Source organism: Phyllobates terribilis, unplaced genomic scaffold, assembly GCF_046119375.1.
Source record: "Phyllobates terribilis strain yellow unplaced genomic scaffold, ASM4611937v1 Scaffold_13__5_contigs__length_258822181, whole genome shotgun sequence".
Classification (NCBI taxonomy): Eukaryota; Metazoa; Chordata; class Amphibia; order Anura; family Dendrobatidae; genus Phyllobates; species Phyllobates terribilis.
Window position 1 is genome coordinate 161,207,185 of NW_027362773.1, and position 274,242 is coordinate 161,481,426.

General features: G+C 48.3%; 2 protein-coding genes across 4 annotated transcripts in view; both read right to left on the reverse strand.

Moving 5' to 3' along the window:
- Positions 1-33,328, reverse strand: part of MYBPC3 (myosin binding protein C3) — a 164,693-nt gene extending 131,365 nt beyond the window's left edge. Inside the window, exons 1-6 of the mRNA XM_073658952.1 lie at positions 33,117-33,328; positions 23,310-23,405; positions 20,707-20,790; positions 20,474-20,622; positions 12,138-12,255; positions 11,537-11,585 (exon numbers count right to left, since the gene is read on the reverse strand). Of these exons, the coding sequence (XP_073515053.1) occupies positions 11,537-11,585; positions 12,138-12,255; positions 20,474-20,622; positions 20,707-20,790; positions 23,310-23,405; positions 33,117-33,141 (521 nt within the window). The 5' untranslated portion in view covers positions 33,142-33,328. The remainder of the gene's footprint in view (positions 1-11,536; positions 11,586-12,137; positions 12,256-20,473; positions 20,623-20,706; positions 20,791-23,309; positions 23,406-33,116) is intronic.
- A 62,022-nt stretch (positions 33,329-95,350) lies between these two features.
- Positions 95,351-216,231, reverse strand: SPI1 (Spi-1 proto-oncogene). 3 transcript variants are annotated; one of them, XM_073658954.1, is made up of 5 exons: positions 216,024-216,231; positions 105,122-105,212; positions 97,406-97,596; positions 97,058-97,214; positions 95,351-95,977 (listed from the first exon to the last, which is right to left on the reverse strand). In XM_073658954.1, the coding sequence occupies exons 1-5, from the start codon at positions 216,090-216,092 to the stop codon at positions 95,661-95,663; spliced, it is 825 nt and encodes a 274-aa protein (XP_073515055.1). In that variant the 5' UTR covers positions 216,093-216,231; the 3' UTR covers positions 95,351-95,660. The 3 variants fall into 3 exon arrangements, with proteins under 3 accessions (XP_073515055.1, XP_073515054.1, XP_073515056.1); XM_073658953.1 differs by having other exon boundaries at positions 97,406-97,608; positions 216,024-216,227; XM_073658955.1 differs by lacking the exon at positions 216,024-216,231 and adding an exon at positions 134,597-134,798.
- Positions 216,232-274,242: the final 58,011 nt, after the last annotated feature.

A 274,242-nucleotide genomic window follows, 5' to 3' on the forward strand; every position in this document is an offset into this window, starting at 1 on the left:
GGACTATGTGGGTGGGGCCATTATTCTGTATGGAGGACTATGTGGGGTCATTATACTGTATGGAGGACTATGTGGGGCCATTATACTGTATGGAGGACTATGTGGGGCCATTATACTGTATGGAGGACTATGTGGGGCCATTATTCTGTATGGAGGACTATGTGGGTGGGGCCATTATTCTGTATGGAGGACTATGTGGGGCCCATTATTCTGTATGGAGGACTATGTGGGTGGGGCCATTATACTGTATGGAGGACTATGTGGGGCCCATTATTCTGTACGGAGGACTATGTGGGGCCCATTATTCTGTATGGAGGACTATGTGGGGCCATTATACTGTATGGAGGACTATGTGGAGCCCATTATACTGTATGGAGGACTATGTGGAGCCCATTATACTGTATGGAGGACTATGTGGGGCCCATTATTCTGTATGGAGGACTATGTGGGGCCATTATACTGTATGGAGGACTATGTGGGGCCCATTATACTGTATGGAGGACTATGTGGGGCCATTATACTGTATGGAGGACTATGTGGGCCCATTATTCTGTATGGAGGACTATGTGGGCCCATTATACTGTATGGAGGACTATGTGGAGCCCATTATACTGTATGGAGGACTATGTGGAGCCCATTATACTGTATGAAGGACTATGTGGGGCCCATTATTCTGTATGGAGGACTATGTGGGGCCATTATACTGTATGGAGGACTATGTGGGGCCCATTATACTGTATGGAGGACTATGTGGGGCCATTATACTGTATGGAGGACTATGTGGGGCCATTATTCTGTATGGAGGACTATGTGGGTAGGGCCATTATACTGTATGGAGGACTATGTGGGGCCATTATACTGTATGGAGGACTATGTGGGGCCATTATTCTGTATGGAGGACTATGTGGGTGGGGCCATTATTCTGTATGGAGGACTATGTGGGGCCCATTATTCTGTATGGAGGACTATGCGGGGCCATTATTCTGTATGGAGGACTATGTGGGGTCATTATACTGTATGGAGGACTATGTGGGGTCCATTATTCTGTATGGAGGACGATGTGGGGTCATTATACTGTATGGAGGACTATGTGGGTGGGGCCATTATTCTGTATGGAGGACTATGTGGGGCCATTATACTGTATGGAGGACTATGCGGGGCCATTATACTGTATGGAGGACTATGTGGGGCCATTATACTGTATGGAGGACTATGCGGGGCCATTATACTGTATGGAGGACTATGCGGGGCCATTATTCTGTATGGAGGACTATGTGGGGTCATTATACTGTGTGGAGGACTATGTGGGGTCATTATTCTGTATGGAGGACTATGTGGGGTCATTATACTGTATGGAGGACTATGTGGGTGGGGCCATTATACTGTATGGAGGACTATGTGGGGTCCATTATTCTGCATGGAGGACTATGTGGGTGGGGCCATTATTCTGTATGGAGGACTATGTGGGGCCATTATACTGTATGGAGGACTATGTGGGGCCATTATTCTGTATGGAGGACTATGTGGGGCCCATTATTCTGTATGGAGGACTATGTGGGTGGGGCCATTATACTGTATGGAGGACTATGCGGGGCCATTATTCTGTATGGAGGACTATGTGGGGTCATTATACTGTATGGAGGACTATGTGGGGTCCATTATTCTTTATGGAGGACGATGTGGGGTCATTATACTGTATAGAGGACTATGTGGGGCCCATTATTCTGTATGGAGGACTATGTGGGGTCCATTATTCTGTATGGAGGACTATGTGGGGCCATTATACTGTATGGAGGGCTATGTGGGGCCCATTATTCTGTATGGAGGACTATGTGGGGCCATTATACTGTATGGAAGATTATGTGGGGCCATTATACTGTATGGAGGACTATGTGGGGCCCATTATTCTGTATGGAGGACTATGTGGGGCCCATTATTCTGTATGGAGGACTATGTGGGGCCATTATTCTGTATGGAGGACTATGTGGGGCCCATTATACTGTATGGAGGACTATGTGGGGCCATTATACTGTATGGAGGACTATGTGGGGGCATTATTCTGTATGGAGGACTATGTGGGGTCCATTATTCTGTATGGAGGACTATGTGGGGCCCATTATTCTGTATGGAGGACTATGTGGGGTCATTATACTGTGTGGAGAACTATGTGGGGCCATTATACTGTATGGAGGACTATGTGGGGCCCATTATTCTGTATGGAGGACTATGTGGGGCCCATTATTCTGTATGGAGGACTATGTGGGGTCCATTATACTGTATGGAGGGCTATGTGGGGCCATTATTCTGTATGGAGGACTATGTGGGGCCCATTATTCTGTATGGAGGACTATGTGGGGTCATTATACTGTATGGAGGACTATGTGGGGCCATTATTCTGTATGGAGGACTATGTGGGGACCATTATATTGTATGGAGGACTATGTGGGGCCCATTATTCTGCATGGAGGACTATGTGGGGCCCATTATTCTGTATGGAGGACTATGTGGGGCCCATTATTCTGTATGGAGGACTATGTGGGGCCCATTATTCTGCATGGAGGACTATGTGGGGCCCATTATTCTGTATGGAGGACTATGTGGGGCCCATTATTCTGTATGGAGGACTATGTGGGGCCCATTATTCTGTATGGAGGACTATGTGGGGTCATTATACTGTATGGACGACTATGTGGGGCCCATTATTCTGTATGGAGGACTATGAGGTCCCATTATTCTGTATGGAGGACTATGTTGGGCCCATTATACTGTATGCAGGACTATATGGGGCCAGCTATTCTGTATGGAGGACAATATGCGGCTCATTATTCTGTATGAAAAGCATTGTGGGGCCCATTATATTGTATGGAGGACTATATGGGGCGCATATATTTTAATAAATATCAAGGTTGGCCCGCAACTTTGTCCAAGTTTTTAATTTTGGCCCTCTGTGTATTTGAGTTTGACGTCCCTGGCTTAGAGGGTCACACAGGGCAGATACACTGCAGATTTTCCTTCACAAAGTGGTGTACAGAGAATTTGCTGATTATTACAGTAACCAGCAATGTGGATGAGATTTAAAGAAATCTCATGGATAGACTGCGTAAAAAAAAAATCTGCACTGGAAATTGACCTATGGTCCGATCTGAAACCAGGGAGAAAAAAGGTGAAAGCTGCAGAAAAATCTACATCAAAACCCGCACAAATCTGTGGGATTCTGGCGGTCGGGCCCCCAGCAATTAATAAATTATCTCCTATCTGATGGCTAAGAGATTAAATTGTGAGAATAACCCTTTAAAGTAAGAGCAGATGACATAAGAGCTAGCAACTGTCCTATTAGGAAGACGGTCATTGGGATGTAAATTGCTGGAGCAAAGCTTTAGCTACCTGGCTATGGATATCCTCCGGCTTCCTGGTCCTACTATGCTCCTGGGAGTTTAGATAAAGTTTAGTTAATCTATTCACTAATTTAACACTTCAACCCAAATCAGATCGAACAATGTTACAAGACAATTATCTTTTCATTAATAATTACGCAATCAACTTTTCCTACTTTGAGAAACTTTCTGCTTGACCTAAACATTAAAATATTCATGATTTATAATTCATTACCAATTAACTAATTCATTTTTTTTTAAAATATCCTTAAAGGGTAACAGTTCATTTAATTGTTGTTACATTAATCAATAATACACAAGATCTTTTAGAAAATTTCTTATTTTCTTATCAGAGAAATCTGCTGCTTTTTACCCTGGGACTGATCATTCTTATTTCATGGGTAAAATCTGATATAAATGAAGAGAGATTTTCCCATTACTGAGATGACAGTTGGTGCTTCTAAAATTCTATGAAGGAGGGAGGAGCTAGAGAGAGGAGAGAGGACAGACAGAAGAGGGAGGAGCTAGAGACAGCGGAGGGAGGAGCTAGAGTCAGACACAGACAGAGGAGGGAGGAGCTAGAGTCAGACCCAGACAGAGGAGGGAGGAGCTAGAGTCAGACACAGACAGAGGAGGGAGGAGCTAAAGACAGCGGAGGGAGGAGCTAGAGACAGACAGACAGAGGAGGGAGGAGCTAGAAACAGAAACTGGCAGAGGAGGGAGGAGCTAGAGGCAGACATAGACTGAGGAGGGAGGAGCTAGAGACAGTGGAGAGAGGAGCTAGAGACAGACAGACAGAGGAGGGAGGAGCTAGAAACAGAAACAGGCAGAGGAGGGAGGAGCTAGAGGCAGACATAGACTGAGGAGGGAGGAGCTAGAGACAGACACAGACAAAGGAGGGAGGAGCTAGAGTCAGACACAGACAGAGGAGGGAGGAGCTAGAGTCAGACACAGACAGAGGAGGGAGGAGCTAGAGTCAGACACAGAAAGGAGAGAGGAGCTAGAGTCAGACACAGACAGAGGAGGGAGGAGCTAGAGTCAGACACAGACAGAGGAGGGAGGAGCTAGAGTCAGACACAGACAGAGGGAGGAGCTAGAGTCAGACACAGACAGAGGAGGGAGGAGCTAGAGTCAGACACAGAGAGAGGAGGGAGGAGCTAGAGTCAGACACAGACAGAGGGAGGAGCTAGAGTCAGACACAGACAGAGGAGGGAGGAGCTAGAGTCAGACACAGACAGAGGAGGGAGGAGCTAGAGTCAGACACAGACAGAGGGAGGAGCTAGAGTCAGACACAGACAGAGGGAGGAGCTAGAGTCAGACACAGACAGAGGGAGGAGCTAGAGTCAGACACAGACAGAGGGAGGAGCTAGAGTCAGACACAGACAGAGGGAGGAGCTAGAGTCAGACACAGAGAGAGGAGGGAGGAGCTAGAGTCAGACACAGAGAGAGGAGGGAGGAGCTAGAGTCAGACACAGACAGAGGAGGGAGGAGCTAGAGTCAGACACAGACAGAGGAGGGAGGAGCTAGAGTCAGACACAGACAGAGGAGGGAGGAGCTAGAGTCAGACACAGACAGAGGAGGGAGGAGCTAGAGTCAGACACAGACAGAGGAGGGAGGAGCTAGAGTCAGACACAGACAGAGGAGGGAGGAGCTAGAGTCAGACACAGACAGAGGAGGGAGGAGCTAGAGTCAGACACAGACAGAGGAGGGAGGAGCTAGAGACAGACACAGACAGAGGAGGGAGGAGCTAGAGACAGACACAGACAGAGGAGGGAGGATCTAGAGTCAGACACAGACAGAGGAGGGAGGATCTAGAGTCAGACACAGACAGAGGAGGGAGGAGCTAGAGTCAGACACAGACAGAGGAGGGAGGAGCTAGAGTCAGACACAGACAGAGGAGGGAGGAGCTAGAGTCAGACACAGACAGGAGGGAGGAGCTAGAGTCAGACACAGACAGAGGAGGGAGGAGCTAGAGACTGCAAAGGGAGGAGCTAGAGTCAGACACAGAGAAAGGAGAGAGGAGCTAGAGTCAGACACAGACAGAGGAGGGAGGAGCTAGAGTCAGACACAGACAGAGGAGGGAGGAGCTAGAGACTGCAGAGGGAGGAGCTAGAGTCAGACACAGAGAAAGGAGAGAGGAGCTAGAGTCAGACACAGACAGAGGAGGGAGGAGCTAGAGTCAGACACAGACAGAGGAGGGAGGAGCTAGAGTCAGACACAGACAGAGGAGGGAGGAGCTAGAGTCAGACACAGACAGAGGAGGGAGAAGCTAGAGTCAGACACAGACAGAGGAGGGAGGAGCTAGAGACTGCAGAGGGAGGAGCTAGAGTCAGACACAGAGAGAGGAGGGAGGAGCTAGAGTCAGACACAGACAGAGGAGGGAGAAGCTAGAGTCAGACACAGACAGAGGAGGGAGGAGCTAGAGACTGCAGAGGGAGGAGCTAGAGTCAGACACAGAGAGAGGAGGGAGGAGCTAGAGTCAGACACAGACAGAGGAGGGAGGAGCTAGAGTCAGACACAGACAGAGGAGGGAGGAGCTAAAGTCAGATGTAGCACCCTGAGGATTCGGCTGCTACAGGAGTATTGCACCTCAACCCAGAGGTGTGATATTCCACTCCCGGGTAAGGATGGAGTGTGGAACTGAGCTCAGATAGACTGCATGCACTACATACATCCCATTCCAGAGGAGCAGGCCGACGGCACTCCCACTTAGAAATGTGCAGGTGCGACCGAGCCTGTTCCTGGCTGGAGTGGGAGGGGGGAGGAACATCCCATGTAGTGTAGGGGCAGATAGGGGGAGCAGTCTGGGTAGTGGTAGGAGCTCATTGGGTGCTGGTCACCTGAGCTCACACATAGAGGGATATATAAGGAGGGCACCAACTTAGAATCAGGGTCAGTCAGCTGCAGAGGACAAGTCAGATGCAGAGAGCAGGAAACAGCAGCCCTGGAGAGAGAGAGAGTGGAGTGAAGAAAGACCCAGAGGGGGACAAAGAAGGGACCCAAGAACCCAAATAAGAACACCGGGTGAGGAGTCAGCAAGAGGGTACCGGAACCCAAGCTGGTGGGGGCAAAGACATTCCCCAGCCAGAGACCGGAGACCGTGGGCAGTGTCTGTCACGGTCACCCACTACATTCACCCTGAAGGCACACCACAGGAAGGGTCAGGGAACCTAAGGCCAAAGGTTGCCCAACAGAAGGCCCGAGGGAGCTGGACTTAGGTGAATCACTGGTGGGGACGGCTGAAGTAAGGACAGAGGGAGAGCTCAGGGCCACGCTCCGGACTTGTTTGGGGGTTGGCCGGATCCAGGACCTGGTGGACGCAGCACGGCTCGGGAGGTCACTTGGAGCCAGAGTGACCAGGAACATCTGCAGTAAGTAAAGACCCTTAACTGCACTACCCGAGTCTGTCATCATTACCGGCTGCACCGCACCACCACAACCCCCATCCTCTGCGCCTGTCCCCTCTGAGGCTATACCCCTCCCGTTGGGGGTTATCCCACCAAGCTGCGCATCCACCATCAGCCTCAGCGGACCCTGCTGCAGCGGCGGCCACAGTGACCGCATCACAACGGGTGGCGTAGTCGACACAACGAACTTTAATAACATCAGTAAAGACTGCCACATAACCCTGAGCTTGACGCCCTGGGCACGGGACCGGGTCACAGCCGCTCGGAGACTACAACCCCCCATCTGATCCAGTGCCGGGTATTCCCCTCAAAAAGGAATATGTCCCAGGGGGCGCGTCACAGACACAGACAGAGGAGGGAGGATCTAGAGTCAGACACAGAGAGAGGAGGGAGGAGCTAGAGTCAGACACAGACAGAGAAGGGAGGAGCTAGAGTCAGACACAGACAGAGGAGGGAGGAGCTAGAGACAGACACAGACAGAGGAGGGAGGAGCTAGAGACAGCAGAGGGAGGAGCTAGACACAGACATAGACAGAGGAGGGAGGAGCTAGAGTCAGACACAGACAGAGGAGGGAGGAGCTAGAGTCAGACACAGACAGAGGAGAGAGGAGCTAGAGTCAGACACAGACAGAGGAGGGAGGAGCTAGAGACAGACACAGACAGAGAAGGGAGGAGCTAGAGACAGACACAGACAGAGGAGGGAGGAGCTAGAGACAGACACAGACAGAGGAGGGAGGAGCTAGAGACCGACAGACAGAGGAGGGAGGAGCTAGAGTCAGACACAGACAGAGAAGGGAGGAGCTAGAGACAGACACAGACAGAGGAGGGAGGAGCTAGAGTCAGACACAGACAGAGGAGGAAGGAGCTAGAGTCAGACACAGAGAGGAGGGAGGAGCTAGAGTCAGACACAGACAGAGGAGGGAGGAGCTAGAGTCAGACACAGAGAGAGGAGGGAGGAGCTAGAGTCAGACACAGACAGAGGAGGGAGGAGCTAGAGTCAGACACAGACAGAGGAGGAAGGAGCTAGAGTCAGACACAGAGAGAGGAGGGAGGAGCTAGAGTCAGACACAGACAGAGGAGGGAGGAGCTAGAGTCAGACACAGAGAGAGGAGGGAGGAGCTAGAGTCAGACACAGATAGAGGAGGGAGGAGCTAGAGTCAGACACAGACAGAGGAGGGAGGAGCTAGAGTCAGACACAGACAGAGGAGGGAGAAGCTAGAGTCAGACACAGAGAGAGGAGGGAGGAGCTAGAGTCAGACACAGACAGAGAAGGGAGGAGCTAGAGTCAGACACAGACAGAGGAGGGAGGAGCTAGAGACAGACACAGACAGAGGAGGGAGGAGCTAGAGACAGCAGAGGGAGGAGCTAGACACAGACATAGACAGAGGAGGGAGGAGCTAGAGTCAGACACAGACAGAGGAGGGAGGAGCTAGAGTCAGACACAGACAGAGGAGGGAGGAGCTAGAGTCAGACACAGACAGAGGAGAGAGGAGCTAGAGTCAGACACAGACAGAGGAGGGAGGAGCTAGAGACAGACACAGACAGAGGAGGGAGGAGCTAGAGACAGACACAGACAGAGGAGGGAGGAGCTAGAGACCGACAGACAGAGGAGGGAGGAGCTAGAGTCAGACACAGACAGAGGAGGGAGGAGCTAGAGTCAGACACAGACAGAGGAGGGAGGAGCTAGAGACAGACACAGACAGAGGAGGGAGGAGCTAGAGACAGCAGAGGGAGGAGCTAGACACAGACATAGACAGAGGAGGGAGGAGCTAGAGTCAGACACAGACAGAGGAGGGAGGAGCTAGAGTCAGACACAGACAGAGGAGGGAGGAGCTAGAGTCAGACACAGACAGAGGAGAGAGGAGCTAGAGTCAGACACAGACAGAGGAGAGAGGAGCTAGAGTCAGACACAGACAGAGGAGGGAGGAGCTAGAGACAGACACAGACAGAGGAGGGAGGAGCTAGAGACAGAGGAGGGAGGAGCTAGAGACCGACAGACAGAGGAGGGAGGAGCTAGAGTCAGACACAGTCAGAGGAGGGAGGAGCTAGAGTCAGACACAGACAGAGGAGGGAGGAGCTAGAGTCAGACAGTGGAGGGAGGAGCTAGAAACAGAAACAGGCAGAGGAGGAAGGAGCTAGAGGCAGACATAGACTGAGGAGGGAGGAGCTAGAGACAGACACAGACAGAGGAGGGAGGAGCTAGTGTCAGACACAGAGGAGGGAGGAGCTAGAGTCAGACACAGGCAGAGGAGGGAGGAGCTGGAGTCAGACACAGACAGAGGAGGGAGGAGCTAGAGTCAGACACAGACAGAGGAGGGAGGAGCTAGAGTCAGACACAGACAGAGGAGGGAGGAGCTAGAGTCAGACACAGACAGAGGAGGGAGGAGCTAGAGTCAGACACAGACAGAGGAGGGAGGAGCTAGAGTCAGACACAGAGAGGAGGGAGGAGCTAGAGTCAGACACAGAGAGGAGGGAGGAGCTAGAGTCAGACACAGAGAGAGGAGGGAGGAGCTAGAGTCAGACACAGACAGAGGAGGGAGGAGCTAGAGTCAGACACAGACAGAGGAGGGAGGAGCTAGAGTCAGACAGAGAGAGGAGGGAGGAGCTAGAGTCAGACACAGACAGAGGAGGAAGGAGCTAGAGTCAGACACAGAGAGAGGAGGGAGGAGCTAGAGACAGACACAGACAGAGGAGGGAGGAGCTAGAGTCAGACACAGACAGAGGAGGGAGGAGCTAGAGTCAGACACAGACAGAGGAGGGAGGAGCTAGAGTCAGACACAGACAGAGGAGGGAGGAGCTAGAGTCAGACACAGACAGAGGAGGGAGGAGCTAGTGTCAGACACAGACAGAGGAGGGAGGAGCTAGAGTCAGACACAGACAGAGGAGGGAGGAGCTAGAGTCAGACACAGACAGAGGAGGGAGGAGCTAGAGTCAGACAGAGAGAGGAGGGAGGAGCTAGAGTCAGACACAGACAGAGGAGGGAGGAGCTAGAGACAGACACAGACAGAGGACGGAGGAGCTAGAGTCAGACACAGACAGAGGAGGGAGGAGCTAGAGACAGCAGAGGGAGGAGCTAGACACAGACACAGACAGAGGAGGGAGGAGCTAGAGTCAGACACAGACAGAGGACGGAGGAGCTACAGTCAGACACAGACAGAGGAGGGAGGAGCTAGAGTCAGACACAGACAGAGGAGGGAGGAGCTAGAGTCAGACACAGACAGAGGAGGGAGGAGCTAGAGTCAGACACAGACAGAGGAGGGAGGATCTAGAGTCAGACACAGACAGAGGAGGAAGGAGCTAGAGTCAGACACAGGCAGAGGAGGGAGGAGCTAGTGTCAGACACAGACAGAGGAGGGAGGAGCTAGAGTCAGACACAGACAGAGGTGGGAGGAGCTAGAGTCAGACACAGACAGGAGGGAGGAGCTAGAGTCAGACACAGACAGAGGAGGGAGGAGCTAGAGTCAGACACAGACAGAGGAGGGAGGAGATAGAATCAGACACAGGCAGAGGAGGGAGGATCTAGAGTTAGACCCAGACAGAGGAGGGAGGAGCTAGAGTCAGATGTAGACAGAGGAGGGAGGAGCTAGAGTCAGACACAGACAGAGGAGGGAGGAGCTAGAATCAGACACAGGCAGAGGAGGGAGGAGCTAGAGTTAGACATAGACAGAGGAGGGAGGAGCTAGAGTTAGACACAGACAGAGGAGGGAGGAGCTAGTCAGACACAGGCAGAGGAGGGAGGAGCTGGAATCAGACAAAAGGAGAGAGGAGCTTCTGTCAGACAGAGGAAGGAGGAGCTAGATGTGACACAGACAGAGGAGGGAGGAGCTAGGGACAGACACAAGCAGAGGAGGAAGGAGCTAGAGTAAGACACAGGAGGGAGGAGCTAGAGGTGACACAGACAGAGGAGGGAGGAGCTAGAGGTGACACAGACAGAGAAGGGAGGAGCTAGAGGTGACACAGACAGAGAAGGGAGGAGCTAGAGGTGACAGACAGAGAAGGGAGGAGCTAGAGGTGACAGATAGAGGGAGGAGCTAGAGGTGACAGACAGAGAAGGGAGGAGCTAGAGGTGACAGACTTTCTCCTGCATGTTCTCCTGAAACTACAGTTACAGATCTCTATAGAACTTTATAAACACCAACTGTCATCTATCGCAGTAATGTGAAAAGTCTGTATTCACTGAAGACACAATTAATTTACAGTTGAACTGAGAGTGAAAGCTCAGTCCTGGAGGAGAACGAAGCAGATTTCTCTGATATATTATGTTTCTTATTTTCACATGTACTATTGATTTATGTAAAAAAAAATTAAAATGATGGTCACTCTTTAAGATAGGCTAATAATTTATGCTCGGTGGAGGTTTAACCATCAGGAATGAAGGTGTCTGCAGTAACTGAAGCAAAACCACCCATACACAGAGCTAACGTGACGTCTGGTACTGCGGCTCATCTCCACGGGCGTGAATGACATGAGCTGCAACAACAGACAAGAGTTTGTGTAATTCAGCCGTAGCCAATCAAGCTGGAAGTGCACTGGGGGCGTTACATTCCACGTAGAAGACTTCTCCCGAGTGCATTGACACGCCCCCAGTGCACTTACAGCCTAATTTGCATATAATTTCTACTATATAGCACTCCTGTATGACACATCAGATCTCTCCAAAACGATAGGGCAAGTAACCTACCACTACCAACACATGTAATCATGTCCTGACAGGTTCCCTTTAATGAATGTTACTTGATATACCGTAGATACTTACGTGCGTTTGAATGCAGAGCGAATATCAATGTCTCCGGCATTGCTGACCTCTGGATGGAAAAAACACAGAAAATAAAATCTCAATGAATGTGAAAAGCTCCCGAGCAGTAGGGAAATATTTTCAGTTTCCGGTGGCGTCCCTCCGGATAACATGGTACGATTAAAATATATCATACCCACATTACTGATCCCACTGCTCATCTTAGGCTCCTGTGATATCTGTGCTTCCTCTTCCAGATAGAGGGGCATGTGACCACTGCAGTCAGTGACTGGCTGCAGTGGTCGCATGTCCATGCAGCCAAAACAGTATATACAGAGTTGTTGCAGTCATATATCTATGTGACTGTTGCAGCCACTCATGGGTCACAACAGTGACATGTTGGTCACCACTGCGGCTAGTGATTAGCTGCAGTGGTTACATGCCAGTCCTGCCAGAAGAGGAAGCACAGAGACTTTTTAGGACCTGGGCACTGCTGGAAGACAAGTGGCGTGGGATCAGTAAGTTGTTGCTTTGAGGTTTCCTCTGCAGCTGCACAGAACTCATGGAGGGGAGACAGAATAATAAAATACCAGAAAACTGACTTCAATTGAAAACCATTTACCGATCACATTTAGGTTAAAGTTGCAGCTGTCAAACTTGTCTTTGCTGGAGACCTCGCAGCGGTATCCTCCGGCGTACGTGGTCTTGGCCTTGATGATTTGGATCTCAAAAGTGTAAATCTGAAAGCAAATGGAGCAGAGAGACGCGGTGACGGGAGATCTGTCTACAATTATGTCTGCGGCGCTCGCCATGAAGGGTGAAGAGATTTCTTTAAAGGGGTTGTCCTGAAGTAGAAAACATGGCTGCTGTTGTCCAAAAAAAAAAAAAACAGCGCCTCCCCTGCCCATGGGTTGTGTCTGGTATTGCATCTCAACTCTGCAAATGTGAATACGGCCTATATCAACTGTGGACAGGTAATGTGCGATTTTTGGAGAAAAGAAGCCATGTTTTTCCACTGCAAAGTCTCTCATTTCCCTGCAGCGCCACCATAGGGTAAATTGAAGCATTACATGTTTCCCATTGATACCGATGTACCAGCATCCCACCCGCCTGTGTCCTGTTCCTCTGCTGCCAGTCACATGACCGGAGAATGTCACCTGACCTGAGAATGTCACCTGGCCTGAGAATGTCACCTGGCCTGAGAATGTCACCTGACCTGAGAATGTCACCTGACCTGAGAATGTCACCTGACCTGAAGCTCCTTCTGTCTCAACCCAGACACTGGCATCAGACAGCTTATTACTGGAGCGGGAAGGAGCGGCCATTGCCCCGCAGAGCCGTCGTGTCTGTGACTGACCCCATGTGTACGTCGCCTGCACTATCACAAGCCGCCATGTTGTGCTCACACATCACTGCCGTCCTCCGCGGAGAAACAACGACCGACCGCAGGAAGGAAATGGTGGCCGCAGGCATCCCTCACACTGCTGAGGTAAAGTGACAGCTGAGCTCTGATTGGTTGCTTTGCATAAGAGAGTTCTGACTCCCAGGGAGCGGGGTCTGGCTGTCGGGGCCCGGCCTGTGTGGTGTTAGTGGGAGCCGTGTGATAGAGGCTTCAGGAAAGTGTTAGCTCCCTGCATTGTGTCTCCTGTGTGGGAACAACAAGCCTGACTCCTATAGCAGCCATTATAAAAGAGGCTTCTGCACCGGAAAACTGGCTGCATGTCTGACAAAAACTGCAGAAGCACACACAAAGCTGAGCAGTCCGTCTCCTCGCCATCGGTATCGCCACCTCTCCGTCTCCTCGCGTTCAGTACGGCCACCTCTCCGTCTCCTCGCGTTCAGTACGGCGGCCTCTCCATCTCCTCGCGTTCAGTACGGCGGCCTCTCCATCTCCTCGCGTTCAGTACGGTGGCCTCTCCATCTCCTCGCGTTCAGTACGGCGGCCTCTCCATCTCCTCGCGTTCAGTACGGTGGCCTCTCCATCTCCTCGCGTTCAGTACGGCGGCCTCTCCATCTCCTCGCGTTCAGTACGGTGGCCTCTCCGTCTCCTCGCGTTCAGTACGGCGGCCTCTCCATCTCCTCGCGTTCAGTACGGTGGCCTCTCCGTCTCCTCGCGTTCAGTACGGCGGCCTCTTCGTCTCCTCGCGTTCAGTACGGTGGCCTCTCCGTCTCCTCGCGTTCAGTACGGCGGCCTCTCCATCTCCTCGCATTCAGTACGGCGGCCTCTCCGTCTCCTCGCGTTCAGTACGGCGGCCTCTCCATCTCCTCGCGTTCAGTACGGCGGCCTCTCCATCTCCTCGCGTTCAGTACGGTGGCCTCTCCGTCTCCTCGCGTTCAGTACGGTGGCCTCTCTGTCTCCTCGCGTTCAGTACGGTGGCCTCTCTGTCTCCTTGCATTCGGTAAGGCGGCCTCTCCGTCTCCTCGCGTTCAGTACGGCGGCCTCTCTGTCTCCTCGCTTTCAGTGCGGCGGCCTCTCCGTCTCCTCGCTTTCAGTACGGCGGCCTCTCCGTCTCCTCGCGTTCAGTACGGTGGCCTCTCCGTCTCCTCGCGTTCAGTACGGCGGCCTCTTCGTCTCCTCGCGTTCAGTACGGTGGCCTCTCCGTCTCCTCGCGTTCAGTACGGCGGCCTCTCTGTCTCCTCGCTTTCAGTGCGGCGGCCTCTCCGTCTCCTCGCTTTCAGTACGGCGGCCTCTCCGTCTCCTCGCGTTCAGTACGGCGGCCTCTCCGTCTCCTCGCGTTCAGTACGGCGGCCTCTTCGTCTCCTCGCGTTCAGTACGGTGGCCTCTCCGTCTCCTCGCGTTCAGTACGGCGGCCTCTCCATCTCCTCGCGTTCAGTACGGCGGCCTCTCCATCTCCTCGCGTTCAGTACGGCGGCCTCTCCATCTCCTTGCGTTCAGTACGGCGGCTTCTCCATCTCCTCGCGTTCAGTACGGTGGCCTCTCCATCTCCTCGCGTTCAGTACGGCGGCCTCTCCATCTCCTCGCGTTCAGTACGGCGGCCTCTCCATCTCCTCGCGTTCAGTACGGCGGCCTCTCCATCTCCTCGCGTTCAGTACGGTGGCCTCTCCGTCTCCTCGCGTTCAGTACGGCGGCCTCTTCGTCTCCTCGCGTTCAGTACGGTGGCCTCTCCGTCTCCTCGCGTTCAGTACGGCGGCCTCTCCGTCTCCTCGCGTTCAGTACGGCGGCCTCTCCATCTCCTCGCGTTCAGTACGGCGGCCTCTCCGTCTCCTCGCGTTCAGTACGGCGGCCTCTTCGTCTCCTCGCGTTCAGTACGGCGGCCTCTCCGTCTCCTCGCGTTCAGTACGGCGGCCTCTCCGTCTCCTCGCGTTCAGTACGGCGGCCTCTCCGTCTCCTCGCGTTCAGTACGGTGGCCTCTCCGTCTCCTCGCGTTCAGTACGGCGGCCTCTTCGTCTCCTCGCGTTCAGTACGGCGGCCTCTCCGTCTCCTCGCGTTCAGTACGGCGGCCTCTCCATCTCCTCGCATTCAGTACGGTGGCCTCTCCGTCTCCTCGCGTTCAGTACGGCGGCCTCTCCATCTCCTCGCGTTCAGTACTGCGCCCTCTCCGTCTCCTCGCGTTCAGTACGGCGGCCTCTCCATCTCCTCGCGTTCAGTACTGCGCCCTCTCCGTCTCCTCGCGTTCAGTACGGCGGCCTCTCCGTCTCCTCGCGTTCAGTACGGCGGCCTCTCCGTCTCCTCGCGTTCAGTACGGTGGCCTCTCCGTCTCCTCGCGTTCAGTACGGCGGCCTCTCCGTCTCCTCGCGTTCAGTACGGCGGCCTCTCCGTCTCCTCACGTTCAGTACGGCGGCCTCTTCGTCTCCTCGCGTTCAGTACGGCGGCCTCTCCGTCTCCTCGCGTTCAGTACGGCGGCCTCTCCATCTCCTCGCATTCAGTACGGTGGCCTCTCCGTCTCCTCGCGTTCAGTACGGCGGCCTCTCCATCTCCTCGCGTTCAGTACTGCGCCCTCTCCGTCTCCTCGCGTTCAGTACGGCGGCCTCTCCGTCTCCTCGCGTTCAGTACTGCGCCCTCTCCGTCTCCTCGCGTTCAGTACGGCGGCCTCTCCATCTCCTCGCGTTCAGTACTGCACCCTCTCCGTCTCCTCGCGTTCAGTACTGCGCCCTCTCCGTCTCCTCGCGTTCAGTACGGTGGCCTCTCTGTCTCCTTGCATTCGGTAAGGCGGCCTCTCCGTCTCCTCGCGTTCAGTACGGTGGCCTCTCCGTCTCCTCGCGTTCAGTACGGCGGCCTCTCCATCTCCTCGCGTTCAGTACTGTGCCCTCTCCGTCTCCTCGCGTTCAGTACGGTGGCCTCTCTGTCTCCTTGCATTCGGTAAGGCGGCCTCTCCGTCTCCTCGCGTTCAGTACGGCGGCCTCTCTGTCTCCTCGCTTTCAGTACGGCGGCCTCTCCATCTCCTCGCGTTCAGTACGGTGGCCTCTCCGTCTCCTCGCGTTCAGTACGGCGGCCTCTTCATCTCCTCGCGTTCAGTACGGCGGCCTCTCCATCTCCTCGCGTTCAGTACGGTGGCCTCTCCGTCTCCTCGCGTTCAGTACGGCGGCCTCTTCGTCTCCTCGCGTTCAGTACGGTGGCCTCTCCGTCTCCTCGCGTTCAGTACGGCGGCCTCTCCATCTCCTCGCATTCAGTACGGCGGCCTCTCCGTCTCCTCGCGTTCAGTACGGCGGCCTCTCCATCTCCTCGCGTTCAGTACGGCGGCCTCTCCATCTCCTCGCGTTCAGTACGGTGGCCTCTCCGTCTCCTCGCGTTCAGTACGGTGGCCTCTCTGTCTCCTCGCGTTCAGTACGGTGGCCTCTCTGTCTCCTTGCATTCGGTAAGGCGGCCTCTCCGTCTCCTCGCGTTCAGTACGGCGGCCTCTCTGTCTCCTCGCTTTCAGTGCGGCGGCCTCTCCGTCTCCTCGCTTTCAGTACGGCGGCCTCTCCGTCTCCTCGCGTTCAGTACGGTGGCCTCTCCGTCTCCTCGCGTTCAGTACGGCGGCCTCTTCGTCTCCTCGCGTTCAGTACGGTGGCCTCTCCGTCTCCTCGCGTTCAGTACGGCGGCCTCTCTGTCTCCTCGCTTTCAGTGCGGCGGCCTCTCCGTCTCCTCGCTTTCAGTACGGCGGCCTCTCCGTCTCCTCGCGTTCAGTACGGCGGCCTCTCCGTCTCCTCGCGTTCAGTACGGCGGCCTCTTCGTCTCCTCGCGTTCAGTACGGTGGCCTCTCCGTCTCCTCGCGTTCAGTACGGCGGCCTCTCCATCTCCTCGCGTTCAGTACGGCGGCCTCTCCATCTCCTCGCGTTCAGTACGGCGGCCTCTCCATCTCCTTGCGTTCAGTACGGCGGCTTCTCCATCTCCTCGCGTTCAGTACGGTGGCCTCTCCATCTCCTCGCGTTCAGTACGGCGGCCTCTCCATCTCCTCGCGTTCAGTACGGCGGCCTCTCCATCTCCTCGCGTTCAGTACGGCGGCCTCTCCATCTCCTCGCGTTCAGTACGGTGGCCTCTCCGTCTCCTCGCGTTCAGTACGGCGGCCTCTTCGTCTCCTCGCGTTCAGTACGGTGGCCTCTCCGTCTCCTCGCGTTCAGTACGGCGGCCTCTCCGTCTCCTCGCGTTCAGTACGGCGGCCTCTCCATCTCCTCGCGTTCAGTACGGCGGCCTCTCCGTCTCCTCGCGTTCAGTACGGCGGCCTCTTCGTCTCCTCGCGTTCAGTACGGCGGCCTCTCCGTCTCCTCGCGTTCAGTACGGCGGCCTCTCCGTCTCCTCGCGTTCAGTACGGCGGCCTCTCCGTCTCCTCGCGTTCAGTACGGTGGCCTCTCCGTCTCCTCGCGTTCAGTACGGCGGCCTCTTCGTCTCCTCGCGTTCAGTACGGCGGCCTCTCCGTCTCCTCGCGTTCAGTACGGCGGCCTCTCCATCTCCTCGCATTCAGTACGGTGGCCTCTCCGTCTCCTCGCGTTCAGTACGGCGGCCTCTCCATCTCCTCGCGTTCAGTACTGCGCCCTCTCCGTCTCCTCGCGTTCAGTACGGCGGCCTCTCCATCTCCTCGCGTTCAGTACTGCGCCCTCTCCGTCTCCTCGCGTTCAGTACGGCGGCCTCTCCGTCTCCTCGCGTTCAGTACGGCGGCCTCTCCGTCTCCTCGCGTTCAGTACGGTGGCCTCTCCGTCTCCTCGCGTTCAGTACGGCGGCCTCTCCGTCTCCTCGCGTTCAGTACGGCGGCCTCTCCGTCTCCTCACGTTCAGTACGGCGGCCTCTTCGTCTCCTCGCGTTCAGTACGGCGGCCTCTCCGTCTCCTCGCGTTCAGTACGGCGGCCTCTCCATCTCCTCGCATTCAGTACGGTGGCCTCTCCGTCTCCTCGCGTTCAGTACGGCGGCCTCTCCATCTCCTCGCGTTCAGTACTGCGCCCTCTCCGTCTCCTCGCGTTCAGTACGGCGGCCTCTCCGTCTCCTCGCGTTCAGTACTGCGCCCTCTCCGTCTCCTCGCGTTCAGTACGGCGGCCTCTCCATCTCCTCGCGTTCAGTACTGCACCCTCTCCGTCTCCTCGCGTTCAGTACTGCGCCCTCTCCGTCTCCTCGCGTTCAGTACGGTGGCCTCTCTGTCTCCTTGCATTCGGTAAGGCGGCCTCTCCGTCTCCTCGCGTTCAGTACGGTGGCCTCTCCGTCTCCTCGCGTTCAGTACGGCGGCCTCTCCATCTCCTCGCGTTCAGTACTGTGCCCTCTCCGTCTCCTCGCGTTCAGTACGGTGGCCTCTCTGTCTCCTTGCATTCGGTAAGGCGGCCTCTCCGTCTCCTCGCGTTCAGTACGGCGGCCTCTCTGTCTCCTCGCTTTCAGTACGGCGGCCTCTCCATCTCCTCGCGTTCAGTACGGTGGCCTCTCCGTCTCCTCGCGTTCAGTACGGCGGCCTCTTCATCTCCTCGCGTTCAGTACGGCAGCCTCTCCGTCTCCTCGCATTCAGTACGGTGGCCTCTCCGTCTCCTCGCGTTCAGTACGGCGGCCTCTCCATCTCCTCGCATTCAGTACGGTGGCCTCTCCGTCTCCTCGCGTTCAGTACGGCGGCCTCTCCATCTCGCGTTCAGTACTGCGCCCTCTCCGTCTCCTCGCGTTCAGTACGGTGGCCTCTCTGTCTCCTTGCATTCGGTAAGGCGGCCTCTCTGTCTCCTTGCGTTCATTACGGCAGCCTCTCCGTCTCCTCGCGTTCGTTACGGCAGCCTCTCCGTCTCCTCGCGTTCGGTCCGGCAGCCTCTCCGTCTCCTCGCGTTCGGTCCGGCGGCCTCTCCGTCTCCTCGCGTTCGGTCCGGTGGCCTCTCCGTCTCCTCACATTCAGTACCGGGTCCTCTCCATCTCTTAGTATTTGGTACAGTAGCCTTTCCCTTATCCTGCATGGAGTCCTGACCACGAGCCCCGGAGCTGGGTGGCTGCGCCCCATCACCATTTCTGGGGGGTTTGCTTGGTTCACTCTTATGGTTTGGTTCCCGGAATATATAACCAAAATAGTGAAGTGAATGAGCCGACTGCAGCCTAATGGCCGGCTATAAATAAGACCGGCGAGTGCCAGTCAGAAAATGCAAAACTGGTTATTAGTCCGGCTCTCAGCTTCTATTTCCAGCCACAATCAGTTCGAGTTGTCACAGAAGATCCTAAATCATGTCCTGTGCCTGTAACCGAGGCCCCGAACCTGAGCCGGGGCCAAACTGTAATACACGTGATGGTGCGAGCGTGTCCGGGTGATAAGTAACCCCAATCACTGGAGAACCCCTGTGACACTATCAGGACCCGTTTTTTTTTTAACTTTTGTGCCTTTATTTCTTCCTCACAGAGCAATAACTTTTTTACTTTTGAGGGCTTGTTTTTTGCAGGACAAGTTGTAGTGTTGATGACACCATTCATTTAACCATACAATGAACTGGGAGACGAGAAAAAAATAGGGTAAAATGGTGAAAAAAATAAAGTTTTTACATAGATTTTTGGGGTTTGACTCTTTACATCAGTGCGATCACGGCGATCCAAAACTTTTTTTTTTATTATTATTAAGGTGTGGAAAAAAAAAATTCTAATTTTTTTCTGTGCCATTTTGGGCCCATATTAAGAGAGCACTGAATATATTTGTTTGTTTTTTTATTTTATTTTCTCTTTTCTTGAATTGGGATAAAGGGGGATTTTTGAAACATTTACATATTTTTTTATAAACATTTTTGAATTCTTACTTTATTTTTACCTTCCCCATATGAGACATGAACCTCCGATCATTTGATTGCTTGCTATACAGTAGTGGGTAGTGAAGTTGATGATCTTTTATGAAGCTCAGCCCATGGAGGACCAATGTGGGGGGCCAGCGACTTGGGGCCTTTAGTTGGCTCCTGGCTGCCATTGCAACCAATCGGCACCCAGCAGTTGCCTTTTGGGTGACCTGATGGGTCGGTCCAGTTAAAGCAGGCACTTGCAGATGAAACCACTTAAATGCCAATGTCACAGGTTAACACCAGCATCTAAATGGTTAAACAGCAGTGATCAGAGGCTGTACAGAGCGGACTCAGCTCCTGGGCCTGCTCCACATTCGTGCACCCCGATGAGGACATACATGTATTTTGGGGTTCAAAAATAAGTTAAGATAGACCTTCCCGCTCTCCTGACCTGTCATTAAAATGCAATTTGTCTTAGGACTCTAAATTGTGCCGTTTCTCTGTTATTCCTCATTAACATTTAGGAATAAACACATAATTGGGTGTTACCATTGCTTAGTCCATAGGTCGTGTCCCTTCACTCTCAGCACTGATTCAACAGCGTCAGATGGTACAGGGACACGTCCCATAAAAATGGGGAATGGTAACACCCAGTTGTCAATTTATTCAGACATTCCCAGGAAGAGCAGTAGAGGAATGGCACAAAGCAGTGTTCTAAAAAAAGAAGGTCCATTTTATGAGGGATACAGAATGAGAACCCCTTTATTTTGGACTGTCCCTGGTCTATAAGCCCGTAGCCCCCTTTACCTTAGTGTTGCGGTCGTATGTCTCAGTGATCTGCAGGTGTTTGCCCACTTTGCTGGACAGATCCATCCATTTGCCCTTGAACCATTTGGCTACTGGTTTCTTCATCAGGTTAGCACCATTAACCCTTGCTGTGAATTTGAGGTTAGCACCTGAAATGGGAAATAAAAATAATATGAAAATCCATTTCTTCTATATAAATATAACATAATAGTCGGCGATAATAGGACACTGACCCACAGCGACCTCTCCGTCCACCGGTCTCTCCAGGAACAGCCCGATCTCATCCTTGGGAGCCTCTGGTGCTGGCGGAGCCGGAGCTACGACATTGCAAAAGAACATGAACATGGTGCATAGAAAAGGTCCTAAAGCAAAAGGCGGACCATGGATCTGTGGCTGGAAAAGACACCTACATTTATTGCTGGCAGGACCAACGTCCACACGCGGCAAACCTGGGCAGATGTCAGGGAACCGTGGTGACTTAGTAATCATGCTTCTCAAGCTGATGGTTTAGATATGGGGCCCACTGAGACTATGAGACCTGGGGGCCCACATCCACCTAAACTCAGACATGTTTGGTGAAGAACTTTATCTTATAGAGTCATGTGAAAGTTGATCTAGGTTTGATTTGGCATTGATTTAAGACAGGTAACCGCATTGTTTGCTTCCTTCCGACAGATTATCCTGGTTCCCTATCTTCCCCTTGAAAATGACGCACAAGTGATTACTCAGGTCTCCTTCTTCCACTGCTCCACGGTCTATTTCTGATGATCATGTACCACTGTAGGTGCTTCCAGCAGTGGCATGGCTCAACCTTGGCACACAGCACCATACACAGCTATCTGCGATGCTCTGCATGGTCTGACAACTTTCTACTATAGCCAGAAGTTTGGGATACAGTTCCAAAACACCCCACAAGGCCTTCCAGTATACCACGAACACCCCACAAGGCCTTTCGTATACCGCGAACACCCCACAAGGCCTTCCGTATACCACGTACACCCCACAAGGCCTTCCGTATACCGCGAAAACCCCACAAGGCCTTCCGTATACTGCGAACACTCCACAAGGCCTTCCGTAGACCGGGAACACCCCACAAGGTCTTCCAGTATACCGGGAACACCCCACAAGGCTTTCCGCATACTGGGAACACCCCACAAGACCTGCCGCATACCGGGAACACCCCACAAGAATTGCCATATACCGGGAACACCGCACAAGGCCTGCCGCATACCGGGAACACCGCACAAGGCCTGCCATATACCGGGAACACCGCACAAGGCCTACCGCATACTGGGAACACCCCACAAGACCTGCCATATACTGGGAACACCGCACAAGGCCTGCCGCATACCGGGAACACCGCACAAGGCCTGCCGCATATCGGGAACACCCCACAAGGCCTGCCGCATACCGGGAACACCCCACGAGACCTAACATATACTGGGAGGGAGCAACCAACAAGTCCCACCTCATACCGGGAACACCCCACAAGGCCGCAGTATACCAAGAAGACCCCACAAGGCCTGACATATAGCAGTTACCTCCAGAAAGCCTTGCTGTATACCAGAAACATCCCCCCAAAAGACCCGGCGTATATTAAGAACACCTTACAAGACTCGCCATATAATAGGAACACCCACACAAAATCCATTGTACACCGAGAGCACCCTACAAAACCTGCCGTATGCAGTAAGGGAACATCCAACAAGACCTACATTATACCAGGAACTTCCCCCCTCAAGACTTGCCGTAGACCAGTAACACCCACCAAGACCCGGCATATAGCAGGGACACCCTAGGAGATCTGCCATATGCTGCACTGCCATCCCAGGATTAGTGGGGTCCCATCAGTTGGACCCCAGCAATTAGCATATACCACGTACACCCCACAAGGCCTTCCGTATACCGCGAAAACCCCACAAGGCCTTCCGTATACTGCGAACACTCCACAAGGCCTTCCGTAGACCGGGAACACCCCACAAGGTCTTCCAGTATACCGGGAACACCCCACAAGGCTTTCCGCATACTGGGAACACCCCACAAGACCTGCCGCATACCGGGAACACCCCACAAGACCTGCCATATACCGGGAACACCGCACAAGGCCTGCCGCATACCGGGAACACCGCACAAGGCCTGCCATATACCGGGAACACCGCACAAGGCCTACCGCATACTGGGAACACCCCACAAGACCTGCCATATACTGGGAACACCGCACAAGGCCTGCCGCATACCGGGAACACCGCACAAGGCCTGCCGCATATCGGGAACACCCCACAAGGCCTGCCGCATACCGGGAACACCCCACGAGACCTAACATATACTGGGAGGGAGCAACCAACAAGTCCCACCTCATACCGGGAACACCCCACAAGGCCGCAGTATACCAAGAAGACCCCACAAGGCCTGACATATAGCAGTTACCTCCAGAAAGCCTTGCTGTATACCAGAAACATCCCCCCAAAAGACCCGGCGTATATTAAGAAAAACTTACAAGACTCGTCATATAATAGGAACACCCACACAAAATCCATTGTACACCGAGAGCACCCTACAAAACCTGCCGTATGCAGTAAGGGAACATCCAACAAGACCTACATTATACCAGGAACTTCCCCCCTCAAGACTTGCCGTAGACCAGTAACACCCACCAAGACCCGGCATATAGCAGGGACACCCTAGGAGATCTGCCATATGCTGCACTGCCATCCCAGGATTAGTGGGGTCCCATCAGTTGGACCCCAGCAATTAGCATGTTAGCCCCTATCCTTTGGATTACTTACAGCATCAGGACGATTCGTTTATTGTTATGACTGATCGGTGGGATATTTACCATCTGCAGGGGGCTCCTCTTTCTTTTCTTCTACGGCAGGGGCAGGGGCTGGGGCTTCTGGAGCGGGGGCCGGAGCCGGAGCTTCTTTGGCTTTTTCTACAGGTTTTTATAGAAATTTCAGTTAGTTTATTCTTCTATAAAATATAACATTTTGGCGCCTCTTACAGTGATGCCTAAACTTAATAAATCGGCATGCCATAGAACGTAATGCATCGCTAATAAATAGTATAAATCACCACTGAAATGCATAGTAAATGAAAGGTTACACTCACTCTGTTAGTGCGGACACGTTGCTTAGCGGTCAGTCATGGACATGCTGTTAGGTTTCGAAGAGGCTACAAGCAACAGGCGGGTCATCAATGACTTGGTGCTTATATGGCTCCAGTAGGTTGCCTCATTATGAGAGGTGAATATGGAGGAGTTGGAATCTCATATCACCCAATCGGTAAAGACTAAGACTCCAAGCTTCGTGCCTCTATCCACAAGACTCAGATCCATCATGATGGACAAAAACAGCACCTGACGGACCACCTTCAAGTTTCCGTCATGCCTCCAACACCGATGTGAACAGAGGTTTATCCTGAAGGTCCTGGTCTCCAATGCAAAATCTGTCTCAGCGGCCCAAGCCTACTATATTCCATTTATTATACCAGTGACATATGTGGCCGAGGCCCCTTCCGGCACCAGGACCCGAGTGTGTCACCATGTTTCTCAAAAGTTCAGTTCTTTTAAAGCTGGACCAATAGCAAAGGGGATCAACTAAGGTGATTTTTGACAATTTTTTGTTGTTGGAAGGGTCACCTAAAAATTGGCTGATCCCATGGTGTCTCAGAACTCCCTGAGATCGGCTGATTTAATGCCCAAATGAGGTTCTCTCTCCTCTCTTTACTCGCAATGCCCTTTGGTATTTGGAAATTGGCTTTCTATGCTAGACAATCCCTTTATGGTCAATTTGGTCATATATAGGGTTCCAAATTTAATCAAATTTAATAGAATATGGTCCATTTGGATCGAACTGGATACAAATCTTCCAGTTTGGAGATGCCAAAAACTAAATTGAGTCCACTATTAATTCACTATAGATAAGACCTGCATGGGAAGTTTCAGACACAACTGGAATTGCTCTTGAAGGCCAAAATTAGATCTTTTCGGAAAAATGAACATTTCCTCTAGTGAGTAAGCATGAATTGTGGAAATACCACGTAACTTAGTTCTCCCTAAGTTATAATTAGCAGGATGGTTTTCTTAACTCTTCCCACCTCTTGTACCATTTGTCTTAGTAGTAAAAGTTGCCATACACGTTACCCTGGATGAAGACATATGAGTTAAGTCATCCTATGCCTCCTTGACAGCTGCACAGGAGCTAAAGATGGGTTAGGGTCATAAAAACGCACTGAAATGTCAATTTTCTTACGATCTCTCTCAGGATAGGATTGCAGTTAAAAAAGGAAAACCGGGGATGTATATCCCCCGTAAGTCATGACTTGCAGGTTTAGAGTTCACGGACTGGGCTGTAGAAGATGCAGCTAGACACGCTCGATTTCTCGGTTATACCTCAATGTGAGATGCCATGTGAAATAAAGAAGAGGAAGTTGGAGCAGAGGAATGGTCTGCAGGTTTCTGGAAGGGTTTCTTAGCTTGTAAATGTATTAATAGCACAGAAAGTAAAAGGAATATTGTTCAAAAGAGGAACTTCAAGATTCTGATGGAGCAAGCAACTTGATATGTTCAATTCCTGTCGAAAAAAAAAAAAAATATTGACCTCTTCTTTTTTTTCCCGTTTGTCATCCCCTTTACTGAATCCATCTTTTCTAACACTTCAAAAGAACTTTTTTTCTTTAGCTTTTTTTTTTCACCTTTAAAGGAGTTGTTTATATTGCTTTCTTTTTTTTATCTAATATATTTATGCAAAGTTTTTACAAGAAATTTGCCCAGCAGAGGTTTCAACTTGATGACACAGTAGGTACTTGCGACACACGAAGATGGACAATATCTGCAAGTATCTTGAGATTTTTGGTCATTTCGAAATACAAAATCCTGATGAATTATTAAACTCTTAGTCAAATTGCGGTGCTTTGTAGTCGCATAGATACACTGGCGGACACAGACAGAAAAGGGCCCCTGTGCAATAACAATATATGGGCCCTCTGCAGCCCAAGAGCTCCTAAAATGCAAAACTGCACCTGCTTTGTAGGTATAAATGGGCCCCTTACCTCTTGGGCCCCTGTGCATTGGTTGCACCAATGATATATCCGCCCCTGCATAGATACTCCTAAATGTGGGCAGAAGATGGATGCGCACACAATCAAATAGTTATCACTGGGCTTCTTCAAATGGCATATCCACATGATATGCCTTAAGTGTCTGACAAATGTGGGTTTGATATCTGGGACCTTCTTCTGTCTCATGAATAGGGTCATTTGGGGATGAAGAGCAAACATTTGTGTCTCTCTTTATTCATTTTTATGGGTATTTCAAAAATTGCAAGAAAGCAACCTGTGGATCTGCCATAAACGTACAAGATAGGAGGACCTCTTGAAAGTGTTAGACGGAGGCATAAGTCAAAGCTCCTGGGCCCCAATTTACAATATGTAGCCGAGCACACAACTACTGTAGGATCTGTAATGTACAATCCTGGCCTCCGCCCATTAGACAGATTGATGTTTTGGGCCATCATAGGTTTCACAGCTCTGGTACAAGGACCATCGCATTCATATTCCTGGTACGGATGCACACTATAGCAAGACTGGAAGCTGTCGAAAGTAAGGAATTTGAATGGTGGGATTTCCACTAATACTAAGAAGAGAGGTCCCATCTTCCCAGTACTTTAGTGAATGTGTGGCGCCCCTGAGGGTTCAGTCGCCACAGAGGTACTGCACCTCACCCAAAGGTGTGGTGTCTCCCTTCTCTCAGGTAAGATGGGAGTGCTGCCTGGAACCCCAAACACCTGCATCCAACACTACACCGCTCCAGACCAGCTGGAGGGGCAAGATGCAATTTATGTTTCTGCTGAGCCCTAACCCTGGCTGGAGTGGGGGGGAACCCAAAGGTAGGGGGAACCAGTAGTGGTTGTGGGTGGAGGAAGTAGTTAGAGGGAACACGTTAGTACGAGTATAAATAGGGAAGCCGTCTTAGGGTGGCAGTTCAGATCTGTAGTAGTGTGAGTTCTAGGGAGCTGTTCAGAAGAACAGCTAGGGACTGTTCGGAGGAACGGTTTGGGAGCAGAGTCTCATTAGGAGATCTGCTCCACAGTTAGGGCCTGGTCTGGAGGCCCCGGAGGGGAGCAGGGAGTAGGCTCCGTTCTACAGAAAGGATCCCAGGGGGAACGGCGTATGCAGGATGGCACCCGTACTCCCCTCATCTGTCAGAAGACGGGGGATTGCTGCGGCATTCTAATCCCCCAGGAGGGTCAAGTAGGTCCTGGATCCGACGTACTGGAAGGACTTCAGAGTACCCGAGCGAGATTGAGAGTGGGCAGCGCAGAGCAGGAGGGAGAAGGACCAGAGTAAAGACTGTCAAAATAGGAACACGAGAAATTGGGGTTCTGCCAGGTATTCCCAAGCTGTCTGAGGAAGGACTGAACCCCTGCCTGGTGAACGCAGCGCGATGAGGGAGGCCTTTACCTGTAAACTGCACCAGTGAAGTGTCTAAAGAACTGTGAGTAAAATCTTGGATGACTGCACTGCACTGCCTCCGTCCATTCTTCATCGGCACTATCGTTCCCCCTGCACTACAACGCCCAGTGCGACCCACTCTCTACAACAACACTGCCCTGAGGCCTGCTCCACCTGTGGGGAGCCGTCCCATCTCAAGCTGCCCAAACATCGGCCTCAGAGGACTGTAGCAGCGCTGGTAATCATCACCAGGTACCACAGGTGGCGTCACGAATTTTCCCAAATCCCCATATATATAATATCCCCCTTTTTGAGTGACCGCCCTGGGCCATGGGCCGGGCCAGCCACCGTGATATCCCCCGGCTATCAGAGGCCCGGCTGCCGAGTACCCCACAGCCCTGGGGGCGCGTCAAATGCAAGATATACAATTTGTGGTTTCTTCTATCATCACTGGGTTACATCAGTGTGAGATGTCTAATGTATTCACAACCTAGGGAAAGTTAAGGTTCATCAAGTGAAAGTCAGGTTCTAGAACTACAGAAGATGCATCTATTGGAAAGCCACCATATGGTTTATCACAAGAGTGCTGACATTATTAAGAAAATCTGAAGACCCCGAGGACAAGCTGAAATGAGAGGATAGGACAACTGCTTCTGTCCTGATCATGAAGTGCCATAATATCACACGTCTTAATTGGGTCAGGTTCCTGGAATTCTCAGCTATCAGCTTACTTTCTTGACTTTTGGTCCAGAAGTTATGTCAGGATCATTAATAAAATAATATTACTAATGCCTCAATTAAGAGGTTGTATACTGATGGGCAAAAAAAGAAGCCAGGAGGAACTTGTTATTTTAGGTCCCTCTGACTGTATAATACTATGGGTACACTATATAAAATGCTCCTCATCAATACTGTTCCCAGCAGTTCCCAGAGAGCCAACCTCAAAGTAACTCTGAAAAAACAACAACCACCTTCTAGTCCCCATAGTGCCATCATTTGGAATCAGAATACATGTTTCCATCAATTCCACTCTTCTGCATTGACCTCCTCCACCATAGTTAGTAGATAAGATGGTACATGTGTGTAGGGTGACGCTTCCTCTTGCTATATTGGAGGCGATTGGTGAAGACGATACCTTTACAATAGTGCGTGAGTCTTGAATGAATTCCAAATTAGCAATTGTGCCCCCAAAGTGACCCTATTCTGCAGTTCATAAGGTGAAAAACTCTGTGATTAGAAGAAAAATTTGTAACATCAAACTTTAAGAATTAAAAAACAAGGAAGATAAAAAAAAATCAAACTAATCCTAAGTTGCCTACATGGTAGATCTCGCTCTGCTTATTACATAACATTCTAATATATCGAAATCGTGTACAATGAGAACCATCGGAATGGAAGAGGATTGTGTCGTTCCTACCTGGTTCCTTGACTTTGAGTTCGAACTTCACCTTCGAAGTCCCGGCGATAATGGCGTAGACGACTTCATCCTCAGCACTAGCACTGCAGATGGTCAGTGAGTGACTTTTGCCATCGGCCTTGATGATGTACTTGTCACTAGCGGCGATGTCTACATTATTTTTCTGCCACCTCACCTTAAGACCAGCTTTCTCTATCTCGGCATCAAAGGTAATGGAATCTCCTACCACAACCTCTGAAGATTTTGGCTTCTTGGTAAAAGCTGTGCAACAAAATTGAGCAAAAAGTAGTACAGTAATACTCTGGAAGCATACAATAATCTATCGTTGAGAGAAAGACCTCGGGAACCCTTTGGAAGTATCATGAATGTGCTTATCTTCATCTTGTCATACAAGATGGCCATCAAACATTAGGAAAACTGAGATCTCCAAGTATGGTGTGGGCCCACCCGTATATTACAATAAAGAATCACAAGAATTTTTCTCCGTGTCCTATACACAAGGTTATACATATTTTAGAGGCAAACCATGTGGCTTCATTAGGGTCTTCGGAAAAAGGGAGCTCGGCCATTATTGTATCCCATTCCTATTGATTGGTTAGAACTTGTGCAGAACCCTCCTCTGTACCAACATGTACCAGCCTCAATCAACTCTCTATCAAGGAGATGTATTTGGAATTGGTTCAACGGTCAAAAAACACCCAACGCAACGTTATAACGGGTGACCTATTTGATCTTTATTATGGGGTCTCCTCTCTCCTATGAACACCCCTGCTCATACACAGAGCAGAATGGCAGCTAAATGTACCCTTTAGACATGTGGACCACCAGTCCATTCCTCCGTTCTTTTGATTGGTGAGACCCCCAGCAGTCTGTTGTCAGTTGATAAGTGTCGATTATGCTTAGGCCCCTTTTACACCCAACCAATAGGTAGTCAAATAAAGTTTGGGGATGTTTGTAAGGGAAAAAAAACCTCACAGATCCACAAAGCAAAAAGGAGAAATGCAAAAAGGCCTAAGAGTAGATGCACAATTTTTAAGGATTGAAATGGTTACGAAAATGGCATAGAAGCTGATGGGAACTGACTTGAAATAATAGTAATTTCCCACTTTGCCAATCCTTAGGAAATACATTATGTAAAATAAAAGAGCAGACATTGTGGCGCTGCCATTGTTGGACCCTATGGAATGAGAGTAATTGATACCAGAAGTGATTCCTATATCAAATATTAAATCTGGTTATTATAATAGCTTTATTATGTTGTGTGAATGTAACGCGTTTCGGAGCTTTAGATTACGTTCATTTGATCGTAGAATAAAACTACCTGTAAAACCTGGGTGTTTTGGGATATCTAAGTATGTACTGATATCCACAGTACAGGTACGGAGACTGAAGAAAAATACTGGGCCAGCCCAAAATGCGTTGCTTTCACATCTCATAGTCAAATTTAACAACTGGAACTTATATTTCAATATGATCTGGATACACATTGCAGGATATGTGTCATTCATGGAGATTAGATCATAAACCGACCCTGTACGTTCTCCTGCGTGGCGGAGGGTGAAGTCGTGTGGGTATCCTATGTCATCTCATGGCCTCACCAGAGGCTGGATAGTGTAAAAATTGCAAAAATCAAGTCCTGACCTCTGACCCGTAGACATTCACCGGCATGACCCTAGGAAAGATTGTCGAAAATGATCCTAGTATTAACTCAAGAGGTCCCTGCTGGTTTCTGCTACCTTTCAGCAGTGAACATCAGTCCAATGACCACTGCAGCCAATCACTGGTCTTAGCAGGGATGCTTGCACGTACGGCATTTGACCTCCGAGGCCAATGATTGGCTGCAGCAGTCCCATGAAGATGTTTGGCACCTAATTGTTTTGAGCAGAGACTTGAGAGGTGTCCACTGGAGTGGTGTTTTTTTTTTTAATCGAAGGTATTCCCTTGAATTTTTCTAAATCCTGGAAACACCCTTTAAGATGGTATTAATAAGTCACCCTTTCCCCCCATTGATCAGTTTGCAGTATTATCTATCTCTGACATTTTTTTTTTTTACAGATTTTAATAACAGAAAGATTTTAGCTTCGGTCTTGGCCAAAAAGGAGATTTCTAATTTTCTAAAGGTAAAGGTTCACAAACTTTTTTTTTAACCAATGACCTTGATAATTTGAGCCAACACGAGTTTGTTACAGTATATAATGGTCATTTTGTTGACTTCGATGAAGATGAGATCACTTAGAATGATCCAGATCTTTCCGCAGGGTTCACATACTTTCTGTTCCCAGCTGTATGTGTCTGTATGTAAAACACTTGTTCAGAAGAAACTTTGATTTTTTTTTCTGCATTGTGACTACTGTAAATGTCAGGAAAAAAGAAAGAAAGAAATGTTTTATCCAAAATACTTAGTTCTGCTTTTAGTTTGAGGTTGCAACTGTTAACTTTTCATGAGACTTTTATTATACGATCCAACGACATTGCATGACAACCTCTCTTAATTGGAGAAAACTAAAAGGTTGTCACAATCCCACCCCATCATTGAACTGCAATATGATCTGGTCTACTGGCCTGCCTTCCAATTATAGGTCCATGCATACGGCACTGCCACATGTGAAAACCCAGCAGGGCTACACATGGGATCTGTATGGGGTCTGTATTAATCACCTGTCGACACTTCATCTGCCTTCATATGATGCCTCGGACCATATACTCCCCTAAAGTCATCTGAAGTTACCTTATGTGCAAAGCTGAATGCTAAAGAGACATTATCAATTCCAAAAATTAGAAATAAAAATTATCATTTCTTGGCGTTTATGAGCCAAGTCAAGGGTGGACTGACCATTCATGCACTAAAGAAGTGACCGAGGAGCCATGGCCAAAATAGATCCATAGACTGTCAGTCAAATGTGATGTTCAATAAAGTTTAAAATTGACCCAAAAATTCCCATAAGTTTAATTAAATAATTATGCCAAAGGATAGGGTATAACTTGTTGATCACTGGGGGTCTGAGCTCTGGAACCACAGCAATCCCTAGATAGGGGATCTGGAACCCTGAGAATGGGGCTTTTCTGCCCTATCTTGAATGGAGCAGAGGTGCGCATGCTTGAGCTCCGATCCATTCATTGTATGCGGACATTGCTGAGCCCCATAGACAATGGCCAAGCATACACACCTCCGCGCCATTCAGAATGCGGCCGCAGAGCTCTGTTCTCAGGATTCCAGAGCCGCTACCTCCAGATGGTCCATGCAGTTAGACACCAGCAATCAGCAAATTATCCTCTAACATATGGATAAGGGATAATTTGATTTTTGGGGGGACTTACCCCTTAATGCTCATATCATAAATGACATTCATTGATTGTTACATCTATAGTATAAATCTGACCTCTAATGCTCAGGAGCCCAGATTCATGTTTGCCCCTTGGCTGAATACTGGGGGTAAACCTTGAAATGACGTCTCGGTGCATATGGTCGTATTACAGCTCTGTGCGTGAGCTGTACATTTAGTGACAAGGACAAAATCAGATCCCCGTCCTGGAACATCATGAAAGCTTTTCCCAAGGACTGATTGTATTCCAACCTGTCCTAAATGTTATGCTCCGGCATCGAGCTGTAATAAAAGCCCAATATACACACCTATCAAGTCTATTTAGATCATATTTTTCATATTTGGTTCCTGCTTCTAAAACCAAAATCAACTAAAAATAATCCATATTTGACTGACAAATAATTAAAATGCAACCTGTCCCATAACCAATACGACCTGAACCAATTACACATGAAGAATACAACATATTACCAGCACACAAAAAAATAGTTCTCTAGTTGACAATTAAATAATTTCATGGTTGACAGGGACTAGAGAAATACATTTCCAATCTTAATGGGTTAAATTAGAAGCCAAATTATAACTACCTAAAAACAGTATAAAAAATGCCCCCCAAAATTGGTTAACAAGCCATTTACACCAGTCTCATGGCTTCTGTTCATACCTGGGACTGCTGTGATGATCAGTAATATATCTAATGAATTATGATGGGAACTGTCAACTATGGGGTCTATTAGGTGCCCATTGGGGTACCACTATTCTTGTCATCAAATATAGAACACCTGATAAAAATTGAAAAGCGCTAATTTTATCAGAGCCAAAGTCATTACAAAAGTCAACCAGAAGAAAGTTACCACTGACAAATATCAATATAAATTCATGTTGAATCCTACGTGGGTCTGTTAAAGAAGCATGAATGGTTGTAAATGTGCCATACTAACCACCAAGTTTTAGAACATAAAGGCTCTGATCCATGTTTTCAGTAGTGCCACCTCTTTGTTTCAAGTTTTATGTGTCTATAGTAACCACATTTTTACAACTCTGATAATTCTATTTCTTGGACAACGGTAAAAATTTCTACAAAAAATTGTGCTCAAATCTTATTTTCTTTCAACGGTCCTCATAGCATTCCAAATCTTAGCATTCAACTTAAAGTTTAGTGATGACTGACTGCTCAGAATAACATGCTAATTACAATCTAGTCGGTCCGTATATATGTTTTATTTATACGTGAGAGATAAATGAGAGGAGCCCAAGCCCTGGCATTCCTGTTAACCTAGAAAGTCATATCAAGGTCACTCATCCCACCACAGTCCGGACTCCAATGTCCAATTCAATCTGCATCCTCAAAAGCCAAGATGCGTTGACTTCCCGTGCATTATATCCCATGCATTGCATCTACATGCGCTCCCCCCCATTGCCGCATGGTCGCCCCACCACGAGTCCCATGTACCTGTTTTCTTAACAGGCTCAGGCATCCCGACTCAACCTGGGAAAAAAAACTAAAGTCCCACAAGAAGTTTGCAAGCTGCAGCAGAACTTATCCAGTTTGCGGTCACGACTGGTATGAAGCTGCTGGATTTTACAGACCCCCTTAAAAAAGTAAGATAAGGAGAAAGCGTCTCCACCCCCCGACACTCGGTCCTGTTGTCACACAGTGCTGTCACCTTCCAGGCAGCAGACCTCACTTGACAGGACATATCAGCTGGGATATATATAGATGAGCTGCCAGTGCCTTGTTGTTTGCCCAATGATCCTGGGGTTTTCATACAGTTTTGAAGTCTATGCCAGACGAGCCTCTTGCCAGGCTGGGCAGGTAGCACATATCTTGCCCATGGCACTACGAGCTCTATCGCTGCCCTCTATGAGCAGTATCACCAGTGGACTCGCTGAAAGCTCCTGTCGTTTGCAGGTGACCTTGTATACATACACGGCCTATAGAGACATTTCAACATCGGCTGCGCCAGAGACAGAAATAGTAAAAGTCCCAAGTGCTGCCATATTCTCTTCTAGTTATACATGTTTAATGTAATGCGAACAACCAAAGAGTTAAATGAGTTGTCCAGGACCTTTTTCAATTGCTCCAAAGTATTTAGCATGTGCTCATAAGTGTTTTTGTAATTACCTTTGGTAGTCTTTTTTTGCCTGCGAGCGGCGCTATCGCTGGCCGCTCACAGGCATCACGTGACCCCCGGCGGCAGCCCGCTTTTTCTTCCACTGAGGTCACGTCAAGTGAGGCGTGACATCAGTGGCGCGGTCCCCGCATTGGATGCCGGGCTGTGGGCGGGGGAATGAGGAGAGGGAGAGCGTGCGGTGGATGCTGGGTGTGATGCGCGGTGTAAACCACCCACAGTCCATCACTCACCGTGGACCGCAGCACTGAGTCACGCCAGGCTGCAGCCCGGAACTTGCCGTGACATCAGCGGATGTCAGAGCCAGCTGCAGCCGGGGGTCATGTGATGCCTGTGAGCGACCAGCGATTCCGTCGATTTTGTCGTGACGCCACCTGTGGTGTCTGGTGAGGATCACTAGCGCTGCGACAGTCCTCTGAGGCAGGTGTTAGGGCAGCTTGAGATGGAACGGCTCCCCACAGGTGGAGCAGGCCTCAGGGCAGTGTAGATGAATGGAGGTGCGCTGGGCGTTGTAGTGCAGGGAGGGAAATGGCACCGGCGAAAGAAAGGAGCGGAGGCAGCTCAGTGCAGTCATCCAAGATTTACTCACAGTTCTTAGACAGTCCACAGGTGCACTGTACTGGTGCAAGCCTCCTGCGTCGCACTGCGTTCACCGGGCAGGGGTTCAGTCCTTCCTCAGGGAGCTCAGGTGTACCTGGCAGAGCCCCACTTTCTTATGTACCTCTCTAGACCAACTTCACGCTGGGTCTTACTCCCTCCTGCCCTGCGCTTCCCACTGTGAATCCTGTTCGGGTGCTGCGAGGTCCCCCCTGTCCGTCAGAGTTGCACAGACCTGCTTGACCTTACTTGGATTGGAGCAGGGGTTTGGCTTCTGGCTATAGAAGTCAGAAGCCTCCGGTTTTTCCAGCCAAGGCTTGAAGCTGCACGGTCCCCTTCTTGCGGCCTAGATCCTCCTGACACTTGGCAGGTTCGGGGTGTACGGGTGCCGCCTGCACTCACCGTACTCCCCTAGGATCCCTTCTGCAGAACAGAGCTTACTCCCTGCTCCCCTCCTGGGCCTCACTCCTGGGCCCTTGTAATGGAGCAGTGCTCCTACAGAGACTCTGCTCCCAGACTGTTCCTCCGAACCACACTCTCACTACTCCTGCTGTTAAGATGTCTACCTTTTATATCTACTGTATGAGTGCTCCCATAAACTACTTCCTCCACCCACACCCACTACTGGTTCCCTCTACCTTTGGGTTCCCCCCACCCCAGCCAGGGTCAGAGCTCAGCAGAAAACTACATTGCGTCTTGCCCCTCCTGCTGGCCTGGAGCAGTGTAGTGTTGGATGTAGGTGTTGGGGTTCCGTGCAGCACTCCCTCCTTACCTGAGAGAAGGGAGACACCACACCTCTGGGTGAGGTGCAGTACCTCTGTGGCGACTGAACCCTCAGGGGCACCACATTCCACCCCGGTAAAACACAGCACGTCCGCGGGCTGGAACAAAGCAAAACATGGCATAAATGACATGCAAATTTTTAAGATGCATCCGCATATAAGATTATAAACACAACATTTCTTCCCTTTTTGGGAGGCACATCATTTTAAACGTTACATTATAAAATACTCTTTGTATAAAACATTTTTCAAGAAAGTTCCTGCACCAGGGTGCAACAGCAGCAGAATGAGGGACCGGTCCGCAAACCCTCAACGTAGGCCTTGGGCATGGCTGCAGGGCATAGATGATCCAATCCTGGACCTCGTCTTCCGCCACGCCAAACGGGTTTTTGTTCTGAGGTAATGGTCGTTACTTATAAAACCAATAGGGTGCACTTTAAGAAGTGCTAAACTATTTATAATGGAAAGTTTTTTAGGGAGATCACTGTCCTCTTCCCTACTGTCTCTATACCCTTACGGGTATCTAAGAAAACACACTATAAGAACAACATGTTCAATACTGCAATACTGCACCTGGACGGGTGACTATATACATTTATGTTTAGTCCCAATACTACGCCTAGTACTGGGGACCCCTCCTGGGGTATTCCTCATTTTTCCTTGACCCGGCCGGGTCACGAGAGACTTCCTGCAGCGGTGCGTCCTTGTTGGCATGGTACACATGCAGGGCATACCAGCCACGTTCACCATGGTGCCGGGTGAACGTAACATGGTCTCCCGGATACAGGTTCCGGTCGGGATGGCCTTCTTCCAACTCGGGCTCCACATCCCGCCGGTTAACGAATATGTCCCTGTTAAATTCGGGACTGCGGATGAAGCCCCACCCAGCCTTTAAATTAAATTTAACAATGAGGCCTTCCTCTCGGGAGCTGGGGTGGGCTGTCTCCGCCTGGCGTACTTGCACCTTGGCGGCCTTGTCACGGGCCTCCAGGCATTCACTGCGCGCTTCCCGCACGCGTCGCTCCCTTTCCAATTGCCGGAGCTCCCGCCTGCAGAACTCTTTCCTCTGCTGGGCGGCGGCCTCGGTTTCTTGGGAGAACCCCATCAGGTCCCCCTCCCCGGTTGTCCCAGCATAACTCTTCTCCGCCGGGGCTGGCAACCGGGGGCGCTGGTATTGGAAGGAGCGGGCACGGCTGCTGGTCCTCAAAGCGGGCGGACCAGTCAAAGACCGGGGCGCCGTAGAGCCACTCTAGTGCCGGAGGTGGAGGTGGCTTGAGCGCTCCCAGCAGTAGGCCCGCAGCTTCAGCGCCCGGGATCTGAGGTTCCGGAAGGACACTGTATAAGCGTTCCTCCGGTGCTGCGCTCGGAGGTGGTGGTTCCGGGAAGGCTCTAGGTGGGAGGTTCTGTGGTTCCGCGCCCGGGGGTGGAGGTTACGGGCTGCACAACGGTTTTGGCCAGGGCGTGACAGCATACGGCAAGGGCTGGGGGAAGAGGCCCAGGAGCAGGTCGGCGCTGGCAGCGCCCGGGGCTGGGGATTCTCTCCTACCTGCTCCTGTACTCCATACGGCCTCCTGGTTCTTCACGAGCTCCATCGGGGCTGGTGGGCGGCTGCTGGCATCCGGTTTCACTTTCCGTCGTGCCGCTAACTTTTCCAGCAGCTCGCTTTTCCATCGGGCAACCGCTGCCTGCTGGGCTCGCTCCACCTGCTGGCCCAGCTCGAGGACCTCGCTCTCGAGGAACTCCACGTCCTTCGGGGACAACTTCTCTATATCTCCCTCCATAGTGAGGGGGGTGACTTGGTGCTGCGGCAGGCCAGAGGCGGAGGCTGGACTCTTGCTTCCTTCCATCCTGGCTGCCGGGTGCGGACTGGCTAGACGGGTTGAGACCACACCCTGTCTCCATTCTTTTTCTCCTCCTCCTCTTTTGGGGGCGGTGCCATGGCAATTTGCTGTCGGTCACTCCCCGTGACGGCCTTCCTGCCTTGACGGACAAATCTATGCGGACAGTCACTGTTGCAAGGGGCAGGGTACACTTTTGGCGCCATTCTGGGACCCGGCCCACGATGGGAGGTTCCATGTTGTTGTCTTTGATCACGCACATAATGGCGCCCGTTCTTCTGGGGCGGGCGCCACATTCAATGTAGTAAAACAGTCCTTAGGCACACAATACCCGCTGATAACGAGCTGATCATGAATCCTGTTTGTGACGCCAGAAGATGACGCGCCCCAGGGCCGTGGGGTACTCGGCAGCCGGGCCTCCGGTCGCCAGGGGATATCACGGTGGCTGGCTCGGTCCGTGGCCCAGGGCAGTCACCCAAAAAGTGGAGAATATCTATAGGGGATTTGTCGTGACGCCACCTGTGGTGTCTGGTGAGGATCACTAGCGCTGCGACAGTCCTCTGAGGCAGGTGTTAGGGCAGCTTGAGATGGAACGGCTCCCCACAGGTGGAGCAGGCCTCAGGGCAGTGTAGATGAATGGAGGTGCGCTGGGCGTTGTAGTGCAGGGAGGGAAATGGCACCGGCGAAAGAAAGGAGCGGAGGCAACTCAGTGCAGTCATCCAAGATTTACTCACAATTCTTAGACAGTCCACAGGTGCACTGTACTGGTGCAAGCCTCCCGCGTCGCACTGCGTTTACCGGGCAGGGGTTCAGTCCTTCCTCAGGCAGCTCGGGTGTACCTGGCAGAACCCCACTTTCTTATGTACCTCTCTAGACCGACTTCACGCTGGGTCTTACTCCCTCCTGCCCTGCGCTTCCCACTGTGAATCCTGTTCGGGTGCTGCGAGGTCCCCCCTGTCCGTCGGAGTTGCACAGACCTGCTTGACCTTACTTGGATTGGAGCGGGGGTTTGGCTTCTGGCTATAGAAGTCAGAAGCCTCCGGTTTTTCCAGCCTCGGCTTGAAGCTGCACGACTGGACCAGGGGCCGGTCCCCTTCTTGCGGCCTAGATCCTCCTGACACTTGGCAGGTTCGGGGTGTACGGGTGCCGCCTGCACTCGCCGTACTCCCGTAGGATCCCTTCTACTGAACAGAGCTTACTCCCTGCTCCCCTCCTGGGCCTCAGTCCTGGGCCCTTGTAGTGGAGCAGAGCTCCTACAGAGACTCTGCTCCCAGACTGTTCCTCTGAACCACACTCTCACTACTCCTGCTGTTAAGATGTCTACCTTTTATATCTACTGTATGAGTGCTCCCATAAACTACTTCCTCCACCCACACCCACTACTGGTTCCCCATACCTTTGGGTTCCCCCTACCCCAGCCAGGGTCAGAGCTCAGCAGAAAACTACATTGCGTCTTGCCCCTCCTGCTGGCCTGGGGTAGTGTAATGTTGGATGTAGGTGTTGGGGTTCCATGCAGCACTCCCTCCTTACCTGAGAGAAGGGAGACACCACACCTCTGGGTGAGGAGCAGTACCTCTGTGGCGACCGAACCCTCAGGGGCGCCACATATACACATATATAGACACACTATGCCCCTCAGTATATACATATATATAGACACACTATGCCCCTCAGTATATACGTGTCCACACTCTGCACCTCAGTATATACACATATATAGACACACTATGCCCCTCAGTATATACATATGTGGCACCCCTGAGGGTTCAGTCGCCACAGAGGTACTGCACCTCACCCAGAGGTGTGGTGTCTCCCTTCTCTCAGGTAAGGAGGGAGTGCTGCACGGAACCCCAACACCTGCATCCAACACTACACTACCCCAGGCCACGAACTTTCTAAAAATAACCTCTTTTTGCACAGACCGCCCTGGATCACGGACCGGGCCAGCCACTGTGATATTCCCCGCCAACCGGCAGCCGGGCCTCTGAGTACCCCACGGCCCTGGGGGCGCGTCACATATATATAGCCACACTATGCCCCTCAGTATATACACATATATAGACACACTATGCCCCTCAGTATATACATATATATAGACACACTATGTCCCTCAGTATATACATATACACTGTGTTGCAAATTATTATGGAAAAAGTGTTTAGGAGTGATAAGGGAAGAATTTGTTTGTTTGTCAGTTAAACTCATTGATGGTGATGTGTGTCAGGGCTCTTTATATCACTGTAAGCAATTGCAGACACCTGTGCTAATTAGTTTGGTAGGTGTGTCCAATGAAAGGCAAGACTGCTTAAGAAGGCTGTCCCACATTATTAAGCAGCCTACATTTTCTGCCAAAATGGGAAAGAAAAAGGATGTGTCGGCTGCTGAGAAGCAACAAATTTTGGAGTGTTTAGGTCAAGGCATGACTACAATCAACATTGCCAAGACACTTCATCCTGATCATCGCACAATCAAGAAGTATGTAGCTGATTCACAGTACACACGTGTGCGTGCTGATAAGGGAAAATTGAAGACTCTTTCCTACAGGCAATTACGTCAGGTTATAAGAGCAGCGGCAAAAAAGCCTTGTCATAGCAGCAGACAAGTTTTTGAAGCTGCTGGTGCCTCCAACGTCCCCCGAACAACAAGATGCAGGGTCCTTCAGAGGTTTGCAGCTGTGCGTAAGCCATCCTGTCGACCTCCTCTATCCACTGCACACAAGCAGAAACGGCTCCAGTGGGCCAAACAATACATGAAGACTGACTTCAAAACTGTTTTGTTCACCGATGAGTGCCGTGCAACGCTCGATGGTCCAGATGGATGGAGTGGAGGATGGCTGGTTGATGGACACCTCATGCAAACACGGCTACGGCGCCAACAAGGAGGAGGTGGAGTAATGTTTAGGGCTGGAATCATGGGGACAGAGATTGTCGGCCCCTTGTAGGATCCCTGAAGGGGTAAAGATGAACTCCATAATGTATGTGGAGTTTCTCAAACAGCACTTCCTGCCATGGTTCAAGAAGAAGAACCGTGCATTCCGCAGCAAGATCATTTTCATGCATGATAATGCACCGTCTCATGCTGCACATAACACATCTGCATCTCTGGCTGCTATGGGCATAAAAGGGGACAAACTTATGGTGTGGCCCCCATGCTCCCCTGACCTCAACCCCATTGAGAACCTCTGGAGCATCATCAAAAGGAGTGTCTATGATGGCGGGAGGCAGTTCACATCTAAGCAACAGCTCTGGGAGGGTATTCTGTCCTCATGCAAAACAATTAAAGCAGAAACCATCCAAAACCTGACAAATTCAATGGACGAGAGAGTTCAGAAGCTCCTTTCCAACAAGCGGTCCTATGTGCAAATGTAACATCACCTAGAATAAAGTTTTGAGTTGATTTCAGTGTGTAATAACCTGCTAATGCTTATAATTTCAAAAATGACCATTTTTTTGTTCTTTATTAAAATGAAAAGGTTGAAAACTCTGCTGTGCATAATAATTTGGAACATGCATTTTGAGTGCAGTTTGAGTTTTTTATTTTTTAAAAAATATACTGTTATCATAGGCAGTTTGTACAAAAACCTTTCAATTGTACTCTAATAGTTATTTGACTGGAAAATTACAATGACTGCAATTCATATAGGTAATTTGGGAAAATCTGAGAAAATATTATTTGCATAATAATTTGGAGCACAGTGTAGAAACAAGTCACCAATTCTGCATTTATCACCCACTCCTGTTTTTGGCTCCCACTCCTGAGAAAAAATACTGACCGAATACTGACCAAATACTGATAGTGGGGCCGTGGCCTATGTAGGAGAATCTAAACTAGACATAGGGATACAGCAGTGTCCTGTGTAGATTTTCCTTCTCTGGTGAAGAAACAGTGCACAGGACAATTAATGTACAGCAGAGATCAGGACTGGGCACTCCAGTGGGTCCCGATCTTGCTGGGTGGTGATGCTGGGCCTACCACCCTTTATTCTCCCTTAGATTAGTTTGCTTGTCTAGTGGTGAATGTGTAGGGACAAAAATTGATTTGGAATAGGTCTCTCGTTCAACGGGCACCATAGCTATCCCATGGTGGCCTCTGTGATGCACCTACCTGGGCAAGCCACCACATTTTCTGCCCTACAGTTCTTGGGAGAAAGTTATGTGACATGCAGAAGTAGTGCTGTTGCTTTAAAAGCATTCAGCAACTATTAGAAGTAACACAAGCACAGGAGACAGGAAGTGTTTTGCTCCAGAAGCATCCAGCAACTAGAGGGGTTAACACAGTCACAGAAGAAGGGGAGTATTTTAGCAGAGTCCCAGGGGAATGGTGGGGAAGTTGTTTACTGTCTGTCTGGAGCCGAAGAGAAAGATGGTGTGTGTATGATCTGTATCTCACAGAAGGCAAGGGAACAGAATTCAGGTCAGGAGGGAAGCTAATCAAAGGTCAGCTAGACTCCCTGAGCCAACAGTGTGGAGTATTATTGGCCAGGAAGATAAGGACTGGAAGAAAGCCTGTCATAGAGATCATCCCCCTCTTCACACCCTTCCTCCCCCTCCATCTCCATGCATGATAAAGAATACTGTGTACAATTGAGAAAAAGCCTGTGGTTGTGTATGCATTAAAACTGTTTTGTACTGTGCTACCAGATAATAGACTGTGTACTGCTGTGCTGCAAAGGAGACTGTGCTGTTATTACTGGAGCCTGTTGCTCAAAGAGACATTTGCATTGCACTGGCCGTGCCTCATTAAATGTTACTGTTCTACCGTTTATGAAGACTCTTGTCAGATGTGTCTGGTCAGCAACTGAATCTATCGTGTGCCTGAGAGAAGCTGCAGCCTATGGTCGCCCTGAGTAACGGTTCCCCCAGAATTCTAACGAATTCATGTAACCGGTCTCGCCCCTATCTGAACTTAGGCGGCATGCGTGTAACAATTACGAGTAGGGAGTTGCACTGAACTGAATGCTCCTTTCCAAGTTATAAAAGTTATAATGAAGGAGTTTCAGTTCAGCAACGTGAGGCTCACCTATACGTACCAACTCTTCAGGAACATACAGGAGAATCCTGGAAAAAGGGGAAACCTCCTGGACCAGTTGGCACCGCCAACGCCTTCTGAAAACTTCAGGAATCCATTGCTTCCGTCAGGTATTTGTGTGTGATGCAGGGATGCTCTATAAGAAGACGGAGCCCTGACGTGAAACTGCAAAATTGAAGTGGTTGGAAGTGAGACATGGAAGGGTCATGGTTATGGGTAAACATTTTCAATGGTGCACACCGCACTTCGCGGACAGCAGTTGGGAATTTTAAATTTAACCCTTCGCCCCAGTACTTCCTGGGCCCCATACCAATGAGCTCAATTACTTGTTCATGTAGAATCCCTTTAACTTTAACAGTCCAATCAGAAGTACAACTACCCAGAACTCTTGAAGCTTATCTCCGCTCACATTCTCTCCATGTCCTTCGTGACCTTTTCGTAACTTTGAGATCTGAGACTGAACTGATCCCAAATAGAACGATGAAGCGGGAGTGACTGTCAGTGACGGATTAAAGCTCCGCTCGCCTCATATTTTACGGCTTTGTTTTTCGGATTTTCCTTACGAATAATATGAAGCCAGCCTGGTGCTTATACACGACAGCCGATAACTGTAAATGACGACCGTTAGGTGACTGTGGATTGAGAGGGCTGTCACAGGATCACCCAGATTACACAGTGTGATTAGTGATCATGCCAGCCTAGATTTCTAAATGTTCTGGTACTTAGGCGGATTAGGCAGTTTACGCCGGTGGCATGTTACATTGAGCTGCCAGGCACATTGCGACGCTCAGAAGCATTGCAAGCTCGGGAGATTATAGAATTTGCCATTGATCCTTTGCTTTGATCTGTAAATTAATAAAAGATTTGCAAGAAAGAGAATTACTATGTCAAGGAATGGCTGATGTTAGGACAGAGGCATCCAGAGACCAATTACATGTTCGCCTGTGTACACCGTCATTGTATAGGAACATGATATAAGTATGCGGTACTCGCAGAGAAGCTACTCGTTATTTATGTAGTGGTAGAAGTTTATCAGAAGCTATCCGTGACATGCGGCCATCCAAATCTATGACATCCGTAGCATGTAGTTTAATTATAGAGCATCCCACAACAGGATCTGTGCCCTTACCGTACTTGTGACCATTCAACTCTTCTCAGTTTTTCTCTTCGTAGAGCAGCTGTTTGTACTTCAGAGCCGTTGCTCTGTAATTTCGAGCACATACCAATACGAAGAGAATCCTGTCATCTCTTTCTAACACAGTCATCCTGCTTTATCTCTGTTTTTTTTCTCCAGTTTAGTGTATCTTATTCCATGAGGACTTGTATACAAGTTTCTGTTGATGGGACAATGTTGGAAACAAAGCAGGGTGAAACGCGCGTCATGGTGCAGAAACGCACAGCCGTCCAGCCTTTATAATGGGAGTATATGCTAGTTTGGTACTTGATGGTTGTACTTTTTTTTTTTTACAGGATTATTCCCAATATCATTATGTGGTCTCAGTTTTCTGTACATACAGAATTAATCAGGTGTGCTCATATTTAAATCTGCACTAGTTTTAAGTTATTGCCTCCTCCCTAATGATGACCCTCTAAAGCTCTCTTTGCCCCCCATTGCCACTGAATCCATCCTCCAATAATTCTAATGCTGTCGGTCAAGCATGCTCAGATGCACCTAATGACCCTGTCTAATAAAACATCGGACATTAGGGTTATAAGCGCAACTCAGATATGGGATCCCACTGGTTCCAGCTGCATTTGCATCTAATGATCCTGTCTAATTAATATGAGACAGATGAACTTAATATCCTTTGTAATAAAACATCTGATAGCTAAGTTGTAAGTTCAGCTATGCTACACTGAAGATCCCATTAATACCAACTGCAGATGCATCTAATGACCCTTTCTAATTCATGAAAAACAGATGCACCTAATGACCCTGTCTAATAAAACATCGGACAGCAGGGTTGTAAGCACAACTCAACTATGAGATCCCACTGATACCAGCTGCATTTTCATCTAATGACCCTGTCTAATTCATATGAGACAGATGCACCTAATGTCCTTTGTAATAAAACATCTGATAGCTAGGTTGTAAGCACAGCTCAGTTATGCTATGCTGAAGATCCTATTGGTACCAAGTCCAGATACATCTAATGACCTTGTCTAATTCATGAACAACAGATGCCCCTATGATCTAGTCTAATAGAAGATGCCCCAGATCGTCTAATGGCGTCCTCATTGCCCTGATAGCCGTGTTTTAAAACAGCTCAGCTATTCTATGCTCAGCTTTACTATGTATGAAGGGGGGAAGCATGATCATGCTTTGAAGATCCCCATATTAGTCAAATAGTAGATCACAGTCACCACATTCACAATTATCAATGGTCACGTTATCCATATCAATAAAAATTGCCCATTTGGGATCTATCTCTATTAAGAAGCACATGAGAGCAGGGGCAGGAGGATGCAGGACTGAGGAGAAGCAGGGTGCTGCCGACAAAAAGAATAATCCATTTAGTTCTGTGTTGCTGGCTCCTCAGAGGGGTAGAAGGAGAACAATGAGATGTAGGCTGACATCCGCTGTGTTCCCTTTTATTCAGTATGTGACTTACAAAATGTTTGATAAAAATCTTTCAAATAAAGATATTTTTTTAGAAGGATTATCTTGCACGTATGTGATTCCCTCTTTGGGCAGTGTATTATGTCTAAAATATTGATGTGCAATGCCTGTTACTATTTTTTTAAGACGTTCGCTTTGGAATACATTTGACATGGGTTTTTAGTAATTTTATGAGAAAAAAAAAAAATCTTTGGTTTTGACTTTTCATCTTTATTCTTTTTAACCACAATGTATAGTAATAAAGAGATGTACTGCTATATATGGCAATGCATAACACTGCAATGTATGTTTCTGCCTTTCATGCTACAAGCCCTGAGTTTGTATCCTGGGTAATACCGGCTTAAAGGAAAAAGCAAATCAATAATTAAATACATAGTGGCATCTACTGAGCACAGTCAGATGACAAGAGGAGCAGCCCCCAATGTCCTGAGCCATCAGAGAAGACATAGCCGAGAGGACGGTGAACTCTGATTACTTTGGGATAATGTATAGTTGAAATATCAGCTGAGTCCCCCTCCCCCATGTGTCCTGTTCAGCTGCACATATAGTACACTATGTCTGCCCCTGTTCAGGAGGAATAATAGAAGAATGGTGCAAGGTAGAAATCTTCTAGAATTGTTTAGTATTTAATAAAACAGACAAACCACGAGAACTAAACAGTTTTTTTTCTTAAATAATATATTTGTAAATTGTAAAAATAGAAGTTCACAAAGTTCCTTTATCAAGTCCACAAACTAAAGTGCTTTAAAAGAGTTTTCTGCATTGGACAATCCGATCTTGTTAGATGGATCTGTTAACAGTAATCAAAGGTTTTCCTCTTCTTGATATCCTCAGCGATCACTATGTCCATTCCTATCAATGGGTTATCTGTGTAGTTGAGCACAGGATGGGTCCTCCAGAACTAGAAATACTCTATGTACACTCTAGCCAAGAGATGAGGATCCTAAACAGAGGACATCTCCATTACAGGGGTTGTCCACTACTTGGACAACCCCTTCCCAATTGTTATATTTCGCCGTATAAAATGAAAACAGCCTGCACTCACCTCTGATGCCATTCCTGCAATGTCAGAGCTGGGTCTCCCGGGGCTCGCATAACTTTATGCCATGTGAGCCCTGCAGCCAATCAGCGGCCGCTTTACTCTCGGTTCCTTGGGATGTAGCTGACTTCTGGAGTCAGAGAGCAGCAGCAATTCTTGTTTCTTCCGGGTGTCAGTTTTTGCCGAAGGACATGACAGTGAAGCCACCGCTAATTGGGGGCAGGGCTCAAGTGGCATAATAAAGTAACGCGAGACCTGGTGGACCATGTGACGACGTGCCAGGAATGGCAATGGCTCCGGAGGTGAGTATAGACTATTCTTATTTTATACTATAGAATATAGCAATTGAGAAGGAGTTGTCTTGTCAGACGAGTGGACAACCCCTTTAACTTACAGTGCCCCAATAGGATGAATAAAAATGTTTTTTTTTTTCGAAGCTGGAGACCCCTTTACAGGATGCATATACAGAGGCGCTACCATAATGTTGCGTTTTTGAGGCGGTATAATACTGCTGCTGTCAATCAGACACATGTTGGATTCCTTCTTGTGCTCCTTGGCTTCATTAATCATCCAGTGTGTGTCACTAATCCCCTCTCTTTGTAAGTAGATACTTTGCTAATGTCAAAAGACAAACAGAAAGGTTAATGAAGCCCGACCAGTGGGAAACAGTAATGTTCTGTGCTGACCCAGAGGAAGCCAAAGGGAAAGCGGGACCAGCTACCGGGGACACAAAACGTGTATATGGCGGTTATACGTGTTCTGGGCACTTTTTACAACAACCTCAAGTGCCAATAAAAAGGGATACATTTATTAATAATGTGCACAGTTAATGCATGATATTCATGGGGCAGATAAATGTCTAACCTGGATATACTGTATAAATAGCATTGACAGGGACACATTGCGCCCATAGCACATCAACACCATTCTTCACTATTACTACCGGACATTGTAAAGTTCATTGATCTGGGATTTATAAATGGTGGAATTGTAAGGCCATGTTCACATAATTTGTATTTGGCTCAGATTTCAAGGTTGGTTCCATATCTCATGCACGTGAACGGGGTTTTCATGACTCTGTTCACATCCATCAGAAAACTTCTGCACTAACTTTTGCCGCTGCCTGGAACTAATGCACTGCAGCGGAAACTGAAATCTACGGCAGAAATAGGAGGAAAATATCAGCAAATTGCCCCAATCGGTAGCTATCTACCTCCGTTAAAGCTAAACTGTTTGCTCACTTAAGAGTATTGAAACCATCAAGCTCAATGCCTCCTTGGAGGAAAGTTCTTAAAATGCCTACTGTGCACTTCTGTGTCCTAATATATGTACAGGGGTAAATCATTCTAGATCTCTTTTACGAACTCCTATTTATCAAGATTTGTAGCACAATAGCGCGGTAGCTTGGAAGTATACACCCATCCCCTCGTATTGGTCATCTTGTTGATATAGGTAAGTATATGGGTATAAATTTGGGCCAGTGTTTGCAGTATTTGCCCTACAATCAATTTACCCTATAATGATTAACCATCAAGCTCATCAAGAGAATGCCAAGAGTGTGCAAAGCAGCCATCAAAGCAAAAGGGGGCTACTGTGAAGAACCTAGAATATAAGACATATTTTCAGTTGTTTCACACTTTTTTGTTAAGTATATAATTCCACATGTACTGTATATACAAATTATACTCTTTAACTTATTGCTCTTACTATGTATGTTCTTCACTGCTGCGCCTCCTTATCCATAGCCATTTGCACTGTGTTCTTCTTACTTCCATGCCCTGTGATTGATTATTGTTACTAATAAAGATTATTGTAGTTTTACAAAACGACCTTTGATCGTCTTTCTTAGTTTTTGTTTTTTTTTGTTAAAGATGTATAACAACAGCTGATACATTTCGGGCGTCTTATTAATCATTTCTGGTGTTGATGTGTTTATGTGCCCAATGTGTTCTTACCAATGCTATTTATACTCGGGTCCTATGATTTCTAGCTCATGGGTAATTTTCACTTTTGACAAACAAAATCTCATAAAAGCCACATAATACGACCATGTCAAAATTTTAGTTAAAAGTATGCATCTGAGACTTTGCTCACAGGGTCAATAAATTATAGTAAGACCTGACTCCATCGCAGTCTGCAGGCATGATGGTCATTATAGTATTACAGGAGGCACCAGGCATGATGCTTATAATTGTATTACAAGAGGCACCATGCATGATGGTTACAATGATATTACAAGAGGCACCAGGCATGATGGTTACAATGGTATTACAAGAGGCACCAGGCATGATGCTTATAATGGTATTACAAGAGGCACCATGCATGATGGTTACAATGATATTACAAGAGGCACCAGGCATGATGGTTACAATGGTATTACAAGAGGCACCAGGCATGATGGTTACAATGATATTACAAGAGGCACCAGGCATGATGGTTACAATGGTATTACAAGAGGCACCAGGCATGATGGTTACAATGGTATTACAAGAGGCACCAGGCATGATGGTTACAATGATATTACAAGAGGCACCAGGCATGATGGTTACAATGATAATACAAGAGGCACCAGGTATGATGGTTACAATGGTATTACAAGAGGCACCAGGCATGATGGTTACAATGTTATTACAAGAGGCACCAGGCATGATGGTTACAATGGTCTTACAAGAGGCACCAGGCATGATGGTTACAATGATATTACAAGAGGCACCAGGCATGATGGTTACAATGGTCTTACAAGAGGCACCAGGCATGATGGTTACAATGATATTACAAGAGGCACCAGGCATGATGGTTACAATGATATTACAAGAGGCACCAGGTATGATGGTTACAATGGTATTACAAGAGGCACCAGGCATGATGGTTACAATGTTATTACAAGAGGCACCAGGCATGATGGTTACAATGTTATTACAAGAGGCACCAGGCATGATGGTTACAGTGGTATTACAAGAGGCACCAGGCATGATGGTTACAGTGGTGTTACAAGAGGCACCAGGTATGATGGTTACAGTGGTGTTACAAAAGGCACCAGGCATGATGGTTCCAATGGTCTTACAAGAGGCACCAGGCATGATGGTTCCAATGGTCTTACAAGAGGCACCAGGCATGATGGTTACAATGATATTACAAGAGGCACTAGGCATGATGGTTACAATGTTATTACAAGAGGCACCAGGCATGATGGTTACAATGTTATTACAAGAGGCACCAGGCATGATGGTTACAGTGGCATTACAAGAGGCACCAGGCATGATGGTTACAGTGGTATTACAAGAGACACCAGGTATGATGGTTACAGTGGTGTTACAAAAGGCACCAGGCATGATGGTTCCAGTGGTCTTACAAGAGGCACCAGGCATGATGGTTCCAATGGTCTTACAAGAAGCACCAGGCATGATGGTTACAATGATATTACAAGAGGCACCAGGCATGATGGTTACAATGGTCTTACAAGAGGCACCAGGCATGATGGTTGCAATGGTATTACAAGAGGCACCAGGCATGATGGTTGCAATGGTCTCACAAGAGGCACCAGGCATGATGGTTACTATGGTATTACAAGAAGCACCAGGCATGATGGTTACAATGATATTACAAGAGGCACCAGGCATGATGGTTACAATGGTCTTACAAGAGGCACCAGGCATGATGGTTGCAATGGTATTACAAGAAGCACTAGGCATGATGGTTACAATGATATTACAAGAGGCACCAGGCATGATGGTTACAATGGTATTACAAGAGGCACCAGGCATGATGGTTACAATGGTATTACAAGAGGCACCAGGCATGATGGTTACAATGGTATTACAAGAGGCACCAGGCATGATGGTTACAATGGTATTACAAGAGGCACCAGGCATGATGGTTACAATGGTATTACAAGAGGCACCAGGCATGATGGTTACAATGGTCTCACAAGAGGCACCAGGCATGATGGTTACTATGGTATTACAAGAAGCACCAGGCATGATGGTTACAATGATATTACAAGAGGCACCAGGCATGATGGTTACAATGGTCTTACAAGAGGCACCAGGCATGATGGTTGCAATGGTATTACAAGAAGCACCAGGCATGATGGTTACAATGGTATTACAAGAGGCACCAGGCATGATGGTTGCAATGATATTACAAGAGGCACCAGGCATGATGGTTACAATGATATTACAAGAGGCACCAGGCATGATGGTTACAATGGTATTACAAGAGGCACCAGGCATGATGGTTACAATGGTATTACAAGAGGCACCAGGCATGATGGTTACAATGGTATTACAAGAGGCACCAGGCATGATGGTACAATGGTATTACAAGAGGCACCAGGCATGATGGTTACAATGGTATTACGAGAGGCACCAGGCATGATGGTTACAATGATATTACAAGAGGCACCAGGCATGATGGTTACAGTGATATTACTAGAGACACCAGGCATGATGGTTACAATGTTATTACAAGAGGCACCAGGCATGATGGTTACAATGGTAGTACAAGAGGCACCAGGCATGATGGTTACAATGATATTACTAGAGGCACCAGGTATGATGGTTACAATGGTATTACAAGAGGCACCAGGCATGATGGTTACAATGATATTACAAGAGGCACCAGGTATGATGGTTACAATGATATTACAAGAGGCACCAGGTATGATGGTTACAATGATATTACAAGAGGCACCAGGCATGATGGTTACAATGATATTACAAGAGGCACCAGGCATGATGGTTACAATGTTATTACAATAGGCACCAGGCATGATGGTTACAATGGTAGTACAAGAGGCACCAGTCATGATGGTACAATGGTATTACAAGAAGCACCAGGCATGATGGGTACAATGGTATTACAAGAGGCACCAGGCATGATGGTTACAGTGGTGTTACAAGAGGCACCAGGTATGATGGTTACAGTGGTGTTACAAAAGGCACCAGGCATGATGGTTCCAATGGTCTTACAAGAGGCACCAGGCATGATGGTTCCAATGGTCTTACAAGAGGCACCAGGCATGATGGTTACAATGATATTACAAGAGGCACCAGGCATGATGGTTACAATGTTATTACAAGAGGCACCAGGCATGATGGTTACAATGTTATTACAAGAGGCACCAGGCATGATGGTTACAGTGGCATTACAAGAGGCACCAGGCATGATGGTTACAGTGGTATTACAAGAGACACCAGGTATGATGGTTACAGTGGTGTTACAAAAGGCACCAGGCATGATGGTTCCAATGGTCTTACAAGAGGCACCAGGCATGATGGTTCCAATGGTCTTACAAGAAGCACCAGGCATGATGGTTACAATGATATTACAAGAGGCACCAGGCATGATGGTTACAATGGTCTTACAAGAGGCACCAGGCATGATGGTTGCAATGGTATTACAAGAGGCACCAGGCATGATGGTTGCAATGGTCTCACAAGAGGCACCAGGCATGATGGTTACTATGGTATTACAAGAAGCACCAGGCATGATGGTTACAATGATATTACAAGAGGCACCAGGCATGATGGTTACAATGGTCTTACAAGAGGCACCAGGCATGATGGTTGCAATGGTATTACAAGAAGCACCAGGCATGATGGTTACAATGATATTACAAGAGGCACCAGGCATGATGGTTACAATGGTATTACAAGAGGCACCAGGCATGATGGTTACAATGGTATTACAAGAGGCACCAGGCATGATGGTTACAATGATATTACAAGAAGCACCAGGCATGATGGTTACAATGGTATTACAAGAGGCACCAGGCATGATGGTTACAATGATATTACAAGAAGCACCAGCCATGATGGTTACAATGATATTACAAGAAGCACCAGGCATGATGGTTACAATGGTATTACAAGAGGCACCAGGCATGATGGTTACAATGATATTATAAGAAGCCCCAGGCATGATGGTTACAATGATATTACAAGAAGCACCAGGCATGATGGTTGCAATGGTATTACAAGAGGCACCAGGCATGATGGTTACAATGATATTACAAGAGGCACCAGGCATGATGGTTACAATGGTATTACAAGAGGCACCAGGCATGATGGTTACAATGGTATTACAAGAGGCACCAGGCATGATGGTTACAATGGTATTACAAGAGGCACCAGGCATGATGGCTACAATGGTCTCACAAGAGGCACCAGGCATGATGGTTACTATGGTATTACAAGAAGCACCAGGTATGATGGTTACAATGATATTACAAGAGGCACCAGGCATGATGGTTACAATGGTCTTACAAGAGGCACCAGGCATGATGGTTGCAATGGTATTACAAGAAGCACCAGGCATGATGGTTACAATGGTATTACAAGAGGCACCAGGCATGATGGTTGCAATGATATTACAAGAGGCACCAGGCATGATGGTTACAATGATATTACAAGAGGCACCAGGCATGATGGTTACAATGGTATTACAAGAGGCACCAGGCATGATGGTTACAATGGTATTACAAGAGGCACCAGGCATGATGGTTACAATGGTATTACAAGAGGCACCAGGCATGATGGTACAATGGTATTACAAGAGGCACCAGGCATGATGGTTACAATGGTATTACGAGAGGCACCAGGCATGATGGTTACAATGATATTACAAGAGGCACCAGGCATGATGGTTACAGTGATATTACTAGAGACACCAGGCATGATGGTTACAATGTTATTACAAGAGGCACCAGGCATGATGGTTACAATGGTATTACAAGAGGCACCAGGCATGATGGTTACAATGGTAGTACAAGAGGCACCAGGTATGATGGTTACAATGGTATTACAAGAGGCACCAGGCATGATGGTTACAATGATATTACAAGAGGCACCAGGTATGATGGTTACAATGATATTACAAGAGGCACCAGGTATGATGGTTACAATGATATTACAAGAGGCACCAGGCATGATGGTTACAATGATATTACAAGAGGCACCAGGCATGATGGTTACAATGTTATTACAAGAGGCACCAGGCATGATGGTTACAATGGTAGTACAAGAGGCACCAGTCATGATGGTACAATGGTATTACAAGAAGCACCAGGCATGATGGGTACAATGGTATTACAAGAGGCACCAGGCATGATGGTTACAATGATATTACTAGAGACACCAGGCATGATGGTTACAATGTTATTACAAGAGGCACCAGGCATGATGGTTACAATGGTATTACAAGAGGCACCAGGCATGATGGTTACAATGGTAGTACAAGAGGCACCAGGCATGATGGTTACAATGATATTACTAGAGGCACCAGGTATGATGGTTACAATGGTATTACAAGAGGCACCAGGCATGATGGTTACAATGATATTACAAGAGGCACCAGGCATGATGGTTACAATGATATTACAAGAGGCACCAGGTATGATGGTTACAATGATATTACAAGAGGCACCAGGTATGATGGTTACAATGATATTACAAGAGGCACCAGGCATGATGGTTACAATGATATTACAAGAGGCACCAGGCATGATGGTTACAATGTTATTACAAGAGGCACCAGGCATGATGGTTACAATGGTAGTACAAGAGGCACCAGGCATGATGGTTACAATGGTAGTACAAGAGGCACCAGGCATGATGGTTACAATGATATTACAAGAGGCACCAGGCATGATGGTTACAATGATATTACTAGAGACACCAGGCATGATGGTTACAATGTTATTACAAGAGGCACCAGGCATGATGGTTACAATGATATTACAAGAGGCACCAGGCATGATGGTTACAATGGTATTACAAGAGGCACCAGGCATGATGGTTGCAATGGTATTACAAGAGGCACCAGGCATGATGGTTACAATGGTGGCAGACAGTTTTGACCCTCACACTCTCTCGGCGTTATCCGGTCCTGGCCGATACTTTGAATAGTTGGTTACTGTTCTCTTTAAATGCAAAACTCATGGTTAACTAGAAATAGCAATGATCTGACAGCACATCTGTTGTTACCCACTCCATCATGGAGTTACTACCAGAAGTAACAGTAGTACTTTGCCTTTTGTCTCCATCTCTCACAGGAGGCTTGTCAGTTGGACGCTAGTCTGTCTCTCTTCATTGCATTGTACATATCATTGCCTTCTGGCCACCGCTTTGACATTTCTTAAGGGGGCAAGTCAAGTTTCTGGACCTTAGGTCTCTGTACTTCTACTTTTCAGGTGGTATCCTTCCTTCACTACTTTACCCTGGGGTGATGCAGCAGTTTTGTGAACCTTACTCTTCCCTTTAGCTACAGCATCTTAATTGCGATCAACATCCATTGTGGGAAGAAAACGTAGTATTATCCTCAGTACTGATGGAAGCAAATATCTGGGCTCCTAGTTGATAATAACCAAAAAAGTTAATGCTCATCTTTGATCTTTGAATTAATCCCTACTAGTTGGAAAGGTAATTTAAAAAAAATGTGAGCACAAAGTGTCCTCCTGCTGGGATTCTCAGAGATCAACTGTAATCTGTGGGGAAACTTGCAAGTGTTACATTTCCCTGCAGTGCCCCCACAGGGTAAATAAAGCATTACACAGTGGACATTTATATAACTGGGTTGTCTGAGTAATGTAGGACAGGACGGGTCCTCCAGAGGAAGAGACGCTCATTGTAGCTGCCAACAGGTGAAGATCCTAAACAGGATTTTTTAATCTAGAAGACCCCTTTAAATATTTTCAATCTCAAGTGTGGCACCCTGCTGTTCACAGGTACCACAGGACCCAAAAGAGTGCATGGATGGACTTCTCCACAAGAGGCCCTCGTTACAAACAAACACCTCCACCCTTCCACCTCATACCACCAGAGGGAGCACGTTAGGGATATATAAATGGAGGGTGGAGCCAGGCAGTCAGTCTGAGAGAGAGTTTAGTCAGAGAGTGTGCTGCCACTGAGAGCAGTGAAGACGCCGCATGTCTTCTGCTGTATTGAGGGCCCCGAGTGTGGCCGGAGGCAAGGAGGAGAGGAGTTGAGGGGGCAGAGGAGCATCATAGGCTCACCCCAAGACACGAACCGGACACCGGGTCCGCGCCTACAGGGTCCTTTCTACCCAGTAGGGATTACCGGCATACCAGGAGGACTACAAGTGCCTGGTCGACCTGAAGCTAAACCCTTGACAGGACTAGGAACCACGAAGGCCCAGGAGTCCAGGGATAGTGGTTGCCAGAAAAAGGTCCTACTACCAAGCGACAGGTGAAGGAACAGCACGACACAGAAGCTAGGCCCAGTTGCAGGCTGGCCAGGAGCTTAGAGAAAGGGAGACACGGACCAGGAGGCCTTAAACCCGCTCACTGGGGAAAAGTCCTGAAGTGCACCCTACCTACCGAGTACCCTGGACCGTACCTGACATCCGCACCAGTAAAGGTACTGAAGTGAATCTCCTGTCTCTGTCAGTTACTCCTGCTGCGCCATCTCTCCTGCACTGCAAGCCCCAGCATCACCACCATTTGCACCTACACTGCCCCGGGGGCTCGCTCCGCCTGTGGGGAGCAGAAACATCCCATCTGCCATCCCATCACCCCCCGGAGGTCTGCAGCAGCGCCGGTAACCATTACCGGAAACCACAGGTGGCGTCACGAGACAAACTGTACACTAAAACCCCTTTTTAAAGAGAGACCCAGAGTACGGGCCCGGGAGCCGACTGCCGTGACATCCTAAACAAGATAAAAGGCCCGGGTACCGAGTCCCCTATATTCCCCCTGGGTGACACATCTCTCTTTCCTGGCGTCACGAACAGGATTTCGTGCCTGATGCCACCGGGGACTGTGTGCCATATTTGAACTGTGTTTGTACTGTGGTGAACATCGCCGCCATTACCGCGTCGCCGCGCGGGAAGAAGAGGGGCGTAACCGCGGGAACCAGAGAGGCATGACCGTAGGAAGCACGCGAAGCTCAAGCCCCGCCTTGCGCTCTGACGCAGCACCAGGAAGCGTCAGGTCCTGGAAGGAGACCGTCGTCTGCGGAGCTGCGGCCTACCCGAAATAGAAACAGGAGGTAGGCTACGGTTCACTAGGGGGGCGCAACCATGGCCGACGACCAGCAAAACTCTGGGGCACCGGATAACGCTCCTGATGCTCAACTTGCGCCCGGCGCTGCACAGGCTGGAGCGGCCGCCCCACCAGCAGGGGTCGTGACTCCATTAATACCCATGGCCCTGCCGTATATCCCTTGAGCAAAATGGCTTCCCCAATATGACGGCAAACCAGACACCCTGTCTGGATTCAAAAGGAAAATATGCGGTGTACTGGATATGTACTCAATGACTGGTAAGCAGAGAGCCGCTGTTGTGCTGGGACAATTGACTGGTGCCGCAGAGCGGGAAGTTGAAACCTGGCCAGCCACAGGCCAGGAATCAGTTTCCATTATCTTTAAGAGACTGCAAACTGTGCTTGAAAACCGCACTGAGGCAGATCTCCGGATGAGGTTCTACCACTGTACCCAGAAATCTGAGGACAGTATCCGGGACTACGCCTGGCATCTACAAGAGGCCCTGCGGGCCCTGAAACAGGTTAGTCCAGCCAGCATACATGGTGAGGACAAAATGCTGACAGAACAGTTCATCAGGGGGTTGAGGTTTCAGGAGGAGAGCAGAACCTTACGGTGGTGGGCCTTAGATCATCCAAATGCCACCTTTGATGCTCTGAAGGACATGGCTATTAAGGGTCTGCAGCCCCTGGAACCATCAGATACTGCTATTCAGCGTTACCAGGGTGGGGCCACCCCAGTGCCCGCAGCACCCACTGCTCCTTCATTAACGGCTGAAACAAAGATGCAAACAGTGCCCCCTAGCGAGCTGGACAGCCTGCTCTCTGAAGTGCGTCAGCTAAGTAAAACCCTGACCACTATCCTGAGCGCCCTGCAGCTACAGGCGGAAGGAAGGATCCTGCTCGCCGACAGTCCTGAGGATGTCCCCTGCATGAGGAGAAGAAGGACAACGCCACCTCGTGGGAGGACCAACGACCAACGTCGCCCTCCAGGAGACTTCATCTGCTACCGTTGCCACAAGGCCGGCCACATCGCGCGGAACTGTCCTTTAAACGGGCAAACCCTGGGGCCAATGGCCGACACCCAGGAGTAAATCAACCAGGCCCATCAAGCTGGTTCGACCGGTTGGTAGGAGGAAGGCCTTTCCTGTCCATCGTGCTGGATGGCATAGCAACACCTGCATTACTGGACACCGGCTCACAAGTAACCATCATACCTGATGTCCTCTACAAAAGGTACTGGTCCGTAGATGAGCTCCATCCGCCAGCCCCAAATCTCTCTGTTTATGCATCCAATGGCCTTCCTCTTAACCGAGTAGGGGTTAAGGACGTGACAGTGAAGGTGGGGAGAGCGGAACTAAAGGACCAAGGGCTGATTGTAGTGGAATCTAACCCTGGTGATACAGACTTGCATATGATACTTGGTACAAATATTGTCGGTAACTGTTTGGGAGAAGTGTTGTTTTTACTCCAACAGATTGCTGACATCGCCAAACCAGGGCAGAGGAAGGTGCTCCAGAAAGAAATTCGAGCCCTCCTGTACCAGCAACAGGTAAAACTAACAGGTGGTGAGATTGGTAATGTACGGGTGACCGACCCGATACCCATTGTGATTCCCCCGATGAGTGAAATGCTGATTTGGTGTAGGGCAGCAATAGGTCTCAAGGGACAGAACTACCAGGCGGTAGTGGAGCCCATTAGCTCAGAGCACAGACCTACACTCCTAACTGCTAGAGGGGTAGTTGATTTACGCAATGGGAGGGTACCTGTACTTCTCCTAAATTGTGGGGAGGAGGAAGTCAAATTGCCAAGGTACGCCACTGTTGCCAGATTGTATACTGTGAATGATGATGCCATACACACAGTGGAATCCTTGACCCCACCAGACACAGTGGAGGACAATGACTCCGAAGCTCAGCTGGAGGATTGGTGTCAACAGCTCCAGGTTGGGACTAACGCCACCCCTGTCCATCAGAAACACAGTGTTTACAGGGTGGTTCAGGAATACGAACAAGTGTTTAGTAAGCATCCACTTGATTTTGGAAGGGTTAAAGGGGTACAACACCACATACCCACCGGTAACCATCCACCCATTAAGGAGCGTTACAGACCCGTACCACCAGCACATTACCAAAAAGCCAAGGAAATGTTGCATGACATGAAAAAGGCAGGGGTAGTAAGGGATAGCTGTAGCCCCTGGGCAGCTCCCCTGGTCCTGGTCAGAAAGAAGGACGGTAGCATGAGGATGTGTGTAGATTATAGACAAATTAATCGAATAATACATAAAGATGCATACCCTTTGCCCCGTATAGAGGAATCCCTGGCTCCACTAAAATCTGCCAATTACTTCTCCACATTGGATCTCACTAGCGGGTACTGGCAAGTCTCTGTTGCTGAGGAAGACCAGGAGAAGACAGCTTTCACCACCACGATGTGATTATGCGAGTTCAACAGTATGCCGTTTGGACTCTGCAACGCACCCGGAACGTTCCAGAGGTTGATGGAGTGTTGCTTGGGACACCGGAACTTTGAGACGGTGCTGCTGTACCTGGATGACGTTATCGTGTACTCGAGGACGTATGAAAACCATCTGAAGCACCTGGCGGAGGTATTTGAAGCATTGTCCCGGTATGGGATGAAACTGAAACCTTCTAAGTGCCACCTGCTCAAGCAGAAGGTTCAGTACCTGGGACATGTAGTCAGCTCCGAGGGAGTAGCACCAGAGTGTAACATCCCTGGCGGCGTGCTTGCATAGTGCACCACCTCCCACCATGCAAGACCGCAATCTTACCTGTCAGTCCATGCTGCAGTCTTTGCTCCAGTACCTGCTCTGTCCATGTCTCTTGTCTGATTGCTTATGGCGTCGGCGCGGCTTTCTGCTTGTTTCTTACAGCTACTGTGTGCACAGTTCTAATGCATCCCCAGCCTATTGCTGTGAGTCACTGGATACTTAAACCCCCTCCACCCAGTAGGAGGTGCCTGAGCAACACTTTCTCTCAGTTTGTCCTTTGCGACTGAATTGCCAGGTCCTGTCCTGTATCTAGTCTGTTCCGCCACCCTGGGGGCTGTATACCCAGGCCTGTTACCTGTCTATTCTGCCACCCTGGGGGCTGTATACCCAGGCCTGTTACCTGTCTGTTTCCGCCACCCTGGGGGCTGAGTTCCCAGGCTCGTTTCTGTATCTTGTTTCTCTTTCAGTTCCTGTCTGAACAGTGTCCTAGCCCGTTTCTTGTTTGTTTCCATGTTTGTACCTTCCCTTTTCCTGCAGTGTCTGAACCTGCACCTAACTCCAACTCATTGTCTCTGTACTTCTGTTTGTGAGTTTTGTGTCCCCTCGCTACTTCATTGTAAGTACCTTGTGTGTATCTGGTTCTGCTCGTTCTGTTTCCCTGCCTCCGTATTTACCTCCTGTGTTCTAGCTATCTTCCAGTATCTTCCAGTCTGTTCCATGTGAACAGAGCCCTGTCCTGTCTGCCTTCACCTTCTGCTCTGCTTGCTCACCGCTCTGGCGGTTCCGCTCTGCTTCACTTGTTTACCGCACCTGCGGTTCTGCTCTCCTCTGCTTGTTCACCGCTCCGGCGGTTCCGCTCTGCTCCGCTTGTTTACCACACCTGCGGTTCCGCTCTGCTCTGCTTGTTTACTGCACCTGCGGTTTTGCTCCACTCTGCTTGTTCACCGCACCTGCGGTTTTGCTCCGCTCTGCTTGTTCACCGCACCTACGATTTTGCTCCACTCTGCTTGTTCACTGCACCTGCGGTTTTGCTCCGCTCTGCTTGTTCACCGTTCCTGCGGTTTTGCTCTGCTAGTCCACCGCACCTGCGGCTCAGTTCCTGTATCCCAGTCTGTACTGGTCCCTATCCAGCCTGCGTTCATACCTGCCAGTATCTGCCTGTCTGCATTCCAGCCGTGCCTGTCAGCACCCGCCTGCCTTCATACCAGCCGTACCTGCTAGTACCCACCTGCCTTCATACCAGTCGTGCCTGCCAGTGCCCACCTGTCTGCATACCAGCTAACCTGCCTGTTCCTGCATTCCCCGGTGTGGGTCAACAGCTGTGACCGGGGTCTGACCTGGAGTAGCACCTGGTCCCTCTGCTTGGTTCCTCCCTGGTTCACGGAGTCGACTGAGCCGCCGTGTGACCTTGGTCGGATTGGGTTGATACTTAGTTACGCCCCTCCAGGCACTCCTCGGTTCATGGTACAGTGGGATCACTAATCACGCTCAGGCCAGTCAGTCTGGGCTCGAGCCTAACACAGACCCAGAGAAGGTCACTGCCATACAGAAGTGGCCTGAACCGAGAAGCATCAAAGAAGTACAGCAATTCCTGGGACTGGTCGGGTACTACAGGAGGTTCATAAAGGATTACACCAAAAAGGCAGCACCTTTACAAGATCTCCTGGTAGGACAGTCCAAGAGAGGTAAAAGTCCCCCATTCCAGTGGGGTAAGGAACAGGCTGAATCCTTTGCAGAAATGAAGGAAGTCCTAACTGGTGAAGAATTCCTGGCTTACCCTGACTGCAGCCAGCCTTTCCTGTTGTACACCGACGCCAGCAACGAGGGACTGGGAGCTGTGTTGTCCCAGAAGCAAAATGGCAGAGAGAAGGTAATTGCCTATGCCAGTAGGAAGCTTCGCCCTACTGAGAGGAACCTGGAGAATTACAGTTCCTTCAAGCTGGAGTTCCTGGCCTTGGTCTGGGCTATCACTGAAAGATTCAAGCATTACCTAGCCTCAACCAAATTCACAGCTTTTACCAACAATAATCCCTTGACACACCTGGAGACAGCCAGGTTGGGAGCTATGGAACAGCGTTGGGTGGCCAGACTGTCGAATTATCAGTTCACAATCAAGTACCGGGCAGGTCACAAGAATACCAATGCTGATGCCTTGTCGAGAATGCCCCACCAGTCGGACACCGAGGAAGAAGTGGATGATCTCGAAGAAATTGAACTACCTGCTTTCCACAGAAATGGAATGGTCCACAAGCAGCACGCCTCCAGAAGATGTCATGGTAGGATGTCAAACCCGCTACCTCATCACAGCTGGAAGGAGACCCAGGACAGTGACCCAGTTATCAGCCTCATCAAAAGACTGATAACCCAAGAAGGTTCTCACCTGGAGAAGGATGCTCCTCCACAAGCCACACACCTGTGGAATGAGAGAAGCTGGCTGTTCATCTACAGAGAGAAGCTGTGCAGAAGGTATGTCAACCCCAAGACCCATGAAATGGTGTGGCAGATTGTTGTACCTAGGACAGACATCCAGATAGTGTTAGAGGCCTACCACGACCAGGCAGGTCACTTTGGCTGGAAGAAGCTGGTAACCCTGCTGAAGAACCGGTTCTATTGGGTTGGAATGCGGAGTTCCATAGTAAGGTGGTGCCTGAATTGTGGGTCCTGTAGCCTCAAGAGGAAAGACTACGGCAGCCAGAAAGCACCCTTGCAGTCCATCAAAACAACCCAACCCCTGGAGATTGTGGCTCTGGATCACGTCAAACTGTCACCCAGCAGATCAGGTTACTCCTATGCCCTGACCATGGTGGATCACTATTCCCGGTTCCTAGTGGTAGCCCCTGTCAAGGACCTGACAGCAGAAACTGCAGCAAGAACGTTCCAAGCCTACTTCTGCAGACCCCATGGATATCCGGAAAAGGTGCTCACAGAACAAGGCCCTGCTTTTGAAGCTGAGCTATTCAAGGAATTCTGCCACCTGTATGGATGCAAGAAGATCCGGACTACGCCATATTATCCTCAAACTAACAGTATGTGCGAGAAAATGAACAACATCGTTATAGACCTGTTGAAAACCCTACCTTTAGAAGAAAGGAACCAGTGGCCAGAAAAACTACCTGACCTAGTGAACCTGTATAACCACATACCTGTGAGTTCTACTAATTGTACCCCAGCGTACCTCATGACAGCAAGACCTGGAAAATTGTCCATGGACCTGGAGCTCGGAGTGGTAGAACCTGCTGCAGATACGTCCACTGAAGACTGGGACACAAGTCGGCAAGAGCAGTACAGGAAGGTAGAGGCCTGTGTCGAAGACAGTCTAAACAAGGTGAGGGAAAGACAGAAAGAGCAGTATAACAAACATGCACCAGCAGAACCCTTGGTACCTGGAGAGATAGTGCTAAAGCGGAAAAGAAAAGGTCACAAGCTCGATGACCAGTGGGAAAGAGAGCCCTACACAGTGTTAAACTCCAGATTTGACAACAGTAAAACCTGCCTGATTAGTAAGGATGGAGGTAAGATAACCGCAACAGTCTCAAGAGACCACTTGAAGGTGTGCCCAGGTCTACTGAAGACAACGGAGGAAGAAGTACCTCCTATAGCACTGGAAGAACCCAAGGAAGATGTGCTTCACACAGTTCTAGGAGATTTCCCTGCGGACTGGCCTCAACTTGATGGAGCAGTTATTATACCAGTAATACACTTCTATCAACCACAAGAAGAACCTGTGGGCGCCCTAGAGGAACCTGCTCAGGAACAGGAAGAGTCCCCAGTCAGAGGAGGATCACCCGTTGAAGCAGAGCCTGAAGGCCCAGTAATCAGTGCACTTGCCAGTCCCATAGAGAGATTGAGGCAGTTTTATAATCTACCAGCACGTACACCTGACAGGTTAACAGAGAGTGCATGCAGAGACACCAGTATCACCCCAGTGCTACGAAGGTCCACACGCAGAACACAAGGACAAATCCCTGCCAGGTTTAGGGATTAAAATACAAAATGCCTAAAGTATAAATAGTTACCCAGTTGGGTATTGCCTATTGTTTATTGTGTAAACTGAAATTAATGTGTCCCTGTAGTTACCCGTCAGGGTACAGAGACTTGTAGGCTGAGGACTGTGAGCAGCCAAAAACTGTCTTTGTAAATAGTTGCAATCATCAAAAGTGCCCCCTTATTTGACCACTGAACAAAAACCCGTTTGGCGTGGCCAAAGACGTGGTCCAACACCTGGATCACTTATGCCCTGTAGCCACGCCCAGGGCCTACGTTGAGGGTTTTCAGGCGGGTCCCTCATGTTACTCATTTTGCACTTTCATCTGTGAAATGGACACCTGGTTACGGGACTTCTTGTAACTTAATTATTGTTATTATAATTATTGTTATTGTTGTAGCCTGTTACAAAATGCTTCAGTCCAGGAGTACTGAATTGTACTAGGAGGGAATGTGGCACCCTGCTGTTCACAGGTACCACAGGACCCAAAAGGGTGCATGGATGGACTTCTCCACAAGAGGCCCTCGTTACAAACATACACCTCCACCCTTCCACCTCATACCACCAGAGGGAGCACGTTAGGGATATATAAATGGAGGGTGGAGCCAGGCAGTCAGTCTGAGAGAGAGTTTAGTCAGAGAGAGTGCTGCCACTGAGAGCAGTGAAGACGCCGCACGTCTTCTGCTGTATTGAGGGCCCCGAGTGTGGCCGGAGGCAAGGAGGAGAGGAGAGACGAGTTGAGGGGGCAGAGGAGCATCATAGGCTCACCCCAAGACATGAACCGGACACCGGGTCCGCGCCTACAGGGTCCTTTATACCCAGTAGGGATCACCGGCATACCAGGAGGACTACAAGTGCCTGGTCGACCTGAAGCTAAACCCTTGACAGGACTAGGAACTACGAAGGCCCCGGCGTCCAGGGATAGTGGTTGCCAGAAAAAGGTCCTACTACCAAGCGACAGGTGAAGGAACAGCACGACACAGAAGCTAGGCCCAGTTGCAGGCTGGCCAGGAGCTTAGAGAAAGGGAGACACGGACCAGGAGGCCTTAAACCCGCTCACTGGGGAGAAGTCCTGAAGTACACCCTTCCTACCGAGTACCGTGGACCATACCTGACATCCGCACCAGTAAAGGTACTGAAGTGAATCCCCTGTCTCTGTCAGTTACTCCTGCTGCGCCATCTCTCCTGCACTGCAAGCCCAAGCATTACCACCATTTGCACCTACACTGCCCCGGGGGCTCGCTCCACCTGTGGGGAGCAGAAACATCCCAGCTGCCATCCCATCACCCCCCAGAGATCTGCAGCAGCGCCGGTAACCATTACCGGAAACCACAGGTGGCGTCACGAGACAAACTGTATACTAAAACCCCTTTTTAAAGAGAGACCCAGAGTACGGGCCCGGGAGCCAACTGCCGTGACCTCCTAAACAAGGTAAAAGGCCTGGGTACCGAGTCCCCTATATTCCCCCTGGGTGACACACAAGCAACTGAGCAGAAAGTCCACCGATGAAATGATGTCACAGAAAGTTGTTTGATAAGAATCCGATCTAATCAATGGTGTTGCTCCTCAGATGTTCCCCTGCCTGACAGCGCAGTAATGAGGAATGTTCCCCTTGCGGCCATATTTCCGGGGAACCCAGCGAGTCTCCAGAAGAACTTCAAACACGTTCCACTGCTGTCGATAGAAAATGAGCAGTGCGGTGATAGATGTCATGAGCTAATGTTCACAGCTGATGGGATGTCACCTCTGGGTTAGACCTGGCATGGTCTACTCGGTCAGCTTCTCCACCTTCACATCATTTATATCCTTTTGCGCTTTTATATTTCTTTGAATTTTTGAGGACTTAAAGGGGTTTTCCACTTAAATAAATGTCCTTAAATCTTCCTGAATCAGTAAGTTATGCAAACTGCTGATATAATTGACGTCTAAAAGATGTCCTGATCGTTAGCTACGAGCTGCCTTCCTGATCGGTCCTCTCCTGGTGGACACTTTTTCTTTGGCATGTGACCGGATCTGTGTGTGTAGGGGGCTGGCTAACTACTCATTTCAATAACGAAGCCCCCTTTTCTGTCTATGCATTGCCTGCAGAGGTGAGGACATAATTCCTGGGAGATCTGCCCGCTGTTCCAGGAGTCTGTGACTCTTCTGGACATTCCAGGGATAGTTGACAAGTGTGACTTAAAGGGGCTATATATAGATAGTTGATAAGTATGACTTAAAGGGGTACTCCAAAAATTACAGCCTATTCAAAGGATAAGTGTCTGATTGCTCAGACCCCACCAATCTTAAGAACGAGGTCCTGTGTCCCTCATTTAATTGGCACACCAGTCGTTCATGCATGATGTCGCTCCATTCTTTGTCTTATGGGACTTGCAGAGATAGATTTTTCCAGGACAGGACCAGTTTTAGGAGTTGGCAAACTGTGCGGTTGCGTAAGGCCACTGTTTTCTCGGAGAGCCCAAGACCAACCTGAACTTACCATTATCCCCTAATGTAGCACTTTGCGGTAATATTTTTTGGATACTATGTGGCTGTAATATTTAGGCATCGTTTGGTATTTTCAGTTTGATACATAATCAAAGTGTAATATGAGCATTGAATGGCTCTATTAGTGACCAATATTTGGCAACATTATATGGATTCTATGTAGTGGCATTGTTTAGAAACTGCCTGATGTACAATATGTAGATCAATACCAATTGTTCCCCAGTGCACGATTCTGTAAGCCTTGCTGAGAAATAAAAGATGATGTCCATTAAATAACATACATTTCCTATTTATTGGACCTTTGTGGGTAAGGGCACTGGGGTCTCAAAGTCCCCTGTGCAAATGGAGCAGTAGTGAGCATGTGCGACCAACAATGAAGGAGAAAGTAGTGAGCTTGTGCGACCAACAGTGAACGAGAAAGTAGTGAGCATGTGCGACCAACAGTGAATGAGAAAGTAGTGAGCATGTGCGGCTAACAGTGAACGAGAAAGTAGTGAGCATGTGCGACCAACAGTGAATGAGAAAGTAGTGAGCATGTGCGGCCAACAGTGAACGAGAAAGTAGTGAGCATGTGCGGCCAACAGTGAATGAGAAAGTACTGAGCATGTGCGACCAACAGTGAATGAGAAAGTAGTGAGCATGTGCGGCTAACAGTGAACGAGAAAGTAGTGAGCATGTGCGACCAACAGTGAATGAGAAAGTACTGAGCATGTGCGACCAACAGTGAATGAGAAAGTAGTGAGCATGTGCGGCCAACAGTGAATGAGAAAGTAGTGAGCATTTGCGGCCAACAGTGAATGAGAAAGTAGTGAGCATGTGCGGCTAACAGTGAACGAGAAAGTAGTGAGCATGTGCGACCAACAGTGAATGAGAAAGTAGTGAGCATGTGCGGCCAACAGTGAACGAGAAAGTAGTGAGCATGTGCGGCCAACAGTGAATGAGAAAGTACTGAGCATGTGCGACCAACAGTGAATGAGAAAGTAGTGAGCATGTGCGACCAACAGTGAATGAGAAAGTACTGAGCATGTGCGACCAACAGTGAATGAGAAAGTAGTGAGCATGTGCGGCCAACAGTGAATGAGAAAGTAGTGAGCATTTGCGGCCAACAGTGAATGAGAAAGTAGTGAGCATGTGCGACCAACAGTGAATGAGAAAGTTGTGAGCATGTGCGGCCAACAGTGAATGAGAAAGTAGTGAGCATGTGCGACCAACAGTGAATGAGAAAGTAGTGAGCATGTGCGACCAACAGTGAATGAGAAAGTAGTGAGCATGTGCGGCCAACAGTGAATGAGAAAGTAGTGAGCATGTGCGGCCAACAGTGAATGAGAAAGTAGTGAGCATGTGCGACCACTGTTCCATTCACTGTCTGTTAGGAGAGTGGTCGCACATGCTCACTTCCACTCTATTCACACAGGGGACATAGAGGCTCCATTCTCAGGTAGGGGGTTCTCAGCAGCCGGACCCCAGTGGTCATACATTTATCACTTATCCTGTGGAAAGATTATACATTTTATACATAGGACAATCACTTTAAGTTTATTTTATCAGGTGGATGTCACATCTACTATCACACTTTGTCTCCTCGTCTCTAATGATAATTATCTGCTCGTTTTCTTCTTCTGGTGTCGTATGTAAAACAGGTGGCGTTTGAATTTGCGCAGAGAATCGTAACTCCAGGAGAGGGTAAGTAAAAGTGGAATATGAGAAACTTTAAAAGGTCTTCAACCTAAGAATAGAAAAGTTTTGACAACAGACAGGAAACTCTAGAGGCAGAGCCCATAAAATAAAGAGAGTTGGAGCAAGGATTCTTTTTTTTTTTTTTTTTTTTTTAAATGGAGTAATAATTATGACTTAGAGTTACGTTTAGAAAATCGTCTCCAGATGTTGAGATGTCCTAGGTTGAGACGCAATATTAAAGGAATTGTCCTCCCCTTTCTTCTAAATAGTCCTGGCGTGCTATAAAAATATAGAATAAAAAATGATACTCTCCTACCAATGCCACTGGTCTCCTTGCTTCTTCCTCTGGTGGGACACCATTTGCCCTCTCCAGGCAATCAGTGGTTGCTTTGGTCACTGCTGCTGAGTTATATTTATTTTTAAACACTACTAGGCTCAGTAAAAAAGGAGGTGGACCACCCCATTAAAGAGGACCTTTCACCAGGTCAGAAAGTGGCCAGCTTTTGCTCCCCTGAGTGTTTTTTTTCCTAGAGATGTAGGCAAGGGGGTGGTGCTCATAGGGCAAAACAGTAGTACAAATTTCAGGAGGCTTCTTCCTCTGACATATTTTCTAACTGTTAGAGACTGTCTGCAACATAAAAACCACATTTTTGTAAAGCATAAACATGTCCTTATTGCACGCCATACACTTTTCCACACCATGTTTCTGTCTCCTGAATGTGAGTTTGGACTTTGGGGCGATGTCTGATGATGCAGCATCTTAATGCCATGTGCCATGAAAGCATTTTGGGAAATGCATGTTTCCTGAAGGCTTCTCAGGTGCCCAGGATATTTGCCAGTGCCTCCTATTTTACAGGGACTCTTCCCGGGAGAGTTGGCAAATATGCTCTACGGAGTCTAGTTTGTATTACGATCCTCTTTCTTCCAGATTGGTCACCACTACACGGACTGCCAGATATTGCAATTCAGCCCCATTGGAGAGAATACAGTATTGGACAACACAACCCATGGACAAGAATGCAACTGTGTCTGGAAGAAAGCAGCTATGTTGTTCTAATCTCATAAACCCCTTTTAGAGGCATCCAAAATATAAAGAAGACAATGGAAAGATGGCACCATCTACCAGTACTTTTGGTTTCAAAAGGGTGGCATGTAACTTGGACTTCCTTGTCCCTGTGAAAGACATAGGGACACTTCTAAAAAAAAAAGGTTAAAACCTCACAAACCTCTGGAAGAGTTGGAAAATCTCTGAAATGCCACAGAATCCTCCCGAAATGTCCCAACTTCTCCTGCTTCTAGATGGTGTCCTGGGCATGATGATGGGATGCTCTGTCTGATGGTGTCCTGGGCATGCTGGTGGGATGCTCTGTCTGATGGTGTCCTGGGCATGCTGATGGGATGCTCTGTCTGATGGTGTCCTGGGCATGCTGGTGGGATGCTCTGTCTGATGGTGTCCTGGGCATGCTGGTGGGATGCTCTGTCTGATGGTGTCCTGGGCATGATGATGGGATGCTCTGTCTGATGGTGTCCTGGGCATGCTGATGGTATGCTCTGTCTGATGGTGTCCTGGGCATGCTGATGGGATGCTCTGTCTGATGGTGTCCTGGGCATGCTGATGGGATGCTCTGTCTGACGGTGTCCTGGGCATGCTGATGGGATGCTCTGTCTGATGGTGTCCTGGGCATGCTGATGGGATGCTCTGTCTGACGGTGTCCTGGGCATGCTGGTGGGATGCTCTGTCTGATGGTGTCCTGGGCATGCTGATGGGATGCTCTGTCTGATGGTGTCCTGGGCATGCTGGTGGGATGCTCTGTCTGATGGTGTCCTGGGCATGCGGATGGGATGCTCTGTCTGATGGTGTCCTGGGCATGCTGATGGGATGCTCTGTCTGATGGTGTCCTGGGCATGCTGATGGGATGCTCTGTCTGATGGTGTCCTGGGCATGCTGATGGGATGCTCTGTCTGATGGTGTCCTGGGCATGCTGATGGGATGCTCTGTCTGATGGTGTCCTGGGCATGCTGATGGGATGCTCTGTCTGACGGTGTCCTGGGCATGCTGGTGGGATGCTCTGTCTGATGGTGTCCTGGGCATGCTGATGGGATGCTCTGTCTGATGGTGTCCTGGGCATGCTGATGGGATGCTCTGTCTGATGGTGTCCTGGGCATGCTGGTGGGATGCTCTGTCTGATGGTGTCCTGGGCATGCTGATGGGATGCTCTGTCTGACGGTGTCCTGGGCATGCTGATGGGATGCTCTGTCTGATGGTGTCCTGGGCGTGCTGGTGGGATGCTCTGTCTGATGATGTCCTGGGCGTGCTGATGGGATGCTCTGGCTGATGGTGTCCTGAGCGTGCTGATGGGATGCTCTGTCTGATGGTGTCCTGGGCATGCTGATGGGATGCTCTGTCTGATGGTGTCCTGGGCATGCTGGTGGGATGCTCTGTCTGATGGTGTCCTGGGCATGCTGGTGGGATGCTCTGTCTGATGGTGTCCTGGGCGTGCTGATGGGATGCTCTGTCTGATGGTGTCCTGGGCGTGCTGATGGGATGCTCTGTCTGATGGTGTCCTGGGCATGCTGATGGGATGCTCTGTCTGAGGGTGTCCTGGGCATGTGGATGAGATGCTCTGTCTGATGGTATCCTGGGCATGCTGATGGGATGCTCTGTCTGATGGTGTCCTGGGCATGCTGGTGGGATGCTCTGTCTGATGGTGTCCTGGGCATGCGGATGGGATGCTCTGTCTGATGGTGTCCTGGGCATGCTGATGGGATGCTCTGTCTGATGGTGTCCTGGGCATGCTGGTGGGATGCTCTGTCTGATGGTGTCCTGGGCATGCTGATGGGATGCTCTGTCTGACGGTGTCCTGGGCATGCTGGTGGGATGCTCTGTCTGATGGTGTCCTGGGCATGCGGATGGGATGCTCTGTCTGATGGTGTCCTGGGCATGCTGATGGGATGCTCTGTCTGACGGTGTCCTGGGCATGCTGATGGGATGCTCTGTCTGATGGTGTACTGGGCATGCTGATGGGATGCTCTGTCTGATGGTGTCCTGGGCATGCTGATGGGATGCTCTGTCTGATGGTGTCCTGGGCATGCTGATGGGATGCTCTGTCTGATGGTGTCCTGGGCATGCTGATGGGATGCTCTGTCTGATGGTGTCCTGGGCATGCGGATGGGATGCTCTGTCTGATGGTGTCCTGGACATGCTGATGGGATGCTCTGTCTGATGGTGTCCTGGGCATGCTGGTGGGATGCTCTGTCTGATGGTGTCCTGGGCATGCGGATGGGATGCTCTGTCTGATGGTGTCCTGGGCATGCTGATGGGATGCTCTGTCTGATGGTGTCCTGGGCATGCTGGTGGGATGCTCTGTTTGATGGTGTCCTGGGCATGCGGATGGGATGCTCTGTCTGATGGTGTCCTGGGCATGCTGATGGGATGCTCTGTCTGATGGTGTCCTGGGCATGCTGATGGGATGCTCTGTCTGATGGTGTCCTGGGCATGCAGATGGGATGCTCTGTCTGATGGTGTCCTGGGCATGCTGATGGGATGCTCTGTCTGATGGTGTCCTGGGCATGCTGGTGGGATGCTCTGTCTGATGGTGTCCTGGGCATGCGGATGGGATGCTCTGTCTGATGGTGTCCTGGGCATGCTGATGGGATGCTCTGTCTGATGGTGTCCTGGGCATGCTGGTGGGATGCTCTGTTTGATGGTGTCCTGGGCATGCGGATGGGATGCTCTGTCTGATGGTGTCCTGGGCATGCTGATGGGATGCTCTGTCTGATGGTGTCCTGGGCATGCTGGTGGGATGCTCTGTCTGATGGTGTCCTGGGCATGCGGATGGGATGCTCTGTCTGATGGTGTCCTGGGCATGCTGATGGGATGCTCTGTCTGATGGTGTCCTGGGCATGCTGGTGGGATGCTCTGTCTGATGGTGTCCTGGGCATGCGGATGGGATGCTCTGTCTGATGGTGTCCTGGGCATGCTGATGGGATGCTCTGTCTGATGGTGTCCTGGGCATGCTGGTGGGATGCTCTGTCTGATGGTGTCCTGGGCATGCTGGTGGGATGCTCTGTCTGATGGTGTCCTGGGCATGCGGATGGGATGCTCTGTCTGATGGTGTCCTGGGCATGCTGATGGGATGCTCTGTCTGATGGTGTCCTGGGCATGCTGGTGGGATGCTCTGTCTGATGGTGTCCTGGGCATGCGGATGGGATGCTCTGTCTGATGGTGTCCTGGGCATGCTGATGGGATGCTCTGTCTGATGGTGTCCTGGGCATGCTGGTGGGATGCTCTGTCTGATGGTGTCCTGGGCATGCTGATGGGATGCTCTGTCTGACGGTGGAGCTCAGAGGGCACAAATGCACATTCAGGTGGCATGGTAGAGGAGTGGAAAAGACATGGCCTGAAAAAATGGGGTCTGATGGTGGAGAAAAGTTTCTTCCCAGACCGGCATTCCTGAGAGTTAGCAAGTGTGGATTAAAGTGGCACAGATGGCACCAACTTGTGAGAGATCTGAAGACATCACCTTTTCATTGCCGCACAGCAGTCGGCCAAGGTCAGACGACATATATCAGCACGCAGGTTTTCCATGTGCTGCTCTGTCTTCATAATGTAATATGTGTTGGACCTGCAGTTCATTAACATGTCAGTGTCTCCTCATTGTAACTCACACAGGCCATGAATGGTATCTGTGACCTAAGCTCTATTACTGGCTCCTGTCGCGCGTCATTGTGCCTGCTGAGGAAGATATTACATGTGTGTGTACGGATGGACTTCACAAAACCACTGGTACCAAGACATTAGCAGCATATCCTGTAAGTTACTTGCTGGCCTTCATGGCTTGGGCTTGTTTTTCCAGCAGATTCCACACATGATCGATCTGACAGAGGTTGGGGAAATTTTCAGACAAGTCACACGCACCCTCCCATGCTCATAGTGGAAAACGTAATTCATCAGACCAGGCGCCCTTCTTCCATTGCTCCACAGTCCAGTTCTGATGCTCATGTGGCCATTGTGGACAAGATTGGAGTAAGAGCAGCCCCCTACACAGCAAGCTACCATGTTGCTTTCCTTTTAGATTAATTTTGGTAAGGGCTAACCATTGCATATTGGGAGCCCCCCAAAAACCCACCGTATACTGGGAACACCCCCAAGATCTGCCGTATACTAGGAACACCCCACAAGGCCTGTCATATACCAAGAACACCCCACAAGACCTGCCATATACTGGGAACATCCCACAAGACCTGCCGTATACTGGGAACACCGCACAAGGCCTGTCATATACCAAGAACACCCCACAAGACCTGCCATATACTGGGAACACCCCACAAGGCCTGTCATATACCAAGAACACCCCACAAGACCTGCCATATACTGGGAACACCCCACAAGACCTGCCGTATACTGGAAACACCCCACAAGGCCTGTCATATACCAAGAGCACCCCACAAGACCTGCTGTATACTGAGAACACCCCACAAGACCTGCCGTATACTGGAAACACCCCACAAGGCCTGCTGTATACCGGGAACACCCCACAAGACCTGCTGTATACCAGGCACGCCCCACAAGATCCGCCGTATACTGGGAACACCCCACAAGGCCTGTCATATACCAAGAGCACCCCACAAGACCTGCCGTATACTGAGAACACCCCACAAGACCTGCAGTATACTGAGAACGCCCCACAAGACCTGCCATATACTGGGAGCACCCCACAAGACCTGCAGTATACTGAGAACACCCCACAAGACCTGCCATATACTGGGAACACCCCACAAGACCTGCTGTATACTGAGAACACCCCACAAGACCTGCCATATACCGGGAACACCGCACAAGACCTGCTGTATACTGAGAACACCCCACAAGGCCTGTCATATACCAAGAGCACCCCACAAGACCTGCTGCATACTGGGAACACCCCACAAGACCTGCCGTATACTGGGAACACCCCACAAGACCTGCAGTATACTGGGAACACCCCACAAGACCTGCTGTTTACTGAGAACACCCCACAAGTCCTGTCATATACCAAGAACACCTCATAAAATGCCCAGTATACCAAAGCTATGACTCAAGACCAAGACATTTTGGAGATGCCCTGAACAAGACTTCTAGACATCACAAGTTGGCCATTCTCAAAGTCGCTCACATCATTACTCTTTCCCACTTTCCTGCTTCCAACTCATCTACTTAAGAACTGACTGCTGATTTTCTCCCTCATCCGTCCCCTTTGTTCCTGACGGGTGGCATGGTCACCAGATAATCCCTGTTTTTCCCCTCTCCTTCCCCTCAGTGCTTTATAGGTACAGCTGGTCGGTGAATGCACATCTTCTATATAGGAGTACATTGAATTTCCCGGCCTCCATTCTCCAGCCTTACATGTGTAATCTGAACCTCCAGGCCTCTAATTCCTGGTTTAGTTGTATAAAGACATGTATTCCTTATTCCCTGCCATATATAATCTGCGAGTTCATTCTTTGTGAAGCGGAAGTCAGCCTTGGACGGACTCCATGCACAAGTGTTTCGAGAAGCCGGAGTTAGCCTGCGGTTAATGAGTTATGCATCGGGATTAATGTGGCATCAGAAGAGAATCAAGGAGCACCTGACACTGGCATCCCCGGCACGAACGGCCATCTTTCAGTGGCAGCGGGCAGCTCCCTAAGGACTGACTTATGGCCTCTATATTTAGGCCTCAGCTCACAGCTCCAACTGCGGCCTGGAATATTTTCAGCTTGCCAAGTAGGGAGCGCACGTCCCCTCCCTGCGACATGTGATGACTCGAGAATGGTGGCTGGATCTAAGCTGCAATCCTGGATTCTGTAAAATAAACTGACCATAGCTCCCGCGACACACTATCCCGCTTCCTCATATAGAAAGCTCGCTGTGCTCGCATAGGGGGAACAGATGGCTGACAGCGTCCAGCCCCTGGTCATATATATATATATATATATATATATATATATATATATATATTTTTTTTTTTTATTTTTTATTTTTATTTTTTTCTATTTAATTTTTTTAATATATAGATTTAACTTTATAGCATAGAAACTTCACAATAAAAATCTTAAAGGAGAACTCCAGCAAAGGAGGGTTGACTACGAGTGCGCTGGGAATTTAGTTGAGGCATATTGTTAATTGAATTATTAGATGAGTGATTTTTAAAGGGTAATTCTGCCTAAACTTAAGGTTTCGTGCGTGATTTAGTAGTGATAGTGCCTTATTCATCTTCTTCATTAATTAGCCTAAGTGGAGAGCGGCTACTATCGGAGTCTTTCAAGCGTATCCATGCATCACAAAAATAGCTCATTGAGAAAATGCAATGCTTCATTTGTCCTGCGGAGGTGCTGCAGGGGAATTGTGCACATATTGCTTCGTTCCCACAGAGATGGCATGATAAACTATCCATTAAGCCGATGCCATTGGCCTGTGGCTAATAGTTTAACTGAACGGATGCCTAATGGCACAGACTGATCTCCCCAACAGCATGAAGGTCATTATACCGTAGTGCTGGGCAGTTTAGTTGTGAATCCTGCACTAAGGTGAGACAGCAGGAGAAGAATGATGGGCATTATACAGCAATACTGAGCAGTGTAGATGTGAATCCAGCTCTGTGTGAGATAAAACAGTTACTAAAATCTGCAGCACAATTTGTTTCTGTGCTAATTCCTCCCTATGTTCCTGTACATAAGCAGAAGTAATCTGACCCCTCAGTGAACTTGCAGTCCATCTTGTCTCGAGTGGGAGGGATTTTGGCAGTATTTCAGAGTGAATGATGAGTTCAGGCGGTGGTAGGGTAGAAGGTGGGGGGGATTATCTTATACAGTAGGTACGGAAAGTATTCAGACCCCTTTACATTTTTCACTCTTTGTTTCATTGCAGCCATTTGGTAAACTCTAAAAAGTTCATTTTTTTTCTCATTAAAGTCCACTCTGCACCCCATCTTGACTGAAAAAAACCCAGAAATGTAGAAATTTTTGCAAATTTATTATAAAAGAAAAATTGAAATCTCACATGGTCATAAGTATTCAGACCCTTTGCTCAGACACTCAAATTAAAGTCACATGCTGTCCATTTCCTTGTGATCCTCCTTGAGATGGTTCTACTCCTTTATTGGAGTCCAGCTGTGTTTAATTAAACTGATAGGACTTGATTTGGAAAGGCACACACCTGTCTATATAAGACCTCACAGCTCACAGTGCATGTCAGACCAAATGAGAATCATGAGCTCAAAGGAACTGCCCAAGGAGCTCAGAGACAGAATTGTGGCAAGGCACAGATCTGGCCAAGGTTACAAAAGAATTTCTGCATTACTCAAGGTTCCTAAGAGCACAGTGGCCTCCATAATCCTTAAATGGAAGACGTTTGGGACCTCCAGAAGTCTTCCTAGACCTGGCCGTCCAGCCAAAACTGAGCAATCGTGGGAGAAGAGCCTTGGTGAGATAGGTAAAGAAGAACCCCAAGATCACTGTGGCTGAGCTCAAGAGATGCAGTAGGAAGATGGGAGAAAGTTCCACAAAGTCAACTATCACTGCAGCCCTCCACCAGTCGGGCCTTTATGGCAGAGTGGCCCTACGGAAGCCTCTCCTCAGTGCAAGACATATGAAAGCTCGCATAGAGTTTGCTCAAAAACACATGAAGGACTCCCAGACTATGAGAAATAAGATTCTCTGGTCTGATGAGATGAAGATAGAAATTTTTGGTGATAATTCTAAGCGGTATGTGTGGAGAAAACCAGCACTGCTCATCACCTGCCCAATACAATCCCAACAGTGAAACATGGTGGTGGCAGCATCATGCTATGGGGGTGTTTTTCAGCTGCAGGGACAGGATGACTGGTTGCAATTGAAGGAAACATGAATGTGGCCAAGTACAGAGATATCCTGGATGAAAACCTCTACCAGAGTGCTCTGGACCTCAGACATGGCCGAAGGTTCATATTCCAACAAGACAATGACCCTAAGCACACAGCTAAAATAACAAATGAGTGGCTTCAGAACAACTCTGTTACCATTCTTGACTGGCCCAGCCAGAGCCCTGACCTAAACCCAATTGAGTATCTCTGGAGAGACCTGAAAATGGCCGTCCACCAACGTTCACCATCCAACCTGACGGAACTGGAGAGGATCTGCAAGGAAGAATGGCCGAGGATCCCCAAATCCAGGTGTGAAAAACTTGTTGCATCATTCCCAAGAAGACTCATGGCTGTACTAGCTCAAAAGGGGGCTTCTACTCTATACTGAACAAAGGGTCTGAATACTTATGACCATGTGAGATTTCAGTTTTTCTTTTTTAATAAATTTGCAAAAATTTCTACATTTCAGGTTTTTTTTTCAGTCAAGATGGGGTGCAGAGTGCACTTTAATGAGAAAAAAAAATGAACTTTTTAGAATTTACCAAATGGCTGCAATGAAACAAAGAGTGAAAAAATGTAAAGGGGTCTGAATACTTTCCGTACCCACTGTAAATGGGGAAATAAGCAGATTTCACTGATAAGATATATTACAAAGTTTCTTATACTTTCATGTACTCTTCATTTATGCAAAGTTTGCTGAAACAACAGCGATCATATAAAATTACTATCTGTAACAACCAGGGCTGTGGAGTCGGTAAGCCAAACCTTCGACTCCAACTCCTCAATTTCCGTGACACCGACCCCACGACTCCGACTCCCTCATACACAGCTCATATTTAAGTGATAAATTTACGGTAGGACACATTTTTCTCAGCTAAAAGTCTAGACCCTGAGATCAGGAATAGGATAGACATTTATAGGACATTTCATAACTTCCCCAAATTCTTAGGAAAAAATATTCCCCACAAACTGTATTGAACTACTGTACCCAATTTATTATATATTTTAGGAGTCTGAGTCTGTCCATTTTATACCGACTCCGTCTCCACGACTCCAACTCCATAGCCCTGGTAACTACGAGAGTGGTAGAGTGGTCTCTGCCCTGCAATGAATGTCAACTCTATTGAGGTCATGAAGAAAATGCTTGCTTTTTACATATTCCTGTCTTGGAACTTAAATGATTACCATGCAATAAGAAGGAAACTGTGTGCAAGTGATTGTTGGGCGTCTTTATTTGTAGCCACAGCTGTCTTCTTTTATTGTTCTTAGGCAGGCGGTCACAACAGGAAGTCTTCTAGGCATCATCATCAAGGGAAAGGCAAAAAAGGAGGCTTCATTGCATGGACGAGAAGTGCAAAGTAAGAAATCTCCACTTTGAAAAATGCCCCTAGTTTCACACTTATACATTGGAGGACATGCCGTTTAGTGCACGTAATGGAAAAATGTCTTCGCTTGTTACTCCAGACCAAAGTGATGTCCCCCATTCAGCAAAATCGTTGGAATGGTGAACGAAATTCTATCCACCTGTTGTAAAACTTAATTTCATCTCACATTCCACTTTCACTGCCATTTTGGTCTCCAATCTTCTTGGCCACTCCTCACACCTCTTCTGTCACTAAGTCTCAAAGGGTCTTGTAGCGTCGGCGTCTCTGCCTCCTGTCGGGCAGAGACGCCGATCCCCTCACTGCCGCGGTCCCGGTCCGGCGTTCTCCGGCTCCCCTCCTGCATCTGCCTGGGGTGCGCAGTTCCCCGAGCACTGTGCTTAGGGCGTGCGTGCGCTCACTCCCTCTTTAAAGTGCCGCATGCTTTCCTAAAGAGTCTCCGGCCAATGGCCGGAGGACTTCCCCTATATAAGGCACATCCTCCAAAATGGAAGTGCCTGTGCAAGATTGTTGTTTGTGCGCTAACACTCTCCTCAGTCCTCAGGTTCCAGTGCCTGCCAGCCTGTCTCTCAGCAGTGCCCACCAGTCTGTCTATCAGCCGTGCCCACCAGCCTATTAGCTGTGCCCGCCTGCCTGTCTATCTGCCGTGCCCACCAGCCTGCCTATCGGCCGTGCCTGTCGGCCTCGGCCATCAGTCCCGTGGAAGTTGCCTGCTCTCACACAAGGTCCGTCCCAGAGTGGCACCTGGTTCACGTTCCCGGTACCCCCTTGGTTCACGGAGTCGACCAAGCCGCCGTGTGGCCAGGGTCGGTCCGGGTAGGCACTTAGTTACGCCCCTCTGGTCCCTCCTTGTATCACAGCACAGAGGTTCCACCACCTGGATGCGTAACAGTTTGCACAGGCCATGAAATCCGGTGGCTCCCAGGCTCCTTCGCTCTCAGACCTGTACCAAGAGGTCTCTCGCCAGAGATTCCAACAGGATACCATCCTCTCCTATCTGCAAACAGTCGACTCCCGCCTGGACGCACTGTCCCCCCCCGACTGTGTCCGCCTCTAACCAGCGACACCTCAGCCCAGTGGCGCTGTGGCATCCGGCTTTGGACCCCGGCTTTCTGCGCCTCCCCGTTTTGGTGGTGACCCTGCCCTATGTCGTGGCTTCATAAATCAGTGCACGCTGCACTTTGAGCTCCTGGCACACCAGTTCACCTCCGACCGGTCCAAGGTAGCATTCATCATGTCTCATCTCACCGGAGAGGCGTTGGCGTGGCTAAACCCTCTGTGGGAGAGAGGGGATCCTCTGGTGTCCGATCTCCAGGCCTTACTCGCGGCTTTCCGGAAAGTGTTCAATGAGCCTGGACGAAAATCTTCGACTGCCTCCTCTCTTCCCCCACTCTGCCAAGGGAGTCTCTCTGTGGGACAGTATGCCGTGCGTTTCTGCACCCTCGCATCTGAACTTGCCTGGAACAACGAGGCTCTGGTGTCCACCTTTTGGGTGGGCCTTTCTGGACGGATCAAGGATGAGCTAGCCGGTCGTGACATACCTCCCTCTCTGGACTACCTGGTGTCATTAGCTACGTGGACTGACATCCGTTTTCAGGAGCGTTCTAAGGAGGCGACCCGTGAGAGAAGACCCCTGCGCCTCGCACCAACCTTCCAAAGGCCAGTCTCGCAACCAGCATCCCCTCCGGTGTCTTCTCCAATGTCTATGCAAATAGACCAAGTTAAGATGGTCAAGTCTCGCCAGGAGATCCGCCGCGCCAAGGGGAGTTGATTCTACTGTGGCAGTACAGAGCATCTTATCCGCTCCTGTCCGGTGAGACCGGGAAACTCCAGTGTCTAGGACCTCTCGGAGAGGTCGTCCTAGGCAAAAGTTCTTCCTCTTCGCCCTTGACTCTGTCTGTTTCAGTTACCTGTGGTGAGATCCAGTTCTTCGAGACTGCCTATCTGGATTCCGGAGCCGCTGGGAACCTCATTCAACAGGCCGTTGTGGAGTGATATCAGATTCCTACCATTCTTCTGGCTGATCCTTTAGCTGTTTCCTCTGTGGATGGAAAGCTTCTGACGCGCCCCCTGGGCCGTGTGTGTAGGGGAATACCTGGAGCAGGGCCTCTGTGTAATGCTAGGGGTTGTAGTCTCCGTGGCGGTGACCCGGTCCCGTGGCTCAGGGTGGTCAAACCAGTGGCGGATCTGTTTCTTTGGTTTTGTAATGTTTAAATGTCCGACTACGCCACCCGTGGATTGCGGTCACTGAGAACCGCTGCTGCGGGGCAGACCGCTGAGGCTGATGTTGTGTGCACAGCCGAGGGTAGTATAACTCCCCACGGGAGGAGTATAGCCTCAGGGCAGTGCGCGCAGATGGTGGGGGTGATGGTGCGCGGGAGCAACAGTAATGACTCAGAGTCCAGTGATGCAGTCCAGGGTCTTTACTCACAGTTTTACACTCCAAGCCACTTCTACAGGTAATGGCTGCCCACGTCGTGCTGTGCTCACCAGGTGAGGGGCTCGGCCAACTCCCAGGTACCTTTTAGAATGCTTTTCAGGACCCCCTTCGTGTGTCCTTTCTCTGGCCTGTCGTACCCCACAATTGACCACGTTTCTGTCCAGCTGCCTCGGGCCTTGGCGGGCAAACGTATGTTCCGTTTCCCTGGGTCCTATATGGTGCCTTCCTAACGGGTGTAGTGAGGGGCCGTACACGTACAATGCCACGGCCTCCGGTTACTAGTTGAGGGTAGTTGCTCTCCTCCACTAGATGAGGGATCCGGTTCCCTTTCTTGGCCTGACCCCCCTACTCTGGTAGCGGCGGGCGTGCGGTGGCGGCTGGCCGGTCCGCACCCCTGGGGTCCCTTCACTCCACTCCTGGAGCCTCCTCCGTTCCTCTCCTCTCCTTTCTTCTCCTCCAGGCCCAGGCCTTAAGACTTGGCCTGCCTGCGGAGCAGAGCCCGTGCAGAGCCCCTGCTCCCAGTCTCCTTCTCTCTCTGCTCTCTCCTCTCAGTCCTGGCAGGGCCTCACAGGCTAGGCCCGCCTCCGGAGCAGAGCTCCACAGAGGCCCTGCTCTGTCACTTCTTCCCTCTGACTGAACACTGTCTCTAATATGGCTCCCACCTTTTATACCTCTCTCATTAGTGCACCCAGGATCTACTCTCCCCACCCACACACTACCGGGTTCCCCCTTTTCTAGGTGTTCCCTCCCCCCACTCCAGCCAGGGACAGGGGCAGTTGTGCTCACTCCTGGGAGCATTGTCGCCCTGTCCCCCGAAAATGTGGTGTAGTGCATGTGGGTGTTAAGGTCCTGAGCCACACTCCATCCTTACCTGTAAGTGAGATATCACACCTCTGGGTGAGATGCAATACCTCTGTAGCGACCGAACCCTCGGGGCGCTACACTTCTCTCTGAGACCATCTTGTTTGTCACTAAGCCTGTAACTCTTCAGGTGGGAATGCTACATTTGGAGAGGATCTCCTTTTACGTACTCTCCGGTATCTCTCATCCCCTTTTACTTGGTCTGCCTTGGTTACAGAGACATGAGCCCATCCTGAATTGGAGCTCAGGTGAGGAGTTCCGTTGGGGTCAGGAATGTCATAAGTCCTGTCTGGTTCCGGTTCGTCCTGCTAGACCCCGTCTACTCCTGCTAACCTACCTGGCCTGCCGGCACCCTACTGGTCATATGCGTCTTTTATAAAAAGGAGGCAGAGACACTACCACCTTATAGGCCATATGATTGCCCCATCGACCTAATACCTGGTGCTTCACCTCCTCACGGGCGAATCTACCCCTTGTCGCTGGCCGAGACCCGTGCTATGTCTGAATACATAGAGGAGAATCTTGCTAGGGGATTTATCCAGAAATCCACCTCTCCGGCTGGAGCAGGATTCTTCTTCGTCAAGAAGAAAGACGGCTCTCTTCGTCCATGTATTGACTATAGGGGTCTAAACCAGATTACCATAAAAAATAAGTACCCCCTGCCTCTCATCTCGGAGCTGTTTGACCGCCTAAAAGGCGCGAAGATTTTCACTAAGCTCGATCTTCGTGGGGCATACAATCTGGTCCGGAATAGCCAGGGAGACGAGTGGAAGACGGCATTCAACACTTGGGATGGTCACTACGAGTGCCGCGTGATGCCTTTCGGTCTCTGTAATGCTCCAGCTGTCTTCCAGGAGTTATTGAACGACATCTTCTGAGATCTCCTGTATTCCTGCGTGGTGGTGTACCTGGACGATATCTTGGTGTTCTTCCCTGATCAGCCCTCTCACCAGAGAGATGTTTGTCAGGTACTGCTGAGGCTCCGGAAGAATCGCCTGTATGCCAAGTACGAGAAATGCCTCTTTGAGCAGACCACCCTGCCATTTTTGGGGTATATCATCTCTGAGACCGGACTGTGGATGGATCCCGAGAAGGTGTCTGCTGTTTTAAAGTGGCCCCGACCTGAGGGGTTGAAGGCTATTCAGCGGTTTCTGGGATTCGCTAACTATTACCGCTTCTTCATTCCTCATTTCTCCTCCTGGACTGCTCCCATCTCTGCTCTAACCCGTAAAGGAGCAAATCCCAGGGAGTGGACATCCGAGGCTGAAAGTGCCTTTGTCTCTCTTAAACAAGCCTTCTCCTCCGCTCCAGTGCTACATCATCCAGATTGCAATAAACAGTTCTTTCTGGAGGTTGATGCTTCTTCCTCCGGGGCCGGAGCAGTGCTCACCCAGAAATCCTCGTCCGGGCGAATGGTGATCTGCGGCTTCTTCTACAAACTCTTTTCTCCGTCCAAGCGCAATTACTCCATAGGAGATTGAGAATTGCTTGCCATCAAATTAGCGCTAGAGGAGTGGCGCTACTTGCTTCAGGGGGCTCTGCACTTGGTGGTCATCTACACTGACCATAAAAACCTCACTTACTTGCAGACCTCCCTAAGACTAAACCAACGTCAGGCCAGATGGTCTTTGTTCTTTGCTCGTTTCAGTTTCACTCTCCATTACCGCCCGGCAGACAAGAATATTAAAGCTGACGCTCTATCCCACTCTTTCCTGTCTACCGACCAAGAGGAGGAGCCTCTACACTTTATTGACCCCTCCAGAATAATGACTGTTGCTCCGTTTGACCTGTCTAATCTACCTCCTGGTAAGACCTTTGTAGCGGCTCAGGATCGGAAGAGGGTCTTACTCTGGGGTCATTCGTCCAAACTGGCTGGTCATGCCGGCCAGAGGAAGACGCTTCTGCTCATTGTCCGACATTATTGGTGGCCCACTCTGCGCAAGGATGTTGCGGATTTTGTCGCGGCTTGTTCCTCCTATGCCCGTAACAAGATACCTAGGCACCTTCCAGCTGGTCGTCTTCTTCCTCTCCCCGTGCCTTCTGCTCCTTGGCAACACATTGCTATGGACTTCATCACTGATCTTCCGGTATCTGCCGGTTCTACCGTCATATGGGTGATCGCTGACCGCTTCTCCAAGATGGCTCACTTCATTCCTTTGCCTGGTCTTCCGTCCGCACCTGTGCTGGCTAAGGACTTCATCCGTCACATCTTTCGTCTCCACGGCTTACCCCTCCACATTGTCTCAGAGGAGACAGAGGATTTCAGTTCACTTCTCGCTTCTGGAAAGCCACGTAAAAGCTGCTGGATGTCTCTTTGGACTTTTCTTCAGCCTATCATCCTCAGTCCAATGGTCAGGTGAAACGTATTAATCAGATCCTTATCAGTTTTCTTCGGCACTTTGTCAACGCTCACCATAGCGATTGGGTAGAACTTCTGCCTTGGGCCAAGTTTTCTTATAACAACCATGTGTGTGAGTCCTCTGCTAAGTCCCCGTTCTTTGTGGTTTATGGTCGACACCCCCGAATTCCGTCTCTTTTTCAGTGGACAATCCTGCCGCGGAGTCTCTCGTCAGTGACTTTTCGGTGATTTGGGAAGACACTAGATCTGCGCTTCTTCAGTCCTCAGAGCGGGTGAAGAAGCATGCTGATAAGAGACGTCAGGATCCGCCTCTGTTTCGTCTGGGAGACAAGGTCTGGCTTTCCTCCAAATATGTCCGTCTCAAGATACCATCATACAAGTTGGGCCCGCAGTTGATTGGTCCTTTCGAGATTTTGAACCAAATAAATCCAGTGGCGTACAAGCTGAAACTCCCTGCCTTTTTACGGATTCCCAATGTCTCTCCTCAAGCCTGTTGTCCTTAATCCTTTCTCTGACGATCCAGGTACCGCTCCAGCTCCAGTCTCCGCTGAGGACGTCTTTGAGGTAGAGAATATTTTGGCCATCAAGAGGGTAAGAGGAAAGACTTTCTTTCTTGTGGATTGGAAGGGGTTTGGTCCTGAGGAGAGGTCTTGGGAGCCCAGGGTGAACATTCATGCCCCTCGTCTTCTAGAAAAATTTCTCGCGGGCCTAAAGAAGAGAGGACTTAAAGGGGGGGTACTGTAGCCTCGGCGTCTCTGCCTCCTGCCGGGCAGAGACGCCAATCTCCTCACAGCCGCAGTCCCGGTCCAGCGTCCTCCGGCTCCCCTCCGCAGTTCCCCGGGCACTGTGCTTAGGGCGCGCGCATGTGCGCTCCCTCCCTCTTAAAAGGGCCACGCGCGCCGTCCTAAAGAGTCCCCGGCCAATGGCCGGAGGACTTCCCCCTATATAAGGCACCTCCTCCAAAATGGAGGTGCCTGTGCAAGATTGTTGTTTGTGTGCTAACACTCTCCTCAGTCCTCAGGTTCCAGTGCCCGCCAGCTTGTCTTTCAGCCATGCCTGCCAGCCTGTCTGTCAGCCGTACCCGCCTGCCCACCAGCCTGCCTATCGGCCGTGCCTGTCTACCCGCATCACCTGCCTGTCTATCAGCCGTGCTCATCTGCTGTGCCTGTCGGCCTCGGCCATCAGTCCCGTGGAAGTCGCCTGCTCTCGAGAACACAAGGTCGGTCCCAGAGTGGCACCTGGTTCACCTTCCCGGTCCCTCCTTGGTTCACGGAGTCGACTAAGCTGCCGTGTGGCCAGGTTCGGTTTGGGTAGGCACTTAGTTACGCCCCTCTGGTCCCTCCTTGTATCACAGCACAGAGGTTCCACCACCTGGATCCGTAACAGGTCTCCATACTGTATAGCAGTGTTTTTAATATTAGTGGCATTCAGGAGTTTTTCGTCTATTAAGACCCCCCTTTACAGGGTTCTTTTGTGACTATCATAATCAAAAGGACAACCCAACCCTTGACCCTTAACAGTTTTGAGAACAGAAACAAAATTGACCCCAAGTACCTGGTCTTTTTTTTAAACTACCTGAGCTTGCAACTTCATTGACACAGTCACGGGTCAGATCTGGTCTTTGGTAAGTTGGAGCAGCCCAGTCTTTGTTAATCGCACTGCTGGTACACCAGGTGCTTCGGTTGCTGACCTAACTAACCTCTTTGCTGACAGGTCTTTGGGTCTCCTTTAGATTTCCACGCTGACTGCCTTACTCCGTGTTCTCCTTTAACATTGGATTACCCAACTGTAACCATTACTTAATCTCACCAGTACTGCATGATTTTGCCAGTTTCTCGCCAGTACCCCCTAGCACCAGCTAGATTAGTACAGTGGGACAGCTCAGAGCTGCCAGAGGAGGTCCTCCATGAGGTCCTCCATGCACATGGTGGCACAGAGGATGCTCCACGTGCTGAATTAAGGCCTTAGCTGCATTAACCAAGTACCAAAGCAGAGACTTTTTGTACTACAAGTGATGCCATGATGTGAAAAAAACAAGGCTGGACGGTACTTTCCTCTTTCCAGGACACCAGTTGTCCTAGGCACTGCATCTCCTCATCCACATTGGGATGTCCATCCATTCTTCTGAACGATTTCCTTCCAGGATCGCCATAGCTTATATCACGTACAAATGCCACAAATGCCTAGAGGAGGGGTAAGGGGGCGTGCTATCTGGTAGATAGTTGTAGTGGGAATAACGGGGGCCTCCTAAATTACAAGAGCAACAAACTGTGAGCTGGAAGTGTGGCATAAGAATAAAAAACAGGTTGGCACCAGTACACCCAAAAATATTCAAGAACCGACTGCAAAATTGAAATAAAGGCTTTTAAGAGTGAAGGGCAATGCAATCAGAGTATCTTCCAAGAAGCCTCAAAATATTGGAAAACCCCTTTAACTTCAGTTCAGTAGAATTGCAGGGGGTTTTGATGATGGTATAGATGGACACTAAAATAAGGCCGTACAGAATGGTGAACCCAGATCTGGGGCCATGATACTGAATCTGACCTAGGACTGAATATTAGACCCCCCCATTATATTGTAGATTAGTAGATGAGCACTTTCATTCCCGGTGTCTGGTCCAGACAATATAACTGATGAGCTGCTGCTTTCAGCTACCCCCTGCCTTTACACCGAGGGTCAGAATGACCCATCAGAGTACATGAGGGTCCTGCGATGGGCTCAGCTGCTGAGCCCATCGCAGGACCCAAAGAGTCTATGAGGTCCAGCTAAGGACAACACTATTTGAGGGTAACAGGAAAGCGTTTTGCCCAAAAGGGCAATAATAATAAAAGAATTTACAAAAAAAAATTGCTGGTGATGGGCCTTCAAATCATCTCTTAGGACAGACAGAAATGTATAACCTGTCGTAAACTGGAGAACATTTCTGCTATCATTTATACCACTTTTGCGGCGTAAATTATAGTAAATCTGCTGGACTGCGCTAGACAATGCCCCTTCCCCTAAGCTCTGACCACTTTACGCCAACTCCGCCGACTTTTTGTAAAACTGACAAAAAGTTAAAAAATTTTGCACGACTGTGCAAGGGCTTTTTTATTTAATTTTCTAGCGTAAAATGTTTTATGAATTGATCTCATATTGTTTACTAAGGGACCCTCCGCCCTTTAGCTTCTTTGAAAGTGAAAAATATGGATTTGAAGCACATTTTTAGGATCTGGCAAGGGTAGTATTACCCTACAATAATCCCGACGTTTTCTGAGAATTCAGAGACATTTTGGCTCCTACATTTGGCAGATTTTTTCATCTACACAAAAAGAGAAAAATTTATTTTTGAATCTTTAGGACATTTTTTTGCCATCTATTTCCATCTAAGACCACAGATCTTTGCCAGTTGGGCCCCCCACTCAATCCCGGGAAAGAGGCCAAAAAATTGTCACCGTGGTTCATGTAGATCTTTGGGTGATACTTAAAAACATCTCGGTGAATCACAGGCTGACCCGCGATCAACGTTGCTATGCCGGAGAATAATAATGACATGTGGGTGGTGGGGAAATTGCTTAATGTGCTCAAAATTTCCAGATGTCTCAAGAAGGATTGTGAAAGATCCAGACCCTGTGCAAACATCGCAACCTCAAGCCCTCACGTCTGCGGAACATGCTGCAGCGAAGAGCTATCGCCTCCTATGCAGCTACAACAGCCCCATCTCCTATACATTGTGAACCGTAATTAGAGAACCATTAACCCCTTAATTAGTGAACCCAGTTTGGCCGTATAAAAAAACATGAATATTTTAAATTTTGCATCATCCTATTTGGAGAACTGTATTTTTTTTGCACCATATTGGGGTATATTCCGCATAACTTGTTAACTTTCATTAAACTTTTTGTGCAGCGATTGCTCCTTTTTCATGCCATGCGCCCTGAGTCATAAATAACTTGTTCTATGGGTCAGTACAATTTCGGTGTGTATTTTTCATTCCGTTTGCTACTTTTGCATGTTATAGAAAAAATTATATTTTTGGGAGAGCCAGAACGTTTTCAGTATTCTGTGAATGCAACCGTACAAGGATTTGTTTTTACATTTTTTTTTGTTTCTTTCTTGTGGATCATCTCATATCACTTATTGTTCAACTTTTGACAGGGCAGACAAAAAGAATAGTAATTCTGTAATTTAGTTCTTTCCTATTTATTAGGTCATGATGCAATGAAAAAAAAAAATTATATTTTTTAACACTTTTGCAAAGTAAAACCACTTTTTATAGAATTTTTTTTTTTTTAATTTAACAATGAACATTTTTTTTTTTTTTTTTTAATAAACTTTATTAAATTTAATTAAATTATTGATTTTAGTCCTACTAGGGAAGTTCACAATGCGATCTGCTGATATGATGTTCTGGAATATTCTGCATCCTAAAGCAGTACTGCTTGTCAATCACTCAATAAAGGCGGACCCTACTGATGGCTCTCGCGCTGCTCCTGTGCCGGTGCCGTCCACTGGATGCAACTGTACATCTATTGCAGTAAGAACACCCTATGTGGAAACACCGTGACGCCTGTATGCAGGGAGGGGTATGCAGTCAGCTCCTGTGCTCCCCCTAGTGGTGGCTGCAGACCACCTGAAATGTATCAGCTATGGCTACAGAGGGACTGTGGTGTCAGTAAAATTGAGTAAAATGGATTAAGAAATCCATCATTTTGGATAAATTCAGATTAATAAAAATTGAAGTTAATGGTGATAAAGAGTCAAAAGTCACTATAGAAAGTCACAGTTCCTCCTTTCATAAAATTGGGGTTTTTAGGATGTGATGTAAATGAGATATATGAATTATGATAGTCTATAAATCAAGAAGTCTTTAATGTCCTTCATTGCGAGATGAGAAGCCTCCTAGGTTAGTTGGGAATCTGAAATAGTCTTGACTCTTGCTGTACATGTGGAAGAAAAACTGTAAGAAGACCATGTGGTTGGTGGCCTTTCAATGCTAGTCATGGGGTACCTTCTCCAGTGGTCAATGGTTATGTAAAAGTGGCAGTGAGGTGGTTTTACTAATTATTTGTGGAGGAAGGAGAATGACAATTTTCGTAGCATCCTTATTTTTTGGCCCCTGTGATCATAACCGTCAATGACTTGTGATGGACGTGAGAGATCAGCAAAGTGATTCCCAGGACTCTGGTTCAGTGGCCACGTTGGTAGTCCAAAGGGTGCCAGACCAGAGCCTTGCAAATCTTCTCCGAGCTACCGGCATTCCCAGCTCTCCTTCTGATTACTAATCCTGGTGACATTTCATGCATACTTCATGCCAAAATGTTTACATAGCGCCAGACCTCCCGATTAAAAGAAAAGCAAGGGATGCCAGAAGGTAGAAGATTCATAGGGTGGCCACAGACTACAAACATGGGCACTGGCCAGGGTCCTGAGAATCATATTGCTCTACTCTAATATAAATGATAAAATCCAATCATCTAACCCCATAGAGACGTTAGAGTGTGGCGCCCCTGCGGGTCCAGTCGCCACAGAGGTACTGCATCTCAGCCAGAGGTGTGGTACCCCACTCTCAGGTAAGGAGGGCGCACTACCCGGGACCCACACACTCACATCCAACACAACACCACTCCATTAGGGAAGGGCGAGATTTCTCCTGAGGGAGAGCACAGTCCCTGTCCATGTCTGGAGGATGGAACTAAGTAGAGGAGGTGGGTGGAGAATGTAGCACCCTGAGGATTCGGCTGCTACAGGGGTATTGCACCTCAACCCAGAGGTGTGATATTCCACTCCCGGGTAAGGATGGAGTGTGGAACTGAGCTCGGTAGGCTGCATGCACTACACACATCCCATTTCCGGGGAACAGGCCGACGGTACTCCCACTTAGAAATGTGCAGGTACGACCGAGTCTGTTCCTGGCTGGAGTGGGAGGGGGGTGGTACATCCCAAGTAGTGTAGGGGCAGATAGGGGGAGCAGCCTGGGTAAAGATAGGAGCTCATTGGGTGCTGGTCACCTGAGCTCACACATAGAGGGTGTATATAAGGTGGGCACCATCAAAGAACAGGGTCAGTCAGCCACAGTCAGTCAGTCTGTGAGTCTTTGCAGAGAAGTCAGAGGAAGAGGAGCAGAGAAGCCCCAGAGAGAGAGAGGAGAAAGCCAGAAAGACGCAGAGGGGAAAACAGAAAAGGAACTCTGAGAACCCAAAGTCCATCAGCGGGTGAAGAGTTGGCATCAGGGTACCGGAACCCAAGCTGGTGGGGGCAAAAACACACCCCAGCCAGAGACCGGAGGCCGTGGGCAGCGTCTGCCACGGCCACCCACCACATCCACCACGAAGGCATACCACGTGGAGGGTCAGGGAACCCAAGGCCAAGGGTCTCCCAACAGAAGGCCCGAGGGAGCTGGACCTGGGTGGATCACTAGTGGGGACGGCCAGAGAAAGGACAGAAGGAGAGCTCAGGGTCACGCTCCGGACTCGCTTGGGGGTTGGCTGGATCCAGGACCTGGTGGATGCAGCACGGCTCGGGAGGTCACTTGAAGCTGGAGTGACCGGAACATCAGCAGTGAGTAAATACCCTAAACTGCATAACCCGACTCTGTCTTCCTTTAACACCTATGCTGCACCACCACAACCCCCATCCTCTGCACCTGACCCCCTGAGGCTATACCCCACCCGTTGGGGGTTATACCACCAAAAGCTGCACCAACACCATCAGCCTCAGCGGACCCTGCTGCAGCGGCGGCCATAGTGACCGCAATACTACGGGTGGCGTAGTCGACATTAAGAACTTAATAACATCTGTAGGACTGCCACATACAACTGAGTTTGACACCCTGGGCACGGACCGGGTCACAGCCACTCGGAGACTACAACCCCCATCTGATCCGGCTCCGGGTATTCCCCTAAAGAATATGGCCCAGGGGGCGCGTCAACTTTGGCGTAGTCGGCAGGATTACGTGCCCGCAACAACCGGGTACTGCGTGCCTGAAGAAAAGAACGAGTTTACCTCAAAAAGAAGTCTCCTGCCGGTTCCGGAGGGTCCCCGCCATCGGACCCCATCACCAGTCGATTCCAGCCGGTTGTCCGCCATTAACAGCGTTTTCCCGCCATCTGCAGAGTTTCCCGCCACTGGGAAGCGATTCCCGCCATTTCCAAAGGTTTCCCGCCTTGGAAGAGCGGACGCCATTATGGGCGTGCCAGAGGGTGGCGAGAGGCCACCTCCCATCGTGGGCCAGGACCGAAAATGGCGCCAAAAGTGGAAACCGCCCCCACCAACAGAGACTGTGATGCTAGAGGTGTCTGTCAGCGTGAAAGAACTGCCCCTGGAGCTGACAATCACCAAGTGGCCCCGGGACCGCCCTCGAGGTGGGAGGAGACGAAAGGAGAGAACAAAGATGGGTGCCGCCTGGAGCAGTCTAGAGCGAGCGCACCCGGAGGCAAGAAGCCTGGAGAAGAATATCGGAGGAGCTTACCCGGAGATGGCGAGAAAGCAGAGCAGCACCGGCCCGTTGGCCAGGAGCCTGCTAGAAACAGAGGAGGGAGAGCAGAGCAGCACCGGCCCGCTGGCCAGGAGCCTGCTGGAGACGACTGTAGGAGAGCAGAGCAGCACCGACCCGTTGGTCAGGAGCCTGCTGGAAACAACGACCCCACTAGGCCTAGTGGAGGTCCTAGCACAGCTCCCCCGAGACCGGGAGTGTGCACAGACCGCTCTGGAGGGCCTCGCAAGGAGGATGGCCCGGGTGCAGCGAGAGACGTTGGCGGAGTGGAGCCGTGAGATGGCCCAGCAGATCGAGACCTGTCAGCGGAGCATGCCACCCGAGACGAGAAGACAGACCGCCTCTGAGGATGGTGCGGGAGGACTGAAGGCCGGAGACGGCGCCGAGAAGGGAGCCGAACGTGTGGAGGCAGGTAAAGGGGACGTCTATACCCCAGACCGGGAAACCGCGTACCTGCCCCAGCTCCCCGTCGCAGAGCCCGAAGTCTATTCTGCCGTGCCCGTCGCTGCAACGTCACCGCCGCAGACTAGGCCTCAAACGGGAGCCGCGACCCCTGTGACGTCACACGCCTCGACCCCGAGCGTGACCAAGCAGGAAGTACCACCAGCCTGGTCGCAAGGCCTAGTACCCCCGGGCGCCGCAATACCAACAGCGCCCCCTACCTCCGCGGAGCCCCCGGCCTGGTCGCAGGGCCAAGTAGCCCAGGGCGCCGCCGTCCTTACGGTGCCCTTCACCTTCCAGATACCCCAGGCCTGGCCGCAAGGCCCGGGCAACCCGGGCGCTAACACCACCGCGCCCATAAGACCAAGAGTGCCGCATCTGGGAGAGGACCTGTACGCCCAGCATACGTGCCCGGATGGGCAGCCATTTATATGGCCACCGGAGTTCCACCATCCCCGACTCCGGAGAGAGAGACCCCTGGATGAACCCCTGATCCCGGCTCCAAAGCCCGTAAAGAGGATCTCGCCCCCGCTAGCGGAAGCACAGTTTGAGTGGGACCCCACCGGAGAAGATCTTATGGGGTTCACTCAAGAGACTCGGGCAGCTGCAGCGGAGCGTGCTGAGTGCTGCCGCCAACAGCTCGAGGACTTCGAGAGGGAGCGGAGAGAGAGGCGGGTCCGGGAACAGCTAGCTCAAGTAAAGAGCGCGGAGCAGAAGAGCCGGGCCAGGAGAGACCCCCGTGCAGCGCATAGTCCCCGCACCACCGGGACTGTGATAAAGTTTAACCTGCAGCATGGGTGGGGCTTCATCCGAGACCACCACACCCTAGGCGACGTCTTCGTAACCAGGAGAGACGTTGAGTCCCACCTACCGGAGGGACACAGAGGTCGTGACCTTTACATCGGGGACGAGGTCACCTTCACCCGGCACAAGTGTGCCAAAGGACCTTACGCCCTCCATGTGCATCGCCTGACGGAGGAAGAGCTGCGGTGTGAGGAGGAAGAACAAGAGGACCCGGACGGGTCTGAAACTAGAGCCAAAGGTAACCATAAAGCAAGAGCAGGAGGACGCCGTCGCTAAGGACAGCGAAGCAGAAGCTGTATATAGTTGCCCGTTGGGGCACAGTAAACTGAAACTGAAACCGTGAAACTGAAACTGAAACTGAAACTGTTGTTGCTAATATAGTCCCCGTTGGGACCAGCATGTGTGAACTGTTTACCCGTATTTCCCTTAATTCCCACTGACCGAGGACTGAGAGCGGTCATTCCTCCCTAATACTTGGCCGAGGACTGAGAGCGGCCATATCCTTGTATATAGTTGCGCGTCCTAAAGCGCCCCCTACCGGTTTTATAGGAAAACCAGTTTTTCCAGAGAGACTGTCGCACTTTACCCGGTCACATGTTGCACAGTGACCGGAGGAGGAGCCAGTGGCGACGAGAATGTTTTAAATTGAAATATATATATATAATGTTTTATATGTTTTATATGTTTATGCAAAAATTTGTATGTTTTGGTGTTTTGTCTTACAGCCCGAGGACGTGCTGTGATTTACCAGGGGGGAATGTAGCACCCTGAGGATTCGGCTGCTACAGGGGTATTGCACCTCAACCCAGAGGTGTGATATTCCACTCCCGGGTAAGGATGGAGTGTGGAACTGAGCTCGGTAGGCTGCATGCACTACACACATCCCATTTCCGGGGAACAGGCCGACGGTACTCCCACTTAGAAATGTGCAGGTACGACCGAGTCTGTTCCTGGCTGGAGTGGGAGGGGGGTGGTACATCCCAAGTAGTGTAGGGGCAGATAGGGGGAGCAGCCTGGGTAAAGATAGGAGCTCATTGGGTGCTGGTCACCTGAGCTCACACATAGAGGGTGTATATAAGGTGGGCACCATCAAAGAACAGGGTCAGTCAGCCACAGTCAGTCAGTCTGTGAGTCTTTGCAGAGAAGTCAGAGGAAGAGGAGCAGAGAAGCCCCAGAGAGAGAGAGGAGAAAGCCAGAAAGACCCAGAGGGGAAAACAGAAAAGGAACTCTGAGAACCCAAAGTCCATCAGCGGGTGAAGAGTTGGCATCAGGGTACCGGAACCCAAGCTGGTGGGGGCAAAAACACACCCCAGCCAGAGACCGGAGGCCGTGGGCAGCGTCTGCCACGGCCACCCACCACATCCACCACGAAGGCATACCACGTGGAGGGTCAGGGAACCCAAGGCCAAGGGTCTCCCAACAGAAGGCCCGAGGGAGCTGGACCTGGGTGGATCACTAGTGGGGACGGCCAGAGAAAGGACAGAAGGAGAGCTCAGGGTCACGCTCCGGACTCGCTTGGGGGTTGGCTGGATCCAGGACCTGGTGGATGCAGCACGGCTCGGGAGGTCACTTGAAGCTGGAGTGACCGGAACATCAGCAGTGAGTAAATACCCTAAACTGCACAACCCGACTCTGTCTTCCTTTAACACCTATGCTGCACCACCACAACCCCCATCCTCTGCACCTGACCCCCTGAGGCTATACCCCACCCGTTGGGGGTTATACCACCAAAAGCTGCATCAACACCATCAGCCTCAGCGGACCCTGCTGCAGCGGCGGCCATAGTGACCGCAATACTACGGGTGGCGTAGTCGACATTAAGAACTTAATAACATCTGTAGGACTGCCACATACAACTGAGTTTGACACCCTGGGCACGGACCGGGTCACAGCCACTCGGAGACTACAACCCCCATCTGATCCGGCTCCGGGTATTCCCCTAAAGAATATGGCCCAGGGGGCGCGTCAGAAGTAGTTTAGGGGAGCACTGAAGGAAGGACTGAAGGTAAAGGGGACCACATAGAGTGACAGTTGGTGACGTGGGTCACAAGACAGAGTATAAAAGGAAAGGTAGAAAGATCGAGAAGGGGGTCCTAGGAGCAAGAGCGCAGTGAGAGAAGACCGTGGAAGAAAGAGAGTTAGTCAGTCAGAGCAGTCAGTGTCACAGGGAGTGAAGACAGAAGACCGGAGCAGTGAGAAAGGCTCCAAAGACAAAGAAAGGATCTTAGGGGCACGGGAAGTGCGGAGTCCACCCGTGCGCCCGAGTTCACGCTGACCGTGAAGGGATCAGGCCCCAGACTAGTGGATGACTACAAGACTCAGCTAGCATACCCGAGGTTGCGGTATCTCTAAGTACCGCAGCAAAAACCACACACATTCCCTGAAAAGGTGGCCATATAGGACCAAGGGGACAGAGAGGACGTCGCCCGACAAGGCCTGGGGTCAGTGGCTCGGGACACTGTGTGTGAGGTGCAGGGCAGGAGGGCGAGAGCCAGCGCAGAGAGACGACCTGGGAAGGTACACAAGAAGGGGGTCCCGATCAAGTGCACCCAAATTATCTGAGAGTTGTCTGGATCACTTCCCTGGAGGACACAGGACTCGGTGGGCCGTTATAGCCTGGCTAGCCGTTGTAATCTGGAACACTCAAAAAACTGTGAGTAAACACTTGAAGACTGCACCCCGCTGTGTCCTTGACTTAATTGCTGCGTCACCTGCCTTGCACCACAACACCAACAACTAAATTCTCCTATTTAACAGCCCTGGAGCTTAGCTCTACCCGTGGAGAGCTGAACCATCTCTGCTGCGTCACCAACAGCTCCAGTGGATCTGCACCACAGCGGCGGCCATCTATAGCCACATACCACGGGTGGCGTCACAAAACTTTATCCCCAAAACTTTATTACCCTCCTTTTTCTTTTCTTATTGACCGCCCTGGGCCACGGACCGAGTCACCGCCGCCGTGACTAAACCTATAGAACCGACCGGCCCGGCTACCGAGTACCCCACGGCCCCAGGGGGCACGTCAAGACCATCTTGTCCTCTTCGTGTTTATACATCCAGAAGACCTGTCCATTAAACCGCGACACGTCAGCGGCTGTAAGAGGAGCACGCGTCTGTTGTAACTTCCTTTGGCTTTTTCAGAATGGTGAAGTAATTATTTTTTATGGCAAGAGACGTTACAAGAGAGAGATAGAAGCAATGTTTAAGAACAGCGTCTACAGCAATGACATTTTAATGTCTATGTGAATACAACTGTTATCTTATTGGACTGAACAAAAAAAGTGAAAAATGGCCACAGTTATATAGATGGTGTCTGGAGTCAAAGCCTAAGGAAGCTCCAATGGAACGTGTCCGGTCGGGATAAATGAAGGCATATCACAGAAGACCCCAAAAGAGCAGATCTGGCAGGAGTTAACTCAATGGATTAAATCCTATCCTACCATCATCCAAATAAGAGCAGGAGCCTAAAAATAAGATGTCACCATGACAGGTGGCCATGAACTATGGTATATTTCAGAGAACCTCAAGAACAGGACTAGCTAGAAATAACGCTACCTGAGGTTAGAGGTTGTTCTAACATCGTTCACCCCGAAAAAAGCTGGAGCTTAGGGTTATATAGCGTCAAAAGAAAGATATCACTAAGTCGGATGACCATAAACCATGACAAATTTCAGGTGACCTCAAGGAACAGAACAAGATGGAGCTAACGCAACCCATTAAGTGGTCTACAGCCATCATCCAAGCTGGAGTCTAGGGTTTCAATGGAAAGATATTACTAGGACAGATGATCATAAACTATGGCAGATTTTAGTACACCACAAAGAACAGAACAAGATGGATCTAATGTCACTCACCAAGTGGCCTTCAGCCATCGTCCAAATAGACCGACCTGTTTGTGTACCAGAAAGCATAATCTTAGATCTGTCATACAAAGGACCCCATTGTTGCCTGACAGACCCTAGAAACTAATAATGGTTCTGCAAATGGTCTTGCTGACATATGTAACAGAATAGCAAACTGAAGGTCCAAATGGACCTGAAAATGTTATATTATGCCCCCCCCCAATATCACAATTTTTGTATTTTCCCTTAAAAAGCCAAATCTTTTGCTATCGTCATAAAGTACTAATACCAATAATCTTAGGACTAAAACTTTCTCTTTTGAAGGAATTGGAAATATTTTATTAACTCTGAGTAAAAAAAGTTGTCTTGATATTTTTGGATTCTCGGGTGAGACATTGTACATGGTAATATTTTTTTTTTGTAATAATGCTGAAAATCTGGATCTTCTGATATTCGGAATGTCTCCACCTTCTAGGGTAACACTCGCCGGCCAAATAAAAAAATAATTACTATAATATTGATATTTACAGAGGAATGTTACTTTTACATATAGAGTCTTTCGTACCAAAGGATTGGGTAAGAGCCTCTCCGGGCTGTGGATGGAGTAAGACGTATGAATCTCAATGATGGAAGTGCTTCCTCCCGCTGTACATCTTGTGTAGAACCTCACCACTGAACTGATACGTCAACTTCTTCTTCACCTTCCTGACTTCTCCCGTCTTGCCGTAGTTGCGCAACGCCCTGGCCATTTTCTGATAGGTCATCTTCTTGCGGTTGCCTTTTTGAATACCCCAACGATGGGCAAGAGCTTCTTTGTGTTTTGAGGAAAATTGGAAGGTTCCTTTGTCTTTATCCACCCACCAAATGCTCTCTTTCATGTCTCCATTGTGCAGTAGCTCTAGAAGGAACTGGTATAGACGGATCTTCTTCTTACTTCCTGTAAATAGAAGAAGATGAAGGGTTGTAAGAAAACAGCAATCGAGAGACTAAAAGGGGTTATCCCACAAAAGAGGATAAGTGATAAATGTATGAACCTGCTGGGGTCTACACCAATCCCAAGAAGGAGGTCTGAATGCTCGATGCGAATGCAGTGGTGGTGCGTAGGCGCCGATCTGTTAACTTTTATGGGTCTATAGGTGCCATAGTGTGCATGTCTTACCATCGCTCCTATAGACTGTAACTAGATCCCCCATGATGAAGCAGTGAATACCAGAAGCGAAACGCGCGTAGGGGTCTCCTAGGGGGTCTTTGTGTGTGCTAGCCTCTTGCACTTTTCGCTATCTTGCCACCTGAGTAAGCCATAAACACTATGCTGGACTGACACTGTAACAATGTGTTTACTTAATGAACGTATTTTTTCTATGATTGTGTTTTGTCTATTGTATTTGATACACTGGCTGTGACTTATCATTTGCATGTGATACTTTATTACTCAAGTTTTGGTTGACCATTTCGGTATTATATATTTCAAATCATTTATCCTGGGTCTGGCATGATCCTATTAAACAAATTTAATGGTCACATGTAGTGCTGCACACCATTCGATGTACTTTTGTTTGTCCTGTCTGTTTATTCATGAATTTATGTGCATTTTAATATATTTCTAATAAATCTGGATTTTAAGTCTATAAAACTCCGCATCTTTTCTCCTAATTAATGAATGTTATATATGGAGTTTGACGAGGGTGTACAATCGGTATAATCCGGCTGTGCCCCCCCCAAAAGTGTTCACACATATAATGCCTTATCTGGGACTATTTGTGTTAGACTGTAGCTAAAGTAGTGGTCACGTCACTCCAATCACACGGGGAGATACAAGAACCCCATTCTCGTAATCTTTGGAGGTCCCAACAGTCGGACACACACCAGTCATACATTTATCACCTACGCTTTAGTTAGTTAAATATGGGATAACCCATATAGGTTAGACTTTGAGAACTTTCCATTGTTGGAAACTTTTAGAAGTGGATAAATACATTTATGACTCCAAAAGTGTGAGCAGAAAGGAGATCCTGACCTGATTCTCCAAGAAGCATCCCATAACCAGGGTCTCGCGGATCCATCTCTCCGTCTGACACTTCCAAAGGAGGGCTTCGCCTTTCGTGGTCATCTTCTTCCGAGCTGGGGGGCGCAGGAGATGGGTACGGCAGACATATGCGAGGGACATAGGACACCTTGAAGAGAACAAAAACTATACCTGTGATATATTGGCAAGTATAAGTTTTACATTTTAGGCAGCTCTCCTGAAGAATACTAGAAAAAACAATGAAACAAAAGGTGAAATTCCCATTTTTCCTGGAGACTCCTAGAAGTTGATATAACCGGAGCTGGTAAATAGTTTTGTAGTATGGTCGCGATATAATACCTGGTGCGTCAATGGTAAGTGCGAATGCGCTGTCGTCATTGTAGGATCCAGGACGTGCATTTGTTCAATCTCCATGTGTCGGTACAACTGTTGCAGCTGGGGGGGTTGAACACTTTGCAGCTCTGTGAGCTGTGAATCGGGGAATCCATCAAGATCTCCATGTAGGTGAGGGGGGTACTCCCAGTAATGTTCTAGGATGGAAGCTAAGGCAGGATTAGTCATCAGTTATTCCATAAGTTGTTTTCTTGATCTTTCTTCCTATTTTTATGTTCTTTTTTTTGGAAATTAATAATATTTAAAAGACTATAGACACATTTTTCCCAGAAGCAACGGACAGGTTGTACCTGGAATGTCAGAGTTTTTACAGTCTAGAGAGTGAAAGCATTTACATTCTCAGGGAGGGCAGAGAAAACAGGTCAGGCACATCACTGAAGACAGCAGCATCCTGCACAGAAAGACCTCACATCCAGCCTGTATTACTGGGATAAATAGATACACAGACCTCCACTATTTCCTCATAGATTGTAAGCTTTCAAGCAGGGCCCTCACTCCTCTTGGTATTTGTTGAATTATGTGTTACTCTAATGTCTTTATTGCCTGTACAAGTTCCCTCTGAAATGTAAAGTGCTGCGGAATATGTTGCCGCTATAGAAATAAAAATTATTATTATACAGCCTGTATTGCGTAGATGGACACACAGATCTCACGTACAGCCTGTATTACTGTGGAGAAACACAGACCTCACAAACAGCTTGTATTACAGGGGAGGACACAAAGACTTCACATCCAGCCTATACTACAGTTTTGTGACATACCGCGCAGACCTCACATCCAGCCTATATTACTGGGAGGGACACACAGACCTCACAACCAGCCTGTATTACTGGGAGGGACACACAGACCTCACATCCAGCCTATATTACTGGGAGGGACACACAGACCTCACAACCAGCCTGTATTACTGGGAGGGACACACAGACCTCACATCCAGCCTGTATTACTGGGAGGACACACAGACCTCACATCCAGCCTGTATTACAGGGGAGGACACACAGACCTCACATCCAGCCTGTATTACTGGGAGGACACACAGACCTCACATTCAACCTATATTACTGGGAGTACACACAGACGTCATATCCAGTCTGTATTACTGGGAGAGACACACAGACCTCACATCCAGCCTGTATTACTGGAATAACACACAGACCTCACATCCAGCCTGTATTACTGGGAGGGACACACAGACCTCACATCCAACCTGTATTACTGGGAGGACACACAGAGCTCACATCCAGCCTGTATTACTGGGAGAGACACACAGAGCTCACATCCAGCCTGTATTACTGGAATAACACAGAGACCTCACATCCAGCTTATATTACTGGGAGGACACACAGACCTCACATCCAGTCTGTATTACTGGGAGGACACACAGACCTCACATCCAGTCTGTATTACTGGAATAACACACAGACCTCACATCCAGCCTGTATTACTGGGAGGGACACACAGACCTCACATCCAGTCTGTATTACTGGGAGGACACACAGACCTCACATCCAGCCTATATTACTGGGAGAGACACACAGAGCTCACATCCAGCCTGTATTACTGGGAGGACACACAGACCTCATATCCAGTCTGTATTACTGGGAGGACACACAGACCTCTCATCCAGCTGGTATTACTGGGGAGACACACGGACCTGACATCCAGAATGTAATACTGGGAAGGCACACACAGACGTCACATCCAGCATGTATTCCTGGAAGGACACAGACCTAACATCCAGTATTTATTACTGGGGAGATAAAGCTCTCACGCTCAGCATGTATTACTGGGAGAGATACACAGACATAATATACAGCCTGTATTACAGGTGGACACACAGACCTCACATCCAGCCTGTATTACTGGGAGGACACAAAACCCACATCCAGCATGTATTACTGGTGGGAAAGGCACACAGACCTCTCATCCAGGATGTATTACTGGGGGACAGAGACCTCACGTCCAGCCTGTATAACAGGGGGACACACAGACCTCACATCCAGCCTGTATTACTGGGGAGACCACAGACCTGACATCCAGTATTTAATGCTGGAGAGACGCAGACCTCACATCCAGCCTGTATTATTCAGAGAGACACACAGATCTGATATCCAGCCTGTATTACTAGAGGGACACACAGACCTCACATCCAGCCTGCATTACAGGGGGATGCTCAGACCTCACATCCAACCTGTATTACTGGGAGGACACACAGACCTCACATCCAGTCTGTATTACTGGGAGGGACACACAGACCTCACATCCAGCCTGTATTACTGGAATAACACACAGACCTCACATCCAGCCTGTATTACTGGGAGGGACACACAGACCTCACATCCAGTCTGTACTACTGAGAGGACACACAGACCTCACATCCAGCCTGTTTTACTGGGGAGACCACAGACCTGACATCCAGTATTTAATGCTGGAGAGACGCAGACCTCACATGCAGCCTGTATTATTGGGAGAGCCACACAGATCTGATATGCAGCCTGTATTACTGGAGGGACACACAGACCTCACATCCAGCCTGCATTACAGGGGGATGCTCAGACCTCACATCCAACCTGTATTACTGGGAGGACACACAGACCTCACATCCAGTCTGTATTACTGGGAGGGACACACAGACCTCACATCCAGCCTTTATTACTGGAATAACACACAGACCTCACATCCAGCCTGTATTACTGGGAGGGACACACAGACCTCACATCCAGTCTGTATTACTGGGAGGACACACAGACCTCACATCCAGCCTATATTACTGGGAGAGACACACAGAGCTCACATCCAGCCTGTATTACTGGGAGGGACACACAGACCTCACATCCAGCCTATATTACTGGGAGAGACACACAGAGCTCACATCCAGTCTGTATTACTGGGAGGACACACAGACCTCTCATCCAGCTGGTATTACTGGGGAGACACACGGACCTGACATCCAGAATGTAATACTGGGAAGGCACACACAGACCTCACATCCAGCATGTATTCCTGGAAGGACACAGACCTAACATCCAGTATTTATTACTGGGGAGATAAAGCTCTCACGCTCAGCATGTATTACTGGGAGAGATACACAGACATAATATACAGCCTGTATTACAGGTGGACACACAGACCAAAACCCACATCCAGCATGTATTACTGGTGGGAAAGGCACACAGACCTCTCATCTAGGATGTATTACTGGGGGACAGAGACCTCACATCCAGCCTGTATAACAGGGGGACACACAGACCTCACATCCAGCCTGTATTACTGGGGAGACCACAGACCTGACATCCAGTATTTAATGCTGGAGAGAAGCAGACCTCACATCCAGCCTGTATTATTGGGAGAGCCACACAGATCTGATATCCAGCCTGTATTACTGGAGGGACACACAGACCTCACATCCAGCCTGCATTACAGGGGGATGCTCAGACCTCACATCCAGTCTGTATTACTGGGAGGACACACAGCCCTCACATCCAACCTGTATTACTGGGAGGACACACAGCCCTCACATCCACCCTGTATTACTGGGAGGACACACAGACCTCACATCCAGCATGTATTACTGGAAGGACATTATCATGCAGTGACTATGGGACTATGGGCGCTAACCAGGTCCCTACAACTAGGGGCGCCCTAGTCTATCTCTGTCCCCAGATTACTCCTGAAGGGCTAGACGCGGGTTTACTTACCTCGCTATACTCTTGGGTCAAACTCCCAAGACAAACTCCAAGCAACAGTCTCCTGGACAAATCTCCAAAAGCCTACTCCAACCATGAACTACACCTCTAACTCCAGAATCAGGCAGCAAGAACGAACACTGGCAATCACTAAGTGCCAGAAGAGAGAATATATAGCAGTGGGGAGTGGCCAACACTGAACTGCTGAGACAATCTAGGTCAGAAAGCTCCAGGAGCTTCAACTGAACACTTTAACCCTTGCACCACTAGCAAGGAAAAACCTACAATGTTTAAGAAGATGGTGACATACTTCTAACCAGTGCGGGCGTTCGTGGAACTAGAAACCGCAGTCTTCTAGCCCTTATCTGTCACCGTATCGCTGTGACAGACACACAGATCTCACATCCAGCCTGTATTACTGGGAGAACACACAGATCTCACATCCAGCCTGTATTACTGGGAGGACACACAGATCTCACATCCAGCATGTATTACTGGAAGGACACTATCATGCAGTGACTATGGGACTATGGGTGCTAACCAGGTCCCTACAACTAGGGGTGCCCTAGTCTATATCTATCCCCAGATTACTCCTGAAGGGCTAGACGCCAAGTTTACATGCCTTTCTATACTCTTGGGTCAACCCTTATCTGTCCCTTCTCCCACTCAGGGTTGTGGGAAGCATCAGTGTATAGAAGCACACTAACTAGACAAACAAGGGAAGACGGACAGGGATAAATGAAAATACCAACCATACAAAATACACTCACCAAACAACAGAGTGGCATACAGGGGAGTTAAAGAAAGGAGAAACTAAGTAGGAGAGGATGAGGATGTGTACACAGACAAACCCCAAGCAACAGTCTCCTGAACAAATCTCCAAAAGCCTACTCCAACCATGAACTACACCTCTAACTCCAGAATTAGGCAGCAAGAACGAACACTGGCAATCACTAAGTGCCAGAAGCGAGAATATATAGCAGAGGGGAGTGGCCAACACTGAACAGCTGAGACAATCTAGGTCAGAAAGCTCCAGGAGCTTCAACTGAACAGTTTCACCCTTGCATCACTAGCAAGGAAAAACCTATACTGTTTAAGAAGATGGTGACATACTTCTAACCAGTGCAGGAATTCATGAAACTAGAAACCGCAGTCTTCTAGCCCTTATCTGTTACGGTATCACTGTGACAGACACACAGATCTCACATCCAGCCTGTATTACTGGGAGGGACACACAGATCTCGCATCCAGCCTGTATTACTGGGAGGACGCACAGAGCTCATATCCAGCCTGTATTACTGGGAGGACACATAGGCCCCACCTCCATGTATTACTTAGCGTGTGTGTGTAAGGGGCCACATCCATCACATCCATCCTGTATTACTGGGAGGACACACAGACCTCAAATCCAGCCTGTATTACAGGGAGGACACACAGGCCTCACATCCAGCCTGTATTACTGGGAGGACACACAGACCTCAAATCCAGCCTGTATTACTGGGAGGACACACAGGCCTCACATCCAGCCTGTATTACTGGGAGGACACACAGACCTCACATCCAGCCTGTGTTACTGGGGGGACACACAGAGCTCATATCCAGCCTGTATTACTGGGAGGACACATAGGCCCCACATCCATGTATTACTTAGAGTGTGTGTGTAAGGGGCCACATCCATCACATCCAGCCTGTATTACTGGGAGCGACACACAGACCTCACATCCAGCCTGTATTACTGGGAGGACAAACAGAGCTCATATCCAGCATGTATTACTGGCAGGACACATAGGCCCCACATCCATGTATTATTTAGAAAGTGTGTGTAAGGGGCCACATCCATCACATCCAGCCTGTATTATTGGGAGGACACACAGACCTCACATCCAGCCTGTATTATTGGGAGGACACACAGACCTCACATCCAGCCTGTATTATTGGGAGAACACACAGACCTCACATCCAACTTGTATTACTGGGAGGACACACAGACCTCACATCCAGCCTGTATTACTGGGGGGAGACACACCAACCTCACATCCAGCCAATATTACTGGGAGAGACACACAGACCTCACATGCAGCCTGTATTACTGGGAGGACACACAGACCTCACATCCAACCTGTATTACTGAGAGGACACACAGACCTCACATACAGCCTGTATTACTGGGAGGACAGACAGACCTCACATCCAACCTGTATTACTGGGAGAGACACACAGACCTCACATCCAGTCTGTATTACTGGGAGGACACACAGACCTCACATCCAGCCTGTATTACTGAGAGGACACACAGACCTCACATACAGCCTGTATTCCTGCGAGGACACACAGACCTCACATCCAGCCTATATTACCCCGGAGAGACACACAGACCTCACATCCAGCCTGTATTACTGGGAGGACACACAGACCTCACATCCAGCCTATATTACTGGGAGAGACACACATAGCTCACATCCAGCCTATATTCCTGCGAGGACACACAGACCTCACATCCAGCCTGTATTACTGGGAGAGACACACAGTCCTCACATCCAGCCTATATTACTGAGAGAGACACACAGACCTCACATCAAGCCTGTATTACTGGGAGGGATACACAGACCTCACATCCAGCCTGTATTACTGGGAGGGACACACAGACCTCAAATCCAGCCTATATTACTGGGAGAGACACACAGTCCTCACATCCAGCCTATATTACTGGGAGAGACACACAGTCCTCACATCCAGCCTGTATTACTGGGAGAGACACACAGTCCTCACATCCAGCCTGTATTCCTGAGAGGACACACAGACCTCACATCCAGCCTGTATTACTGGGAGGGACACACAGACCTCACATCCAGCCTATATTACCCCGGAGAGACACACAGACCTCACATCCAGCCAGTATTACCGGGAGGACACACAGACCTCACATGCAGCCTGTATTACTGGGAGGGACACACAGACCTCACATCCAGCCTGTATTACCGGGAGGACACACAGACCTCACATCCAGCCTGTATTACCGGGAGGACACACAGACCTCATATGCAGCCTGTATTACCGGGAGGACACACAGACCTCACATCCAGCCTGTATTACCGGGAGGACACACAGACCTCATATGCAGCCTGTATTACCGGGAGGACACACAGACCTCATATGCAGCCTGTATTACCGGGAGGACACACAGACCTCATATGCAGCCTGTATTACCGGGATGACACACAGACCTCACATGCAGCCTGTATTACTGGGAGGGACACACAGACCTCACATCCAGCCTGTATTACCGGGAGGACACACAGACCTCACATGCAGCCTATATTACCGGGAGGACACACAGACCTCACATCCAGCCTGTATTACCGGGAGGACACACAGACCTCACATGCAGCCTGTATTACCGGGAGGACACACAGACCTCACATGCAGCCTGTATTACTGGGAGGGACACACAGACCTCACATCCAGCCTGTATTACCGGGAGGACACACAGACCTCACATGCAGCATGTGTAACTGTGAGGAGCACAAATTTCATGTCCATCCTGTATTATTACTATGGGAAAATCATTGTCAAAAGAAAAGTCTTAAACTCGGAGCAGGTGGTAAGCTAAATATCAGGAGTCTGAGAAGGAATGAAGATTGCAGAATGCAACTTAGTGAAACGTTTTAAAACAAAGGCAACCACTAACATGCATGAAAAAAAAAAGTTTCCATGTCAGAGATCTCCACAGCATTTAAAGGAAAAGTGCAGAATTAAAAAAAAAACATGGCTGCTTTTTCCTAGATGAAGCACCACACCTGTTCACATTAGAAGTGGACAGGGCTGAGCTGCAATTCCACATACATAACTATTACTATATGAAAACTATACTAGAAAACTCAGGCAAAAATGCAGCATTTCTCTATTTCTTTATTCTTGCTTTCTTTGACATATTCAGATCCACGCCTTCATTTTCACAAACTTATGAAATAATTACCATGGCTTTCACTGTCACTGAGGTACTGGTAATATTCAGGGGGTGGACGGTACACCTCCGGCTCATAGGGAACCAGCTCTTCTGGATGAGTCTGAAAGAGAAGGATAAAAAAGAGTTAATAAAAGGTCATTAACGGTCAGAAATGCTTCAGACGCCCTCAGATTGGGTCATCGCTCCTAACATTCTGGACCCTGAGTCTTTCCAGTTAAGTCTCAAAGTCAAAACTTTTCCACTAACTGATTGCGGGTCGCTGTCAAGGGACTGATCATCCCAAAATTCCTACTTTGTTGGCGAACCAGAATAGTTTAGGGCTCAGTGCAAAAATTGTCCTTCTGAACTGGATGACGAGAAGAAAAGAAGCCTTTGCAGGATGTTTGGGAACCCACCAATGGATCCCAAATCAACGATAACTGGGAATAACAGGCCATACCGTAAATGTTAAGTTGGGTAGGCCTATAGATGGTAAACTGGATCATATCAGTCACGGGGGATGAATAGACATAAAAGGGGTGCTCCAGAGCAGAAATCACAATGTAGCTCCATTCTACCACCACCAGTACACCAGCAGAAGAGTCCGGGCAGATCCCTTATCAGGTTAGAAGGACTCAGAAAAACGCCTTCTAGTTTTGCTAATATTGTAGGATCCAGAGCAATTATAGGGCACCCACCACCAATGAGGAAAGGGAATAGGTCCAGCCGGACTGTGTCGTCCCCACCGTTCCATCATCAGCTTTCTCTATGGCACATATATCCTTGTTTTGTTGGACTTATCTATTAGTAGCATTTCTCAATACTTTCCTAAAGTTCTCATTCATGTATCCATGAATAATGGGGCACATTTTTTTTACTCCTTTTAGCCATATTCTCTTTCGTAAGTGTCATAAAATTTTCTTAAAGCACATTAGAAAGTTGGCACAGGCCACATTGCACCACAACGTGGGCTACAACGCGGACTAATTTTTCTCGTGAAATCTCTTGTTACCTTTATCCTAGAGTTAGTTTTGTTTTTTTAACGGCCTTTGGCTCGATTTCGAGCCATGGCGACTTGATGGATGAACGCTCTGTAGGAATATTAATCTTGTGCAAGCCTAGATGGGTCCACCAGGGTCTTCTCCACCATTATCTTGATGGTATAAAGCCATCGGGTTGTTGGTCTTCCTCTTCGCCTTGTTGCTTCTATTCTTCCGACCATGATGTCCTTCTCCAGTGATTGCTCTCTTCCTATGATGTGTCCAAAGTAGTCAAGTCGTAGCTTGGTGATCCTTGCTTCGAGTAACATGTCTGGCTTGATTTGTTCCAAAATTGATTTGTTTGTCCCCTTGCCATCCATGGTATTGATAACGTCCTTCTCCAGCATCACAATTCGAAGGCGTCGATTCTTCTTCTGTCTTGTTTCTTTATCATCCAGATTTCTCATCCGTTTGTTACTACAGAAAAGACCAAACTATGTCTTCGTCACCAGTGGAGAGTTCCTCCATTTGAAGACCTTGTCCAGTCTCCTGTTGACTTCTGGTGTCGTCGCTGCATCTTCTTGAGTTATCGTTGATTCAAGTAGATTGAAGTCCTTTACAGCTTCCAGTTTATCACCGTCCATCATAAATGTGTCCCGGTCGTACCTGCCGGTAGTCAATATCTTTGTCTTGTGTTGAGTAGCAGTCCCATATTTGAGCTTTTCCATTTTGGCACTCTGTAATAAGTCCTTCATTCCATCTAGAGCTACAGAATGTCCTCCTTTTATCGTAAACTTGGTGATTAGCATTAAAGGGGTTCTCTGCTTTGAATGATCCCTACTTGATAGAAGGTGTTCTTGACAATAGACTGATCTCCTAGACTCCTCCTGTTGGGACCCTCAATAATCAGCTGTAATCAATATGGGATCCTGGTAGTAAGTGTTTAATTTCCCTGCAGCGCCCCAACAAGGGGAATAAAGCATTACACAGTGTTGATCGCATCAATGAGATGTCTGAATAATGCAGGACAAGTCCTCGGGACCAGAAGGAGCTCAATGTAACTACTCTCTGATCTATAGGATGTAGGAAAATTGTTTTTCTTACCTAAACAACCTTATAAAGGACCGGGCTTAGCTCGATACGTAAACCCAGCACCGAGAGAAAGAAAGCAAAATCAATTCCGAAGTCCAAGATGGAGTCGGATCAGAAAATACTAAAATACACGTAGAAAAATGCAATATACTTAAAAGAAGTGCAGAGTATAAGAGACAATAATATGTGGGGTGAAGGGAAAAATAAATCGCTGGAGTCCTTCTTTAGCAAACCTAAAGTGGTGAAAGATAACATTATATTTAGATTTCAGAAGTCAATAAGGAAGGAATATATTTTGATGTAATTCTAGAGTTCCTGTTATTATAGGATTACAAAAGATTGGAAGGGAAGCAATTTCACATATTCTGCGCCATCTGTGACATCACTTACTAACCAGTCAGAAACTAACCTGCTGCAGAGACTGTGTGACTGCACTGTGCTCCCTCTATGACATCACCAACCAATCAGAAACTAACCTGCTGCAGAGACTGTGTGACTGCACTGTGCTCCCTCTATGACATCACCAACCAATGAGAAACTAACCTGCTACAGAGACTGTGTGACTGCACTGTGCTCTCTCTATGACATCACCAACCAATCAGAAACTAACCTGCTGCAGAGACTGTGTGACTGCACTGTGCTCTCTCTATGACATCACCAACCAATCAGAAACTAACCTGCTGCAGAGACTGTGTGACTGCACTGTGCTCCCTCTATGACATCACCAACCAATGAGAAACTAACCTGCTACAGAGACTGTGTGACTGCACTGTGCTCTCTCTATGACATCACTTACTAACCAGTCAGAAACTAACCTGCTGCAGAGACTGTGTGACTGCACTGTGCTCCCTCTATGACATCACCAACCAATGAGAAACTAACCTGCTGCAGAGACTGTGTGACTGCACTGTGCTCCCTCTATGACATCACCAACCAATGAGAAACTAACCTGCTACAGAGACTGTGTGACTGCACTGTGCTCCCTCTATGACATCACTTACTAACCAGTCAGAAACTAACCTGCTGCAGAGACTGTGTGACTGCACTGTGCTCCCTCTATGACATCACCAACCAATCAGAAACTAACCTGCTGCAGAGACTGTGTGACTGCACTGTGCTCCCTCTATGACATCACCAACCAATCAGAAACTAACCTGCTGCAGAGACTGTGTGACTGCACTGTGCTCCCTCTATGACATCACCAACCAATCAGAAACTAACCTGCTGCAGAGACTGTGTGACTGCACTGTGCTCCCTCTATGACATCACCAACCAATGAGAAACTAACCTGCTACAGAGACTGTGTGACTGCACTGTGCTCTCTCTATGACATCACCAACCAATCAGAAACTAACCTGCTGCAGAGACTGTGTGACTGCACTGTGCTCTCTCTATGACATCACCAACCAATCAGAAACTAACCTGCTGCAGAGACTGTGTGACTGCACTGTGCTCCCTCTATGACATCACCAACCAATGAGAAACTAACCTGCTACAGAGACTGTGTGACTGCACTGTGCTCTCTCTATGACATCACTTACTAACCAGTCAGAAACTAACCTGCTGCAGAGACTGTGTGACTGCACTGTGCTCCCTCTATGACATCACCAACCAATGAGAAACTAACCTGCTGCAGAGACTGTGTGACTGCACTGTGCTCCCTCTATGACATCACCAACCAATGAGAAACTAACCTGCTACAGAGACTGTGTGACTGCACTGTGCTCCCTCTATGACATCACTTACTAACCAGTCAGAAACTAACCTGCTGCAGAGACTGTGTGACTGCACTGTGCTCCCTCTATGACATCACCAACCAATCAGAAACTAACCTGCTGCAGAGACTGTGTGACTGCACTGTGCTCCCTCTATGACATCACCAACCAATCAGAAACTAACCTGCTGCAGAGACTGTGTGACTGCACTGTGCTCCCTCTATGACATCACCAACCAATCAGAAACTAACCTGCTACAGAGACTGTGTGACTGCACTGTGCTCCCTCTATGACATCACCAACCAATCAGAAACTAACCTGCTACAGAGACTGTGTGACTGCACTGTGCTCCCTCTATGACATCACCAACCAATCAGAAACTAACCTGCTACAGAGACTGTGTGACTGCACTGTGCTCTCTCTATGGCATCACCAACCAATCAGAAACTAACCTGCTGCAGAGACTGTGTGACTGCACTGTGCTCCCTCTATGACATCACCAACCAACCAGAAACTAACCTGCTACAAAGACTGTGTGACTGCACTGTGCTCCCTCTATGACATCACCAACCAATCAGAAACTAACCTGCTGCAGAGACTGTGTGACTGCACTGTGCTCCCTCTATGACATCACCAACCAATCAGAAACTAACCTGCTGCAGAGACTGTGTGACTGCACTGTGCTCCCTCTATGACATCACCAACCAATCAGAAACTAACCTGCTGCAGAGACTGTGTGACTGCACTGTGCTCCCTCTATGACATCACCAACCAATCAGAAACTAACCTGCTGCAGAGACTGTGTGACTGCACTGTGCTCCCTCTATGACATCACCAACCAACCAGAAACTAACCTGCTACAAAGACTGTGTGACTGTGTTTGGGAACCCACCAATGGATCCCAAATCAACGATAACTGGGAATAACAGGCCATACCGTAAATGTTAAGTTGGGTAGGCCTATAGATGGTAAACTGGATCATATCAGTCACAGGGGATGAATAGACATAAAAGGGGTGCTCCAGAGCAGAAATCACAATGTAGCTCCATTCTACCACCACCAGTACACCAGCAGAAGAGTCCGGGCAGATCCCTTATCAGGGTAGAAGGACTCAGAAAAACGCCTTCTAGTTTTGCTAATATTGTAGGATCCAGAGCAATTATAGGGCACCCACCACCAATGAGGAAAGGGAATAGGTCCAGCCTGACTGTGTCGTCCTCACCGTTCCATCATCAGCTTTCTCTATGGCACATATATCCTTGTTTTGTTGGACTTATCTATTAGTAGCATTTCTCAATACTTTCCTAAAGTTCTCATTCATGTACCATGAATAATGGGGCACATTTTTTTTACTCCTTTTAGCCATATTCTCTTTCGTAAGTGTCATAAAATTTTCTTAAAGCACATTAGAAAGTTGGCACAGGCCACATTGCACCACAACGTGGGCTACAACGCGGACTAATTTTTCTCGTGAAATCTCTTGTTACCTTTATCCTAGAGTTAGTTTTGTTTTTTTAACGGCCTTTGGCTCGATTTCGAGCCATGGCGACTTGATGGATGAACGCTCTGTAGGAATATTAATCTTGTGCAAGCCTAGATGGGTCCACCAGGGTCTTCTCCACCATTATCTTGATGGTATAAAGCCATCGGGTTGTTGGTCTTCCTCTTCGCCTGCTGCAGAGACTGTGTGACTGCACTGTGCTCCCTCTATGACATCACCAACCAATCAGAAACTAACCTGCTGCAGAGACTGTGTGACTGCACTGTGCTCCCTCTATGACATCACCAACCAATGAGAAACTAACCTGCTACAGAGACTGTGTGACTGCACTGTGCTCTCTCTATGACATCACCAACCAATCAGAAACTAACCTGCTGCAGAGACTGTGTGACTGCACTGTGCTCTCTCTATGACATCACCAACCAATCAGAAACTAACCTGCTGCAGAGACTGTGTGACTGCACTGTGCTCCCTCTATGACATCACCAACCAATGAGAAACTAACCTGCTACAGAGACTGTGTGACTGCACTGTGCTCTCTCTATGACATCACTTACTAACCAGTCAGAAACTAACCTGCTGCAGAGACTGTGTGACTGCACTGTGCTCCCTCTATGACATCACCAACCAATGAGAAACTAACCTGCTGCAGAGACTGTGTGACTGCACTGTGCTCCCTCTATGACATCACCAACCAATGAGAAACTAACCTGCTACAGAGACTGTGTGACTGCACTGTGCTCCCTCTATGACATCACTTACTTACCAGTCAGAAACTAACCTGCTGCAGAGACTGTGTGACTGCACTGTGCTCCCTCTATGACATCACCAACCAATCAGAAACTAACCTGCTGCAGAGACTGTGTGACTGCACTGTGCTCCCTCTATGACATCACCAACCAATCAGAAACTAACCTGCTGCAGAGACTGTGTGACTGCACTGTGCTCCCTCTATGACATCACCAACCAATCAGAAACTAACCTGCTACAGAGACTGTGTGACTGCACTGTGCTCCCTCTATGACATCACCAACCAATCAGAAACTAACCTGCTACAGAGACTGTGTGACTGCACTGTGCTCCCTCTATGACATCACCAACCAATCAGAAACTAACCTGCTACAGAGACTGTGTGACTGCACTGTGCTCTCTCTATGGCATCACCAACCAATCAGAAACTAACCTGCTGCAGAGACTGTGTGACTGCACTGTGCTCCCTCTATGACATCACCAACCAACCAGAAACTAACCTGCTACAAAGACTGTGTGACTGCACTGTGCTCCCTCTATGACATCACCAACCAATCAGAAACTAACCTGCTGCAGAGACTGTGTGACTGCACTGTGCTCCCTCTATGACATCACCAACCAACCAGAAACTAACCTGCTACAGAGACTGTGTGACTACACTGTGCTCTCTCTATGACATCACCAACCAATCAGAAACTAACCTGCTGCAGAGACTGTGTGACTGCACTGTGCTCCCTCTATGACATCACCAACCAACCAGAAACTAACCTGCTACAAAGACTGTGTGACTGCACTGTGCTCCCTCTATGACATCACCAACCAATCAGAAACTAACCTGCTACAGAGACTGTGTGACTGCACTGTGCTCCCTCTATGACATCACCAACCAATCAGAAACTAACCTGCTACAGAGACTGTGTGACTGCACTGTGCTCTCTCTATGGCATCACCAACCAATCAGAAACTAACCTGCTGCAGAGACTGTGTGACTGCACTGTGCTCCCTCTATGACATCACCAACCAACCAGAAACTAACCTGCTACAAAGACTGTGTGACTGCACTGTGCTCCCTCTATGACATCACCAACCAATCAGAAACTAACCTGCTGCAGAGACTGTGTGACTGCACTGTGCTCCCTCTATGACATCACCAACCAACCAGAAACTAACCTGCTACAGAGACTGTGTGACTACACTGTGCTCTCTCTATGACATCACCAACCAATCAGAAACTAACCTGCTGCAGAGACTGTGTGACTGCACTGTGCTCCCTCTATGACATCACCAACCAACCAGAAACTAACCTGCTACAAAGACTGTGTGACTGCACTGTGCTCCCTCTATGACATCACCAACCAATCAGAAACTAACCTGCTGCAGAGACTGTGTGACTGCACTGTGCTCCCTCTATGACATCACCAACCAATCAGAAACTAACCTGCTGCAGAGACTGTGTGACTGCACTGTGCTCCCTCTATGACATCACCAACCAATCAGAAACTAACCTGCTGCAGAGACTGTGTGACTGCACTGTGCTCCCTCTATGACATCACCAACCAATCAGAAACTAACCTGCTGCAGAGACTGTGTGACTGCACTGTGCTCCCTCTATGACATCACCAACCAACCAGAAACTAACCTGCTACAAAGACTGTGTGACTGCACTGTGCTCCCTCTATGACATCACCAACCAATCAGAAACTAACCTGCTGCAGAGACTGTGTGACTGCACTGTGCTCCCTCTATGACATCACCAACCAATCAGAAACTAACCTGCTACAGAGACTGTGTGACTACACTGTGCTCTCTCTATTACATCACCAACCAATCAGAAACTAACCTGCTGCAGAGACTGTGTGACTGCACTGTGCTCCCTCTATGACATCACCAACCAACCAGAAACTAACCTGCTACAAAGACTGTGTGACTGCACTGTGCTCCCTCTATGACATCACCAACCAATCAGAAACTAACCTGCTGCAGAGACTGTGTGACTGCACTGTGCTCCCTCTATGACATCACCAACCAATCAGAAACTAACCTGCTGCAGAGACTGTGTGACTGCACTGTGCTCTCTCTATGACATCACCAACCAATCAGAAACTAACCTGCTGCAGAGACTGTGTGACTGCACTGTGCTCCCTCTATGACATCACCAACCAATCAGAAACTAACCTGCTGCAGAGAGCGGTGCTAACAACAAAGAGCAGCTTTCTCTCTTGTGACCCTGACCACTTTATATTACATGGTCAACCAATCATTTTAATTTTCAGCATGTAATACCACATTTCCCCTACAGTGGCCGCTGCAGGAGAGATTTACAGGCAGCTGCCATAGAAGCCACCTTGATCCAAGTTAGTGCGGCAGTTATAGATTCCAGCTCTTATTTTTAGAGACAATCCTTGGTTACTGTCTGCAATTGCTCCATGTTTGAGACATCTCCCTTATTAAATGCGCTAGTATTTTTTTCTTTTAAGCGTCTAGGCTTTTTAAAAAATATATTTTTTCATGTCACCCATTATGCGATTCTGCAAGTTTGACAATATTGTAAAATATATTGCAAATCAATCTATCTGCATTTTTTCACTTTGGACAATCCCTTTGTTTTAGAGGAGTCCCATGAATATAGACTGATCACAGGTCGACCCGCCGCTGGGATCCTCAGCGATCAGCGGTAATCTGTTTGCCGGCAAGTGTTCCATTTCCCAACAGCACTCCCACAGGAGAAACAAAGTATTACACAGAGTCCATTGAATTTATTATGAATCGTATTATTATCATCAGTTTACAACTCTTTTTTTTTAATGGTGCTATTGTTGAATTTGTCCCCAAAAATCTGGAGTGCTAAACCGTATCTTTTTTTTGTCAAAACCCCCCTCCCCCCCACACACATGACATAAAGTGACCTGCGGTGGGTGACTGAGGTCCACAACATGTCAATTCCTCTTGCGAATACGCGGCGTTTTATGTGCAGATTATCCCCGTACAATTGCATTAGAAGCGGAAAATCCGCAGGTAAATGATGCATTTAATCCTCAGATGGCCGCATTCATAGGGTTTTGTCAAAGCTAAAGTCATTTAAAACCTCAAACCAAAAAAAGGACAAAAACCGCAGGGTCAGAAACGGAAGAAAAACGCATGTAAAAAAGCCCGCAAGTAACCTGAATTTATCTAGTAGGTGCAGAAAATCTACAACATCAAAAACTCACCAAATCCTCATTGTGGAGATGTAGCCTAAAAGTAGTAATACGTGACCCCCCCCATAAGCTGTCCATGTAACGCATGGGAACAACGGCGCCTCCAGGTGGAGAAATGCTCTTTGTAGATGCTCCCAGCTCCCGTAGATAGAGATGATGGTGCTCATAATAATATTACTTCTATTGCGAATGCTCCAGATGTTTTTACACAAATTTTCCAATTGCAAAGTTGCAAACTCATTCCAGCAGGGGGCGGCATAAAAACTAGAGGAACATTTCTGGAAAGAAGCATTTTGCTGATATATGGACCAAATTATCAAACGTGCGACATTTAGTGCAAAACGCAATGACTTTCAATGTATTTCTAAATAATAATTTAAAAAAAGACTTTCAAAATGTCCCTGATAATATATGACTACTATCTATCTATCATCTATCTATCTATCATCTATCTATCTATCTATCATCTATCATCTATCATCTATCTATTATCTATCATTTATATATTATCTATCTATTATCTATCTATTATCTATCATCTATTATCTATCACCTATCTATTAGCTATCTATCATCTATTATCTTTGTATTATCTATCATCTATCTATTATCTATCTATTATCTATCATCTATCTATTATCTATCTATTATCTATCATCTATCTATCTATTATCTATCTATCCATTATCTATCTATTATCTATCTATTATCTATCTATCATCTATCTATTATCTATCTATTATCTATCTATTATCTATCATCTATCTATCTATTATCTATCTATCTATTATCTATCTATCATCTATCTATTATCTATCATCTATCTATTATCTATCATCTATCATCTATCTATTATCTATTATCTATCATCTATTATCTATCTATTATCTATCTATTATCTATCATCTATCTATTATCTATCATCTATCTATTATCTATCTATTATCTATCTATTATCTATCATCTATCATCTATCTATTATCTATCATCTATCTATCTATCATCTATCTATCATCTATCTATTATCTATCTATTATCTATCATCTATCTATTATCTATCATCTATCTATCATCTATCTATTATCTATCATCTATCATCTATCTATTATCTATCTTTCTTTCTTTCTAAAACAAAACACAATTTATACAGACACGTAGCCGATCCATCATTATGAAACCTCTGGGACATTTAGGTTTGTGCGTGAAATAGTCTTGGGGTCTTATGATACTTCTTATGACTCACATTTGTGGTTACAATACTAAATATTCATAAATTATTAACACATTGAGCCGGTCACATGTTAGGGAATAGCATGCAGAATAATTACAAATATTGGTTACCAGGGCCGGGTATATCTATCGCACCCTGTGAGGAGCTGCCCACTTACTAAAGACTATGATACTTTTCCAGCAACGGACCACCATTTTTGTCAATATTATTATTGTGTTTTATTAGTGATTTACTTGTTATGTTTTATATAGTTCTGCTTACTTGTCAGTATGTGCACTAGATTCACTTGTAAAATGTCCAGCATTCCACTAATCTGTATCTCAGGATATCTTTATCTCAGGAGTATCTAACCGTTGTTTCAACAGCCAATAATCTCATTATGTGTGTGTAGATTGTAGATACAGTGGAGCCGTCACCACAGGGGGTCTTACATGCAGTCTCAGATGAAGGCTTCTAGAATATTCTTCATTGTTTTAGCTAACAGTGAATGTTTAAGGAGGAGGGTGATCACTTCTGACCTGGGAGGGGACTGATCTCAGTGGAAGAAAGGAGAGACTGTAACGGGTCTGGGAGGCGGAACCTCTGAGCTACTATACAAGGGGGCGGTCCTTGTAAGGGAGCGGGTGGCGACCAGGCAGGCAGTCACAGCAGGTGACCGGGACAGTCTCTAGAAGAACGGGCAGGAGGTCACGGCAAGTGACCGGGGCAGTCTCTGGATGAACGGGCAGATGGTCACGGCAAGTGACCGGGGCAGTCTCTGGGTGAACGGGCAGATGGTCACGGCAAGTGACCGGGGCAGTCTCTGGGTGAACGGGCAGATGGTCACGGCAAGTGACCGGGGCAGTCTCTGGGTAAAGGGTTGGTACGACCTGTGGCGGCTGATGGTAGACGTGAGCTCCCAGGTGAGCAGGCGAGAGTCTCTGGATAAACGGGTGGTCACAGCATGTGACGGCGGAGCCTCCAGGAAGACCAACAGACAGGCGGCAGATGAGCGCTCCCAGGTGAGCGGGCAGAAGTCTCTGGACAGGCGGGTGGTCGCAGCACGTGACGGCGGAGCCTCCAGGAAGACCAACAGACAGGCGGCAGATGAGCGCTCCCAGGTGAGCGGGCAGGAGTCACTGGACAGGCAGGTGGTCACAGCACGTAACGGCAGAGCCTCCAGGTAGGCTAGTGACGCGCCCCTGGGCCTGTGTCGCGCTGCGTTGCGCACGCGGGAGCTTACCCGGAGCCGGATCTCTTGAGGGTTGTAGTCTCGTGGCGGTGACCCGGTCCGTGCCCAGGGAGTCAAACTGAGCGGCGACGTATCAGCGGTAGATGTTGTACGACTACGCCACCCGTTGAATGCAGCTATGGAGCTGCCGCTGCAGGACAGTCCGCTGAGGCCGGTGGATGGATGGTGCAGCGTAGATGGTATAACCCCCAACGGGAGGGGTATGGCCTCAGGGCAGCAGATGTGGATGATGGGGGTAGCAGGAACCACTCAGAGACGATGCGGTGTAGTTCAGGGTCTTTACTGGTGACAACGATAGACCCTCCCGGAGTACTGGCTAGCAATTGGGGCCTGGTCAGTCCTTGAGCAGATGGGATCTCCCCTGGCCAGGCGGAGTTGTAGGCCTCCCAAACTAACTGTACTCTTCTGGCTACCTTGCTAGAAGCGGGTATAAGTAGCCCACGTCCCTGAGTGAACCGTGTGGTGCTCACCCGTATGGCCGGGGACTCGGGGCCTTCTAGTGGCTTCCGCTCCACGGTGGCGGTGCTGGTCCCACGCGTGTGACCGTGCCTTCGGGCTTCTTGGCCAGAGGACCTGAAATCCCCTGCCTGACGGATTCTGCTGCTGGGTAGGAGTTAGTCCCCACAGCCTCGGACTCCGGGTCCGGTAAGAAATCTTCTCAGTCAGGGCGAGCTCTGCAGCTGCCAGCCCCTGACTCCTTGTATTACTGCTTCTGCTGTTTCTTCCTAAGCTGCTTCTCTTCGCTACTCTTCTTAACTCCAGGCTCAGGCCCCTGGACAGGGCCTGCCTGTGGAGCAGAGCCCATAGAGCAGCTCTGCTCCCTGTCTTCTCCTCTCAGAACTCACTAACCCTGCCTCAGCCCCAGGTCTATATAGGGGAAGTCCTTCCCCTCCCAAGACTGGGCAGGAGGTGTGGCATGCACAGGATCCCTGACCAAAGGACCTCCCACCTGCTCTCAGACATAACATTACATTACTGTGGAAACCAGACCCCTGGGGTGCCACACTAGCAGGCAGGTAGCAGATGTGCGCTCCCAGGTGAGCGGGCAAGCTGGTCCATAGACAGACTGACAAGAGTTGGAAGGCAGACCGTCGGACCTCAGGCAAGCAGGCAGGTAGTTGATGTGCGCTCCCAGGTGAGCGGGCAAGCTGGTCCTTAGACAGACTGACAGGAGTAGTAAGGCAGACCGTCGGACCTCAGGCTAGCAGGCAGGTAGCAGAATATCAGGCAGGAATAAGACAGCAAGCTGGCAGGAATCTGGCAGGTATCTGGCAGGTAACTGGCAACGGGACCTGAGGGCTGAAGCAGAGTAGTGAACAGTGCAACAACATTGCTCGGGCACCTCCATTTTGGAGGAGGTGCCTTATATATGGTGAAGTCCTCCGGCCATTGGCCGGGGACTCCTTAGGACGGCGCGCGCGGCCCCTTTAAGAGGGAGGGAGAGCGCACGCGCGCGCCCTAAGCACAGTGGCCGGGAAGGAGCGCGCGCTGCCAGCAGAGCGGGAGGAGGACGCCGGGCACGGAGCAGAGAGGTGAGGGGAACAGCGTCCCTGCCTAGCAGAGGGCAGGGACGCCGACGCTACAGTACCCCCCCCCCCTTTAGGCCCCCCCTTTTTTAGGCCAGACAGAAATTTAGCAAGGATGAGCAGGGCATGGATGTTCTCCCGGGGCTCCCACGTTCTCTCCTCAGGACCAAACCCCTTCCAATCTACTAGAAAAAAGGTCTTTCCTCTTACCCTTTTGGTGGCAAGAATGTTCTCTACCTCAAACTCGTCCTCAGCAGAAACCGGAGCAGGAGGCGTACCTGTAGACTTGGAAAAAGAGTTAAGTACCACAGGTTTGAGGAGAGATACATGGAAGGAGTTAGGGATCTGTAAGTTGGCCGGGAGTTTCAATTTATAGGCCACCGGGTTGATCAGACTGATGACCTCCAGAGGACCGATGAACCGAGGCCCTAACTTGTAAGAAGGTATCTTGAGTCGGACATATTTAGATGAGAGCCAGACTTTATCTCCAGGACGAAATTGTGGAGGATCCAGACGTTTTTTGTCAGCGTGTCTTTTCATCCGTTCGGACGACTGAAGGAGTGCGGATCGGGTACTCTCCCAAATGGAGGAAAATTTGCTAACGAGAGATTCCGCAGCCGGGTTGTCCACAGAGGTGGAGACAGGAAAAGGAATCCGAGGATGCTGACCGAAGACTACAAAAAACGGGGATTTGGAGGAGGATTCGCTCTCGTGATTGTTATAAGAGAACTCGGCCCATGGTAGGAGATCCACCCAGTCTGAATGATGGGCATTAACGAAGTGCCGGAGGTAACTGGTCAGGTTCTGATTGATCCGCTCCACTTGACCATTGGACTGTGGGTGGTAAGCGGAAGAGAAGTCCAGGGTGACGTCTAGCAGTTTACAAGTGGCTCTCCAGAAGCGTGAGGTGAACTGTACCCCACGATCCGACACGATGTGGAGGGGCAGGCCATGAAGACGAAAGATGTGACGAATAAAGTCTTTAGCTAGCTCGGGTGCAGACGGGAGGCCTGGCAGGGGAACGAAATGAGCCATCTTGGAGAAGCGGTCAGCGACCACCCAAATGACCGTACAACCGGCAGAGACTGGGAGGTCAGTTATAAAGTCCATTGCTATATGCTGCCAGGGGGCAGCAGGTACAGAAAGCGGAAGGAGGCGACCGGCTGGCAGATGTCTCGGAACCTTGTTGCGGGCGCAGGACACACAGGCAGAAACAAAGTCTATTACGTCCTTGTGCAGGGTAGGCCACCAGTAGTGCCGGGTAATAAGCTGGAGGGTCTTTTTCTGACCGGCATGGCCAGCCAGTTTAGACGAGTGACCCCAGTGAAGGATCTTCTCCCGATTAGGTACTGATACGAACGTCTTTCCGGGAGGGAGACGATTTAGACTCACGGGAGCCACCTGCATTACTCTGGCGTGATCGATGATGTGTTTCGGATCTTCCTCGAGATCAGACACCAGAAAGGATCGAGACAAGGCGTCCGCCTTGACGTTTTTGTCAGCCGGGCGAAAATGAAGAACAAAATCAAAGCGAGCAAAAAACAAGGACCACCGGGCTTGGCGCGGGTTAAGTCTCTGGGCATGCTGGAGGTAAGCCAAGTTCTTGTGGTCAGTGTAAATTATTACCAGGTGAAGAGCCCCCTCGAGCAGGTAACGCCACTCCTCCAATGCCAGTTTGATGGCCAATAACTCTCGGTCTCCTATGGAATAATTGCGCTCTGAGGAGGAGAAGAGTTTAGAGAAGAAGCCGCAAGTTACCATCCTCCCGGAAGATGATTTTTGAGTAAGTACCGCTCCGGCTCCAGAGGAGGAGGCATCAACTTCCAGGAAGAACTGCTTGTTGCCGTCCGGGCGATGCAGCACCGGGGCGGAAGAGAAGGCCTGTTTTAAAGAAAGAAAGGCCTCCTCTGCTTCGGGCGGCCACTCTTTGGGATTAGTACCCTTACGGGTGAGCGCGGAAATTGGGGCAGTCCGGGAAGAGAAGTGTGGTATGAAGAGGCGGTAGTAGTTGGCGAAGCCCAGGAACCGCTGAATGGCCTTCAACCCCTCCGGTCGAGGCCATTTCTCGATGGCAGACAGTTTCTCTGGATCCATTCGTAGGCCGGTCTGAGAAATAATGTAGCCCAAAAACGGAAGCGAGGTCTGCTCAAAGAGGCACTTCTCGTATTTAGCGAAGAGGTGATTCTGCCTGAGCCTGAGCAGAACCTGACGAACGTCCCTCCGGTGAGTCTGGAGATCCGGAGAGAAGACCAAGATGTCGTCCAGGTACACCACTACGCAGGAGTAGAGAAGGTCCCAGAAGATGTCATTGACCAACTCTTGAAAGACGGCAGGAGCGTTACAGAGACCAAAGGGCATTACCAGATATTCATAGTGGCCGTCCCGGGTGTTGAATGCCGTCTTCCATTCATCCCCCTGACGGATACGAACCAGGTTGTACGCCCCACGGAGGTCCAGTTTGGTGAAGATTCTAGCCCCCCTCAGACGATCAAATATCTCCGGAATGAGCGGAAGGGGGTACTTATTCTTCACCGTGATCTGGTTAAGGCCTCTATAGTCTATACAGGGACGGAGAGAGCCGTCCTTCTTTTTGACGAAAAAGAAGCCTGCTCCCACCGGGGAGGTAGATTTCCGGATGAATCCCCTAGCCAGATTCTCCTCAATATATTCGGACATCGACCGGGTCTCAGCAGCGGATAATGGATAAATACGCCCACGGGGAGGAGTAGTACCGGGTAACAGGTCGATAGGGCAGTCGTATGGTCTATGAGGGGGTAATGTCTCTGCCTCCTTTTTATTAAAGACATCAGCATAAGACCAATAAGGAATCGGAAGTCCAGGTAGATTAGCTGGGGTAGGAGAAGGACGGACGGGATGGACGGGAACCAGACAGGTCTTATGGCAGTCCTGTCCCCAGCGAAGGACCTCTCCGGTCTGCCAGTCAAGCACGGGTGCATGTCTCTGGAGCCAAGGTAGACCTAGCAAGAGGGCGTGAGAGAGTCCAGGCAGAACATGAAAGGAGATACTCTCAGAATGCAGCATTCCCACCTGCAGAGTAATGGATTCGGTGATGAGTTGGATGGGGCGTGGTAAGAGACCCCCATCCACGGCAGCAACAGACAAGGGTACAGCCAGAGGTTTGGTGGGGATGCGGTATTTCTCTACCAGGGACTGTGAAATAAGATTCCCGGCTGCTCCAGAGTCAAGTTGGGCTAGTTCGAAATAACAGTTCTCCCCGCAGACGATTGAGACTGACAGCAGCAGAGATGGAGAGGATTTATTCTTGTCTAGGTCGACCTCTCTGAGCGAACCTAGACACAGGCGTTTCCCGACCTCTCCGGGCAGGCACGGATCCGGTGCTCCTTACTGCCACAGTAGAAGCAGCTCCCCTCGGCACGGCGTAAGTCCTGACGGGTTTTGACCATCTTGGTCTGGTCGACCTGCATAGGCACAGGAGAGTGTACCTGGGGAGAGACGGAGGGAGTGACGGGTTTCTGAAAAGTAGGAGCTAGACGTGGAAACCTCCTCTCACGGGTGACCTCTTTGGCACGCTCCTGGAACCGTAGGTCAATCCGGGTGGCAAGAGTTATTAGGTCATCGAGAGTGGTAGGAATGTCCCGACCGGCAAGTTCATCTTTAATACGGCCGGACAGACCCTCCCAGAAGACGGATACCAGAGCGTCGTTATCCCAGGCCAGCTCCGAGGCAAGGGTACGGAACCGTATGGCATATTGGCCCACGGTGAGACTTCCCTGATGGAGGCGTAGCAGAGATGATGCGGATGAGGTCTTCCGTCCGGGTTCGTCGAAGACTTTCCGGAAAGCCGTGAGAAAGGCAGGCAAGTCGGACACCAGGGGGTCTCCTCTCTCCCATAGAGGATTTAGCCAGGCCAGGGCCTCCCCGGTGAGATGGGACATGATGAAGGCAATTTTGGCCCGGTCGGAGTTAAACTGGTGGGACAATAGTTCAAAGTGCAGGGTGCACTGATTTATGAAGCCCCGAGCCTGGGCGGAGTCGCCTCCGAAGCGAGGAGGTGCAGAAAGCCGGGGTCCGGGGTAGGATACCATGGTATTAGTGGGCAGCGGAGCTGCCGGATTGCGAGTCATGGCACTGGCGGAGGTTGCTGGCGGAGCAGTCAGAGTGTCCAGGCGAGAATTGACATTCCGCAGGTGACCCAGGATGGACTCCTGTTGGGACCTCTGACGGGACAGTTCATGACACAGGTCCGAGAGCGAGGGAGCTTGGGTGCCACCGGGTTCCATGGCCCGAGCAAACTGTAACGGGTCTGGGAGGCGGAACCTCTGAGCTACTATACAAGGGGGCGGTCCTTGTAAGGGAGCGGGTGGCGACCAGGCAGGCAGTCACAGCAGGTGACCGGGACAGTCTCTAGAAGAACGGGCAGGAGGTCACGGCAAGTGACCGGGGCAGTCTCTGGATGAACGGGCAGATGGTCACGGCAAGTGACCGGGGCAGTCTCTGGGTGAACGGGCAGATGGTCACGGCAAGTGACCGGGGCAGTCTCTGGGTGAACGGGCAGATGGTCACGGCAAGTGACCGGGGCAGTCTCTGGGTAAAGGGTTGGTACGACCTGTGGCGGCTGATGGTAGACGTGAGCTCCCAGGTGAGCAGGCGAGAGTCTGTGGATAAACGGGTGGTCACAGCATGTGACGGCGGAGCCTCCAGGAAGACCAACAGACAGGCGGCAGATGAGCGCTCCCAGGTGAGCGGGCAGAAGTCTCTGGACAGGCGGGTGGTCACAGCACGTGACGGCGGAGCCTCCAGGTAGGCTAGCAGACAGGCAGCAGATGAGCGCTCCCAGGTGAGCGGGCAGGAGTCACTGGACAGGCAGGTGGTCACAGCACGTGACGGCAGAGCCTCCAGGTAGGCTAGCAGGCAGGTAGCAGATGTGCGCTCCCAGGTGAGCGGGCAAGCTGGTCCATAGACAGACTGACAAGAGTTGGAAGGCAGACCGTCGGACCTCAGGCAAGCAGGCAGGTAGTTGATGTGCGCTCCCAGGTGAGCGGGCAAGCTGATCCTTAGACAGACTGACAGGAGTAGTAAGGCAGACCGTCGGACCTCAGGCTAGCAGGCAGGTAGCAGAATATCAGGCAGGAATAAGACAGCAAGCTGGCAGGAATCTGGCAGGTAACTGGCAACGGGACCTGAGGGCTGAAGCAGAGTAGTGAACAGTGCAACAACATTGCTCGGGCACCTCCATTTTGGAGGAGGTGCCTTATATATGGTGAAGTCCTCCGGCCATTGGCCGGGGACTCCTTAGGACGGCGCGCGCGGCCCCTTTAAGAGGGAGGGAGAGCGCGCGCGCCCTAAGCACAGTGGCCGGGAAGGAGCGCGCGCTGCCAGCAGAGCGGGAGGAGGACGCCGGGCACGGAGCAGAGAGGTGAGGGGAACAGCGTCCCTGCCTAGCAGAGGGCAGGGACGCCGGCGCTACAGAGACATGTTTTAGTAAAAGTTGTGTGGAAGGATTGAAGGAAGAGAATGGAGACCGTGGACTTGGAAGGATGGATGGATAAACATGTTACCATTATGGATTATGTCGGTTGGATTTAAATTTTCTTAAAAGGACTGCGGCTACTGGATACATGTGCTTTCATCGTTTTATCTGCCGTCTAGATGATCATGGACTGTGGCTACAGACTATACTGGCTGGAGATACGAAATCTGTGGGCCAACCAAAAGTTGGGAGACAGTGAGTATGGCCTTATACAAAGCCAGTGGAACTACTGAACCCAGATTGGGAACTGGAGGACTGAGAGAACTGTATTTTGGCCATTTACCTGGAATTGCTTTACTACCATGGCTGTGATCAATAAAATATTGTTGCATCGTTAACCTGCCTAGGTGATTACTTACAACCCACAACCTCAGATCTTTACAAGTGGCGGCAGCTAAAGCTGCACGCATGCTGATGTAGCACCCTGAGGATTCGGCTGCTACAGGGGTATTGCACCTCAATCCAGAGGTGTGATATTCCACTCCCGGGTAAGGATGGAGTGTGGAACTGAGCTCGGTAGGCTGCATGCACTACACACATCCCATTTCCGAGGAGCAGGCCGACGGTACTCCCACTTAGAAATGTGCAGGTACGACCGAGTCTGTTCCTGGCTGGAGTGGGAGGGGGGTGGTACATCCCAAGTAGTGTAGGGGCAGATAGGGGGAGCAGCCTGGGTAAAGATAGGAGCTCATTGGGTGCTGGTCACCTGAGCTCACACATAGAGGGTGTATATAAGGTGGGCACCATCAAAGAACAGGGTCAGTCAGTCAGTCAGCCTTTGCAGAGGAGTCACAGGAAGAGGAGCAGAGCAGATCCAAAGAGAGAGAGAGGAGAAAGAAAGAGAGACCCAGAGGGGACAAAGAGAGGACTCTAAGACCCCAAATCCAATCCACGGGTGAAGAGTCGGCATCAGGGTACCGGAACCCAAGCTGGTGGGGGCAAAAACACACCCCAGCCAGAGACCGGAGGCCGTGGGCAGCGTCTGCCACGGCCACCCACCATATCCACCACGAAGGCATACCACGTGGAGGGTCAGGGAACCCAAGGCCAAGGGTCTCCCAACAGAAGGCCCGAGGGAGCTGGACCTGGGTGGATCACTAGTGGGGACGGCCAGAGAAAGGACAGAAGGAGAGCTCAGGGTCACGCTCCGGACTTGCTTGGGGGTTGGCTGGATCCAGGACCTGGTGGATGCAGCACGGCTCGGGTGGTCACTTGAAGCTGGAGTGACCGGAACATCAGCAGTGAGTAAATACCCTAAACTGCACAACCCGACTCTGTCTTCATTTACACCTATGCTGCACCACCACAACCCCCATCCTCTGCACCTGACCCCCTGAGGCTATACCCCACCCGTTGGGGGTTATACCATCAAAAGCTGCACCTACACCATCAGCCTCAGCGGACCCTGCTGCAGCGGCGGCCATAGTGACCGCAACACAACGGGTGGCGTAGTCGACAATAAAGAACTTATAACATCTGTAGGACTGCCACATACAACTGAGTTTGACACCCTGGGCACGGACCGGGTCACAGCCACTCGGAAGACTACAACCCCCATCTGATCCGGCTCCGGATATTCCCACTAAAGAATATGGCCCAGGGGGCGCGTCACTGATAACAATGCCCCAATGCTACACTTTGCCCTCCAATATTAACCACTATTCCCTCCAATCCCTGCCAGGTTGACGCCTCTTTTGAAGCTGAAGTGTATAGAGGGGGCTCAGGATACACATCAGGTGCCAGCAGTGACCAGGGAGGGCGGCACCTGCTGCAACTGAGCAGGAGGGAGGGACTCGCCTTCCGGGATTGATCAAATGTTTGAAATTTTAAAAAAAACAGTTAAAATTTTTAAAAAAATCACGCATTCAAGTTTGAATAATCATCCACAATGTTACTATTTGTTACATTATTTACAAAAATACAAATAATAAAAAATATGAACATATTTGGTATCACTGCGTCCGTGACGGTCGGAACTATTAAAATATCACATTATCCGTCCCTTGGAGCGTGAACTCCACGACAAAGTGTCAGAGTTGCTGTTTTGCGGTCCCCCCACCCCCCACGCGCATAAAAATAAATAACTAAACAATGAAAAATCGGAATGTAACAAACACACCAATATAAGCACAACTCATCCCACGAGAACAAAGCTCGCACCCCACTGGGGAAAAGTAAGAATAAGCGTCTCCATACGGCGACACAAGACAATATTTATAAAAAAAATTATATTATTTTAAAGCGGTAAAAGTGAAAATAAACTAAATAAATTTGGTATCGAACTGATCAGCAGAATGAAGTTATTTTTTACTGCACGGTGATGGGAATAAAAACTAAACTAAATAGAAAAGCAATGGTGGATATGACTATACGGCAATGGTGGATATGACTATACGGCAATGGTGGATATGACTATACGGCAATGGTGGATATGACTATACAGCAATGGTGGATATGACTATACGGCAATGGTGGATATGACTATACAGCAATGGTGGATATGACTATACAGCAATGGCGGATATGACTATATGGCAATGGTGGATATGACTATATGGCAATGGCGGATATGACTATATGGCAATGGTGGATATGACTATACAGCAATGGCGGATATGACTATATGGCAATGGTGGATATGACTATATGGCAATGGCGGATATGACTATACGGCAATGGTGGATATGACTATACAGCAATGGTGGATATGACTATACAGCAATGGCGGATATGACTATATGGCAATGGTGGATATGACTATACGGCAATGGTGGATATGACTATACAGCAATGGTGGATATGACTATACAGCAATGGCGGATATGACTATATGGCAATGGTGGATATGACTATATGGCAATGGCGGATATGACTATATGGCAATGGTGGATATGACTATACAGCAATGGCGGATATGACTATATGGCAATGGTGGATATGACTATATGGCAATGGCGGATATGACTATACGGCAATGGTGGATATGACTATACAGCAATGGTGGATATGACTATACGGCAATGGTGGATATGACTATACAGCAATGGTGGATATGACTATACAGCAATGGCGGATATGACTATATGGCAATGGTGGATATGACTATACAGCAATGGCGGATATGACTATATGGCAATGGTGGATATGACTATATGGCAATGGCGGATATGACTATACGGCAATGGTGGATATGACTATACAGCAATGGTGGATATGACTATACAGCAATGGCGGATATGACTATACGGCAATGGTGGATATGACTATACGGCAATGGCGGATATGACTATACGGCAATGGTGGATATGACTATACAGCAATGGTGGATATGACTATACAGCAATGGCGGATATGACTATATGGCAATGGTGGATATGACTATATGGCAATGGTGGATATGACTATACAGCAATGGTGGATATGACTATACAGCAATGGCGGATATGACTATATGGCAATGGCGGATATGACTATACGGCAATGGTGGATATGACTATACAGCAATGGTGGATATGACTATACAGCAATGGCGGATATGACTATACGGCAATGGTGGATATGACTATACAGCAATGGCGGATATGACTATACAGCTATGGTGGATATGACTATACGGCAATGGCGACTGAAAAAGAAAAAAGTAGGTCTAAAAAAAAAATGATTGTGGAACTGATCGGAGGTGGATCAGGAGATTCCTCCATGGAGACGTCCCTACTGTTAATGCCCGGCTATGTTATATATAATATAATAGTCTCCTATATGTTACATACAGTATAATAGTCTGCTATATTTATATACGGTATAATAGTCCTCTATATGTTATATATAGTATGACAGTCTCCTATATGTTATATACCATATAATAGTCCCCTATATGTTATATACAGTATAAAATCCCCTATATGTTATATATAATATGTCTCCTATATGTTATATACAGTATAATAGTCTCCTATATGTTATATACAGTATAAAAGCCACTATATGTTATATATAATATGTCTCCTATATTTATATATGGTATTATAGTCTCCTATATGTTATATACAGTATAAAAGCCCCCTATAAGTTATATATAATATAATAATGTCCTATATGTTATATATAATATAATAGTCTCCTATATGTTACATATGGTATAATAGTCCCCTATATGTTATATACAGTATAAAAGCCACTATATGTTATATATAATATAATAGTCTCCTATATGTTATATACGGTATAATAGTCTCCTATATGTTACATACAGTAAAATAGTCTCCTATACGTTACATGCGGTATAATAGTCTCCTATATGTTACATACAGTATAATAGTCTCCTATACATTACATACGGTATAATAGTCTCCTATATGTTACATACAGTATAATAGTCTCTTATATATTACATACGGTATAATAGTCTCCTATACATTACATACGGTATAATAGTCTCCTATATGTTACATATGGTATAATAGTCTCCTATATGTTATATACAGTATAAAAGCCACTATATGTTATATATAATATAATAGTCTCCTATATGTTACATACGGTATAATAGTCTCCTATATGTTACATACAGTAAAATAGTCTCCTATACGTTACATGCGGTATAATAGTCTCCTATACATTACATACGGTATAATAGTCTCCTATATGTTACATATGGTATAATAGTCTCCTATATGTTACATACGATATAATAGTCTCCTATATGTTATATACGGTACAATAGTCTCCTATATGTTATATACGGTACAATAGTCTCCTATACGTTACATGCGGTATAATAGTCTCCTATATGTTACATACGGTATAATAGTCTCCTATACATTACATACGGTATAATAGTCTCCTATATGTTACATACGGTATAATAGTCTCCTATACATTACATACGGTATAATAGTCTCCTATATGTTACATACAGTATAATAGTCTCTTATATATTACATACGGTATAATAGTCTCCTATACATTACATACGGTATAATAGTCTCCTATATGTTACATATGGTATAATAGTCTCCTATATGTTACATACGATATAATAGTCTCCTATATGTTATATATGGTACAATAGTCTCCTATATGTTACATACGGTACAATAGTCTCCTATATGTTATATACGGTACAATAGTCTCCTATATGTTATATACGGTACAATAGTCTCCTATATGTTACATACAGTAAAATAGTCTCCTATACGTTACATGCGGTATAATAGTCTCCTATACGTTACATACGGTATAATAGTCTCCTATACATTACATACGGTATAATAGTCTCCTATATGTTACATACAGTATAATAGTCTCTTATATATTACATACGGTATAATAGTCTCCTATACATTACATACGGTATAATAGTCTCCTATATGTTACATATGGTATAATAGTCTCCTATATGTTACATACGATATAATAGTCTCCTATACATTACATACGGTATAATAGTCTCCTATATGTTACATATGGTATAATAGTCTCCTATATGTTACATACGATATAATAGTCTCCTATATGTTATATACGGTACAATAGTCTCCTATATGTTACATACGGTACAATAGTCTCCTATATGTTACATACGATATAATAGTCTCCTATATGTTATATACGGTACAATAGTCTCCTATACATTACATACGGTATAATAGTCTCCTATATGTTACATATGGTATAATAGTCTCCTATATGTTACATACGGTATAATAGTCTCCTATACATTACATACGGTATAATAGTCTCCTATATGTTACATATGGTATAATAGTCTCCTATATGTTACATACGATATAATAGTCTCCTATATGTTATATACAGTACAATAGTCTCCTATATGTTACATACGGTACAATAGTCTCCTATATGTTATATACGGTACAATAGTCTCCTATATGTTACATACAGTAAAATAGTCTCCTATACGTTACATACGGTATAATAGTCTCCTATACATTACATACGGTATAATAGTCTCCTATATGTTACATATGGTATAATAGTCTCCTATATGTTACATATGGTATAATAGTCTCCTATATGTTATATACGGTACAATAGTCTCCTATATGTTACATACAGTAAAATAGTCTTCTATATGTTACATACAGTATAATAGTCTCTTATATATTACATATGGTATAATAGTCTCCTATATGTTACATACGATATAATAGTCTCCTATATGTTACATACAGAATAATAGTCTCCTATATGTTGCATACGGTATAATAGTCCCCTATATTTTATATACGGTACAATAGTCTCCTATACGTTACATATGGAATAATAGTCTCCTATACGTTACATATGGTATAATAGTCCCCTATGTGTTACATACGGTATAATAGTCTCCTATACATTACATACGGTATAATAGTCCCCTATATGTTACATACGGTACAATAGTCTCCTATACGTTACATACGGCACAATAGTCTCCTATACGTTACATACAGTACAATAGTCTCCTATACGTTACATATGGAATAATAGTCTCCTATATGTTACATACGGTATAATAGTCTCCTATATGTTACATACGTATAATAGTCTCCTATACGTTACATACAGTACAATAGTCTCCTATATGTTACATACGGTATAATAGTCTCCTATATGTTACATACGGTATAATAGTCTCCTATATGTTATATACTGTACAATAGTCTCCTATACGTTACATACAGTACAATAGTCTCCTATACGTTACATACGGTATAATAGTCCCCTACATATTAATTGGATGATGAGAATTATCCCGGCACCATTGCTCTACATTCACATTAAGGATGATGAGGATGATGAGACTTGTCATCCTGACATATAGACACCTCGGGGGCAGGACATGATTTATTACACCGGACCAATATCACTTCTTAACACTCAATGCCAGGAGGCGGCAGATAATGATGTCAGCCATCTGCAGTAATTGCTGGCCGGGCTGTGTGCTGTCAGCTGGTTTCCTTGTAGTGACGCCCTCATAACTACAGGTGATTAATGCTGCCATATGGCGCCTCTGTGAGACACCGCTCAGATCTGTACAAAGCTATAGGAGCCGGACTTGGAACACAGGCAATAAATATACTTAAAGTCCGGAGGAAAATGTAAAAGGAATTTTCCCAGATTATAGAAAGATGACTGCTGTCTTCTAAAAGCAGCGCCACCCCTGTCCACAGGTTGTGTGTGGTATTACAGCTCAGACCCATTCACCTCAATGTAGCTGCAATGTCAAACACAACCTGTAAGCAGGGGTGGCGCTGTTTTGTAAGAGAACAACCATGTTTGTATAATCCTGGAAATAATATTACTTCTGATAGAGCATAGGAGTCTGTCAGATATTAGTATTCAGCTGGGTTAGATAAATAGATAATAGATAGATAATAGATAGATAATAGATAGATGATAGATAGATAATAGATAATAGATAGATGATAGATAATAGATAGATAATAGATAGATGATAGATAATAGATGATAGATAATAGATAGATAATAGATAGATGATAGATAATAGATAGATAATAGATAGATAATAGATAGATGATAGATAATAGATAGATGATAGATAGATAATAGATAGATGATAGATAATAGATAGATAATAGATAGATAATAGATAGATAATAGATAGATGATAGATAATAGATAGATGATAGATAATAGATAGATAATAGATAGATGATAGATAATAGATAGATAATAGATAGATGATAGATAATAGATGATAGATAATAGATGATAGATAATAGATAGATAATAGATAATAGATAGATGATAGATAGATAGATGATAGATAATAGATAGATAATAGATAGATAGATAGATAATAGATAGATAATAGATAGATAATAGATAGATGATAGATAATAGATAGATAATAGATAGATGATAGATAATAGATAGATGATAGATAATAGATGATAGATAATAGATAGATAATAGATAATAGATAGATGATAGATAGATAGATGATAGATAGATGATAGATAGATGATAGATAGATAATAGATAGATAGATAATAGATGATAGATAGATAATAGATAGATGATAGATAATAGATAGATGATAGATAGATGATAGATAGATGATAGATAGATGATAGATAATAGATAGATATATGATAGATAATAGATAGATGATAGATAGATAATAGATAGATGATAGATAATAGATAGATAATAGATAGATAATAGATAATAGATAGATGATAGATAGATAGATGATAGATAATAGATAGATAATAGATAGATAGATAGATAATAGATAGATAATAGATAGATAATAGATAGATGATAGATAATAGATAGATAATAGATAGATGATAGATAATAGATAGATGATAGATAATAGATGATAGATAATAGATAGATAATAGATAATAGATAGATGATAGATAGATAGATGATAGATAGATGATAGATAGATGATAGATAGATAATAGATAGATAGATAATAGATGATAGATAGATAATAGATAGATGATAGATAATAGATAGATGATAGATAGATGATAGATAGATGATAGATAGATGATAGATAATAGATAGATATATGATAGATAATAGATAGATGATAGATAGATAATAGATAGATGATAGATAATAGATAGATAATAGATAGATGATAGATAGATAATAGATAGATGATAGATAATAGATAGATATATGATAGATAATAGATAGATGATAGATATATGATAGATAATAGATAGATGATAGATAGATGATAGATAATAGATAGATATATGATAGATAATAGATAGATGATAGATAGATAATAGATAGATGATAGATAGATAGATAATAGATAGATGATAGATAGATAGATAGATGATAGATAATAGATAGATGATAGATAATAGATAGATAATAGATAGATAATAGATAGATTATAGATAATAGATAGATGATAGATAGATGATAGATAGATGATAGATAGATAATAGATAGATGATAGATAATAGATAGATAATAGATAGATGATAGATAATAGATAGATAATAGATAACAGATAATAGATGATAGATGATAGATAATTGATAGATGATAGATAGATAATAGATAGATGATAGATAGATGATAGATAATAGATAGATAATAGATAGATAATAGATAGATGATAGATAATAGATAGATGATAGATAATAGATAGATAATAGATAGATAATAGATAGATAATAGATAGATAATAGATAACAGATAATAGATAAATAATAGATAGATGATAGATAATTGATAGATAATAGATAGATGATAGATAGATGATAGATAGATGATAGATAATAGATAGATAATAGATAGATGATAGATAATAGATAGATAATAGATAATAAATAGATAATAGATAGATAATAGATAATAGATAGATAATAGATAATAGATAATAAATAGATAATAGATAATAATAGATAGATGATAGATAATAGATAATAAATAGATAATAGATAATAATAGATAGATGATAGATAATAGATGATAGATAATAGATGATAGATAATAGATAATAAATAGATAATAGATAGATGATAGATAGATGATAGATAATAAATAGATAATAGATGATAGAAGATAATAGATAGATACGATAGATAACAGATACGTAGATGATAGATAAATAGATAATCTTGGTAAAAATAATGAAATAAACAATTCCTTACAGTCCAAAAAAGCCCTAGCACTTGTTTTTGGGGGCAGAAGCGTCACCCAGAGGCCTCATCTACCACGTGCCCTTTATAACCCGGGTTTTCGGGCAGAGGGGTCTATGGATCCTGCGTGTGCAGTGAATATGGCCGCTACCTCTAAACCCGTACAGCGTCTCCTCTGCGGGGGCCGAATATCCATCATTTTGTCAGATTTTAACTAAAATACATAATACATTTTTAGAGAAATATACACTTATGACTACATTCTCTGTTCTACAGTTTCTGTTTATTATATTTGTTTGTACGATTGTTGCACTTTTTGTTTCCGTCCATAATCGGGATCTTCAGACTTTTCTGTGATTAGCATCGATACATTGTTGATACTTCCTAGGACACTTTGTATCTTTAGATATTTGCTTATGTGAGTAGAATTTGCTCTCCAGAATTTATACAGAATTTATAGACCTTCATTCCTTGATTGACACTTCTGTACATTCATATACTGTGCTATTATATATTCCCCATCTGTCCATAGATTATTAATATACGAGTCTCCTATTAATCCCACCACCGATGTGATCACAATATTCTAGTTCATTCTATCATTCTAAAAACTGATATTTCCTCTCTTTCCATTGACCTTAAATAAAACATTTCGGTCACCATAATTTATACATTTTTAGACCAGAGAAACCAATGGGGGTATTACTCCAATCACTTACTATTGATAGTTATGATATATTACCTAGAAGAACAGTTTTAGCAAAGTATTTTGCTACCAGCTTAATAGATCAAAGTGGTCAACCTTATCGCCTTCTTACATCTTCCTAAAGCTTTTTGACTTTATAGTTAGTACTAGAAGAGTATCCATAGTAATAGATCATGCCAAAAAATAAAAAAAAAATCAAACTTTTGTACTCATAAAGTACCAAAAAATAATAATTTTTAGATGATGAAGACCAGGACAATTAGTTTAGCAATGGTCTAAAAGCCCCTTGAGTCTACTGACTAAGACCATAAAAGCCAACCATTATCTGTTTTGGGGGTTTCCAAATACCTCGTTCTGGTATCTTCTTGAGAACCAAGCCCAAGAGTGGTCCAAGAAGTCTAGAAGGAATAGCCAACTCACCGTGATTAGGGTATACCCATCCATCCTGCTAGACGGCACCATCCACAGATCTGGAGCCAGGACCTTCCTCTATACTCAATTGCCCTTTAAATTGACTCTCGACAACCCTGAGAGCGACACAGTGGACAAAGGAGAAGTGCAATGTTGGTGACCCCCCGTGTATGTGTGACCAGCGGAGATCGCACACTACCACTGACAATGAAGTTTTTCTTTCTTTCTCAATACAAGTTCCTGATTTGAAGTTTAGGGAGTCGGTCATATATGCGTAACACTTCACTGCATAAATCTTATGGGGACGTCACAGGAAACGTGTCCTGTGTGATTGTGGCCAACCAATCCTTCCTCCAGATCCTGGCTATAAAAAGAAGAAATCCGTCAAGGTACACTTCACTTCTGTAGATCCTGCCATAGTACCAGACAATACTGATATTCGGGGGTAGTTTACATTCGAGATTGGTGCTCCAGTACTACTTCATAGATGTGATGGAACAGGTGATGTCTCCTATGAATATGCCCTCTCATATCATTGCTATATATGACCAATGTCACCTCTAACATCAGAAGTGAAGAGCTTTTATAGATATCCATAGCTTACATTTGCCGCCACAGGCACAGGCCATATAGATGTGAAGGATGAGCAATGTTTTATCTATCAGTAACACCATAGAAGTTAACACACTGTAGTCTGACATCTCCTACCCGCCAAAATTCTAATAATCTGGACCTGGAATTTTATCAGGCCAGGGGGGCACTGACGTTGATCCGGGTAATAATGGTCATGGTCCCTTGGCCTATCCCAAACCGTCATAGTAATAATACAGCAGAATTCAGTTAGCACAATGTCAGTCTTGTCTATCACTCAAAATTGCAGCTGACTGTGGTCTCCTACTAGCCAAGGGCATCTACCCTAATGCCTGGACCACCCATCCATGAGGCTTAGCAGACCGAACCAGTGATCGTTTAAAGGTGAAGCCTCTATTTGCAATTTTTTTCACTTCTTTATGGAAGCTCCCATTCAAGATCAAGACAACCCAATAATCCAGTAAAGCTTTAAATCCAGCAGGTGCAAGGTCGCTTTAAAGCCGCTGCAAAGGAGATTTGTAATTGCACAGTGCTAGCACCATACAGTCACCCCCTTAAACCAATAGCCAGTTCTTGGCTACTATTCCAATGTAATTATAGTTAGTCCCAGGCTTCAGAGTTTAGTCAAAGTCTGCATGATCCCATGCATTTTAGAAGGGAAATGGGACATGAAATATTGGACTCCCCATGTAAACAATGTATCTAGAGTGTACTTACATATAGACGCTGGTCCGTACGTCCAAGGATCTACCCCGAGGACGCAGTTTCGCAAAAGTGTTTTTTCCCAGAGGGGCGCCCGTCGGACCATGCGGACTTTGACTAAACTCTGAAGCAAACAGGGCTATGTGCAATATGATGGCACCCGTCTTTACACTTGGGATCATGTGGATTTTGATTATATTCTAATGCAAACAGGGCTATGTGCAATATCATAATTCCGATTTCTTTGTGCACGGAATCACCAGCCATATGTTCACCTATTTACTGTGAATTGGATCAGGTGCAATATTAGGTTTTAATATTGGTATTATTGCCTAGTAGCCCATTGATTTGTTTGTCTTTAACAATCCTGATATTCCCTTTTCCATAGTTGGTCTTAATGGTGACTGCCCTTGGCTTCTGTGTGTGATCTTTCTCCCATATTATGGGTATTTCAGCTTTCCCTCCATTTTACATGATTTGTTGGCCCTGAGGCTTGATTTTAAGCAGTTTCTTGTTTAAATTGTTACCGTATGTTTTGTTTTCATTATAATTCAGTTTAATAAAGATGCACATTTTTTATCATCAGCATACATCTCTTCATTTTGCCTGGGCCAACAGTTAGATGTAGGATTGTGTTTCTACTATTCCAATGTCTAGATGTGTGGCAGTAACTGGCTGCCATGTTCACGAGCCTATGCACCGTGTATCACTATGCACCTTGTATCACTATGCACCGTGTATCACTATGCACCTTGTATCACTATGCACCGTGTATCACTATGCATCATGTATCACTATGCACCATGTATCCCTATGCACCGTGTATCACTATGCACCGTGTATCACTATGCACCTTGTATCACTATGCACCATGTATCCCTATGCACCGTGTATCACTATGCACCGTGTATCACTATGCACCTTGTATCACTATGCACCGTGTATCACTATTCAACATGTATCACTATGCACCTTGTATCACTATGCACCGTGTATCACTATGCACCGTGTATCACTATGCACCATGTATCACTATTCAACATGTATCACTATGCACCGTGTATCACTATGCACCTTGTATCACTATGCACCTTGTATCACTATGCACCGTGTATCACTATGCACCATGTATCACTATTCAACATGTATCACTATGCACCTTGTATCACTATGCACCGTGTATCACTATGCACCTTGTATCACTATGCACCATGTATCACTATTCAACATGTATCACTAGGCACCTTGTATCACTATGCACCGTGTATCACTATGCACCTTGTATCACAATGCACCGTGTATCACTATTCACCGTGTAGCACTATGCACCATGTATCACTATGCACCTTGTATCACTATGCACCATGTATCACTATTCAACATGTATCACTATGCACCTTGTATCACTATGCACCTTGTATCACTATGCACCGTGTATCACTATGCACCTTGTATCACTATGCACCGTGTATCACTATTCACCGTGTATCACTATGCACGTGTATCACTATGCACCGTGTATCACTATGCACCTTGTATCACTATGCACCTTGTATCACTATGCACCTTGTATTACTATGCACCTTGTATCACTATGCACCTTGTATCACTATGCACCGTGTATCACTATGCACCTTGTATCACTATGCACCATGTATCACTATTCAACATGTATCACTATGCACCTTGTATCACTATGCACCGTATATCACTATGCACCTTGTATCACTATGCACCGTGTATCACTATGCACCGTGTATCACTATGCACCTTGTATCACTATGCACCGTGTATCACTATGCACCGTGTATCACTATGCACCTTGTATCACTATTAACCATGTATCACTATGCACCTTGTATCACTATGCACCTTGTATCACTATGCACCGTGTATCACTATGCACCATGTATCACTATGCACCGTGTATCACTATGCACCTTGTATCACTATGCACCTTGTATCACTATGCACCGTGTATCACTATGCACCTTGTATCACTATGCACCTTGTATCACTATGCACCGTGTATCACTATGCACCTTGTATTACTATGCAACGTGTATCACTATGCACCTTGTATCACTATGCACCGTGTATCACTATGCACCGTGTATCACTATGCACCTTGTATCACTATGCACCATGTATCACTATTCAACATGTATCACTATGCACCTTGTATCACTATGCACCTTGTATCACTATGCACCGTGTATCACTATGCACCTTGTATCACTATGCACCGTGTATCACTATTCACTGTGTATCACTATGCACCATGTATCACTATGCACCATGTATCACTATTCAACATGTATCACTATGCACCTTGTATCACTATGCACCTTGTATCACTATGCACCGTGTATCACTATGCACCATGTATCACTATGCACCATGTATCACTATTCAACATGTATCACTATGCACCTTGTATCACTATGCACCTTGTATCACTATGCACCGTGTATCACTATGCACCTTGTATCACTATGCACCGTGTATCACTATTCACCGTGTATCACTATGCACCGTGTATCACTATGCACCATGTATCACTATGCACCATGTATCCCTATGCACCGTGTATCACTATGCACCGTGTATCACTATGCACCTTGTATCACTATGCACCATGTATCCCTATGCACTGTGTATCACTATGCACCGTGTATCACTATGCACCTTGTATCACTATGCACCGTGTATCACTATTCAACATGTATCACTATGCACCTTGTATCACTATGCACCGTGTATCACTATGCACCGTGTATCACAATGCACCATGTATCACTATTCAACATGTATCACTATGCACCGTGTATCACTATGCACCTTGTATCACTATGCACCTTGTATCACTATGCACCGTGTATCACTATGCACCGTGTATCACTATGCACCATGTATCACTATTCAACATGTATCACTATGCACCTTGTATCACTATGCACCGTGTATCACTATGCACCTTGTATCACTATGCACCATGCATCACTATTCAACATGTATCACTATGCACCTTGTATCACTATGCACCGTGTATCACTATGCACCGTGTATCACTATTCAACATGTATCACTATGCACCGTGTATCACTATGCACCTTGTATCACTATGCACCTTGTATCACTATGCACCGTGTATCACTATGCACCTTGTATCACTATGCACCGTGTATCACTATGCACCTTGTATCACTATGCACCGTGTATCACTATGCACCGTGTATCACTATGCACCATGTATCCCTATGCACCGTGTATCACTATGCACCGTGTATCACTATGCACCTTGTATCACTATGCACCATGTATCCCTATGCACCGTGTATCACTATGCACCGTGTATCACTATGCACCTTGTATCACTATGCACCGTGTATCACTATTCAACATGTATCACTATGCACCTTGTATCACTATGCACCGTGTATCACTATGCACCGTGTATCACTATGCACCATGTATCACTATTCAACATGTATCACTATGCACCGTGTATCACTATGCACCTTGTATCACTATGCACCTTGTATCACTATGCACCGTGTATCACTATGCACCGTGTATCACTATGCACCATGTATCACTATTCAACATGTATCACTATGCACCTTGTATCACTATGCACCGTGTATCACTATGCACCTTGTATCACAATGCACCGTGTATCACTATTCACCGTGTAGCACTATGCACCATGTATCACTATGCACCTTGTATCACTATGCACCATGTATCACTATTCAACATGTATCACTATGCACCTTGTATCACTATGCACCTTGTATCACTATGCACCGTGTATCACTATGCACCTTGTATCACTATGCACCGTGTATCACTATTCACCGTGTATCACTATGCACGTGTATCACTATGCACCGTGTATCACTATGCACCTTGTATCACTATGCACCTTGTATCACTATGCACCTTGTATTACTATGCACCTTGTATCACTATGCACCTTGTATCACTATGCACCGTGTATCACTATGCACCTTGTATCACTATGCACCATGTATCACTATTCAACATGTATCACTATGCACCTTGTATCACTATGCACCGTGTATCACTATGCACCTTGTATCACTATGCACCGTGTATCACTATGCACCGTGTATCACTATGCACCTTGTATCACTATGCACCGTGTATCACTATGCACCGTGTATCACTATGCACCTTGTATCACTATTCACCATGTATCACTATGCACCTTGTATCACTATGCACCTTGTATCACTATGCACCGTGTATCACTATGCACCATGTATCACTATGCACCGTGTATCACTATGCACCTTGTATCACTATGCACCTTGTATCACTATGCACCGTGTATCACTATGCACCTTGTATCACTATGCACCTTGTATCACTATGCACCGTGTATCACTATGCACCTTGTATCACTATGCACCGTGTATCACTATGCACCTTGTATTACTATGCACCGTGTATCACTATGCACCTTGTATCACTATGCACCGTGTATCACTATGCACCGTGTATCACTATGCACCTTGTATCACTATGCACCATGTATCACTATTCAAAATGTATCACTATGCACCTTGTATCAGTATGCACCTTGTATCACTATGCACCGTGTATCACTATGCACCTTGTATCACTATGCACCGTGTATCACTATTCACCGTGTATCACTATGCACCATGTATCACTATGCACCATGTATCACTATTCAACATGTATCACTATGCACCTTGTATCACTATGCACCGTGTATCACTATGCACCGTGTATCACTATGCACCATGTATCACTATGCACCATGTATCACTATTCAACATGTATCACTATGCACCTTGTATCACTATGCACCGTGTATCACTATGCACCTTTTATCACTATGCACCGTGTATCACTATTCACCGTGTATCACTATGCACCATGTATCACTATGCACCTTGTATCACTATGCACCATGTATCACTATTCAACATGTATCACTATGCACCTTGTATCACTATGCACCTTGTATCACTATGCACCGTGTATCACTATGCACCGTGTATCACTATGCACCTTGTATCACTATGCACCATGTATCACTATTCAACATGTATCACTATGCACCTTGTATCACTATGCACCGTGTATCACTATGCACCTTGTATCACTATGCACCGTGTATCACTATGCACCGTGTATCACTATGCACCGTGTATCACTATGCACCTTGTATCACTATTCACCATGTATCACTATGCACCTTGTATCACTATGCACCTTGTATCACTATGCACCGTGTATCACTATGCACCGTGTATCACTATGCACCGTGTATCACTATGCACCTTGTATCACTATGCACCGTGTATCACTATGCACCTTGTATCACTATGCACCATGTATCCCTATGCACCGTGTATCACTATGCACCGTGTATCACTATGCACCTTGTATCACTATGCACCGTGTATCACTATTCAACATGTATCACTATGCACCTTGTATCACTATGCACCGTGTATCACTATGCACCGTGTATCACTATGCACCATGTATCACTATTCAACATGTATCACTATGCACCGTGTATCACTATGCACCTTGTATCACTATGCACCTTGTATCACTATGCACCGTGTATCACTATGCACCATGTATCACTATTCAACATGTATCACTATGCACCTTGTATCACTATGCACCGTGTATCACTATGCACCTTGTATCACTATGCACCATGTATCACTATTCAACATGTATCACTAGGCACCTTGTATCACTATGCACCGTGTATCACTATGCACCTTGTATCACAATGCACCGTGTATCACTATTCACCGTGTAGCACTATGCACCATGTATCACTATGCACCTTGTATCACTATGCACCATGTATCACTATTCAACATGTATCACTATGCACCTTGTATCACTATGCACCTTGTATCACTATGCACCGTGTATCACTATGCACCTTGTATCACTATGCACCGTGTATCACTATTCACCGTGTATCACTATGCACGTGTATCACTATGCACCGTGTATCACTATGCACCTTGTATCACTATGCACCTTGTATCACTATGCACCTTGTATTACTATGCACCTTGTATCACTATGCACCTTGTATCACTATGCACCGTGTATCACTATGCACCTTGTATCACTATGCACCATGTATCACTATTCAACATGTATCACTATGCACCTTGTATCACTATGCACCGTATATCACTATGCACCTTGTATCACTATGCACCGTGTATCACTATGCACCGTGTATCACTATGCACCTTGTATCACTATGCACCGTGTATCACTATGCACCGTGTATCACTATGCACCTTGTATCACTATTAACCATGTATCACTATGCACCTTGTATCACTATGCACCTTGTATCACTATGCACCGTGTATCACTATGCACCATGTATCACTATGCACCGTGTATCACTATGCACCTTGTATCACTATGCACCTTGTATCACTATGCACCGTGTATCACTATGCACCTTGTATCACTATGCACCTTGTATCACTATGCACCGTGTATCACTATGCACCTTGTATTACTATGCAACGTGTATCACTATGCACCTTGTATCACTATGCACCGTGTATCACTATGCACCGTGTATCACTATGCACCTTGTATCACTATGCACCATGTATCACTATTCAACATGTATCACTATGCACCTTGTATCACTATGCACCTTGTATCACTATGCACCGTGTATCACTATGCACCTTGTATCACTATGCACCGTGTATCACTATTCACTGTGTATCACTATGCACCATGTATCACTATGCACCATGTATCACTATTCAACATGTATCACTATGCACCTTGTATCACTATGCACCTTGTATCACTATGCACCGTGTATCACTATGCACCATGTATCACTATGCACCATGTATCACTATTCAACATGTATCACTATGCACCTTGTATCACTATGCACCTTGTATCACTATGCACCGTGTATCACTATGCACCTTGTATCACTATGCACCGTGTATCACTATTCACCGTGTATCACTATGCACCGTGTATCACTATGCACCATGTATCACTATGCACCATGTATCCCTATGCACCGTGTATCACTATGCACCGTGTATCACTATGCACCTTGTATCACTATGCACCATGTATCCCTATGCACTGTGTATCACTATGCACCGTGTATCACTATGCACCTTGTATCACTATGCACCGTGTATCACTATTCAACATGTATCACTATGCACCTTGTATCACTATGCACCGTGTATCACTATGCACCGTGTATCACAATGCACCATGTATCACTATTCAACATGTATCACTATGCACCGTGTATCACTATGCACCTTGTATCACTATGCACCTTGTATCACTATGCACCGTGTATCACTATGCACCGTGTATCACTATGCACCATGTATCACTATTCAACATGTATCACTATGCACCTTGTATCACTATGCACCGTGTATCACTATGCACCTTGTATCACTATGCACCATGCATCACTATTCAACATGTATCACTATGCACCTTGTATCACTATGCACCGTGTATCACTATGCACCGTGTATCACTATTCAACATGTATCACTATGCACCGTGTATCACTATGCGCCTTGTATCACTATGCACCTTGTATCACTATGCACCGTGTATCACTATGCACCTTGTATCACTATGCACCGTGTATCACTATGCACCTTGTATCACTATGCACCGTGTATCACTATGCACCGTGTATCACTATGCACCATGTATCCCTATGCACCGTGTATCACTATGCACCGTGTATCACTATGCACCTTGTATCACTATGCACCATGTATCCCTATGCACCGTGTATCACTATGCACCGTGTATCACTATGCACCTTGTATCACTATGCACCGTGTATCACTATTCAACATGTATCACTATGCACCTTGTATCACTATGCACCGTGTATCACTATGCACCGTGTATCACTATGCACCATGTATCACTATTCAACATGTATCACTATGCACCGTGTATCACTATGCACCTTGTATCACTATGCACCTTGTATCACTATGCACCGTGTATCACTATGCACCGTGTATCACTATGCACCATGTATCACTATTCAACATGTATCACTATGCACCTTGTATCACTATGCACCGTGTATCACTATGCACCTTGTATCACAATGCACCGTGTATCACTATTCACCGTGTAGCACTATGCACCATGTATCACTATGCACCTTGTATCACTATGCACCATGTATCACTATTCAACATGTATCACTATGCACCTTGTATCACTATGCACCTTGTATCACTATGCACCGTGTATCACTATGCACCTTGTATCACTATGCACCGTGTATCACTATTCACCGTGTATCACTATGCACGTGTATCACTATGCACCGTGTATCACTATGCACCTTGTATCACTATGCACCTTGTATCACTATGCACCTTGTATTACTATGCACCTTGTATCACTATGCACCTTGTATCACTATGCACCGTGTATCACTATGCACCTTGTATCACTATGCACCATGTATCACTATTCAACATGTATCACTATGCACCTTGTATCACTATGCACCGTGTATCACTATGCACCTTGTATCACTATGCACCGTGTATCACTATGCACCGTGTATCACTATGCACCTTGTATCACTATGCACCGTGTATCACTATGCACCGTGTATCACTATGCACCTTGTATCACTATTCACCATGTATCACTATGCACCTTGTATCACTATGCACCTTGTATCACTATGCACCGTGTATCACTATGCACCATGTATCACTATGCACCGTGTATCACTATGCACCTTGTATCACTATGCACCTTGTATCACTATGCACCGTGTATCACTATGCACCTTGTATCACTATGCACCTTGTATCACTATGCACCGTGTATCACTATGCACCTTGTATCACTATGCACCGTGTATCACTATGCACCTTGTATTACTATGCACCGTGTATCACTATGCACCTTGTATCACTATGCACCGTGTATCACTATGCACCGTGTATCACTATGCACCTTGTATCACTATGCACCATGTATCACTATTCAACATGTATCACTATGCACCTTGTATCAGTATGCACCTTGTATCACTATGCACCGTGTATCACTATGCACCTTGTATCACTATGCACCGTGTATCACTATTCACCGTGTATCACTATGCACCATGTATCACTATGCACCATGTATCACTATTCAACATGTATCACTATGCACCTTGTATCACTATGCACCGTGTATCACTATGCACCGTGTATCACTATGCACCATGTATCACTATGCACCATGTATCACTATTCAACATGTATCACTATGCACCTTGTATCACTATGCACCGTGTATCACTATGCACCTTTTATCACTATGCACCGTGTATCACTATTCACCGTGTATCACTATGCACCATGTATCACTATGCACCTTGTATCACTATGCACCATGTATCACTATTCAACATGTATCACTATGCACCTTGTATCACTATGCACCTTGTATCACTATGCACCGTGTATTACTATGCACCGTGTATCACTATGCACCTTGTATCACTATGCACCATGTATCACTATTCAACATGTATCACTATGCACCTTGTATCACTATGCACCGTGTATCACTATGCACCTTGTATCACTATGCACCGTGTATCACTATGCACCGTGTATCACTATGCACCGTGTATCACTATGCACCGTGTATCACTATGCACCTTGTATCACTATTCACCATGTATCACTATGCACCTTGTATCACTATGCACCTTGTATCACTATGCACCGTGTATCACTATGCACCGTGTATCACTATGCACCGTGTATCACTATGCACCTTGTATCACTATGCACCTTGTATCACTATGCACCGTGTATCACTATGCACCTTGTATCACTATGCACCTTGTATCACTATGCACCGTGTATCACTATGCACCTTGTATCACTATGCACCGTGTATCACTATGCACCTTGTATTACTATGCACCGTGTATCACTATGCACCTTGTATCACTATGCACCGTGTATCACTATGCACCGTGTATCACTATGCACCTTGTATCACTATGCACCATGTATCACTATTCAACATGTATCACTATGCACCTTGCATCACTATGCACCTTGTATCACTATGCACCGTGTATCACTATGCACCTTGTATCACTATGCACCGTGTATCACTATTCACCGTGTATCACTATGCACCATGTATCACTATGCACCATGTATCACTATTCAGCATGTATCACTATGCACCTTGTATCACTATGCACCGTGTATCACTATGCACCGTGTATCACTATGCACCATGTATCACTATTCAACATGTATCACTATGCACCTTGTATCACTATGCACCTTGTATCACTATGCACCGTGTATCACTATGCACCTTTTATCACTATGCACCGTGTATCACTATTCACCGTGTATCACTATGCACCGTGTATCACTATGCACCTTGTATCACTATGCACCATGTATCACTATTCAACATGTATCACTATGCACCTTGTATCACTATGCACCTTGTATCACTATGCACCGTGTATCACTATGCACCATGTATCACTATGCACCTTGTATCACTATGCACCATGTATCACTATTCAACATGTATCACTATGCACCTTGTATCACTATGCACCTTGTATCACTATGCACCGTGTATCACTATGCACCTTGTATCACTATGCACCTTGTATCACTATGCACCGTGTATCACTATGCACCTTGTATCACTATGCACCGTGTATCACTATGCACCGTGTATCACTATGCACCGTGTATCACTATTCACCGTGTATCACTATGCACCATGTATCACTATGCACCTTGTATCACTATGCACCATGTATCACTATTCAACATGTATCACTATGCACCTTGTATCACTATGCACCTTGTATCACTATGCACCGTGTATCACTATGCGCCTTGTATCACTATTCACCATGTATCACTATGCACCTTGTATCACTATGCACCTTGTATCACTATGCACCGTGTATCACTATGCACCTTGTATCACTATGCACCATGTATCACTATTCAACATGTATCACTATGCACCGTGTATCACTATTCACCGTGTATCACTATGCACCGTGTATCACTATGCACCGTGTATCACTATGCACCTTGTATCACTATGCACCGTGTATCACTATGCACCTTGCATCACTATGCACCTTGTATCACTATTCACCATGTATCACTATGCACCGTGTATCACTATGCACCTTGTATCACTATGCACCGTGTATCACTATGCACCTTGCATCACTATGCACCTTGTATCACTATGCACCATGTATCACTATGCACCATGTATCACTATGCACCGTGTATCACTATGCACCTTGCATCACTATGCACCTTGTATCACTATGCACCATGTATCACTATGCACCGTGTATCACTATGCACCGTGTATCACTATGCACCTTGTATCACTATGCACCTTGTATCATTATGCACCGTGTATCACTATGCACCGTGTATCACTATGCACCTTGTATCACTATGCACCGTGTATCACTATTCACCGTGTATCACTATGCACGTGTATCACTATGCACCGTGTATCACTATGCACCTTGTATCACTATGCACCTTGTATTACTATGCACCTTGTATCACTATGCACCTTGTATCACTATGCACCGTGTATCACTATGCACCTTGTATCACTATGCACCATGTATCACTATGCACCTTGTATCACTATGCACCGTGTATCACTATGCACCGTGTATCACTATGCACCGTGTATCACTATGCACCTTGTATCACTATGCACCGTGTATCACTATGCACCGTGTATCACTATGCACCTTGTATCACTATTCACCATGTATCACTATGCACCTTGTATCACTATGCACCTTGTATCACTATGCACCGTGTATCACTATGCACCATGTATCACTATGCACCGTGTATCACTATGCACCTTGTATCACTATGCACCTTGTATCACTATGCACCGTGTATCACTATGCACCTTGTATCACTATGCACCTTGTATTACTATGCACCGTGTATCACTATGCACCGTGTATCACTATGCACATTGTATTACTATGCAACGTGTATCACTATGCACCTTGTATCACTATGCACCGTGTATCACTATGCACCGTGTATCACTATGCACCTTGTATCACTATGCACCATGTATCACTATTCAACATGTATCACTATGCACCTTGTATCACTATGCACCTTGTATCACTATACACCGTGTATCACTATGCACCTTGTATCACTATGCACCGTGTATCACTATTCACCGTGTATCACTATGCACCATGTATCACTATGCACCATGTATCACTATTCAACATGTATCACTATGCACCTTGTATCACTATGCACCTTGTATCACTATGCACCGTGTATCACTATGCACCTTGTATCACTATGCACCATGTATCACTATTCAACATGTATCACTATGCACCTTGTATCACTATGCACCTTGTATCACTATGCACCGTGTATCACTATGCACCTTGCATCACTATGCACCGTGTATCACTATTCACCGTGTATCACTATGCACCGTGTATCACTATGCACCGTGTATCACTATGCACCATGTATCCCTATGCACCGTGTATCACTATGCACCGTGTATCACTATGCACCTTGTATCACTATGCACCATGTATCCCTATGCACTGTGTATCACTATGCACCGTGTATCACTATGCACCTTGTATCACTATGCACCGTGTATCACTATTCAACATGTATCACTATGCACCTTGTATCACTATGCACCGTGTATCACTATGCACCGTGTATCACTATGCACCATGTATCACTATTCAACATGTATCAATATGCACCGTGTATCACTATGCACCTTGTATCACTATGCACCTTGTATCACTATGCACCGTGTATCACTATGTACCGTGTATCACTATGCACCATGTATCACTATTCAACATGTATCACTATGCACCTTGTATCACTATGCACCGTGTATCACTATGCACCATGTATCACTATTCAACATGTATCACTATGCACCTTGTATCACTATGCACCGTGTATCACTATGCACCGTGTATCACTATTCCACATGTATCACTATGCACCTTGTATCACTATGCACCTTGTATCACTATGCACCGTGTATCACTATGCACCGTGTATCACTATGCACCTTGTATCACTATGCACCGTGTATCACTATGCACCTTGTATCACTATGCACCGTGTATCACTATGCACCGTGTATCACTATGCACCTTGTATCACTATGCACCATGTATCCCTATGCACCGTGTATCACTATGCACCGTGTATCACTATGCACCTTGTATCACTATGCACCGTGTATCACTATTCAACATGTATCACTATGCACCTTGTATCACTATGCACCGTGTATCACTATGCACCGTGTATCACTATGCACCATGTATCACTATTCAACATGTATCACTATGCACCGTGTATCACTATGCACCTTGTATCACTAAGCACCTTGTATCACTATGCACCGTGTATCACTATGCACCGTGTATCACTATGCACCATGTATCACTATTCAACATGTATCACTATGCACCTTGAATCACTATGCACCGTGTATCACTATGCACCTTGTATCACTATGCACCATGTATCACTATTCAACATGTATCACTATGCACCTTGTATCACTATGCACCGTGTATCACTATGCACCTTGTATCACAATGCACCGTGTATCACTATTCACCGTGTAGCACTATGCACCATGTATCACTATGCACCTTGTATCACTATGCACCATGTATCACTATTCAACATGTATCACTATGCACCTTGTATCACTATGCACCTTGTATCACTATGCACCGTGTATCACTATGCACCTTGTATCACTATGCACCGTGTATCACTATTCACCGTGTATCACTATGCAACGTGTATCACTATGCACCTTGTATCACTATGCACCTTGTATCACTATGCACCTTGTATTACTATGCACCTTGTATCACTGTGCACCTTGTATCACTATGCACCGTGTATCACTATGCACCTTGTATCACTATGCACCATGTATCACTATTCAACATGTATCACTATGCACCTTGTATCACTATGCACCGTGTATCACTATGCACCTTGTATCACTATGCACCGTTTATCACTATGCACGTGTATCACTATGCACCTTGTATCACGTTGCACCGTGTATCACTATGCACCGTGTATCACTATGCACCTTGTATCACTATTCACCATGTATCACTATGCACCTTGTATCACTATGCACCGTGTATCACTATGCACCGTGTATCACTATGCACCTTGTATCACTATGCACCTTGTATCACTATGCACCGTGTATCACTATGCACCTTGTATCACTATACACCTTGTATCACTATGCACCGTATATCACTATGCACCTTGTATCACTATGCACCGTGTATCACTATGCACCTTGTATCACTATGCACCGTGTATCACTATGCACCTTGTATCACTATGCACCGTGTATCACTATGCACCGTGTATCACTATGCACCTTGTATCACTATGCACCATGTATCACTATTCAACATGTATCACTATGCACCTTGTATCACTATGCACCGTGTATCACTATGCACCTTGTATCACTATGCACCGTGTATCACTATTCACCGTGTATCACTATGCACCATGTATCACTATGCACCATGTATCACTATGCACCTTGTATCACTATGCACCATGTATCACTATTCAACATGTATCACTATGCACCTTGTATCACTATGCACCTTGTATCACTATGCACCGTGTATCACTATGCACCATGTATCACTATGCACCTTGTATCACTATGCACCATGTATCACTATTCAACATGTATCACTATGCACCTTGTATCACTATGCACCTTGTATCACTATGCACCGTGTATCACTATGCACCGTGTATCACTATGCACCTTGTATCACTATGCACCGTGTATCACTATGCACCGTGTATCACTATGCACCGTGTATCACTATGCACCTTGTATCACTATGCACCGTGTATCACTATTCACCGTGTATCACTATGCACCATGTATCACTATGCACCTTGTATCACTATGCACCTTGTATCACTATTCAACATGTATCACTATGCACCTTGTATCACTATTCACCGTGTATCACTATGCACCTTGTATCACTATGCACCTTGTATCACCATGCACCGTGTATCACTATGCACCTTATATCACTATGCACCATGTATCACTATGCACCATGTATCACTATGCACCGTGTATCACTATTCACCGTGTATCACTATGCACCGTGTATCACTATGCACCTTGTATCACTATGCACCGTGTATCACTATGCACCGTGTATCACTATGCACCTTGTATCACTATGCACCATGTATCACTATGCACCGTGTATCACTATGCACCTTGTATCACTATGCACCTTGTATCACTATGCACCTTGTATCACTATGCACCGTGTATCACTATGCACCGTGTATCACTATGCACCGTGTATCACTATGCACCTTGTATCACTATGCACCGTGTATCAATACGCACCTTGTATCACTACGCACCTTGTATCACTATGCACCTTGTATCACTATGCACCTTGTATCATTATGCACCGTGTATCACTATGCACCTTGTATCACTATGCACCGTGTATCACTATGCAGCTTATATCACTATGCAGCTTATATCACTATGCACCTTGTATCACTATGCACCGTGTATCACTACGCACCTTGTATCACTACGCACCTTGTATCACTATGCACCTTGTATCACTATTCAACATGTATCACTATGAACCTTGTATCACTATGCACCTTGTATCACTATGCACCGTGTATCACTATGCACCGTGTATCACTATGCACCGTGTATCACGATGCAACGTGTATCACTATGCAACATGTATCACTATGCACCTTGTATCACTATGCACCGTGTATCACTATGCATCGTGTATCACTATGCAACGTGTATCACTATTCACCTTGTATCACTATTCAACATGTATCACTATGCACCTTGTATCACTATGCACCTTGTATCACTATGCACCGTGTATCACTATGCACCTTGTATCACTATTCAACATGTATCACTATGCACCTTGTATCACTATGCACCTTGTATCACTATGCACCGTGTATCACTATGCACCGTGTATCACTATGCACCGTGTATCACTATGCACCTTGTATCACTATGCACCATGTATCACTATGCACGGTGTATCACTATGCACCGTGTATCACGATGCACCGTGTATCACTATGCACCGTGTATCACTATGCACCATGTATCACTATGCAACTTGTATCACTATGCACCTTGTATCACTATGCACCTTGTATCCCTATGCACCGTGTATCACTATGCACCGTGTATCACTATGCACCTTGAATCACTATGCACCATGTATTACTATGCACCTTGTATCACTATGCACCGTGTATCACTATGCACCGTGTATCACTATGCACCTTGTATCACTATGCAGCTTGTATCACTATTCACCGTGTATCACTATTCAACATGTATCACTTTGCACCTTGTATCACTATGCACCTTGTATCACTATGCACCATGTATCACTATGCACCGTGTATCACTATGCACCGTGTATCACTATGCACCTTGTATCACTATGCACCTTGTATCACTATGCACCGTGTATCACTATGCACCTTGTATCACTATGCACCGTGTATCACTATGCACCTTGTATCACTATGCACCTTGTATCACTATGCACCGTGTATCACTATGCACCGTGTATCACTATTCACCGTGTATCACTATGCACCATGCATCACTATGCACCATGTATCACTATGCACCATGTATCACTATTCAACATGTATCACTATGCACCGTGTATCACTATGCACCTTGTATCACTATGCACCTTGTATCACTATTCACCGTGTATCACTATGCACCTTGTATCACTATGCATTTTGTATCACTATGCACCTTGTATCACTATGCACCGTGTATCACTATGCACCTTGTATCACTATGCACCATGTATCACTATTCAACATGTATCACTATGCACCGTGTATCACTATTCACCGTGAATCACTATGCACCGTGTATCACTATGCACCTTGTATCACTATGCACCGTGTATCACTATGCACCTTGTATCTCTATGCACCGTGTATCACTATGCACCTTGTATCACTATGCACCTTGTATCACTATGCACCATGTATCACTATGCACCGTGTATCAGTATGCACCGTGTATCACTATGCACCTTGTATCACTATGCACCGTGTATCACTATGCACCTTGTATCACTATGCACCGTGTATCACTATGCACCGTGTATCATTATGCACCTTGTATCACTACGCACCTTGTATCACTATGCACCTTGTATCACTATGCACCGTGTATCACTATGCACCGTGTATCACTATGCAGCTTATATCACTATGCAGCTTATATCACTATGCACCTTGTATCACTATGCACCGTGTATCACTATGCACCTTGTATCACTACGCACCTTGTATCACTACGCACCTTGTATCACTATGTACCTTGTATCACTATGCAGCGTGTATCACTATGCACCTTGTATCACTATTCAACATGTATCACTATGCACCTTGTATCACTATGCACCGTGTATCACTATGCACCGTGTATCACTATGCACCGTGTATCACGATGCAGCGTGTATCACTATTCACCTTGTATCACTATTCAACATGTATCACTATGCACCTTGTATCACTATGCACCTTGTATCACTATGCACCTTGTATTACTATGCACCGTGTATCACTATGCACTTTGTATCACTATTCAACATGTATCACTATGCACCTTGTATCACTATGCACCGTGTATCACTATGCACCGTGTATCACTATGCACCTTGTATCACTATGCACCGTGTATAACTATTCAACATGTATCACTATGCACCTTGTATCACTATGCACCTTGTATCACTATGCACCATGCATCACTATGCACCGTGTATCACTATGCACCGTGTATCACTATGCACCGTGTATCACTATGCACCTTGTATCACTATGCACCGTGTATCACTATGCACCGTGTATCACGATGCACCGTGTATCACTATGCACCGTGTATCACTATGCACCGTGTATCACTATGCACCTTGTATCACTATGCACCGTGTATCACTATTCAACATGTATCACTTTGCACCTTGTATCACTATGCACCTTGTATCACTATGCACCGTGTATCACTATGCACCTTGTATCACTATGCACCGTGTATCACTATGCACCGTGTATCACTATGCACCTTGTATCACTATGCACCGTGTATCACTATGCACCTTGTATCACTATGCACCTTGTATCATTATGCACCGTGTATCACTATGCACCGTGTATCACTATGCACCTTGTATCACTATGCACCGTGTATCACGATGCACCTTGTATCACTATGCACCTTGTATCACTATGCACCTTGTATCACTATGCACCGTGTATCACTGTGCACCGTGTATCACTGTGCACCGTGTATCACTGTGCACCGTGTATCACTATGCACCGTGTATCACTATGCACCTTGTATCACTATGCACCTTGTATCACTATGCACCGTGTATCACTATGCACTATGTATCACTATGCACCTTGTATCACTATGCACCATGTATCACTATGCACCGTGTATCACTATGCACCGTGTATCCCTATGCACCTTGTATCACTATGCACAGTGTATCACTATGCACCTTGTACCACTATGCACCTTGTATCACTATGCACCATGAATCACTATGCACCTTGTATCACCATGTATCACTATGCACCGTGTATAACTATGCACCATGTATCATTATGCACCTTGCATCACTATGCACCGTGTATCACTATGCACCGTGTATCACTATGCACCATGTATTACTATGCACCGTGTATTACTATGCACCGTGTATCACTATGCACTCTGTATCACTATGCACCTTGTATCACTATGCACCTTGTATCACTATGCACCATGTATCACTATGCACCGTGTATCACTATGCACCTTGTATCACTATGCACCTTGTATCACTATGCACCGTGTATCACTATTCACCTGATATCACTATGCACGTGTATCACTATGTATCACTATGCACCATGTATCACTATGCACCTTGTATCACCATGTATCACTATGCACCATGTATCACCATGTATCACTATGCACCATGTATCACTATGCACCATGTATCACTATGCACCATGTAGCACTATGCACCGTGCATCACTATGCACCTTGTATCACTATGCACAGTGTATCACTATGCACCGTGTATCACTATGCACCGTGCATCACTATGCACCGTGTATCACTATGCACCGTGTATCAATGCACCGTGTATCACTATTCACCTTATATCACTATGCACCGTGTATCACTATGCACCGTGTATCACTATGCACCTTGTATCACTATGCACCGTGTATCACTATGCACCTTGTATCACTATGCACCGTGTATCACTATTCACCTTATATCACTATGCACCGTGTATCACTATGCACCGTGTATCACTATGCACCTTGTATCACTATGCACCGTGTATCTCTATGCACCTTGTATCACTATGCACCTTGTATCACTATGCACGTGTATCACTATGCACGTGTATCACTATGCACCGTGTATCACTATGCACCGTGTATCACTATGCGCCGTGTATCACTATGCACCTTGTATCACTATGCACCTTGTATCTCTATGCACCTTATATCACTGTGCACCGTGCATCACTATGCACCATGTATCACTATGCAACTTGTATCACTATGCAACTTGTATCACTATGCACCTCATATCACTATGCACCTTGTATCACTATGCACCTTGTATCACTATGCACCGTGCATCAGTATGCACCGTGTATCACTATGCACGTGTATCACTATGCACATGTATCACTATCTACCTTGTATCACTATGCAATGTGTATCACTATGCACCGTGTATCACTATGCAATGTGTATCACTATGCACCGTGTATCACTATGCACCTTGTATCACTATGCATCATGTATCACTATGCACCTTGTATCACTATGCACCTTGTATCACTATGCACCGTGTATCACTATGCACCTTGTATCACTATGCACCGTGTATCACTATGCACCTTGTATCACTATGCACCGTGTATCACTATGCACCGTGTATCATTATGCACCTTGTATCACTACGCACCTTGTATCACTATGCACCTTGTATCACTATGCACCGTGTATCACTATGCACCGTGTATCACTATGCAGCTTATATCACTATGCAGCTTATATCACTATGCACCTTGTATCACTATGCACCGTGTATCACTATGCACCTTGTATCACTACGCACCTTGTATCAATACGCACCTTGTATCACTATGTACCTTGTATCACTATGCAGCGTGTATCACTATGCACCTTGTATCACTATTCAACATGTATCACTATGCACCTTGTATCACTATGCACCGTGTATCACTATGCACCGTGTATCACTATGCACAGTGTATCACGATGCAGCGTGTATCACTATTCACCTTGTATCACTATTCAACATGTATCACTATGCACCTTGTATCACTATGCACCTTGTATCACTATGCACCTTGTATTACTATGCACCGTGTATCACTATGCACTTTGTATCACTATTCAACATGTATCACTATGCACCTTGTATCACTATGCACCGTGTATCACTATGCACCGTGTATCACTATGCACCTTGTATCACTATGCACCGTGTATAACTATTCAACATGTATCACTATGCACCTTGTATCACTATGCACCTTGTATCACTATGCACCATGCATCACTATGCTCCGTGTATCACTATGCACCTTGTATCACTATGCACCGTGTATCACTATTCAACATGTATCACTTTGCACCTTGTATCACTTTGCACCTTGTATCACTATGCACCGTGTATCACTATGCACCTTGTATCACTATGCACCGTGTATCACTATGCACCGTGTATCACTATGCACCTTGTATCACTATGCACCGTGTATCACTATGCACCTTGTATCACTATGCACCTTGTATCATTATGCACCGTGTATCACTATGCACCGTGTATCACTATGCACCTTGTATCACTATGCACCGTGTATCACGATGCACCTTGTATCACTATGCACCTTGTATCACTATGCACCTTGTATCACTATGCACCGTGTATCACTGTGCACCGTGTATCACTGTTCACCGTGTATCACTATGCACCGTGTATCACTATGCACCTTGTATCACTATGCACCTTGTATCACTATGCACCGTGTATCACTATGCACTATGTATCACTATGCACCTTGTATCACTATGCACCATGTATCACTATGCACCGTGTATCACTATGCACCGTGTATCACTATGCACCATGTATCCCTATGCACCTTGTATCACTATGCACAGTGTATCACTATGCACCTTGTACCACTATGCACCTTGTATCACTATGCACCATGAATCACTATGCACCTTGTATCACCATGTATCACTATGCACCGTGTATAACTATGCACCATGTATCATTATGCACCTTGCATCACTATGCACCGTGTATCACTATGCACCGTGTATCACTATGCACCATGTATTACTATGCACCGTGTATTACTATGCACCGTGTATCACTATGCACCGTGTATCACTATGCACTCTGTATCACTATGCACCTTGTATCACTATGCACCTTGTATCACTATGCACCATGTATCACTATGCACCGTGTATCACTATGCACCTTGTATCACTATGCACCTTGTATCACTATGCACCGTGTATCACTATTCACCTGATATCACTATGCACGTGTATCACTATGTATCACTATGCACCATGTATCACTATGCACCTTGTATCACCATGTATCACTATGCACCATGTATCACCATGTATCACTATGCACCATGTATCACTATGCACCATGTATCACTATGCACCATGTAGCACTATGCACCGTGCATCACTATGCACCTTGTATCACTATGCACAGTGTATCACTATGCACCGTGTATCACTATGCACCGTGCATCACTATGCACCGTGTATCACTATGCACCGTGTATCAATGCACCGTGTATCACTATTCACCTTATATCACTATGCACCGTGTATCACTATGCACCGTGTATCACTATGCACCTTGTATCACTATGCACCGTGTATCACTATGCACCTTGTATCACTATGCACCGTGTATCACTATTCACCTTATATCACTATGCACCGTGTATCACTATGCACCGTGTATCACTATGCACCTTGTATCACTATGCACCGTGTATCTCTATGCACCTTGTATCACTATGCACCTTGTATCACTATGCACGTGTATCACTATGCACGTGTATCACTATGCACCGTGTATCACTATGCACCGTGTATCACTATGCGCCGTGTATCACTATGCACCTTGTATCACTATGCACCTTGTATCTCTATGCACCTTATATCACTGTGCACCGTGCATCACTATGCACCATGTATCACTATGCAACTTGTATCACTATGCAACTTGTATCACTATGCACCTCATATCACTATGCACCTTGTATCACTATGCACCTTGTATCACTATGCACCGTGCATCAGTATGCACCGTGTATCACTATGCACGTGTATCACTATGCACATGTATCACTATCTACCTTGTATCACTATGCAATGTGTATCACTATGCACCGTGTATCACTATGCAATGTGTATCACTATGCACCGTGTATCACTATGCACCTTGTATCACTATGCATCATGTATCACTATGCACCTTGTATCACTATGCACCTTGTATCACTATTCACCATGAATCACTGTGCACCTTGTATCACCATGTATCACTATGCACCGTGTATAACTATGCACCATGTATCACTATGCACCTTGTATCACTATGCACCGTGTATCACTATGCACCGTGTATCACTATGCACCTTGTATCACTATGCACCTTGTATCACTATGCACGTGTATCACTATGCACGTGTATCACTATGCACCTTGTATCACTATGCACCGTGTATCACTATGCGCCGTGTATCACTATGCACCTTGTATCACTATGCACCTTGTATCTCTATGCACCTTATATCACTGTGCACCGTGCATCACTATGCACCATGTATCACTATGCAACCTGTATCACTATGCAACTTGTATCACTATGCACCTCATATCACTATGCACCTTGTATCACTATGCACCTTGTATCACTATGCACCGTGCATCAGTACGCACCGTGTATCACTATGCACGTGTATCACTATGCACGTGTATCACTATCTAACTTGTATCACTATGCAATGTGTATCACTATGCACCGTGCATCACTATGCAATGTGTATCACTATGCACCGTGTATCACTATGCACCTTGTATCACTATGCATCATGTATCACTATGCACCTTGTATCACTATGCACCTTGTATCACTATGCACCGTGCATCAGTATGCACCATGTATCACTATGCACGTGTATCACTATGCACGTGTATCACTATCTACCTTGTATCACTATGCAATGTGTATCACTATGCACCGTGTATCACTATGCAATGTGTATAACTATGCAATGTGTATAACTATGCACCATGTATCACTATGCACCTTGTATCACTATGCATCATGTATCACTATGCACCTTGTATCACTATGCACCGTGTATCACTATGCACCTTGTATCACTATGCACCTTATATCACTATGCACCGTGTATCACTATGGACCGTGTCTCACTATGGACCGTGTCTCACTATGCACCTTGTATCACTATGCACCGTGAATCCCTATGCACCGTGTATCCCTATGCACCGTGTATCTCTATGCACCGTGTATCACTATGCACCGTGTATCACTATGCACCGTATATCACTATGCACCTTGTATCACTATACACCGTGTATTACTATGCACCGTGTATCACTATGCACCGTGTATCACTATGCACTTTGTATCACTATGCACCTTGTATCACTATGCACCATGTATCACTATGCACCATGTATCACTATGCACCGTGTATCACTATGCACCTTGTATCACTATGCACCATGTATCACTATTCACCTTATATCACTATGCACCGTGTATCACTATGCACCGTGTATCACTATGCACCTTGTATCACTATGCACGTGTATCACTATGCACGTGTATCACTATGCACCGTGTATCACTATGCGCCGTGTTTCACTATGCACCTTGTATCACTATGCACCTTGTATCTCTATGCACCTTATATCACTGTGCACCGTGCATCACTATGCACCATGTATCACTATGCAACTTGTATCACTATGCAACTTGTATCACTATGCACCTCATATCACTATGCACCTTGTATCACTATGCACCTTGTATCACTATGCACGTGTATCACTATCTACCTTGTATCACTATGCAATGTGTATCACTATGCACCGTGTATCACTATGCAATGTGTATCACTATGCACCGTGTATCACTATGCACCTTGTATCACTATGCATCATGTATCACTATGCACCTTGTATCACTATGCACCGTGTATCACTATGCACCGTGCATCAGTATGCACCGTGTATCACTATGCACGTGTATCACTATGCACGTGTATCACTATCTACCTTGTATCACTATGCAATGTGTATCACTATGCACCGTGTATCACTATGCAATGTGTATAACTATGCAATGTTTATAACTATGCACCGTGTATCACTATGCACCTTGTATCACTATGCATCATGTATCACTATGCACCTTATATCACTATGTACCTTGTATCACTATGCACCGTGTATCACTATGCACCTTGTATCACTATGCACCTTGTATCACTATGCACCGTGTCTCACTATGCACCATGTCTCACTATGGACCGTGTCTCACTATGCACCTTGTATCACTATGCACCGTGAATCCCTATGCACCGTGTATCCCTATGCACCGTGTATCTCTATGCACCGTGTATCACTATGCACCGTGTATCACTATGCACCATATATCACTATGCACCGTGTATCACTATGCACCGTGTATCACTATGCACCGTGTATTACTATGCACCGTGTATCACTATGCACCGTGTATCACTATGCACTTTGTATCACTATGCACCTTGTATCACTATGCATGATGAATCACTATGCACCTTGTATCACCATGTATCACTATGCACCATGTATCACTATGCACCATGTAGCATTATGCACCGTGCAGCACTATGCACCTTGTATCACTATGCACCGTGTATCACTTTGCACCTTGTATCACTATGCACCTTGTATCACTATGCACCGTGTATCACTATGCACCGTGTCTCACTATGGACCGTGTCTCACTATGCACCTTGTATCACTATGCACCGTGAATCCCTATGCACCGTGTATCCCTATGCACCGTGTATCTCTATGCACCGTGTATCACTATGCACCGTGTATCACTATGCACCATATATCACTATGCACCGTGTATCACTATGCACCGTGTATCACTATGCACTTTGTATCACTATGCACCTTGTATCACTATGCACCATGTATCACTATGCACCGTGTATCACTATGCACCTTGTATCACTATGCACCGTGAATCCCTATGCACCGTGTATTCCTATGCACCGTGTATCTCTATGCACCGTGTATCACTATGCACCGTATATCACTATGCACCGTGTATCACTATACACCGTGTATTACTATGCACCGTGTATCACTATGCACCGTGTATCACTATGCACTTTGTATCACTATGCACCTTGTATCACTATGCACCATGTATCACTATGCACCATGTATCACTATGCACCGTGTATCACTATGCACCTTGTATCACTATGCACCTTGTATCACTATTCACCTTATATCACTATGCACCGTGTATCACTATGCTCCGTGTATCACTATGCACCTTGTATCACTATGCACCTTGTATCACTATGCACGTGTATCACTATGCACGTGTATCACTATGCACCGTGTATCACTATGCGCCGTGTTTCACTATGCACCTTGTATCACTATGCACCTTGTATCTCTATGCACCTTATATCACTTTGCACCATGCATCACTATGCACCATGTATCACTATGCAACTTGTATCACTATGCAACTTGTATCACTATGCACCTCATATCACTATGCACCTTGTATCACTATGCACCTTGTATCACTATGCACGTGTATCACTATCTACCTTGTATCACTATGCAATGTGTATCACTATGCACCGTGTATCACTATGCAATGTGTATCACTATGCAACGTGTATCACTATGCACCTTGTATCACTATGCATCATGTATCACTATGCACCTTGTATCACTATGCACCGTGTATCACTATGCACCGTGCATCAGTATGCACCGTGTATCACTATGCACGTGTATCACTATGCACGTGTATCACTATCTACCTTGTATCACTATGCAATGTGTATCACTATGCACCGTGTATCACTATGCAATGTGTATAACTATGCAATGTTTATAACTATGCACCGTGTATCACTATGCACCTTGTATCACTATGCATCATGTATCACTATGCACCTTATATCACTATGTACCTTGTATCACTATGCACCGTGTATCACTATGCACCTTGTATCACTATGCACCTTGTATCACTATGCACCGTGTCTCACTATGCACCGTGTCTCATTATGGACCATGTCTCACTATGCACCTTGTATCACTATGCACCGTGAATCCCTATGCACCGTGTATCCCTATGCACCGTGTATCTCTATGCACCGTGTATCACTATGCACCGTGTATCACTATGCACCATATATCACTATGCACCGTGTATCACTATGCACCGTGTATCACTATGCACCGTGTATCACTATGCACCGTGTATTACTATGCACCGTGTATCACTATGCACCGTGTATCACTATGCTCTTTGTATCACTATGCACCTTGTATCACTATGCACCATGTACCACTATGCACCATGTACCACTATGCACCGTGTATCACTATGCACCTTGTATCAATATGCACCATGTATCACTATGCACCTTGTATCACTATGCATGATGAATCACTATGCACCTTGTATCACCATGTATCACTATGCACCATGTATCACTATGCACAATGTATCACTATGCACCGTGTAGCACTATGCACCGTGCATCACTATGCACCGTGCATCACTATGCACCGTGTATCACTATGCACCTTATATCACTATGCACCGTGTATCACTATGCACCGTGTATCACTATGCACCTTGTATCACTATGCACCGTGTATCACTATGCACCTTGTATCACTATGCACCTTGTATCACTATGCACCGTGTATCACTATGCACCTTGTATCACTATGCACCGTGTATCACTATGCACCTTGTATCACTATGCACCTTGTATCACTATGCACGTGTATCACTATGCACGTGTATCACTATGCACCTTATATCACTGTGCACCGTGCATCACTATGCACCATGTATCACTATGCAACTTGTATCACTATGCAACTTGTATCACTATGCACCGTGTATCACTATGCACCTCATATCACTATGCACCTTGTATCACTATGCACCTTGTATCACTATGCACCGTGAATCCCTATGCACCGTGTATCCCTATGCACCGTGTATCTCTATGCACCGTGTATCACTATGCACCGTGTATCACTATGCACCGTATATCACTACGCACCGTGTATCACTATACACCGTGTATTACTATGCACCGTGTATCACTATGCACCGTGTATCACTATGCACTTTGTATCACTATGCACCTTGTATCACTATGCACCATGTATCACTATGCACCATGTATCACTATGCACCGTGTATCACTATGCACCTTGTATCACTATGCACCTTGTATCACTATTCACCTTATATCACTATGCACCGTGTATCACTATGCTCCGTGTATCACTATGCACCTTGTATCACTATGCACCTTGTATCACTATGCACGTGTATCACTATGCACGTGTATCACTATGCACCGTGTATCACTATGCGCCGTGTTTCACTATGCACCTTGTATCACTATGCACCTTGTATCTCTATGCACCTTATATCACTTTGCACCATGCATCACTATGCACCATGTATCACTATGCAACTTGTATCACTATGCAACTTGTATCATTATGCACCTCATATCACTATGCACCTTGTATCACTATGCACCTTGTATCACTATGCACGTGTATCACTATCTACCTTGTATCACTATGCAATGTGTATCACTATGCACCGTGTATCACTATGCAATGTGTATCACTATGCAACGTGTATCACTATGCACCTTGTATCACTATGCATCATGTATCACTATGCACCTTGTATCACTATGCACCGTGTATCACTATGCACCGTGCATCAGTATGCACCGTGTATCACTATGCACGTGTATCACTATGCACGTGTATCACTATCTACCTTGTATCACTATGCAATGTGTATCACTATGCACCGTGTATCACTATGCAATGTGTATAACTATGCAATGTTTATAACTATGCACCGTGTATCACTATGCACCTTGTATCACTATGCATCATGTATCACTATGCACCTTATATCACTATGTACCTTGTATCACTATGCACCGTGTATCACTATGCACCTTGTATCACTATGCACCTTGTATCACTATGCACCGTGTCTCACTATGCACCGTGTTTCATTATGGACCGTGTCTCACTATGCACCTTGTATCACTATGCACCGTGAATCCCTATGCATCGTGTATCCCTATGCACCGTGTATCTCTATGCACCGTGTATCACTATGCACCGTGTATCACTATGCACCATATATCACTATGCACCGTGTATCACTATGCACCGTGTATCACTATGCACCGTGTATCACTATGCACCGTGTATTACTATGCACCGTGTATCACTATGCACCGTGTATCACTATGCACTTTGTATCACTATGCACCTTGTATCACTATGCACCATGTACCACTATGCACCATGTATCACTATGCACCGTGTATCACTATGCACCTTGTATCAATATGCACCATGTATCACTATGCACCTTGTATCACTATGCATGATGAATCACTATGCACCTTGTATCACCATGTATCACTATGCACCATGTATCACTATGCACAATGTATCACTATGCACCGTGTAGCACTATGCACCGTGCATCACTATGCACCTTGTATCACTATGCACCGTGCATCACTATGCACCGTGCATCACTATGCACCGTGTATCACTATGCACCGTGTATCACTATTCACCTTATATCACTATGCACCGTGTATCACTATGCACCGTGTATCACTATGCACCTTGTATCACTATGCACCGTGTATCACTATGCACCTTGTATCACTATGCACCTTGTATCACTATGCACCGTGTATCACTATGCACCTTGTATCACTATGCACCTTGTATCACTATGCACGTGTATCACTATGCACGTGTATCACTATGCACCTTATATCACTGTGCACCGTGCATCACTATGCACCATGTATCACTATGCAACTTGTATCACTATGCAACTTGTATCACTATGCACCGTGTATCACTATGCACCTCATATCACTATGCACCTTGTATCACTATGCACCTTGTATCACTATGCACCGTGCATCAGTATGCACCGTGTATCACTATGCACGTGTATCACTATGCACGTGTATCACTATGCACGTGTATCACTATCTACCTTGTATCACTATGCAATGTGTATTACTATGCACCATGTATCACTATGCAATGTGTATCACTATGCACCGTGTATCACTATGCACCTTGTATCACTATGCATCATGTATCACTATGCACCTTGTATCACTATGCACCGTGCATCAGTATGCACCGTGTATCACTATGCACGTGTATCACTATGCACGTGTATCACTATCTACCTTGTATCACTATGCAATGTGTATCACTATGCACCGTGTATCACTATGCAATGTGTATAACTATGCACCGTGTATCACTATGCACCTTGTATCTGTATGCATCATGTATCACTATGCACCTTGTATCACTATGCACCTTGTATCACTATGTACCGTGTATCACTTTGCACCTTGTATCACTATGCACCTTGTATCACTATGCACCGTGTATCACTATGCACCGTGTCTCACTATGGACCGTGTCTCACTATGCACCTTGTATCACTATGCACCGTGAATCCCTATGCACCGTGTATCCCTATGCACCGTGTATCTCTATGCACCGTGTATCACTATGCACCGTGTATCACTATGCACCATATATCACTATGCACCGTGTATCACTATGCACCGTGTATCACTATGCACCGTGTATCACTATGCACTTTGTATCACTATGCACCTTGTATCACTATGCACCATGTATCACTATGCACCGTGTATCACTATGCACCTTGTATCACTATGCACCTTGTATCACTATGCATGATGAATCACTATGCACCTTGTATCACCATGTATCACTATGCACCATGTATCACTATGCACCATGTAGCATTATGCACCGTGCAGCACTATGCACCTTGTATCACTATGCACCGTGTATCACTTTGCACCTTGTATCACTATGCACCTTGTATCACTATGCACCGTGAATCCCTATGCACCGTGTATCCCTATGCACCGTGTATCTCTATGCACCGTGTATCACTATGCACCGTGTATCACTATGCACCATATATCACTATGCACCGTGTATCACTATGCACCGTGTATCACTATGCACCGTGTATCACTATGCACTTTGTATCACTATGCACCTTGTATCACTATGCACCATGTATCACTATGCACCGTGTATCACTATGCACCTTGTATCACTATGCACCTTGTATCACTATGCATGATGAATCACTATGCACCTTGTATCACCATGTATCACTATGCACCATGTATCACTATGCACCATGTAGCATTATGCACCGTGCAGCACTATGCACCTTGTATCACTATGCACCGTGTATCACTTTGCACCTTGTATCACTATGCACCTTGTATCACTATGCACCGTGTATCACTATGCACCGTGTCTCACTATGGACCGTGTCTCACTATGCACCTTGTATCACTATGCACCGTGAATCCCTATGCACCGTGTATCCCTATGCACCGTGTATCTCTATGCACCGTGTATCACTATGCACCGTGTATCACTATGCACCATATATCACTATGCACCGTGTATCACTATGCACCGTGTATCACTATGCACTTTGTATCACTATGCACCTTGTATCACTATGCACCATGTATCACTATGCACCGTGTATCACTATGCACCTTGTATCACTATGCACCTTGTATCACTATGCATGATGAATCACTATGCACCTTGTATCACCATGTATCACTATGCACCATGTATCACTATGCACCATGAAGCACTATGCACCGTGCAGCACTATGCACCTTGTATCACTATGCACCGTGTATCACTATGCACCATGTATCACTATGCACCGTGCATCACTATGCACCTTGTATCACTATGCACCATGTATCACTATGCACCGTGTATCACTATTCACCTTATATCACTATGCACCGGGTATCACTATGCACCTTGTATCACTATGCACCATGTATCACTATGCACCTTGTATCACTATGCACCTTGTATCACTATGCACGTGTATCACTATGCACGTGTATCACTATGCACCTTATATCACTGTGCACCGTGCATCACTATGCACCATGTATCACTATGCAACTTGTATCACTATGCAACTTGTATCACTATGCACCGTGTATCACTATGCACCTCATATCACTATGCACCTTGTATCACTATGCACCTTGTATCACTATGCACCGTGCATCAGTATGCACCGTGTATCACTGTGCACGTGTATCACTATGCACGTGTATCACTAGCTACCTTGTATCACTATGCAATGTGTATCAATATGCACCGTGTATCACTATGCAATGTGTATCACTATGCACCGTGTATCACTATGCACCTTGTATCACTATGCATCATGTATCACTATGCACCTTGTATCACTATGCACCGTGTATCACTATGCACCGTGCATCAGTATGCACCGTGTATCACTATGCACGTGTATCACTATGCACGTGTATCACTATCTACCTTGTATCACTATGCAATGTGTATCACTATGCACCGTGTATCACTATGCAATGTGTATCACTATGCACCGTGTATCACTATGCACCTTGTATCACTATGCATCATGTATCACTATGCACCTTGTATCACTATGCACCTTGTATCACTATGCACCGTGTATCACTATGCACCTTGTATCACTATGCACCTTGTATCACTATGCACCGTGTATCACTATGCACCGTGTATCACTATGCACCGTGTATCACTGTGCATCATGTATCACTATGCACCTTGTATCACTATGCACCGTGTATCACTATGCACCGTGCATCAGTATGCACCGTGTATCACTATGCACGTGTATCACTATGCACGTGTATCACTATCTACCTTGTATCACTATGCAATGTGTATCACTATGCACCGTGTATCACTATGCAATGTGTATCACTATGCACCGTGTATCACTATGCACCTTGTATCACTATGCATCATATATCACTATGCACCTTGTATCACTATGCACCTTGTATCACTATGCACCGTGTATCACTATGCACCTTGTATCACTATGCACCTTGTATCACTATGCACCGTGTATCACTATGCACCGTGTCTCACTATGGACCGTGTCTCACTTTGCACCTTGTATCACTATGCACCGTGAATCCCTATGCACCGTATATCCCTATGCACCGTGTATCTCTATGCACCGTGTATCACTATGCACCGTGTATCACTATGCACCATATATCACTATGCACCGTGTATCACTATGCACCGTGTATCACTATGCACCTTGTATCACTATGCACCGCGTATCACTATGCAACATGTCTCACTATGCACCGTGTATCACTATTGACCTTATATCACTATGCATCGTGTATCACTATGCACCTTGTATCGCTATGCACCTTATTTCAGTATGCACCGTGTATCACTATGCACCATGTATCACTATGCACCTTATACCACTATTCACCGTGTATCACTATGCACCGTGTATCACTATGCACCATGAATCACTATTCACCATGTATCACTATTCACCATGTATCACTATTCACCAGGTATCACTATGCACCTTGTATCACTATGCACCTTATATCACTATGCACCTTGAATCACTATGCACCGTGTATCACTATGCACCGTGTATCACTATGCACCATGAATCACTATGCACCATGAATCACTATGCACCTTGTATCACTATGCACCATGTATCACTATGCACCTTGTATCACTATGCACTGCGTATCACTATGCACCTTGTATCACTATGTTCCGTGTATCACTATGCACCTTGTATCACTATGCACCTTATATCACTATGCACCGTGTATCACTATGCACCTTGTATCACTATGCATCTTATATCACTATGCACCGCGTATCACTATGCACCGTGTCTCACTATGCACCGTGTATCACTATGCACCGTGTATCACTATGCACCTTATATCACTATGCACCGTGTATCACTATGCACCATGTATCACTATGCACCTTGTATCACTATGCACCTTGCATCACTATGCACCTTGTATCACTATGCACCATGTATCACTATGCGCCTTGTATCACTATGCGCCTTGTATCACTATGCACCGTGTATCACTATGCACCTTGTATCACTATGCACCTTGTATCACTATGCACCTTATATCACTATGCACCTTGTATCACTATGCACCTTGTATCACTATGCACCGTATATCACTATTCACCGTGTATCACTATGCACCATGTATCACTATGCATCGTGTATCACTATGCACCGTGTATCACTATGCACCTTATATCATTATGCACCTTGTATCACTATGCACCGTGTATCACTATGCACCGTGTATCACTATGCACCGTGAATCACTATGCACCATGAATCACTATGCACCTTGTATCACTATGCACCATGTATCACTATGCACCTTGTATCACTATGCACTGCGTATCACTATGCACCTTGTATCACTATGTTCCGTGTATCACTATGCACCTTGTATCACTATGCACCTTATATCACTATGCACCGTGTATCACTATGCACCTCGTATCACTATGCACCTTATATCACTATGCACCGCGTATCACTATGCACCGTGTCTCACTATGCACCGTGTATCACTATGCACCGTGTATCACTATGCACCTTATATCACTATGCACCGTGTATCACTATGCACCTTGTATCACTATGCACCTTGCATCACTATGCACCTTGTATCACTATGCACCATGTATCACTATGCGCCTTGTATCACTATGCGCCTTGTATCACTATGCACCGTGTATCACTATGCACCTTGTATCACTATGCACCTTATATCACTATGCACCTTGTATCACTATGCACCTTGTATCACTATGCACCGTATATCACTATTCACCGTGTATCACTATGCACCATGTATCACTATGCACCGTGTATCACTATGCACCGTGTATCACTATACACCTTATATCATTATGCACCTTGTATCACTATGCACCGTGTATCACTATGCACCGTGTATCACTATGTATCATGCATCACTATGCACCTTATATCACTATGCACTGTGTATCAATTTTCACCGTGTATCACTATGCACCTTGTATCACTATTCACCATGTATCACTATGCACCTTATATCACTATGCATCATGTTTCACTATGCATCATGTTTCACTATGCATCTTATATCACTATGCATCATGTTTCACTATGCACCTCATATCACTATGCACCTCATATCACTATGCACCTTGTATCACTATGCACCATGTATCACTATGCACCTTGTATCACTATGCACCTTGCATCACTATGCACCATGTATCACTATGCACCTTGTATCACTATGCACCTTGTATCACTATGCAGCTTGTATCACTATGCGCCTTGTATCACTATGCGCCTTGTATCACTATGCACCGTGTATCACTATGCACCTTGTATCACTATGCACCATGTTTCACTATGCACCTTATATCACTATCCAGCTTGTATCACTATGCACCTTGTATCACTATGCACCTTTTATCACTATGCACCTTGTATCACTATGCACCGTGTATCACTATTCACCTTATATCACTATGCACCGTGTATTACTATGCACCGTGTATCACTATGCACCGTGTATCACTATGCACCTTCTATCACTATGCACCTTGTATCACTATGCACCATGTATCACTATGCACCTATATCACTATGCACCTTGCATCACTATGCACCGTGTATCACTATTCACCGTGTATCACTATGCACCTTCTATCACTATGCACTATGTATCACTATGCACCTTATATCTCTTTGCACCGTGTATCACTATGCACCTTGTATCACTATGCACCATGTATCACTATGCACCTTGTATCACTATGCACCGTGTATCACTATGCACCATGTATCACTATGCACCTTGTATCACTATTCATCGTGTATCACTATGCACCTTATATCACTATGCACCGTGTATCACTATGCACCGTGTATCACTATGCACCGTGTATCAGTATGCACCTTATATCACTATGCTCCTTGTATCACTATTCACCGTGTATCACTATGCACCTTATATCACTATGCACCGTGTATTACTATGCACCGTGTATCACTATGCACCTTATATCACTATGCACCGTGTATTACTATGCACCTTATATCACTATGCACCGTGTATTACTATGTACCGTGTATCACTATGCACAGTGTATCACTATGCACCTTATATCACTATGCACCGTGTATCACTATGCACCGTGTATCACTATGCACCGTGTATCACTATGCACCTTATATCACTATGCACCGTGTATCACTATGCACCATGTATCACTATGCACCGTGTATCACTATGCACCATGTATCACTATGCACCGTGTATCACTATGCACCTTATATCACTATGCACCGTATATCACTATGCACCGTATATCACTATGCACCGTGTATTACTATGCACCGTGTATCACTATGCACCTTATATCACTATGCACCGTGTATTACTATGCACCTTATATCACTATGCACCGTGTATTACTATGTACCGTGTATCACTATGCACAGTGTATCACTATGCACCTTATATCACTATGCACCGTGTATCACTATGCACCTTATATCACTATGCACCGTGTATCACTATGCACCATGTATCACTATGCACCTTATATCACTATGCACCGTGTATCACTATGCACCATGTATCACTATGCACCGTGTATCACTATGCACCATGTATCACTATGCACCATGTATCACTATGCACCGTGTATCACTATGCACCATGTATCACTATGCACCGTGTATCACTATGCACCTTATATCACTATGCACCGTGTATCACTATGCACCTTATATCACTATGCACCATGTATCACTATGCACCTTATATCACTATGCACCGTGTATTACTATGCACCTTATATCACTATGCACCGTGTATTACTATGCACCTTATATCACTATGCACCTTATATCACTATGCACCATGTATCACTATGCACCTTATATCACTATGCACCGTGTATCACTATGCACCTTATATCACTATGCACCATGTATCACTATGCACCTTATATCACTATGCACCGTGTATTACTATGCACCGTGTATTACTATGCACCGTGTATCACTATGCACCAGCAGTAGAGGAATACTGCAGAATCGACCATCAGAAATTGACCCGTTGTTATAATCATGTGTCTGTGTTACAACTGTTTTTGAACAAAAAATTAATGTGCAATGCTTTTTTTTCATATCATGATCTTTATTTAAAAAAAAAACCAATATTGGTAATCTTGCTATTTTCGCACTGGTAACTGAGGCTATTTTATATTCATGCGAAGAGTTTTCAGCAGTTTCCTTATCAACCGAAGTAGACAGAAAAAAAACCCTCTATATATAGTAGATTCCACCATTCACAAGAGGTGATGTCACAGCTCACCTCCTCCTCCTGTACAATGACTGATAACTCCTCTATATACAGTAGATAGCACAGTATCCACCATTCACAATAGGTGATGTCACAGCTCACCCTCTCTTCCTCCTGTACAATGACTGATAACTCCTCTATATACAGTAGATAACACAGGATCCACCATTCACAATAGGTGATGTCACAGCTCACCTCCTCCAATATTGCGTAAAGCCATCTGCTATGTAATTAAAAATGGTAAAATAATAAAAACCAGGTCACCGTGACTTTTCGTTTCCTATAGGGATTTCACAAATATTAAGTTCTGTAAAGACCAAAGTTTTCTTTTATTTTCAGCAGATGACGTGAAGTTCCGCTCATTTTCACATTGAGAAGTAAGAATTACCGGAACCAAATATGTTATAGGAGCGCAGCACTCAGAACTAGGAAGCTCACATGTCACACCGGGTCACACACAGATATACTGTATACTGTATATACAGCCAGGGCCGGCTCCAGGTTTTTCTGGGCCCCGGGCGAAAGAGTCTCAGTGGCCCCTTTAACACATACCACGATTCATGATGCACAGATACCGCAGAGAAATATATATATATATATACACACACAGTACAGACCAAAAGTTTGGACACACCTTCTCATTTAAAGATTTTTCTGTATTTTCTTGACTATGAAAATTGTACATTCACACTGAAGGCATCAAAACTATGAATTACCACATGTGGAATTATATACTTAACAAAAAAGTGTGAAACAACTGAAAATATGTCTTATATTCTAGGTTCTTCACAGTAGCCACCTTTTGCTTTGATGACTGCTTTGCACACTCTTGGCATTCTCTTGATGAGCTTCAAGAGGTCGTCACCGGAAATGGTTTTCACTTCACAGGTGTGCCCTGTCAGGTTTAATAAGTGGGATTTCTTGCCTTATAAATGGGGTTGGGACCATCAGTTGTGTTGTGCAGAAGTCTTGTGGATACACAGCTGATAGTCCTACTGAATAGACTGTTAGAATTTGTATTATGGCAAGAAAAAAGCAGCTAAGTAAAGAAAAACGAGTGGCCATCATTACTTTAAGAAATGAAGGTCAGTCAGTCTGAAAAATTGGGCAAACTTTGAAAGTGTCCCCAAGTGCAGTTCCAAAAACCATCAAGCGCTACAAAGAAACTGGCTCACATGAGGACCGCCCCAGGAAAGGAAGACCAAGAGTCACCTCTGCTTCTGAGCATGAGTTTATCCGAGTCACCAGCCTCAGAAATTGCAGGTTAACGGCAGCTCAGATTAGAGACCAGGTCAATGCCACACAGAGTTCTAGCAGCAGACACATCTCTACAACAACTGTTAAGAGGAGACTGTGCAGCAGGCCTTCATGGTAAAATAGCTGCTAGGAAACCACTGCTAATAACAGACAACAAGCAGAAGAGACTTGTTTGGGCTAAAGAACACAAGGAATGGACATTAGACCAGTGGAAATCTGAGCTTTGGTCTGATGAGTCCAAATTTGAGATCTTTGGTTCCAACCACCGAGTCTTTGTGCGACGCAGAAAAGGTGAACGGATGGACTCTACATGCCTGGTTCCCACCGTGAAGCATGGAGGAGGAGGTGTGATGGTGTGGGGGGCTTTGCTGGTGACACTGTTGGGGATTTATTCAAAATTAAAGGCATACTGAACCAGCATGGCTACCACAACATCTTGCAGCGGCATGCTATTCCATCCGGTTTGCGTTTAGTTGGACCATCATTTATTTTTCAACAGGACAATGACCCCAAACACACCTCCAGGCTGTGTAAGGGCTATTTGACCAAGAAGGAGAGTGATGGGGGGCTACGCCAGATGACCTGGCCTCCACAGTCACCAGACCTGAACCCAATCGAGATGGTTTGGGGTGAGCTGGACCGCAGAGTGAAGGCAAAAGGGCAACAAGTGCTAAGCATCTCTGGGAACTCCTTCAAGATTGTTGGAAGACCATTTCCGGTGACTACCTCTTGAAGCTCATCAAGAGAATACCAAGAGTGTGCAAAGCAGTCATCAAAGCAAAAGGTGGCTACTTTGAAGAACCTAGAATATAAGACATATTTTCAGTTCTTTCACACGTTTTTGTTAAGTATATAATTCCACATGTGATAATTCATAGTTTTGATGCCTTCAGTGTGAATGTACAATTTTCATAGTCAAGAAAATACAGAAAAATCTTTAAATGAGAAGGTGTGTCCAAACTTGTGGTCTGTACTGTATATATATAGTACAAAGACAAAGATTTCACTTCTTACATTACATGAGCGATATCTATTGTAAATTCTACAATAGCTCAGAAACCGGCGAATCGCTCCACACAGTATACTGGCCCCCATAAAATGCTCCATACAGGATACTGGCCCCCATAAAATGCTCCAAACAGGATACTGGCCCCCATATAACGCTCCATACAGGATACTGGCCCCCAAATAACGCTCCGTGCAGAATACTGGCCCCCATATAACGCTCCATACAGAATACTGGCCTCCATAAAATGCTCCATACAGGATACTGGCCCCCATATAACACTCCATACAGAATACTGGCCCCCATAAAATGCTCCATACAGGATACTGGCCCCCATATAACGCTCCGTGCAGAATACTGGCCCCCATATAATGCTCCATACAGGATTTCACCCCCTAAATAATGTCCCATGCCGGATGTCACCCCCATATAATGCCCCATGCAGGATGTCACCCCCCATATAATGCCCCATGCAGGATGTCCCCCCCATATAATGCCCCATGGAGGATGTCACTCCCCCCCCATATAATGCCCCATGCAGGATGTCACTCCCCCCCCATAATGCCCCATGCAAGATGTCACCCCCCATATAATTCCCCATGCAGGATGTCACCCCCCATATAATGCCCCATGCAGGATGTCACCCCCCATATACTGCCCCATGCAGGTTGTCACCCCCCATATAATGCCTCATGCAGGATGTCACCCCCCCATATAATGCCCCATGCAGGATGTCACCCACCCATATAATGCCCCATGCGGGATGTCAACCACCCATATAATGCCCCATGCAGGATGTCACCCACCCATATAATGCCCCATGCAGGATGTCACCCACCCATATAATGCTCCATGCAGGATGTCACCCCCATATAATGCCCCATGCAGGATGTCACCCCCCCATATAATGCCCCATGCAGGATGTCACCCCCCTATATAATGCCCCATGCAGGATGTCACCCCCCATATAATGCCCCATGCAGGATGTCACCCCCCCATATAATGCCCCATGCAGGATGTCACCCCCTCTCTTTATAATGCCCCATGCAGGATGTCACTCCCCCATATTATGCCCCATGCAGGATGTCACCCCCCCATATTATGCCCCATGCAGGATGTCACCCCCCATATTATGCCCCATGCCCCATGCCTCCATACAATAAAAAAAAAATCAAATACTCACCTCACGTCTCACCTGCTGCCTCTGCTCCGGACTCCTCAGCGTCGCCGGCGTCTTCCTGCTGTGCGCTCCCTGTGACGGCTCAGGGGAGGGCGCGGTGGAAAGACGTCATCGTGCCCTCTTACCTGATACGTCACAAGGAGCGCACAGCAGGAAGACAGCGGATCTGCGGAGGCACGGGGAGAGGTAAGTATCCGCCTGCCGGGGCCCTGAGCAAGCGGGGGAGAAGGGCAGGCGCTGGCTCTCCTCCGCCCATAGCCCGACCGTGAGTGGGCCCCCCGCCTGCTCAGGGCCCCGGCATTTGCCTGGGTGCGCCGGGTGCTGACGCCGGCCCTGTATACAGCCATATCCGAAAGTGTTGGCACCCTTGAAATTGTTCCAGAAAGTGAAGTATTTCTCCCAGAACATTATTTCAATTGCACATTTTTTGTTATACACGTTTGTTTCCTTTGTGTATATTGGAACAACACAAAAAAAATTAGAAAAAAAGGCAAATTGGATATAATTTCACACTAAACCCCAAATATGGGCCTGACAAAATTGTTGGCACCTTTCCAAAATTGTGGGTAAACAGCTTTGTTTCAAGCATGTGATGCTCGTTCACACTCACCTGTGGCAAGTAACAGGTGTGGGCAATAGTTAACAGCCGCCAGCCAATCACAGGCCGGCAGCTGACGTCAGGGCGCACCTCACTGGTGTATGACATCACTGTCATGCTCCAGCGACTGTGCTTCAAGTGATGGGAGAGCCGGGCGCCGCAAGGTAAGGAGAAACTTTTTTTTTTTACTTTTTTCTGTAAAGCCGCACTGTGGGGGCAGAAAGGAGACACTATGGGGGCAGGATGAAGACACTATGGGGGCAGGATGAAGACACTATGGGGGCAGGATGGAGACACTATGGGGGCAGGATGGAGACACTATGGGGGCAGGATGGAGACACTATGGAGGCAGGATGGAGACACTATGGGGGCAGGATAGAGACACTATGGGGGCAGGATGAAGACACTATGGGGGCAGGATGGAGACACTATGGGGGCAGGATGGAGACACTATGGGGGCAGGATGGAGACACTATGGGGGCAGGATAGAGACACTATGGGGGCAGGATAGAGACACTATGGGGGCAGGATGAAGACACTATGGGGGCAGGATGAAGACACTATGGGGGCAGGATGGAGACACTATGGGGGCAGGATGGAGACACTATGGGGGCAGGATGGAGACACTATGGGGGTAGGATGGAGACACTATGGGGGCAGGATAGAGACACTATGGGGGCAGGATAGAGACACTATGGGGGCAGGATGGAGACACTATGGGGGCAGGATGGAGACACTATGGGGGCAGGAAGGAGACACTATGGGGGTAGGATGGAGACACTATGGAGGCAGGATGGAGACACTATGGGGGCAGGATGAAGACACTATGGGGGCAGGATGGAGACACTATGGGGGCAGGATGGAGACACTATGGGGGCAGGATGGAGACACTATGGGGGCAGGATGGAGACACTATGGGGGCAGGATAGAGACACTATGGGGGCAGGATAGAGACACTATGGGGGCAGGATAGAGACACTATGGGGGCAGGATGAAGACACTATGGGGGCAGGATGAAGACACTATGGGGGCAGGATGAAGACACTATGGGGGCAGGATGGAGACACTATGGGGGCAGGATGGAGACACTATGGAGGCAGGATAGAGACACTATGTGGGCAGGATGAAGACACTATGGGGGCAGGATGAAGACACTATGGGGGCAGGATGAAGACACTATGGGGGCAGGATGGAGACACTATGGGGGCAGGATGGAGACACTATGGAGGCAGGATGAAGACACTATGGGGGCAGGATGAAGACACTATGGGGGCAGGATGAAGACACTATGGGGGCAGGATGGAGACACTATGGGGGCAGGATGGAGACACTATGGGGGCAGGATGGAGACACTATGGGGGCAGGATGAAGAGACATGAGAGGCAGAATGGAGAGACATGGGGGGCAGAATGGAAACAATGGGGACAGGATGGAGACATGGGGCCAGGATGTGGGACATTATTTCTGTAGGGGCTAATTATGGAAATTATTATTGCTGTGATGTATTTTATTGTTGAGGATACTGTTTTCAGTGAGGGGGTTCCTGTTACTGTGCAGGGCGACACTATGTCACTTTTTTTTTCTTCATCTGGTGTAGTGAAGAAGTTGGAGAAAAATTGGGGATTGTCCTGGCTGGAGGAAGTGATGGCAGTCTGCACTGGATGAAGAAGAAAAGCGAAGATGAAGAACTTCAACTAGAGACGTCACCATTGAGTCAGTGTGTTGTCTGTACACTGATACTATACATGGTGTGACGGTATTTGTCCCTTTTATGTGGTATTATTCGGTCACTATGTGGTGGTAATATTTGGTCCGGTCATAGCGTGGCTGTATTTGTCGCTTTTATGTGGTATTATTCGGTCACTATGTGGTGGTAATATTTGGTCCGGTCATGGTGTGACGGTATTTGTCCCTTGTATGTTGTATTATTCAGTCACTATGTGGTGGTAATATGTGGTCTGGTCATGGTGTGGAGGTATTTGTCCCTTGTATGTGATATTATTCGGTCACTAAGTGGTGGTAATATGTGGTCTGGTCATGGTGTGGAGGTATTTGTCCCTTGTATGTGATATTATTCGGTCACTAAGTGGCGGTAAAATGTGGTCTGGTATGTGATATTATTGGTCATTTTAAAAAATGTATGTGACACATTCCCATAAATAAAAATATACCTAAAAAGAGTATTGGATATTATAAGAAATGTTTATTAGGTTAGAGTAGAGTAGGGCCCGGCCAGAAGAGTCTACCTTGTCCTGGTGGCGGCTTAAAAAATCTTTTGGCCAAAACAAAAGCTGCTGGCTATGTATGTGATCTGGTGTTCGATGGGAACTATTAATGTGTGATTGGTGAGGACGTGGTGCAGAAAGTAGAGTTTTTCCAAGAGTGGGCGGTGGGATTGTGGAAGGTTCCAGGGGTAAAGGTGGAGCTGGGGTGGAGCCTGGGCGGAGTCTCAAGGGGAAACGAAAATTTTGCAAGTATGCGGCCCCAAAATTCCTGGTGGCAGCCCTGTCCATGGTGCACAACATAATCAAGAAGTTTACAACCCATGGTACTGTAGCTAATTTCCCTGGACATGGATGGCAGAGAAAAAGAGATGAAAGGTTGCAAAGCTGGATAGTCCGGATGGTGGATAAGAAGCTCCAATCAAGGTCCAAAGAAATTCAATCTGTCCTTTAAGATCAGGGTGCATCAGTGTCAGCGCAAAGTATCTGTCCACATCTGAATGAAATGAAACACTATGGCAGGAGACCACGGAGGACCCCACTGCTGACAGAGACATAAAAAAGCTAGACAACAATTTGCCAAAATGTGCGTGAGTAAGCCAAAATCTTTCTGAGAAAGTGTCTTGTGAACAGATAAAGCCAAGATAGAGCTTTTTGGTAAAGCACATCATTCTACTATTTACAGAAAACGGAATGAGGCCTACAAAGAAAAGAACGCAGTACCTACAGTCAAATATGGTGGAGACTCACAGATGTTTTGGGGTTGTTCTTCTGCCTCTGGCACTGGGTGCCTTGACTGTGTGCAAGGCATCATGAAATCTGAAGACTACCAAAGGACATTGGGTGGCAATGTAGTGTCCAGTGTCAGACAGCTGGGTTTATGTCCTTGGTCATGGGAGAAGTCGCCTTAACACATCTCCTTCAGATATGGAGAGACCTGGAGCAGATTGTAAGAAGAGTCCAAGATTCCAGCGGAGAGGAGTAAGAAGCTGATGGTTATAGGAAGCGACTGATTACAGTTATTTATTCCAAAGGGCGTGCAACCAAATATTAAGCTGAGGATGCCAACAATTTTGTTCGGCCCATTTTTTTTTTTTTTTTTTGTGTTGTTCCAATACACACAAAGGAAATAAACATGTGTATAACAAAAGATGTGGAATTGTAATAATTTTCTGGGAGAAATACTTCATTTTCTATAACAATTTCAATGGTGCCAACACTTTCAGCCATAACTGTATGTACTGTACAAACAGAGAGCCTGGATACTTCACCTCTACCCTAACACAGATTCCTACCACCTGGAGCCTGGACTGCTATGACTATTGGGGAAGCAAGGGGACTGCACTTATTACTAGGGGATGGGGATGGTGCCTGATTGACTTCTAAGTGGGGGGCTTGCTGTGACTACTGGTTAAATGCGGTCCTCTGTGATAGACGGGGGCCTTTCTGACTAATGGGCATAGAGGGCAGGGTTGGACTGGCCCACCAGAGAACCGGAGAATTTTCCAGCGGGCCCTGGCTTCTCCTTCAGAAGAGCTCATAGTGCAAACCTTGCAGCTGCTATAGGGCTCTTGAGCGGGGGAGAAAGGTGGGCTCAATGTTCTTCCGTCTGACACTGATACAGGGGCTGCTGTGATTACTGGGGAGATGGAGAATGATGTGATTCCTGAGGAGATGGGGAATGATGTGATTCCTGTGGAGATGGGGAATGATGTGATTCCTGGGGAGATGGGGAATGATGTGATTCCTGGGGAGATGGGGAATGATGTGATTCCTGGGGAGATGGGGAATGATGTGATTCCTGGGGAGATGGGGAATGATGTGATTCCTGGGGAGATGGGGAATGATGTGATTCCTGGGGGGGTGGGGAATGATGTGATTCCTGGGGAGGTGGGGAATGATGTGATTCCTGGGGAGATGGAGAATGATGTGATTCCTGGGGAGATGGGGAATGATGTGATTCCTGGGGAGATGGGGAATGATGTGATTGCAGGGGAGATGGGGAATGATGTGATTCCTGGGGAGATGGGGAATGATGTGATTCCTGAGGAGATGGAGAATGATGTGATTCCTGAGGAGATGGAGAATGATGTGATTCCTGGGGAAATGGGGAATGATGTGATTCCTGGGGAAATGGGGAATGATGTGATTCCTGGGGAGATGGGGAATGATGTGATTCCTGGGGAGATGGGGAATGAAGTGATTCCAGGTGAGGTGGGGAATGATGTGATTCCTGAGGAGATGGGGAATGATGTGATTCCTGGGGAGATGGGGGATGATGTGATTCCTGGGGAGATGGGGAATGATGTAATTACTGGGGAGATGGGGAATGATGTGATTCCTGGGGAGATGGGGAATGATGTGATTCCTGGGGAGGTGGGGAATGATGTGATTCCTGGGGAGATGGGGAATGATGTGTTTCCTGAGGAGATGGGGAATGATGTGATTCCTGAGGAGATGGGGAATGATGTGATTCCTGGGGGGGGGGAATGATGTGATTCCTGGGGAGGTGGGGAATGATGTGATTCCTGGGGAGATGGAGAATGATGTGATTCCTGAGGATATGGGGAATGATGTGATTCCTGGGGAGATGGGGAATGATGTGATTCCTGGGGAGATGGAGAATGATGTGATTCCTGAGGAGATGGAGAATGATGTGATTCCTGGGGAAATGGGGAATGATGTGATTCCTGAGGAGATGGGGAATGATGTGATTCCTGAGGAGATGGGGAATGATGTGATTCCTGGGGGGGGGGGGATGATGTGATTCCTGGGGAGGTGGGGAATGATGTGATTCCTGGGGAGATGGAGAATGATGTGATTCCTGGGGAGATGGAGAATGATGTGATTCCTGAGGAGATGGAGAATGATGTGATTCCTGGGGAGATGGGGAATGATGTGATTCCTGAGGAGATAGGGAATGATGTGATTCCTGAGGAGATGGGGAATGATGTGATTCCTGGGGAGATGGGGAATGATGTGATTCCTGGGGAGATGGGGAATGATGTGATTCCTGGGGAGATGGGGAATGATGTGATTCCTGGGGAGATGGGGAATGATGTGATTCCGGAGGAGATGGGGAATGATGTGATTCCTGGGGAGATGGGGAATGATGTGATTTCTGAGGAGATGGGGAATGATGTGATTACTGGGGAGATGGGGAATGATGTGATTCCGGAGGAGATGGGGAATGATGTGATTCCTGGGGAGATGGGGAATCATGTGATTCCTGGGGAGATGGGGAATGATGTGATTCCTGGGGAGATGGGGAATGATGTGATTCCTGGGGGGGGGGGGAATGATGTGATTCCTGGGGAGATGGGGAATGATGTGATTCCTGGGGAGATGGAGAATGATGTGATTCCTGGGGAGATGGAGAATGATGTGATTCCTGAGGAGATAGGGAATGATGTGATTCCTGAGGAGATGGGGAATGATGTGATTCCTGGGGAGATGGGGAATGATGTGATTCCTGGGGAGATGGGGAATGATGTGATTCCTGGGGAGATGGGGAATGATGTGATTCCTGGGGAGATGGGGAATGATGTGATTCCGGAGGAGATGGGGAATGATGTGATTCCTGGGGAGATGGGGAATGATGTGATTTCTGAGGAGATGGGGAATGATGTGATTACTGGGGAGATGGGGAATGATGTGATTCCGGAGGAGATGGGGAATGATGTGATTCCTGGGGAGATGGGGAATGATGTGATTCCTGGGGAGATGGGGAATGATGTGATTCCAGGGGAGATGGAGAATGATGTGATTCCTGGGGAGATGGAGAATGATGTGATTCCTGAGGAGATGGAGAATGATGTGATTCCTGAGGAGATAGGGAATGATGTGATTCCTGAGGAGATGGGGAATGATGTGATTCCTGGGGAGATGGGGAATGATGTGATTCCTGGGGAGATGGGGAATGATGTGATTCCTGGGGAGATGGGGAATGATGTGATTCCTGGGGAGATGGGGAATGATGTGATTCCGGAGGAGATGGGGAATGATGTGATTACTGGGGAGATGGGGAATGATGTGATTCCGGAGGAGATGGGGAATGATGTGATTCCTGGGGAGATGGGGAATGATGTGATTCCTGGGGAGATGGGGAATGATGTGATTCCTGGGGAGATGGGGAATGATGTGATTACTGGGGAGATGGGGAATGATGTGATTCCTGAGGAGATGGGGAATGATGTGATTCCGGAGGAGATGGGGAATGATGTGATTCCTGGGGAGATGGGGAATGATGTGATTCCTGGGGAGATGGGGAATGATGTGATTCCTGGGGAGATGGGGAATGATGTGATTTCTGGGGAGATGGGGAATGATGTGATTCCTGGGGAGATGGGGAATGATGTGATTCCTGGGGAGATGGGGAATGATGTGATTCCTGGGGAGATGGGGAATGATGTGATTCCTGGGGAGATGGGGAATGATGTGATTCCTGAGGAGATGGGGAATGATGTGATTCCTGAGGAGATGGGGAATGATGTGATTCCTGGGGGGGTGGGGAATGATGTGATTCCTGGGGAGGTGGGGAATGATGTGATTCCTGGGGAGATGGCGAATGATGTGATTCCTGGGGAGATGGGGAATGATGTGATTCCTGGGGAGATGGGGAATGATGTGATTCCAGGGGAGATGGGGAATGATGTGATTCCTGGGGAGATGGGGATTGATGTGTTTCCTGGGGAGATGGGGAATGATGTGATTCCTGGGGAGATGGGGAATGATGTGATTCCTGAGGAGATGGGGAATGATGTGATTCCTGGGGAGGTGGGGAATGATGTGATTCCAGGGGAGGTGGGGAATGATGTGATTCCTGGGGGGGGGAATGATGTGATTCCTGGGGAGGTGGGGAATGATGTGATTACTGGGGAGATGGGGAATGATGTGATTCCGGAGGAGATGGGGAATGATGTGATTCCTGGGGAGATGGGGAATGATGTGATTCCTGGGGAGATGGGGAATGATGTGCTTCCGGAGGAGATGGGGAATGATGTGATTCCTGGGGAGGTGGGGAATGATGTGATTCCTGGGGAGATGGAGAATGATGTGATTCCTGGGGAGATGGGGAATGATGTGATTCCTGGGGAGATGGGGAATGATGTGATTCCTGGGGAGATAGGGAATGATGTGATTCCTGGGGAGATGGGGAATGATGTGATTCCTGGGGAGATGGGGAATGATGTGATTCCTGGGGAGGTGGGGAATGATGTGATTCCTGGGGAGATGGAGAATGATGTGATTCCTGGGGGGGGGGAATGATGTGATTCCTGGGGAGGTGGGGAATGATGTGATTCCTGGGGAGATGGAGAATGATGTGATTCCTGAGGAGATGGGGAATGATGTGATTCCTGGGGAGATGGGGAATGATGTGATTCCTGAGGAGATGGGGAATGATGTGATTCCTGGGGAGATGGGGAATGATGTGATTCCTGGGGAGATGGGGAATGATGTGATTCCTGGGGAGATGGGGAATGATGTGATTCCTGGGGAGATGGGGAATGATGTGATTCCTGAGGAGATGGGGAATGATGTGATTCCTGGGGAGATGGGGAATGATGTGATTCCTGAGGAGATGGGGAATGATGTGATTCCTGGGGAGATGGGGAATGATGTGATTCCTGGGGAGATGGGGAATGATGTGATTCCTGGGGAGATGGGGAATGATGTGATTCCTGGGGAGATGGGGAATGATGTGATTCCTGGGGAGATGGGGAATGATGTGATTCCTGGGGAGATGGGGAATGATGTGATTCCTGGGGAGATGGGGAATGATGTGATTCCTGGGGAGATGGGGAATGATGTGATTCCTGGGGAGATGGGGAATGATGTGATTCCTGGGGAGATGGGGAATGATGTGATTCCTGGGGAGATGGGGAATGATGTGATTCCTGAGGAGATGGGGAATGATGTGATTCCTGGGGAGATGGGGAATGATGTGATTCCTGGGGAGATGGGGAATGATGTGATTACTGGGGAGATGGGGAATGATGTGATTCCCGGGGAGATGGGGAATGATGTGATTACTGGGGAGATGGGGAATGATGTGATTCCTGGGGAGATGGGGAATGATGTGATTCCTGGGGAGATGGGGAATGATGTGATTCCAGGGGAGGTGGGGAATGATGTGATTCCTGGGGAGATGGGGAATGATGTGATTACTGGGGAGATGGGGAATGATGTGATTCCTGGGGAGATGGGGAATGATGTGATTCCTGGGGAAATGGGGAATGATGTGATTCCTGGGGAGATGGGGAATGATGTGATTACTGGGGAGATGATGAACGATGTGACTGCTGGGGAGATGGGGGCTGCTGTGAAGTTAGAGAATACACCGTAACTACTGGGGGCCCGATATAAGAAAGAAGAGATGAATGTATCAATTAACGCTTCCTTGTGTCCATCATGATAAGATAAATGTCGCCCTATGGAGAACCACGGATCTTCCGCTCGGCCCCACCACGTCTGTACGTGACCCTGCAGACACCAAGGTGAATGCTGAACGTGTCGTGTTATTCTGACTCGGTAAATGCGGCTTTATTATCAGGAAACACATTTACAGAATATTCTGCCCCAGTGACGAAACTCTTATCTGGAACATCTCTAAGTGGCGTTATCTACTGATATGGCGACATTACCGAGCGCTGCGCTAAGAAAGCTACTGTTTAGAAGCATAGCCCGAGAAACAGGGGCCCCTGCACAAAAGCCCAACCACAGGACAGGTCAATGTGGGGGTCCACCGGGGAGTGCTAGCACAATGAAGCCACGGGCGGTCACTGCTCAGACCCCACATATGGATAAATCGTCACCTGGTAGCCCCTGAGAAACACCCGCCAGCGAGGAGCCTCCATGTAGCGCAATATTTGCATTCCTGTAAATTACCTTTTTGCACCATGGGCCCCTCTCGAGCAGGGGCCCTGAGACAATGAAACCCCCCCAACCCTTCACTTACAGTACAGACCAAAAGTTTGGACACACCTTCTCATTTAAAGATTTTTCTGTATTTTCTTGACTATGAAAATTGTACATTCACACTGAAGGCATCAAAACTATGAATTACCACATGTGGAATTATATACTTAACAAAAAAGTGTGAAACAACTGAAAATATGTCTTATATTCTAGGGTCTTCACAGTAGCCACCTTTTGCTTTGATGACTGCTTTGCACACTCTTGGCATTCTCTTGATGAGCTTCAAGAGGTAGTCACCGGAAATGGTCTTCACTTCACAGGTGTGCCCTGTCAGGTTTAATAAGTGGGATTTCTTGCCTTATAAATGGGGTTGGGACCATCAGTTGTGTTGTGCAGAAGTCAGGTGGATATGACGCGCTCCCTGGGCCGTGTGCGGGGGAATACCCGGAGCCGGGTCTCTGTGTAATGCTGGGGGTTGTAGTCTCTGTGGCGGCGACCCGGTCCCGTGGCTCAGGGTGGTCAAACCAGTGGCGGATCTGTTTATTTGGTTTTCAATGTTTAAATGTCCGACTTCGCCACCCGTGGATTGCGGTCACTGAGAACCGCCGCTGCGGGGCAGACCGCTGAGGCTGATGTTGTGTGCGCAGCAGAGGGTAGTGTAACATACCTGGCGGCGTCCTTGCATAGTGGTCCATCTCCCACTGTGCAAGAGCGCGCACTTGATCTCCAGTCCAGAATGTCTCTCTGGCTTCCCTCCATGCTGTCTGCTTGTGTCTGTTTCTGCTGCTTAAGGGCGGCGCCCGATCACTTCTTGTACCTGCTGCGGGCACACCCCTTGTGCGTCCTCAGCCTATTGCTGTCTGTCACCTGGTATTTAACCCAGCTGCTCCAATCAATCCCTGCCTGAGCATTGTGTTTCATTTAGTGTGCTCTTTCACTCTGTATGTGCCAGGTCCCTTCTGTGTTCTCTTGTCTGCCTATCCTGGAGGCTGTATTTCCAGGCCTGTCTGAACACGCTCCTACCCTGTTCCTCCTGCCCTCTAGGGGCTGCATTCCTAGACCCGCTCCTGTATCTAGTCTGAACTCGTACCTAACTCGTACCTAACTCCTGCTCGTTGTCACTGTACTCCCGTTTGTGAGTTTGTGGTCCACTCGCTACTTCACTGCAAGTACCCTGTGGGTATCTGGTTCTGCCTTCCCCTTCCTGTCTGTTCCGTGTGAACAGAGCCCTGTCCCCCCTGCTCTGCCTTTGCTCACCGCTCCGGCGGTTCTAGCCCGCTCTGCCTTTGCTCACCGCTCCGGCGGTTCTAGCCCGCTCTGCCTTTGCTCACCGCTCCGGCGGTTCTAGCCCGCTCTGCCTTTGCTCACCGCTCCGGCGGTTCTAGCCCGCTCTGCCTTTGCTCACCGCTCCGGCGGTTCTAGCCCGCTCTGCCTTTGCTCACCGCTCCGGCGGTTCTAGCCCGCTCTGCCTTTGCTCACCGCTCCGGCGGTTCTAGCCGCTCTGCCTTTGCTCACCGCTCCGGCGGTTCTAGCCCGCTCTGCCTTTGCTCACCGCTCCGGGCGGCCTTGTCCTGCTCTGCTCTCGCTCATCTCTCTGGGCGGCCTCACTCTGCTGTGTTTGTCCGCCACATCTGTGGTTCTGTTCCTGAGTCCCAGTGTGTACTGGGTCCTATCCCGCCTGTGTTCCTACCTGCTAGTGCCTCCCTGTCTGCACTCTAGCCGTGCTTGCCTGTACCCGCCTGCCTGCATACCCGCCTGCCTGCATACCAGTCGTGCCTGCCTATTCCCACCAGTCTGTGTGCCAGCCTAACCAGTCTGTTCCTGTATTCCCCGGTGTGGGTCAACACCCGTGTCCGGGGTCTGTCCTGGAGTAGCACCTGGTCCCTCTGCCCGGTTCCTCCTTGGTGCACTGGCGTCGTATGCCGTCGTGCGACCCTGGTCGGATCGGGTGAATACCTAGTTACGCCCCTCCAGGCATTCACTCTCCGGCACGGTCCAGTGGAATCACACGCACACGCCGCTCAGCCCGGGCGTGTGCATTACAGCATGCTCAGGCCATGGTTCCCGTTGAGCCCCACGGCCTTCGCTCTCTGAGACGTTTTCCAGCGAATACATGCATTAAAAATAAATAAATAATTTTTTTTTCCTTAGCTGAGTTCCAGGCGAATTACGCACCCGTCCAGATGGATCTATCCGCTCTCGTTCCTGCGGATCCGCCACGTTACTATGGGGATCCAAGACAGAGTCGTGCATTTGTGGAGCAATGCATGCTACACTTCAAGTTCTACCCTCTATGTTTTCCCACAGATCGGGTTAAGGTGGGATTCATGATGTCTTACCTAGCGGGTGATGCCTTGAATTGGATCACCCCCCTATGGGACGCACAGGATCCTATCGTCCTGGACATAATGGCCTTCCTGGTGGCCTTTCTAATGGTCTTCGATGATCCTAACCCGGAGGCTCCTGCTGAAGCTTCACTTCCCAATATCCCGGAGCAGCCCCGATGGGTAATGTGTGTGGGTAGCGCAATAGTCCTCCAGCCCAATGAGACTTCTGCCCACCCAGAATCCTCACAGGGTGACTACGCTCTCCGGAATACTTCTCCCAACCTCAAGAGGCAGTCCAGACGTGCTAGGCGTAGAGGCAAGCCGTCACGCCAGGGTCTGTCCTCCCTGAGACCTCCTGACCCCAACCTTGAAGTCCTTACTGAAGCTTCATCTCCCTGTATCCCGGAGAAGCCCCATCGGGTAATGTACGTGGGTAGTGCACCAGTTCTCCTGCCCGAAGAGACTGCTGCCCACCCAGAATCCACACCGGAGGACCCCCTGTTGCCTCCTGAATCCCCCGGGATACCACTTGATGACAATTGGAGAGAGACTTCCCTATACTCTGTACCTGATACCTCGCCCGCTTCGTCCAGTGAGTCCGACCTAGTGTTCCCGAAGCAGAGGTTACCCCCGAGTCTCTACACCCCTCCGATCAGGCAGAGGATCTCCAGTTGTCTCCAGAACCCTTCGGGGTGCTACCTGGTAGCGAATGGACAGAGACTTTCCTATACTCGGTACCTGATACCTCGGCTGCTTCATCCAGTGAGTCCGACCTAGTGTACTCCGAAGCAGAGGTTACCCATGAGTCTCTTCACCCCTCCGACCTGGCGGAGGACCTCCAGTTGTCTCCTGAGCCCTTCGGGGTGCTACCAGGTAGCGAAAGGACAGAGACTCTCCTATACTCTGTACCTGATACCTTGCTCACTTCGTCCAGTGAGTTCAACCTAGTGTACTCCGAAGCAGAGGTTACCCATGAGTCTCTACACCCCTCCGACCAGGCGGAGGACCTCCAGTTGTCTCCAGAACCCTTCTGGGTGCCACCTGGTGGTGAATGGACAGAGACTCTCCTATACTCTGTACCTGATACCTCACTCGCTTCGTCCAGTGAGTCCAACCTAGCGTACTCCGAAGCAGAGGTTACTCCTGAGTCTCTACACCCCTCCGACCAGGCGGAGGACCTCCAGCTGTCTACAGAACCCTTCGGGGTGCCACCTGGTGGTGAATGGACAGAGACTTTCCTATATCCTGGATCTGATACCTCGCTCGCTTCGCCTAGTGAGTCTAACCTAGTGTACTCCGAAGCAGATGTTTTCCCCGAACCTCTTCACTCTTTTGACCCGGCGGAGGACCTCCAGTTGTTTCCTGAATCCTCCTGGGTACCACCAGATAACAAAGAGACAGTGACTTTTCCTCACCCTGTACCTGATAACCCGTCTATTCCTTCCTGTGAGTTTGACAAGATGTACCTCGAAGCAGAGATTACCCCCAAGTCTCTGCTCCCCTCCAACCCGGTGGAGGACTTACAGTTGTCTCCTGTACCCTCTGGGGTGCCACCTGAAAATATATGGAGAGAGACTTCCTTGTGTGCTGTTCCTGGTACTCCACCCATTTCGTCTGTTGCTGAGGATGGCTGGATAGGAGGTAGCATCCTAGCTACCCAGAGGAGACAAGTTTTTCCGGTGGACAGTGGAAGTGATCTCCTTGAAGTGAAGGATTGGCCCTCGAATTCCCTGCGGAACATTCTGGCAGGCCTGAAGAAGAGGGGGCGTAAGGGCAAGGGGGGGGGGTAGTGTAACATACCTGGCGGCGTCCTTGCATAGTGGTCCATCTCCCACTGTGCAAGAGCGCACACTTGATCTCCAGTCCAGAATGTCTCTCTGGCTTCCCTCCATGCTGTCTGTTTGCTTCTCTTTCTGCTGCTTAAGGGCGGTGCCCGATCACTTCCTGCTTTTTGTACCTGCTGCAGGCACACCCCTTGTGCGTCCTCAGCCTATTGCTGTCTGTCACCTGGTATTTAACCCAGCTGCTCCAATGAATCCCTGCCTGAGCATTGTGTTTCATTTAGTGTGCTCTTGCACTCTGTATGTGCCAGGTCCCTTCTGTGTTCTCTTGTCTGCCTATCCTGGAGGCTGTATTTCCAGGCCTGTCTGAACACGCTCCTACCCTGTTCCTCCTGCCCTCTAGGGGCTGCATTCCTAGACCCGCTCCTGTATCTAGTCTGTCCTGTCTGAACACGCTCCTAGCCTGTTCCTCCCGCCTTCTAGGGGCCGATTACCTAGACCCGCTCCTGTATCTTGTCTGTCCTGTCTGAACACGCTCCTAGCCTGTTCCTCCCGCCTTCTAGGGGCTGCTACCTAGACCCGCTCCTGTATCTTGCTACTGTGTCTGTTCTTGTCTGTATACTCTTCTAGCCTGTTTCCCGTGTTTCTCTATGTCCGTACCTTTCCTTTTTCTGCAGAGTCTGAACTCGTACCTAACTCCTGCTCGTTGTCACTGTACTCCCGTTTGTGAGTTTGTGGTCCACTCGCTACTTCACTGCAAGTACCCTGTGGGTATCTGGTTCTGCCTTTCCCTTCCTGTCTGTTCCGTGTGAACAGAGCCCTGTCCCCCCTGCTCTGCCTTTGCTCACCGCTCCGGCGGTTCTAGCCTGCTCTGCCTTTGCTCACCGCTCCGGCGGTTCTAGCCCGCTCTGCCTTTGCTCACCGCTCCGGCGGTTCTAGCCCGCTCTGCCTTTGCTCACCGCTCCGGCGGTTCTAGCCCGCTCTGCCTTTGCTCACCGCTCCGGCGGTTCTAGCCCGCTCTGCCTTTGCTCACCGCTCCGGCGGTTCTAGCCCGCTCTGCCTTTGCTCACCGCTCCGGCGGTTCTAGCCTGCTCTGCCTTTGCTCACCGCTCCGGAGGTTCTAGCCTGCTCTGCCTTTGCTCACCGCTCCGGCGGTTCTAGCCTGCTCTGCCTTTGCTCACCGCTCCGGCAGTCTCGCTCTGCTCTGACTCCTTGCTCACTGCTCCGGCAGTCTCGCTCAGCTCTGACCCTATGCTCATGTGTCACCCTGGCCTGGATGCCACAAGTGTAATTAAAGCTGTGTCTGAGAGCAAGGGGGAGGTTCTCTAGTCAGGGGAACATTAGCATGCAATGCCTCCTGTCTCAGGCCAGTAGGGGGAGCTGGCTGCCCCTATAAAAGCTGGTGCTGGGGGCAGGGTTAGAGAGAACTGGATGGCCTGTCTCAGCACTGAGACGTGTCCCAGAGTGGAGCAGGGACAGAAAGTTGATTGCACCTAAGAGGAAGTGTGGCAGTAGGAGAGCCACCAGCCAGAGACGAGAGGCGAAGAGAGCCTGTCTTGGCAAATCAGAGACTGACCTTACCAGACTTTGGTGTCTGAGGCTGGAAGGATTCCACATCCCCCAGCAGAGAACCAGTCCGCAAGGGACTGTATATTCCTTGGCCTAAGAAGCCTGGAGGCCCTGCCACAACCGAAGGGACCAGTAAAGCCGTACAAGGCTGGGAGCAGAAAGGAACCCACGTCGCAGGCCATACAGGCGAGAATACACGGAGAGCTCGGAAACGTGGGCTGTTACCCTATAACGAGGAGATAGCCAGAAGGAGCGCAGAAAGCACGGTAGGCCTACACCCTCACCCTGACCAGGGCCAATTTCCCCGTTGCTCTCAGACATCCAGGTCCCCTCCTAGCTGGGACTGTTTATGGGTCAGTTTACCTGTTTCAGTAAAGACCCTGGACTGCAACCTATTGTCTGTGTGCTCCTTCGCGTCTCCAGCACTACCGGCACTGGGACCCTCACTACCATCACTCCCACCATCCACTATACTGCCCTGGGGCCGCACTCTTCCCGTGGGGAGTCACACTACCCTAGCTGCACACCTCATCAGCCCCAGCGGTCTGCATGCAGCGGCGGTTCCTAATAACCGCAAATCCACGGGTGGCATAGTCGGACATAAACCTCAGCACATAACGGACTACCACGGGCCTGACCACCCTGAGCCACGGAACCGGGTTGCCACTACTACTCCCATCGTTCCCCTACTGCCCGGATCCGAGTGCCCCACGGCCCAGGGGGCGAGTCAGCTTTGGCGTAGTCGGCAGGATTTCGTGCCCGCAACCACCGGGTACTGCGTGCCTGAAAAAGACTTTTGTAACTTACCTGTGGCGAAGTTTCCTGCCACCCGGAGCTGATTCCCGCCATCAGACGCCATCTTGGACCGTTTCCCGCCGTCTTCTGCCGTCTTCCCGCCATCCGCAGCTGTTTCCCGCCATCGGACGCCATCTTCAGGACGCCGCGCGGGAAGAAGAGGGGCGTGGACGCCGAAAGCGCGCGAGACCCGAAGCTCCGCCCCACGCACCGACGCTGCGCAAGGTCCTGGAAGGGAGAGAGAGCGACGCTGACGTCATCAGGACGCGACGCAAGGTCCTCGTCCAGAGCAGCAGCAGCGGAGCCGCGGCCTACAGAAGAGGATCGTCGGAAGGTAGGCCACGCTTAACTAGGGGGGAGGAAGATGTCGGACACAGAGGCGCCCACTACCACCAACGCAGCTGCAGCAGCGGTGATGCCCTTTTCCCTGCCCTACATCCCTGGAGCAGCCTGGCTGCCCAAATACTCAGGGGAGCCCCATGCCCTAACTGACTTCAAGGAAAGGCCATACAGTTTGTTCCACGTTTACCCCCTGACAGAGGAGCAGAAGGTCAGCATATTAACAGGGCAGTTAACTGGCGCAGCCCAGAGGGAGGTAAAATCATGGCCCACTGAGGAGAAAAGAACTGTGAAGGGTATTCTGGCCCGGCTGCGGGGTACCTTTGACACACGTACCTCCGCTGAAATTAAAATGAGGTTCTATGGGTGTAAGCAGCGGGCACAGGACAGCATCAGAGACTATGCCCTAAATCTGCAGGAAGCCTTGAGGGCTATCCAACAAACTGACCCTGGCAGTGTGCAGGAAACGGACAAACTGCTAACAGAACAATTCATAGAAGGTCTGCTGTCCAGCGCCCACAGGGCCCAGCTGCGCCTCATGTTCTTTCAGAACCCCGACCTGACCTTTGCCCAATTTAAGGACAGGGCCATAAGGGTGCTCCGTGAATCTGCAACCAGTGGCGCTATAAACCCCCGGCGCCCTGCTCTCACCTACCACCAGGAGGCGGCGCCCTCCTCTATGGACCCCGTGGGGGCTGATGCACAAGCCCTGAACCAAGCCCCGTCGAAAGACCTGCACCACCAAGTCCAGGAGCTGACCAGGAGCGTCCAGGCGTTGCAAGTGGACCCGTAAAGACCCATCGAGCTGGCTTCAAGTCCGGAGGATGTCCCGTGGCGTCGACAGAGGAGGATCCCGTCGTTCCGAGGGAGGCCCACAGACCGCTACGCAGAGGATGGACAGCCCATTTGCCGTCGATGCAACCAGCCCGGACACATTTCCAGGTACTGTAATTTAAACGGGTCCAACCTGGGGCAGAGGGCCAACCCCCAGGCATAAGATCACCAGGCCCTTACAATTGGCGTAATAAGTACGTTGAGGGGCGCCCGGTTTTACCCGTGGTGCTGGACGGTATCCCCATGAGCGCCTTGCTGGATACTGGGTCACAAGTAACCACTATCCCTTATGTACTTTTTAAGCAGTATTGGACTGATGCTGATATCACACGGTATCCAGACAGTAACTTGAGCATCATCGCCAGTAATGGCTTACCCGTGCCGCAGATGGGGTTCAAGGAGATGACCATTAAAATTGGTAAAGTTGAACTACCGGCACAGGGAGTGATTATTGTGGACATTGACCGTCGTGAAAGTCACCCTAAAATAACTGTGGGTACTAACGTAATTGAAAATTGTCTTTCAGAGGTAATTGTAATTCTACAACAGGTGGCGGTGAATGCTAGTTCCAGCCAACAGAGAGTCCTCAACAAGGAGATAAAAGCCCTGATGAGACTGCAGCAGGTAGAACTGTCTGGTGGTGAGATCGGTAGCGTAAGACTGAGTGACCCATTCCCCATTTCCATGCCTCCCAAAAGTGAAATGATGATCTGGTGTCGGACTGCAATCGGGTTGAGAGGTAGAGACTACCAAGCCATGGTAGAACCCGTGTACTCAGACAGCAGGCCCACCATTTTGACAGCCCGGGGGGTGGTTGATGTCCGTCATGGGAGGGTGCCCGTCTGCATCCTCAACATTGGGGAGAGGGAAGTACACTTACCCAGGTACGCTACACTCGCCAAACTGTTTGTTGTCGAACACAAAGCTATCAGGGCCGTGGAACCCTTGCCTCCATCTCCTCAGGCGGAGGGTAATGGCTCCCAGAAACAAAAGGAGGACTGGTGCCAGAAACTCTACGTGGGTGCTGACTCCACTCCCCTGCACCAAAAACAAGGAGTCTACCGGGTGGTACAGGAGTACGAGAGAGTCTTTAGTAAGCACCCGCTAGACTTCGGCAGAGTAAAGGGGATAGAACACCACATCCCCACAGGGAGCCACCCACCGATAAAAGAGAGGCACAGACCTGTACCCCCTGCACACTACCAGAACGCAAAGGGCATGCTAAGAGAGATGAAAGAAGCTGGGGTCATTAGAGACAGCTGTAGCCCCTGGGCAGCCCCCTTGGTTCTGGTCAAAAAGAAAGACGGCACCATGAGAATGTGCGTCGACTATAGACAAATCAACCGTATCACTCACAAAGACGCATATCCGCTGCCTAGAATAGAGGAGTCTTTAGCCGCACTAAAATCAGCTAACTTCTTTTCTACTTTGGACCTTACTAGCGGGTACTGGCAGGTTCCTGTGGCAGAGGCTGACAAGGAGAAGACCGCCTTCACTGAGTGAGTTCAACTGTATGCCTTTCGGGCTCTGCAATGCACCAGGGACCTTCCAGCGGCTGATGGAATGCTGTCTAGGGCACCGAAACTTCGAGACGGTTCTCCTTTACCTGGACGACGTGATCGTCTATTCGAAGACCTACGAGGACCACCTAAAGCACCTGGCCGAGGTGTTCGAAGCCCTGGCAGGCTATGGCCTGAAGGTGAAACCATCAAAGTGTCACTTGCTGAAACCAAAGGTCCAGTACCTAGGGCACGTGGTAAGCGCGAAAGGAGTAGCCCCCGACCCTGACAAGGTCACGGCAATCAAGAGCTGGCCAAGCCCCTCGAACATCAAAGAGGTGAGACAGTTTCTCAGGTTGGTAGGCTACTACCGAAGGTTCATCCCCGGGTTCACTAAGATGGCAGCTCCTATACAGGACCTCCTGATCGGACAGTCTAAGTCCAGAAGTCAAAAGCCACCCTTCAAGTGGGATAAACCGGAAGAGGAGTCCTTCCGCCAGCTAAAGATGGCCCTCACGGGGGATGAGATCCTGGCCTACCCTGATTACGGCCAGCCTTTTATTCTCCACACAGACGCCAGTAATGTGGGACTGGGAGCCGTACTGTCCCAAAACCAACAGGGCAGAGAAAGGGTGATCGCGTACGCCAGCCGGAAGCTGAGGCCCACCGAGAGGAACCCGGAGAATTACAGCTCCTTCAAGCTAGAATTCTTGGCGGTGGTGTAGGCCGTGACGGAACGCTTCAAGCATTACCTGGCCTCCGCAAAGTTCACCGTGTACACGGACAACAACCCGTTGACACACCTGGACAATACAAGACTGGGTGCCCTGGAACAGCGGTGGATGGCCCGTCTCTCCAACTATGACTTCGTGATCAAGTACCGGGCAGGCAAAACCAATGCCAACGCGGACGCCCTATCAAGGATGCCTCACTTACCTGAAGGTGACGAAGATCCAGAAGAGCTGGAGGAGGTAGAACTCCCCGCATTTCACCGGTATGGAGCCGCTCAATACTCTCACCGTGTGAAGGAGGAGGATCTAACAACTGTGATGATCAACCCCCTACCTCACCACAGCTGGGCTGAGACCCAAGACAGTGACCCTGCCATCCGCCTGGTGAAAGATCTGCTGACCCAGGAAGATGCCCGCATAGATCCGGATGCTCCAGAGGAAGCCAAGCAGCTATGGAAAGAGAAGAGCAAGCTGTTCCTCTACGAAGGCAAGTTGTGCAGAAGGATTGTCAACCACCGGACGCACGAGCTGACCTGGCAAGTCGTGGTCCCAAGGCGGGATGCAGCTATGGTCCTGGGGGCTTACCATGACAGAGCGGGACACTTCGGTTGGAAGAAACTGGAGTTCCTACTAAGAGGAAGGTTCTTTTGGGTCGGCATGAGAGTAGCTGTAGAAAAGTGGTGCAGAGACTGTGGCCCTTGTCACCTAAGGAGGAAGGACCGCACCAGCCAGAAGACACCCTTGAGGCCCATCGTCACCACGCAGCCTCTTGAGCTGGTAGCTCTGGACCACGTCAAATTGGCTCCAAGCCGGTCTGGATACATCTATGCCCTGACAATCGTGGACCACTATTCCCGTTTTCTAGTGGTGGTCCCGGTAAAGGACTTGACAGCCCAAACAGCGGCCAGAGCCTTCCAGCAATATTTCTGCCGTCCACACGGGTATCCGGAACAGGTCCTGACAGACCAGGGTCCAGCGTTCGAGGCTGAAATCTTCCAGGAGTTCTGCAACCTCTATGGCTGTAAGAAGATTCGTACAACGCCTTACCACCCCCAAACCAACGGGATGTGTGAGAAGATGAACAATATAGTCATTGATCTCCTGAAGACGTTGCCCCTGGAGGAACGCAGCCTGTGGCCAGAAAAACTGCCGGACCTGATAGACCTGTACAACAATATCCCGGTGAATGCTACAAACTGCACCCCGGCTTACCTGATGCGAGCTAGACCAGGTAAGCTGCCCGTAGACCTGGAGATGGGAGTCCTAATACCTGAGGACACCTCCCCGGATGCGGACTGGGATACGGAAAGGCAACTGCAGTACAAGAAGGTACAGGAGAGTGTGGAGAAGAGCCTGGCCCAGGTGAGAGAGAGGCAAGAAAAACTCTTCAATCAACACGCCCCTGCTGGTCCCCTAGAACCTGGTGAGCAAGTCCTGAAGCGGAAGAGAAGGCTACATAAGTTGGACGACCAGTGGGAAAGGGAACCCTACACCGTATTGCAGTCTGATCACGACAACCCAAAGGTGTGCGTGATCACCAAGGACGGAGGAGAAACCACTAGCACCGTCTCCAGAGACCACCTCAAAAGATGCCCCGAGCAACTCCGTAGTGCAGAAGAAGATCAGAGTGACCTTGAACCCGCAGAGCAGGGTTCCCCAACTCCAGTCCTCAAGGCCCACCAACAGGTCATGTTTTCAGGATTTCCTTAGTATTGCACAGGTGATGGAATTTTTGCCTGTGCAGGTGATGCAATTATCACCTGTGTAATACTAAGGAAATCCTGAAAACATGACCTGTTGGTGGGCCTTGAGGACTGGAGTTGGGGAACCCTGCCGCAGAGGACAAGGAAGAAATGATCAGCACCGTTCTCGGAGAGTTCCCTCAGTCCTGGACTCGCATAAATGATGTCATAGTGGTACCCGTCCTGCATTTCCTGCAACCGGCACAGCAACAACCAACACCAGAGCCGGAAGGTGAAGAGGAGAAAGCGGTTCCAGAGGCAGAAGAGCCTGTACCAGCAGCCCAGGAGAGTCAACCCTCTGCTGACAGTGAGCCTGCCATGCCTGCGGTAAGCCAAAGGACCCGCAGACAGCTGCCTGCCCTACCTGTACACCCAGCTGGTAGCTGTACCCCTAACGCTAGTGGGGAAAGCCAGGTTGGTCCACCACCAGACAGTGGGCTACGTAGGTCAACCAGGAGCACAAAGGGGCAGATACCCACTCGCTGGAGAATATAGAGTGTACTAAAATTGTAAATAACCCTGTTGCCAAATGTTGAATTGTTTTCCAAGTTACATGCCTGTTTGGTAATTCTGTGTTTCAGTTTCTTGCAGTTACCGTAAGGACTCACAGGTTATGGACTTTTTATAACCGGGACCTTGTATGGACTGCATTTGGAGCCTAACCCAGGAATGAACTAAGACTGTGAAGGACTTGGGGTAGGACAGACCCCCACCTGGTTAAGGCTCCCCGTTGTATTGGTGATATGGACACCCAGTCACAGGCCACACTGTGACCTTAAGAACTCAATTTGTGCGTCGTCTGTCTATTAATGTTTTATTGTTATGCATATTGTCTTTGTTTATTGCTTAGTCCCGGAGTACTAAATTTCACTAGGGGGGAATGTGTCACCCTGGCCTGGATGCCACAAGTGTAATTAAAGCTGTGTCTGAGAGCAAGGGGGAGGTTCTCTAGTCAGGGGAACATTAGCATGCAATGCCTCCTGTCTCAGTCCAGTAGGGGGAGCTGGCTGCCCCTATAAAAGCTGGTGCTGGGGGCAGGGTTAGAGAGAACCGGATGGCCTGTCTCAGCACTGAGACGTGTCCCAGAGTGGAGAAGGGACAGAAAGTTGATTGCACCTAAGAGGAAGTGTGGCAGTAGGAGAGCCACCAGCCAGAGACGAGAGGCGAAGAGAGCCTGTCTTGGCAAATCAGAGACTGACCTTACCAGACTTTGGTGTCTGAGGCTGGAGGGATTCCACATCCCCCAGCAGAGAACCAGTCCGCAAGGGACTGTATATTCCTTGGCCTAAGAAGCCTGGAGGCCCTGCCACAACCGAAGGGACCAGTAAAGCCGTACAAGGCTGGGAGCAGAAAGGAACCCACGTCGCAGGCCATACAGGCGAGAATACACGGAAAGCTCGGAAACGTGGGCTGTTACCCTATCAGGAGGAGATAGCCAGAAGGAGCGCAGAAAGCACGGTAGGCCTACACCCTCACCCTGACCAGGGCCAATTTCCCCGTTGCTCTCAGACATCCAGGTTTCTCCTAGCTGGGACTGTTTATGGGTCAGTTTACCTGTTTCAGTAAAGACCCTGGACTGCAACCTATTGTCTGTGTGCTCCTTCGCGTCTCCAGCACTACCGGCACTGGGACCCTCACTACCATCACTCCCACCATCCACTATACTGCCCTGGGGCCGCACTCTTCCCGTGGGGGGTCACACTACCCTAGCTGCACACCTCATCAGCCCCAGCGGTCTGCATGCAGCGGCGGTTCCTAATAACCGCAAATCCACGGGTGGCGTAGTCGGACATAAACCTCAGCACATAACGGACTACCACTGGCCTGACCACCCTGAGCCACGGAACCGGGTTGCCACTACTACTCCCATCGTTCCCCTACTGCCCGGATCCGAGTGCCCCACGGCCCAGGGGGCGAGTCACTCACCTCTCCAGGCGGCCTTGTCCTGCTCTACTCTTGCTCACCGCTCCAGGCGGCCTTGTCCTTCTCTACTCTTGCTCACCGCTCCAGGCGGCATTGTCCTGCTCTACTCTTGCTCACCGCTCCAGGCGGCCTCGTCCTGCTCTACTCTTGCTCACCGCTCCAGGCGGTCTCGTCCTGCCCTGCTCTCGCTCACCTCTCTGGGCGGCCTCACTCTGCTGTGTTTGTCCGCCACATCTGTGGTTCTGTTCCTGAGTCCCAGTGTGTACTGGGTCCTATCCCGCTTGTGTTCCTAGTGCCTCCCTGTCTGCACTCTAGCCGTGCTTGCCTGTGCCCGCCTGCCTGCATACCAGTCATGCCTGCCTATTCCCACCAGTCTGTGTGCCAGCCTAACCAGTCTGTTCCTGTATTCCCCTGTGTGGGTCAACAGCCGTGTCCGGGGTCTGTCCTGGAATAGCACCTGGTCCCTCTGCTCGGTTCCTCCTTGGTGCACTGGCGTCGTATGCCGTCGTGCGACCCTGGTCGGATGGGGTGAATACCTAGTTACGCCCCTCCAGGCATTCACTCTCTGGCACGGTCCAGTGGAATCACATGCACACGCCGCTCAGCCCGGGCGTGTGCATTACAGGTAGTATAACTCCCCACGGGAGGAGTATAGCCTCAGGGCAGTGAGTGCAGATGGTGGGGGTGATGGTGCGCGGGAGCAACAGTAATGACTCAGAGTCCAGTGATGCAGTCCAGGGTCTTTACTCACAGTTTTACACTCCAAGCCACTTCTGCAGGTAATGGCTGCCCGCGTCGTACTGTGCTCACCAGGTGAGGGGCTCGGCCAACTCCCAGGTCTCTTTGGAGTGCTTTTCAGGACCCCCTTCGTGTGTCCTTTCTCTGGCCTGTCGTACCCCACAAGTGACCTCGTTTCTGTCCAGCTGCCTCGGGCATTGGCAGGCAAACGTATGTTCCGTTTCCCTGGGTCCTATATGGTGCCTTCCTAACGGGTGTAGTGAGGGGCCGTGACACGTACAATGCCAAGGCCTCCGGTTACTAGCTGAGGGTAGTTGCTCTCCTCCACTAGATGAGGGATCCGGTTCCCTTTCTTGGCCTGACCCCCCCTACTCTGGTAGCAGCGGGCGTACGGTGGCGACTGGCCGGTCCGCACCCCTGGGGTCCCTTCACTCCACTCCTGGAGCCTCCTCCGTTCCTCTCCTCTCCTCTCTTCTCCTCAGACTTGGGCCTCACTGGCTAGGCCCGCCTCCGGAGCAGAGCTCGTACAGAGCCCCTGCTTCTGTCACTTCTCCTCCTCTGACTAGTCTGAACTCTAAGATGGTGCCCACCTTATATACTCCTCCTTACAGTGCACCCTGGATCTACTCTGCCCACCCACACACTACCGGGTTCCCACTTTCTAGGTATTCCCTCCCCCCACTCCAGCCAGGGACAGGGGCAGTTGTGCTCACTCTTGGGAGCATTGTCGCCCTGTCCCCCGGAAATGTGGTGTAGTGCATGTGGGTGTTACGGTCCTGAGTCACACTCCATCCTTACCTGGAAGTGAGATATCACACCTCTGGGTGAGATGCAATACCTCTGTAGCGACTGAACCCTCGGGACGCTACAGATACACAGCTGATAGTCCTACTGAATAGACTGTTAGAATTTGTATTATGGCAAGAAAAAAGCAGCTAAGTAAAGAAAAACGAGTGGCCATCATTACTTTAAGAAATGAAGGTCAGTCAGTGCGAAAAATTGGGTAAACTTTGAAAGTGTCCCCAAGTGCAGTTGCAAAATCCATCAAGCGCTACAAAGAAACTGGCTCTCATGAGGACAGCCTCAGGAAAGGAAGACCAAGAGTCACCTCTGCTTCTGAGGATAAGTTTATCCGAGTCACAGAGTTCTAGCAGCAGACATGATGCGCCCCCAGGGCCGTGGGGTACTCGGCAGCCGGGCCTCTGGATGCCGGTTAGGGGATATCACGGTGGCTGGCCCGGTCCGTGACCCAGGGCGGTCAGTGCAAAAAGGGGATATTTTTATATGGGGTTTTTGGGATTGTTCGTGACGCCACCTGTGGTGCCTGGTGAGGATCACCAGCGCTGCAACAGTCCTCTGAGGCAGATGTTAGGGCAGCTTGTGATGGGACAGCTCCCCACAGGTGGAGCAGGCCTCAGGGCAGTAAAGCGAGAGAGCGTGAGTTGCGCTGGGCGTTGTAGTGCAGGGGGAACAATGGCGCCGATGAAAGAATGGACGGAGGCAGTGCAGTGCAGTCATCCGAGGTTTTACTCACAATTCTTTAGAAAGCCCACAGGTTCTCTGTAAAGGTGAAGGCCTCCCGCGTCGCGCTGCGTTCACCGGGCAGGGGTTCAATCCTTCCTCAGGCAGCTTTGGAATACCTGGCAGAACCCCACTTTCTCATGTTCCTATTTTGACCGTCTTCACACTGGTCTCTCTCCCTCCTGCTCTGCGCTGCCCACTCTCAATCCTGTTCGGGTACTCTGAAGTCCCTCCTGTCCGTCGGAGCTACACAGACTTGCTTGACCCTCAGGGGACTAGAATGCGGCTGTGATCCCTCTGTCTTCTGACAGATGCGGGGCGTACGGGTGCCGTCCTGCACGCGCCGTACCCCCTAGGATCCTTTCGTAGAAAGGAGCCTACTCCCTGCTCCCCTCCGGGGCCTCTAGACCAGGCCCTACTTGTGAAGCAGAGCTCCTAATGAGACTCTGCCCCCGGACTGTTCCTCTGAACTGTCCCGAGCTGTTCTTCTGAACTGCTCTCCAGAACTATCTAACCACCACCCTAAGATGGCTTCCCTATTTTATAGTCCTACCAAAGTGCTCCCTCTAACTACTTCCTCCATCCACACCCACTACTGGTTCCCCCACCTCTGGGTTCCCCCCGCTCCAGCCAGGGTCAGGGCTCAGCAGCTGCGCTCTGCATGTTGCCCCTCCAGCTGGCCTGGAGCAGTGTAGTGTTGGATGCAGGTGTTTGGGGTTCCGGGCAGCACTCTCTCCTTACCTGAGAGAAGGGAGACACCACATCTCTGGGTGAGGTGCAGTACCTCTGTGGCGACTGAACCCTCAGGGGCGCCACAGACACATCTCTACAACAACTGTTAAGAGGAGACTTTGTGCAGCAGGCCTTCATGGTAAAATAGCTGCTAGGAAACCACTGCTAAGGACAGGCAACAAGCAGAAGAGACTTGTTTGGGCTAAAGAACACAAGGAATGGACATTAGACCAGTGGAAATCTGTGCTTTGGTCTGATGAGTCCAAATTTGAGATCTTTGGTTCCAACCACCGTGTCTTTGTGCGACGCAGAAAAGGTGAACGGATGGACTCTACATGCCTGGTTCCCACCGTGAAGCATGGAGGAGGAGGTGTGATGGTGTGGGGGGGCTTTGCTGGTGACACTGTTGGGGATTTATTCAAAATTGAAGGCATACTGAACCAGCATGGCTACCACAGCATCTTGCAGCGGCATGCTATTCCATCCGGTTTGCGTTTAGTTGGACCATCATTTATTTTTCAACAGGACAATGACCCCAAACAACCTCCAGGCTGTGTAAGGGCTATCTGACCAAGAAGGAGAGTGATGGGGGGCTACGCCAGATGACTTGGCCTCCACAGTCACCAGACCTGAACCCAATCGAGATGGTTTGGGGTGAGCTGGACCGCAGAGTGAAGGCAAAAGGGCCAACAAGCGCTAAGCATCTCTGGGAACTCCTTCAAGATTGTTGGAAGACCATTTCCGGTGACTACCTCTTGAAGCTCATCAAGAGAATGCCAAGAGTGTGCAAAGCAGTCATCAAAGCAAAAGGTGGCTACTTTGAAGAACCTAGAATAGAAGACATATTTTCAGCTGTTTCACACTTTTTTGTTAAGTATATAATTCCACATGTGGTAATTCATAGTTTTGATGCCTTCAGTGTGAATGTACAATTTTCATAGTCATGAAAATACAGAAAAATATTTAAATGAGAAGATGTGTCCAAACTTTTGGTCTGTACTGTATATACTGTTCGTGCAGCTCTTGTATCTTGCACCATTTTGCACAATTGTTCCATAATTAACTTCTCTTCTTGCAGAACTTACTTTTTTTTTTTCAAGAGCCAGAGATTGTGACTTTTTCACCCAAGTGCAAAAATTGTGCAGCGGATCACAAAGTGAGGTGGACATGGAAGAAGTCTAAGCAAAAGCTCAAGGAAAGGAGACATGTCCCCCGTCCACCTGCACTGGAAGACCACTACAAAGCTTTGAGATAGGCATTCTCTTCCCCCCAAAGCTTAGGGAGAGCCTATTTTGCCCCCAATTTCCACTCCAGTGTCCGCTGAGAGCCTCGGACCTTATGTGTACTACACAGTGGCGTAGCTACCGGGGAAGAGGGTAGAGGGGGGCGGTGGCCCCGGGCCCCGCGCTCTGAGGGGGCCCACCCGGAGCCACGCTGTGCAGCTGTATCCGGCGCAGCACGCCGATACAGTTACATTCCGTGCAGAGCAAGGAGACTCGATGTCCCTGCACTGCCCCGCGGCTGATATGCCGCCCTTGAGCAGGAGGGGGGGCCCCGGTGCCAGCATCGGGCCCCCCTGCTCATCACAGCCGCAAGTTCACTGATGAGAGGGAGCGGGACCCTCCCTCTCCCATCAGTCCCCTCTGAGTCTGACATCAGTGACGTCATCACTTGGCGCCTGGTCCGCTGTGCTGAAGATGTGCGGGCCGGGCGCAACACTCAGAGCATCGAGGGAACAAGGAGGAGAGGTGAGTATCGTGCTTATTCATTTTTTTGCCTGGGTGTGGGGAATGGGGGGCCACATTATACTACAGACTCTGCCTATGGGGGGGGGCACATTATACTATAGTCTCTGCCTCTGGGGGGTGGGATAATTATACTACAGACTCTGCCTGTGGGAGGGCATTATACTACAGACTCTGCCTATGGGGGGGCATTATACTACAGACTCTGCCTAAGGGGGGACATTATACTACAGACTCTGCCTAAGGGGGGACATTATACTACAGACTGTGCCTATGGGGGGGGTAATTATACTACAGACTCTGCCTATGGGAAAGAGGGGAGCATTATACTACAGACTCTGCCTGTGGGGGGGCATTATACTATAGTCTCTGCCTCTGGGGGTGGGATAATTATACTACAGACTCTGCCTATATGGGGGAAACATTATACTACTGTGCATATGGGGGGGGGGTAATTATACTACAGACTCAGCCTATGGGAAAGAGGGGGGCATTATAGTACAGACTCTGCCTGTGGGGGGGCATTATACCACAGACTCTGCCCATGGGGGGGGGCATTATACTACAAACTCTGCCTATGGGGGGTCATTATAGTACAGACTCTGCCTATGGGGAGGGATTATACTACAGACTCTGCCTATGGGGAGGGATTATACTACAGACTCTGCCTATGGGGGGACATTATACTACAGACTCTGCCTATGGGAAGGGATTATACTACAGACACTGCCTATGGGGGGCATTATACTACAGACTCTGCCTATGGGGAGGGATTATACTACAGACTCTGCCTATGGGGGGGGGCATTATACTACAGATTCTGCCTATGGTGGGGCATTATACTACAGACTCTGCCTATGGGGGGGAATTATACTACAGACTCTGCCTATGGGGGGCATTATATTACAGACTCTGCCTATGGGGAGGGATTATACTACAGACTCTGCCTATGGGGAGGGATTATACTACAGACTATGCCTATGGGGGGGGCATTATACTATAAGTAGGCTGCACAGTGTGGGGATTACAGTTAGGGTCATACAGTGTGGGAGATAATGTGGGGTCTTTGCACAGTGTGGGGGCCATCATACAGCCTGGGAGATAATGTGGGGTCTTTGCACAGTGTGGGGGCGATCATACAGTGTGGGAGATAATGTGGGGTCTTTGTATAGTGTGGGGGCGATCATACAGTGTGGGAGATAATGTGGGGTCTTTGTATAGTGTGGGGGCCATCATACAGCCTGGGAGATAATGTGGGGTCTTTGCACAGTGTGGGGGCCATCATACAGCCTGGGAGATAATGTGGGGTCTTTGCACAGTGTGGGGGCGATCATACAGTGTGGGAGATAATGTGGGGTCTTTGTATAGTGTGGGGGCCATCATACAGTGTGGGAGATAATGTGGGGTCTTTGCACAGTGTGGGGGCTATCATACAATGTTGGAGCCATCAGTTTGGGGGCTACTAAGGGGTCAGTATACTGTGTGGGGGGTACTATACAGTGAGGGGGCATTATACTGTGTAGGGGGGAGCTGTACATGGGGAGAGACTCAAGACATTATTAAATTTAAGTGGGCACTTATCGTTATAGGGGAACTCAGGTTATCGTGACTGTCAGAGGGGCACACAGAGGGCATTATTACTTTCTAGGGGGCACAATGTGGGCACTGTTTTCTAGGACACCTGCACACGGCATTATTATATTCTAGAGGGTTGTTTTACCATCTTGAGAGCACACAGCAGGTGCCGTAATAGGGACACATACAGCAGCAGCGGCTCAGTTTTGGGGTATCAGCAGGATGAGGGGTTTCAGCAGGTTGGGAATAGATGGGGACGGGGCCTGAAATGTGAGAAGTCAGATGTGTCTTTGTTGTGATCTCTGCAGACGAGTCCTGGATGGAGAAGTCGTCGTGTCGGTCTGGGCCAGATGGAAAAGACGGGAAAAGTGAACAATTGAATCAGAAAGAACGTCAGCTGTAAGTTACTATATATAACTGTACTGTATCTCCTGTATGTTCTGCAGGACTGGCATCTATCAATATATGGTCACCATATGGCGGTAGTATCAGTGCTGGTCTTTATATAGAGATTATTTTTAGTAACAGCGCCGTCATCTGCTGAGGTTTTCCTACATCCACTATCTGGGTGCGCCACAATAGCTGTAATCAGGGTTACCTGGTAAGGGGCCACTCAGAAGTTTCGCCCCCCGAACCAAAACTCTAGCTACGCCTCTGGCACTACCCAATGGTCAGTTCTCCTTGCAAAATCCATAGTTTGGAGGAGAGAATGGAGCTTATTGAGAAGACTAGGAATCCTATTTGCAATGCACTATGGGAAAATATGCAAATTAGATCTCTCCGGAAGGAAAGATAATAGGAGGAGGGGAATCAGCGGCTGCAATAGACAGTGATTGTAGTCACAGCTCCTTGGGGTCACCTCAGTAGCTGCAGGGTCGATGCATTCCTAGTGCAAAAGAAGCAAAGATCGGTGCTCGCTATTGTTGGCCGTCATTTCCGCCATGTGGGTTTTCCTGTGAAGCACAATTTGATAATATATTTCTGTGCTAATACAGTCATGGCCAAAAGTGTTGGCGCCCTTGAAAGTGTTCCAGCAAAAGAAGTATTTCCCCCAGAAAATTATTACAATTCCACATGTTTTGTTATACGCAGGTTTATTTCCTTTGTGTGTATTGGTACAACAGAAAAAAAAGCTGAGAAAAAAAGGCAAATTGGACATAATTTCACACAAATCCCCAAAATTGTTGGCTTCCTCAGCTTAATATTTGGTTGCGTCCTTTGGATGAAATAACTGTAATCAATCGCTTCCTACAACCATCAGCTTCGTACTCCTCTCAGCTGGAATCTTGGACTCTTCTTACAACCTGCTCTAGGTCTCTCCATATCTGAAGACGTCTTCTCCCAACAGCAATTGTAAGATCTCTCCACAGGTGATCAATGGGATTTAGATCCGGACTCATTGCTGCAACTTCAGAACTCTCCTGCACTTTGTTTCCATCCATTTCTGGGGGCTTCTTCAAGTATGTTTGAGGCCATGGTCCTGCTGGAAGATCCATGACTTAAGACGCAAACTCAGCTTTCTGACACTGGGCACTACATTGCCACCCACAATACTGTGGTAATCTTCAGATTTCATGATGCCTTGCACACAGCCAAGGACCCAAGTGCCTGAGGCAGCAAAAGAACCCCAAAACATCTGTGACCCTCCACCATATTTGGCTGTAGGTATTGTGTTCTTTCCTTTGTAGACCTCATTCCGCTTTTGATAAACGGTAGATTGATGTGCTTTACCAAAAAGCTCTATCTTGGTCTCATCTGTCCAAAAGACGCTTTCCGAGAAGGATTTTGGTTTACTCACATACATGTTGGCAAACAGAAGTCTAGATTTTTTTATTTCTCTGTGTCAGCAATGGGGTCCTCCTGGGTCTCCTGCCAATTCACGTGAATGGATAGTTCACGCTGACACTTATGCACCCTGAGCCTGCAGGGCAGCTTGAATTTTTTGGGCACTTTATTGGGGCTTATCCACCATCCTGCGTTGCAACCTTTCATGAATTTTTCTCGGCCATCCACGTCCAGGGAGATTAGCTGCAGTGCCATGGGTTGTAAACTTCTTGATTATGTTGTGCACCGTGGACAAAAGAACATCAAGATCTTTGGAGATGGACTTGTAGCTTTGCGATTAGTGATATTTTTCAACTATTTTGGTTCTCAAGTCCTCAGACAGTTCTCTTCTCCTCTTTCTGTTCTCCATAATTAGTGTGGCACACACAGACACACAATGCAAAGATTGAGTCAACTTCTCCCCTTTTCATTTGATTTCAGGTGTAATTTTCATATTGCCCACACCTGTTACTTGCCACAGGTGAGTGTGAACGGCATCACATGCTTGAAATTATTTTAAAAAGGTGGCAACAATTTTTTTTTTTTTGTGAAATTATGTCCAATTTTCCTTTTGTTTCTCAGTTTCTTGTGTTGTTTCAATACACACAAAGGAAATAAACGTGTGTATAACAAAATAGGTGTAATTGCAATAATTCTGGGACAAGTACTTAATTTTCTGGAACAATTTCAAGGGTGCCAACACTTTCTGCCATGACTGTATATTACCCATATTTTGCATACAATCAAGTGATCGCAGATTCAATTTCCCGAGGGGGACTACGAAAATTTGCAAAAAAAAAAAAATAGTTAAAAAAAAATTAAAATGAGAATAATTAAATATAATGTCAGATAAATCATAAAATAAAACTAATAAAATAAGTGCATTTGGTTTTTCCGCATTTAGAATTTTTCTGCTTTTTGGCACATTTTTATGGCGTCCTCGTCCCGGGAAAAACAAGTCCATGGAAAAAGTGTAAAAAGCGAATCCGCATAAATGAAGGGGTTAAAGGCACAGTAATACGTGGACGCTGCACAGGGGCGGACGCTGCCGCTCCGCCGGAGCAGTTCCTTATTTTTGTATCATTTTGTGGCCTCAACTTCTCATTTTCCTTTTCTCACCTTTAGTGGAATCAGAAGAGGGAACGCAGGTAGCCCCCCGACTTCTTCACACTTCCCCTATGACACAGAACAAGACTAGTTATAGGAACAGCGACCTGTGATGTGGAAGCAGATGCGTCTCCAAACATGAACCCTTCGCTGGTGTCAGGACCCGCAGGCTGATAAACCCTGTAGATGGCGTGACCGATATGACCTTCCTGCCCAACACAACGGGTGCGTGACCTCTGAGTCTTAATCCAAAAACATATAGGAAGATTAATTGGCCGCCATTTGGTCCTAATGGTTCCTAGGGTCAGCCTGGCTGATCGCTGTGCCGCCAGCAAACATCCAGCAGAAGACAACAGCATTTGGTGGTGACCTCGGAGCAATCACTCGTCACTAAAGGCTATTTCTTACGGGGTAATCACAAATAACCTATTAGATCTTGTTGATGATCCATATAGTTACCAACAAGATCCACAATCCTGCCCCAATCAAAGGGGATAAGAGGCCACTGGTGGAGTCTTGAGGTGATAGAGGGGTATGGAGGGAAGATGAGGAGGGCAGATGACTCTGGAGGAGGACAGAGGGGTCTATAGAGGATAGAAGTGCCTGGAGGAGGACAGAGAAGGCCGGAGGGAGAAGAAAGACAGATTAGATAAGGATGAGGCTAACAGAGGGGTCTGGAGGAGGACAGAGGGGTCTATAGAGGATAGAAGTGCCTGGAGGAGGACAGAGGAGGCCGGAGGGAGAAGAAAGACAGATTAGATAAGGATGAGGCTAACAGAGGGGTCTGGAGGAGGACAGAGGGGTCTATAGAGGATAGAAGTGCCTGGAGGAGGACAGAGGAAGCCGGAGGGAGAAGAAAGACAGATTAGATAAGGATGAGGCTAACAGAGGGGTCTGGAGGAGGACAGAGGGGTCTATAGAGGATAGAAGTGCCTGGAGGAGGCTGGAGGGAGGAGAAAGACAGATTAGATAAGGATGAGGCTAACAGAGGGGTCTGGAGGAGGACAGAGGGGTCTATAGAGGATAGAAGTGCCTGGAGGAGGACAGAGAAGGCTGGAGGGAGGAGAAAGACAGATTAAATAAGGATGAGGCTAACAGAGGGGTCTGGAGGAGGACAGAGGGGTCTATAGAGGATAGAAGTGCCTGGAGGAGGACAGAGGAGGCCGGAGGGAGAAGAAAGACAGATTAGATAAGGATGAGGCTAACAGAGGGGTCTGGAGGAGGACAGAGGGGTCTATAGAGGATAGAAGTGCCTGGAGGAGGCTGGAGGGAGGAGAAAGACATATTAGATAAGGATGAGGCTAACAGAGGGGTCTGGAGGAGGACAGAGGGGTCTATAGGGGATAGAAGAGCCTGGAGGAGGACAGAAGAGGTTGGAGGGAGGAGAAAGACATATTAGATAAAGATGAGGCTAACAGAGGGGTCTGGAGGAGGACAGAGGGGTCTATAGAGGATAGAAGTGCCTGGAGGAGGACAGAGAAGGCCGGAGGGAGGAGAAAGACAGATTAAATAAGGATGAGGCTAACAGAGGGGTCTGGAGGAGGACAGAGGGGTCTATAGAGGATAGAAGTGCCTGGAGGAGGACAGAGAAGGCTGGAGGGAGAAGAAAGACAGATTAAATAAGGATGAGGCTAACAGAGGGGTCTGGAGGAGGACAGAGGGGTCTATAGAGGATAGAAGAGTCTGGAGGAGGACAGATGAGTCTGGAGGAGGAGGAGGACAGATTAAATAAGGATGAGGCTAACAGAGGGGTCTGGAGGAGGACAGAGGGGTCTATAGAGGATAGAAGTGCCTGGAGGAGGACAGAGAAGGCTGGAGGGAGAAGAAAGACAGATTAAATAAGGATGAGGCTAACAGAGGGGTCTGGAGGAGGACAGAGGGGTCTATAGAGGATAGAAGAGTCTGGAGGAGGACAGATGAGTCTGGAGGAGGAGGACAGAGTTGTATGGATGGGATACAAGAGTCTGGAGGAGGACAAAGGAGGCTGGAGGGAGGAGGACATAGATGACTGTAGGGGATAGAGGAGTCAGGAAGAGGAGGACAGAGGAGTCTGTAGGGGGATAGAGAAGTCTGGAGGAGGACAGAGAGTGTAGGGAATAAAGGAGTCTGGAGGAGGAAGACAGGAGTCTGGAGAATGAGGACAGAGGAGTCTGCAGGAGGAGGACAGAGGAGTCTTGAAGTGGACAGAGAAGACTGGAGGGGATAAAGGAGTCTGGAGGGGCATAGGGAAGTCTGGAGGAGGAGGACAGAGGAGTCTTGAAGTAGACAGAGAAGACCGGAGGGGATAAAGGAGTCTGGAGGGGCATAGGGAAGTCTGAAGGAGGAGGACAGAGGGGTCTGTAAGGATAGAGGAGTCTGAAGGAGGAAGAAGACAGATGAGGTCTGGAGAAGGACAAATAAATCTGTAGGAGAAAGAGAAATCTGGATAAGGACAGAGAAGTCTGAAGAGGGGAGGATCCTGGAGGGAAGAAGAGGACACAGGAGTCTGGAGATAGGAGGAGGACAGATGGGTCTGGAGGAGGACAGAAATCTGTTGGTGACAGAGGAGTCTGGAGGAGGAGGGCAGGGGAGTCTGGAATGGGACAGAGGAAATGGAGGGTATCACCAAGGTTTTTTCCAATTGTGTGCACAAGCAAGCTCAGCAGAACTGAGCGTGCATGTATATGGGGTATGGTACGAAGAGAGAGCTGTCCAGAGAGCTATGAAAAGAGTATGACCCTTTTATCATGGGTTAATTACAAATGATTTGAAAAAAAAAAACTGAATTGTTTTTGACTCCCAGAGTCCGAAAAGCTATTCAGTGCTCAAGATTTTAGCTATTTTTAACCCCATCTCTTCCTACTATTGTTATAATGAGAGATGAGCAATTGATTAGTGTGAATTGCATGAGCCAGAGACCTCAGGTGCGAATGTATAGGCTTCCCCATACTGCTTAGCTGTGATATACCATATGATAGCTGCAAATCAGGAGGGACTATCATAGCCACTATAAAAGCTGAGACAAGGAATGCAGCAGCCATATTGTGGTGGATCTGGATAGGATAGTGAGAGGAAGTCAGTGCGCCCAGCTCAACAATAGAGATAAGGAAAAAAAAAACATAAATCACTGAAGAAACTGTACAGATAGGCTGTGTGCCCACGATGCGTTTTTTAAGCGTTTGCGCAGCGGCAAAAACGCTGCTGAAACGCTTAAAAAACTCATGGTAGAAGGTCTGCTATGTCCCCCAATGATAATCCGCAGGTGCTGTGCACATACTGTGGAAATTTCCGCTGCGGATTATCATTGCGGAAAAAAACGCAGCATGTCCAATTCTACCAGCTCTGTCAGATGGATTTTCATAATATCAATCTCCAGGAAAAAGTTTTCTATGGCTGAACTGACAACTTCAGTCTCCTCTTCACTTTGTTTCTCAGGCTGCAAGGACAGATCAACTTTTTCTATTCTTGATGGAACCAACGACTCCTTGACTTTACTACCTTCCTCAGACTCCAGTTTACACGTAGACTTCTCCACCAGGTTCTGGTTCCTTCCTATTTTGTGCTAGACACTTGGAATGACACATAGACTTCTTCTCCACCAGGTTCTGGTTCCTTCCTATTTTGTGCTGGAGACTTGGAATGACACATGGACTTCTTCTCCACCAGGTTCTGGTTCCTTCCTATTTTGTGCTGGAGACTTGGAATGACACATAGACTTCTTCTCCGCCAGGTTCTGGTTCCTTCCTACTTTGTGCTAGACACTTGGAATGACACATAGACTTCTTCTCCACCAGGTTCTGGTTCCTTCCTATTTTGTGCTGGAGACTTGGAATGACACATGGACTTCTTCTCCACCAGGTTCTGGTTCCTTCCTACTTTGTGCTAGACACTTGGAATGACACATAGACTTCTCCGCCAGGTTCTGGTTCCTTCCTACTTTGTGCTAGACACTTGGAATGACCCATAGACTTCTTCTCCGCCAGGTTCTGGTTCCTTCCTACTTTGGGCTGGACACTTGGAATGACACATAGACTTTTTTCTCCTCCAGGTTCTGGTTCCTTCCTATTTTGTGCTGGAGGCATGGAATGACACATAGACTTCTTCTCCTCCAGGTTCTGGTTCCTTCCTATTTTGTGCTGGAGGCATGGAATGACACATAGACTTCTTCTCCTTCAGGTTCTGGTTCCTTCCTATTTTGTGCTGGAGGCATGGAATGACACATAGACGACTTCTTCTCCACCAGGTTCTGGTTCCTTCCTATTTTGTGCTGGAGATTTGGAATGACACATAGACTTCTTCTCTGCCAGGTTCTGGTTCCTTCCTATTTTGTGCTGGAGGCATGGAATGACACAACTTGGCTGGGAGGCACTAATCAATAGGGCGACCATTGAGGGAAACCATGAGCTTTGTACAGATACCTCTATTAGGCGTTTCCCCAGGGACGGCTCCAGATTCATTCGAGTCCTTAGGTGACATAATCCCATTGTGACCCTCTTTGCTTTCAACTTTTGCTTTTCCTATAACTTCTTTATTATTCGGCTGGTTGAGCTCGTTTTTTGCGGTACAAGCCGTAGTTTTTATCATTGCCATTTTGGGGTCCATTCGACTTTCTGACTTCTTTATATCCCATTTTTGGGAAGGCGAGGTGACAAAAAAACAGCAATTCTGACAATTTAGAATTTTTATTATTTTTCGTTTCAGTGGTCACCGTACGGGATAAATGTTAGGATATTTTATTAGTTGGGGCAGTTACACACGAGGCCAGACCAAATATGTTATTTTTTTAGATTTAATTTACAGTCCATTATTATTATTATTATTTTTTTTTATATTTTCCTTTTTAATTTTTTATTAGCCTCCTCGGGGGACTTGAACCTGTGATCACTTGACCACTAGTACAATGCATTGCAAAGTTGCAATATTACAGGCTGGGCTCCACAGACATGACAGATGCGGGGGGCTTCAGCCTTTACGCTGCCGTGGATACCCCCCAATCATGTTGCAGATATTGCAATGTTGCAGTATGATACAAGCTGCTGCCCATCCACCACCTGTAAAGCTTTCCCCAAAGCATTTAGTTTTTGTTTTGTTTTTTCTTTGCTGATTTATGGAAAAAAAGTCATTTTTTGGTAGCCAAGAGCCGTAACTTTCTTTCTATACTAATTATTACTTTTTTTTTTGCAGGGTGGTTCAAAGTTTTACATAGACTTAGAATTTTTTCATAAGCCCTCCTGGCTGCCATCGGACCCCCTTGGATGCCACAGTTAGGATAAACCACGGCATCTAAAGGGGTTTAATGACAGGAGACCATCATCTTCTATTGACACCATAAAAGTGCATGTATTTATCATTTTCAACTGGTGCATATCCATAGTAATTAATGAGTAGCAAAAAATAAATCGCGCCTATGGATAGTATAATGGCAAGGGCTTAATCGCAGAAGATACATAACCATAGAAAGACACCAATGATCCAACACCCAAATTTTAACTATAAAATATACTTTTATTGAATCAATATAAAAATAGGATACAGACAATTGATACACAGGTAGTGCAAAACACATACATACCCCACTGGAGTGAAGTTTCTACCAACTTGTGCCAAGATCTTTTAGGTTGACTTATGCTCCTTATCATCCTCCTCAATGTTCGTTCTCTGTGTATACTTGTGTATATATATTGCTTCTGAAGAAGGCAGCGCCGAAACGCGCGTTGGGGTGGACGCTTGGCCCCTCTGTGAGCTCCTGTATCCTGTGGTCCTGTGCCTGGGTATGATATTATTGATTTGTTATATTTATTTAATTGCATGCTCCACTACTCATCGACTATCAGTATGTACTTGGCAGTACTAACAGCTGCTATACCTTGGGCACCTAAATCCTAAGATCCATATGAATGTGACCACAGTGCTTACTTGTTGAGCACTCACTGCTTAGTATACATGGCTATGTAGCCTTATTTTGATCTCACAGAATGGGCTTGGCATGTCCCGTACTATGATGTATTTTTATAGTGTATGTGTTTTGCACCACCTGTGCATCAATTGTCTGTATCCTATTTTCATATTGATTCAATAAAAGTATATTTTATAGTTAACATTTGGGTGTTGGAACGTTGGTGTCTTTCTATGGTTAACCATAAAAGTGCCGTACGGTGGCTGATAAATGGCTAAATAGCAAATAAGCAATAGAGCAAAGTTGGATGAACTCGCTGATGTCGGCCATAGTATGTGCACAGGGGCCTCCTGACTGAGCTGGAGGGAATGAAGGATTGGACATGTCGATTTTCATCACCCAACCTTTTTGTTATTGGGAGAATTAAGTGGTCACCTGTGGTTTCTGGTAGCCATTTGTTTCTTTCAATGTGTGTGGAGGTGTCATTGTTGGCGATTAGGGTGTACGGGTGCTAATAGAGGAACTAGACAGATACCGTGACACCGTGACCATCAATTATTCTAAACTTAGTAGAACCCTTTAATCGTAGATTTGCAAAATCACCGACAACATGCGAATATTTCAGATTTCGTAAGATGAAATTTGATGTTTGACAACCCACAGAGATGAGTGATGACACAGGACATGGTCACACCGTGACACACGCATACAATGACCATGACTATGGGCTGACCTCAGGATGGTGGGGGATGGTATACACAGAGAACGAACATTGAGGAGGATGATAAGGAGCATAAGTCAACCTAGAAGACCTTGGCACAAGTTGGGAGAAACTTCACTCCAGTGGGGTAAACTTTCAGCTCCGAGCAAAACCCACAGCAGGGCCGTCATCTATTGCACTGGTGCCATCATAATACAGGGACCCTGTGGGCGCTTTCCACCCACACGGCCATCTGCATCCACTCCCTACATCTCTACAAGGTTCATCCCATCATATTCTGAAGGTGGATGCCATTCATAGACTGACTAGCTCAGAGGTGAAACATGGGCCCCAGTGCAAAGTCTCCAACTGAGCCCACGGGTCTTTAATAGTATTGGTCATCTCATATAGGTCCCCCTAGGCTCTAGGTACCGGGGGGCACCAGAAACTCCTATAGTTACATCCCTGGACTGTCTCTGGTAGCATAGACTGTGCATAGCCCCTGCAAAGAAAGTAAGATATCATGAGCTTACCTTGCAGGATACAATATTCCAGGGGACATTCATCCTACCACCACCGGCGCCTGGTAGAAAACCATACATCCACACGCCAGTTCCCTTGGGACCACCACAATACAATGATGAATGGGCCCCGTCCAGCTACATGTCGGGGATGAGCGATAAACTCTTTCATTTGATTTAAAGGGGGAAGTGTGTGGACTTCCTTTATACCGTACAACGGCAGGACTTTATTCACTTCTCCATGCTGTTAGTTCTGCTAAACTATGCTAATACACAGGGAACTCATCTCCAACTGAATGCAAAGTCCGGGATCTCTGGGGTAGGGGGGGGAGATCAGGGATGAACGATGCGTAGACTCCATGTAAAAGTCAGATTATAGCACTGGTGATAAAGATTCTGGCAAGTCCGTGCAATGACATGGAAACATTGGTAAGTGACGGAGTACTCAAACATATTGATGTCATGATTGCCTGACGGTGATGGTGGATCTCTCTGAGTTTCCAAATAGGCAGTGGAGGTGGTCAGTGGCCCCTGCATGCATGCATGGGGATAAGACCCTGTGTATAGGTGTATGGGTCTACGGAGCTGACGCTGGGGGGATTATATTTGTTCCTGGTGTGTTACATAGAAGGAATTGTAATTTTCATGTCACAAACAAGAAATGGCGGTCAACCCGAAACAGGGAAGATGGTATACATTGGAAAAAAAAGTTGAAACAAAGTTGGAAGAAACTGTTTTCAGGAGTTTTTATTTCGCACACATGGAAAACCCTTTCAACTTGAATGGGACCAAGATGCACAAGGAGACACAGACCGTGGACGAGAGCGGTACTGTCCTGGAAATCTCATACAATGCCTTGTTGTAGAGTTTTCGAGCAGATACAAAGCAGAAAGGCAACTGCATAGAAAGGGGACCACCATGGTAAAAATTACACCAGGACCCCTTTCTGGCGTTAGTTTAGGCCATGATTAAGTCGGCCATGGCACTTGTTTGATGTAAATTCGCCCTTCAGTCTTCACTATTGCAGGTTTGATATAATTTTTGGATCCCAATATGTCAGCATGAAGAGGTTCAATACCTCAAAAAGTAAGGGAGATATGTTTTTGAAATTTCAGAGCCCTTGTTATTTCATTCCTCCATTTTTTCCGTATACACAATGATTGTATAGGGTCACGTACGTGTCCGGACTCTACCGTGCGGTGAAAAGGGATAAATTCCAAGCTTTGTGGTTTTCTGTACAGACGATGGAGTTGGAGCAGATCCTTGCATGTCTTATCTTATTTAGCAGCTTCCTTAGCTAACCCGACCACAACCACAGCCATTCTCAGCCTCACACGTATGGGTAATAGTGTGTAATCCACCTGCGGCCAGGCAGTGAGCGTGCCGACAGATGTGCAACCCACCGCAAATGCACGGCCCCAATATATCTATCTGCTGCTTGGTGCATGGGCCGAGAATGTGCGGACATTGGTCGATGCTTAGGAGAGATAGATGCAAGTCCCAGCAATGGGACCTCCATGTTTCTCTTTGGCTTTTTCAAGCCTAATATAGAAGCTTTTGGAAAATAAAAATAAAATATTATTCCCACACCATACTACTTTTTGCATAAAATATCTGAAACCCAATAATCGCCACTGAAAACCAAAACACATTGGAAGAACGTCTCTACACCAACTGTTGTCAGAAAGTTGCAAAATGTGGAGCAAAGAGTACTTTGAGTTTCACAAAGATTTGAGACTTTTTGTCTTTTTTTGCACCGTCACTTTTCCAAAAAGGGGGCTTGGTAAAAGTTGGTTTGGACAACCACTGAGCAATAAATTTACTACAATGTAGCACACAATAGCTAAAATCTACGCCAGCTCGGAGCTGGTGCTTCATTTCCTGGCGAATGGAAAAATGTGGCAAATTCACCAAGACGCGTGTCCACGTGATGGATCCCCCAACATCAGCTTCAGAAGAATTTTGCTCCTCGTTGTTTAGTATCAGGTTGTTTAATACCTTGGGCCATTACCCTATGATTCACACACATATATATATATATACATATATATATATATTTATACTTTGCTTTGTAAAACTGAGTAAGAATAAAATTCCATGGCTTCAATAATTCCAACCTCTCTGCGTTGTGACCAAACGTCTCTTCCTCTTTCGGCAAAGGTCTGATTGCATAACTGGGTAGCAAGATGAGTCATAAAGCCTCCGTCCTCCCCCCCATGAATCCCCCCCCCTCTAATATCCTCAGGCTATATACAGATTATTTTTTTTGGACGCACCACCACCAAGAAAAAAAAGAAATGGATTTCATATAAATCAGCAAATTTGATTTTGGGTGAATTTGTGCCGAGAATGAATGAACTCAACGCTACATGCAGAAAGTAAACTCAAAACGGTCTCGGCCGGCTTTGTTATCTTCATATTCAGCAGTAAGAAAAATAAATCCCCGGACATCTGGCCATTAAACACCTTCAGTGTCCCCACTACGAGACCCGGCAACTCATAACCAGACACAGTCCATACCGGGCTTCACAGTGATGGCGGCCACCCGTAGCCTTGACGCAGCCTGTCCTTCCCAACCGAGGAAGCGAAAGGGTAAAAATGCAACACAAATTGGGCATTTTGCTTTACCCCATACTTCCCGATTCTCCTGAAATATGCAGGAATCTACCAGAAGAAATCAGACCTTCTTGGGAGAGATGACATATCTCCACTCTGCACGCCAAAGCCACCAAAGTGGCCCTTTTGGAAGGTTTCTTGTGCACAATGCCAGTATGCTCCATAATTGATGTAGAGCCAGCGTTAAACACACATGCAGGTGGAAAACTTGGCAGGGTGGAGGCGTGGAAGAGCATGGCCTGAAAAAGGAGCATATTTAGAGAAATATTTCCAACACCATGCCTCACCCGCCACGCTCCGGAGCCTGCTGGGAGCACAGCCCTAAATACAGGCAAGTATGGGGTACGGGTTCACATTATCCATCCTACGTCCTGTTTTGGAGACCTTCCAGGTATTGGGACATTGAGTTCATCATCGCGGCCCATTCTGGCTGGATGATACAATCTCTTAAGGGTATCGAGCACTTGAGCACAGAGACCTGTGGACCTCAGTTGCGGCACTGGCCCTGTAATGTACCTTAGTTGCCAACAGCCCTAAATTTCTCAATTTTTCAGACACATTCCTGGCAAAGCTTGGCTGTCCGGACTGTTAAATGATGCGGTTTGGGAAAAACCCACCCAGAAGACAATGCAGCTGCTAAGTTTGGGGTGTCCCTTGGTGGAGATTGGGGCTTATTTTGTTTGGGACGGACCTAAACATCCCCCCCTCCTGTTGGTAATTATGGTTATAGTTATTGGCTGCACATCAAATGCGACATTTTCTATAGTCCCGTTTTGACATACACGCAGTGCACTCCGAGGAGGACATCTCCCAGGAACAGCCGCCATTGTCTGGGAGATTACCTTCCCTGTGAAACTGCCAAAAATGAGAGAAGCTACTGCCGAGCACAAACTCCTTACTGAGCTTCTCAGGTTTTTTCTGTAGGTGTTCGTGCCAGAAAACTGGCGAAAAATGCTTGATGAATCGGAGCCCTATAGTATATCCTAGCGATCACCTGATCGTCATGGGTTTGACATCTGGAACTGCAAGTGGTCACACTCTTCTACAACGGCCACTGATGGAGAAGTGTGGTATTGCATGATGCCTATTAATTGCTCCTCCAGAATGGTAGCCGATCTTTGCAAGCAGCTCTTTGCTTTGGAAGGATCAACCCGGTCGTGTGTTGACTTAGTGGCTCATTTGTATGAATTGCCGCCATGCAATGCCACAGTCTCCTACACTCTGGTCACAGGGTTAAGTTTTCCCTCCATACACCACATGGCCATGTAGTCACCAAAATAAATCATCCAGCTCAGGTAGTCACAAGATTGGGAGCATTACAATAGGAAATCATTATGCGCACCGTGTCTGCTGTGCCGGAGCCAAGACTGGATTTTGATGCCGCTCTCAGCTGACACTTGTCTTTTAGTTTTATAGATTGTGTATAAATATATCTCGGTTTCTGTGTTACTGGTGTGGAGAAGTGAACCTGGAGCTGTGGCTGAGTCTTCAGACAGTAATCATTTATAATTACCACGTGAAGAGCGGCTGCACAGGGGAACTCCGGTAGGTCCGCTCAGCGGGCGACTGATCCCCGGCTCCCAACACGGAATCTTACAGTCACACGTTACGTTACGCCATTATATAGATTGTGTAATATATATATATGTTGCAACAATTTGGACACACAGAGATGGATTTATTTTTTGCTTCATTGTAATAATGTAGCTTTATTTTATTCTATATTGTGTCTCTTTATAGATACTTTTTATGGTAGCAGCTGATTCGGCTGGACAATATGTAATATGATATGGTGATCATTAAGGTATATGGCCATTTGTGCTGTACATGGATGGCCTGAGTTTGCCGAAGCAAGAGCTACTACTGGTTAGTACCTTTCTGATGAGGTTTATAGAGGGGGGTCCCCTTTAATAAGACAGTCTGGCAGTATGAGTAAGTCTGCTGTCCAGCAGGACTGATCAGCTCCCTGCTGTGACCAACGGGACAGCACCAGAACCTACTACCCTCCTGGCTTACTGCTGTGAGCTGCCAGTTATAGTTTATACTTGCTCTGGTTCACTCCAGTTATTCAGTTTTTGTTCATCCTGTTTGATTCACGTTTCTGACCTCGGCCCGAATTTCGACTGTCTTTCTGCCTTATGATTCGGTTTCTATTTTTGACCTCCTGGTATTGACAGGGCTTTCTAACCATCCTCTGCCAGCTCGCTCCGTCGGCCAGCAGCCACTCTATAGATCTAAACATTGGTGCAGTGATTTGGTCACAGACTCCAGGCGCAAGTGGCACAACAGTACAGAGGAGTCACTAAGTGCAGAGCGAAAGAGCAAGGAAAACTCAACAGCAGAGCTAAGTTTGTCAGAAAAGCTAAGTTTGCCACAGAGTCCAGGCACTAGTGTTGAGCGAGTATGTATCATTAACTCTTTCGGCTCGCTCAACACTCACTCAACACTACCAGGCACCATGGTACAGCAGAATCACTCGGTAACAGAGCTAGGTTTGTTATGATATCCCCATGTAGACCTGGCAGAACAGAATAGCAAAGTAAACTCAACAGAGCTAGGTTTGTCAGATAGTCTTTAATCAGAACTGTCAGAGTGGTTTCACACTGTACTACCTGAATTTAGTGTCAGCATCTCGCCACCCAAATCGATCTACACTGCCACAGAGATTGACATTATAAAAACTAGTTGGGTTGACATTGCAACCTGGAGCGCAGAGGAAGAGAAGAAGCTGGCTGCTGCAGACGGAGGACAGAGCGCTGGATCCAGGGAAGGTGAGTAACAGGAAGATATACAGTGGGTACGGCAAGTATTCAGACCCCTTTACATTTTTCACTCTTTGTTTCATTGTAGCCATTTGGTAAATTCTAAAAAGTTCATTTTTTTCTCCTTACAGTACACTCTGCACCCCATCCTGACTGAAAAAAACAGAAATGTAGAAATTTTTCCAAATTTATTAAAAAAGAAAAACTGAAATTTCACATGGTCATAAGTATTCAGACCCTTTGCTCAGTATTGAGTAGAAGCACCCTTTTGAGCTAGTACAGCCATGAGTCTTCTTGGGAATGATGCAACAAGTTTTTCACACCTGGATTTGGGGATCCTCGGCCATTCTTCCTTGCAGATCCTCTCCAGTTCCGTCAGGTTGGATGGTGAACGTTGGTGGACAGCCATTTTCAGGTCTCTCCAGAGATACTCAATTGGGTTTCGGTCAGGGCTCTGGCTGGGCCAGTCAAGAATGGTCACAGAGTTGTTCTGAAGCCACTCCTTTGTTATTTTAGCTGTCTGCTTAGGGTCATTGTCTTGTTGGAAGGTGAACCTTCGGTCAAGTCTGAGGTCCAGAGCACTCTGGAAGAGGTTTTCATCCAGGATATCTCTGTACTTGGCCGCATTCATGTTTCCTTCAATTGCAACCAGTTGTCCTGTCCCTGTAGCTGAAAAACACCCCCATGGCATGATGCTGCCACCACCATGTTTCACAGTTGGGATTGTATTGGGCAGGTGATGAGCAGTGCCTGGTTTTCTCCACATATACCTCTTAGAATTATCACCAAAAAGTTCTATCTTCATCTCATCAGACCAGAGAATCTTATTTCTCATAGTCGGGGAGTCCTTCTTGTGTTTTTCAGAAAACTCTATGCAGACTTTCATGTCTTGCACTGAGGAGAGGCTTCCGTCGGGCCACTCTGCCATAAAGGCCCGACTGGTGGAGAGCTGCAGTGATAGTTGACTTTGTGGAACTTTCTCCCATCTCCCTACTGCATCTCTGGAGCTCAGCCACAGTGATCTTGGGGTTCTTCTTTACCTCTCTCACCAAGGCTCTTCTCCCATGATTGCTCAGTTTGGCTGGACGGCCAGGTCTAAGAAGACTTCTGGAGGTCCCAAACTTCTTTCATTTAAGGATCATGTAGGCCACTGTCCTCTTAGGAACCTTGAGTAATGCAGAAATTATTTTGTAACCTTGGCCAGATCTGTGCCTTGCCACAGTTCTGTCTCTGAGCTCCTTGGGCAGTTCCTTTGAGCTCATGATTCTCATTTGGTCTGACATGTACTGTGAGCTGTGAGGTCTTATATAGACAGGTATGTGCCTTTCCAAATCAAGTCCTATCAGTTTAATTAATCACAGCTGAACTCCAATGAAGGAGTAGAACCATCTCAAGGAGGATCACAAGGAAATGGACAGCATGCGACTTTAATATGAGTGTCTGAGCAAAGGGGCTGAATACTTATGACCATGTGATATTTCAGTTGTTTTTTTTTTAATAAATTTGCAAAAATTTCTACATTTCTGTTTTTTTCAGTGAAGATGGGGTGCAGAGTGTACTTTAATGAGAAAAAAATGAACTTTTTAGAATTTACCAAATGGCAGCAATGAAACAAAGAGTGAAAAATGTAAAGGGGTCTGAATACTTTCCGCACCCACTGTGCAATCACATCTTCCTATATCCTGTGCTACAAAATCATCAATATTTCAATGCTGAATCACTGGACTTTTTTAAGCCCTATCTCTGAATACATGGACCCCCATGTAATATATGCTGGCACATAGTCCTCAGGAGCTGCACTCTATGGTGTATTTGAACTGTGGATAATAAAGATGAGCCCCAAATCACCATATCGACACATAGGCATGCATGTGTGCTGCATACTCTAAACGGTGGATTATTTTTTAGTGATGCAGTCTCTTATTATATTATGCATGTGGTGACAATGAGTTTTGCTTTGTGTCTATTGTGCATAGAGAGATATCGCTTCACCCCGGGACTCGTGTTCTTGCAAACAGGCCGTTAAGTAGTTGCCAAACAGGAAGCAGATTTTCAGTCAGTCCTGTTACACAAGCTGGATTTTACTCAAGCCCTGAGTTATATTGCACAGTGAGCACATCGGAGAGAGCTAACATCACGCGCCTGCAGTGGTATACGGAGGGGAGATCGCCACAGCCCCCCCATCTTACTGACATCCTGCCTAGTTGTGGTCAGGCCGATGTCAGCACCAAGAGGATTCATCATCCCTCTGTTATCTGAGGTCTATACAGGGGTAAAAGACACTGTATACTCCATATACAGTAACTATGTCACACTGTATACTCCATATACAGTAACTGTCACACTGTATACTCCATATACAGTAACTATGTCACACTGTATACTCAATATACAGTAACAGTCACACTGGACTCTGCTCCCTATGTGGATCCTGCATGTAGGTAATAAGTGCAAAACACCAATATCTGCTGCATCCACTTCCACCAGGTGCGACTGCACCAGCAGAATAGTGAGTGCAGCTCTGGAGTATAATACAGGAGGTAACTCAGGATCAGTAATGTAATGTATGTACACAGTGACTCCACCAGCAGAATAGTCAATGCAGCTCTGGAGTATAATACAGGAGGTAACTCAGGATCAGTAATGTAATGTATGTACACAGTGACTCCACCAGCAGAATAGTGAGTGCAGCTCTGGAGTATAATACAGGAGGTAACTCGGGATCAGTAATGTAATGTATGTACACAGCGACTGCACCAGCAGAATAGTGAGTGCAGCTCTGGAGTATAATACAGGAGGTAACTCAGGATCAGTAATGTAATGTATGTACACAGTGACTGCACCAGCAGAATAGTGAGTGCAGCTCTGGAGTATAATACAGGAGGTAACTCAGGATCAGTAATGTAATGTATGTACACAGTGACTGCACCAGCAGAATAGTGAGTGCAGCTCTGGAGTATAATACAGGAGGTAACTCAGGATCAGTAATGTAATGTATGTACACAGTGACTGCACCAGCAGAATAGTGACTGCAGCTCTGGAGTATAATACAGGAGGTAACTCAGGATTAGTAATGTAATGTATGTACACAGTGACTGCACCAGCAGAATAGTGAGTGCAGCTCTGGACTATAATACAGGATGTAACTCAGGATCAGTAATGTAATGTATGTACCCAGTGACTGCACCAGCAGAATAGTGAGTGCAGCTCTGGAGTATAATACAGGAGGTAACTCAGGATCAGTAATGTAATGTATGTACACAGTGACTGCACCAGCAGAATAGTGACTGCAGCTCTGGAGTATAATACAGGATGTAACTCAGGATCAGTAATGTAATGTATGTACACAGTGACTGCACCAGCAGAATAGTGAGTGCAGCTCTGGGGTATAATACAGGATGTAACTCAGGATCAGTAATGTAATGTATGTGCTGTCACGGGTGTGTCGCCACGAAGATCGTCACGAGTACACAGCCTGACTTCTCGCAGCTGACTTGTTGGTGCTTTGTGTTTTTCGGCAGTGAGGGAGTTAATTCTCTCTCTCTCTGTGCTAGACAAGGTCCAGCCTCGCCCAGCTGCAATCAATACTTCTGTAGTGAGACTCCTTCAAATGCCTGCTGGTCTGTTTGGGAAGTGTCGGTGAAAGCATTTCATTCAGACTTACAGAGCGGATCGTGGTGTTTGGAGTTTCTGAGATAAGTGTACTTGGAGTGTATTTTCCCTTCCTCGCTTTATCATTTATCTCCTTTCCCGTTGGTGTTCCCTCTGTTGTAGTTGTGTAGTTGTTGTATGCAAGGTGGTTTTGGTTTTTCCCTTGTACTGTCTCGTTCGTCTAAGTACTGTGTGTGGGCATATTATTTCTTGTCCCCTTTTGTTGTGATCGGGGTCCTTCTCAGGACTAGATTACTTAGGTGCAGGGATCCTCAGGAGGTAGGGGTTACGCTGGCGGCCTGGACCTCTGTACCTTTAACAGTACCTCCAGGTTGAGGGATTAGTCAGGGCCCCAGCTTAGGGTCAGCTTAGGCCCCCTACCTCCAGTATACTGAGACAGCGTGACATTTTCACCGACCCACTTAGTTTTTCTCCAGCTACCATGGATCCAGTAGCCGGTCTAGCTCGGCAGTTGCAGAGTTTGTCCATGGAGCTGGCGGACGTTAGGTCCAAGGTTTTGCATCCTCAGGAGCAAGCCGGACCAGAACCTAAAGTAGCTCTCCCTGACAGGTTCACTGGGGGGCGGGACAAGTTTTTTGTTTTCCGGGAGGCATGCAAGTTGTACTTTCGGCTGCGGCCTCGGTCATCGGGGAGTGAAGAAGAAAGGGTGGGAATTGTCATCTCGCTCCTACTAGGGGACCCACAATCTTGGGCGTTCTCTCTTCCCCCGGGCTCCCCGGCTCTCCAGTCAGTGGATAGGTTTTTCGCTGCTCTGGGACTCGTATATGATGACCCAGATCGGATCTCCCTTGCTGAGTCTAAGTTACGTAGGATCCAGCAGGGAGATCGTCCGGCGGAGGAATTCTGTTCGGAGTTCCGTAGGTGGGCCACGGACACCCAGTGGAATGACCCGGCTCTTAGGAGCCAGTTTTGTCATGGTTTATCCGACAAATTACAGGATGTGTTGGCACAGTATGACTCTCCCGCGTCACTGGAAGCCGCTATGGCCCTTGCTATTCGCGTTGACAGACGGCTTCGGGAGAGGTGCGGGATAACTCTACCCCCTGTGATGACTCCACCTCCTACAAGGTCCCCTCATATGGTGGTTCCCCTGGTCAGTCCAGAGGAGCCTATGCAATTAGGAGGGACATCATTTCGGGGGAGGGGACCGGTGGTGCGCCATAAGACAGGAAGGTGTTTCTTCTGCGGGAGAAAGGGACATTTTATTGGGGGGTGTCCATCCCGTCCCTTGCAGAGTGAAGAGTCGTCGGAAAACTGTTGATCCCAGGTTGTGTGGTGGACGGCAATCTGGGAGTAGGTATTTCGTCCCTAGGTTCGTCTCAGTTTCTCGTACCGGCGGAGGTGGTGGTGGGTACGAGAACTGAGAGGATATCTGTTCTTCTGGATAGTGGGGCCGGGGCTAATCTGGTTGATGCTCGGTTTGCCCGGGTTCAAGGTATGCGATTGAGTGAGTTGGCTAAACCCATCCCCATATTCTCGATCGATGCCAGGCCTCTCGGTCAGGGAAGTTTTTTGCAAGCTGTGCATGACGTAAAACTTCAAGTGGGGGCGATACATAAAGAACTGTTGTCTTGCTACGTGTTGGAGGGTCTTCCCACTCCTATAGTGTTGGGCCTTCCCTGGTTAGCTAAGCATAACCCGGTTATTAATTGGCAAACCAGAGAGATAAGCCAATGGAGTAAATTCTGTAATAAAAACTGCATGAACACGGTCATCGGTGCGGTTACTCCTTGGGTCTTACCTCCATTTCTGGCGGACTTTGAGGATGTATTCTCGGAGAAAGGGTGTCAGGAACTACCTCCTCATCGCGAGTATGACTGTTCTGTAAAACTGCTCCCTGAGGCCAAGTTACCTAAAGCTAGGTTGTATAACCTTTCTGGTCCTGAGAGGCAGGCCATGAAGGATTATATTTCAGAAAGTCTGGCTAAGGGGCATATTAGACCTTCATCTTCACCGGTGGCTGCGGGGTTCTTCTTTGTTAAGAAGAAAGATGGAGGCCTACGCCCTTGCCTGGATTTCCGTGAACTTAATCGGATTACGGTCCGAGATCCGTATCCGCTCCCACTTATTCCCGATCTCTTTAATCAGATCGTGGGCGCCAAATGGTTCTCTAAGTTGGATCTCAGGGGGGCGTACAATCTGATTAGGATGAAGGAGGGGGATGAGTGGAAGACGGCGTTTAACACTCCGGAGGGGCATTATGAGAACCTTGTCATGCCATTCGGTCTGACTAATGCCCCGGCGGTGTTCCAACACTTTGTTAATGACATTTTTCGCCGCCTGGTGGGACAGTTTGTTGTCATATATCTGGATGATATCTTAATTTACTCGCCGGATCTGGTGTCTCATCAGGAGCACGTTAGGCAGGTGTTACAGATCTTGCGGGATAATAAACTGTATGCCAAATGGGAAAAGTGTGTGTTCGCCGTACAGGAACTCCAGTTTTTAGGCTTCCTGGTTTCAGTGTCCGGTTTTCGTATGGACCCTGGGAAAGTGCGGGCAGTTCTTGAGTGGGATCGGCCAGAGAATCTTAAGGCACTACAACGTTTCCTGGGGTTTGCTAATTATTACCGGAAGTTCATTCGTAATTTCTCGTCCATGGTTAAGCCTCTCACAGACATGACTAAAAAGGGGACGGATTTTTCTAGGTGGTCTGACAAGGCTTGTCAAGCATTCTCCTCTTTGAAAAAATGTTTTGCCTCGGCACCCATACTCATTCAACCTGATGCGTCTCAGCCATTCATTGTAGAGGTAGACGCTTCCGAGGTAGGGGTGGGAGCAGTATTGTCACAGGGTTCGTCCCCTGGTAAGTGGCATCCGTGCGCCTTTTTCTCTAAAAAATTGTCGTCCGCTGAGAGGAATTACGATGTCGGCAATAGGGAACTCTTGGCCATTAAGTTAGCTTTTGAGGAGTGGCGCCATTTTTTGGAGGGGGCAGTCCATCCGGTCACCGTCATCACCGATCACAAGAACCTGCTATATCTGGAGTCCGCTAAACGTCTGAATCCCAGACAAGCTAGATGGTCATTGTTTTTTACCAGGTTTAATTTTGTCGTTACATATCGTCCTGGGTCAAAAAATGTAAAGGCGGATGCCTTATCTCGTAGTTTCCCTGGGGCCGGGAATACGGACGACCCGATTCCTATCCTTCAGGAGGGGGTGGTGGTTTCGGCAGTATGCTCTGAGCTGGAGGAGGAGGTATTGGAGGCTCAGGGGGACGCCCCTGTTGGACCTCCGGGGAGACTGTTTGTTCCAGATCAGTTGCGACAAAAGGTGATCGAGGCACACCATAACTCAGTTTTTGCAGGACACCCGGGGAGTAAAGCAACTGTGGATCTCCTCTCGCGTCGGTTTTGGTGGCCTAACTTACATAAGGAGGTGGTAACTTTTGTCGCGTCCTGTGGGGTTTGTGCGCGCTCTAAGACCTCACATACCCGTCCGTCTGGGGCCCTCTTACCTTTGAAGATCCCGGAGCGTCCTTGGACTCATCTGTCTATGGACTTTATTACGGACCTCCCTCCGTCTTCGGGTAAAACGGTCATACTCGTTGTAGTGGACAGGTTCAGCAAGATGGCACATTTTATCGCTCTTCCGGCTCTCCCTAATGCTAAAACTCTTGCGCAGGTGTTCATTGGGGAGATTGTGAGGCTTCACGGGGTACCCTCCGAGGTGGTGTCTGATCGGGGGTCTCAGTTTGTGTCCAAGTTCTGGAAGGCGTTTTGTGCACGGCGGGGGATGCATTTGTCATTCTCATCGGCTTTTCATCCTCAGACCAATGGTCAGACGGAACGTATGAACCAGAGCTTGGAGACATATCTCCGGTGTTTTGTGTCAGAGAACCAGGAGGACTGGGCTTCTTTCTTACCTCTGGCAGAGTTTGCCCTTAATAATAGGCGGAGCGAGTCCACTGGTAAGTCCCCGTTTTTTGGGGCATATGGTTTTCACCCCCAGTTTTGTACTTTCAGTAGGGGGGGCTCTTCGGGGGTTCCTGAGGAGGAACGATTTTCCTCATCACTCGCTTCAGTATGGAGAGGGGTGCTGAAGAATCTGAATACTATGGGGAACCGATACAAACGTATGGCTGATAGGAGGAGAGTGTCTGGTCCGGACCTAAGTGTGAACGATCGGGTATGGTTGTCTACCAGGAATATTAAACTTAAGGTTCCCTCCTGGAAACTGGGTCCCAGGTTCATCGGGCCGTACAGAATCAGTTCTATTATTAATCCGGTGGCATTCCGTCTTGACCTCCCCCCTACGTTTAAAATTCACAACGTGTTCCACAGATCATTGCTTAAGAGGTATGTGGCGCCGGTGGTACCGTCACCTTTACCTCCCCCTCCAGTGGTGGTCAATGGTAACTTGGAGTTCCAGGTATCGAGGGTCATCGATTCACGCTTTAATCGCCGGTCCCTTCAGTACCTGGTTCATTGGAAAGGGTATGGTCCTGAGGAGAGGATGTGGGTTCCTGCGTCGGATATTAACGCAGACCGATTAGTTCGGGCCTTCCACACGACTCACCCGGATAAACCTGGCCCTGAGGGTCCGGAGGCCCCTCGTAGAAGGGGGTTACTGTCACGGGTGTGTCGCCACGAAGATCGTCACGAGTACACAGCCTGACTTCTCGCAGCTGACTTGTTGGTGCTTTGTGTTTTTCGGCAGTGAGGGAGTTAATTCTCTCTCTCTCTGTGCTAGACGAGGTCCAGCCTCGCCCAGCTGCAATCAATACTTCTGTAGTGAGACTCCTTCAAATGCCTGCTGGTCTGTTTGGGAAGTGTCGGTGAAAGCATTTCATTCAGACTTACAGAGCGGATCGTGGTGTTTGGAGTTTCTGAGATAAGTGTACTTGGAGTGTATTTTCCCTTCCTCGCTTTATCATTTATCTCCTTTCCCGTTGGTGTTCCCTCTGTTGTAGTTGTGTAGTTTTTGTATGCAAGGTGGTTTTGGTTTTTCCCTTGTACTGTCTCGTTCGTCTAAGTACTGTGTGTGGGCATATTATTTCTTGTCCCCTTTTGTTGTGATCGGGGTCCTTCTCAGGACTAGATTACTTAGGTGCAGGGATCCTCAGGAGGTAGGGGTTACGCTGGCGGCCTGGACCTCTGTACCTTTAACAGTACCTCCAGGTTGAGGGATTAGTCAGGGCCCCAGCTTAGGGTCAGCTTAGGCCCCCTACCTCCAGTATACTGAGACAGCGTGACATGTGCGCAGTGACTGCACCAGCAGAATAGTGAGTGAAGCTCTGGAGGATAATACAGGATGTAACTCAGGATCAGTAATGTAATGTATGTACACAGTGACTGCACCAGCAGAATAGTGAGTGCAGCTCTGGAGTATAATACAGGATGTAACTCAGGATCAGTAATGTAATGTATGTACACAGTGACTGCACCAGCAGAATAGTGAGTGCAGCTCTGGAGTATAATACAGGATGTAACTCAGGATCAGTAATGTAATGTATATACACAGTGACTGCACCAGCAGAATAGTGAGTGCAGCTCTGGAGGATAATACAGGATGTAACTCAGGATCAGTAATGTAATGTATGTACACAGTGACTGCACCAGCAGAATAGTGAGTGCAGCTCTGGAGTATAATACAGGATGTAACTCAGGATCAGTAATGTAATGTATGTACACAGTGACTGCACCAGCAGTATAGTGAGAGCAGCTCTGGAGTATAATACAGGATGTAACTCAGGATCAGTAATGTAATGTATGTACACAGTGACTGCACCAGCAGAATAGTGAGTGCAGCTCTGGAGTATAATACAGGATGTAACTCAGGATCAGTAATGTAATGTATGTACACAGTGACTGCACCAGCAGAATAGTGAGTGCAGCTCTGGAGGATAATACAGGATGTAACTCAGGATCAGTAATGTAATGTATGTACACAGTGACTACACCAGCAGAATAGTGAGTGCAGCTCTGGAGTATAATACAGGATGTAACTCAGGATCAGTAATGTAATGTATGTACACAGTGACTGCACCAGCAGTATAGTGAGAGCAGCTCTGGAGTATAATACAGGATGTAACTCAGGATCAGTAATGTAATGTATGTACACAGTGACTGCACCAGCAGAATAGTGAGTGCAGCTCTGGAGTATAATACAGGAGGTAACTCAGGATCAGTAATGTAATGTATGTACACAGTGACTGCACCAGCAGAATAGTGACTGCAGCTCTGGAGTATAATACAGGATGTAACTCAGGATCAGTAATGTAATGTATATACACAGTGACTGCACCAGCAGAATAGTGAGTGCAGCTCTGGAGTATAATACAGGATGTAACTCAGGATCAGTAATGTCATGTATATACACAGTGACTGCACCAGCAGAATAGTGAGTGAAGCTCTGGAGGATAATACAGGATGTAACTCAGGATCAGTAATGTAATGTATGTACACAGTGACTGCACCAGCAGAATAGTGAGTGCAGCTCTGGAGTATAATACAGGATGTAACTCAGGATCAGTAATGTAATGTATATACACAGTGACTGCACCAGCAGAATAGTGAGAGCAGCTCTGGAGTATAATACAGGATGTAACTCAGGATCAGTAATGTAATGTATGTACACAGTGACTGCACCAGCAGAATAGTGAGTGCAGCTCTGGAGTATAATACAGGATGTAACTCAGGATCAGTAATGTAATGTATGTACACAGTGACTGCACCAGCAGAATAGTGAGTGCAGCTCTGGAGTATAATACAGGATGTAACTCAGGATCAGTAATGTAATGTATATACACAGTGACTGCACCAGCAGAATAGTGAGTGCAGCTCTGGAGTATAATACAGGATGTAACTCAGGATCAGTAATGTAATGTATGTACACAGTGACTGCACCAGCAGAATAGTGAGTGCAGCTCTGGAGTATAATACAGGATGTAACTCAGGATCAGTAATGTAATGTATGTACACAGTGACTGCACCAGCAGAATAGTGAGTGCAGCTCTGGAGTATAATGCAGGATGTAACTCAGGATCAGTAATGTAATGTATGTACACAGTGACTGCACCACCAGAATAGTGAGTGCAGCTCTGGAGTATAATACAGGAGGTGACTCAGGATCAGTAATTTAATGTATGTACACAGTGACTGCACCAGCAGAATAGTGAGTGCAGCTCTGGAGGATAATACAGGATGTAACTCAGGATCAGTAATGTAATGTATGTACACAGTGACTACACCAGCAGAATAGTGAGTGCAGCTCTGGAGTATAATACAGGATGTAACTCAGGATCAGTAATGTAATGTATGTACACAGTGACTGCACCAGCAGTATAGTGAGAGCAGCTCTGGAGTATAATACAGGATGTAACTCAGGATCAGTAATGTAATGTAAGTACACAGTGACTGCACCAGCAGAATAGTGAGTGCAACTCTGGAGTATAATACAGGATGCAACTCAGGATCAGTAATGTACTGTATGTACACAGTGACTGCACCAGCAGAATAGTGAGTGCAGCTCTGGAGTATATTACAGGATGTAACTCAGGATCAGTAATGTATGTACACAGTGACTGCACCAGCAGAATAGTGAGTGCAGCTCTGGAGTATAATACAGGATGTAACTCAGGATCAGTAATGTAATGTATGTACACAGTGACTGCACCAGCAGAATAGTGAGTGCAGCTCTGGAGTATAATACAGGAGGTAACTCAGGATCAGTAATGTAATGTATGTACACAGTGACTACACCAGCAGAATAGTGAGTGCAGCTCTGGAGTATAATACAGGATGCAACTCAGGATTAGTAATGTAATGTATGTACACTGTGACTGCACCAGCAGAATAGTGAGTGCAGCTCTGGAGTATAATACAGGATTCAACTCAGGATCAGTAATGTAATGTATGTACACAGTGACTGCACCAGCAGAATAGTGAGTGCAACTCTGGAGTATAATACAGGATGCAACTCAGGATCAGTAATGTACTGTATGTACACAGTGACTGCACCAGCAGAATAGTGAGTGCAGCTCTGGAGTATATTACAGGATGTAACTCAGGATCAGTAATGTATGTACACAGTGACTGCACCAGCAGAATAGTGAGTGCAGCTCTGGAGTATAATACAGGATGTAACTCAGGATCAGTAATGTAATGTATGTACACAGTGACTGCACCAGCAGAATAGTGAGTGCAGCTCTGGAGTATAATACAGGAGGTAACTCAGGATCAGTAATGTAATGTATGTACACAGTGACTGCACCAGCAGAATAGTGAGTGCAGCTCTGGAGTATAATACAGGATGTAACTCAGGATCAGTACAGGATCAGTAATGTATGTACACAGTGACTGCACCAGCAGAATAGTGAGTGCAGCTCTGGAGTATAATACAGGATGTAACTCAGGATCAGTAATGTAATGTATGTACACCGTGACTGCACCAGCAGAATAGTGTGTGCAGCTCTGGAGTATAATACAGGATCAGTAATGTAATGTATGTACACAGTGACTGCACCAGCAGAATAGTGAGTGCTGCTCTGGAGTATAATACAGGATGTAACTCAGGATCAGTAATGTAATGTATGTACACAGTGACTGCACCAGCAGAATAGTGAGTGCAGCTCTGGAGTATAATACAGGAAGTAACTCAGGATCAGTAATGTAATGTATGTACACAGTGACTGCACCAGCAGAAGAGTGAGTGCAGCTCTGGAGTATAATACAGGATGTAACTCAGGATCAGTAATGTAATGTATGTACACAGTGACTGCACCAGCAGAATAGTGAGTGCTGCTCTGGAGTATAATACAGGAGGTAACTCAGGATCAGTAATGTAATGTATGTACACAGTGACTGCACCAGCAGAATAATGACTGCAGCTCTGGAGTATAATACAGGATGTAACTCAGGATTAGTAATGTAATGTATGTACACAGTGACTGCACCAGCAGAATAGTGAGTGCAGCTCTGGAGTATAATACAGGATGTAACTCAGGATCAGTAATGTAATGTATGTACACAGTGACTGCACCAGCAGAATAGTGAGTGCAGCTCTGGAGTATAATACAGGATGTAACTCAGGATCAGTAATGTAATGTATGTACACAGTGACTGCACCAGCAGAATAGTGAGTGCAGCTCTGGAGTATAATACAGGATGTAACTCGGGATCAGTAATGTAATGTATGTACACAGTGACTCCACCAGCAGAATAGTGAGTGCAGCTCTGGAGTATAATACAGGAGGTAACTCGGGATCAGTAATGTAATGTATGTACACAGCGACTGCACCAGCAGAATAGTGAGTGCAGCTCTGGAGTATAATACAGGAGGTAACTCAGGATCAGTAATGTAATGCATGTACACAGCGACTGCACCAGCAGAATCGTGAGTGCAGCTCTGGAGTATAATACAGGAGGTAACGCGGGATCAGTAATGTAATGTATGTACACAGTGACTGCACCAGCAGAATAGTGAGTGCAGCTCTGGAGTATAATACAGGAGGTAACTCAGGATCAGTAATGTAATGTATGTACACAGTGACTGCACCAGCAGAATAGTGAGTGCAGCTCTGGAGTATAATACAGGATGTAACTCGGGATCAGTAATGTAATGTATGTACCCAGTGACTGCACCAGCAGAATAGTGAGTGCAGCTCTGGAGTATAATACAGGATGTAACTCAGGATCAGTAATGTAATGTATGTACACAGTGACTGCATCAGCAGAATAGTGAGTGCAGCTCTGGAGTATAATACAGGATGTAACTCAGGATCAGTAATGTAATGTATGTACACAGTGACTGCACCAGCAGATTAGTGAGTGCAGCTCTGGAGTATAATACAGGATGTAACTCAGGATCAGTAATGTAATGTATGTACACAATGACTGCACCAGCAGAATAGTGAGTGCAGCTCTGGAGTATAATACAGGATGTAACTCAGGATCAGTAATGTAATGTATGTACACAGTGACTCCACCAGCAGAGTAGTGAGTGCAGCTCTGGAGTATAATACAGGATGTAACTCAGGATCAGTAATGTAATGTATGTACACAGTGACTGCATCAGCAGAATAGTGAGTGCAGCTCTGGGGTATAATACAGGATGTAACTCAGGATCAGTAATGTAATGTATGTACACAGTGACTGCATCAGCAGAATAGTGAGTGCAGCTCTGGGGTATAATACAGGATGTAACTCAGGATCAGTAATGTAATGTATGTACACAGTGACTGCAGCAGCAGAATAGTGAGTGCAGCTCTGGGGTATAATACAGGATATAACTCAGGATCAGTAATGTAATGTATGTACACAGTGACTGCACCAGCAGAATGGTGAGTGCAGCTCTGGAGTATAATACAGGATGTAACTCAGGATCAGTAATGTAATGTATGTACACAGTGACTGCACCAGCAGAATAGTGAGTGCAGTTCTGGGGTATAATACATGATGTAACTCAGGATCAGTAATGTAATGTATGTACACAGTGACTGCACCAGCAGAATAGTGAGTGCAGCTCTGGAGTATAACACAGGAGGTAACTCAGGATCAGTAATGTTTGTACACAGTGACTGCACCAGCAGAATAGTGAGTGCAGCTCTGGAGTATAATACAGGAGGTAACTCAGGATCAGTAATGTAATGTATGTACACAGTGACTGCACCAGCAGAATAGTGAGTGCAGCTCTGGAGTATAATTCAGGATGTAACTCAGGATCAGTACAGGATCAGTAATGTAATGTATGTACACAGTGACTGCACCAGCAGAATAGTGAGTGCAGCTCTGGAGTATAATACAGGAGGTAACTCAGGATCAGTAATGTAATGTATGTACACAGTGACTGCACCAGCAGAATAGTGAGTGCAGCTCTGGAGTATAATACAGGATGTAACTCAGGATCAGTAATGTAATGTATGTACACAGTGACTGCACCAGCAGAATAGTGAGCGCAGCTCTGGGGTATAATGCAGGATATAACTCAGGATCAGTAATGTAATGTATGTACACAGTGACTGCACCAGCAGAATAGTGAGTGCAGCTCTGGAGTATAATACAGGAGGTAACTCAGGATCAGTAATGTAATGTATGTACACAGTGACTGCACCAGCAGAATAGTGAGTGCAGCTCTAGGGTATAATACAGGATGTAACTCAGGATCAGTAATGTAATGTATGCACACAGTGACTGCACCAGCAGAATAGTGAGTTCAGCTCTGGAGTATAATACAGGAGGTAACTCAGGATCAGTAATGTAATGTATGTACACAGTGACTGCACCAGCAGAATAGTGAGTGCAGCTCTGGAGTATAATACAGGAGGTAACTCAGGATCAGTAATGTAATGTATGTACACAGTGACTGCAGCAGCAGAATAGTGACTGCAGCTCTGGAGTATAATACAGGAGGTAACTCAGGATTGGTAATGTAATGTATGTACATGACTCGCCCCCTGGGCCTGTGTTGTGCAGGGGAACCCGGAACCGGATCGCTGAGATGCTGGGGGTTGTAGTCTCCGTGTTGCGGTGACCCGGTCCGTGCCCAGGGTGGTCAAACCAGTGGCAGTCTTTTTGTATTGTAATAAGTGTCCGACTACGCCACCCGTGGATTGCGGTCAGTGGGGACCGCCGCTGCGCTGCCGACCGCTGAGGCTGATGTTGGTTGCGCAGCTGAGTATGGGATAACTCCCCACGGGAGGAGTATTGCCTCAGGGCAGCTAATGTGGATGATGGTGGTAGTGATGGTGAGAGGGTCCCAGTGCTAATGGTGCTGGTGCGGCAAGGAATCACAGAGACTTGTAATTGCAGTTTCCAAAGCTTTACTCACGGTTGTTATTCAGGTCAATGCTGCAGGCGATGACTGCCCGAGCCGTGCTGCGTCCACCAGGTGAGGGACTCGGTCAACTCCCAGGCAATTCCAGAGCGTGGTTCAGAGCTCCCCTCTCTTCCTTTCTACTGGCCGTCCCCACCAGGGACCCACCTTTGTCCAGCTTCCTCGGGCCTTCTGTTGGCGAAACCTCTCTCCGGTTTCCCTGACCCTATGAGTATGCCTTTCTGGTGGATGTAGTGAGGGGTCGCACCAAGATGTGGTCACAACCTCCGGTTTTGGCTGAGGATTAGTCGCCTCCACCAATTTGGGTTCTGGTACCCTATTCTGCCAACCCTTCACCCAGTATCTCCTGGGCATATGAGGTTCCTTCGGTCCTCGTGTCTCTGGGCCTTTCTTTGTGTTCCTTGCTTCCTTTCTCCTCTGTTCCTTGCTTCCTTTCTTACTTTCCTTTCTGTTCCTTCTTCTCTCTCTCTCTCTCTCAGGCTCCAGCCTCTTGATAAGGCCTGCCTGCAGAGCAGAGCCCATGCAGGGGCTGTGCTTCCCGTCTTCTCCTCAGACTGTCTCCACTGAACTGGCTGGACTGGACTCTGTTCTAAGATGGTGCCCACCTTATATACCTCCCTCTATGTGTGAGCCCAGGTGACTAGCAACCAATGGGCTCCTACCTATGCCCAGAGACCCACCCCTATCTGCTCCTACACCACTGGGTTTTCCTCCCCCTCCCCACTCCAGCCAGGAACAGATGCTGTCGTGCCTGCACTTCTGTCTAGTGGGAGCACCGTTGAGCTGTCCCTCGGAAATGGGGTGTGTGTGGTGCATGCAGCTTACTGAGCCCTGGTCCACACTCCATCCTTACCCGGGAGTGGAATATCACACCTCTGGTTTGAGGTGCAATACCCCTGTAGCAGCCGAGCCCTCGGGGTGCTACATTCCCCCCTGGTAAATCACAGCACGTCCTCGGGCTGGAAAAGAGCAAAGACAATTTTAAACATACAAAATTTTAGAATGCATTCGTATATAAGACATTAACTTTTCACTCATCCCTTTATGGGAGGTATTCTCTTTTTTAACATTACTTGGTACTTCTTTTCATAAAACATCTTGCTAATGCCACTGGAACTCTTTTAGCATATAAAACATCACATAAAACATTTGCATTATTATTCTAGCAGCATATAAAACTTTTCAATATAAAACTTTTTCAAGTAGAACATTCTTGAGCTCTGGCCGCTGTGCAACTTGCGACCAAGTAAAGGTGCAACAGTCCATTTAATTCCTGAGGTAGACGTTGCGGTTTTTGTATAAAACCAGTAGGGGGCGCTTTAAGAAGCGCAACTATGTACAAGGGTATGGCCGCTCTCAGTCCTCGGCCAGTGGGAATAGGGAATGGCTGCTCACAGTCCTCAGCCTGGTAAACGATATTGGGGTAACACGCACACAGGAAACTTTTTATCAAGAAACAGTTCCACACTAGTCCCAACGGGGACCACACTTCAATTCGCAACAGTTCTTGTACCCTGACGGGTAACTATGCACAGTTCCACTTTACCATTCACTGGTAACGGTGTCCTCCTCGCTCTTCCGGGTAGTCTTCAGGTCCGTCCGGACCCTCAGTGTAGTCCATGTCTGGGCGGTACTGCAGTTCCTCCTCTGTGAGCCGGTGAACGTGGAGGGCGTACAGTCCCTTTGCGCCCTTGTGCCGGGTGTAGGTGACCACGTCGCCGGGGTACAGGTCACGTCCGTGATGTCCCTCTGGCAGGTGGCTTTCAACGTCCCTTCTAGTGACGAAGACGTCGGTGTCAGCCTCCGGGTCTCTGACGAAGCCCCAGCCATGCTCCAGCTGGAACTTGACTACGGTCCCGGTGGCTCTGGGTCCGTGGATGGCGTGAGTGTCTTGTCGGGCCCTCCTCTTTTGCTCCGCGCTCCTGGCCTGGAGTCGCTGCTCCCTGATGCGCCTCTGCCGCCGCTCTCTTTCATAGGTGGCTAGCTGCTGACGGCAGCACTCCAGGTGTTAGAACCTTGCTGTTAGGTTTTTTTTCCTTTGCTGGTCACATGACTTTGTTGGCCTATTTAATCCTGCTCCGCCCTTCTGGCTTTGCTGGACTTCATTGTATATCTACTTTCTTGCTAGCCTGTGCTCTGTATCTAACTCTGTTAGTTTGCTTGGTCTACGGACCTCTATGTTCTATCTATTTTGTTTGTTCGTCTGTCTGCTACTATTTCTGTTAGGAGGTGTCCCATATTCCTCCCAGTCCTTAGTACTTGTAGGGATTCCCTCCCCACATCTATAGGTCTTCGTACAGACTAGATTAGGACTTTAGCAGGTCTGATCGCAGGATCAGGTTCCCTGTTACATCGTAGGGATTCAGCTGAGTCTTATAGTAGGGACAGATCTCCTCTCTTTCCTTAGCTTTGGTAGCAGAACATAACAGTAAGTCCAGCCTGCAAATTCTCTAAGGAAAGATTTTTCTGTTCCATCATGGTGTCGGTTCAGGATTTGGCTCATCGCCTGCAGGGACTCTCTCTGGAGGTGGCCGAGCTCCGTCAGCACGTGAGTAACTGTCCTGGAGCACATTTCTTGGAGCCTAAGGTATGTTTGCCGGATTTATTTTTTGGTGAACACCGAGAATTTTTTTCATTTAAAAATGCTTGCTTATTGTATTTTCGTTTGAGACCTAGGTCCTCTGGGGATGAATCCCAGCGCGTAGGGTTCATAATGTCACTTTTGCGCAATGAGCCTCAGGAGTGGGCCTTTTCTTTGCAACCTAGTGATTCATGCTTCAGATCAGTGGATAGTTTTTTTTCTGCTTTGGGACTATTATATGATGATCCTGACCGTGTCGCATCAGCTGAGACTGAGTTGAGACGTCTAAAACAAGGATCGGGTAATGTGGAAAAATATTGTACACATTTTCGTCGTTGGTCCACTCAAACAGGGTGGAACGATTCTGCTCTGAAAAGTCTATTTCTTGCTGGGCTCAGTGAAAGGGTTAAAGACCTGCTAATTGCTTATCCTACTCCTGAGGATTTGCAACAGGCTATGCAATTAGCTATACGGGTGGATAGAAGACTGCGTGCTAGGGTTAATGAGAGCAAATCCTCTGCTATGTCAGTTTCTGGTTATGATAATGTGTGTACTAACAGTGGTGAACCGATGGAGATTGGATCGGTGGCACCTCGCTCTCAAGAAAAAGACCGTCGTTTTTCAGAAGGCTTGTGTTTCTATTGCGGAAAATCTGGTCATTTGATTAAAGGCTGTGAGCTTCGGATGAAGAAAGAAAAAAAAATGGTCAGTCACGCCCGTATTGCCTGTTTAAATTCCAAGGGTATATTTTTGGCTGCTTCCACGATTGCTCAGGAAAAATTAATGGAATTTCGGGTGTTTGTTGATTGCGGGTCTACACTGAATGTAATTGATGGGGGATTCGTGGAAAAACTCAATTTAAAACCTGAACCTTTATCATCCCCCATTGCTGTGGTTTCTGTGGATGGCTCCCCTTTGAAGAATATTACTCTCAAGGTCAGTGAATTTCCTCTCACTATTAATGGTGTTCACCTTGAGAAATTGGATTTGGTAGTGTTGAATAACTTGCCTTCTCCAGTAATATTGGGTTTGCCCTGGTTAAAATTTCACAATCCTGTACTGGATTGGTCTACCAGTGAAATTAAATCCTGGAGCCATAAATGTTATGACAAGTGTTGTAACGGGCGTATTGCAGCTTTGGATAGGGGAGAATTGCCTGTTCCTATTCAGGATTTTTGGAGAGTTTTTTCTGAGAAGGAATCGCAGGTTTTGCCTCCCCATAGAGACTATGATTGTTCTATTGAATTTGTCCCTGGAGCGACTCTTCCTAAAAGTCGTTTATTTAACCTTACCATTCCTGAGAGGAAGGCTTTGGAGGAATACATACAGACAAGTTTGGCCGCCGGTCACATTAGGCCCTCTAAGTCTCCTGTGGCGGTTGGATTTTTTTTTGTAAAAAAAAAGGACGGCGGTTTACGTCCTTGTCTGGATTTTCGTGAGATTAACAAAATTACTGTACGCAATCCTTACCCACTGCCATTGATTCCTGATCTGTTTAACCAGTTATTGGGGGCCAAGTGGTTCTCTAAAATTGACCTTAAGGGGGCATACAATCTGTTGCGCATGAAGGAGGGTGATGAATGGAAGACTGCTTTTAACACTCCTGTGGGTCATTTTGAGAATCTGGTTATGCCTTTTGGTCTCACTAATGCTCCTGCATTTTTTCAGAATCTGATTAATGACATCCTTAGACCTTTGATCGGTAAAAATGTGGTTGTGTATTTGGATGACATTTTGATTTATTCGCCAGATCTGGAGTCTCATTGGCGGAGCGTGCGTGAGGTATTACAGTTATTAATGGACAATTCGCTTTTTGCTAAGCTGGAGAAATGTGAGTTCGCTGTACAGAGAATTAGTTTTTTGGGCTACATTATCTCCAGCAAAGGTTTTGAGATGGATCCGGTTAAGGTTCAGGCTGTGCAGGAATGGCCTAGGCCTATTGGTTTGAAATCGATACAGAGGTTTTTGGGTTTCGCCAATTACTACAGAAAATTCATAAAAAATTTTTCTAGTATTGTCAAACCTCTGACTGATCTCACCAGGAAAGGTGCTGATGCGGTTCAGTGGTCTTCTGAGGCCATTGAAGCTTTTGTGTATCTCAAGGAGAGGTTCACCTCTGCTCCCATCCTTATGCAGCCTGATGTTACTAGGCCGTTTTTGGTTGAGGTTGATGCTTCCTCTGTGGGGGTTGGCGCAGTATTGTCTCAGGATAACGGGGATGGATTACATCCCTGTGCCTTTTTTCAAAAAAATTTTCGGAGACTGAACTGAATTACGATATTGGTAATCGGGAATTATTGGCTATTAAACTCGCATTTGAACACTGGCGCCACTTCTTGGAAGGTGCGGAATTTCCCGTTCAGGTTCTTACGGATCATAAAAATCTGATATATCTTGATGCTGCCAAGCGCCTGAATGCCCGTCAGGCTAGGTGGGCACTGTTTTTCTCGCGGTTTAATTTCTCCGTTACTTACATCCCTGGTACTAAGAATGTTAAGGCGGATGCCTTATCTCGCAGTTTTTCTCCCATAGTCGGTGCTGAGAAAGAGGAAAACATTTTACAAGAAGGTGTTGTGATAGCTGCTTTAGACTCCGTTTTGGAAGATGAGATTCTTAAAGCTCAGGAGAATGCCCCATCTAACACTCCTCATGGGAGGTTGTTTGTGCCTGGGACCTTTAGGAGAGATTTGTTTGTTGAGTGTCACGAATCTCGGTTGGCAGGTCATCCCGGAATCTCTGAGACCAAGAGACTGGTGGGTCGCAGTTTTTGGTGGCCTGGATGGCAGAAGGAAGTCATTAAGTGGGTGCGCCAATGTACTATATGTGCTAGATCTAAGTCCTCACATACTCCTGCTGCGGGGTTGCTTTGTCCTTTGGAGGTCCCCAGTGCTCCTTGGACACATTTGGCTATGGACTTTATAACTGACCTTCCCCCCTCTGAGGGTTTTACTGTCATCTGGGTGGTCGTGGACCGTTTTAGCAAGATGTGTCACTTGGTTCCCTTCGTCAAACTGCCCTGCGCTAAAACTCTCGCTAAGGCCTTTGTCAAGGAAATTGTCAGACTTCATGGCGTTCCTACTGACATTGTTTCTGATAGGGGTCCTCAGTTCGTGGCTCGTTTTTGGCGTGCCTTTTGTGACAGGTTGGGAATTCATTTGTCGTTTTCGTCCGGATATCATCCTGAATCTAATGGCCAGACAGAAAGGAAAAACCAGGATGTTGAGCAGTTCTTGCGTTGTTTTGTGGCAGACAATCAAGAGGGGTGGTCTGAGTTTCTGCCACTTGCCGAATTTGCTCTGAACAATCATACATCTTCTTCTGCTGGTTGTTCGCCTTTTTTTTGTTGTTCTGGGAGACATCCGTCGTTTGGGTCGTTCTCCAAGTTGGGATCTGCCGTGCCTGAGGAGGAGAATTTTTCCGGTGATTTGGAAAGAGTTTGGACGGATGTGCGTGGTAATCTTCAGGAGGCCAACAGAAAATCTAAAGACTACTTTGATAGGAAACGACAGGAGGTTTTGTTCGCTGTTGGTGACATGGTTTGGTTGTCCTCTAGGAATCTGCGGTTGAGGATTCCTTCTAAGAAATTGGGTCCCAAGTTTGTAGGGCCCTTTAAGGTGCTTCAGGTTGTCAACCAATCTGCTGTTAGGTTGGAGGTTCCTACCTCCTGGAGAATTAATCCGGTCTTTCATGTCTCTCTGTTAAAAAAAGCTGTTGTGTCGGATGGTGACGCCTCTGCCTCTGTTCCTCCGGTGGTGGAGGACGGGGAATATGAAATTTCTCGCATCCTTGACTCTAGACGGTATAGAGGTAGTTTGCAGTATCTTGTGGCCTGGAAAGGTTTCGGACCCGAGGATAACTCTTGGGTGAGGTCAGATGATGTTTCCGCGTCCAGACTTATCAGAGCGTTTCACAGGAGATTTCCTGATAAGCCTGGTCCTAGGGGATCCGGAGGATCCTCTTAGAAGGGGGGGTACTGTTAGAACCTTGCTGTTAGGTTTTTTTTCCTTTGCTGGTCACATGACTTTGTTGGCCTATTTAATCCTGCTCCGCCCTTCTGGCTTTGCTGGACTTCATTGTATATCTACTTTCTTGCTAGCCTGTGCTCTGTATCTAACTCTGTTAGTTTGCTTGGTCTACGGACCTCTATGTTCTATCTATTTTGTTTGTTCGTCTGTCTGCTACTATTTCTGTTAGGAGGTGTCCCATATTCCTCCCAGTCCTTAGTACTTGTAGGGATTCCCTCCCCACATCTATAGGTCTTCGTACAGACTAGATTAGGACTTTAGCAGGTCTGATCGCAGGATCAGGTTCCCTGTTACATCGTAGGGATTCAGCTGAGTCTTATAGTAGGGACAGATCTCCTCTCTTTCCTTAGCTTTGGTAGCAGAACATAACACCAGGCGCTGGGCTTCTTCCGCCCGGGTCTCCTGGGTGAAGCCCATGAGGTTCTCGCCAGTGGGGTCCCATGCAAACTGGGTATCCTCCGGCAGGGGTGGAGCGATGTTGGCGGTCTCCGGGGCCGGGATCAAAGGCTCACTCAGGGGTCGCTCTTTCCGGAGACGGGGGTTGGCGAACTCCGACGGCCATTCAAAGGGTAGCCCGTCCTGGCTGGTATATTGGGCATACAGGTCCGCGCCCAAGGGTGGCACTGTGGGCTTCGGACGGGTGGCAGCGCCCGGGGACACTCGGCCTTGCGACCAGGCCGGTGGTCGCTTGTTGGTCGCGCCCGGGGGTGGCACCGCCAAGGAAGGGGGCGCTGGTGAGGCAGCGGCGCCCGGGTGTGCTGGGCCTTGCGTCCTGGCCCATGACGTCTCACGCTGTACAGCGCCAGGGTTCAGAGGGCACAGCGCGGGGCGGGGCGTGACGACGGTGCTTGCTGCCTGAGGCCTAGCTGGTGGCGGTGGAGGCGTGGTGTCAGGTACGGTCCCCGGGGCTTCGGGTCCCGCAACGGAGGGTGAGGGCAGGCTGGTGTTCCCCGGGCTTGGGGTGGTGGCGTCCCCATTACCTGCCTCGGTCTCCGTGGCCTCCTCCGCGGCGTCATCTGCAGCTGCCGGTCTCTCTTCTCCGCGCCCAGTGGTAAGCGCGCTGCCCGGTTCCGGCGGGGTCCTCTGCTGGTCACCTCCGTGCTGCCGGGCCATCTCCTCTCTCCACCCGGCAAACACATCCCGCTGCGCCCGGACCATTCTTTTATTCAGATCTTCCAGCGCTGCGCGCGCACGGTCCGGGTCTCTAGGCAGTTGGGCCAGCAGTTCTGTCAGGCTGCAGGGTGGCTCCGCTTGCAGCAGGCTGCGGGCCAGGGTGCTGGTGGATTTTTCTGCTCCCTCCATCTCCGGGTGCAGCAGGTCCAGACTGATCCAGGCCGCACCCAGCCCCTCAGTTCTCTTTCCTATCCGCCCCCATGGGGGTTGGTCTTGGGGACATCTGCTGACAATCACCTTCAGGGGCAGCCCCCCCACGTTGATGGACATCTCCATTGCTGCATTCATGGCTGGTGGGGGCGGGCTCCTTCTTTGGCGCCACTCTGGGACCTGGCCCACGATGGGAGGTGGCTTCCTGCTGTCCTTTGGTGCGCACATAATGGCGTCCGCTCTGCCAGGGCGGGAAAAACGGATGAAGATGGCGGGAAACGGTCCAAAATGGCGTCTGATGGCGGGAATCGGCTCCGGACAGCGGGAAACTTCTGGAAATGGCGGGAGACTTCTTTTTAAGGTACATGTGCAGTTTTCTTCAGGCACGCAATACCCGCTTGTGGCGGGTTGGTAATGATCCTGCCGACTACGCCAAAGGTTGACTCGCCCCCTGGGCCTGTGTTGTGCAGGGGAACCCGGAACCGGATCGCTGAGATGCTGGGGGTTGTAGTCTCCGTGTGGCGGTGACCCGGTCCGTGCCCAGGGTGGTCAAACCAGTGGCAGTCTATTTGTATTGTAATAAGTGTCCGACTACGCCACCCGTGGATTGCGGTCAGTGGGGACCGCCGCTGCGCTGCCGACCGCTGAGGCTGATGTTGGTTGCGCAGCTGAGTATGGGATAACTCCCCACGGGAGGAGTATTGCCTCAGGGCAGCTAATGTGGATGATGGTGGTAGTAATGGTGAGAGGGTCCCAGTGCTAATGGTGCAGGTGCAGCAAGGAATCACAGAGACTTGTAATTGCAGTTTCCAAAGCTTTACTCACGGTTGTTATTCAGGTCAATGCTGCAGGCGATGACTGCCCGAGCCGTGCTGCGTCCACCAGGTGAGGGACTCGGTCAACTCCCAGGCAATTCCAGAGCGTGGTTCAGAGCTCCCCTCTCTTTTCTTTCTCTGGCCGTCCCCACCAGGGACCCACCTTTGTCCAGCTTCCTCGGGCCTTCTGTTGGCGAAACCTCTCTCCGGTTTCCCTGACCCTATGAGTATGCCTTTCTGGTGGATGTAGTGAGGGGCCGCACCAAGATGTGGTCACAACCTCCGGTTTTGGCTGAGGATTAGTCGCCTCCACCAATTTGGGTTCCGGTACCCTATTCTGCCAACCCTTCACCCAGTATCTCCTCTGGGCATATGGGGTTCCTTCTGCCTTCGTGTCTCTGGGCCTTTCTCTGTGTTCCTTGCTTCCTTTCTCCTCTGTTCCTTGCTTCCTTTCTTACTTTCCTTTCTGTTCCTTCTTCTCTCTCTCTCTCTCTCAGGCTCCAGCCTCCTGACAAGGCCTGCCTGCAGAGCAGAGCCCATGCAGGGGCTCTGCTTCCCGTCTTCTCCTCAGACTGTCTCCACTGAACTGGCTGGACTGGACTCTGTTCTAAGATGGTGCCCACCTTATATACCTCCCTCTATGTGTGAGCCCAGGTGACTAGCAACCAATGGGCTCCTACCTATGCCCAGAGACCCACCCCTATCTGCTCCTACACCACTGGGTTTTCCTCCCCCTCCCCACTCCAGCCAGGAACAGATGCTGTCGTGCCTGCACTTCTGTCTAGTGGGAGCACCGTTGAGCTGTCCCTCGGAAATGGGGTGTGTGTGGTGCATGCAGCTTACTGAGTCCTGGTCCACACTCCATCCTTACCCGGGAGTGGAATATCACACCTCTGGTCTGAGGTGCAATACCCCTGTAGCAGCCGAGCCCTCGGGGTGCTACATACACAGTGACTGCACCAGCAGAATAGTGAGTGCAGCTCTGGAGTATAATACAGGAGGTAACTCAGGATCAGTAATGTAATGTATTTACACAGTGACTCCACCAGCAGAATAGTGAGTGCAGCTCTGGAGTATAATACAGGATGTAACTCAGGATCAGTAATGTAATGTATGTACACAGTGACTGCACCAGCAGAATAGTGAGTGCAGCTCTGGAGTATAATACAGGAGGTAACTCAGGATCAGTAATGTAATGTATGTACACAGTGACTGCACCAGCAGAATAGTGACTGCAGCTCTGGAGTATAATACAGGAGGTATCTCAGGATCAGTAATGTAATGTATGTACACAGTGACTGCTCCAGCAGAATAGTGAGTGCAGCTCTGGAGTATAATACTAGATGTAACTCAGGATCAGTAATGTAATGTATGTACACAGTGACTGCACCAGCAGAATAGTGAGTGCAGCTCTGGAGTATAATACAGGATGTAACTCAGGATCAGTAATGTAATGTATGTACCCAGTGACTGCACCAGCAGAATAGTGAGTGCAGCTCTGGGGTATAATACAGGATGTAACTCAGGATCAGTAATGTAATGTATGTACCCAGTGACTGCACCAGCAGAATAGTGAGTGCAGCTCTGGAGTATAATACAGGATGTAACTCAGGATCAGTAATGTAATGTATGTACCCAGTGACTGCACCAGCAGAATAGTGAGTGCAGCTCTGGGGTATAATACAGGATGTAACTCAGGATCAGTAATGTAATGTATGTACACAGTGACTGCACCAGCAGAATAGTGAGTGCAGCTCTGGGGTATAATACAGGATGTAACTCAGGATCAGTAATGTAATGTATGTACACAGTGACTGCACCAGCAGAATAGTGAGTGCAGCTCTGGAGTTTAATACAGCACTGGCGCACACAGACTGCAGAGGGCCCGTGTGCAGGAGTAATATATGATATATGGGCCCTTTACAGTCCAGTAGCTGTTCATAATGTATAGTTCCACATATTTTGGAGGTTGAAATGGGCCCCGTTACCTCTTGGGCCCAGGTTGCACCAATGGTATGTCCGCCCCTGTAATGCAGGATGTAACTCAGGATTATAAGAAAACATGTAATGCAATATACAGAGTCCAGCCTATGTAACAGATCATTACATATATACAGTACATACAGGCCCATGATGTAAAATGTATATAATAAAGGGAAAACATGTAAAAAATACAAAAAAAGTAATGGAAATTATAATACAGTCAGACACATCTCTGGAAAAAAACACTGTCATGGATACGGTCTATACTGTGGAACATTTTGTGAATCATAAAATACTGCGCTGCCCCGGACCTATTCCTGTCTGCAGTACCCTGATTATTACAGTGACTTGTGGCGCCCCCTAGCATCCGGCAGCAGTGGCACATGCCCCCAGCTATTCCTGTCTATATAAAACAGAACAACCTCCAGAACAAACTATTAAATCTGGAGCAACTCTCAGGAACAGAGGAGTCACACAGTTACTGACAGGTAGCAGTGATCTTAATAATGGTGAAGAAATGGAGCAGAGCATGGTGGATGCCATTGTAGCCACTTATAGCCGAAACGCATCTTTATTGTGTTTATTGCCAGTTTTTTTACTCTTTTTTTTTTTGTATCTTTTGATATTTGTTGCTTTATCTTTTGATATTTTGTGCCCCTAAATTCTTCAATATGGGGCACAAAGATTCAAGAATTTTGCGCAAAATCAAAACTGCTCTATTTTTATTTTACCTGTTTTTTTCCTTTTTAAAAGAAAGAGTCACAAGATTCTCCTTAAAAGAAACCACTCCACGGGGGGCTTGGGAGGACTGGAATTAGATTTGCACAAACATTTTTGCAACTTTTTAAAAAAAAGTTTCAATTGATGAATCAGCTGCCAACATGAAAAGTAAAAACCTCGTTAACGATGGTGCACGTGAAAAAAAAAAAACAGGCGAATGTATATATAATAGACTGAAGAAAGGCGCAAATTCAAGGAAGAATTTGGTGCAAATCAAAAAACAAAAATAATCCAAAAATTAGAGAAAAAGCGTACGCTGATGCAAATAATGAATAGGGCCCTTTGTTTTAAAATTCTTCACCATGATCAATATCCTCTGCTTGCTTTAATGAATGAGAACTTTCTTGTTTCAGGTCTGAGCATTTGATTCAATTGTATCCAGTCTGCACAATTCTCTGGACTTCAGACTGATACATTGTAACAAACAGGACAGGAGAGATTTTTCTGGGCTTGCAGTGAATATCCTGCAGCAATGCACTGCTACAAGCCCATGATCTGTGTGCATTAGGGGCAGACAATAGGGAAAATGCCTCGGGACCCCAGTAGCACAAGGTCAGGGGGGGGGTTTATTTCCCTTTTTCAAAGTCAGTAGAAGTATACAGGGAAATAGCACAGGATTCATCCTCGGGGGCTGCTCAGCCCGGGTATAAATTACTGCTGTTCTTTGAATGCACTTATTGTAGGAAATGCAATGATCGATTGAACCTATATAAAGTATATAGTAATAGGGGAAAGTGAGAATCGGCCCAAAATACAATTTCTGAAGCATTTCATGAGGATCGAGCAGCGATGAAGACAACAAAGAGGAAGAAGATCAGATCTCAGGTCTCTTCTAGTAAATATTTAGAGAAAAAAACAAACAAATATTATGTTATAAAGCATAAATAAAGCTTAATTCATGAAACCTAACATTTTAATAAAACTATATTGGGCTGTCCCTCTGTTGTTCCTCCTGGAAATGAATGAATTCATTGAAAACTGAGCGTTGAGCTTCACGTGTCCACATTTGATGGCCTGTGCACGGGACCACGATTTCCGGACTGGACGCAGGTCTCCTGACCAAAAGTAACAGCCTCATAAATGTCATCTAGCGAGGGTCTATAGACCCCCCCCCCCCGATTGGTCTGTAAATTGCAGTCCTTACTATTCTCCATGTTTACAGGGTGTGTCTGTAAGACGTTGAAAATTAATCCGGCGCCCTCTTAGAAGAACAGGACATGGATGTTGCGCCAATGTCTGGGACTGCTGTGTCCTTTATTGGTTGTTACCCTGCTGTGATGGAGATGTGCCCCAAGCAGTGCAGGACTGGAAAGTCTAAGCTGCCATCAGTGCTGGGCGCGGGTTCTTATGTCCAGTATTTGTTCCGGGGCTTGTGCAACGCCCAATCCATGTATACAGGTTTGTATACATGGATAGTATAAAATTTGAGCTCTGGGATCTTGTGGAGTGTCAATGACTGCCTTCTGGACATCTGTCAAGTCAGCAGTTTTCCCCATGATTGTGGAGCCTACTGAAACAGACTAAGGGACCTTTTTAAATGCTTAGGATGCCTTTACAGGTTTTTTTCTGTTAATTATTCTAATTTACTGAGATAATGACTTTGGTGTTTTCATTGGCTGTAAGCCATAATAATCAACATTAGCAGAAATAAACACGTGAAATAGATCCCTATGTGTGTAATGACTCTATATAATAGATCCCTCTGTGTGTAATGACTCTATATAATAGATCCCTCTGTGTGTAATGACTCTATATAATAGATCCCTCTGTGTGTAATGTCTCTATATAATAGATCCCTCTGTGTGTAATGACTATAATAGATCACTCTGTGTAATGACTCTATATAATAGATCTCTCTGTGTGTAATGACTCTATATAATAGATCCCTCTGTGTGTAATGACTCTATATAATAGATCTCTCTGTGTGTAATGACTCTATATAATAGATCCCTCTGTGTGTAATGACTCTATATAATAGATCCCTCTGTGTGTAATGACTCTATATAATAGATCCCTCTGTGTGTAATGACTCTATATAATAGATCCCTCTGTGTGTAATGACTCTATATAATAGATCCCTCTGTGTGTAATGACTCTATATAATAGATCCCTCTGTGTGTAATGACTCTATATAATAGATCCCTCTGTGTGTAATGACTCTATATAATAGATCCCTCTGTGTGTAATGACTCTATATAATAGATCCCTCTGTGTGTAATGACTCTATATAATATAGGAGTTTCACTGTTTGTATTGAAGAACTGAAATAAATTAACTTTTTGATGATATTCTAATTTAGTGAGATGCACCTGTAAGTATAAAATGCCGTGATACATTGTGACGGAAGCTGCTGTGAAATCTTTCTTCTTCCCCAGATCTATATAAAAGTATTCCTAGCACAAGGTAAAGGTGTGTTCACACGTGGCTGGAAAAATTGTGTCGCAGATATTGCCGTGGATTGCAAAGAGTAAAATCCACTGTTAGAATTCATACACAGAACTGACACCATAAAATCCAAAACGCGGCTCAATTTCCGCATCAAAATTAGTCGCACGTTTTTACTGATACTGAAATCCACTGCAAATTATCTGCCCCAAATCCGGAAGGAAAATCTGCAGCAAGTTCTCAGTGTGTGAACATGGTGGTCTGGTCGGGCATGAGGCCACTGGAGGCAGCTAGGCTAGTGCTGATATGCTGAAGATGGGCAGTTCAGCCAAATTTGCTCTTAAAGGGATTGTCCACTAGTAGACATCACCTTTTGAATGTCCCCAAGTTACTATGTAAGATAAGGCATTATTTTTTTAATCAGTAAGTATGGCACATTCATAAGGTGATGTTCAGTACTGCAAAATCCCTTTAAATGGATATGCGCAAAAAGCCTTGCATTACCCTGGTCCATCCTCCATTTTGGTATTCAATGGCAGAACGACGAGGGCAGTGTGAACGTCAACCTCTGGCACAACAAAGCAGGGAACCTGGGCACCGCTGCCCTGGTCTGGCTGCTATAGAGGACCAAGGGGAAACCAGGCAAGGGTAGTGCCCGGGCAATCTTATGTGGGCACTGGGGTTTAGTCTGTTATGGAGGCAGCGGGGCTTGCACTGTTATGGAGGCAGTGTGGATGGCACTGTTATGGAGGCAGAGTGGCTGGCACTGTTATGGAGGCAGCGTGGATGGCACTGTTATGGAGGCACAGTGGATGACACTGTTATGGAGGCAGCCTGGCTGGCACTGTTATGGAGGCAGCGGGGCTGGCACTGTTATGGAGGCAGAGTGGATGACACTGTTATGGAGGCAGCCTGGCTGGCACTGTTATGGAGGCAGTGGAGCTGGCACTGTTATGGAGGCAGCGTGGATGGCACTATTATGCAGGCAGCGGGGCTGGCACTGTTATGGAGGCAGCGTGGATGGCACTGTTATGGAGGCAGCGTGGATGGCACTGTTATGGAGGCAGCGTGGATGGCACTGTTATGGAGGCAGCGGGGCTGGCACTGTTATGGAGGCAGCGTGGATGGCACTGTTATGGAGGCAGCGTGGATGGCACTGTTATGAAGACAGCGGGGCTGGCACTGTTATGAAGGCAGCGGGGCTGGCACTGTTATGGAGACAGCGTGGATGGCACTGTTTTGGAGGCAGCATGGATGGCACTGTTATGGAGGCAGCGTGGCTGGCACTGTTATGGAGGCAGAGTGGATGACACTGTTATGGAGGCAGCCTGGCTGGCACTGTTATGGAGGCAGCGGGGCTGGCACTGTTATGGAGGCAGAGTGGATGACACTGTTATGGAGGCAGCCTGGCTGGCACTGTTATGGAGGCAGCGGGGCTGGCACTGTTATGGAGGCAGCGGAGCTGGCACTGTTATGGAGGCAGCGGGGCTGGCACTGTTATGAAGGCAGCGTGGATGGCACTGTTCTGGAGGCAGCGGGGCTGGCACTGTTATGGAGGCAGCGTGGATGGCACTGTTATGGAGGCAGCGTGGATGACACTGTTATGGAGGCAACGGGGCTGGCACTGTTATGGAGGCAGCGGGGCTATCACTGTTATGGAGGCAGCGTGGATGACACTGTTATGGAGGCAGCGTGGATGGCACTGTTATGGAGGCAGCGGGGCTGGCACAGTTATGGAGGCAGCGTGGATGGCACTGTTATGGAGGCAGTGTGGATGGCACTGTTATGGAGGCAGCGGGGCTGGCACTGTTATGGAGGCAACGTGGATGGCACTGTTATGGAGGCAGCGGGGCTGGCACTGTTATGGAGGCAGCGGGGCTAATGTAGCGCCCCGAGGGCTCGGTTGCTACAGGGGTATTGCACCTCAACCAGAGGTGTGATATTCCACTCCCAGGTAAGGATGGAGTGTGGACCAGGGCTCAGTTAGCTGCATGCACACACATACTCACCCCATTTCCGGGGGACAGCTCGACGGTGCTCCCAGATGCGGGCACAACTGACCATGTCCCTGGCTGGAGTGGGGAGGGGGGAGAGAACCCAGTGGTGTAGGAGCAGAGAGAGGACGGTTTCTGGGGCATAGGAAGGAGCTCATTGGGTGCAGGTCACCTGAGCTCAGACACACACAGAAGCAGATAAAAGGTGGGAGCCATCTTAAGTCAAGGGAGAAGAGAGAGCAGAGTTCAGTCAGTCAGAACTGACAGGGAGCCGAGGCTCAGCCTGAGCTCAGCTCCACGAGGCAGGCCTAGAGAAAAGGCCGGGGCCAGAGAGGAGAAGGAGAAGGAAGGAAGGAGAAGAGACAGAGGAGTGGAAGGGCTCCAGAAACAAGAAGGCAGAAGGGACAGCAACCGTTCCAAACCCGCGTGATATCGGGTGAAGGGTCAGGCTGTGGAAGGGTACTGACGCACCCCCTGGGCCGCGTGGGGAATCCGGAACCGGGCCTTTTTGTGGATGCTGGGGGTTGTAGTCACCGTGGCGGCGACCCGGTCCCGTGGCTCAGGGTGGTCAAACCAGTGGCAGTCTATGTATGGGGTTTTTGTGGTTTAATGTCCGACTACGCCACCCGTGGATTGCGGTCAGGATGAACCGCCGCTGCAGGGCAGACCGCTGAGGCTGGTGTTGTGGGTGCAGCAGAGTGTAGTACAACTCCCCACGGGAGGAGTATAGCCTCAGGGAAGTGTAGAGTGATGATGGTGGTTGTGGTGCGGGGCGTCCTGGTACTAGTAGTGCTGACGCGGTGAGAAAGCACAGAGACAAGGTGTTGCAGTTCAGGTTCTTTACTCATAGTTCTCATCCAGGTCACTTGTGCACAGGTAGGACCGCCCGAGCCGTGCTGCATCCCCCAGGCAGGGGGCTCAGCCAACCCCCAGGTAGTTCCGGAGTGTGGCTCAGGACTCCCTTCTATCCTTTCGTCAGCCGTGCCCCACCAGTGACACTACTTCTGTCCAGCTGCCTCGGGTCTTCTCCTGGGAGGACTGGGTGTCCACTTCCCTGACCCTATGTGGTGTGCCTTCCTAGTAGGTGTAGTGAGGGGTTGCACCAGTAAATGATCACGACCACCGGTTCTTGGTTAAGGATTAGTCACCTCCACCAACTTGGGATCCGGTACCCTGTTCTGCCAACCCGTCACCCTCAATCTCCTGGGTCCTTAGGGTTCCTTCTGCCTTCGTGTCTCTGGGCCCTTCTATACTTTGGGTATTTCTCTTTCTTTGCTGTTTCTTTCTGTTTCTGTTCCTTTCTGTTTCTGTTCCTTCCTTCTGGCTCCGGCCTTCACCCTAGGCCTGCCTCGTGGAGCTGGGCCCAGACTGAGCCACAGCTCCCTGTCAGCCCTCTCTGGGTGAACTTCTCCTCTCTCTGCACTGTACTCAACTGAACCCAGAACTAAGATGGTGCCCACCTTCTCTGGGTGTACGGGCAGGAGGTCACGGCAAGTGATCAGGGCAGTCTCTGGAAGAACGGGCTGGAGGTCACGGCAAGTGACCGGGGCAGTCTCTGGAAGAACGGGCTGGAGGTCACGGCAAGTGACCGGGGCAGTCTCTAGGTAAAGGGTAGGTACGACCTGTGATGGCTGAACCTCCAGGTAGGCTAGCAAGGCAGATGGAGGATGTGTGCTCCCAGGTGAGCAAGCGAGAGTCTCTGGAATAGCAGGTGGTCACAGCACGTGACAGCGGAGCCTCCGGGCAGGCAAGCAGGCAGGTAGCGGAGAAGCGCTCCCAGGTGAGCGGGCAAGCTGGTCCATAGACAGACTGACCGGAGTTGTAAGGCAGACCGTCGGACCTCAGGCAAGCAGGCAGGTAGCTGATGTGCGCTCCCAGGTGAGCGGGCAAGTTGGTCCTTAGACAGACTGACCGGAGTTGTAAGGCAGACCGTCGGACCTCAGGCAGGCAGGCAGGTAACAGGAAATCAGGCAGGATTAGGACAGCAAGCTGGCAGGAATCTGGCAGGTAACTGGCAGGTAACTGGCAACGGGACCTGAGGGCTGAAGCAGAGTAGAACGGTGCAACAACATTGCTCGGGCACCTCCATTTTGGAGGAGGTGCCTTATATATGGTAAAGTCCTCCGGCCATTGGGACTCCTTAGGACGGCGCGCGCGGCCCCTTTAAGAGGGAGGGAGGGCGCGCGCGCGCGCCCTAAGCACAGTGGCCGGGAAGGAGCGCGCGCTGCCAGCAGAGCGGGAGAGGGACGCCGGGCACGGAGCAGAGCGGTGAGGGGAACAGCGTCCCTGCCTAGCAGAGGGCAGGGACGCCGGCACTACAGACTCCAGTCGACGGGCTGCGTCCGCCCGGGTTTCGTGGGTGAACCCCATCAGGTTTTCTCCAGTGGGGTCCCACTCGAACTGGGCGTCCTCCAGTGAGGGATGGATTATCTCTCTGGGCTCCGGAGCCGGTATCAGGGGTTCACGCGGGGGCTGGTCTCTCCATGGGCGGCTGCTGGTCAGGTCGGCCGGCCATACCCGGGGCAGTCCATCCGGGCCAATGTGCTGGGCGAATAGATCCGCGCCCATGGGCAGTATGGCAGGGGGCCCCGGTAGGGGAGCAGCGCCCGGGGGCACTCGGTCTCGCGACCAGGCCGGTGGTCTTCCGATTGTGCCCGGGAGTGGCGCAGTCAAGGCAGGAGGCGCTGGTGAGGCAGTGGCGCCGGGGTGCACTAGGCCTTGCGACCAGGCCTGTGTCGTCTGTCTTTCGACCGCGCCCGAGGTTAAAGGGCACGGCGCGGGGCGTAGCCATGGCTCTTGCCGCCTGAGGCCTAGCCGGGAGTAGCGGAGGCGCGGTGGCAGGTACGATTCCCGGGGCTTCGGGTCCCGCAACGGGAGGCGGGGGCAGGCTTGCGGCCTCAGGGCTTGGGGTGATGGTGTCCCCGTTACCTGCCTCGGTCTTTATGGCCTCCTCCGAGGCGTCGTCCTCGGCCACCGGTCCACCTTCACCGCCCTCGGAGGCAGGCGCGCTGCTCGGCCCTGTTGACGCCTCCTGCTGGTGGGCTACAGGCTGCCGGGCCAACTCCTCCTTCCATCCGGCAAACACATCCCGCTGCGCCCGGACCATCCTCCGGTCCAGATCCTCCAGCGCAGCTCGCGCACACTCCGGGTCCCTGGGGAGCTGTGCCAGCAATTCGGTTAGGCTGCATGGCGGTTCAGCCTGCAACAGGCTACGGGCCAAGGTGCTGGTGGTGTTTGGTGTTCCTTCCATTCCCGGGTGCGGTCTGTCCAGACTGATCCAGACTGCACCCTGCCCCACAGTTTTCTTCCCTGTCCGCCCCCATTGGGGGTGGTCTTGGGGCCATCTGCTGACAATCACCTTCAGGGGCAGCCCCCCCACGCTGATGGACATCTCCACAGCCGCACTCATGGCTGTTGGGGGCGGGATCCTTCTTTGGCGCCATTCGGGGACCTGGCCCATGATGGGTGGTGGCTTCCTGTTGTCTTTTGGCGTGCACATTATGGCGCTCGTTCTTCTGGGGCGGGCGCCATCTTTAATACAATAAAACAGTCTCTTTTCAGGCGCGCAATACCCGTTTGCGGCGGGTTTGTAACAATCCTGCCGACTACGCCAAAGTTGACGCACCCCCTGGGCCGCGTGGGGAACCCGGAACCGGGCCTTTTTGTGGATGCTGGGGGTTGTAGTCACCGCGGCGGCGACCCGGTCCCGTGGCTCAGGGTGGTCAAACCAGTGGCAGTCTATTTATGGGGTTTTTGTGGTTTAATGTCCGACTACGCCACCCGTGGATTGCGGTCAGGATGAACCGCCGCTGCAGGGCAGACCGCTGAGGCTGGTGTTGTGGGTGCAGCAGAGTGTAGTACAACTCCCCACGGGAGGAGTATAGCCTCAGGGCAGTGTAGAGTGATGATGGTGGTTGTGGTGCGGGGCGTCCTGGTACTAGTAGTGCTGACGCGGTGAGAAAGCACAGAGACAAGGTGTTGCAGTTCAGGTTCTTTACTCATAGTTCTCATCCAGGTCACTTGTGCACAGGTAGGACCGCCCGAGCCGTGCTGCGTCCCCCAGGCAGGGGGCTCGGCCAACCCCCAGGTAGTTCCGGAGTGTGGCTCAGGACTCCCTTCTATCCTTTCGTCAGCCGTGCCCCACCAGTAACACTACTTCTGTCCAGCTGCCTCGGGTCTTCTCCTGGGAGGACTGGGTGTCCACTTCCCTGACCCTATGTGGTGTGCCTTCCTAGTAGGTGTAGTGAGGGGTTGCACCAGTAAATGATCACGACCACCGGTTCTTGGTTAAGGATTAGTCACCTCCACCAACTTGGGATCCGGTACCCTGTTCTGCCAACCCGTCACCCTCAATCTCCTGGGTCCTTAGGGTTCCTTCTGCCTTCGTGTCTCTGGGCCCTTCTATACTTTGGGTATTTCTCTTTCTTTGCAGTTCCTTTCTGTTTCTGTTCCTTTCTGTTTCTGTTCCTTCCTTCTGGCTCCGGCCTTCACCCTAGGCCTGCCTCGTGGAGCTGGGCCCAGACTGAGCCACAGCTCCCTGTCAGCCCTCTCTGGGTGAACTTCTCCTCTCTCTGCACTGTACTCAACTGAACCCAGAACTAAGATGGTGCCCACCTTATATACCTTCCCCTAGTGTATGAGCCCAGGTGACAAGCAACCAATGAGCTCCCACCTATGCCCAGAAACCGTCCCCTCCTGCTCCTACATCACTGGGTTTTCCTCCCCCCTCCCGCCAGGGACACGATCTGTCGTGCCTGCATTACTGTACTAATGGGAGCACCGTTGAGCTGTCCCCCGGAAATGGGGTGTGTGTGGTGCATGCAGCTAACTGAGTCCCGGTCCACACACCATCCTTACCCGGGAGTGGGATATCACACCTCTGGCTGAGGTGCAATACCCCTCTAGCAGCCGAGTCCTCAGGGTGCTACAGTACCAGATTCCCAAGTTGGTGGAGGTAAATCATCCCTCAGCCAAGAACCGGAGGTCGTGATCGTTTAATGGTGCGACCCCCCACTAAACCTGCTAGGAAGGCGCCATATAGGATAGCGGGAAGTGAAGGCCAACGCTTACCCGACACGGTCTGCGGTAGCTGGACAGAAGTCAGGACACTGGTGGGGCACGAGAGGCCAGAGAAAGGACAGAAGGGGGTCCTGTGCCATACTCCTGGACTGTCTGGGGGTTGACCGAGCCCCTCACCTGGTGGACGCAGCACGACTTGGGCAGTCATTGCTGACAGAGGTGACTTGGATAACAACTGTGAGTAAAAACCCTGGACTGCATCATTGGACTCTGTGGGATTTCTGCTGCGACAGCACCATCACTCCCGTCCTCCCTATACACTGCCCTGAGGCTACACTCTTCCCGTGGGGAGTTATCCTACCCCTGTGCTGCACACCAACACCAGCCTCAGCGGTCTGCCTAGCAACGGCGGTTACCTCTGACCGCAATCCACGGGTGGCGTAGTCGGACATTTAAAGCACTGATTGATAGACTGCCACAATTTGGTCTGACCACCCTGAGCCACGGGATCGGGTTGCCACTACTACCCCCAGCATCGTACAGAAGCCCGGTTCCAGGTGCCCCACGGCCCAGGGGGCGAGTCACTAGCACTGTTATGGAGGCAGCGTGGATGGCACTGTTATGGAGGCAGCGTGGATGGCACTGTTATGGAGGCAGCGTGGATGGCACTGTTATGGAGGCAGCGGGGCTGGCACTGCTATGGAGGCAGCGGGGCTGGCACTGTTATGGAGGCAGCGAGGCTGGCACTGTTATGGAGGCAGCGTGGATGGCACTGTTATGGAGGCAGCGTGGATGGCACTGCTATGGAGGCAGCGGGGATGGCACTGTTATGGAGGCAGCGAGGCTGGCACTGTTATGGAGGCAGCGTGGATGGCACTGTTATGGAGGCAGCGGGGATGGCACTGTTATGGAGGCAGCGAGGCTGGCACTGTTATGGAGGCAGCGTGGATGGCACTGCTATGGAGGCAGCGTGGATGGCACTGCTATGGAGGCAGCGGGGCTGGCACTGTTATGGAGGCAGCGTGGCTGGCACTGTTATGGAGGCAGCGTGGCTGGCACTGTTATGGAGGCAGCGGGGCTGGCACTGTTCTGGAGGCAGCGGGGCTGGCACTGTTCTGGAGGTAGCGGGGCTGGCACTGTTATGGAGGCAGCGTGGATGGCACTGCTATGGAGGCAGCGTGGATGGCACTGCTATGGAGGCAGCGGGGCTGGCACTGTTATGGAGGCAGCGTGGCTGGCACTGTTATGGAGGCAGCGTGGCTGGCACTGTTATGGAGGCAGCGTGGCTGGCACTGTTATGGAGGCAGAGTGGCTGGCACTGTTATGGAGGCAGAGTGGCTGGCACTGTTATGGAGGCAGAGTGGCTGGCACTGTTATGGAGGCAGAGTGGCTGGCACTGTTATGGAGGCAGCGTGGCTGGCACTGTTATGGAGGCAGCGTGGCTGGCACTGTTATGGAGGCAGCGTGGCTGGCACTGTTATGGAGGCAGCGGGGCTGGCACTGTTATGGAGGCAGAGTGGCTGGCACTGTTATGGAGGCAGAGTGGCTGGCACTGTTATGGAGGCAGCGTGGATGGCACTGTTATGGAGGCAGCGTGGCTGGCACTGTTATGGAGGCAGCGTGGCTGGCACTGTTATGGAGGCAGCGTGGCTGGCACTGTTATGGAGGCAGCGTGGCTGGCACTGTTATGGAGGCAGAGTGGCTGGCACTGTTATGGAGGCAGAGTGGCTGGCATTGTTATAGAGGCAGAGTGGCTGGCACTGTTATGGAGGCAGCGTGGCTGGCACTGTTATGGAGGCAGCGTGGATGGCACTGTTATGGAGGCAGCGGGGCTGGCACTGTTATGGAGGCAGCGTGGGTGGCACTGTTATGGAGGCAGCGTGGGTGGCACTGTTATGGAGGCAGCGTGGATGGCACTGTTATGGAGGCAGCGTGGGTGGCACTGTTATGGAGGCAGCGTGGGTGGCACTGTTATGGAGGCAGCGTGTATGGCACTGTTATGGAGGCAGCGTGGGTGGCACTGTTATGGAGGCAGCGTGGGTGGCACTGTTATGGAGGCAGCGTGGATGGGACTGTTATGGAGGCAGCGTGGATGGGACTGTTATGGAGGCAGCGTGGATGGGACTGTTATGGAGGCTGCGTGGATGGCACTGTTATGGAGGCAGCGTGGATGGCACTGTTATGGAGGCAGCGTGGATGACACTGTTATGGAGGCAGCCTGGCTGGCACTGTTATGGAGGCAGCGTGGGTGGCACTGTTATGGAGGCAGCGTGGATGGCACTGTTATGGAGGCAGCGTGGATGGCACTGTTATGGAGGCAGCGTGGATGGCACTGTTATGGAGGCAGCGGGGCTGGCACTGCTATGGAGGCAGCGGGGATGGCACTGTTATGGAGGCAGCGAGGCTGGCACTGTTATGGAGGCAGCGTGGATGGCACTGTTATGGAGGCAGCGTGGATGGCACTGTTATGGAGGCAGCGTGGATGGCACTGTTATGGAGGCAGCGAGGCTGGCACTGTTATGGAGGCAGCGTGGATGGCACTGTTATGGAGGCAGCGGGGATGGCACTGCTATGGAGGCAGCGGGGATGGCACTGTTATGGAGGCAGCGAGGCTGGCACTGTTATGGCGGCAGCGTGGATGACAGTGTTATAGAGGCAGCGTGGCTGGCACTGTTATGGAGGCAGCGTGGATGGCACTGTTATGGAGGCAGTGTGGATGGCACTGTTATGGAGGCAGCGTGGATGACACTGTTATGGAGGCAGCGTGGATGGTATTGTTATGGAGGCAGCGTGGATGGCACTGTTATGGAGGCAGCGTGGATGGCACTGTTATGGAGGCAGCGTGGATGGCACTGTTATGGAGGCAGCGTGGATGACACTGTTATGGAGGCAGCGTGGCTGGCACTGTTATGGAGGCAGCGTGGATGGCACTGTTATGGAGGCAGCGTGGATGGCACTGTTATGGAGGCAGCGTGGATGGCACTGTTATGGAGGCAGCGTGGCTGGCACTGTTATGGAGGCTGCGTGGATGGCACTGTTATGGAGGCAGTGTGGATTGCACTGTTATGGAGGCAGCGTGGATGGCACTGTTATGGAGGCAGTGTGGATTGCACTGTTATGGAGGCAGCGTGGCTGGCACTGTTATGGAGGCAGCGTGGCTGGCACTGTTATGGAGGCAGCGTGGCTGGCACTGTTATGGAGGCTGCGTGGATGGCACTGTTATGGAGGCAGTGTGGATTGCACTGTTATGGAGGCAGCGTGGCTGGCACTGTTATGGAGGCAGCGTGGCTGGCACTGTTATGGAGGCAGCGTGGATGGCACTGTTATGGAGGCAGTGTGGATTGCACTGTTATGGAGGCAGCGTGGATGGCACTGTTATGGAGGCAGCGTGGATGGCACTGTTATGGAGGCAGCGTGGATTACACTGTTATGGAGGCAGCGTGGATGGCACTGTTATGGAGGCAGCGTGGATGGCACTGTTATGGAGGCAGCGTGGATGGCACTGTTATGGAGGCAGCGTGGATGGCACTGTTATGGAGGCAGCGTGGATGGCACTGTTATGGAGGCAGCGTGGATGGCACTGTTATGGAAGCAACGTGGATGGCACTGTTATGGAGGCAGCGTGGATGGCACTGATATGGAGGCATGGATGGCACTGTTACGGAGGCAGCGTGGATGGCACTGATATTGAGGCAGCGTGGATGGCACTGATATGGAGGCATGGATGGCACTGTTATTGGGGCAGCGTGGATGGCACTGATATTGGGGCAGCGTGGATGGCACTGATATGGAGGCAGCGGGGCTGGCACTGTTATGAAGGCAGCGTGGATGGCACTGTTATGGAGGCAGCGTGGATGGCACTGTTATGGAGGCAGCGTGGATGACACTGTTATGGAGGCAGCGTGGATGGCACTGTTATGGAGGCAGCGTGGATGGCACTGTTATGGAGGCAGCGTGGATGGCACTGTTATGGAGGCAGCGTGGATGGTATTGTTATGGAGGCAGCGTGGATGGCACTATTATGGAGGCAGCGTGGATGGCACTGTTATGGAGGCAGCGTGGCTGGAACTGTTATGGAGGCAGCGTGGATGGCACTGTTATGGAGGCAGCGTGGCTGGCACTGTTATGGAGGCAGCGTGGATGGCACTGTTATGGAAGCAGCGTGGATGGCACTGTTATGGAGGCAGCGTGGATGGCACTGTTATGGCGGCAGCGTGGATGACAGTGTTATAGAGGCAGCGTGGCTAGCACTGTTATGGAGGCAGCGTGGATGGCACTGTTATGGAGGCAGTGTGGATGGCACTGTTATGGAGGCAGCGTGGATGACACTGTTATGAAGGCAGCGTGGATGGTATTGTTATGGAGGCAGCGTGGATGGCACTGTTATGGAGGCAGCGTGGATGGCACTGTTATGGAGGCAGCGTGGCTGGCACTGTTATGGAGGCAGCGTGGCTGGCACTGTTATGGAGGCAGCGTGACTGGCACTGTTATGGAGGCAGCGTGGATGGCACTGTTATGGAGGTAGCGTGGATGGCACTGTTATGGAGGCAGCGTGGATGGCACTTGTATTGTTGCAGCGTGGATGGCACTGTTATGGAGGCAGCGTGGATGGCACTGTTATGGAAGCAGCGTGGATGGCACTGTTATGGAGGCAGCGTGGATGGCACTGTTATGGAAGCAGCGTGGATGGCACTGTTATGGAGGCAGCGTGGATGGCACTGATATGGAGGCATGGATGGCACTGTTACGGAGGCAGCGTGGATGGCACTGATATGGAGGCAGCGTGGATGGCACTGATATGGAGGCGTGGATGGCACTGTTACGGAGGCAGCGGGGATTACACTGTTATGGAGGCAGCGTGGATGGCACTGTTATGGAGGCAGCGGGGCTGGCACTGTTATGGAGGCAGCGGGGCTGGCACTGTTACGGAGGCAGCGTGGATGGCACTGATATGGAGGCAGCGTGGATGGCACTGATACGGAGGCAGCGTGGATGGCACTGATACGGAGGCAGCGGGGATTACACTGTTATGGAGGCAGCGTGGATGGCACTGTTATGGAGGCAGCGGGGCTGGCACTGTTATGGAGGCAGCGGGGCTGGCACTGTTATGGAGGCAGCGTGGATGACACAGTTATGGAGGCAGCGTGGATGGCACTGTTATGGAGGCAGCGTGGATGGCACTGTTATGGAGGCAGCGTGGATGACACTGTTATGGAGGCAGCGTGGATGGCACTGTTATGGAGGCAGCGTGGATGGCACTGATATGGAGGCATGGATGGCACTGTTACGGAGGCAGCGTGGATGGCACTGATATGGAGGCAGCGTGGATGGCACTGATATAGAGGCAGCGGGGATTACACTGTTATGGAGGCAGCGGGGCTGGCACTGTTATGGAGGCAGCGTGGATGGCACTGTTATGGAGGCAGCGTGGATGGCACTGTTATGGAGGCAGCGTGGATGGCACTGTTATGGAGGCAGCGTGGATGGCACTGTTATGGAGGCAGCGTGGATGGCACTGTTATGGAGGCAGCGTGGATGGCACTGTTATGGAGGCAGCGTGGATGGCACTGTTATGGAGGCAGCGTGGATGGCACTGTTATGGAGGCAGCGTGGATGGCACTGTTATGGAGGCAGCGTGGATGACACTGTTATGGAGGCAGCGTGGATGGTATTGTTATGGAGGCAGCGTGGATGGCACTGTTATGGAGGCAGCGTGGATGGCACTGATATGGAGGCATGGATGGCACTGTTACGGAGGCAGCGTGGATGGCACTGATATGGAGGCAGCGTGGATGGCACTGATATGGAGGCAGCGGGGATTACACTGTTATGGGGGCAGCGTGGATGGCACTGTTATGGAGGCAGCGGGGCTGGCACTGTTATGGAGGCAGCGTGGATGGCACTATTATGGAGGCAGCGTGGATGGCACTGTTATGGAGGCAGCGTGGATGGAACTGTTATGGAGGCAGCGTGGATGGCACTGTTATGGAGGCAGCGTGGATGGCACTGTTATGGAGGCAGCGTGGATGACACTGTTATGGAGGCAGCGTGGATGACACTGTTATGGAGGCAGCGTGGATGGCACTGATATGGAGGCATGGCACTGTTACGGAGGCAGCGTGGATGGTACTGATATGGAGGCAGCGTGGATGGCACTGATATAGAGGCAGCGGGGATGGCACTGTTATGGAGGCAACGGGGCTGGCACTGTTATGGAGGCAGCGTGGATGGCACTGTTATGGAGGCAACGGGGCTGGCACTGTTATGGAGGCAGCGTGGATGGCACTGTTATGGAGGCAGCGTGGATGACACAGTTATGGAGGCAGCGTGGATGGCACAGTTATGGAGGCAGCGTGGATGGTATTGTTATGGAGGCAGCGTGGATGGCACTGTTATGGAGGCAGCGTGGATGGCACTGTTATGGAGGCAGCGTGGATGACACTGTTATGGAGGCAGCGTGGATGGTATTGTTATGTAGGCAGCGTGGATGGCACTGTTATGGAGGCAGCGTGGATGGCACTGTTATGGAGGCAGCGTGGATGACACTGTTATGGAGGCAGCGTGGATGACACTGTTATGGAGGCAGCGTGGCTGGCACTGTTATGGAGGCAGCGTGGCTGGCACTGTTATGGAAGCAGCGTGGATGGCACTGTTATGGAGGCAGCGTGGATGGCACTGTTATGGAGGCAGCGTGGATGGCACTGTTATGGAGGCAGCGTGGATGACAGTGTTATAGAGGCAGCGTGGATGACAGTGTTATAGAGGCAGCGTGGATGACAGTGTTATAGAGGCATCGTGGCTGGCACTGTTATGGAGGCAGCGTGGATGGCACTGTTATGGAGGCAGCGTGGATGGCACTGTTATGGAGGCAGCGTGGATGGCACTGTTATGGAGGCAGCGTGGATGGCACTGTTATGGAGGCAGCGTGGATGACACTGTTATGGAGGCAGCGTGGATGACACTGTTATGGAGGCAGCGTGGATGGCACTGTTATGGAGGCAGCGTGGATGACACTGTTATGGAGGCAGCGTGGATGACACTGTTATGGAGGCAGCGTGGCTGGCACTGTTATGGAGGCAGCGTGGCTGGCACTGTTATGGAGGCAGCGTGGATGGCATTGTTATGGAGGCAGCGTGGCTGGCACTGTTATGGAGGTAGCGTGGCTGGCACTGTTATGGAGGTAGCGTGGCTGGCACTGTTATGGAGGCAGCGTGGATGGCACTGTTATGGAGGCAGCGTGGATGGCACTGTTATGGAGGCAGCGTGGATGGCACTGTTATGGAGGCAGCGTGGATGGCACTGTTATGGAGGCAGCGTGGATGGTATTGTTATGGAGGCAGCGTGGATGGCACTGTTATGGAGGCAGCGTGGATGGCACTGATACGGAGGCATGGATGGCACTGTTACGGAGGCAGCGTGGCTGGCACTGTTATGGAGGCAGCGTGGCTGGCACTGTTATGGAGGCAGCGTGGATGGTACTGTTATGGAGGCAGCGTGGGTGGCACTGTTATGGAGGCAGCGTGGATGGCACTGTTATGGAGGCAGCGTGGATGGCACTGTTATGGAGGCAGCGTGGATGGCACTGTTATGGCGGCAGCGTGGATGGCACTGTTATGGCGGCAGCGTGGATGGCACTGTTATGGAGGCAGCGTGGATGGCACTGTTATGGAGGCAGCGTGGATGGCACTGTTATGGAGGCAGCGTGGGTGGCACTCTTATGGAGGCAGCGTGTATGGCACTGTTATGGAGGCAGCGTGGGTGGCACTGTTATGGATGCAGCGTGGATGGGACTGTTATGGAGGCAGCGTGGATGGGACTGTTATGGAGGCAGCGTGCATGGCACTGTTATGGAGGCTGCGTAGATGGCACTGTTATGGAGGCTGCGTGGATGGCACTGTTATGGAGGCAGCGTGGATGGCACTGTTATGGAGGCAGCGTGGATGACACTGTTATGGAGGCAGCGTGGGTGGCACTGTTATGGAGGCAGCGTGGGTGGCACTGTTATGGAGGCAGCGTGGATGGCACTGTTATGGAGGCAGCGTGGATGGCACTGTTATGGAGGCAGCGTGGATGGCACTGTTATGGAGGCAGCGTGGATGGCACTGTTATGGAGGCAGCGGGGATGGCACTGTTATGGAGGCAGCGTGGATGGCACTGTTATGGAGGCAGCGTGGATGGCACTGCTATGGAGGCAGCGGGGATGGCACTGTTATGGAGGCAGCGAGGCTGGCACTGTTATGGAGGCAGCGTGGATGGCACTGTTATGGAGGCAGCGGGGATGGCACTGCTATGGAGGCAGCGGGGATGGCACTGTTATGGAGGCAGCGAGGCTGGCACTGTTATGGAGGCAGCGTGGATGGCACTGCTATGGAGGCAGCGGGGCTGGCACTGTTATGGAGGCAGCGGGGCTGGCACTGTTATGGAGGCAGCGTGGCTGGCACTGTTATGGAGGCAGCGTGGCTGGCACTGTTCTGGAGGCAGCGGGGCTGGCACTGTTCTGGAGGCAGCGGGGCTGGCACTGTTCTGGAGGCAGCGGGGCTGGCACTGCTATGGAGGCAGCGTGGATGGCACTGCTATGGAGGCAGCGTGGATGGCACTGCTATGGAGGCAGCGGGGCTGGCACTGTTATGGAGGCAGCGGGGCTGGCACTGTTATGGATTCAGCGTGGCTGGCACTGTTATGGAGGCAGCGGGGCTGGCACTGTTATGGAGGCAGAGTGGCTGGCACTGTTATGGAGGCAGAGTGGCTGGCACTGTTATGGAGGCAGCGTGGATGGCACTGTTATGGAGGCAGCGTGGATGGCACTGTTATGGAGGCAGCGTGGATGGCACTGTTATCGAGGCAGCGGGGCTGGCACTGTTATGGAGGCAGCGTGGATGGTACTGTTATGGAGGCAGCGTGGCTGGCACTGTTATGGAGGCTGCGTGGATGGCACTGTTATGGAGGCAGCGTGGATGGCACTGTTATGGAGGCAGCGTGGATGGCACTGTTATGGAGGCAGCGTGGATGGCACTGTTATGGAGGCAGCGTGGATGGCACTGTTATGGAGGCAGCGTGGATGGCACTGTTATGGAGGCAGCGTGGATGGCACTGTTATGGAGGCAGCGTGGATGGCACTGTTATGGAGGCAGCGTGGCTGGCACTGTTATGGAGGCAGCGTGGCTGGCACTGTTATGGAGGCAGCGTGGCTGGCACTGTTATGGAGGCTGCGTGGATGGCACTGTTATGGAGGCAGCGTGGATGGCACTGTTATGGAGGCAGCGTGGATGGCACTGTTATGGAAGCAACGTGGATGGCACTGTTATGGAGGCAGCGTGGATGGCACTGATATGGAGGCATGGATGGCACTGTTACGGAGGCAGCGTGGATGGCACTGATATTGAGGCAGCGTGGATGGCACTGATATGGAGGCATGGATGGCACTGTTATTGGGGCAGCGTGGATGGCACTGATATTGGGGCAGCGTGGATGGCACTGATATGGAGGCAGCGGGGCTGGCACTGTTATGGAGGCAGCGTGGATGGCACTGTTATGGAGGCAGCGTGGATGGCACTGTTATGGAGGCAGCGTGGATGGCACTGTTATGGAGGCAGCGTGGATGGCACTGTTATGGAAGCAGCGTGGATGACACTGTTATGGAGGCAGCGTGGATGGCACTGTTATGGAGGCAGCGTGGATGGCACTGTTATGGAGGCAGCGTGGATGGCACTGTTATGGAGGCAGCGTGGATGGTATTGTTATGGAGGCAGCGTGGATGGCACTGTTATGGAGGCAGCGTGGATGGCACTGTTATGGAGGCAGCGTGGCTGGCACTGTTATGGAGGCAGCGTGGCTGGCACTGTTATGGAGGCAGCGTGGCTGGCACTGTTGCTGCGTGGATGGCACTGTTATGGAGGCAGCGTGGATGGCACTGTTATGGAGGCAGTGTGGATTGCACTGTTATGGAGGCAGCGTGGATGGCACTGTTATGGAGGCAGCGTGGCTGGCACTGTTATGGAGGCAGCGTGGATGGCACTGTTATGGAGGCAGCGTGGATGGCACTGTTATGGTTGCAGCGTGGATGGTACTGTTATGGAGGCAGCGTGGATGGCACTGTTATGGAAGCAGCGTGGATGGCACTGTTATGGAGGCAGCGTGGATGGCACTGTTATGGAAGCAGCGTGGATGGCACTGTTATGGAGGCAGCGTGGATGGCACTGATATGGAGGCATGGATGGCACTGTTACGGAGGCAGCGTGGATGGCACTGATGTGGAGGCAGCGTGGATGGCACTGATATGGAGGCATGGATGGCACTGTTACGGAGGCAGCGTGGATGGCACTGATATGGAGGCAGCGTGGATGGCACTGATATGGAGGCAGCGGGGATTACACTGATATGGAGGCAGCGTGGATGGCACTATTATGGAGGCAGCGGGGCTGGCACTGTTATGGAGGCAGCGTGGATGGCACTGTTATGGAGGCAGCGTGGATGACACAGTTATGGAGGCAGCGTGGATGGCACTGTTATGGAGGCAGCGTGGATGGCACTGTTATGGAGGCAGCGTGGATGACACTGTTATGGAGGCAGCGTGGATGGCACTGTTATGGAGGCAGCGTGGATGGCACTGATATGGAGGCATGGATGGCACTGTTACGGAGGCAGCGTGGATGGCACTGATATGGAGGCAGCGTGGATGGCACTGATATGGAGGCAGCGGGGATTACACTGTTATGGAGGCAGCGTGGATGGCACTGTTATGGAGGCAGCGGGGCTGGCACTGTTATGGAGGCAGCGTGGATGGCACTCTTATGGAGGCAGCGTGGATGACACAGTTATGGAGGCAGCATGGATGGCACTGTTATGGAGGCAGCGTGGATGGCACTGTTATGGAGGCAGCGTGGATGGCACTGATATGGAGGCATGGATGGCACTGTTACGGAGGCAGCGTGGATGGCACTGATATTGAGGCAGCGTGGATGGCACTGATATGGAGGCATGGATGGCACTGTTATTGGGGCAGCGTGGATGGCACTGATATTGGGGCAGCGTGGATGGCACTGATATGGAGGCAGCGGGGCTGGCACTGTTATGGAGGCAGAGTGGATGGCACTGTTATGGAGGCAGCGTGGATGGCACTGTTATGGAGGCAGCGTGGATGGCACTGTTATGGAGGCAGCGTGGATGGCACTGTTATGGAGGCAGCGTGGATGACACTGTTATGGAGGCAGCGTGGATGGCACTGTTATGGAGGCAGCGTGGATGGCACTGTTATGGAGGCAGCGTGGATGGCACTGTTATGGAGGCAGCGTGGATGGTATTGTTATGGAGGCAGCGTGGATGGCACTGTTATGGAGGCAGCGTGGATGGCACTGTTATGGAGGCAGCGTGGCTGGCACTGTTATGGAGGCAGCGTGGATGGCACTGTTATGGAGGCAGTGTGGCTGGCACTGTTATGGAGGCAGCGTGGCTGGCACTGTTATGGAGGCAGCGTGGATGGCACTGTTATGGAAGCAGCGTGGATGGCACTGTTATGGAGGCAGCGTGGATGGCACTGTTATGGCGGCAGCGTGGATGACAGTGTTATAGAGGCAGCGTGGCTGGCACTGTTATGGAGGCAGCGTGGATGGCACTGTTATGGAGGCAGTGTGGATGGCACTGTTATGGAGGCAGCGTGGATGACACTGTTATGGAGGCAGCGTGGATGGTATTGTTATGGAGGCAGCGTGGATGGCACTGTTATGGAGGCAGCGTGGATGGCACTGTTATGGAGGCAGCGTGGATGACACTGTTATGGAGGCAGCGTGGCTGGCACTGTTATGGAGGCAGCGTGGATGGCACTATTATGGAGGCAGCGTGGATGGCACTGTTATAGAGGCAGCGTGGCTGGCACTGTTATGGAGGCAGCGTGGCTGGCACTGTTATGGAGGCTGCGTGGATGGCACTGTTATGGAGGCAGCGTGGATGGCACTGTTATAGAGGCAGCGTGGCTGGCACTGTTATGGAGGCAGCGGGGCTGGCACTGTTATGGAGGCAGCGTGGATGGCACTCTTATGGAGGCAGCGTGGATGACACAGTTATGGAGGCAGCATGGATGGCACTGTTATGGAGGCAGCGTGGATGGCACTGTTATGGAGGCAGCGTGGATGGCACTGTTATGGAGGCAGCGTGGATGGCACTGTTATGGAGGCAGCGTGGATGGCACTGTTATGGAGGCAGCGTGGATGGCACTGTTATGGAGGCAGCGTGGATGACACTGTTATGGAGGCAGCGTGGATGGTATTGTTATGGAGGCAGCGTGGATGGCACTGTTATGGAGGCAGCGTGGATGGCACTGATATGGAGGCATGGATGGCACTGTTACGGAGGCAGCGTGGATGGCACTGATATGGAGGCAGCGTGGATGGCACTGATATGGAGGCAGCGGGGATTACACTGTTATGGAGGCAGCGTGGATGGCACTGTTATGGAGGCAGCGGGGCTGGCACTGTTATGGAGGCAGCGTGGATGGCACTATTATGGAGGCAGCGTGGATGACACAGTTATGGAGGCAGCGTGGATGGCACTGTTATGGAGGCAGCGTGGATGGCACTGTTATGGAGGCAGCGTGGATGGCACTGTTATGGAGGCAGCGTGGATGACACTGTTATGGAGGCAGCGTGGATGACACTGTTATGGAGGCAGCGTGGATGACACTGTTATGGAGGCAGCGTGGATGGCACTGATATGGAGGCATGGATGGCACTGTTACGGAGGCAGCGTGGATGGCACTGATATGGAGGCAGCGTGGATGGCACTGATATAGAGGCAGCGGGGATGGCACTGTTATGGAGGCAACGGGGCTGGCACTGTTATGGAGGCAGCGTGGATGGCACTGTTATGGAGGCAACGGGGCTGGCACTGTTATGGAGGCAGCGTGGATGGCACTGTTATGGAGGCAGCGTGGATGACACAGTTATGGAGGCAGCGTGGATGGCACAGTTATGGAGGCAGCGTGGATGGTATTGTTATGGAGGCAGCGTGGATGGCACTGTTATGGAGGCAGCGTGGATGGCACTGTTATGGAGGCAGCGTGGATGGTATTGTTATGGAGGCAGCGTGGATGACACTGTTATGGAGGCAGCGTGGATGGTATTGTTATGGAGGCAGCGTGGATGGCACTGTTATGGAGGCAGCGTGGATGGCACTGTTATGGAGGCAGCGTGGATGGCACTGTTATGGAGGCAGCGGGGCTGGCACTGTTATGGAGGCAGCGTGGATGACACTGTTATGGAGGCAGCGTGGATGGCACTGTTATGGAGGCAGCGTGGCTGGCACTGTTATGGAGGCAGCGTGGCTGGCACTGTTATGGAGGTAGCTTGGCTGGCACTGTTATGGAGGCAGCGTGGATGGCACTGTTATGGAGGCAGCGTGGATGGTATTGTTATGGAGGCAGCGTGGATGGCACTGTTATGGAGGCAGCGTGGATGGCACTGTTATGGAGGCAGCGTGGATGGCACTGTTATCGAGGCAGCGGGGCTGGCACTGTTATGGAGGCAGCGTGGATGGTACTGTTATGGAGGCAGCGTGGCTGGCACTGTTATGGAGGCAGCGTGGATGGCACTGTTATGGAGGCAGCGTGGATGGCACTGTTATGGAGGCAGCGTGGATGGCACTGTTATGGAGGCAGCGTGGATTGCACTGTTATGGAGGCAGCGTGGATGGCACTGTTATGGAGGCAGCGTGGATGGCACTGTTATGGAGGCAGCGTGGATGGCACTGTTATGGAGGCAGCGTGGATTGCACTGTTATGGAGGCAGCGTGGATGGCACTGTTATGGAGGCAGCGTGGATGGCACTGTTATGGAGGCAGCGTGGATGGCACTGTTATGGAGGCAGCGTGGATGGCACTGTTATGGAAGCAGCGTGGATGGCACTGTTATGGAGGCAGCGTGGATGGCACTGATATGGAGGCATGGATGGCACTGTTACGGAGGCAGCGTGGATGGCACTGATATTGAGGCAGCGTGGATGGCACTGATATGGAGGCATGGATGGCACTGTTATTGGGGCAGCGTGGATGGCACTGATATTGGGGCAGCGTGGATGGCACTGATATGGAGGCAGCGGGGCTGGCACTGTTATGGAGGCAGAGTGGATGGCACTGTTATGGAGGCAGCGTGGATGGCACTGTTACGGAGGCAGCGTGGATGGCACTGTTATGGAGGCAGCGTGGATGGCACTGTTATGGAGGCAGCGTGGATGACACTGTTATGGAGGCAGCGTGGATGGCACTGTTATGGAGGCAGCGTGGATGGCACTGTTATGGAGGCAGCGTGGATGGCACTGTTATGGAGGCAGCGTGGATGGTATTGTTATGGAGGCAGCGTGGATGGCACTGTTATGGAGGCAGCGTGGATGGCACTGTTATGGAGGCAGCGTGGCTGGCACTGTTATGGAGGCAGCGTGGATGGCACTGTTATGGAGGCAGCGTGGCTGGCACTGTTATGGAGGCAGCGTGGCTGGCACTGTTATGGAGGCAGCGTGGATGGCACTGTTATGGAAGCAGCGTGGATGGCACTGTTATGGAGGCAGCGTGGATGGCACTGTTATGGCGGCAGCGTGGATGACAGTGTTATAGAGGCAGCGTGGCTGGCACTGTTATGGAGGCAGCGTGGATGGCACTGTTATGGAGGCAGTGTGGATGGCACTGTTATGGAGGCAGCGTGGATGACACTGTTATGGAGGCAGCGTGGATGGTATTGTTATGGAGGCAGCGTGGATGGCACTGTTATGGAGGCAGCGTGGATGGCACTGTTATGGAGGCAGCGTGGATGACACTGTTATGGAGGCAGCGTGGCTGGCACTGTTATGGAGGCAGCGTGGATGGCACTGTTATGGAGGCAGCGTGGATGGCACTGTTATAGAGGCAGCGTGGCTGGCACTGTTATGGAGGCAGCGTGGCTGGCACTGTTATGGAGGCTGCGTGGATGGCACTGTTATGGAGGCTGCGTGGATGGCACTGTTATGGAGGCAGTGTGGATTGCACTGTTATGGAGGCAGCGTGGATGGCACTGTTATGGAGGCAGCGTGGATGGCACTGTTATGGAGGCAGCGTGGATTACACTGTTATGGAGGCAGCGTGGATTACACTGTTATGGAGGCAGCGTGGATGGCACTGTTATGGAGGCAGCGTGGATGGCACTGTTATGGAGGCAGCGTGGATGGCACTGTTATGGAAGCAGCGTGGATGGCACTGTTATGGAGGCAGCGTGGATGGCACTGTTATGGAAGCAACGTGGATGGCACTGTTATGGAGGCAGCGTGGATGGCACTGATATGGAGGCATGGATGGCACTGTTACGGAGGCAGCGTGGATGGCACTAATATTGAGGCAGCGTGGATGGCACTGATATGGAGGCATGGATGGCACTGTTATTGGGGCAGCGTGGATGGCACTGATATTGGGGCAGCGTGGATGGCACTGATATGGAGGCAGCGGGGCTGGCACTGTTATGAAGGCAGCGTGGATGGCACTGTTATGGAGGCAGCGTGGATGACACTGTTATGGAGGCAGCGTGGATGGCACTGTTATGGAGGCAGCGTGGATGGCACTGTTATGGAGGCAGCGTGGATGGCACTGTTATGGAGGCAGCGTGGATGGTATTGTTATGGAGGCAGCGTGGATGGCACTGTTATGGAGGCAGCGTGGATGGCACTGTTATGGAGGCAGCGTAGCTGGAACTGTTATGGAGGCAGCGTGGGTGGCACTGTTATGGAGGCAGCGTGGCTGGCACTGTTATGGAGGCAGCGTGGATGGCACTGTTATGGAAGCAGCGTGGATGGCACTGTTATGGAGGCAGCGTGGATGGCACGGTTATGGCGGCAGCGTGGATGACAGTGTTATAGAGGCAGCGTGGCTGGCACTGTTATGGAGGCAGCGTGGATGGCACTGTTATGGAGGCAGTGTGGATGGCACTGTTATGGAGGCAGCGTGGATGACACTGTTATGAAGGCAGCGTGGATGGTATTGTTATGGAGGCAGCGTGGATGGCACTGTTATGGAGGCAGCGTGGATGGCACTGTTATGGAGGCAGCGTGGCTGGCACTGTTATGGAGGCAGCGTGGCTGGCACTGTTATGGAGGCAGCGTGGCTGGCACTGTTATGGAGGCAGCGTGGCTGGCACTGTTATGGAGGCAGCGTGGCTGGCACTGTTATGGAGGCAGCGTGGCTGGCACTGTTATGGAGGCAGCGTGGATGGCACTGTTATGGAGGCAGCGTGGATGGCACTGTTATGGTTGCAGCGTGGATGGCACTGTTATGGAGGCAGCGTGGATGGCACTGTTATGGAAGCAGCGTGGATGGCACTGTTATGGAGGCAGCGTGGATGGCACTGTTATGGAAGCAGCGTGGATGGCACTGTTATGGAGGCAGCGTGGATGGCACTGATATGGAGGCATGGATGGCACTGTTACGGAGGCAGCGTGGATGGCACTGATGTGGAGGCAGCGTGGATGGCACTGATATGGAGGCATGGATGGCA

Bases quoted from the DNA above. Each gene is read 5' to 3' on its own strand.
- SPI1 (XM_073658953.1), bottom strand. From the start codon at position 216,092: ATGTATGGTTTTCTACCAGGCGCCGGTGGTGGTAGGATGAATGTCCCC. The intron at 97,609-105,121 runs GTAATTATTTCA...ATCCTGCCTTAG, and splicing joins CAGTGACAGTGAAAGCCATG to CTTCCATCCTAGAACATTAC. The intron at 97,215-97,405 runs GTATTATATCGC...GTTCTCTTCAAG, and splicing joins ACTTACCATTGACGCACCAG to GTGTCCTATGTCCCTCGCAT.